We start from the raw sequence: 235,602 nt of genomic DNA, 5'->3' as shown, positions 1-235,602 counted from the left end.
AGTAGAAATAAGAGGAGGCTGAATGATGTTATCCAGAGCACTGGAAAAAGGTAAGTTCTCTTTTTCCAAGATGGTTCACAGGTGTATGAGTGACCTGGGCTTGTTCCCCAAGAAAATATGAGTTATATGACACGAAGATGAATGTTGTTCTTTTGGGCACCTGGAAGACCAAACTTATTCCGCTATCTGGATGTCAAGTGTCTGAACAACTTTCTCCAATTTCCCAGGAAAAGGTGAGTTTTTAATCTGGCAGTAGAAATAAGAGGAGGCTGAATGATGTTATCCAGAGCACCAGAAAAAGGTAAGTTCTCTTTTTCCAAGATGGTTCACAGGTGTATGAGTGACCTGGGCTTGTTCCCCAAGAAAAGATGAGTTAGATGACACGAAGCTGAATGTTGTTCTTTTGGACTCTTGGATGAGCTAACTTCTCCCTCGATCTGGATGACAAGCGTCGGAATGACCTTGTCCAATTCCCCAGGAATGGTCAATTTTATTCCTGCACCAGAAATGAGAGATGGCTGAATGATGTTATCCAGAGCACCAGAAAAAGGTAAGTTCTCTTTTTCCAAGATTGTTCACAGGTGTATGAGTGACCTGGGCCTTTCCCTAGGAAAAGATGAGTTAGATGACACGAAGATGAATGTTGTTCTTTTGGGCACGTGGAAGAGCTAACTTCTCCCGCGATCTGGATGTCCAGCGTCTGAACGACTTTTTCCAATTTCCCAGGAAAAGGTAAGTTTTAGTCCTAAAGTAGAGATGAGAGGAGGCTGAAGGATGTTATCTAGAGCACCAGGAAAAGGTAAGTTCTCTTTTTCCAAATGGTTCACAGGCGTATGAGTGACCTGGGCCTGTTCCCCAGGAAAAGATGAGTTTTAGTCCTGCCTTGGAGACGATCGGAAGCTGAACGATTTTGTCTGGAGCTTCAGAAAGAGGTCAGTTCTCCTTCTGCAATATGGATGATAGCTGTTTCCCAGGAAAAGGTGAGTTTTAGTACTACAAAGTTGCACAAGAGGTGAAGTAGTGATGTTGGACCAATAGCATAGAAGGGCCTATTTTTATTCCTGCAATAAGCCCTTGTGTTCTACTTCTGCAAAACCTACGGAAGTGGATTTGTGAGCTGTTGACCTTTATTTCTGCAGTAGGCATTCTGAGTTCCACTTCTCCAAACCAATGAAAATGGCTGAGTTTCTTTGGGCCTATTTACCATGAGAAAGTCAGTTTTATTCTTCCCGGGGAGAGGGAGCTGAGTTTGTCTTTACGAGAGAAACAGGTAGAGTCATGTTTTGCACTGCAATGTGGATGACAGGCGTTCTCAGCAACCTTGGCCAGTTCCCCAAGAACAGGTGAGTTGTACTCTTGAAATAAGCACAACATGTGGCTTTGTGATGTTGAACCAATAACACAGAAAGGGAATTTTTATTCATGCAATAGGCATTTGTGTGTCTACTTCTGCAATACCCATGACAGTGGCTGAGTGAATTTGGACTGATCACCCCGAGAAAGCTGCTTTTTACTCCTGCAAGAGAGAAGAGAGGCCACTGAGTGATTTTAGCTGGAATACTAGGAAAAGGTAAGTTTTCCTCTTGCAATATTGATGACAGGTGTCTGAATGACCTTGGCACTTCTCCAGGAAAAGATTAATTCTACTCCTGCAGTATAAAGGGCAACCTGCCCATGGATATTGCACCAATAATCAATACACGGTAACTTCTCTTTAATAGACTTCCTGTGGTCTATTCCTGCAGTCCCTATGACGTACCGATGAATTACTTTGGGAAGATAACCTGGAAAAGGTGAGTTTTCTTCCTGCGGTATAAAGGACAGGAAGCTTAGTGAGATTGGACCATTAAACAAGATACAGTAATTTCTATTCCTGCTCTAGGCATCGTGAGATCTATTCCTGCAATTCTACGACAGGCTGCTGACTTGGTGTTGATCCCCTGGAAAAGGTGAATTCTCTTGCTGCAGTAGCGATGACGGGCTACTGAGTGACTTTGGTTAGACTACCAGGAAATCGTAAGTTCTACTCCACAGTGGCCTAATGACAGTGTACGAAAAACAAATGTGATTGTAACTTCCAGTTTTTCAATAGGCATGTTGAGTTTTACTTCTGCAATTCCTATTACAGGTATCTCTATCTGAGTGATGTCGAGAAGATCAGCTAGAAATGGTGAGTTCATCTCCTACAATACACATAACGGGTGGCTTAGTGACATTGGGTGAGTAACTGAGATATGGTAACTTCTATTCCTGCAATAGGCATGGTCAGGTCTACTTCTGCAATACCCATGACAAGCGGCTCAAGTGATATTGGATAGGTCATCAAGAAATGGTTAGTTTTACTCCTGCAATAAATATGACAAATGGCTTAGTGACATTGGCCCAATAATCAATAGAGGGCAACTTTTATTCCTGTGGGAGGCATGTTGAGTTCTACTCAGGGGTGGGTTTCAACCGGTTCGCGGCGGTCCCTGCGAACCGGTTGGTCGCCGAACCCAGAAGTAAGTAACTTCCAGGAACAGCGAAGGGCGCGCCTGCCCGCCCGTGGTCCTTACCCGGTTTTGACGAGTTCTGCGCTTCCACGCATGCGCAGGATGCATACAGCGCCTGTGCGATCGTCCAGGAGCAGCTGGAGCATCACGCAGACGCTAGTACGCATGCGTGCACCGTGCGCGTGCACGAGGACGCCACCGGCACCATTCCAATCGAACCGGTTGGAACGGGGCGAGAAACACACCCCTGGTTCTACTCTTGCAATTCCTATTATAGTCCCATTTGTGACTTTGGGAAGATTAGCTAGAAAGTTTTTCTCCTACAATACAGATGACAGGCGGCCTATTGACACTGTACTAATAACCAAGTGATGGTAACCTCAATTCCTGCTGTAGGCACGAATAGTTCTACTTCTGCAAAACGTATTGCAGCTGTCACAGTGATTGTGAGGAAATTACAAGGTGAGTTGTAATCCTGCAATATGCACAACAGGCGATTGGGTGACTTTGGGCTAATTACCAAGAGATGGTAACTTCTTTTCCTGCTATAGGAATGGTGAGTTCTACTCTGGCAATAACCATGGTAGGCGGTTGAGTGATTCGGACATAAAACTGGAAAACTAGGTAAAAGTTGGAACATGACCACCAAAGTAAAAACAAGGACAGAGAAAGCTTGAACAGCATCCTTCAAAATGAAAAAGGTCTTCTGACGTCACAACATAAGCCTAAGATTGAAAATCAAACTTGTCAGATGCTACCTCTTTCCTATCCTGCTCTATGGAGTGGAGAGTTGGTCTCTGGACAGAAAGCCACTTGAAGAGACTAGAAGCATTTGAAATGTGGATTTACAGGTGGCGGTTACATATACGATAAGTTAGGTTGACAAAATCAGAAATGAGGAGGTGATAAGCCACCTGGGAAAGCCAAGGGAAATCATCAAAATCATAAAAAAGCAAAAGTTAGAATATTTTGGAACACCTGGAAGCAACACCTTGAAAAATATGGCATCCTCCACTTAATCCTCCAAGGAAAGATTGAAGGCAAACAAAGTCCAGGCAGAAGAAGAACATCATGGCTTCAAAATCTAAGGAACTGGTTTGGTCAAAACTCAACAGCACTTTTTTGTGCGGCTGTCAATAAAAATAGGATCGCCAACGTCCAATGACGGATATGGCACAAGAAGAAGACTAGGTAAAAGTGAATTTTACTTCTGTAATATGCATGAGAGACAAATTAATTATTACTTTGTGCCAATGATTAGAAGATCCTACAATAATTAAGACAGGAATCTGAATGACTTTGGGCAGATCACCAGTAGACAGTGTGTTTTACTCCTACAATACGTACAATGGCTGGTTTAGTGACTTTGGGTCAATTACCAGGAGATGGTGAGTTCTAATCCTCCAATAGGCATCGTGGGTTCTACTTCTGTAATACACACAGCAGGCAGCTGAATGAGTTTGGCCAAATCAATAGGAATAGGTCAGTTTATGCCAATCACCCGGAGACAATGACTTCTATCCCATCAAAAGGCATGCTGCGTTCCAGTCCTCCAATACCCATGTTTGGTGGTTAAGTGAGATTTGGTCAATCAACAGGAGACGGTGGGTTCATCCCCTACAATATGCACGACAGGTGGCTGAATGACTTTGGGCAAATCACAAGAAGACGGTGAGTTCTACTCCTTCAATTTGGATGGCAGCCAGCTGAGTGTATTTGGGCCAATCGCTAGGAGATGGTGAGTTCAAATCCTGAAATATGTATGACAGGCAGCTTTTTGACTTTGGGTAGATCAGCAGTTGAGGTTGAGTTCTACTTCTGCAATACGCACAACAGTCTGCTGAGTGATTGGACCAATAACCAGGGAAGGGTGAGTTCTAATTCTCCATTATGCATCAAAGCCTGCCATCCTTCCTTCCTTCCTTCCTTCCTTCCTTCCTTCCTTCCTTCCTTCCTTCCTTCCTTCCTTCCTTCCTTCCTTTCCCTTCCCTCCTTCCTTCATTTATTTCTCTCTTCATCTTTCTCCTTTCTTCCTCCCTCTGGCAGTTCAGTGATTTTAGTCCAATCTTTTTTTCAGCCCTCAGAAGGAGGCAATGGCAAATCACTTCTCAAAATCCTTGCCAAGAAACATGCACAGATTAGTTCAGACAGTCTCTGAGAATTGGACCCGATGGAACAGAAGAAAAAAGAGAGCCATGGATGATGAAGACAGAAGAGACGCTCCTCAGCACATTGTGTCTTTGCTAAGACCAGAAGGAGGCTCGGCAGAAGCTCTGTTGTCCCCCACACAGACCAACATCCCCTGTTGCATGATCTGAAGTCATTGACTGAAATGGGATCTAGGCCATTTCCCTGGACGATGGCTGAATGAGCCAGAACCCCTTGATGCTGCACTGCATTAACCAACAAGTGTAGAGTCCTCAAAAGCCATAAATTCAAACCAAATTAATCTGGGCAAACTGGCTGGGAATTTTGGGAGTTGAAGTCCCCACATCTCAAAGTCGCCAAGTTCGAGAAACACTGATTTAGAGTCTCCCCCAACTCCAGCTGGCTGCAGGCAGCTGATTTTCCCCAACGGAATAATGAAAATGGAAAAAAAAGAAAAAAGAAACTGACTGTGAGCATCCAGGAGATCCTCAGAACACATAATAATCCGTGAGGTCTTCTCCGCCAGCCTGCCCCAACACCTGGCACTGCACCCAGCTTTGCAACGATGTGACCAGCGCACAGAAGAAATCCACCTGGACCTGCCTCCATTTGATTCATAATTTATTCTTAATAAATGTTGCAAGACAAGTCATGGTACCCAGGTACTCCTGAACCCCTTCGTTTATCAGCCACCCCACTTAGCACACCTCAAAGTCCTTTCTGTATTCGAGTTTCTGCTTGTGTCCTCTGCCCCAGGCTGGGTCCAGCTGCTCGTTGTGAGCAATTTAATAATTGGTGATGCACAGTTTGTCCGAGGCCCACTTCTTCAAATTAAGGGGATTCCTCTCCTTTCCTGCCTTGGCCTTCGGGGTGCCCTGTTGATTGTGCACCTTGCTCAGTAAGTGCTTCATGCATACTAGCTGATGGGCATCTAAATGGAGGGCAGGGTTGGTGCCCAGTGGGCTGGACCCAAAATTGAGTTGGGCCAAGATGAGGACCTGAGATTCGTAGCCAGATGATTAGTCCCCGTCTTCTTCTGGATAGGATGTAGGAGCCGAGGTGGCGCAGTGGTTACATGCAGCACTGCAGGCTACTTCAACTGACTGCAGTTCTGCAGTTCGGCTGTTCAAATCTCACCGGCTCAGGGTTGACTCAGCCTTCCATTCTTCTGAAGTGGGTAAAATGAGGACCCAGATTGTTGTTGGGGGCAATATGCTGACTCTGTAAACCGCTTAGAGAGGGCTGAAAGCCCTATGAAGCGGTATATAAGTCTAACTGCTATTGCTATTGCTATTGCTGTACCAATGAAGGAGAATCAGCAGAGTCCTGTCTTAATTAATTAACAGCTGTAATTTCTCAATTAATTAATGACCACTCTTAATTTCTTCATTAATTAGTGATTGGTCATAGTTTCATTAATTAGTTACCAGTCATAATTAGTTCATTAATTAATCAATGACCAATTGTATTTACCACATTAATCAATGACCACTCATAATGTCTTAATTAATGATCAGTTATTGTTTCTTCATTGATATAGTAAGAATTAGCCATCGTTGTTCCTTTAATTAATTAATGGCCATTTATGGATTCTTCACTAATTAATGACCACTCATAATTTCTTATTTGCATTTCTGATTTATGGTATACCCATTCTGCTTACTTTTGTTCAGAATATCCCACGTGTTTTTCTCCAAATTCATCGGTGGTTCTTTCACAACCAAGATGATGTCAATCCATACTACAAGACATTTCTTATACAATTAAACCTATACCTGAGTGCAGATAAAACCCACAAAAATACAGACCCAGATGAAATATAAAGTGGAAGAGACAGGACAGGGTCTTTGCTTCACCAAAACAAATTTGAGAGAGAAACTGGCTATGAGGAGGGCTTTCTCCTCAAGCCTTTACTGTAGAAGTAACCACTATTTGTATTGCTGATAAATGTCCACTCTTACAGAACTCTAAATAATCCCAGCTGTTTTTGAGTCAATGCTAATTTTTATGATGGGAACCTAGTACTAATCATCCAATCAGTATATGAATTAGCAAACCTCTTTTGAGTGACTGTCCATTAATGAACACACTGTAAAATTGTTAGGAGGAAGGTTTTATTTTTGTTTCGCACTCTAATGTCGTGCCAGGCTTGAGTTCAACTCAGCAACTGAGGCTGAAGACTGCCTGACTCATCGAAAATCCAGGCCTTTTCAATTAACATCAGTTTACAAAAAGACCATTTGTTTTCATTTTCTTTCTATGCTGTTTCTTTAAAACAGCCTTCTCTAACAGCCTCCTCCATGTGTAGTCCTAATACAATTCTCCCAGGTCTGCAGGAAAATGCTTTACATCTCGGAAATACAGAAAATGTTTTGGGGCCTGGCATTTAGAATCAGATGGAGATTCTTCTATTCCATATTATTCTTTATTTCCTGGGACCATGTTAGAATGTCATTCTGCTGCCAGGTTTAGTCATGGTCAAAGCTGCAACGACCTCAGATGACTTTATATTCTACTCATAAAAACATCGCTATTCCTTAGGAGTATCAAAATAAACTTTACAATTAAATAATCTCAGAGCAGGGTAAGATTGATCTGAGATACTTTCATTTTAGCTGTTGTATACATAATAGAAAGTCAGAAATATGCAGAAATTGAAGTCCACGATGTATAAATCAAAACACGAATGTCAATTTATTACTCTACCCTCTAAAACAGTGGTTCTCAACCTGTGGGTCAGGACCCCTTTGGAGATCAAATGACTCTTTCACAGGGGTCGCCTAAGACCATCGGAAAACACATATTTTCAAAAAAATATGGAAAACATAAAATAATTTTATGGTTGGGGGTCACCACAACATGAGGAAGTGTATTAAAGGGTCGCGGCATTAGGAAGGTTGAGATCCATTGCTCTAAAAGAACCACCAAGTGATAGATAACAGAAGGGGGATATTCATATGGATACCAGTTATACTTGTGAAAATCTAGAATCTGCATTGAACTTCAAATCCAGAGAACAATTTCTCTGCCAAATCCTGGAAGTTGTAGAACACAACTTGCCTATTACTGTTTATGCCAACAAATGTCTTTCCAGTTACTATGATGGAGAAGCTGAGAAACCCTTGGTGATTGCCAAGAATTGTTCAGCATTCCATATATAATGAAATTACCTCTGAGACAATAAGTTAACATTTAAAAACAGAGAGATGTCAGATGTACACTGCTGGATCAGCTGAATGTATGAATACAGGCCTCATGGTGAAATATTTTGTTTAATTTTTAATCTAGGTACTTTAAAAAAGTCTGCAAAAAGCAAAAGATAGGTTGGGATGTACAGCAATTGAGAGGTTTGATTCTTGATTTGGAAGGGATCAGCAAATTAGTTATACTAGAGAGATTAGTTACCCTAACATGACTTCAATACAGTAGTATTTTGTTTGGGGGGGGGAGTCAAATCAGTTCAGATGCTCCAGACAAGTAGTCTTAACACAGAATGCCTTTGCTCCCATAATTTGTTTTATTGTGTTTATAAAGAGTAAGTAATGCATTGTATTATATTTTTTTGAATTAAAAAAAAATTAATTGAACAAAAACACACACAAAAAAAGAATCATCCTTCATTACATCTTGCAGAAAGCGTGTCAATTGGTTACAGACAGGGATGTGCAGGCAGGGGAGGCAGAGCCTCACCACTGTCGTCATGAAAAGAAAAAAAATGTAAAAGGAAAAAGGCTGAGGTAGTTGCTGCCAGAGTCACAGTGGATGACTCTGCTTAGTGCTTAACTGTTTAAAAAAGCCTCTAAAAAGTGCCCTCTACAGGAGGAGGCAGGAGAACCACGTGCCTCATTTAGTCTGGTGTTTTAGGATCACTCGAGCAAAGTTAAGCAAGGGTTAAAAGCCAAAAAATTCCTGACGTAGATGAGGCACTTCATCTTCTTTTTATCTCCTTTGTAAGGTTTTTATTGGCTTCTCTCCACACTTTGTTGCTTGAAGGGTCTCTCAGATAATCTCCTTGCCCACCAGTTGCTACTAAAGTTAACTTGTCTTTGTTTGTAAATCTTGCTTCTGAAAAAATTTCTCTTCTTATGTCTATCATCATTAGTATTTTTTTCTCTTCTGTGTCCTGGAATCTGGGGTAGAGCTTCAATTCGTCGAATTCCTTTTCCACATTCCCTTTCCATTTTCACCCACATTTGCTCCATTAATAAATTCATCTATTGTCTTATCTTTATCTTCTATATCTTCATTCTCCCCTTTAATTTGGGGGGCTCCACCCCCATCATCTTTTGCTGTGAGAAAGACTAGTCTTTCCAGCTTCTTCTCAATTCTCCCATATCCTTCCAATAGATTTTGAATTCCAGCCAAGGTATTTTGGAATTATAAGGTTTGACCCATGTTTCCAAAACAGAAGAGAGAAAGAAAAAGAAAAGATAATAATAATGACTGCCAGTCTAGTCTTCCAGGCCTCTCTTAACTTTTATTTTAAGTTGGTTTAAATACAAGTTCTTTTATGCTCTTCAAAGGGGAAGGGTTCTGTTCCCTCCCCCTTTCTTTCTTTCTCTGCCAAAATAATTCTCAGAGGCACCTGAGAAAACAGTTCATGCTCTTGGTTTTTTATCACTTTTTGTAAACAAGTTGCAAACCCTTCAGCTGCAAAGTTAGTGAAGTCAAATAAAGAAAGAGATACGTTGTTTCAAAAAACTCTGACTGGCAGTTAAATTTCACCTTCTTTAGGAAACAAAGTTCTTTAGATTGCTTTTAGTGTGATTTAATAACAAGTAGTAGGAAGAATTGTTAAAATAAAAAGGAAGGTTTTAATCCAGAAGTCAAAAAATAAAGCAACAAGAAGCAGAAGAAAAAAAAATCAATCGGTTCACTTTAAGAGAATAAATGGAGAACGTGACAATTTCAATTCACAAAAAATAGTTACAATGACAAAGGGAAAGAAAAACTTTACACAGTGATCCCATTGGGATTATTTTCACTGCTCAGTTCTTTTGTTTAAGGATCAATTTGGCTTTAAAGAAACATTTCTTTGGGCAGTCTTTAGCAAAATAGAAAAAATACCTCACCAGATGGACTCACTTTCTCTTTTCACTTCCTTCCTTCCAGAGCGTCCCGACTTCATCAGCCTAAGGGCTGCCTGTTCACCGCGGGCTTGAAGCACTTCTCTTGGGTCTATCAGGGATTTTGCAATATCCCTGTGACCAGCAAAGTTTTGTCTTCCTGATTACCCTCTCTATGGGTCTCAATGGACCCACCCCCCAGCGGCAAAAGTGTCAAAGGCAGTCTCAGAGTATCGAGACCGCATGTTGTAACGTCGCTACATGGCTCCTCTCATGCATTGTATTATTCGATTACAGTGGTATTTACCTAGTGTTGACCAATTTTGACATTCTGATTTTTGTTGTTGTGAGGGACACATAACTAGCAGAATACCAGCATCTAGTTTGAATTTGCAAAGATGAAGTCAGGAAAGCTAAGGCTCAGAATGAACTCTTGCAACAAATTTCAAAAATAGAAATAAAAAGTTTCTTTTAGCATGTAAAAAAACAAGAAAAAAAGTCAAGGAAATGGTTAGGAGAACTACTTGATCCATTCTTTGTATTTCATTTCATACAAAAAGGAGAAAAATAGCCTGACCTATCAAAACAATATCATAAAAGAGATTAGGAATATAAATCAAAATAGTCAAGAAAATGGTAGGGCAAGATCTATCCTCTCTAGACAAATGCAAATCACCAGGACCAGATGGATTACATCCCAGATGTTCTGAAGGAGCTGGCAGATGTGATCTCAGAGCAACTGAACCATATATTTCAAAGATCATGGACAACTGGGGAACTACTGAGGATTGGGAAAGAGCTGATGTGGTTCCCATCTTCAAAAAGAGTGGGGGGAAGAATCCTGGAAACTACAGAGCAATCAGCCTGACATCAATACCTTGGAAGATCCTGGAAAAGATAATCAGGCAACAGATCTGCAGACACTTAGAAATAAGCAAAGTTCTTTCTAAAAGCCAACATGGATTTGTCAAAAACAGATACCAGACAAACTTTATTGCATTCTTTGACAAAGTGACTAGATTAGTGGACCAGCAAAATGTTGTGGACATAGTATATTTGGGTTTCAGTAAGGCATTTGACAACTAGACCACAACCTACTTCTTGATAAGATAGAAAAATGTGAGACAGACAGAATCACTACCAGGTGGAATCATAAGTAGCTGACCAACAGGACGCAATGTGTAGTCATCAATACAACAATGTATCTACATAGAGAGAAGCATGCAGTGGGGGCTCCAAGATTCTGTCTTAGTCCCAGTACTCTTCAACATCTTCTAAATTATTTAGATAAGAGGATAGAAGGGTAACTCATCAAATTTACAGACAACCAAACTGGCGGTAACACTTTAGAAGGTACAGAAAGATCTTGACAGACTTGAACAGTGGATCATAGCCAATAAAATGCAAAAAAGCCAATGCAGTCCTAGATTGCATCAACAGAGGGATAGTATCAAGATCAACAGAAGGATAGTATCAAGATTATGTGAAGGGTTAGTATCACTATATACTGCTTTGGTAAGACCACACTTGGAATACTTTGTCTAGTTTTTGTCTCCACAATTAAAAAAGATGTTGATATTCTAGAAAGAGTGAAGAGAAGAGCAACAAAGTTGATTAGGGAGCTGGAGACTAAAACATAACAGTTGCAGGAATTGGGTATGTCTAGACAAATGAAGGAAAGGACAAGGGCAACATGATAGCAGTCTTGCAAATTTTGAGGAGCTATCACAGAGAAGAGGGGATCAATCTATCTTCAAATGCACCTGAGGACAGGGCAAGAAGTAATGGAGATTATCAAGGAGAGATGCAATCTAAAACTAGGAAGAAATTTCCTGACAGTGAGAACACGTAATCAGTGGGATGGCTTGGCTCCAGAAATTGTGGGTGCTCCAATACTGGAAGTTTTTAAGGAGAGATTGGATAGCCATTTGATTGGAGTGGTATAGGGTCTCCTGCGTGAGCAGGGGTTGAACTAGAAGACCTCCAAGGTCCCTTCCAACTCTGTTATTGTAGGTGTTGATCTGTAGCAAATAATTGGTGGTTTTCAACATAACAGTGAAGAATAAGTAGATCTCCCATGTCTTAAGTAAGTCTAATTCAATTATATTCATCTCGTCTGTGTATATTAAAAAGGAGAGGATGGTTCACAGCTTAAAAACTGCAATTTACTGGTATTCATATTAATTCAGAAATCAAATTCATATTTGAAAATAAGGAAATAAACTCATTTGCCCCAAGTAAATAATTCCTTCTTTTATTGTTTTCTTCATTAATATCTCAATATACTAAATTTGCTTTTAGGCAGTACCATCTCAGTCATTTAAACTCATCCTTTCTCCCCCATTAAACTGCATATCCTGACATATGTTGCTTAAAAGCAATGCAAATGCAAACCACTTTGCTTTCAGCAAAAATTGGTCTTAGATAATTAACTTTTCTAATGGACACTTCAAATAAGCAAATAATGATAGATTGCCCTGAGTCATCTCTATGGGGCGTGACATTTCTTGCTGAATTTGTTTTTTTTTTAATCATCATTTTTTAAACATATATGTCAAGTGAATGCATATTCTACTTTTTCTCTAGAAGCTCCAGGCAAAATATAGTATTCTGTGTGCAATAACCCTGTGAGATAGACAGGGCTAAGCAATAGCAGTAAAGTTCTTTAGAGAGCATCTAATGGCCAAATTTAGTTTTAGGAGCCTTAATGCGGAATTTACCCATTACATAATACTGTTTTATTATTTCCTTTTTACATTTACTTGTTTCCACTGGTGCTTCTAAATTTGCATCGCACTTGAGAAATCGGATGAAAATATAAAAGCACTGGAAACTGAGAAAGATGTAACCTTGACTATTAAATAATTGGAAATGCCGTATTGAGTTGCATGCTGTATATGTAACAAAAGTTGTTATAATTGTTTCCATGGTTATAAAAACATCAAGAGTCATTTTATTATGGCATATTATACATGCAATAAATAACATGATTTGTTTGTTTTTAAATTGGCTGGAAGCATCCAACGTGCCAGGGTTATACGTTTCTCAGTGTTCCTGGTCTCTCCTCCCAATTCACAAAGGAGCGAAATTACTCCCACAGTACAGATTTTAAATCTGTTGTTGGTATCACATGACATTTCATAAAACACTGAATTCTCAGCAGAAACCCAGGAGCCACTTTTCATACATGCAAAATGCTAAAGTTTTAAATCAATAAAATAATGTCTGATTAAAGATTGGAGAACAAAGTGGAAAATACTACAGAGCGCAACCACTTGACAATATTAGTTGGCCTGTCTCTAAAACAGACTGAAAGGATGATACCTTTGGGGGATAAATGCAACAGTGGAAACAATCAAGCAAAATACTACAGTTTTCTATTGCTATGAATATACAAGATAAATGATCAGCTATATCACACATGATCAATAATATATTATTGGAACCAAGAAATTGAAATTCCTATATCTAGAGATTTAACTGGTAAAACTCTTTTGGTTAATGTCTTGGAACTGAAGTTTTTCTTTCTTTCTTTGTCATTAGGTTAATCCAGCTCATTCATTATTTGCTTTCTGCATTTAATAAAATGCTTTTTAATAAAAACAGATGACTACTAAGGAGGAAAATATGAAAACATGGGACATAGAACAGCTTACTACCGTACTTTATTAGGCCCCCACATTTTATATAATAGTCAATTCATTAGATTTATAACATGAATGTGATGTAGCATGGCTTTAATTATCCAAAACCATGGGAATGACATCATCAGAATAATACAGTAACTTATCTTTTACAGCATATGTATAGTTTTAGGCTCCTTAAAACTTGGGACATATACAGTAAAATCTTGAATTATATTCTATGCCAAAGGTCGAATTTAAGAAAAGAGTCAGAAATATATGTCCCAAAATTTGTTTATGTTCCACAATATTTAGAGCATGAGACTTGATTTTATTCTATGAATGCTGTCAGAAACAAGAACTGTATATTTCCGCAGATGTGGGAAGACTGTAGTTACCAGCTTATTATTATTTTTTCTAAATGAAATAGGTTCTGTTCCATCATATGTCTTTCTAAAGAATGGCCTAGGTATCTGCAACAAAACGTTACTGAACAACACACTTAATATCAACTTATTAGCTGTACGCCAGCCAGAACATAGAAAAACTCAAAATAAATAGTTCAAGATTGGAAGATGTGGAGATATCTGGCCCATAGTCACCAAGAGTTGAGTCCAACTTGACTGAACTGATAACATCATTATCATTACTAGCTGTATCTGTGGGAGTTTTAGTTTTGGCAGCCTGTCCACAGAATCATAAAATTGTGGACTTGGAAAGCGTTAAAAGGATCATCTAGTCCAAGTTTTTACAATGCCGGAAAACTAAACTATCCTCACAAAACAGCTCTCCAGCCCCTTCTTAAAAACCTTCAGAGACAACTGCAGGTAAAACACCTTTTCAGTAAGAATGTCATATGGAACCCCAAAAGTTTTGCTGAAATCAGAGTGAGATTATTTCCATAGCATTCCCCTCGTCCATTAAGATAGTTACCTATTTGTTTGAATATATACATTGTATTTGCTATAACAATTTTCCTTGGAATCATTTTCCTTGGAGTTAAGAGTTCATTCTTAAAGCTATCTCTAGTTGGACTGGGCGAATCCTTCATCCAGAGAAATTTGCTATGAAAGAATTTATTTACCTGTATTTAAGAAAGAATGATTAAATAGTCATAGCCAGTCGGATGCCCCTAGAGCAGGGCTGTCAAACTCCTGGCCCACCGGATCTGGATGCGTCACATCCTGGCCATGCCCATGCCTGATTTAGCGAAGGGGAAGACAGTCTCGATACATCACATGATGCCACCGTGACAACATGAGTTTGACACCCCTGCCCTAGACTGCTTTGAAATTCAATTCCACAGGCCCATGCTGACTAGGGAGCACAGGATTTGAAGTTTTACACCAGTTGTTTTTAAATACCAATTACTTTTCAGTATTTGCTACAAATTTCTCTAGCAAATATTAGATAAATATATATTATATAAATATTTAGGACCGAATAGAGTACATTTTATAACTTCGGATTTGTGTGCCTAGATGGCAAGCCCATTGTCTTTAGAGGTCTACAGTTTTAAATCCTAACATTTGATCTGCTCAGAATCTGTCTTGCAAATTTATATTTACATTTTACTCATTCAAATCAGTGTCACATGAGAGATTCAGTTCTAAGCTACAGTAATGTTTACAAGCATGAACAATCACAATAAACAAGCATGTAGAGTTCCACCTTAATTTTCATTTGGAAAATTAAACTTTTGTTTTTGTTTTGTTTCAGGCAAATTACACATCTTCCAGGTACAGCTGTAAGTTTATCTTCTCATCCGTTATGGATGGAAAACATTTGCTACCAAGCTGGTAGCAAACATTCTCAGCTGCTACATACAAGGAAAGCAAGTGTTTATATACCCATAGCACAAACTTTTTAATGCATGTAACACAGCCATGGTTCAGGGTTGTATCCAAAACAGTGTAAGTAGTTTTTACACTTTGTTAAAGGCATTTTGGATATAATTTATTAGCACTGGCAGTTTAACAAGAATCTGCTTTCTTTCTTTTTCCCCAACCAAACTTGCTCTTGTAAATGTTTAGCATGCTATTAATCTCTGTTGTGCAACCACTCCAAATATCCTCATGATATTATCTATAAACAGAGTAATGCTCAAATACAGTCTTACCAGATGTTGGACTAATTTGTTTTAACAAACTTTTTTAAAGAAAGATTTTACGGAGGCTTCATTTTGTTTTTCCTCCGTATTATTAATTTAAAATTTAAAATATTCATTAAGTGGAATAAAACAGCTCCACTGTTTGCTTAAAACTGCAATCCCATACATTCTAACAAAGGAGGAAGTTTACCTGATCTGTTATTTCTTTCCAGGTAAACAACTATGGATTCATACTAGAACTGTGGTATGTGTCAATCTTCTCATCTCCGACACACTTCTGCCAAGTCTTTTCTTAGGGATTCTAATATGAAAAAGAAAATCCATTGAACAGTATGAATTACCTATATTATGTAACACACTCAAGGACTTTGTCAGTCAGTCAGTCAGTCAATCAATCAATCAATCAATCAGTTCACCCAAGGGCTACTTTGTCTTTTCTATTATATCAATTACCTTGAATCTTCTCTCCAAACTCAATTTAAGATACAATTTAAGTTGCAGTTTTAAGATAAACTGTAGCACTGTAGGATTTTATTTATTAGATTTCTTGAGTGAGCATATCTTAAATTCCTTCCTCCTACTTTTTCCACAATAACCTTGTGAAGTGAGTTGGACTGAGAAGAACTGGCCCAAAGTCACCCAGCTGACTTGCGTGTCTAAAAGTGGGATTCAAATTCAGTCTCCTGGTTTTTAGGTTGGTGCTTTAATCAGTAGGCCAAATTAGCTCTTTTATTCAATAATGCAACACATTCTCAGCACTCATAACATTTTCTTTGTATATAATGAAGTGCAGATTAGAGTTTAAGGGAGACTGCTCACTGCTGACATAAAAAATTATAGTATAGCAATAGCAATAGCAGTAGACTTATATACCGCTTCATAGGCCTTTCAGGCCTCTCTAAGCGGTTTACAGAGAGTCAGCATATTGCCCCCAACAATCTGGGTCCTCATTTTACCCACCTCGGAAGGATGGAAGGCTGAGTCAACCCTGAGCCGGTGAGATTTGAACCACTGACCTGCTGATCTAGCAGTAGCCTGCAGTGCTGCATTTAACCACTGCGCCACCTTGGCTCTTCCTACTCCCTCTAGTAGTAGGATTGAAGAGATTTTATGTTTCCCTGTCATCAAGTTTCCTTATTAATACATATATCTCATATCTTAAAATGAACCAAATAATAGAACATAGCATTTCTACCTATTCATTGGCTTGGAAATTTGAAGGTAATAGGGAGGAAAGAAGAATTTGAATTGTTAGTACAGGGAATTAAGGTTATTGAATGGTTCTGGTGACCATGTGGGAATATGAGAAAATATCCCCAAATCATCCATAACAAATCATCAATGTAAATTAATACAAATTGAAAGTCTATGGGTGATGGTTTTCCTGAAGAACTGTCTTATAGGAATTAAGATCATACAATGTGCTCTTCTGTATTAGGTCAAAGGCTGTGTTAGTCAGATCAGTATAAACAAAGAATAGAGGACAATAAAGTCGGAGCTGATTTCAAAGCCATGCTTTGTGAATGCTATGAAGAAGGAATTGGTACTTGCTAGAACATGAATCAAATAAATTGTGGTAGCTCTGAACTAAAAAAAAACCCTCAACTCCTACGCTTAAAACAATCCTATAGAACACTGCACAACAAAACAACTAGACTCAAGAAAAGTTTTTTCCTGAATGCCAGCACTCTGCTAAACAAATAATTCCCTCAACACTGTCGAACTATTCACTAAGGCTGCATTACTATTACTATTAATCTTCTCATCGTTCCTACCACCCATCTCCCCCCACTTATGACTCTATGACTGTAACTTTGTTGCTTGTATCCTTACGATTTATATTGTTTCCTAGTATGATTTGATTGCTTATTTGTACCCTATGACTATCATTAAGTATTGTCCCTTATGATTGCATCTTTTTTTTAATGTACACTGAGAGCATATGCACCAAAGACAAGTTCCTTGTGTGTCCAATCACACTTGGCCAAGAATTCTATTCTATTGTATTCTAAAAATAAAAATCTTGGTGACATGGATTGAGTCAACGATTGCCTTAAGAGACCAAAAGCCTTGATCTAACCAAACATTGTCAAAAAAAACCCACATTAGATGTTTTCTTTTTCCTTCTCTTTTCTCCCCTTTCAAGGCAGTGATGCACAACAATAAGAACAGAAGTAGGCACACAAATTCACGAAAAGGAGAATGATAAAGCAGATACTTTGATCTAAAGAAGAAAAAACAGGTACTTGCAACTTCTTATAATGAAAATAAAAAATAATTCTATCTTTGGCGATAGCACACTCTCATCAAACCATGAAGGAAAGTAGGCATTAGATCGCATAAAAGCTAAAAGATAAAAATGTTCAAAATTTACACTGATCTTCTTTAAATAGATTTAGAGTAACTGTTCTGATATTAACTTTGTCAAACAGTTCCACTGGAATGTAGATGCAAGTAATTTAAGCTGTTTTAAAATGTGGCATTACTCTGACATAAGCTCTGATGACAAGGAGCATGCATGAACTGACAATAAGGCATTTTAATATTGTAAAATAAATGTTTTTAATATTGTAACATAAAAAAGAATAGCAAGGATATCAGGTGAAAAGTGTAGAAACTAGGTAACCAAGTAAGATGATTTTGGTGCTAAGAATAAAGCATTTGATAGGCAAATGTATTATTTGGTTACTTAAAAAGTCCAAAAAGCTTTGTTTGCTTAATACTGTACTGTTCATAATCCACTGTAGAAACAACGAAAGCAATTTTGAGATTTAATCTGAAGCATAGGGATCTACCAATTCATGGTACCAATGAATTGGTACCAATTCATACCTATGTTATTAAGAAACAGAGAGCTAACTATAGAAATGCTGGAAAAAAGGCTTTTTTTCTGAAAACTATGGGGATGTGTTGATTTCTTCTAACTCCAAGTACTTCCCCTGACTTTCTCTCTGAAAAACCACAATTTCCTTAGCTGATATTAAATCATTTCCTCTGAACACGGTCCTTTCTTAATTCCCCAGAAATTTCTCTACAATCTTGATGTTGAGCCTAAAAGTAGCTGATTTTCCATTGAAATAATAAATATATTTTACTTTAGGTTGAATACTTTAAAAAGTTAGGCATGTTGACATTGAGAACATAGCAATGGTTAGAATTATATATAAAATAACCACACAAACTTGTGTGTGTGTGTCTGTGTCTGTGTAAAGAATTGAGGCCTTTGAAGTATGGTGCTGGAGAAAACTCCTGTGAGTCCCTTGGATTGCAGGGCAATCAAACCGGTCATTCCTAGAGGAGATCAACCCTGACTGCTCTTTGGGGGGCCAGATTCTGAAGATGAAACTTAAAATACTTTGGCCACCTAATGAGAAGGAAGGACTCACTGCAGAAGAGCCTAATGCTGGGAAAGATTGAAGGCAAAAGAAGGGGGCGACAGAGGTGGCTAGATGGAGTCACCGAAGCAGTAGGCGTGGTCTTAAATGGACTCCAGAGGATGGTAGAGGACAGGAAGGCCTGGAGGAACGTTGTCCATGAGGTTGCGATAGGTTGGACATGACTTTGCAACTAACAAAAACATATATCTTTGTGTATGGAATTAATATACCTTTGACCACTCATTCTTTGATTTAGCTTCCGATATACCATTTAACATGTTTTAATCACTTTAGTTATTATTAGAAGTCTATTCTTCATTAGAGATGCCTTTACATATTTTTATTGTTTTCTGGTGACTTATCTCCAATTTGTTTCTTATTCCAACACATTTTAAATTGTATCTAAAAGTCAATCGTGATTCATTGATCCCTCCACTTTTGCTCATGGAAACAGCAAAAGGTGATAAAATAAAGCAGCTTTCAGACTCATCTACTTAGGCACTTCAAGAGGCTTTTAAGAATGGACAGGAAATCAATAGCGTAACCTTCTTCCATCTCCGTAGTTCTGTGGCATTGATAGGCTGCTTGATATTCAGGAAGTAGCCTATAGTCATCAGACCATTAGCCATTATTAATCTGGTTTTTCATTACTTTGTCTAACTCATCAAAATATATGACCATCACCACAATAGACAGGAATTCCATAATTTCAATATGCACTGAATCCACCATTACAGATGAATACTGCCTGTATACAACCACATTTCCTGGAGCGGAAAAGTATTTAGAATTTTGTAAGTGTTCTTTAGTGTTAGCGAGCTTCAGTAAATGTCAGTGGAAATTCTGTGTACAATCTTGGCCACTTTCCTGATTTACAAACTGTTGTTGTGTTATTCATCTATATAAACTGCAGCTGCACAGAAAGCACCAGCTATTGATAGCATATGTTGACAACTGTCTTTTCAAAGCCTATGAAAAACCAGTAATAGTAATAGTAGTAGGTGATAGGTACCCTATTGGAAGATCTGAAGGACCAGTTTAGGGGAAAATCTTTATGGAGAAAATTTATCTACATCGTTGATAATCAACACCATCTTAGTGGTACGTAATGAATCAATTGGTAGTAGAGGTCACAACAACAGCTCAATATTAATATTACATGATGAGAGAGTCTCATTAGAAAATTTCTGGTCTCTTCTTCTCCAATCCACCATATTCCTTCTATCCCTAAAATTTTCTTCCCTTGGGGTTGCTTTGACAAATACAGGAAAAGAGAAGCAAGTAAAAGAAAACATCCATAACAAAGAAGATATAATCTTCCTTTTTCTCCCCACAAAGATCTGGCCAACTTCATTCACTGACTGGGATTTCTGATAATGGCATTATAATGGCAATTTCTTTTCTGCTATAAAAAACAGATATCCATTTCACCAATTATGTTGCAGGCATACATATTGGCCAGGCAAAATTCTCATTTGGCCATGAATACGTAGTAGATGACGACAGTTAGCTCAAATTCTTTCATTGGTACTTCAACATGAACCATGACTAGTTAGGCTTCTCAAATAAACCTCCTTATCATATTGTCATAATTTGTGGAATAAGCTGTAGCTGTTATCAAATTAACATTTTATGCTTCAGTTTCCCTAGCACAAGAATGTCAAACTTTCATTGTCACAGCGGCGTCATGTGACATATCGCAACTCCCCCCCTTTGTTAATCTGGGTGTGGCCAGTGTGTGACATCTGGCCCCCAGGCTGCAGGTTTGACAGCCCTGCTTCAGCAGTTTGGCCAGCTGTTTACTCAAGAGCAAAGTTTCAGAAGCTCCTTTGAGTTTAAAGGCACACAGAACTGCAGGAAGTTACCGGGGCAAGCATGGAATGGAGACCTGAGAACCTTCTACTAAGCATTAAACCAGAAAACATGAGCAATTCAATATGGCATTTGAGCCTACATATAATTGTGGCCGCAAGAATAACTTATGCACAATTTTGGAAATCCACTACCATACCGTCGGAAGATGATATAATTAAAAAGATCTATGAATGTGCAGAAATGGACAGAATGACGGGTTGGCTGAGGGACAAAGGAGAAACGGAACATTACCTTAGCTGGAACTTATGGTATATGTGGGTGACAAGGAGAACAGCAGGGACTTAAAACGGGGAAAGTTAAAAGTGAACATGGGTATTGTAATAGATCCCTGAATTTTGTAATGAGAAGATGTGGCTTAGAGACCTAACAATGAGGAAGGAAAAAAAAGTTGGGCTGTGAATGACTGTCACCGCGCGGGGGGGGGAGGGGAGGGGGGTTGTATGTTTAAAATTGTATTTGTATTATGTTTTACTCTTTAAAAAATGTATAACTAATAAAGATTACTTAAAAAAAAGAACTGCAGGATCAGATTTCAATGGCTAATGAAGGGAATTATGGGCATTCAAAACAAATAGAAACAGCACTGACTAATACTGAAGCTTTAGGAAGAAAAATGCTTGCATAATCAAATCAGCATTCAACATCTGGTAATTTTAAGTCAGCTTAATGGACCCCAAACTAGAACAATATATATAAAACTGAGGGCTGCAGTTCTGAACAAATGAATTACGTTCTGAGAAAAAGCTCACAATACTCCATTGTAAATTTCTAACAAGCCAAAAAAGAACTACAACCAGAGCTATAACCACCAACAATTACAATATTGTATTCAAGAAACAGGTCTCATTTAAATATTTTAATATAAAAATATTTAGAAAGCACGTTACAATTGAAAAGTGTGTAATCACTTTTCCTCTTTAAGATCAGCTATTGCAATCAAAACTGTAAATCCAACACTTTTATTACAAATTTTGAGCTTCCCACTGTTGATGGCAGAAAAACTGCTACTTCTTTTTCCTTAAGTTTTCCTTAAGTGGAAAAGGCTTGCACACACAGTGTTTCCAATAAATTCAAGATGGCCAGCTTTCCAGCAGTTTGTTGACAATTTGGGCCATGCCAACTATCTTTAATTAATAAGTAAAAAGTTATCATCACTTTTTCGCCTGTAGAAAGAAGAAATAGTTCATTATTTTAGATCAGCAAAGGAATAAAAAAATGTTGGAAGGAGGTATGAATGGACCAATCAAAATATTAGCATTAGTGATTTCTAATTTCCATCCCTCTGCAAAATAATAACTGGCCTTTATATGCCCTTCCTTGCCAGCTTTATCCCTCTTCTCGGCTGCATATTTCCAATGGTTGCCATTCTGTGCCTTAAAAATGTAATTTGAGAAGAAAAGCCCAAACTTTGTGATTTTATCTAAATTATTTAGAGAATAGAGCAGATAATGAAAGGCCTCTCCTAGGCCTTCGGTTGAAATAGCAGATATTCCATAACTTGCTTATCTTCACAGTAGATCATATCTATTCAAAATTAGGAGCCACTAACAAAATCACAGCTTAAGACTTTGGTCACAACATATCTTTGACCTAAAAATAGTTGGCTAATTCAAGTGCTAAAACTTAAATTGCAATAATATTATTGAATAGGAAACAGTTACTGACAAAAGCTTTACAAGAATGGGTTGGGAGAGCCATCTGCCCTTGTTGTTTTAATGCTCCTAAGATCAGAATTCTTCCTCAGGAAAAATACTTATGATCCCTTCATTTCCTAAATTTCAAGTCATTTGTCAATGATAAATACAAAAAGGGAAAGAGGGCTTAAAAGTTCTATTCATATTTCTAGCTGTGTTTTATCAGAGAATCCATAACAAGGAAACTTAAGTATATAGTGTACAGGAAAAATACATAATGAAATCAGTGGAACAAAATACTGACCTCATACAGCAACAGAGGTTCGTGGATGTCCGCTGTCCTAGACCATAATTTTCACTGTTAGATTCTTTTAAAAATTTATGAAGATCTGTAAGTGGCATCCCAGTTTGTTGGTATTTCTGAAATAGGAGTGTACAAAATAATCTCTTAGGAAACAGTTTTACTCAAACCTACACTCTCTGGACTTCCCATTTCTTAACCTATTGTGAGAAGGAGGAATGATTTGTGAGGAGAGTTATTAATTGAGCAGAGATCTGCAGCCTTACACATATTTGAAGGTTGAAATCTAATGTTATTTATGCTGCTCACGAAGAGAGAAAAGTGATTTTTGGTACTTCTTATCTTCTTACCTAAGTCTGTTAAGAGTACTTCATCTATTACTTAATGAAACCACAAATATCCTTTCACTTCTTTGATAAGTATCATTCAATTTGCTTTCTGAGTTAGATTATTCATCCTGAAAGTGGCATTACAGTGATACAGTTAACTTTCTTACTGTTGTATACGGACGACTACTTCTGCTTTTCCTGACGTCTTCCAGTTTACTCTTCTACCCACTCCAGAGAAGCTACTATAGATTTGGTAATAACTTCAAGATTGAAAAATAAGAAACTCTAAGAAAAGGTTTCTAGCTTTCTAGAATTTGATTAACAGGCACATACTGTATACGCTACTAAAACACCCTTTAAAACAGGGATCCTCGATTCCTAGTCCACAGCCGTGATCTGTTGGGACCTGTCCTGAATTAAGTGGTGGATAAGCATGGACACATTTTTGCAAGTGGTGCACATATGAAACAATGCCCTCTTCCTCCTATCAATGCTTGTCCACAGAGCCAGAAAGGTTGGAGACAGCTGCTTTAAAAAGCTACTGTATCCAACGAGTTTCTATGAATTTTCAAGCTTACACATAACATTTTGTCTGAATGTTTCTGTGAGCTCCAGACCACCTTCAAGAAATAGTACTTAACCCAGTATATTTTACCTTGATGGTGTCATAGGCATCAGTAATGAGGGCAATAAAGAGACTGAGTATCATATATATGAAGAGGCTAATGAAGGAATACAGATATAATCGACTGAATATCCAGACTGTGGTACTCTTCTGCTGGATCTGAGCAAACGTAGCAAACATGTCATCGCCATTGACTAAAGAAAAGAGACATTCTGCTACCTTGTTCATATCTTCAAACTAGAAATAGAGAGCAGAGAACATAACCGACATCAGAAACAGGTATTGTGGCATTTCAAAGAAGTTTTAGTCCAATCGTCTTAAAATAAACTGGTTACAGCTCATTATTAAAACTCAACACATTACTAAACCTGGATTGAACAAAGACAACAAAATTTCTGCAGGGAAAAAAATGTACATTTTTTTGTACATTTGAATGCAGGATTCACATCTGACATACAGCACGTTGTTCCAAATTGTGTAAATGTGCTACAGTGTTCTGCATAGGTTTATTTTAGCAAATTACACACAAATCATAATTCTAAAAGCTGATTTCCATGCTAAGTGTCAATATAGTATATATTAATACTCTTTAGGTAATAGATTTCACTAAAAGCACCATTAAGGATTTTCAACCTTTTGATGGATAGAGGTTCCATATGACATGCGAAGGAAAATGAAGTTTGGGGCATAAAGTAAAATGGATAGGGCTGTCTTGTACTCAGTGAACAGCATATTCCAGAGTGGTGCTAAAAAGTTTGTGAATTTGTTGTACTGAATTTTCAATATTTCTGCCTAAATATGACATAAAATATGCTCTGTTCTTCACAAGTCCAAAAGTTAAAAAAAAAAAAACCCAATCAGCAGTCAAAATATTATTATTTTTATTTTATTTATTGAAGAAATGAGCCAAAGATACAGATTAATGTGTGGCAAAAGTATCTGAACCTGTAGGTTTATTAAATGTTTATAGAGATTCTCAGTAATCCAGGTCATGATTTCTCACTTAACAACATACATTTGGGGCTCAATTGTGGTCGTACGTTGAGGACTACTTGTACTTCAGGATTTACCCTGCCAATTTGTTGAACTAGAAAGACAGGAATCTAAGATCTTTAATATTATTTAATGTTAGTTTAGGGAAGAAGCGATGTCTCTTTTAAGCTAACTAACATTAGACAATGCTGCCCTCTAGCAATAAAATTGTGCAAGAGAAATCACAATGAATACATTTACCAACTTTCAAAAACCCACAAATAAAGTCAACAGTTGCTTTTAATTCCTTCACTAATGAAGACTGGAGTACCATACACAATCTTTCTTCAGACATAAAAGATCCTTTAGCAATTAGAACTATGAGTTGAACTATGAATAATTCAACTAATGTTTGCAGAGGGTACCCATTTGCCTCTAAATTTACGTTTGTGTGCAAGTCTTTCATAATATTCCTCAATTGCTCATAAAGAATAAATTCCAGATCACCTACATACCTTGTCATGATATGGTCCGAGAACAATCCATCCACAGAAAGTGTATCCAAGGTATATCATCCCAGCACAACAACAGAATCTGAGGACTTTGGGTAAAGATGCTTGCATTGTTAAAATGAGTACCTAGGAAATTGGGAGAAAGTCCATCAGATACCATGTGTGTGGGTGGGTGGGGGGACCCACTTGGTTTCTGGCACGTTATTTGAGCTTACATTGTAGGTTTGGAAGTAGCCCAAATATCGAATGACTCCAACCCAAACAAATAGAGTGGACGTCCCAAGAAAAATGCTGCAAACATCATAGCTTGTAAGATTCTGAAAAAAAGAAGAAAAAAGTTAACCACTGAAAGAGGAAGAGCTGATTCCTCTTCGGATCTCAACTAAGGTTTTAGAGCAGTGTTTCTCAACCTTGGCCACTTGAAGATGTCCGAACTTCAACTCCCAGAATTCCCCAGCCAGCGAATTCTGGGAGTTGAAGTCCGGACATCTTCAAGTGGCCAAGGTTGAGAAACACTGTTTTAGAGGTTAGAATTCTTTCAGCTATCACAACCCAAAGTAACTGAAACTTTAAGGATTACCTTTGCTTTTATTTCCATCTTCATTATAGAGCCAACGATAGTCATTATGTCACTGATAATCACCAGAACATACCATCCATTTATAAACTCTAAACGATCTGCACTGCATACATGACGTTTATACTTCTCCAGGAAAAAATTCACAAATCTCTGGTTTAAAGATTAACATAAGAAGAAAAAACTGCTTTAAAACAAGAATGATTTACTAATTAACATCACACCATTACTATGTTAATGCCACCATGTGATCATTATAGGAACTGCATTAAGATAAGGAACCTGTATTTTATCTATTGCTGAACTACAATCCCAGTATCACTTACCACTGAATATCTTACAGGAACTATATTTTAGAAACTACAGGGCGGGGCATAACCTTTTCCTAGGGGGTCACAGCAAGATCGACAGCAGTTTACAACTTCTGCGACACCTCATTTTAAAGCCCATAAAAAACTGAATTGAATGAGCTATTAAATGTTAAATTTGCTTTAAGAATGGCTGGAAAATTCGATTCGGAAGAACAAAGGATCATTGACAGAATAAAATGCATTGCCTTTCGAGAGGCTCGCGATGCTGGAGCGACGTTTATCAATCGAAAATGGATTGCAAACAAATTGAAACGTCATCCGGATTGGGTTACAGAAGGGCTAATGGTGGTCATACTGACTATTAAATCGTGTCAATAAACTCAGTTTTTGATGGGCTTTCGAATGGTGTATGAATTATTTGTGTTGTTATTACAAGTGTTGCTGTGACCCCCTAGGAAAAGGTTATGCCCCGCCCTGTACTTCACCCATCTCTAGTGTATACAGACACTATAGAAGAGAGTTATTGACCAACTTTTAAGATCTCGTTCTTTTTAAAATTTTGCTTATTCCTGCTATCGTGACCTGACAAAAGGGCGAACGACAAAACCGCGCCCGACTAAACCACGTCGCTGACGTCATCAACACAGCGACAACAGCCAGCGTGGAGAAAGAAGGGTGATTTAAATAGCGCGTCGAAAGAAAGCCGATTTAACTTAAGGTAAGGGTTAGGGTTAGGGTTCGGTTAAGGGTTAGGGTTAGGGTTAGGTTTAGGGTTAGGTTAAGGGCTAGGTTTAGGGTTAGGTTAAAGGTTAGGTTTAGGGTTAGGTTTAGGGTTAGGTTTAGGGTTAGGTTTAGGGTTAGGTTAAGGGTTAGGTTTAGGGTTAGGGTTAAGTTTAGGGTTAGGGGTTAAGTTTAGGTTTAGGGTTTACAGCGTGCTTCTGTCTCCGCGCTGTTGTCGCCCTGTTGATGACGTCAGCGACGCGGTTTAGTCAGGCGCGGTTTTGTCGTTCGCCCTTTTGTCGTTGAACCTCCTGCTATGCATTGCCAGCATTCAGTCTCTGGGGAGAAATTAAGCTATTTTATACCATTCATTTCTGTGTTCAATAATTTACACAGTTTGCCTCATTCCAAATGTGAAATTTTAATTACAGTTTGTTGAACCAGCGATGGTTTATAAATATCTCTCAACCATTAATGGGTGGCATACGCATCATACAATCAAAATAATCATATTTGTCCAGTTTTCTTAATCCATTTGAGTAGGATCACACAGTGTAGAGAGAAAAGAAAACCAATATTTAAAAATCCCAAAATGTAATGCTATATCAACATGAGATTTCTAATTAATTAATAATACTTAATTATCCATTAGGCCATATCAAACTATAAAATATGTTACAAAATAGCATAAAAGACAAGAATAAAAGAAAATGAGAATTATATTTATGTGTCAAGCCTATAATTTACCCCTTTCAGATTCACATATGCAATTCTCAATTCTACTGTGTTCAGATGGCTATATTATATATAATTTTTGGATTTTGATGCACATGGAATTTACTATTTTAATTTAAAGAATTTTGTCTAATTTGTTTTGGCAACATTTGTCTAATGTGCCAAGATATGTCGGTTTCTTATGCAGTTGAAAATTAAATATGTTCTATGTCCTCTATCTCTGGGATTCCACCTTGTGATTAATTAAACTGACTTAAATCACACAAATGAAAATAACATGCCTGAATGTAGTTGGAAGCTCTAATAATCAGTAACTGTTAATTGCAAGCAAATTTAGAATATGAATTTCCCATCTTCAAAAACATATCCCACTATTATAGTTTCACTCTTAAATAGGACTTCTGATCAAATTATATGACAAATATATTAAGAACAATTCTTACTTTCTGTTATCTTGGAAAAATGAAATGCATGCATAGAAATTAGGCATACTTACCTTTTGCAATTTTAGAGCAAGAATAATAGATCGTGTGCAGAGAATTAGAGAAGCAAAACAGCTCACTATAACAAGCCCATCAAAAACCAAGATATACTGTGTATTCTTCTGAACTACTAAAAGGAATAGGAAAACAAATAACTTAAAGACTTTAAAAATGTAGATATTTCCAAGTCAATCACTACAGAGGTGATAAATTACCATATTTTTCAGAATATAAATCGCACCAAGATTTTGAAGAGGTAAATGTTAAAAAAAGGTTTTTATACTCTGCAGACCTCCCAAATCCTATGCATGCCTTATTTTTTATGAAAAACAGGGCATGCAGAGAGTTTGAGAGGCCTGCAAAGTGCTCCTGGGGGCTGGGGAGGGACAAAAATGAGCAAAAAACAGTCTTTTTTTTTGCAAAAACGGCCTTTGTTTTTGCCAAAAAAAGGGCATGCATAGCCTTTAGGAGGCTTATAGAGTGTTTCTGGGGGAGGGGCAAAAACGAGCAAAAAAATGGCCTGTTTTTCGCTTGTTTTTGCCCTCTCCAGCTCCCAGGAGCACTTTGCCTCCCAAAGCCTCTGCACGTCCATTTTTGAGAAGGGGGCAGGGTTTCGGGAGGCCAAAAATGCTGTATTCAGTGTATAAGACGCACCCAGATTTTCACCCTCTTTTTTTGGGGGTGGTGGTCTTATACTCCAAAAAATACGGTAATTGCAGTAGGTCCCTTTAAGTGTAATACTTAAAAAAACCCCATTGATCTACAGACTCTTTCAAAATGTAATTCTCTAGCCACAGTACTTGTAAAGAATGATTACACAATAATTGCCCATGTATACATTTTCCGTGTTAAATTGCAATATTAGCTTAGCTGAGTTGTTATTGTTTTGAGCTTCTTTGTTCAGTATTTTATTACATCTTCATGTGAAAGGAAAATCTTGATGGTTATTTTCAACATCCATTTCTCTTAGCTGAATTTTAAAAAAAAAATTAAATCCAAGGTAGTTTTCCATTTCAGAATAATGACATGAAAATGTAAATACAGCGCCTCCACATAGCTGTTATATAAGTGTATACCTATTTGCTCAAGAAATATGACCCAGTCAAATTATCTGCATTGTTGACAATGTTTAAGCCATCAATGACACAGCACAGCTGGCTGGGGAATTCTGGCGGTTGAAGTCCACCGGACTTCAAGTTGGCCAAGGTTGAGAAACACTGCTCTAGACAAAATGGTGCTATACATTAAAAAGGAGGCTTCCATTTTCTTAATCACATATTCATGTTACTTACAAGAGCCGGATATATTCCAGTCTTTACATTCCTGAATGTCAGCATCAGTATCCAAATATATTTTTATTTTACCACTGTGAGCCATATTGTTAAAAGTAATCTGTCAAGAAAAAAAGTTTTTTTAAAATATATATATATGCGTGTGTGTGTGTGTGTGTGTGTGTGTGTGTGTGTGTGTGTGTGTGTTTTATTTGTGCTGATAAATAAATAAAGGGAGACTAGTATAGATCTATTTCAAGCTATTTAGCTCTCATCAGCTAGCCATACCCTTACTGGGATTTGAACCTGGGCTATATTACATCCTAGGCAAACTTCTTAGCCATTAGGCCACAGGCTCTTATCCGTTATCAGCGAAGCCAGGGTGAAAGGTATCTATTAGATTTTTTTAGCCTAATGGCTAAGAAGTTTGCCTAGGATGTAATATAGCCCAGGTTCAAATCCCAGTAAGGGTATGGCTAGCTGATGAGAGCTAAATAGCTTGAAATAGATCTATACTAGTCTCCCTTTATTTATTTATCAGCACAAATAAAAAAAACACAAATATAACAAAGGCAACAGTAAAAAATATTGGGTTTCTGTCGTGATGGACTCTTGTGACGAGCCGATAGACAGATGATGGAAGCAGTTAGCTTCCTCCCATAATTGGGGCTTACCAGGGGTTGTAAAATAATCTAATATATATATATATTTACACCCTAGAATGGATATGTAATTTAGATCATATGGAACACTATTTTGGGGTGTGCATGCTTTTGAGTCATTTTTGACTCCTGGTAATTGCCTGGAGAATTCCAGTTTTTTGGAATGATTATCTTGGCGACATTTCAAAATTGGGTTTGAATGGTGCTATACATTCCCAGGGTTGAGACAGTGATTGAATCAAGGTCACTCACCGGCTTTGTGCCTAAGACAGGACTAGAACATAGTTTCCCAGCTTCTAGGCTGGTGCCTTAACCACTACACCAAACTGGCTTTGTATAGAACATCCTATATACGTTTTTTTTAAAGCTCCAAATCTCTAAATGTATTCATTGGTATCAAAGCAGTATTTCTCCAGAAAGTAACTTGACAATGTAGTTTATGCATCTTGTTAATTTCACTAAAAGGTAGCAATTTACCAAGATGGCCTCAACCATTTAATTTATTTCAATTTCAACCCAAAGACTAAAACATCCAGCAGCTTACTTGTTTCAATCCACTGAAGAACAAAGCTGTGTAAGTGCCTTATAGAGAAATTGAACAACTTAGTATCGGAAGTTGTTTAAACAATAATCACTGCTAATTTTCCTATTAAAAATATTTATGAAATATTACACACAGATGCATTATATATATAAAAAAACTTTGGCTGGTAGACAAAGTTTCTTCATAGGTCAGTGTATTGCCCACTACAGTATATTACGCTAATGTACAAGAGATACATGGTAAGGTAGTCCTCAAGTTACGACGGTAATGGAGTCTGTCCATCGGTTATAATTCATGATGGTTGTAAAAAAGATCAGTCATGACTCACCTGATTTTATGAACTTTTTTACGGTGGTTGGTGAGCAAAAAAATGGTTGGCTATGGGTGTGGTTTTGCCAAAAACGGAAAGTAAATGCCCATTTTTAGCAAAAATGTCATAAAATGCAGTCATGGGGTCACGGGGTGCTTCAAATGGCTGTAAATGCAGCCCCATTGCAGAGAACCTAAAGTTCAATTGTGTAACTGTGGAAGGGGGGCTGACTGTCAGAACTTTGAATCTAGATTTTAAGTACCCCCTCCCCCCATAGATCCATTGAAACTTCAAACAATGATTGTGACCAGTCATAAATCTAGGACAACCTGCATTAAACTAATGTATAAGAATTGCCAACATAAAAAGAGGTTGAAGAGTAAAAGATATTTTCTATGGGTGAAATAATAAAAAATTGCTCACAGTATTTTCAAATTCGTAACAGTCCGGCAGCTCACGAGTATGAATAGACTGCAGATCAATGCCTTTTAGTTTAAAATAAATTTCAACCTGTATGAGCCTGGAAAAAGAGAAGCCATTACAACATTTTCTTTTTTCTAAGGAAACAGAAACTGCGCTTTAAAAACTGCATGTTACCTATAGAACTCAAGGTTGAAAAATGTTGAATTTTTTAAATCACTTATTTCCTTAGTGGACAGATCCTGAGGTTTCCAATGAATGCATTCTGGAAGAAGGAAGCAAAAGATATACTTAAATACCTGCAAATATATAACATAGGCTTCAGAAATAGAAAGTTGTGATAACTGTAACAACGTGGTTCCAAAGTAAGTATAGATTATGCAAATCATTATTATCACCATCTTCTGTTTTATACAAGAAGCACGATTCCAAGTTATAATTTTATATTCTGTAAATCCAGTTTGGTATATAAGCAATATCTAAATAATAAAACCAAATGAAGCAGATAGATGAATGAATAAGTCATACAGCTTATGTGAAACCTACACAAATAAGCTATCTGGGTACTTATCCTAAATCCCTCTACCAATCAATCCATTGACTATATAGGTAGTCCTTGTTTTACCAACCACAATTGAGATTAATAACTTACAGGTTGCTTAGTGAAACTGCAACAGTGCTTATGATCTTACTTCAGCTACGGGAAATGTAAGCTCCCATTTTATCAAAATTTGGACACTAAAATTATCAATTCTGGAACAAGGAAAGACCCAAAACAGAAATAGTCAATGTACATGCCACAAATAGACTCCTATGTCTGCAACTGATCTGGCAAATAGTTAAATCACAGAGCTGCAATTTCCTGATTTTCAAAATAAAACTAATCCAAAACATGTGAGATGCATTATATCACCAATCTATCTCCACACTGAAGAAAAAGAATAATATAAAAATGTGTCCTCTGATTGCCTAAAGATTGCTCAATTTTACTTTTAAGCAAGCTTGAACACTGAATTTAACTGTGGTTAAATTTCCTGTTCAGTTCTCAAACAAATTATCCTAGTTCCTCAATTCAGGTAGACAGGAATTGGGGGTTAATTTATATTTCCATATTTCACCAAGGCACAGTGTACCAGGAGGGAAAATACTGGCAAAAAAGCTTGGCTCACATCCAGTTTGTTAAGTTAAAAAACAACTGTCCAATGGCACAAATGAAACTAACCAATCTTTAATGAAAAAGCCAGAGTCAGACTTTCAGATCAGCAATTCAATCATGGCTTGGAAAGTTAATGTCTGGTTTATCACCTACCCACACACATTTTTTTTTAACATAGAGTGCCTTGTATTTCTTAATTAGAGACTTTGGTGAGGACCAAAATTAACCAGGAAATATATAAAATCATCACCAGGCCATTAGAAACCTAAGAAAAATGCTTTATTTCAAACTGTATAATAGTTTCCTAAAGCAAAATATGGCATAGACCTAAGGCACGCAGCATGTCATATCAAAATATGAACTATGTTATAACTTGTAATGTGATAACCTAGTTTTGTGGCATCCTGACAGTAAAGTGCTTGCTTTATTTACAGACAAGGGGCCTTTGGGCTGCCAAGGCAAATGATTATATCCTTTGTAACATTCTACTACAAAAGAGAGAGGAGAGCTTTAGTGTATGCTATGGGCAAACCTGAAATCAGAGACTAACTATAAGTTTTGCCCCCAAGTTTTGAAAACCATACAAATACAGTCAAATGGACAGCTACAGTTATAGTGCTGATTCCAAAGTACCTGTTTCAATAGTACTGTTTATGAGCAATGTATCATTAGAAGAAAGCTTTGTGCCTTTCTTATATTGTTGCTTACATATGTGTAAGCCAGCCATGTCATCTTCATCTTGCTCATAACCGAGTGTGCCCAGTGATATATTCTCCAGCTGCTGATACTAGATGCAAACAAAAGAAGAAATACTCTTTTTTTTTGGTAGCCTCAACTAGGATTATAAGACATCCAAAAACACAGATTTAAACAAGAAGCTTGAAATTAGCTTTGAAAACATTTCATTTATTGTCAAACTAAACTTGCAGAACCTGTTAATATAAAGTTATTGCATTAATTGTTTGGTATTCATTAACTCTTTTGCCCAGTTACACATTTACTTAGAAGCAAATCTGTGAATTTTAAAAACTTCCTTTTGGAAAAGGCTACCATGAAGAGTAACAAAAGAATGCCACGTTTTTAAAGAATTCAATTGTTATTTCCCTGTGGCAAAAGTGTTGGATATATGTAGCTACAGCCTCCGCAAGGATGGCCAATATTTAGCATATTCTTTGGGCAAGCACATGGCACATGAATTTACAATTTTCACTTCTAAAGAAGTAAGTGTTGTGTTAAATTATTAGGACATACAAAAGGCATAATCCCAGAGATTTTATATCTCTGCATTGAATCTCAGATTCACGTTGGGATTCAATAGAAACATGGAGTTGAACAGCCTTTAAATCAAATGAATACCACATTCTCAATTCTCACATTCAATTGTCCATTGAATTGACCATATTAGCATTTCCATTTCTAGTCAAATGCGTGCACGTTTTTCACTCATATACCCATACCAAAGGTAGACACTTACCTGACTAATTGCAAAAAAGATGCTATCATAGACGTCTTGCTGTGTGTACACACTGCAACTGTAGTCATCTTCATCGACCCCAGAGTAGTTTTTCAGAAACAGGTGCTTAAAAGCTATAGTATTCTCCTCTTTAAAAGAAACCACCAACTGGTTACTCAAACCAAAAAGTATAAGCTTTAAGAGAAGGAAAAAAAAGCAAGAGATAAATTATTTTATGTAATACATCCTAAATCAGGTGCCACGGCAGGTACTTTTTGATATCAGCATCCTAGCTTGCTAAATCATGATTTAATACAGGCAACGTATAAGCCCCCAACATTTGTGTGTTTCAAAGAACTTTCCAGAAAAGGAAAGTTCTACACTGAAAATTTTGAACCTTGTTGTTGTTGTTGTTAAATTACAGGTCCTAAAAAGTTGGCTTCTATGTATCCGAATGTACAGCCTAAATGTTGGAGGTGTGGTTCTCTCGATGCTACATATTATCATATATGGTGGACCTGCCAAAAGGTTAAGGCATTTTGGATAAAAATATGTTGGGTCATGCAAAATATCTTTAAAAGAAGGATAAAGTTTATTCCTCAGTTATTTTTACTAGGTATATGTACTGACTTTACAGTGGTAGAGACTAATTTGATTCTGCACCTAATAACTGCAGCAAGACTGTTGGTGGCGCAATACTGGAAGAAGGAAGACTTGCCTACAATCCAAGAATGGACATTGAAAGTCACAAACTTAGCCGAGATGGCTAAAATATTGGCATATCTTAAAGATCATTCAAATGAGAGATATAAACAAGACTGGAAAAAATGGATTGACTATATACAAAATAAATACGGGACCAAGAAATTCCAGTTAGCCTATGCTTAATATCAGAAATGATTTAAACTGTTAAAAGTTAGTTCAGTAAGAAGAAGCTAAGGTCAATGTAGAATGTCATTAATTTCTTTATTTCTTTTTTCTCAATAGATCTTAGACTGGGTTAGTTAAAAATCCATACCGTGTACGGGTTCTGGGAAGTCGGGGGGGGGGAAGGAGGAGGGGGTTGGGGGGTGGAGGGAGGGAGGAGCACACACACAAAAAATTGTACTTCAATGTCTTAATGATTGACAAATGATGAAATATTTGTGTGTGTTTTTTTTAAAGAAATAAAATAAATATTTGGAAAAATTACAGGTGTCCAAAATCTAAATATTTAAGTGGCAAACTTTCCATTTTTCTTTATGCATTCTGCTTTACCCATTTCCAAAATCCATCCAAAAAAGTTTGAACATTCCATCTTACAGAATTATGTTACTTGCTACATCCTCATGGATTCCCCTCAATAAGGAAGAAACACAGAATGCGCCCCTCTCAGAGTTTGCCAACCCCTAATTTAGCAGGTGGAAAGATACAAATTACTCCTTCATCACTTCAATCCTCATCTCTTTATATATGATTTGTTTCCAATGCATTATTCTGGTTAGGGAAATCACTTTAAACCAGGTTTTGAAATGGAATTTAATAAAGAGCTATAGTTGCTTAAACATGAAATACTTAGAGTCAACATGCAAAGCATATGTAGTATGCCACTGAATAAAAGCACCCATTTAATCTTAATCTCCTAAATAAACTGAAGGACACCCATTAATTTACATTATATGGAAGAGGCATTTCTTTTTCTCATCTTCAGATCCCTTCCAAGTTTTTATAAATGAAAGCAAAATGGTTGAGCAGCCTGTGTCTTCACACTCAAGGAATATCAGAAATAGACATTTAGGCTAGCAGGTAGATAGTACAGGGGTTGTCCAATACACAGAGCAAACCCTTGCCTTTACACACTTTTAACCTAGAAACTGACTGAGTTCCCAGTGTGACTATGCAAGTTTAAAGTACTATCTCTGGCATCTCCAATATTGTTTGCAAAGTGTAAAGATGTAATGTAAATGTAAAGAGATGGTGCTTTTGCAAACATTTGACAATGAATCTGTTCAATATCATAGGTAGTCTTTGGCCTATGACTAGAATTGAGCCCCAAATTTCTGTTGCTGAGTGATACAGTTACTTTTGCCCCATTTTACAACTTTACTTTATTAAGTGAATCACTGTAGCTGTCAGCTTTTGTGACTTTGCCTGTCAGAAGGTTGCAAAAGCTGATCACATGAACCCCACGATACTGCAACTGTCATAGCAATAGCATTTAGACTTATATACCGCTTCACAGTGCTTTACAGGCCTCTCTAAGTGGTTTACAGAGTCAGTATATTACCTCCAATAATCTGAGTCCTCATTTTACCGTCCTCGGAAGGATGGAAGCCAGTCAACCTTGAGCCGGTGAGACTCGAACTGCTGGCAGTTGGCAGTCAGCAGAAGTAGCCTGCAATATTGCATTCTAACCACTGTGCCCCCACAGCTCTTAACTGGTCATAAATATGAACCAGTTATCAAGTGTCCAAATTTTGATCATGTGACCATTGACAACAGTGTAAAGTGAAGAACTGTCATAAATAAGTTTTTTCAGTGCTGTTGTAACTTTGGATGGTCATTAAATAAACTGTTGTAAGTCGAAGGCTATCTGTATTCAAGGTCTTTTCAAGATGGGGCACTACTGAACTTCTCCCCCATGAGAGACAGAGAAAGAGAAAAGTGGGGGAAGAGTGAAATATGAGTTCGGTCAGTTAAAGATTATATTCCATATTTTCATCAGTGTTCGGAAGTTAACTGATGTACAAAGATATAATAACTACATTAATAACAAGTCACCCCTATTAATTTTTTCCAGTGGGCCTTGATTCAAAAATCATTTCCTGAATGAACGGTTAATTTTGTAATTCCTGTGACGCAAGTTAACAATACACATGACGGGTCAAGTGGTACAAGGCTTCAAAGTATGACAATTCATTTATTTTTCTACCCACAATTGATCTAGTTATCTGTATTTAAGCTGAATAAAACAAGAAACAACAAATCTACTAGGCATTCATTCATTTGCCATTTCATATATGTGAATCCCCAATAAAGTAACACGAGCATCTTTTAAAATGTTACCTGGGTAGTAACCATAACTATCTTCAGAATCTGAAGGCCCAATTTCCATGGTATCTGACGTCTAGCTCTGTATTTTTCACACGGATTCATAAAGTAGAACTTTAAATCCTTCTTTAGTGATTCCTCTTCCACGAAATCTGAATCTGATTGAGCCATCATATTCCTGCCATTCAAAAACAAACAAACAAACAAAAAACAAACCACGGGTTATTTTTTTTAAAAAAGCTAAACATTTTGCACACATATCACCTGCTTTCATTTCTAAAGTTAACAGATGAAACTATCAGATTAAAGGAAGGGAAATTACTGTTTCTTTCAACAAAAAAAGGTTTCTTGAATCACCCAGCCATAGCCTGTTTCACATGGTATTTTAAGCAGCATGGTTTCCTGAACGGGCTAACAAATGTTAAACATAAAATAAACAAAACTGAATTAAGTAAGAGTGTTCAATTACTTAGATCTGTTTGGAAAAAGGAACGTCCAGTTCTTAAGGGATTTTCAAGGGTCTTTGCTGTAACTTCAAGGCAATGTAAACATGACATTATGAGAAGATAGCCTATTGCACTCGCTGCCCTTAAACTCTCTCACACGCACACTTCTGCAGGATTCAAAGTCCTGTATTTGGGAATGAATAGCAGGAAAAATAATTTCTCTTCCTCCCCGCCACCTCTTAAAGTGAAAAATGCATAAGAAAGGGTTTTTTTTAGGATTATCCTACTTACAATTCTGTAACAAGTAACTTGGCCCCAACGCGAGGAGAATTCTCACAATAATCTTCCAACATGTCAGCAATGGAACCTAATCTTTGTTTCCTTTAACCTTTTTGCTATATTTGGCCTAGTAACACTGAACAAACAGTAGAGCTGTAAAACATGCCTCGGTTGAAGCAGCGATTGGAGGCAAAGGTCTCTCTGTGTGTATATCAGCCGCCTATCTCCTGACTAAATGTATTACACTGCAACACTCACTACACTCTTCCAGGAAGCCCAAAACAAATAATTCTGTCTGAATTGCAAATGCCTCAAATGCATCTTGCAGAAAAAAACAACATGACCTGGGTGCTCAAATGAGCTGGATTTACAGAGAATGGACAGCTTCCAAATAGGATACATTGGCCACAAGCTAGCTGCATCATTGGAGGCACAATGTAAAACCATTTTTTAAATTTGGCCCTTGGATTTATAGACTGTATACAACGTTAAGAAATCTTTTCACATTGTGTATTGGCTTTGGATTGGGTGCTTGTGTTGCATAAAACAGCTACGAAGCCTTGAAAACCAGAGTCGATGTTAGCAGCTGGCAACTTACAACATAGAACATAAATATTTGAATTCTGATAGAACTTTATGCTCTATGTCCTTTTCTACAGGGCCAAGTTCTCTCTTCGGCTACAGTGAAATTGGTTCCCTGTCCAGGCCATGTTTGAAGATGTTGGTCAGCTGAAAGCAAAGTGGATATGTTAAATCTATCAGACACTGAATAGAGAATGTTTTAGTCTTTTTTAAGAAATAGAAACACAGAAAATTAACTGATTTACAGTTGAATGTTGACAGATAATCTTAAGAAACTCCGTGGAGCCCATAAAAATTGGGCAGAGACTGAATGCAGCCTATGCAATGGTGAATTCTTGCTTGTGGCTGAATATGATCTATGAGCGCACCAAATTGTGGCTTAGCCATCAAAACCTGGTTAAATAATCCATGACTAAGCATGCCAGCAAATTACTGTGTATTCCTTATTTGGAAAATACAAGTAAGAAACTGTTTCAGAATTTTCCACTCAATAGCAATAGCAATAGCAGTTAGACTTATATACCGCTTCATAGGGCTTTCAGCCCTCTCTAAGCGGTTTACAGAGTCAGCATATTGCCCCCAACAACAATCCGGGTCCTCATTTTACCCACCTCGGAAGGATGGAAGGCTGAGTCAACCCTGAGCCGGTGAGATTTGAACAGCCGAACTGCAGAACTGCAGTCAGCTGAAATAGCCTGCAGTGCTGCATTTAACCACTGCGCCACCTCGGCACTCAAAACGTTTTAGTGTGGTGAACAGATCTGAGTTTAACCTTAGCTATGATACAGATTTTGCAGTGGCTTTCACCAGTTTTCCTGTAGCATTTATTTACATAAACCACTTGGCACTCAGGGGATTAGAAGTTAAAAAACAGAACATGGTATGCAAAAGAAGGAAACCCAAGTACTGGTTAAAAATGGCAATGATAATAAAATGACATACATCCGGGTTCTAAAAACATTTTTATTTTCAATCAATAAATACCAAAAACAAATAAATCCATCGGCAGGACTGGTTTAACCTTCCTGCCCAAATACCTGAGGTAACATCCAGGTCTTTTAAGTTTTAAGAAGAATGAGAAAGGTCAGAGCCATCAGCACCTCTGGTTGATATTGTTCCATAGGGCAAACATTGCATCAGAGACCTAACCTGTAGTTCCCACACAGTGACATTTCCTAACGGAAGGGATATGGAGCATGCCAACTCTGTTGGTTCTGATGTGGCAAGCCTGTTTTTGCAACATATTTAGCCTCCTTCTCACCCACTGGCTTGCATTAATGCACTATTTTGCAGACCACAGAACAGGAATAAGAAATAGTAATAGAAGCTGACAGGTATGTGATGACAAAAAGAAATTGAAGCAAATATGGTGGATTATGCAAAATATCTTTAAAAGAAGGATAAAGTTTACTCCTCAGTTATTCTTACTAGGTATGTGTACTGACTTTACAGTGGTAGAGACTAACTTTGATTCTGTACCTAATAACGGCAGCAAGACTGTTGGTGGCGCAATACTGGAAGAAGGAAGACTTGCCTACAACTCAAGAATGGACATTGAAAGTTACAAATTTAGCCGAGATGGCTAAAATATCGGCATATCTTAAAGATCATTCAAATGAGAGATATAAACGAGACTGGAAAAAATGGATTGACTATATACAAAATAAATACGGGACCAAGAAATTCCAGTTAGCCTATGCTTAAGATCAGAAATGATTTAAATTGTTTAAAGTTAGTTCAGCAAGAAGAAGCTAAGGTCAATGTAGAATGTCATTAATCTCTTTGTTTCTTTTTTCTCAATAGATTTTAGACTGTGTTTGTTAAAAATCCATACCGTGTACGGGTTCTGGGAAGTCGGGGGGGGGAAGGAAGAGGGGGTTGGGGGGGTGGAGGGAGGGAGGTGCATACAAAAAAATTGTACTTCGATGTTTTACTGATTGAGGAATGATGAAATGTTTGTTTTAAAAGAAATAAAACTTTTGAACTGAAAAAAAAGAAATTGAAGCATAGCTAAAACTATGTTTATTTTACATGTATCTGGCCCCAATGTATAACCACCTGCAATTATGGTCATATAAGTCACTCAAGTCATTAAGTGGGTCATCACATGATTGTATCTGGTTTTACTGCCTTTTTTGCAGCAGTTGTTAAACAAATGCCACAGTCATAAAGTGAACCCATTGTTTGCCCTGGCAAACGGCCATACATGCATGCCAGTTGCCAAACACCCAAAATGCAGTCACATGACCATTAGGGGGTGGCTATCAGAACTTTAAATCCAGGCTGTAAGTACCTTATGGGATGTCCGTTGTAACTACGAATAGTCACTAAGCGACCAGTCGTAAGTTGAAGACTACCTGCACCACACTTATCTAAACCATTCTGAGTTTGCCAACCACCCTGATCTTTTCTGCATCTACTTCACAGATGGGTTTTTGTTCTTTAACCTTCTCGCTCCTCTCTTTTTCACAATCTGATCAACTTCATCCCAGCCACAACTTTCTCAGTCTTTCTTTACCTTTCAACCCACTTATTGTTCTTTCATATGTCAGATTTTGCAATCCAATCCTCATTTTTCTACCTGGTCAAAGGAAAATATATAAGGATAACCTTGATAATTTCACCTTGATTCTGTCTGGTCTAAAATGTAGCAAAGGAAAATACTAGCAGTTGTTTAAAGATTCTATGGTTATACCAGTGGTGGGATTCAAATAATTTAACAACCGGTTCTCTGCCCTAATGACCATCTGGGTAAGTGGGGCTCGGTCATGTGACTGGGTGGGCGTGGCCAACTCAAGGTCACTCAGGTCGAAGGGCGCTTCGCCTTAGCTGTTACAATGTAATAAGGGTTAACCGGAGAGGCAGTTTCTATAAGCAGGTCAATAAAGATTAGGCTAGAAACAACACCAGAATGTTTCCTTCCTGCCTTCCTTACAAGATTAACCCCGTAAAGTGGAAAAAAACAAAAGGAGATTTCTTCCAACAATCGGTTCTCTGAACTACTTAGAAAGTTACCAACCGGTTCTCCCGAATAGGTGCGAACTGGCTGAATCCTACCACTGGGTTATACCTTCCAACAACTATCCTTGCAATGTCCGTTTCCTGACCCATCCTGTCCTGAAGGATTGATGTCATATTACCTCAACATACTTTCATATGGGTCACTTTCTTTCATATTCAAAATGCATTCATACAGCAAGTCTTTACCTTAGTTCTTCATGTTTTACTCTACAGCTTTTTGATGTACCCCACTCTCAACTTCTATGTTTCTGGCATATCCAACTCTAACTTCTACTTGGACAAAAGCATATTATTATGCATACTTATTTTCTCTTTTGACATTCATTCTTCATCACACACCACATAATACCCCCTATCTAACAGCATTTGCAGATCTTACCTGTTCTCCATTGATCGTTTCATCCTTAGTAAACACTTTACCAAAGTACAGAAATTCATCTACATGTTCAGGTTTTTTTACTGGTTACTCATATCCTATATCTATTTATTCCATTTTTGTTGTCAAACACAAGTACTCTGGACTTTAATGCATTAGTCCACAGTTCCATGTAACACCTTACAATCTAACATTTGCTGCAAACCATTTGGGCTCTTCAACCAACAACATGGCATCATCTGCATTCAAAAATTCACACCCATTCATGTTGCCAACCAAACACTTTTAAGATGAGAAACGTTTGTTATTAAGCATTCAAGGGGATATGACCTTATTCCCTCAAATGTTGAAAAAATAGCTAGCCTTTTCATTTATTATCATGCTTACTTCCATCCTATACTGTTCTGATTGAACTCTGCAGCCAAGCCTCTGCCTCTAAAGGCAATCCTCATTTAATGGCCACTTGTTTAGTAACAGTGGCTTACTTCCATCCTATACTGTTCTTATTGAACTCTGCAGCCAAGCCTCTGCCTCTAAAGGCAATCCTCATTTAATGGCCACTTGTTTAGTAATAGTTTGAGATTATAGTGGTGCTGAATGAGAGGATTTATGATTGGTCCTTGAGGTTTCAGCCATTGCAATGTTCTTGCAGTCAAATTGCGATTGGATGCTTGATGACTGGCACACAATTATGACAGATGCAGCATCCTGCAATCATGTAAATCGCCTTTTGTGACTTTCACTCCCAGCTTCAACAAGCAACGTCAATGGGTGATGTTGTGACTCGCTCTCACATGTCATCTGGTTTAACAATTGTGGGTGATTTGCTTAATAATGCCATTTTAAGTCAACGCGGTCGTGATTTTCTGCTTTATAATTATGTAACAGCCCAATCATCATCGCTAAGTGAGAACTACCTGTCCTTGCTCAAAACATTCCATAATTTTTGTTATACATTTTCTTTAAATCAACAAAGTACATTTTTTTCTCAAATTCATTTCCTCAATGACTTGTTAATTATACTCTGGAATATTTCTTCATACTATGTTACATAAAATGCCATATGAATGCTCTACTGAAAACAGGGAAGTCTCCACTTTGGCTATTTCCATAAATCTGACAAGCCAAATGGCATCAAAGAAATTTGAATCCTTTTTTGGAAAATGTCTTGTGGAAGCAACTCCACTTTCCCCTGCGTACATAAACAGAATTGTGTTTTGAGTGCTTTTTCCCCCCTAACAATAGTGATAGATAAACTTCATTCCAGTATATAAGTCAGAGTGAAAATGTTGCCTCTGGCAAATCTGAAAAGCAAGAAGCAACAACAGTCTTGAATCTTATGCGCTACACAGGTAATGCCAGGTAGTGTGAAAAAAGCTCCAGTACCACTTAGATACCTGTATTTCAGGGACTGTACCTGCCCAGCTTGCTCCCAGAACTCTGTCCCTTTCCTATGCTCTTATGTTACTTTTAACCTGAACAAAAGGTATGTTTCCAAATAAAAATAATCAGCTGCAATTATGATTTCCTATACTCCAAATAATACAACAACAGAGATGGAAAGGTCCTTAGAGGTCTTCTAGTCCAACAAGCGGAAAACACAAAACTAATCATTCACATTTAGGAAAATGAATTAGATTGCAAAACCTAAGTGAACTAAATAGGATTTACTTCTGAATAAGCATTAAAAAAATGTTACTGGGTTGGGAAAAACCGGATAAATTTTAAAGACCGACACGTCACACACAGTTTAGTCAAATGTAAGCCTTACTGCAGAGGATCCCCACTGATATCACCAGGCATTGTTCCTGAGTTGAAGACTTCAAACTAACTTATTTACTTTAATAAAAAATTAAACTAGTTAGGAGCCACTTATCAATGGAATTCACAGAAAGACTCTGATGTTGAAGCCTGGCTTAAAGATTGCAAAGCAACCTTTCTCCCCTGCTGAGAAATAGCATAATCTACGCCTGGATTTCTGATAACCAGCCAGTCTTAGTCATCTAAAGCAGCATTCTGCCATTTTTTCTCAGAATAAATCCTCAAAGTATCATTTTGTGTCATTTTGGGGGCCCTTTTGTTTTGTTTCCAATGGACCAAAATTGCTGTCAAGTTAAATATTGACAAAGTCATGTTCCCAGACTGGCGGTTGGGTCTTAAAGTACAGGCAGTCCTCAACTTACAATAGTTCATTTAGTGACCGTTCAAAGTTGCAACAGCACTGAAAAAAGTGGTTTTTCACACTTACAACTGTTACAGCCTCCCCTTGGTCACGTGATCAAAATCCGGCCGCTTGAAAACTGACTCACGTTTATAACGGTTGCAATGTCCCAGCACCCTGTGATCCCCTTTTGCGACCTTCTGACCAGCAAAGTCAATGGGAAAGCCAAACTCGCTTAACCACCATGTTAGTAATTTAACCACTGCAGTGGTTCACTTAACACAGTGTTTCTCGACCTTAGCGACTTTAAGTCCTATGGACTTCAACTCCTAGAATTCCCCAGCCAGCTCTGCTGGCTGGGGGATTCTGGGATTTGTAGTCCACAGGACTTAAAGTCGCCAAGGTCGAGAAACACTGACTTAACAACTGTGGCAAGAAAGGTCGTAAAAACGGGGCACCACTCACTTAACCAAAGTCTTGCTTAGCAACATAACTATTGGCCTCCATTGCGGCCGTAAGTCGAGGACTGCTGAATTGTACATCCCTCTCCTGAAAAAAAAAACAAGTGCCCATTTATTAGAAACTCACCACTGACCTCTGAAAAGCAAGATTGTTTTTAAAGAGGACAGTGGTGAGATCTGGCTTCCGATAAATGGGTACACGACCCTCGATCCACGTGAAACTGACAAAAACTGCATTTGCTGAGCAGATGTGTGCTTGCTGCTCCCTTTTCTTCTTTCAAGAGCCGAGGTGGCGCAGTGGTTAAATGCAGCACTGCAGGCTACTGCTAGATCAGCAGTTCAGCGGTTCAAATCTCACCGGCTCAGGGTTGACTCAGCCTTCCATCCTTCCGAGGTGGGTAAAATGAGGACCTGGATTGTTGTTGGGGGCAATATGCTGACTCTCTGTAAACCGCTTAGAGAGGGCTGAAAGCCCTATGAAGCGGTATATAAGTCTACTGCTATTGCTACTGCTATTTCAACTTGCACCCACGCACCTAGTCACCCAAGAATTTCCCATACGCCGGGACCGCAGGGCCCCCGAGGCGTGGAAGCCGACCTTGGCCTCCTCCTCCTCTGGCTCTGGGCGCTTCTGTATACTCTTAAGAGGGACACATGAGGAGGAAGAGACGAAAGGAAGCGGAGCAGAAGCCCCACCGGCGCTCTCCCCACGTGCAACAGGAGCGGACACAGCCGCCAAGCGGAAACCCGCCACGGGCTCCCGCGGTTTGTTTCTGCGGAGGCTCCTCCAGCAGAGGGGAAAATTCAAGATTTTGTCATTTACGCACCCGGCCCGCCGCCGCCGTTCTGCTGCAATCTTTCCAAAGGCAGCCGGGCTTACATACACAGCCCTGCTTTTCAAAGGGACAAAGCCATACCTGCGCAGGCAGTCGCGGTCCAAAGAAGCGAGCAAGGCTTTAGGATTGGGGACACCGCTTCTCCCCCGCCCTCCCGGATCCGAAGCGGGACCAATTGTTGCTGCAAAGCGGCGCGCCGCGAAGATACTTTTTGCAGCTGCAGGGTGACTAGTAGTGACCCTCTGGCCGGGGGGCTCCGGCTTCCTCCGCCTCTTAAGGATCCTTCCCATTTCTAGGAACCGTGGACTTTGGGACCGATTCCAACCCCCCCCCCCTTTCCAAACCCATCAAGCGGAGCGACTCCCTCCCCCTTATTATCAAATCAATTTAGATCAGAAGGCGAAAAAAAGGAGAGAATGGAACTTTGCCGGATCGCTGTGCTTTTTTGCGCTTTCTTATTGGTCAGCCGGGAAGCGGGAGGGAGAACGCAGTCCAATAAGAGGCTGGGGGTGGGGGGGCATCTTCTATTGGGATAAAGCTTTAGAGCAGTGTTTCTCAACCTTGGCAACTTGAAGTCCTGGGGACTTCAACTCCCAGAATTCCCCAGCCAGCTATGCTGGCTGGGGGATTCTGGGAGTTGAAGTCCCCAGGACTTCAAGTTGTCAAGGTTGAGAAACACTGCTCTAGAGGAGTTTTTCTATTTCAGCTGACACAAGTTCTTGGCTGGTTGACCTCGCATTGGTGGGAGGTCAGTTACTCCCCGCTCTGAGACAATGCAGTGTTTTTTGAGTGACCCTGAACGCAGATAAGATAGCCGATCTTCAATGCGGAGGAGCAGTCTTATCTTATAAACTGAGATTTCCCTCAAGCAAGCCGGCACGTCTAACGTGTCACCAAAATTTCCTCCTGACATCTGGAAGGAAGCAGTTCGGGCAATGCTGGATTGGATCGTAATTGTGAATCTTGGGGATCTATTTGGCACTAAACTGAGGAGATGCACACACACCTGTTCCACTGTCCTTTTGTTCATAGTGAGGCTTCTCAGCTTAGGATAGTTTATCTTCCAGTATTACTTGCAGCAAAAACATTTTTTACTCCCAAGGCTAAGCCTACCATATTTGGGCGGCAAAAACTTAAAATGGTCACTAGATGGCAGCAGAGAGACCTTTTAGTATCTTGCCTATTTTGTGGGCCTATTAAAAATCCATTTATTGAACGATCAGGAGAACATTTAAGAAAAAGTGATCGGGGTCTTGATGTCTAACTTTATTATTTTTATTTCATACTTTAAAGAGACTAGAGTTGGGTAAGGATTGTTTGCCTCTGCGTCTGCAACAAGAGGCAGCAAAGCTAAGATTACTGAACCCTAATTGACTGCAGAAATCTAAATTGACTACTAGATGATAGCAGAGAAATGTGGAAAGACTATTTTGTACTGCCATGTGGATGTTTGCAGACCAGCTTGCCTAATCTTAAAGTTAAGGGTGGGAATGATTTTACTCCCTGTAAAATCATTCCCACCCTTACTTTAAGATTAGGCTCTTTGCTGATTTAAGAGTTTTGGGTAACTAGAGTAAGAAAAATTGTGATTTTGAAAGTGGTTCATGGGATTTGGACAGTGACAGTAGTGAATGTGAAGAATCCAGAAGTAAAGGCTGCCCTGAAGATCACAAACCTCTCTCTTGCTGTGCCTCCAAAAGATTGGATTACATTGATCTATTGGCTGCAAAAATCCAGATCACCACAAGGTATCACAAGAGTTATAGAAAGCCCAAGCTATTTGCCACTACCAAATAGTCTTCTGGATTTTTGCAGCCTAAATATGGTTGTTGAAGTACAGGATGTCCTTTTGAGGCAAAGTGGAAGAGTGGAGCAAAAGGAAGAAGTCCCATCACAAAAGACGTTTTGATGCTGTCTGCTCAAAAGCTCCGGAATCTGTCCTTGCCCTTATCTTCTCAAATTTGGAAAGCTTCTTACACAATGGATAAAAAAAGAAGATTATCAGGCTTGTTTTTATTTCTCCTAATTTTTAAAGACATTCCATATCCTGGAACTTCTCCTCCATCCATAGCTTTATCTACAAGTGGGAACCAGTGCATAGAGATCATCTGTCTACAAATCTATCTTATCATTTCCTTTTGTAAATGTCATCTGAATCTCTTCAGTTGTATCCACAATTTGTCAGGCTTCATTATACAATAAACCTCCATGCAACTTTATGACAGGAAAGGGCAAGAGACAGGTTGAATAGCAGAACCATTGACCACCAGGCCAGTGTGGTTGATGAAGATAATTCATAGGCTGTGAGATCCAGTATAATTCAACTCTATTTGGAATGGACAGATAATGGTGGTGGTAGATCTACAGCCATAACAATGTCCATAGACAAATCCAGTGTGACGTAAACATAGCAATGGTGTTTAATAGACTGAAGAAATATGTTCAGATTGAATTATGCACTTTAGTCTTGCATAAAGTCTTTTACTAAAGACAAAAGCAACAAAAATAAATTAATTTGAGATGGATATAAACTAACATATAGGATTTGCCTGAATAACAACAACTGAAGATAGTTGTTTCAGGCTCAGAAATGTTAATTCTAGCCTTGCCTGTTACCAACTTTATTAGGTAAACTTTTTAGGCGAGGCTACTTTTAAGGTTTAGAGTTTTGAGCTTCAATATTCCCTGGTTGGATTTGACAAGACTTTCACTCAGCCCAATTTGAATTGGGAAAAATACACCTCAATTTTATTTGTATTACTCTTTTATAATACATCAGACGATGTGGCATATCTATACACTACTGCTGATTATTTAAGGTAGGATATAGATAATTGATAAAAAGACTTTAAGTAAAGCAGAACAAAAATATTGTTTCCAATCATACAACTCTGCAACTTTATATTCTTCCTTTGGGAGTTTTCTCTAGGCCCCAACTCATTCATATATATATACATATATACATATAAACATATATACATATATATGTTTTATTTTGTGCTGATAAATAAATAAAGGGAGACTAGTATAGATCTATTTCAAGCTATTTAGCTCTCATCAGCTAGCCATACCCTTACTGGGATTCGAACCTGGGCTATATTACATATTAGGTAGACGTCTTAGCCATTAAGCCACAGGCTCTGATCCGTTATCAGCTGAGCCAGGAGAAAGGTATATATTTAAAGTCACAACCCCTGGTATGCCCCAATTATGGGAGGAAGCTAACTGCTTCCATTCTCTTGTCAATCAGCTCGAAATAAAACACAAATATAACAAAGGCAACAGTAAAATATTGGGTTTCTGTCGTGATGGACTCTTGTGACGAGCCGATTGACAGAGAATGGAAGCAGTTGGCTTCCTCCCATAATTGGGGCATACCAGGGGTTTAAATATATACATATACATATACATATATACATACATACATACATACATACATATATATACACACACACCACATACATACATACATACATACATACACACACACACAATGAAATCATTTTTAAATTACACAAGGACATTACTGGATAAAGAAATATTTATTTGTAGTGTTAATATTATGTACCATTCAATATAATATTCGGATGTACATTCAAAATAATATATTATTTTCAACAGTATCGTTTTACAAAATGAGAACAGCCAACATGTTTTATACTTTCAAAAGTTTGTACATAGTACATTATAATATCTTGTTTTGTCTTTTGTCAACAGTTTGTGTTGTCATTATTGCTTTTGCATCTGAAAATTTGAGTCTAAAAATAGATTTTCTTTATTTTTTCAGATTGGCTTTCCAATATAACATGACAAATTAGACATCCATAAAAGTCAAGATTTTTATACAATTATTTAACAGTTCTAAGACAGGATAAAGTTAAGAACTATAATTAAGCATATTTCATGTTATGCCCATTTTTGCTCTACTGCAAGCAGATAGCATTTACTTAATATAAAGATTTGAGAAACACATTGCACCGATGATACATTTATTAGGTACTGTAATAAAATATTCAGTTCTCTATTACTGAATGATCTCTTTTTATCTAAGAATAGACCAAAGAATTCAAATGTGTCAATCCAATTATTTCAATCTACTTTAATTGGAAGAGCATCAAATAAAGTCAGTACTGAACTTTAATGATTGAGGCGGTAGGAAACCTGCGTATCACAGGTGGTCTCCACATCCCCCCCCCCCTCAAGCCCTGAAGCCCTCTAAGATTACTATGCTAAATCAAGTAGTAAACCTCACTGAATGACAGTCATGAAAGTTTCCAGGGGAGGCATAATAATTAAAAGAGATAGGTTTGTCTTCAATAGTTTGATGTATCATTTTTATTTTTTTGGAAAAAAAAATACTTGAGAAAGCTCTTTGAAGGGATGAAAATCCCAGCTTCGTCTTTCCTGTAACAGCTTCTCCTGTGGCCTTTGCCAAAACTAGGATAGCATATTAAAGATAAGGCAATAGCCATTAAAATTGCCTGTAACTGGATTGAAATTATTTACTCACATTTAAATAATTGCTTGTCTATTATTTGTGTCTGAAACTTTGCTCAAATATGTCTTCAGTTCCTAGGGAAACTGTTGAGCACACCTACCTATAAAGATAGACGCCCAGTCATTTCCTGCTTTGTTGCCTGTGGTCTGCAGATCATCTACCAGCCACAGCACAATGTTAGGAAATATGTGGTCTAGAGCATAGCCACTAAATGCCAAAGCCCAGCAAATACTTGTGAAAGTCTACTAGTGAAACTGTTTCTTTGGAGCAAACACTGCAAGTTTCCTATAATTAATTTTAAGCAGATATTAAACCAGTACAAAGCTTAAGTTTTAACCCTATGATCTAGGGCAGGGTATCAAATGTGCGGCCCACGGCCAGATGCGTCACACGCTGGCCACGCCCACCCCTGGTTTAGCGAAGGGGAGAAAAGTTGAGATACGTCATGTGATGACGTGTCGTCGCACATTTGACGCCCCTGGTCTAGGGGATTTTGGATCTATAGGATTTCCCCTCTAAGGAGAAGAATCTGGCCTTGATGTGAGAACTCTTCAAGACTCAGTCTTGAAGAATCAGAATCTGACGTTCATGAACCCTGACTTCAGAAAGAACCAGAAGGGGGCAGGCTCAGGGAAGGGCCATGGGTTCAATGCTGCATTGATTCTCTAACATTTTCTTAAAGCTTGTAACATATCTTATACAGGTAGTCCTCAACTTGCAACAGTTCATGGCTTAGGGCCTGGATATCTACGGGACCGTCTTCTGCCACATACCTCCCAGTGACCAATAAGATCTCACAGAGTGGGCCTTCTCCGGGTGCCGTCAACTAGACAACGTCGTTTGGCGGCTCCTTGGGGGAGAGCCTTCTCTGTAGTTGCTCCGGCCATATGGAACGATCTACCCCCAGAGATCCGGACCCTCCCCACTCTCGCGGCCTTCAAAAAGTCTATTAAGACCTGGCTTTTCCGGCAGGCCTGGGGCTGTTGACCTCTTGAATGAGGTCCAGCCCCACTACGGTTGAGTGTGTTGTGTTTTTAACCTGCTTTGTTTTCTTATGTTTTAAACTTTTTAGTACTTTTTAAATTGTCTTTTATGTAAGCCGCCCGGAGTCCTTCGGGATTGGGCGGCATATAAGTTTATTAAACTTCGACTTCAACTTCACTTAGTGACTGTTCAAAGTTACAACAGCAAAAAGGACTTATTTTCACACGGCCATGATCAGCATCCCCATGGTCATGTGATTTACATTCAGATGCTTGACAACTGGCTCACATTTATGACAGTTGCAGTGTCCCAGGATCACGTGATCCCCTTTTGCGACCTTCTGACAAGCAAAGTCAACAGGAAACCAGATTCACTTAACAAACGTGTTACTAATTTAACGGATGCAGAGATTCACTTAACAAATGGGGCAAGAAAAGTTGTAAAATGGGACAAAACTCACTTAACAAATGTTGGGCTCAATTGTGGCCGTAAGTTGAGGACTACCTATACTGGCTTGGAACGGACATACATTCTCTCCCATTCTTCCGAGCAGGACAGTAATCTTTCTGCAAATATCTCTGTTCCCCCACTTTCAATCTACAGCTGTGTTGACAGGACAATTTTAGAAATGTCTAAGCCTCCAATGTTAGAGAATGTTGACTGAGATTGCCCCGGCCAGTGACTTCTAGTTACTCTTTTGCCGATATATTCTCATTCATCCCAGTGTTTCAGATGAAATCCTTGGAAGGCCAATGTGGGTCTTAAATGATGTTGAACAATAAATGTAAGATTTTGCATAAAGGAAAATAACTTTCTCTGATGCGAGGTATGATCTTTCCCTTTTTAAGGTCAGTTTGCTAACTTATTTAAAACATGTCTGTGCATTTCATTTAAAACAGTAAAATATTAAGTTAAGAACTTTTTTCTGGTACAGAGTACCCAATGCATTAACAGTGATTAAGGTACCAAGCTAGAAACCAGGAGCCTGTGAATCCTAGCCCTGCTTTTGACATGAAAGTGATAGATAAGAGGCTGTTTAAGTCCCAAATAAGGAGTTATTTCATAGAATAATTAGAATAAATAACGAGACCAACCATCTTTATGTTGACTGAAGAACTAACAGATTCACAAACTCAACACATTCGACAAACAATTAAACTTGAAAACTCTAAATCTAAAAGTTATCAAGTTGTGAAACACCTTAAAAAAAGGTAATTCGATGGGGAACCAAAATCCAGCCTTGGTTCTCCACTATCAATCTTCTTCAGTTCAGTAGTATGCAAGGAAAGGGGATATGAATAAAAGTTTCATTTTCCATGGTATTTTATAAACAATTGGAAGTCAAAAGTCCTTTAGCGACCTGTGTCAAATCACACAGGGCAGATACTGAGACCATCTTACTTTTCAGATAATCCACAGATACCTCTAGAAAACTGAGAAAATATTGTGATTAATTCATGTAGACAGTTATTCATACATTGTGCCTGTAACATAACCAAAGTGAGAGTTAGTACATCCCAATATAATTTCAGTTTTCCATTATTTTTCATAACAAGTTTTAAGCTGTCCACTTTATGGTAATTAGGACTCAATTTATAAATCAGAATTAACACGATTACCAGCACACATTCCAAAACATTTATAACAATTTTGTGCCTCTTATATTTGAATTTCCTCTTCGATTATTTCTCAGTGAACCTGTGATGATTGTCCAGCTCCAGAATCTCCAACTAATTTCAGCAATTATTACCAATATTTTTATTAAGACCTAAAGAAGGGGGAAAGGGGCAGAGATATTTTATCCAGTTACACAAAACATACGAAGAGAAAGAAATCAAAATGGTCCTATTTTATAAAACTAACAAGATCTATTAATCCAAAGGAAATAATTTTAATAAAACAAGTCACCCTGAATAAGAAGGGCAAGGTTATAAATCTTAATGTTAAAAAAATAAAACATTAGTGGGAATAATCACATTTTCTCACTTTACAAAAATACAACTAGGATCTAAGTTATTTTATGCACCATTATTTAAAAGGTCCACTGGTATCTTTATTCCTTCAGAAACAGTTTAAAATAAATCAATAATTGCTTCTGACAATTTGCAATGGTGAAAAAAATCTATCTATCTATCTATCTATCTATCTATCTATCTATCTATCTATCTATCTATCTATCATCTTTCTATCCTTCTCCAAGAAAAGAAAGTCCCATCACCCTTGTTACACTAAAAAGGGACAGATGGAAAGAACTAGTATTCTAGCAAAACTATTCAAGCCAACAGATCCAGAGCTGAAAAGAAAGGACCTAGGGAAAAAAATCCTATTTGATTGAACTCCTGCTCCATTCCTCTAGGCCAGGGTGTCAAACTCAAGGCCCGTGATGTAGTCGGATCCAGCTCAGAGCCTGTCCTGGAAAATGTAAGGGGTCATCCTATGTCGCTTCCTGGGTCAGCTTTTATGGACATGAGGATCTTTTTTTTCTCCTGGTTGGCCCACATCAAAGGAGTTCCACTTTGGACTTTGTAAGCTAAGTAACCTGGTTCGACTCACAATCAGGATGCTGTGAGTTTGATCCTAGGTGGAGACAGATATTTCTCTTTCTGGGCACAATGAGAATGTATTTGCCAAACAAAACTCTGCATTGGCGACAGGAAGGGCATCTGGCCAGTAAATACTCAGCTCCACTCAGTTGCCCAGACTCCCTCCCACAAGGGATTATGGGAACATTAAAAGAAGAAGGTGATGAATCTAAGTAACCTGATGAGCCCAAGGTGACTCTCCTTTCATCCCGTTTCTAGGCCACCAATGCTCTGTGTTTCCTTCTGCCCCCCCCCCCCAACGCTGTTGAGCTTCTCCAAAACAAATTCCTCACTTCGGTCCAGTCTACCCAATGCGAAGAGGAAACATGCCAGCAGTTTGGGAAGTGGCGTCGGGCTGGCCATGCCTATCCAGTCAGCCACACCCATTCAATTGGCTGCACCCACCTGGCCATACGAGGTCAGCCGCTGTCCTGATGCGGCCCTCTGTGAAATTGAGTTTGACACCCCTGCTCCTGAAGGAGTTGCAGAGCTGGCATGTCAGCATTTCCTCTATTTGCTCAAAGGTCAGAAGAATAGCAATAGCAGTTAGACTTATATACCATTTCATAGGGCTTTCAGCCCTCTCTAAGCAGTTTACAGAGTCAGCATATTGCCCCCACAGTCTGGGTCCTCATTTTACCCACCTCGGAAGGATGGAAGGCTGACTCAGCCTTGAGCCGGTGAGATTTGAACGGCCGAACTGCAGCTTAGCAGTCAGCTGAAACTTCTCCAATAGGGAAATGAAAGCAGAATGTTTTGGGGAAAAAATCTCTTCCATTTACCAAAGCTGCAAATAAAGTAACTCAGCTTTCTAACATGGCTTGACCCTGAGGAATCATAGGAATCCGGAGCAGCTTTCAAACCAGTGCAGGATCACTAGCCTTATGTGGTTCACCCACAAATGCGCGAACGACAAAAGCGCGCCTGACTAAACCGCAGTGACAAAACCACGAGTTCTAAAGCGCGCCGACGAATGAGCGCTGAAGCGCGCTGACAACAGCGCGCCGACAAAAGCGCGCTGTAACCCTAAACCTAACCCTTACCTTAACTTAAATCGCGCTTCTGTCGGTGCGCTGTTGTCGGCGCGTTGATGACATCACGGTTTTAGCGCCGCGGTTTTGTCAGCGCGCTTTTGTCATGCGCGCATTTGTCGGGTCACGATGTGGAAGTGCCTACAGTTACCCTGGATTCAAGACTGATGCTCCTGTTAACCTGCTTTCTGTTCTCACAGCACCCAACTTCAGCCTTGTGCCCAGGATGGAATATGGCATTGAAGAAAAAGGGGAGGAAAACCACTCAAGCTACCAGATGATGCAGCTGTCACCCAGTCCTTTAATCACTAACCTTTTACAACAGCAGAAGATATTTATAGGACTCTCCTCTTCTAATCTGTATCTTCCGGAGTTTGGCAGATCTTTGCACTGGGCTATGAATGCATGAAGTTCTGTCTCTGGAAAGCCTTCACGCTGGTAATGCTAAAAAAAAAAGGTTGTTATGTAGAACAACTCCAGTGGATATTAAATGGCTATGAAAAACACAATTTTTAAAGAGGCCTTGGGCGAGGAAAAATAGGGAAGGTCAAACAGGGTTTCTCCTGTTGAGTTAGAAGCCCTTAAAAGTAAGTAGAAAAGTGAGGTTCTTGCACCCTGCTTCTCATCCTCCTTCCCCCAAGTATCCACATGAGGTTGGAGATTAGGGTGGCCTTGTAAACTGCACTGGTAGAAACGACAGGGGAACACAACTTGGGGCCCCAGGATTCCAGGCAGACTCTAATTGCCTTGGAAGAAATACTCAGATCTACACCAAATGATGCTACCAAATTATACTTTTTCATGAGAGAGAAGAGGAAAATTCCGACATCCAAAAGCAAAGCCATCTTGCCCAACTCCTTGTGATTTACATGGATACATCCATTCAGTTTTATTGCCCAGGAATGGTGAGAAAGTGATGCGGTTATACCATCTTCCAGGATGGTTTTTCAACCTCCCCACAGCGCTTTCCTATGGGAGTGGCCATTCACCATCCACCTGTGGTTTTACTCCGAAGTTGACCCTGATTTCTGAGTTGTTCTTTTCTTCTGGCAGCTCTGCGCATGCGCACACTGGAAACAGGCTCCAGCTGTTCCTCTGCCTCACTGCTGTCTAGCTCCGAAGGCAGCTGAGAACTGCCAGAGGGCCTAGGCTTCAACTCTGCCTCCAACGCTAACTCCAAAGTTAGCTACCAGTAGGTGCTGATGGCTGCTAAGGCAGTTATTAAATAATAGAGAGGGAGTAATGATAGGAGTTGTGTTGAATTAAATGTCCTTATAATTCAATTTTCATTTTTTTGTATCCAGTTTAGGGCCTACAGAGGATATTAGGAAGTTGGAGCACCCAAACTATCTTCTGAAGAGATTCCCTCTTATTATAGACAATGGAAAGGGAAAAACAATTATCATAGTACATGTCCTCTTGCCCAAGGGAAGTTAAACAATAGCAGCTCAGATTAAAGTAGAGTTGGGAAATAAAGCAATAGGTTACAGCCTTAAACCTCAGTCTTGGTCGTTCTTTAGAACCAGTTCTACCATGCTAAGAAAGAAAATGTAAAACACAAAAACTTGTTAACACTGCAGGTATGGAATATATCAGGGGTGTCAAACTGGCGGCCTGTGGGTTGGATGCATCATGCACAGGCCACGGCCACCCCAGCTCCGCAAAGGGAAAAAAGTCACGATACATCATGTGACGGCAATGTGACACCGTGAGTTTGACACCCATGGAATAAATGATGACACTGCATCATGATGTCATCATGCAAATGGTCCTCTCTTGCTTACTTGCAGTAAATATGAACTTAATCAGAGCTCTGTGTCATTTATATGGTGATGTCATGAGGCTGAATACTTGCAAAGGTGTAGAGTATCTGTGTATGCACAGAAGACTAATGAAATAAACAAAATCATTTAACATTCAAGAAACTATTTGGAAATTCACATTTAAAAAATCAAAGGTAAACATCCTATAGTAAATGTCTATGTACCTTCACTGTTTCATACGTGTCTGTAATTAGGGCAATGAAGAGACTCAGGACCATGTAGATGAAGAGGCTAATGAAAGAGTAGAGGTAGATCCGACTGAACAGCCATACCAGGTAGCTTTTCTGTTGCATTTTTGCAAAAGTAGCAAACATATCATCTCCATTTATCAAAGAGAAAAGACACTCAGAAACCATATTCAAGGTATGGAACTAGAAGAGAACAAAGAGACAAAAGAAAAGAAAATTATTTCCATTTTTGCTCGAGTTGTTGAAAAAATACCAGTCAAATACAGTAAAATGCAAATAAATGTTACCTGTTTTACTCAATACCAGCCCTTGAAAAACTCTGGCTATTACAATATTATATGAATATTTGCATTAATGCCTCAGAAAATAGAGAATATATACATACACATGACAGCTCCATATTCTGTTGAGAGTGTATAGTTACATAATTGAAGAGATAAACTGGCCCTTTCAGCTATCTTGGCAGCATACTCATTTTGTTAACCTTTGCGCAAGACACTTCAGATATAAATCTAGACGACAAACATCCAAATCACAGTACCTTAGCATGATATGGGCCCAGCACAATCCAGCCACAGAAGCAATAACCCAGATAAATCATAGCCGCACAGCAGCAAAATCGAATGACATTGGGCAACGCTACACGGAGAGTCAAAATAAGCAGCTGAAAAACAAGAGCCAAACAAAAACTTTAAACTTTCCAAAGGCATTCAGTATCACCAGGTAATAACATAAATAAATACCAAGAGCATGAAGGTCCCAGAAGATCCTTACATTATATTTCTGGAAGAAGCTGAGGTAGCGGATCACTCCAAGCCACACAAGCATGGTGGAAGTCCCTAAGAGGATACTGCAGACATCATAGCTTGTCAGACTCTACAGGAGGAATAAGACGATATTCCATAAGTTACACTGACTGCATTTCAGGTGAGATGCCCAGAAAAGAAGACCTTTCATATTCATTTTAACACTAGGGAACACCGTATTTTCTTTTTCAAGCGTCACTTGACATGGAGATAGGTGGCATATACATTTAATAAATAAATTAATATTTTTGCTGGATTAGCCAATAGACAAGACCACCCCTGGAAGGTGAATATATCCTACAACAGTGATGGCTAATCTTTTTGTCCTCACGTGCCAAAATTGTGCGTGCCAATACCCATAATGCAATGCACTGCGCCCCCCCTGCAAATGCGCGCACAACCCCCTCGTGCGTCTCCACCCCCGTGCATGCACGTGACCCCCCCTGAACTCCTCCTACAAATGCACATAACCCCCCCTGCACACAACCCCCCTGCCCCCTGTTTTGGGCCTAGCAGGCCTCCATTAAGCCTCCTGAAACAAAAAACTGCAGGGGGGGGGAACCCCACACACTGCATGCCTTGTTTTGGCCTAGCAGGCCTTCCTGAAGTCTCCTGAAAGCACATGTGTGGGCGCCCCTCACATATGCGCACACGAACCACCACCCCGTGTGCATCTCCTGCATGCGCAGCAGACACCCGAAAATCAGCTGACCAGCAGGAGGTGCACAGGCATGCGCAATAGAACTGAGCTTGGTGATCGCTTGCGTGCCCGTAGAGAAGGTTCCGCCTGCCACCTGTGGCATATGTGCCATAAGTTTGTCATCATGGCATTATGACATTAAAAAAAATGGGGTAAAATATTATAGTGGGCTGTTTCCTGGTGGACAGAAAACACAAGTCAACTGCACAACAAATTAATTGACTTTTGATTATGTGCAGAGATACTGCTCATTCCTAATTTATAATGCTATTACCATGGATAGATAAAATATACAGCTAGAAAAGTCCCTTCTCTGGAGCAGCAGTCTTCGCAATCTGACCATTTCCCCCAGTTGAAGACTCAACTGAACTATGAAAATAAGAAATTCAGGTTGGCCAATAAGATTTCAATTGAGGCTTCCAAAACTGGAATATTTAATCAGCATGCAAGTTACTTACTTTAGCTTGTATCTCCATCTTTAATGTAGAACCAAGTATGGTAAGAAGGTCACTAACAATGATCATGATATACCAGCCATTGACAAATTCCATCAGATCAGAGAAAGATACTTCTTTCTTATAGTGATGTTGGAAAAAAGTCACAAATTCCTAGGATATGAGAGTGGGCAAGAAAAGAGAAATTGCTGTTGAGAAGCTGCAATTACATTTATTAAGAGTTACTGACAAACATAAGCTTACCCTTTGTAGATAAATCCCTTTAATTACAGATCGTGTGCAGAGAATCAGTGATGCAAGACATGTCAGTATGACAAAACCATCAAAGATCATCATGTAGTGGGTATTCTTCTGTACTGGGAAAAAAAGATTGATTTACTTGTCTATGAGTAATTGTTAACTTGATCCTCTTATAGGACACATACGCATTTGTGACTGGAGGGGAATTTTGTTCGTGAAATTGCCTTGAGAGTGTGCTAAATAATGAGAAGGGGCCTCCATCTTACTTAATCTTTCAATACATGTCATTGAAAAAGGAAGAGATGGATAATTAAAGGGTTCAGAGCCATCAAAAAGAATGAATGCTTCACACCTTTTGGTAGTTTAAAGAGAACCCTCCTCTCTCAAGTTAGTTATTTGCATTTGGGGCAAATTCCCCATTGTGGGGGAATAGACCCTTCTAATATACTGTAAATTTCCAGTTGCAATGTACGGCTGTGAAAGTTGGACCATAAGAAAGGCTGAGTGCCAAAGAATTGAGGCCGTTGAACTATGGTACTGGAGAAGACTCCTGCGAGTCCCTTGGACTGCAAGGCGATCAAACCAGTCAGTCCTAGAGAAGATCAACTCTGACTGTTCTTCAAAAGGCCAGATCCTGAAGATGAAAGTCAAATACTTTGGCCACCTAAAGAATAGGAAGGACTCACTGGAGAAGAGTCTAATGGTGGGTAAGATTGAGGGCAAAAGAAGAAAGGGACGACAGAGAATGAGGTGGCTGAATGGAGTCACTGAAGCAGTAGGTGTGCGCTTAAATGGAGTCCAGAGGATGATAGAAGACAGGAAGGCCTGGAGGAACGTTGTCAGTGAGGTTGTGATGGGTCAGACCGACTTCGCAACTAACAACAATACTGTAAATATTAACCATATAGAAAGAGATATTTTTAAGGACTATAGCAAAGGATGAAATGATGTATACACACTCATAGTCATGACACACACACTATAAAAAATTGCAGATTATAGCAAATACTTATTTAACTTCATGCATCACTAGGCCTTCAATAAAACCTCTAAGCACTAAATAAGTAATAACAAAACTATGATTTTAAAAAAAACTTACTTGATCCAGAAACATGCCAGTCTTTGCATTCCTTGATGGCAATATCATTGTCTAGGCTTATTTTAATTCTTCCACTATGAGCTTTGTTATCAAAGACTATCTGTAGATATTACAGAAAAGATATTATTATTATACCATTGTATCACAGCGGCCAGTTGTTTTGCCGGATTTGGCATTGGTTACTAGTCGGGCCCCACCCAGGGGCCTAGGGCGTCGTAACGTATTTTCGTAATATGCGTGCAGATCCAAGCAGTGCGGCTTTTTGCATTTGACTGATGGTGATTTTGTCAATTTTTAACTGTTTTAAATGTAATTCCAGTGCTTTTGGAATAGCACCCAGTGTGCCAATTACCACTGGAATTATCACTGCTGGTTTGTGCCATAGTCGTTGAATTTCGATTTTTAAGTCCTGGTATCTTGCGATTTTTTTCATGTTCCTTCTCGGCGACCCTGCTATCACCTGGTATTGCGATGTCTATGATTGTGATCTTATTTTTCTCAACCAGTGTTGAGAAAATTATTATTATTATTCAATTGTATCACAGCGGCCAGTTGTTTTGCCGGATTTGGCATTGGTTACTAGTCGGGCCCCACCCAGGGGCCTAGGACGTCGTAACGTATTTTCTTAATATGTGTGCAGATCCAAGCAGTGCGGCTTTTTGCATTTGGGACCGGCAATGGCGGAGTTTGAATATTATTATTATTATTATTATACAATTGTATCACAGCGGCCAGTTGTTTCGCCGGATTTTGCATTGGTTACTAGTCGGGTCCCACCCAGGGGCCTAGGACGTCGTAACGTATTTTCGTAATATGCGTGCAGATCCAAGCAGTGCAGCTTTTTGCATTTGACTGATGGTGATTTTGTCAATTTTTAACTGTTTTAAATGTAATTCCAGTGCTTTTGGAATAGCACCCAGTGTGCCAATTACCACTGGAATTACCACTGCTGGTTTGTGCCATAGTCGTTGAATTTCGATTTTTAAGTCCTGGTATCTTGCGATTTTTTCATGTTCTTGCGATTTTTTCATGTTATTATTATTATTATTATTATTATTATTATTATTATTATTTCTAAACACGTCTATCACTCACTAGTTCAGATAGACTGAACTTGAGAATTATCCATCTAGCACAAAAAAAAAATCTGAACAGTTTATGCCACACGCTTGGGTAATAAAAGCAAAAGCAAAATCCATCCATCCATCCATCCATCCATCCATCCATCTATCTATCTATTTATCCATCCTTCTTCTCAAAGAAGCCATAAAGATAGTTAGCTTGAAGTATAACGTTGAAGCAGTGGTGGCATATAAAAAGTATGTCTTGTAGAAAACAGAAAATGCTTAGGGTTCTCCCCCACACCCTGCATTTAGTTCTATCAGTGTACCATTCTTCCCAAAATATAAGCAGTTTAAAAATAAGATGGAGAAATAAAATGAAGGAAGACTATATTTGAATAACTCTGGAATATAGTTACATGCATAAGCAAAAGTATTAATATTATTCTTAACACAATTCAAAAATCTAATACTATCCAGAAATATGTTTTGAACTTACTAAAAGGAGAAAAGGTGAATTACTGAATAAGTATTTGCAGCTATGGGCACGCAACTCTCTGGTAGCAATAAATGCCTCTTGATGTAGATTCAGCTTCGTAATTTTACTTCATTCACTACTTCTCCTAAGTTGCTAATATATATACTGCAACAATCCACTTTAAGAAGAAGTTGACACAATCTAGGCCTATTTCTCCCATCCAAACCTACTCTTCAGAAAAAGACTAATTACAAGTCTTCATCAGGAGTTCAAACTTTTTTTTACTTGCTTTTCTGTTCATGATGCTACCTAGTTTACCTGCAAATAAACAAGCAGGCTCAGAAAGTTTCAAGGACTCCATATTTTTACTTACTGTTAGTGTGAAATCATAGCAGTCTGGGAGTTCATGTTGTCGAATAGTCTGGAGATTAATGGCCTTCAGTTTGAACGTGAGTGTCAGAGTCACAAGTCTAGAATAGAGACTGGAGCTTTATTTCACCATTACCAAAAACATTCAAGAATATCAGCAACTTTTATTTCTCCTCACCTATGGAAGTCTAAAGTTAAATTGAGAGGAGTTTTCCTCAGTGTCCCATTTTCCAGAGGCAGTATTGGCTCCACATAAAGACACTCTGTGGGAGGACAGATGGTTTATATATAGAAAATACTCAATATTTCATAAGCTGAAGACGATGGAAAATCAGTAATAAGGAAATGAAATTCAGTCTGGTCATTGGTAGTCTTATCTAAATAATATGAGAAGTAAAATCTTTCTTCGTACTTGCAAGAAAAAAGCAGCTATGGTTTTTTTTATTGATTTAATGTATACATTTATTGAATTTCTGCCTTTTGGGAATGCTTATTTGATCATTAATCTCTGGAAATAGCTTCTACTTAAAAGTAAATTCAAAAAGGAAATTTTATATTTGACCCACAGATCAGTTCCCTAATACTAAATAAGTGTAGAATTACAATATTATTTCTACAGTTACAAACTCTTCTATTTATGACTGTAGAATGGTACTTCAGTAAGTTACTTTTTTCTAAATAAAATGAAGAAACAGTAATTTAAGAAGTCCTTATAATTATAATGTAATTACTTTTATATGTTACATATTGGTTTATGTAATTGCATACGCATATATCAAGGGAAAAAAACCCTCAATCTTTCAACAGTCCTTTAATATATTTCAAAGACAGTAAGTCTGAGCTGAGATGTCTTTATAGAATTCAGCCCAGTATTTTTCAGAAATTTGTGCACATATATTTACTACACTAGTTCACTAATAACAGAGATCATTATTTATGTCACTATTTCCAAACTCCAAAAGGAAGTCACAATGTTTCTGGACTACCATGTAACAGCCGCTACCAATAATTCTGTATGTTCAGCATTCAATATTAATGTTGAACAGGTAAAGCCGACCACTCAAGTTTATTCACAGTTTCCGAGGTCCAACCTGAAAGGGCTGATTCAGCCAAGATATTTTGGCATTTGCGTAAAGCACATGAACAAAAGAATGGCATCCTGCCCAGGTCAGGTACATAAGCTAACTGGATTTGTAAGTTCATCGTAAGGTGATGTTTTCTTCAATACTTCAGGGCAACAGAGTAAGAGAGCAAAATAATCCACACAGCAAACATTTATGTCATCCAACAGGTTACTAATGCTTTCTATCACATGTCTGCGATCTCAGCTGTCTCAGGGTAAATCTCATCCTGAACCTGAATCACCAATCAATACTGAGATTACACAACTGATGTCTGCAATGTTGAGTTGGCAAGACACTTTTGGGGAAGAGGGACGGCAATCTGTTTCAGTTTTGATTATACTACAGTATCTTGCAAGTAAATGCACCCTTAACTCTGTTCAATAATTACCGGTATGAAGAACCTGCTTCAGATACAATTAGAGTCATCACACTGGCCTACGAGTCACCAATTTTTATCAGCAGGGTATCAGGCCACTGGAAACTAAACCACATACACCCCAAAGGTGCTTTTTCAAGAGGCAACTGGACTTTCTGGTTTTTCTTTGAAGATGTTTTGTTTCTCATCCAAGAAGCTTCTTCAGCTCAGAGTTCAAGAAGCTTCTTGGATGAGAAGCAAAAAACATCTTCAAAGAAAAACCAGAAAGTCTAGTTGCCTCTTGAAAAAGCAGCTGTGGGACAACCATGACCTGGATGACTGAGAATCTCCATAAACATAAACCATGTACAGTTGTATGGAACATATTAGGTCTGACTGAAGCTGACATTGTTTGAGTGCCATGGGGCAAGGAATTAAGTGAAGCACTCACATCACTACTGCAGTATTCATAATGACTTAAACAATAGCAATAGCAATAGCAATAGCAGTTAGACTTATATACCGCTTCATAGGGCTTTCAGCCCTCTCTAAGCGGTTTTACAGAGTCAGCATATTGCCCCCAACAATCCGGATCCTCATTTTACCCACCTCGGAAGGATGGAAGGCTGAGTCAACCCTGAGCCGGTGAGATTTGAACAGCCGAACTGCAGAACTGCAGTCAGCTGAAGTAGCCTGCAGTGCTGCATTTAACCACTCCGCCACCTCGGCTCTATAACAAGACTCTAATGTACAGGTAGCCTCACTTACCAACCACAGTTGCTAAGTGATATAGTTATGAAGTGAAACATCACGTGACAGTGCCACACTCAGGATGTCAGTTCCACTGCAGTCATTAACCAAATCACCTCAGGTTGTTAAGCGAAATGCCATGTGATCATGACTTGTGACTTCCTGCCATCTTCCACAATGATTTTGCTTGTTGTGTCAGATGTGAAGGTCACAAATGGCAACCACATGATCATGGGACGCTGCATCTATTATTAAAACATGCCAATTGCAAAGCAATTGGTCTTAAACCTACCTTTTCACTGTTGTCATAACTCTGAACTATTACTGAATGAAACAATTGGTAAGTGAGGACTATCTGCAGTACTTGAGTTTCTTCTGTACAGTGGTACCTAATAAAATATCTGAAGTGTCTATCCATTATACTGTTATGTTACTGGAAATTACCATTTATTAGTATTTGCTTTTAAACACTATGACTTTTCCTCAAGTTCTCTCATTCTCTCTCATTCGTTCTCTCTCGTTCTCATTCTCCCACTCTCTCTCTCTCTCTTTCCCTCCCCTCTCTTTCACCCTCTTTCTCATTCTCCTCTCTCTCCCTCACACACACAGAAACAATCTATCTGATTTGAGTAGTTCAGTATATCACCAGTTTCAATTTCTGGGTCAATATCGAAAGTGTCATTTCCAGGGCTGATAATTCCTCTCTTGTAGAAGTACTGACATATTGCCATGGGCATCTCTTCAGATCCTCTCTTTTCATAGGCATGATTTCCAACCGAAATAGTACGCAGCTGTAAGAACTAAGCGACAAGGGACAACCAGTTAATGGATCTGCCTGTTAATTAAAACTGAGCTAATTAGAGAGGCAAGAGGATGTCTGTGAGGGAACAGTCTGCTTTTCAGCTTTATTGACCTCATGAATGGAATTGCAAAGACTAAGGTTCAAACAAAACTCAATGAAATTGATTCAATTACAGAAAACCTCAGTTTTATGGGCCAATTGGCCATGTTACATTTACCTCATGAGGGTATCATGAAATTAAAAGGTCTTCATCTCTTGACTCATTAGAGCCAATGTAAGGTATACGTTACAGGAAACCAATCTGACATTTCTTCTGTTCACATATATTGACGGCTTTTTTTTTCAAGTTTAGTTCAAATTCAGTATACAATTTTACTTTTATACAATATAAGGGTGCTTTTTATATTTAAAAAAATTACCTGGTTTATTGCGAAGGAGATCTGGTCATAGACCTCGGTTTGCGTGTATACCGCATAGGTGTCATCCATGCTGTCCTTATAACCTTTCAGGAATAGATGCTTAAAGGATATCGTGTTTTCTTCTTTAAATGCAACCACCATTTGATTGCTTAACCCAAAAACTACAAGCTGGAAATATCCCCCCCCAAAAAAGTTAAATATTAGCAATCTATAATGTAAACTTTTATCCACAAATACTGGTCACGCATTGATAATTACAGTCCACGTCATTAAATGTGGAACTCATGTAGTATGAACTTAGTATCAGTATTATCAGAAAGGGAATCCTTCAGCTAAAATACTCAATAAGTTCATTCTGACCAGAAGTACATTAGTTTTTATAGCTCTTGAAGCATTCTTAGGTGGTTCTATCCCTTCCACCATTCCCTACCCCTTCGTTCGGTAGATTCATCTTACTCTGGGAGTATGAAAGGTATCTTGTAAATAAATCAGGAACTGAGCATCTAGAAAAGGAGAGCTGGGTAGCATCCCTTCTATTTTACAAATGTTATTTTCATTCAGTGGTCAAGCCTTCTCCTAAATTTATGCAATTATATTCTTGTTACCTTTATAATTTAGCCCTGTTCAATAATATTACAACTGTGTTATTCTTTTTGATCTTGGATATGGTTTGCTGAATAAAAACATTGGATAATATTAGTATAGTTCATATTGGACATTTTCATACTATATTCTGAACACACAGAGACAATAGTTGGTGAGCAATGAGCTACTAGAAGGTTGAAGATTGACACATATAATAATGAAATGAAATGAAACTGCAGCTGTAATCTTGATGTTGTTCATTGTCTCCACTTGACTAATGGCCTATTCTGTCCATTACCCCAATTCAGCACCCATCAGATATTTGGACTAAAAATCCTTTAATTCCTAAATGAGATAGCTGACACTCATGAAAATTCTTATACAACACAGATGAAGAACATATGATGAGGATACATATAATATTATTAAACTTGTCAATACTAAATACCTGACAAAAATATTTTCCTCCAAAATATTCAGGATGCAAGAACACTGAGGTCATTTCAATATTTACAGATGGTCCTCGGCTTACGAGGTGCGCAGCCGAGGTGGCGCAATGGTTAGGGTGCAGTACTGCAGGCCACTTCAGGTGACTGTTATCTGCAGTTCAGCGGTTCTAATCTCACCGGCTCAAGGTTGACTCAGCCTTCCATCCTTCCGAGGTGGGTGAAATGAGGACCCAGACTGTGGGGGCAATTTGCTGACTCTGTAAACCGCTTAGAGAGGGCTGAAAGCCCTATGAAGCGGTATATAAGTCTAACTGCTATTGCTACAATCACAACTGTGACCAGAATTTCTGTCGCAATGAGTTGTAACTGATTTTATAATCTTTTTGGGGGAGGGGGACATGGTTTTTAAATGAATCGCTGTAGTTATTAATTGAATTATGTGGTTGCTAAACAAATCCTGCTTTCTCCATTGACTTTGCTTGTTGGAAGCCAGCTGGGAAGATAGCAAATGCTGATCACATGTCCCTAGGATGCTGCAACCATCATTAATATAAGCTGGTTGCCAAGCGCCCAAATTCTAATCACATGACTGTGCCATCGTAACTTCAGACAGTTGCTAAACAAATGGTCATAAGTCAAGGACTACCTGTATTAAGGTCTGAAAGTTTCAAATACCATACAGATGGTTCTGAAAACACAATTCTCAAAGCGTCAGTAAATCAGGGGTTGCCACTTAACTGATTATAACTTCTTGAATTTGAATTGTACTAACCAAAAATGCGTGAGTTAAAAAAATAATAATTGCACCGCAGGTGTGTACCTCACCTGGATAGTAACCATGGCTATTTTCAGAATTTGTATCCCAAGCTTCCACGGTTTCCTTCCTCGGGCCCAGAATTTTTCACAGGGATTCATAAAGAAAAATTTAAGTTTCCTTCTCAACTGATCTTCCAAAAGTTGGCACATTGACGAATTATGTTTTACATTGTATAAGTTTTCATCATCCTGAGAACTGCAGCTGCCTACAAGCACTTCAGGATTTTCCATTGCTGGAACAGAAGAAACATTAGCAATATTGGAATGATGAACCAAAAATGCTATATATGTGTTTGTGAGCATATCTAAAACTCAAGGTGCAATTGTCTCCTTTAACAATGATAGTTTCAACCCTGAACTACAAGTATTACCGCACCTTCCATGCCAAGTTATAGCCAGCCGATATTATTTCAACAGCTAATCATAGCAGTGTAAAAGATATTAACAGTGAAGAAAAATAAGTTCTCCCACAGTTCTCATGTTCCTATCATAGAAAGCACTATTTTTGGAACCAAACATAAGGACGTTTTTTCCATAAACACATTATTTTGTATATCAGTTTTCCTGTTTAGATTTTACAGTTGGATATTGTTTCAAGAGTTATTTCTAAAAAAAAAAAATTCTTTAAATCCCCCCTCTCCTCTCTCTTATGTGCACATTCATCTTTGGCTCTTGCTTGATTTCTGCAACATCATGAAATGGCTGAGAATCACGACTTCTGAATGGTTTAGAAGTCCAATAAATGAATAATTGTGTGTTCTTTAGGACATGTGTATTATATGGAACTCCATATAATTATTCTCACACAGAAAAGCCAGAGGACAAACCAATTTTTAAATCCAACTTCTTGAAATGCTGTGAGCCAAGAAACTTTAGCACATTGGGAGACTTCCATAAACAACTTCATGGGCTTTTTAGTATTAGGAACCCTAGAAATTACAATATATTCTGTTTTCTCTTAGAATACAAATGTCACAGACTCTGCTTGAACTTCCTTCTAGTTCTATTGACCCTCTCCTTCACAGAAGGCATGTGAATTATTTAGTGCTGCATTTGCAACTTTGGCCTTAATATATCACAAGTTTTTGGGTAGAGGACAAACATTAAAAGCAGGTGCAGCTCCATTCCTAAGTAAGTGTGTTCAGAGTTAGGTCCCTCATCTAAAAAATGGTGCTGTCTCCCATTCATGTCTGGGTAGAATGACAAGAAGTAGATCCTCTGTGAGAATGATGACAAGGTGTCATCAGCATCTTCAATACTGAAGATACCAGAAAACCAGGTTAACTAAATTCAATGAATTTACTCTTGAGCATTGTATGTGCTCAAGAAATAATTGCACTATTGGTATTGCTATGAAAAACATATCCATGTCAGAAATCTTTATATCAATTCTATAGAATAGAATAGAATAGAATAGAATAGAATAGAATATTTTATTGGCCAAATGTGAGTGGACAAACAAGGAATTTGCCTTCGGTGCATAAGCTCTCATTGTACATAAAAGCTATAAGTGATAAATCATGATCATAGTCATCATAAAATTAATTCATCATAAATCATACGATACAACACTTTGGCATAGTCATTGGATACTAAATAAGCAATCAACATAAATGTTGATATATGGAGATAAATGAAAGGAAAATGTTATCTCATTTGACACTGGCATTTAAACGAGAATTGATTTTCTGCTCATTCTAAAGCAGTATAAAATATTTTCATATATTAAATTAGTTTGTGGGACATCATATTTGTGCAGGGTAACACTGCCAACCCAATAGGGATGCTTACAATCTCACAAGGTACAGTAAAACCCATGCAAAACTGGGCGTGACCCATATATATATATATATATATATATATATATGTATGTATGTATGTATGTATGTATGTATGTATGTATGTATGTATGTATGTATGTATGTATGTATGTATGTATACACACACACACACACACACACACACACACACACACACACACATATATATTTAGAGTTACAACCCCCGGTATGCCCAAATATGGGAGGAAGATTACTACTTCCATATTTATCAGCACAAATACACACACACACACACACACACACACACACACACACACACACACATATATATTGCACTCCACTTATCAAATATAATACTAAACATTCTCATTCTTTATTGATCTATCCTTAAATTGTCAAATCAGAGCCAGAGGAAGTATCTGTATGTATAGAGTTAATTAGTGAATATAAAGTCTCAGAATCCTTTTGGTATCATCATTTGAAAGTAACCAGAATCCAAAAAAATCTTCAAAGACCAGGAAGCCAGTAAGGTAATTATATCCTTGAGTTGAATTTTATTCAACATAGGTAGATTCATAAGGGTGGGGTTTTTTTGGTCTTGCCACTGCTGTCTAGGATTTTTTTTTAGCTAGTCTATACATAAGATTCTTCCATCCAAGTGTTAAGTACCAAGAAGTCCCTGCTCCACTGTTCAAATTAGATAAGGTGCTACCACTTGTTGAAACTTGATTTAGTTGGCCAGATTTTTCAATTAAATACAATTAGTATATTTTCAATGTATTTATTAGGCTTGTATTTAGGAAGTTCAGAGCAGCTTTATAAAATAAATTAGCATGGTGGGTTTAGCCTGGGCATTCTGTGAGTGTCTCACAGAAGCAGACTCTAAATTTCTGACACTGAGTCACAATTATTCTAGCCACTGATGGATTATATCATACCCTGTAACTAAAACCCAATTCAAGGAACTCAACTGTTCTATAAGCTAAAATTTAAAAGCCAGCTGAATTTGAAAAAGGGGTTATGATTAACCTTGCACCACTCAGTTGAAGCTAAAAACAAAGTTCTAGAAAACTTTTGTTCATTCACTTAGATATTGCAAGCATTTTAGCTTTTTCCACAATGTTGAAAATTATTTATATATCCTTCAAATAAAAAGTAGTCTCCAAAAAGATGTGGGTTTTTTTGCCTTTGTAGATATTCAGCAGGATCATGCTTGTGGGAATGATAAATAGCCATGACTCATCAGCATAACCAATAACATAGTGTCATTCATTAAAATGTTTTTAAAGTAAGGACATGTAATGCAACAATAACTCCATAACAATTTTAATCTGAGTTGGAAGGAACTTGAGAGACCGCCTGCTGCCAATTACCTCCAATAGACCGATTAGATCCCACAGATTAGGCCTCCTCCTCATTCCATCCGCCGGCCAATGCCGACTGGCGACTACCCGGAGGAGAGCCTTCTCTGTGGCTGTTCTGACCCTCTGGAACGAGCTCCCCGTGGAGATTCGAACCCTCACCACCCTCCAGGCCTTCCGCAAAGCCCTTAAAACCTGGCTGTTCCGACAGGCCTGGGGCTAAAGAGCTTTTGCCCCCCCCCCTCGAATGGTATGGTTGTTGTGTGCTTTTAAATTGTGTATTGTTTTGTTTGTCTTTTTATCCCTTATCTGTATCCCCTTCCCTGACTTGGATTGTGAGCCGCCCTGAGTCCCCTCCGGGGGGGGGGGGGGGAAAGGGTGGCATATAAGTGCAATAAATTCAATTCAATTCAACATATTTTAGCATCATTCAGAGTTTTTTTTCTTTAAGAACTCTCCTCTAAGTTGTCCAGTTGAAGAAACCTAACATCAATTACCCAAAAATAAATCTACTGTACAAAGAAAAGGCATATAGATTTAATATTACCTCCACAATAAAACATAAGACAGCAATACAAATTTTTAATTTGAATGGGAAGGAAGGTATTTTATCATAATCCACAAGTCTTCCAATTGAAGAAACTTCTTATAATGTCAATTTGTTTAAGGACGAATCAAAAACAATGCCCACCTATCTAACAACGTAACCTTGATTAGAATAATGAATATTTCCATTAAGTCAACGTAAGCTTACACTAATGAATTAAATTAGGTTTTAACAGTTAATTGATCACTTCTATACACATTGGTATTTGAGTGAAACTATAATTTTGAAGGAAAAAAGGATGCCACCTTCATGTTTAGATGGCATATGCAAATACTTCAGTATATGCAAGTTTAGAAAAACCATTCCCTTCACGTAACAGCAGAAGGGGGTGATGGTAATAAGTGCAAACTTAAGAGTTTGTCCCAACTAGAAAAGCATCCCTTTGGAAAAAAACGAACAAATGAGATATTAAATAAATATTAAATAATTATTATTTTAAAAATACTCAAAGAATTAGTTTAGTTTTTAGTTTTAGTTTTATTAGAATTTGTAGGCCGCCCTTTTCCCTGAGGGGACTCAGGGCGGCTCACATAAAACTGGGAAGGGGGGAACACAAACATCAAGATAGAAGACATATAATAAAATAGTAGGCAACATACATTCCCCCAATAAAGAGGGAGAATAGCTTTTTAGTCCAGTAGAAAGGCTTAGAAAAATTAAATTAAGTATGTTGCCCTTCCTCCTTCCAGCCACAGCTCAGTCCTGGAATTTTACTGCTTCATCCTTTATGAACCCTTCGTGGAAAGGTTCTCGGGAAAAGCAAGTTCGGTCCCGCCAAGGGTCTGTTTTGAAAACACGGCTGGGACCCTCTCCTTGGCCTAGTTCCATAATTCAGATGGGGGATCGGATCCCACCAGAGGCAGCCCATTCCCCCACCACCACCACTCTCTGCTCAGGAAGCCTCTTCTTCCCACCGTTCAAAGGAAGGGCATAAGCGCCCGCCGACCCCAGACTCACCTTTCCAAAAGTGGCACCGCTGATGCCAGGACTCCCCTTTGCGTGCCTTGAAACCCCCCGCTGCCCAGAGCCGGGGAGGTGAGGTGGGGAGTTTGTTTGTTTTTTCCAGTCCTATTTCAGCCCCGGCAGGTGAAGCTGGTTTCTCGAAGCGAGCGAGCGACCGAGCGCCGGGGTTGCCTTACATCGCCGCCAGGCACAAAGTCACCTGAGCCTCGCGGCAAAGCAAAGGCGAGGCGACGCAGGACGTGGCGGCTTCGGCCCGACTCCGCTGCCAGAGCCGTGCCTGGGGAGCATCCCCAGAAGCCGGGCGATGAGCGGCAGCCGGAGATCGCAAGAGGGAGAAGCTGCTCCTCTGCGGCCGGCGCCACGTGACCGAGGACAGCTTCTGCCGCCCGCCTCGTCAGTCTCCTCCTCCTCCTCCTCCTCGCCCAAGGGCAATGCGATCCGAGGCCAGCCAGCCGCCTCGCCCGGGCGCAAACCGCGGCAGGCCGGACGGATTGTTTGGGAAGAGGGCGGCATCTGATTTCCATCGCCCCAATTCTCCTAAATCGATCGCTTTGCAAGCTGCCTTTTCCTCTCTCCAGAACAGAGTCCTGGTCTGCAGCGGCCTTAGCTATTAAGGATGGTGTCTCCAGAAAAAGGACTTGAGGACAGAGATCCAGAACAAGACCTGATTTACCAGATTTTGAATGTAGCTGTAATGCGTTGAGAAATCGCCCCTGCCTGTAAATGACAAGCTGTTCCACTGATTAATTGTTCTAACTGTCAGGAAATTTCTCCTCGGTTCTAAGTTGCTTCTCTCCTTGATTAGTTTCCACCCATTGCTTCTTGTCCTGCCTTCAGGTGCCTTGGAGAATAGTTTCTTTGTGGCAACCCCTGAAATATTGGAACACTGCTATCATGTCTCCCCTAGTCCTTTTTTTCATTAACCTAGACCAGTGTTTCTCAACCTTGGCAACTTGAAGATGTCCGGACTTCAACTCCTAGAATTCCCCAGCCAGCGAATGCTGGCTGGGGAATTCTGGGAGTTGAAGTCCAGACATCTTCAAGTTGCCAAGGTTGAGAAACACTGACCTAGACATACCCAGTTCCTGCAACCGTTCTTCATATGTTTTAGTCTCCAGTCCCCTAATCATCTTTGTTGCTCTTCTCTGCACTCTTTCTAGAGTCTCCACATCTTTTCTACATCATGGCGACCAAAACTGAATGCAGTATTCCAAGTGTGTCCTTACCAAGGCTTTATAAAGTGGTATTAACACTTCACGTGATCTTGAGTCTATCCCTGTTTATGTAGCCTAGAACTGTGTTGGCTTTTTTGGCAGCTGCTGCACACTGCTGGCTCACATTTAAACGGTTGTCCACTAGGACTCCAAGATCCCTCTCACAGTTACTACTGTTGAGCAAGGTACCACCTATACTGTACCTGTGCATTTCGTTTTCCTTGCCTAAATGTAGAACCTTACTCTCTTCACCGTTGAATTTCATTTTGTTACATAGCACCAAATGTTCAAGTCTGTCAAGATCCTTCTGTATCTTAAGCCTGTCTTCTGGAGTGTTGGCTATTCCTGCTAGCTTGGTGTCCTCTGCAAATTTGTTGAGTTCCCTGTCTACCCCCTCGTCCAAATGATTGATGAAAATGTGGAAGAGTACTGGACCTAAAACAGAACCTTGGGGTACCCCACTGCATACTTTCCTCCATGTAGATGCAGTTCCATTGAGGATTACATGTTGAGTGCGGAGTACCGGATTAAAGTGACTTGTTTTTAAACATGCTACTAAACCTAGTTGGTTAGCCTTAGTAGTGCCCATCTGAAATTTGCCCCCCAGGTGTTTACGGGTTTTCTGCTCTATAACACGGTGTTGGTAGACCCACACAATCTACAACAAAGGAGCACACTTTCAAGCAACTGATGGACATGATATAAATCGATAAAAACAAAGCATCGGCATCATGCCAGATTTAATAAAAACATACTGAAATATTGCTTATACCCTATCAAGATAGTTAAGGTCATATAAAGCCTAGTTTTTTTTTCAGAGAAGCGGTACCCAATCTGGTAGCCTCCATGTGCACTGGACTTGTAACTCCAAGACACATCATACCTGAAGAGAATTCCCTATTGTAGAATCCTGTTCAAAAATATTGAGGAGTTTCATCTTCCTAAAATACCCAGTGAACCATTGAGCTTTTGAGCTCTTTTATGGATTCAGAAATATCCCAGAGGCAAATCAGAGAAATGCAATGTGAATAAGACCAACCAACAGACTTGACTTCTTCCTGTCCTGTCCTGGATTATAATTCCCATGCTCAAATGAAAATACAAGTTATGAAAATGGAATTCTTCACGTAAAATAGATGGCTTTTTGGACTATTTAACCTGCTCATATTGCACTTTAGGAATTGAACACTTGACTCGGTGCACTCAAAGTTCCATATAATTCCAAGAAATTTTATTTTATTTCAGATCTTTGGAACCAGATTTCACAATGGTTATTGAATGATAATGAAAGATACATTATATTAAAGTTACTATTATTTTCTTGGGATTATCACATTAAATCAAACCCATATCTGTGCCTATAAAAACGTTCAATCTGGAATCTTGGCAGAGTTAAAAATTGCACAAAGGCTTACTTCAAATCGAACAATGGTCCAATAAGTCATCAGCAACCTAATCCAGAAATGAGCATACAATCTGTTTAGATTGGGATTGACTGATTGATTCATGTGCTGCCCATTTCCTTCCACTCTATTGTGCGATCAATTGTACAGACTGGGAATGTTGTTAGATTTGCTACAGCTTCTGCGTGTTCAAATGATAACATTTTTCTATTTATATAGCAGATTACTCAACATAATCTTATGCTTGAAAACTATAATTATTACAAGACCTGTGAATTGCAAGCCATATATTATGTACTGTATTGCACAATGTGGATTTTAAAGTCACACTGTATTTTTTCCATCTTTTTCTAAATCCAATTTAGAGTTCTAGTTCTTACCAATACAATTATAAATATTTTAAGACTAGGATTTCTGAAAAACTGTTTCCTCACATATGAATCTGAATGTAATTTGGAGCCCAGTTGCAGATACCAATTGAGATACTGGCTAAATTGGGATTAGTGGAAAACTCCTTGTTGAAATTTCTCAGGGATGATAGGTAATTAATGATAGGCAGCCCAGTCACTTCTTGGCTATATAAACTTGATCAATCAATAAATAAAATAAAACCAGTGATCTCCTAAAGAGCTCTTGAGATATCTTTGCACTTCAATTTCCCAAATTCCCAGCATCCATTTCTGACATTGTATAATTTGGTCTTGGGTGACTTTTAAATATAGATTGTTTCAAGTGCTAATTGAACAGAAAAGCCATTTTTTACAACAGGCACTCAAACATGAAGGGATTTAGAAAACAGCTTCATAAGCATCACAAGTCACCTTGTTAATAAGGAACATGAATTTTAAGTATGGCTACTAAATGCCGTAAGAACAGTATCCTAAAATTTACTGATGTTACACAGAGATGACATACTGCAGTGTTAAGAAACTTTTAAAAGAATTTGCCAATCTTTAGAAAAAAATAGATTGTTTCAAGTGCTAATTGAACAGAAAAGCCATTTTTTACAACAGGCACTCAAACATGAAGGGATTTAGAAAACAGCTTCATAAGCATCACAAGTCACCTTGTTAATAAGGAACATGAATTTTAAGTATGGCTACTAAATGCCATAATAACAGTATCCTAAAATTTACTGATGTTACACAGAGATGACATACTGCAGTGTTAATCCACCCAGCTTCGGATGGATTCTTGAGAAATAAACATAAGGAGTGTACTTTAACATCATTCTGGTTACAAATGCAACATGTGTATCCGGTTTTAACAGAAAAAGTCCTGAAATACATCTTGCCTTTTCCAACTTCATATTTATGCAAAGTTGCTTTTTCTGCATTTGTAGACATTAAGTCGAAAAAAAGGAACAGACTATTGGACGTGGAACTGCATCTCAGATTAAAATTAACAACCAGGGAACCAAATTATGATGATCTGTCATCTCAACATAAACAATTTCATCCTTCTCATTGAATCAAATAAATGTTCTTTATAATATAACTTTCGTTTATTTTGCGTATGTACCAAAAAAAGAAAAAATAGATATATTTTGATTTTTATTAAAGCATATGTTTTTTATGAGGGGTACTCAGCGTTACGAAAATTATAGAAGGGGTACACATATGTCAAAAGTTTGGGAAACACTGCTATACTATATACTTAGCAGTTTGTGAGTCTCTAATTAATCTCCTTCAGTACTGAGAAAGATCTACTGTACTATCTTTGACTATACCTTCACAAATGAAGCCAAAGTAAAGCCAAAGTGTAATTAAGTTATTAAAGTGATTAGATCAGTTTAAAGGGAGGGAAACCAGCCATGTACCCAAAGACAAATTTTGTTCCAAAAGAATTACAAACTCGGGAAATACCACTTAAAAAACAACAACCTTATATCGAGGGCTGGCAACAGAACAGAAGAAAATGATCACTGGAAAGCAACATCGGTCCATTCATTCGCACCTATAACCAGTGATCCGAATCTTAAATCGATTCAGGACCCAACAAAGCCGAATAAGCGCAGTTCGCTCTTACAAACCGACAGTTCATGAGCATGCTATAAAGGCAGAGCATGCTGGAACCTGTAGTTCGCGCTATGCTTTTTGGCTCCTTTCTATCAGAGGGGAGGGTTAAGCGTAAAGAATGCTCATTCGTTCTCGGAGACGCCAATCTCGGGTGGCTGTTGACCATAGCAACTGAACGACGCCTGTTGCGGAGAGGAACTTTAAAAGCTGAAAGATTAAAAAAGAAAGAAAAGCGGGGTAAAAGACGGACAATAACTGCGTAAGCGGTAAGTAGTGACCTCAGAGAGAGGGAAAAGTGGCGTAGTGGGAACACAGCCCCATCGGGAGTATGAAAGAACAAACAAACTGGTGCAGAACTGCAGCATCCTTTCCCCTCTCGCGGCTACATAACACGTTCACAAACTGTCCTAACTGGGAATTGGGAGAGTTGTAGCCCGCTCCAAAGGAAGGGACCTCAGACCAGCAAGCACGATTTCGATATTTCCTCTAAGTTGTGCCAGGACTAAAGCTACATATTTATTTGTGCACCCATTGCATAGATAGCGGAATAGTATCTTCCCCCCACCTTAACCAGTGTCAAACAGCTGAATGAACCTCCGGATTCGCTCATAGTAGTTTTGCAGCATTGCTGGCTTTTTGTCAATGGGACCCTAGGGCAGATATAAGGAGCTGAAACTAGAGAGTTGGTTTACCTTGATCCTGAGTCATTTTGCTACCTAAATCAGATGCTATATGACCTCCATTCGCCTTTCAAATTTAGGAAGGAAGGAGGGAGGGAGGGAAGGAAGGAAGAAAGGAGACATTCTCAACCAGCTAACACTGTAGCTCATTTTATAAACTGAGATTCAAATTCCTGACTTAAAAGTGTTTCTCAACCATGGCAACTTCAAGCTATATAAACTTTAACTCCCAGAATTCCCCAGTCAGTATAGTCTGGGAACTGAAGTCCATAGAGGTTAAAGTTGCAAGGATTGAGAACCACTGACTTAGTGTAATGAGTGAACCCAGGTGTTATCTGGCTTTGACAAAGTTTAATAATACTGACAATCGAGTGGCAACATTTAGCTGACTTTGATCCTAGTCCATATTTGGATGGGAGCCCACCGGAAAATCCCAGGACTATATGTTTTGCTGGGAGGTGGAAAAATATATTGGAGAAGACAAGAACAAATCACTTCTATATTGCTGATGAGAACATTATATAGACATTTTCCTGGAATCGCCCGGAGTTAAATGTGACTCAAAGATGACTTTATATTTTCCTTAATCTAATGCAATTGATTGTACTAAAAGTCCTTTTAAGACCAGTGTCTTTAGATATTTCCTTCTGATTGTTTTATACCTCCAAGATGGAAAGGATTTGTACAATTTCTAGGTTATATTCTCTTCTTGAGGAAATAGCTGGAAAGAGCAAAGAAATATGGGGAATTGGGGAAAGGCAGCACAAGTTCTAGGGACTTTGTTTAGATTCGTTCAAGACTCTTTCACTTGGCATAACTGTGCTTGCAAGCCAAGGGACAATTTCCATCTACTCAGCATGGTAGAATCAATACATATTATATTGCGTATAATGACCAGTTTTATACATTGCATGCAGGTATTTGGTGTATAATTTAGCATCTTATGCAAGATAGCCTTTGTGCATTATCATTTATGACTTAGCATGATGTATGAACCTAGTCAATTATAGCTTGTTAAATAAACTATGGTTAATTAAATAGTGTCTTGGAATGACGTTGGCCCAATCAATAAGTAATCTCTATACTGCTTTACTCTCTACTAAATGGGTAATGTGGAGGAGTATATGTTCATTTGCTAAATGCTCAGGCTATAATTATATGAAATATAATACAAATCATGATTAGGAAAACCAGTTATCATGTCTATGTGATGCAAAAGCTTGAAAGATTAATTTAAAATGTTATTAAGAATACAAGTATCTGGATACATAATGTAAAAGTGACATTTTTAAAAGACTGTGTTCTTATTCACATGTGTTAAGTGTTAAATAAAAGACATTGAAATTTATTCCAACACAAACTTTCCTAACTTTCAGCTATGTTCATGCATCTTTCACAATGACATTTGCCTCACTTTCTGCCATAAATACAAAGACACAGATAGACAGACAGATAATTGATTAGTCTTACTTATGGCTATATAAAAAAAGACTATATAAAAAAATACAGATGTAATTCTGGGGTAAAATGGATAAAATAAAATATAATGAAATACACATGTGATAAATACAAAGAATCAACATCCGGATAAACACATCACCTTTACAGGATGCATCTGTTTGATGTGATGGGTTCTTAGTTCAACTGTCTTAACTATGAACTTAGTTCTGCTCACCATATATACATTAGTGCGCAGGAGGGAATAGCACTATCTGCAGTTCAGATCGCAGTGGGCTATTCTTTCAATATTAAAGGGATTAAAAGTATTTAAACATAATGGGAGCATGTAGTTGACAGTTGAACAAAACATGAGCAATATCTCTGAGGGTTGGGACACTGCATATATACAGATGCCAGCAGAGGTGGGTTCCTACCAGTTCGCATCAGTTCGGTAGAACCGGTTCGTCAAATCTACCAAACCGGTTAGAAGAGGTTCTACCAGTGGACCCGGAAAGCAGGCCACACCTACAGAAGAGGTTCCAAAATTTTTTGAAACCCACCACTCACACACACACACACACACACACACACACACACACACTCACACAGAGAGAGAAAGAGAAAGAGAAAGAGAAAGAAAGGAAGAAAGAAAGAAAGAAAGAAAGAAAAAAGAAAGAAAAAGTGAGAGAGATGAAAGAAAAAAAGGAAAAAGAGATAAAAGGAAGGAAAGAGAGAGAGAGAGAGAGAGAGAGAGAGAGAGAGAGAGAACACACATGGCCGGCAAGCCACTCCCACCAGGTCACATGGCCAGCAAGCCACTCCCACAAAGGAGGCCACACCCACAGAGTAGGTTCGAATTTTTTTTGAAACCCACCACTGGATGCCAGTTAGATACTTATGAAAAGGTCACAAGTAGACAAGGATGGCAGCATCTGCTCTTATGACTCTTAAACTGATACTGTTGATATTGATAAGCCATCCTGACCACCATTCGTTAATATTTATATTTTCTGTTTTTTTTTTTTAATTGCCTGTGCAAATTCATGACTATAGTAGCAAGCAAGTAGATAAACCACCTGGGAAAGCCAAGGGAAATCATCAAAATGATGAAAAAGCAAAAGTTAGAATATTTTGGACATGTGATGCAACACCCAGAAAATACGGCATGCTTCACTTAATCCTCCAAGGAAAGATTGAAGACAAACAAGGTCCAGGCAGAAGAAGAATATCATGGCTTCAAAATCTAAGGAACTGATTTAGATAAAACTCAGCAGCACTTTTTTGTGAGGCTGTTGATAAAAATAGGATCGCCAACATGACTGCCAACGTCTGATGACGGATATGGCATAAGAGGAAGAAGAAGTGGCAAGCAGTAGGAAGGGCATGGATTAAGCGACCGCTTTTTCTGTAGTAGACCAAAGCTTTCAAACACATTTCCTCCAAAGATGCATTTTCTCTAACACTCTCTCCTTGCATTTTATAAGGCAGTAAAAACTCTTATTATTCCATCATAGTCCAATCTGATTGTGGTCAGCCAACAAGAGTATGCATGTGTTTAAAATGTTTGCTACTTTGCTTACTGTGGTTTTGGTTTTATCTCTATTTTGTTAATCATAATCTAATGTCTTAATTGATTGGACAGTCTGCAAATATTATAAAAAAAGTATTTTGTGGCAGTGAATTTTATCATATATGTTTTCCTTGTCGATTGGATACCCGTGCTTCATTATGGAACTATGTGATTGGGCTTGATAAATTGACAGTTAAAGCTTGAACATTAATGATAGTTATGATCAGCTCTCCTCTCCCCTTCTCTCCCTGAGGCTTGCCCCATCCTGTCTCCTTCCCTCCCTCTGGGTGGCTCCATTGATCCTCATCCCAGCCTGCAGGCCAGATGAGTCACGCGCTGGCCATGTCCACGTCCAAGTGGCAGTTAGAACAGAGTTCTTTTCAGGTGGGGAGGGGGAGTAGAATGTCTAACTCCTTAGCATCAGAGCGTATTTTAATATAAGAAATACTAATGATCTGATGCTCATTTCGAAAAATCCTTTCTAAGCAAGCACCTAGAAGCTAAGAGGAACATACGTGCCAAATTTCAAGTTTGTAGGCTTTACGGTTCTGGAGATTTCATGATGATGCATGAGTAGAATTTCGCTTTTATATATAGAGATTAAAAAAGCAACTCCCAGTAGCTAGGATGACTCTACTAACATTCAGCTTCACTGGCGGAACATAGGTTCAAATGTTATTAGATAGGAAGAAAAAGTCCTCTTCATCCATTTTCTTTCTACCATACTCCTGTACCTGTACTCTGTCCTTTCATACTCAATTTTTAAAGTGAAGGCTCAAACAATATTTTCTCATGGGAAAAATCTGTTGTACCCTTTTCCAGCTCTGCAATATTCTGGTGCAATAACAGGAATAGTCCAAGAATGTAGCCATCCCAGATTTGTATAATATGTGGCAACATTGCAACTGCCAATTTATGCAGCCCTAATCGTGGGTTTGGTATGTGGCTTTTTCACAACAGCCATACACTAAGAAAGCTTCGCTCTGCATGTTATTCATTAAAATTAAATTTTGCAATAGATATAAAATCAGGAACCATTAAAAAAAATATAAAACAAAATTTAACAGCTGCAAGAACAAATAATCATAAAAACTATGAAGGCCAAGTAAATATATTATCTTATGGATGAAACATATTCAAAAGAATGGATAAATAAAAAAGCCATTTAACAAGAAAGACAACTGGTGTTAGAGCATTGGGAAGACTAGGTGCTAGAACCAAGAAGGCTGTATGGTGGATTTCCAGAGAAGGATCTCCAGAAGGCTCTCCTGAAGCCAGGCAGATTCAAAGGATGGCAATTCTGCAGCATTTTATAGGAGATTGACAGCTACATATAATAAGAAGGAACAGTAATTTAATACAGGAAACTAGAGTAGCATCCATAGATATTCCAATTTTTCACTTATAAAAATAATCCGCTTCAAGGTGCTGGTCGCTACCTATAAAGCCCTTCATGGCATCGGACCTGGGTACCTGAGAGACCGCCTCCTGCCGATCACCTCCCACAGACCGATTAGATCACACAGGTTAGGTCTTCTCCGGATTCCATCTGCCAGCCAATGTCGGCTGGCGACTCCCTGGGGGGGGGGGAGTCTTCTCTGTCGCAGCTCCAGCCCTCAGGAACGATCTCCCCGTGGAGATCCGGACCCTTACTACCTTTCCGGCCTTCCGCAAAGCTGTTAAGTCCTGGCTGCTCCAGCAGGCTGGGGGGCTTTCAAAATACCAGCCCTTCGGAAATTGTGACTGTTGTGTTTTTTTTAATATGTTGTTTTGTGTATTACCCCCCTTCCCTTGTTTTATTGTAAGCCGCCCGGAGTCCTTCGGGAGTGGGCGGCATACAAGATCAATAAACCTAAACTAACTAAAAAACTAATGCTTAAGTTTTGTTATTTACTGAACACCCTATTAACCACTAAAGGTAAAGATAAAGGTTCCCCTTGCACATATGTGCTAGTTCTTCCCAACTCTAGGAGGCCGTGCTCATCTCCATATCAAAGTCAAAGAACCAGCACTATCCAAAGATGTCTCCGGGGTCATGTGGCTGGCATGACCAAACGGCAAAGGCGCACGGAATGCTGTTACCTTCCCAACAAAGTGGTCCCTATTTTTCTTCTTGCATTTTTACATGTTTTCAAACTGCTAGGTTGGCAGAAGCTGGGACAAGTAATGGGAGCTCACTCCATTACACTGCGCTAGGGATTCGAACCACCGAACTGTCAACCTTTCTGACCTTCAAGCTCAGCATCTTAGCCACTGAGCCACTGTGTCCCTATTAACCTCTACAGAACAGTGAAAGTGAACTAACTTACAAAATTGCCACCGTTCAGAAACAGAGTCAATGAGTAAAAAAAAAATGTAAATGTAACAAAAAGCAATAATTAAAAGAACTTCATACTAGACTTGTTTTATATTTAGCACAAGTGCAGATGACATTTATCTAGTGAAACCAACAGAACCCTAAAGGCTGAAACAGCTCTTTTTCTGAAGTTCTCATGTTGTTGTTACTGATTTTTGGGGTTAAGATGGGATTTATTTTTTTTTTACACCTGTGTCTTTTGATGATTCAGGTTTTTTTTGCTCCAAAACAAATTGCAATCTTTCATCTTTAATGAGTAAAGTGCTTACATGTGACATTAAAACAGTTGAATCCCAGTGCCAATTAATCATTCTTCCTTCCTGGAACAAACAACATTCATGTCTTTACTGATAACTAATTAACTATCCCCATCCTTGCATACTTAGCAACATGCTGGTTCAGTTTAATAAGGTTAAATATTTCACCCCATTAGCTAATTACAAGAATGTGCTTTATTCTATTTCTCCCCACGTCCCCTTTCCGGCCTAAGATAACTTTTAGTTTTCTAGCACAACCATCGGTCGGTCATTTTTTTAATACTGGAATGAGGGGAGTTGAATGCAGAAATCAGTCCATATTACTTTAGAAAGGGAACAAAAAAAGATAGCTGCCTTTGGGTCAACTAAAAGGTGATTGGAAAGGTGGAATTATATTTTTCTTGTTCCAAAACATGAAATGTTGGCTTATAGCTGAAGTCGCGGTTTGTGGAAACTGCTAGGAATTTCTCTTCTCTTAATGAGTTTAATGATCGTTTATTTATTCAGTTTATATAGCAGTGTATTTCAACAAATCACTCTGGACGATGAACAAAATTTAAATTAAAACAACTATAAACATTAGAAAAATTAAAATACAAAGCAATTGAAAAACATCCAACCCAAATCATTAATACAAGCAAGAAGCAGGGTCCCTGAACCCAGAACCAGGTCTTCATGGCTTTATTGAAGGCCATCAGGGTTGGGGCCATCCTGATTTCTGGAGGAAGAATGTCCACCAGGTGGATGCTGTGGCAGAAAAGGCATGTCTTCTAGGTCCCAACAACCAGCATTTTTTTTATGGATGCCAAAGCATTTTGCTTGACCAGATTGGATGGCTAGAAACATCTGAGGAGAGATGGTGTCCCTCAGTAATGTGAGCCTAAGCCATGGAGGAATTTAAAATTGTCAATCAGCACCTTGACTTGCAGCCAGACATACACTGGCAAAAGTTAATGGAATAATGTTCACCGAATAACCATGTCATTTACCCCATACTGCTATATTCCGGACAAGTTGAAGCTTGCATTTGTTTATTTGTTTGTTTATAATATTTCTATAGCCACAATTTCACTTGTATCCAAGCCTTTAATCATCCTAGTTGCTCTTGTTTGCACATTTTCCAAAGTCTCAAAATCTTTTTGTTTTGTTATGTAGTGATCAAAACTGGATGCAGTATTCCAGGCACGGCCTTACCAAGGCTTTATAAAATGGTACTAATATTTCACATGATTTTGATTCTATGCCTCTGTTTATGCAACCAGGGATTGTATTAGCTTTTTGGGCCGATGCCGCACACTGCTGGCTCATGCTTAAGTGATTACCCACTAGGACTCCAAGATCCCTCTCACAGTTACTGTTTTTGAGCCAGGTTTTACCTACTCAGTACTTGTACCTTTGGGGTTTTTTGTTGACATTTTGGGGTTTTTTTTTTGTTTGACACTAGATCCTTTCATACTATGAACACTGTTCTTAGGCTACTGCTGCTCTTATATCTTTATATCAGTAGTAAATGTTGGGATTTATATTATGATGCAGTGACATCAGTTTGCAATTGTTTATCATTTTGTGCTTCAATGTGAGCATCTTTGGAAAGAGCAACTTTGAAAGACAACTTTATCTTGAATAAATAAGAGTAGAGGGCAATCAAAAGAGGGATAAATATAATCGTAGAGCAGGGGTGGGTTTCAACCGGTTCGCGGCGGTCCCTGTGAACTGGTTGGTCGCCGAACCCGGAAGTAAGTAACTTCCGGGAACGGTGAAGGGCGTGCCCGCCCGCCCGCAGTCCTTACCCGTTTTTGACGAGTTCTGCGCTTCCACGCATGAGCAGAATGCATACAGCACCTGCGCGATCGTCCAGGAGTAGCTGGAGTGTCGCGCAGATGCTAGTACGCACGCGTGCACCGCACACGTGCACGAGGACGCCGCCGACCCCGTTCCAACCGAACCGGTTGGAACGGGGCGAGAAACCCACCCCTGTCATAGAGGGAAAAAATCCATTAATGACTTCTTTTTGTAATGACTATATAAAACCTCCAGGATTAGAAGTAATGCGATTTCAAATATGGATTGCTGGAAAATAATAGCAGATGGGACCTGTTGCTTCTGTATCCTGCTTACATGTTACATTGGAAGGCTTCTGATTGGCTCTAACGGAAACGTGATGCTGGGATAACGGTTCCTTTAGCCTGATCAAACAGGGCTCTTATGATTCTTTCTCATTTTCTGTCTGGCGGCCTCACGGTACTATAATATAAAGCAGGTCTTCAGCCAGTCAGATGTGAGCATTCTTCCAACATTTCATTACTATTTTCCCTTTTTTTCCTGTTGTTTGCAGGAGTGTGACTTAGTCTCTACTGAGACCGAATTTATTAATTGCAAAGAAATCTGCCCTATGCCGTCTACGTGACTTGGGCACATCACCAAAAGACATTCTTGACCTTGTACATTCTTCTCTCCTCTCCTCTACCTCAGCCTCCCTTTATCTTCCCTGCATCAGCTTCCTTTTTTTTCCTGAACACAGTGAAAAAGAAAAAGCAGAGAAGCACTCCAGCCCTTTCCTATGCGAAGGAGGTGCCGTTGCGCACAACACTTGTTTCAAAACCATTGCTGCCCTATAGGCACATGACAGTGACTACAGGGTTGCTGTGTTTACTTTGAGAACACAAGTTGCACACAAATGGAGAACGTTATATGTGAGGGAGAAAGTAACAGATGTTTGAAAATCACATGTACATGATCATTTACAGCCTTAAAGACTCCAGATGCGGTCTAGGGTGTTCTTTGTGATAAGAGTACACCTACATTTTGTTAAATATGTAAGCAAATAGGTCTTGTGCAGAAAAGTAGATATAATAATTAATGGTGGCAACACAACATCATTGTTTGAGTTAGAAAGTAAGCAAGCTAGGATCTGGTTAATACTTGGATGAGAAATTTCTAGAAATCTCAGGACCGTAATCTAAAACAAATCTGGTTCAGGTTCATTTATGCCGCCCTATTCCCAGCGGGACTCAGGGCGGCGCACAAACCAAGGAGGGGGGAGGGGAAAACACAAAAACTACAAAAGTACAGGGCATTTAAAACAACCAACAGCCACACAATTCGAGAGGGGAAGGGAACTCATCGACCCCAGGCCTGCCAACACAGCCATGTTTTAACGGGTTTTCGGAAGGCCTGCAAATGCCCCCTTGGTCACAGCTGACAAATGATGTTCTAAGGTCAGCTGTGGGTCCAAGAGGACTCCCAAATTGCGAACCCTGTCTGAGTGGCGTAAAATTTCACCCCCCAGCCTGAGTGATGGAGTACTAGCCAAATTTTTGGGAGGGAAACACAACAAAATCTCAGAAAAAGGTTATAATGTTAAGAATGTTATAAATACATAGGAAGTAAATCCTATTTTTCCTCTTGTTGTTATTTCATTCACTAGATTTTATTATAGACCACAATCATCTGCCACTTAGTGCATTCATTCTAGCTTGCTGTCTTTTACTCATGTAAAAGTTTTGTGTAACTTAAGTTACTCTGAAAATATTCATTTTAACTATGTGACAGCAATCCCGTAGGAATAAGTAGGAACTTTCTGCATGGTTTTGCAAATTGCTTTCTAAAAATAGCTCGGTGATTAATCCCTGAAACTTCAACGTTGTTCATGTGACTCAAACGTTTGGATGACTTGATAGAAACAATCATATTTTCCAATCTGTGGGTTATTTCAGTTCCTTATTGTCAAAGCAATAGTCCTTGTTTCTACAATAACCCATTTTTTATTTTCTGTTTAGGAGCATTGCTCATTCTTGTGCATTTCTCCCATTTTCTGAAATCAAATTTAGTAATTACTTTGATGGGATGCCTTTCCTGTAATATGGAGTTGCAGGGAAGACATGCGAACAAAGTTAAGGTCTTTTAATTAAATGAATACTAATATTAACCTTAAAGTAAGTTAATGCCATTCCTGGGAAACTTTGGAAAGAAAACTTGTTTCCGTCCAATTCTGTCATGTGATGTAGGCCATCTCCACATGATGGTGCTACAGTTATTCTTTACTCTTTTTCCCCGTTAATTTGGCCATTCGTGCTTTACTAAGGAACAAAACAACCATCTCAACAGATGTGATTTCTGAGCCTGACATTTAAATAGTATTAATTGCCTATTATACACGGCCACATAAAAAAATCTCCTTATCCACATCAAATACAAGCAGGCTTCCACAGCTCCATAACTGGAGGAAAATTATGTTGTTATGCTGGAGACCAAGCAGGATCAAGGCTGTTTGAATTGTCATAGGGAGGTTGTTTATGAAGCAGGTAACTTGGAAAAAAAGTATACTTCCTAAATCCTATCTGTCAGCCCTGGGTGGAAATCAAAACTGCTTCACTGAGGGGACACAGAACATATCTACCTTGCCAATTGGATGCATTTTGATAGAGAACAAATTGAAAACAATTTCAGGCAGTGGTGGATTCTGGCAAGGGTGAGTTCCGAACTGCCGATTCGTTCAGGGACACACCGCATGCACTTGATGCGACCTACCCGCGCATACACAGTACAACTAAAATTGCTCTACATAGAAGCAAAAAACAAGATGGCGGTGCCTATGGCGCCTCCGGGAAAACCAGTTTGGGGGCGTGGCAGGGCTGGGTAACTGCCAGTTCCAGCGACCCAGGCCGCCAAGCTACTATCAGTTCAGCCAAACCGGTCCGAACCAGTAGAAACCTACCACTGATTTCAGGGCTTTAATTATATGCGCAATATGAGCATGCGTTCTTCCAAGTTCAACATGGCTACAATTTTGTGTCAAATTGCTCAGAGTGCTCATATTAGACATAAAGTCAGAATACACATAGAAGACATTGCAATGATTAAGATTTCAATTTACCAGCATGTGCCGCAAAAGATATGATCTTTAAGAAGGAGCCATCCTGTTCTCCTTCAGAGAGGTATTCTTGTATCAATTAAGGCACCCCCCAATAACCAATTCACTCTTTCATTTTGCCTCTGACATTTCTAAATTGTGTTGTAATTTTATACAAAAATTATAATTAAAATAATACTAACACAAACTATAAAAGAAAAGAAGAAAAATAAAGAATAGGTGCAGAAACTAAAAAGGAGGAAAGGAAGAAAAATAAGAATGAAGAAAAGAAAAAGAAAAGAAATATGTAAATGAACGACTCCCCCTTCCTCATAAATATTAGTGTTTGTAAGTCAAATGTAGGTGGTTCTCCTTTAAATTGAAATCTTTTATTTTCCTTCAACTATCATTTATTGTCCAATCTTCAAAGTTCCATTTAAGTTTTTTTCTATACAAATTCAAAACAAAAGCATTTTTCCATGGGAAATCTTGTATAATTAATTCCAAAATTTTATTTCAAATCCATCTATACCCTTAGTTCATTTGTAACTTTTCAAAATCAAAGTTCTAATCACTCTTTTGCTGTTTATTAAAAAAATTTTTTTTTCAAAGTCCTTAACCTTGTATTGAAAACTTCTTTTGATAAGGATTGAAGGAAGCTAACCCAGTGATTTCAGACTTGTTAATCCAAATGTTCCTAATAGCCACAAAACAGTTAACAAACAATTTCCAAAAGGGATCAGAAAAGGAAGTATGCGAACCCAGTGTCCCATTGAAGGGCTGGCCCAGTGCCGGATTTTCCTATAGGCTAACTAGGCTTCAGCCTAGGGCCTCAAGATCAAGAGGGCCTACATTCAAATTGTTAGCAAAATTAAAATTACACTATTCTAAAACAGTGAACACTAAAACACTGAACTGAAAATAAGGAGAAATTCTACGCATATGACTAATAAACAAACATAAAAATGTATTAAAAGATCGTTCCAGCGCCGCAGCAGTTGGGGAGCCCGCCCACTTTCCTGGCACCGGCGGTCGGGCGAGAGGCGTGGCCGCTCCCAGTAGCCGCCCCATCGAAGCGGAGCCCACAAGCGGACAGGCAGGTGAGGGTGAGGGGGCCGAGCCAGGCAGCTGAGCACAGCAGGGGAGGCGGCTGGCCTCGCTGCCTTTGCCGCAGAGCAGAGCCGCCCTCCGATAGCAGGCATTGTGCCATGATTAAAGCCCTTCACTTTTAGTACTTGTGCTGACTTCACACACACGTACAAAAGGGACAGGGCTCGTGTTGTAACACTTTGCTAACCATCTTGATTTGGATGAGGGAATAAATGGGGAACTCATCAAATTTGCAGATGACACCAAGCTGGCAGGAATAGCAACACTCCAGAAGACAGGCTTAAGATACAGAAGGATCTTAACAAACTTGAACATTGGGCACTATCTAATAAAATGAAATTCAATGATGAAAAGAGTAAGGTTCTACATTTAGACAAGAAAAACGAAATGCACAGGTACAGTATAGGTGGTACCTTGCTCAATAGTAGTAACTTTGAGAGGGATCTTGGAGTCCTATTGGAAAATCATTTAAATATGAGCAGGCAGTGTGCAGCAGCGGCCAAAAAAGCCAACACAGTTCTAGGCTACATAAACAGAGGGATAGAATCAAGATCACATGAAGTGTTAATACACTTTATAAAGCCTTGGTAAGGCCATACATACTTGGAATACTGCATTCAATTTTTGGTCGCCACGATGTAGAAAAGATGTGGAGACTCTAGAAAGAGTGTAGAGAAGAGCAACGAAGATGATTAGGGGACTGGAGACTAAAACATATGAAGAACGGTTGCAGGAATTGGGTATGTCTAGTTTAATGAAAAGAAGGACTAGGGGAGACATGAACATGATAGCAGTGTTCCAATATCTCAGGGGTTGCCACAAAGAAGAGGGAGTCAAACTATTCTCCAAGGCACCTGAACATAGAAGCAATGGGTGGAAACTAATCAAGGAGAGAAGCAACTTAGAACTGAGGAGAAATTTCCTGACAGTTAGAACAATTAATCAGTGGAACAGCTTGTCTCCAGAAGTTGTAAGTGCCCCAACACTGAAAGTCTTTAAGAAGATGTTGGATAGCTATTTGTCTGGAATGGTATAGGGTTTCCTACCTAGGCAGAGGGTTGGACTAGAAGACCTCCAAGGTCCCTTCCAACTTTGCTATTGTATTGTATTGCAGATTTTGACCCCTTCTCCCTGCAGAAATCTCTCTAAAGCATGAAACTTGGGGGAACTTTTTAACATAAAATTTCTAGAGCCAAGGTGGTGCAGTGGTTAGAGTGCAGTACTGCAGGCTACTTTAGCTGACTGCTAGTTCGGCAGTTCAGTGATTCAAATCTCACCGGCTCAGGGTTGACTCAGCCTTCCATCCTTCCGAGGTGGGTAAAATGAGGACCCGGATTGTTGGGGGCAATATGCTGACTCTGTAAACCGCTTAGAGAGGGCTGAAAGCCCTATGAAGCGGTATATAAGTCTAACTGCTATTGCTATTGCTATACTAATTTGAAAAATGGCACCAGAATGCTGTGTTCCCACAACAGCACTGTCCTTGGCAAGTTGAACCAATTTATTTCTGGTATATAAGTGAAATGGAAATGTTCAGTTAATTTCCCCCATGTTTTCAGTTTTAGACAAGACAAAATATTAAGTTAATTAGCTTGGTTTTCCCCTTTTATATGAAGTGAGAATAAAGGGACCTATAATAGTTGGAGTAGACAGTGATTCCCCACCCCCCACCCCAGGATTTTAATACTGAAAAAAAATGAAACAAGTTAAGATAATCACAGATAATTTTCCAAATGTTTCTGAGGACTTGGGAAATGAAAATGGTTATCGTAACACAGGGATCTTAAATGGAGAGTGATGGAGAAGAATATATTCCATCTGTACATTGATTAGTAGTTAGCACCATACGTCATACCTCTTCCCTTTCTCATACAACTTATTCTCTTCTGCTTCGACTTTCAGGAACAAAATCATCCCAGGATAAATTGGGATGAAAAAGCACAAAATATTTTCAGGAATCCCAACAATATTTCACTCAAGATACTTTCAGAGTTCCAAATGGACCCTTGAATTTCTCACACCTTAAATCAACTGAGTATTCTCTATATTTTTGCAAACCCGATTCTAAGTTGAACCAAAACCACATTCCCATTGAAAGCAATTATGAGGTTATCTAGGTAACTCCTATTTAACTCCAACTTTATATAAATCATAATCAACCAGTTTAGTTATAAATACGGACATTGAGAGCATCATTTCAGTTCTGTCTCGTTATCTGATTTTTCTGTTGTTCACTTTTCAGAAGCATTTAAAAGATGGATGAAAGTCCAACACCTCCCGAACTGCGTACCTCACCTGATAGTGATGGTTTAGCAAAGAAAGGCAAAGGCAAAGGCAAAGGCAAAGCTAAAGGATCACCAAAAGAAAAAGGAAGTCCTAAGGGGTCACCAAAAGGAAAAGGAAGTCCTAAGGGGTCAGCCAAAGAAAAAGGAAGTCCTAAGGGGTCAGCCAAAGGAAAAGGAAGTCCTAAGGGGTCAGCCAAAGGAAAAGGAAGCCCCAAAGGGTCAGCCAAAGGAAGCCCCAAAGGAAAACCAAAATCTCCTGGTAAGTGTAATATTATATAGAACTGAAGAAAGTTATTTGTCTTAAATCTAAATATGAACACAATCATATTCAAGAATGGATGAATGCAACTAATGCTTTGTCAATGTTTGTGTGTATTTATTCGAAGATTTTTGGATATCCTTCCTTTTCTCCTTCCTTCCTTCCTTCCTCCCTTCCTCCCTTCCTTCCCCTTCTGTCTGTCCATCCGTCCATCCATCCATCCATCCATCCATCCATCCATCCATCCATCCATCATCTTCTCTCCTCCCTCCCTCACTGGTTACTTTCAGAGGGGGCAGGCAACAGTCAGAAGGTTAAATGAATGGCTTTAAGGCGATCTGCACACCTGGAATCAGGACATCAACATCTTATGGCAAACCAGACCAGAAACTATAGAGACCAGATAGCAGCGGGGACTGGAAATATTATGAATGGCTCAAGTATAGATAATACAATTTTAACTGAATCACAGGGAAAGGTCCATGCATCTTAGTGCCTCTGTGATGCTCCAGCTACTCCGTGGAGCATCGCGCAGGCACTGTACGCACCATGCGTGTGCATGGAAGCGCGGAAGCCTTAAAAACACAGGTAAGGAGCTCGGGCGGGCATGTGGGTCCTCTGGAGCATCGTACCGGAATAGTATCCGGTGCTCCAGGCTGGCTCCGGTACGCCCATACCTGGGCGTACTGCCTGCAACCCACCACTGACTTCCTGCAACTGCAGCAGCTGCTATGAAGACTCAGAGGATTTACTGGAAAGGAAACCATGTCAGGCAGTAAAAAACTGATCCCAGAATACATAATGTGTGTAAGCCAAAAGTATGGTGCTTTTATGTGATTTTAAACCATTCTCTATTCATGCTCCATTCTGCTCATTTTTGAGGAGAGATTCTTCTTTGAATCAAGGTATTTCTTTCCCTTTGTGTTTTTATCTGTTGGAATAACAAATACACACACATGTGTGCGTGCACACACACACACACACACACACACCTTGTTTCCCTGAAAATAAGACCTCCCCAAATAATAAGCCCCAAAGGGCTTTTGAGCGCATGTGCTAAAATAAGACCTCCCCGAAAATATTGCAACACAGCAGCAGCCATGAGGTGACCATTCCCACTCCCTCCTGCACCCCAAAATAATAAGATCTCCCTGAAAATAAGGCCAAGTGCCTTATTTATGGGGAAACACAGTATTCTTAAAATTTATTATATACATATAATTTTATTAGTTTTGCGAAGAAATATGCAGCCATGAAAATAGTGATCAGAATTCTTGGGAGTCAGACAGCAAGCAAGTGTAATAAATCATCATCACATCAAGATACTAGGCTATCCCCTGTGTAAGGAAAACTTAAAATCTTTGGAACTTTTTATTTGTGTGATGGAGTGAGGGGGTAGTTTGTTCCTGGTCTGGGATTAGACATTTATAAAATCAAGATTAGAAGAGTGTTTCTATTTCATTTTCTGTCATAATACTCAAACTCATCAAATAAAAGTCACTGACAAAATCAAATAATATTTCAGGTGAAAGACAGTACATAAAATACGTGATGATACCCTACTAGTTTAGCTGAGCCGAGGTGGCGCAGTGGTTAGGGTGCAGTACTGCAAGCCACTTCAGCTGACTGTTATCTGCAGTTCAGCGGTTCAAATTTCACCGGCTCAAGGTTGACTCAGCCTTCCATCCTTCCGAGGTGGGTGAAATGAGGACCCAGACTGTGGGGGCGATATGCTGACTCTGCAAACCGTTTAGAGAGGGCTGAAAGCCCTATGAAGCGGTATATAAGTCTAACTGCTATTGCTACTGCTATTAGCATTAGTAGGAATTTCAGCACATTAGCAGAGGATAATCCTCACACAAAACACTTTGTGTTTGTTAAAAACACAAAGCATGCCCTACCTGGTTCAGAAAGATTTACATTAAAACCTCTTTGTCTTATTTCAGTTAAAAAAGAAGAGGAGCCTGATCTATCTATGGCAAGCATGGGTAAGTTCAATACTAAAGAAAATGAAAATAAGCAGATAAAGTATGCATAATCATGCCAGCCATAAACAACATTAATGATCAACAAAAATGTCTTCTTTATTCGGCCTCAGTGGAGCTAAGCACAAAAATCATAAAATTGCTTATCTTTGTCATAACATACAGCAACCTAAGATAGGCAAAATAAATCTCGTTTTCACAAGAAGCTATTCATTTTTTATAGTTAATTCCAAAATTTTATTGTAAAAGTCAATATTACAAATTTAACTGGACCTTTGACCAGTGGTGAAATCTACTTACCTTCACTACTGGTTTGCAAATGTGAGCGTGCACGTGCATGCGCTCGCCCCATTCGCATGCACCACCTCCGTGCATGCACAGGACCTTCCACGCATGCGCAGAGCATCAAAAATGGACGTAATGATGTCTGGGCAAGTGGACAGAGACTGCTACCGAGTGTTTAACTACCAGGTCAGGCAAACCAGGTAGCTTTTTTTATTACCAGTTCGGGCAAACAGGTCTGAACCGGTAGCATTTCACTCCTGCCCTTGACCCATTTATAATTTTCATAGATCAAATCTTATTTGGCTTCTTGTTGTTTATTTTAAATTCTTTAAGAAGGTGGAGATAATCTTGCTGAGGAATGCAAAATCCATTAAGGGAAGAAAAATGACAACTCAGTCCTGAAAAAAGAGCTAGTGTGAGAAAGAAACCGCAAATAACCTCGCCTGGTTTCCATTTGGTGTTAGAGGGATAGGGGCAGAGGTGGGTTCCTACCAGTTCGCACCTATTCGGTAGAACTGGTTCATTAAAACTACCGAATCGGTAAGAAGAGGTTCCACCAGTGGACCCGGAAAGCAGGCCACACCTACAGAAGAGGTTCTAACATTTTTGGAAACCCACCACTGGTCCTTGGATATGATTATTCTACACTATCATGCTCATATTTATAAAACTCAATGCCTCTGTGAAAGGTAAGGATGTCTCCTGCGTTTGTGGTGCAATCAGAACATTGTGTGTGTTGAAGTTGTTTTAACGCAAACCAAAAATGCCTTTTAAAAAACAAGTTTACATCCTATTCTTATGCATGCCAGTACTGTGTGTGAGGTAATTTAAGGTGGTTCTGACAAGTGTCGTCGGCATCTTCATATCCAGTCACATGGGTGGCAAGCCACTCCCATCCAGTCACATGGGCAGCAAGCCACTCCCACAAAGGAGGCCACACCCACAGAGTAGGTTCGAACAATTTTTGAAACCCACCACTGGATAGGGGAGAACTCTGGCTAGTAGTATTCCTGTAATACTGTTGGAAGGCTTGAAGTTCCCTGGGACTGAAGTAGTTCAATTGATGATTTTATATCAAAATGTAGTTTTTTGTAGCCTGAGTCTAAGATCCTCTTAATTAATTTAGTCAACCTTTTCTAAAGAACATTCTCAGGCAGCTCTAGATTTTTATATGAAAAGAATCATCTATGGGAAAGACAACATTTAGTTTCCATTGAAGTCCATGGTTTCCTTAATAATACAGTTAACCAAATATACACATACACACTCATGCTTCAGGACAGTATAAAGTCCTTCTGGAATGTAAAACAACCCTTTTCCATTTTCTTGGCGATTTATTCTTGTTTTACAATATCAGACGACTGGCCATAATTTCATTTTGATGTGACTACATTGAACGCAGGGTCATTCAAAACGTAGGAAAAGAGTATATTGAATTTATTGAGAAATACACTATCATTTTAAAATGTTTGTGACATTGTGGAACTTTGGAGTGAATGCAGTAGTCTGTCTGTCTGTCTGTCTGTCTGTCTGTCTGTCTGTCTCTCTCTCTCTTTCTCTCTCTCTCACTGAAGAAAATTTTATATTTTTTTCAGGCCACCCAGAAATATTTCCCTTGGTCCTCACTGAAAAAACACAAGAAATATTTAACTGCTCTGCTGATATAGATGTAACAGCTGAAAATCCTTACAAGCTCATTAAAAAGGAAGATATTATTAATGACATGAAGACAAGAGCTGCGATTTCTGACTTCCACCCTATCAAAAAAGTTATACTAGTAAGTTACCCTTCAAGGCACGTTGTATATAAAATTTTCTGTTGGAACTTGATGTGCTTGATTATATCAGTTATTCTAGATTGGGGTTTTTGAGATTTTTGGATTAGAAATTGTCAGTTTAAACGAGCTGGTTAAAAAAATGACTCCATATTGAAGAAGAGGATATCTATCTCTATTATACATGTTAAAAATATAAATTCAAAAGCCAAAAACGTTGGACTATTAAATGATGGATAGCAACTGACATAGGGTCGAGATACAAATTCAGCCTCTCACCCCTCTTCTCTTTTCTCAGTTCTATTTGGAGGTTAGTATTTTTTTCTAATTACAAAAATCCACTTATCTATATTCACACAGGATTATCCTGGCGAAGAGCTCCTGCTAGTCTTTGACAGAGAATTAAAATATGGACAAATCTTTTATCTTATTGCAACTGAAGAAGCAAAGGAAAACATTTTAAATGTAAGAGATTGTTCAGTTATTTGGTATGTGCATGATAGAGGGTCAAAATAGTATTCTGAAGAGAGAGTAACATAATTGTGTGACAATGTAGTCTTTACCTCTATTTTTTTTAATCAATACATTAAATATTAAAACCCTTACTATTTTCACCTCCATAGCCACCAGAGCCTGAGGAAGAGGAAGACGTTAAGGAAGGAGTGCCTGAAGAAGTTTATAAACCTCCTGTGCCCAAACCTTGGGTTTCGCTTGGAAGTGAAAAGGAAATTGAAGAAGAATCAGTCAGGGAATCAACAAGGAGGGTAAGGAGATTTAATTTTATTAAGCAAAATCTAAGGGAGTAATCTCCTCCTGGAGGATCGCACAGGCGCTGTATACATTCTGCACATGCCTGGAAGTGCAGAACTCGTCAAAACCGGGTAAGAAACGCGGGCGGGCGGGTGGATCCTTCGGCGTTCCTGGAAGTTACTTACTTCCGGGTTCGCCGACCAACCGGTTCGCGGGGACCGCCGCGAACCGCCTGAAACCCACCCTGACCTTTACATATTCCATTCTCCTTCCTTCCTTCATCCTTCCTTCCTATAATCTCTCTGTCTGTCTGTCTCTGTTTCTTTCCTTCTTTCCTGCTCTTTTCTCTTCTCTCTTTCTCTCTCTCTCTCTGACTCTTTTTCTTTTTTGATAATTTTGTACTGTATTTACCTAGGCAAATATGGATTACTGTGCATGCCATTTTTGGAATAGTTGTTTAATAATCAAAATCACAAAATTCATTTGTGTTTCTTTTAAACTAACTTAGGAATATGGTCAATTAACTTCTGAATATCTATGCATAAACTTGCTGTTAATTGTATACTGCCTAACACAGGAAACCATGTGAAATATATTATTGTAGTTAGATTTTACTTCACAGAAAAATTATAAATATCTTTATGTACATTTATTATTAAAAAAAGTTTTAAAATACAAATAGCAAATATTTCTTCTGGTATAAGGATTATGTTGTCCTATATGATCTGAAAGTTCAGTTGTTCTGCCCATGGGAGATAGGAAAAAAAAGTCATTGCGATTCTTTTTAAAATTCCCATCAAATAACGCTACCTTCCTGATCATATGGACTATTATAAAGATAACCTCTCATGTCATATGAGCTGTCCTATCAATGCAGCATTTTAAATATAATATCAGATCAAAAGGAATAACAAAAAAGCCAAGCCATATAATGTAACCATCTGATCCTGACACCTAGGACTGACACTGCTCCAAAGAAATCCTTGCATTAAGAAATATTTTTATTGGACTTTCAGATTAAATATTTGATTTCTCGACCACACAAAGAATTTGGGATTCGGGTTAAGTTCCAAAACAGAAATGCGACACTTGATAAACATGCCTACGTGGAGTGTATGCCTTATCAAGACAAGTACTTCACCATTCGGCAGCTAGAGAAAGATATTGGCGTTCAAGTAGTTCCAGAAGAAGAAAGTACTGGAACTCAGACAAAATGGTATAAAACTCATAATTTAATTTTTGTTTTAAAAAGGGAAGAAAAATTGTGCCCTTCTTTTGGGAGGGAGGGGATTTTTTTTAGAGGGAAGAGAATAACAACTTTTACTTTCTTGCACTTAGAAAGCATGTGTGTGAGAGATTTCAGATATACTAATTTCATCTGTATTCTGCGTTTTGTCTATGATAGAATTCAGAACAATGTAATGGAGTTCTTAGTGTGACTACCCATTCAGTGGTTACTGATCACAGTCAGATTTACTTACATTAAATAAGGTTGCTGTATCTTGTGAGTTCAGGGTCTGGCTCATGCCCAAGGAAATAGAAATGAGTCTTCAGCTGGAGATTCTGGAAATTGAAATCTAACCCATCAGGGGAGCATCAGACTAATAGATTTTTTTTGGATAAGCCATATGCTTCCCATAGTGATTTAGCACTAAAATGAAAACCATGCTTTATAAATCACATATCATCTTAAACAAAAAGTAAACAAATGAACCAGTGGTGGGTTTCAAAAATTGTTCGAACCTACTCTGTGGGTGTGGCCTCCTTTGTGGGAGTGGCTTGCCACCCATGTGACCGGTGGGAGTGGCTTGCCACCCATGTGACCGGATATGAAGATGCCGACGACACTTGTCAAAACCACCTTAAATTATCTCACACACAGCACTGGCATGCATAAGAATATGATGTAAACTTGTTTTTTAAAAGGCAACTTTGGTTTGCATTAAAACAACTTCAACACACGCAATGTTCTGATTGCACCACAAACGCAGTAGTCATCCTTACCTTTCACAGAGGCACTGAGTTTTATAAATATGAGCATGATAGTGTAGAATAATCATATCCAAGGACCAGTGGTGGGTTTCAAAAAATTTTGGAACCTCTTCTGTAGGTGTGGCCTGCTTTCCGGGTCTTCTAACTGGTTCGGTAGATTTGACGAACCGGTTCTACCGAATAGGTACGAACTGGTAGGAACCCACCTCTGAAATGAACCCACAACTGATTGTGCTAAAAAAAAAAGGTGGCACCCATATTTCTCTCTCTTTTTCAATTAGATTTGCCTATGTTTCCTCAACCCTACAGCATCAACCAATACTGTGGAGTGGTTGTCAAAAATCTGCAAAATTAGTAGATGCTATAGGACATGGGTGTCAAACCCGCGGCGTCATGTTGCCGTCACGTGACGTATCATGACGTTTTTCTGCTTCGCGGAGCTGGGGTGGGTGTGAACTGCGCATGATGCATCTGGCCCGCAAACCACCAGTTTGACACCTCAGCTATAGGACAAAAACATTATTTAAATTATGATATCTAGCCTTCAGTGTTGGGAAGTTCTTTTTCTCCCTCTCTTCATTTTTTAAACAATGGAATTCATGTGCTTTAGGACTTATCCCAAAAATGCAACGACACAATATTACCCGAGAGAATTTTCAGAAAATGAAAAGGAGGTGTACTTGTCATCAGAAGAATTGAAAAACTTTATCGTGTCTGTGGCTTTACGGTTAGTATTGTGCTCCACTAATGTAATGTGCTGAGATGCAGGCGATAATATGCAAATAAACAACCCCTCAATACTCCCCCCCCAAAAAAAACCCCACCAACATTCTATACCATCGTTTCTCAACCTTGTCAACTTGAAGATGTCTGGACTTCAACTCCCAGAATTCCCCAGCCAGCATTCGCTGGCTGGGGAATTCTGGGAGTTGAAGTCCAGACATCTTCAAGCTGACAAGGTTGCGAAACACTGTTCTACACTGCTTTAGTGACAGATGCAACTTTTCAGTATTCATTCCTTGTATTTGAGCAGTTCCAGTTCAGTGTGAGTTGCCAGTGCCAGTTCAGTGTGAGTTATTAAACTGATGAGACATCCCCCTTTAGAAAAGGATCTCTACATAGCTTTGCCAAGAAGCTTGCTGGGGTGAGCCCTACTTCTGGTTTCCGGTTTATAGTAAGCATTGATAGATTCAGGTCCATTACTAATGAACATTTGCTACTAGAAGAGTGTTCGGAGACTACAGTTGGTCCAGAATGCAGCCGCGCGAGCAATATCAGGTGTACCTCGGTACACCCATGTTACACCTATCCTCCGCGAGCTGCACTGGCTCCCTATTGGTCTCCGGACGTGCTACAAAGTGCTGGTGATTACCTTTAAAGCCCTACATGTCATTGGACCTGGATATCTGAGAGATCGTCTCCTGCTACACACCTCCCAACGTCCGATAAGAACCCACAGGCTAGGCCTCTTCCGGGTGCCGTCGACTGGACAATGCCGGCTGGCGAACACTCGGGGGAGAGCCTTTTCTGTAGCTGCTCCAGCTCTGTGGGACGAGCTACCAGCAGAGATCCGGACCCTTCCCACTCTCGTGGCCTTCCAAAAAGCCACCAAAACCTGGCTGTTGCGACAGGCCTGGGGTTGCTGATTTTTAAATCAGGTCCAACCCCCAGCTAAGCCACATGTATGTTGTGTTTTTTAAATTGTTTTTGTTCTTTCCCCTATGTGTTATTTTATTTTAATTGAAAGAGAAACGCCAGGTTGTCTGCTCAGATGGGGACACACCTTGACCAACTGCAGGCAATAACACCAGCAGTCCAAAATAGTGAGGGCTTTTGCAGGTACTCACATGCTTGGTAGGATAGCCCTACCATGCAAATTTTCCTCAGAACCCATTGGTGCCTAATGTAGATAATCTCTCAAGTATTTTAATCCCCCCCCTCTCTTCCTCTCCCTCCCTCTACCTCTCCCTCCCTCTCTCTCTTTCCCCCTGGCACAGAGTTGAGATTGCACTGCAACAAAATGAAATCATGAATGTTTTTTTCGATGACTGGAAAGCTCTTGCGGAAGAGGAAAGTGGTTTTGCAGGTAAATCTGATGTTACCATGAAGGAATATCAGTCCTTTACAGATCTGCATTATCTCAAGGACAGAACTGTTAGCTGCATCTCCTGGCACCCAACCATTTATGGTAAGGTTTACAAAAAAATGCTTCATATTTACAACAATTGTGATGGGTATCTGGAAATTTTCAAAAGGTAGTGAGTGGCTGTTGTATTTTATCGATTCTGTTCTCTGAAAAAGAAATTAGGAAGTGCACTGAGAAAAACATTTGAAATATTTACCAGATAATTTATAATACTGTGGAATTGGAACCACCGTCCTAACTAGGCAGGAGTGTTGGCTGATTGTGAATACCTCTTCTAAAACATTTGATAAATACTGAGAGCAGTTGTCGTGTAAAATCTGGAGATAGCCTTTTCTAAAAGAGTGGAAAACTTTAAATTTTGGTGATAAGCAAAAGTAACACTAATTTTGTTGTTCTAAAAAAAAATCAGAAAAAGAGAGGAAAAAGGTGGATACAATAAGCTTCCCAAAAGTTAGTGCCTATGACTGAAAATATAAAACCGTATAAGATTGAGATAGTCTTGGCAACGTTTCAGTGAGGTCTCACCCACCATCCTCAGGCGGGTGTTTTGGGCTTAAAGTGTGGTCGGAGCTGCCGTCTTTATATAAATCTTGATGGGGGCTGGCTTTGTTTCAATAAGTGGATTGATTGGATGTGTGATTGGTAGATTGGTGCTGATTGGTGCTGGCTGTGTGTCCGTTGTTGTTTTGTGGTGTAACAGCCTGGGTAGTGGGTGGGGCTCATTTGTTGACTAAGACTGGTTTCCAGATGTCTGGTAGGCAGGAGGTATTGTCACATTTATTCATGTTGGGGGGGTGTGTCTCTATTTCGATAACTTCCATAATTATTCTCTTGTTGAAGTGTTCAGTTTTGGAGATTAACCTGGTTCCTTCAAAATTAATTTCTTGACTGTGTGCCTATTGTTCTTTTGTGTTGTAACACAAAAAAACACACAGCCTGTACCTCAGCCACACAGGATGTTACAAAACAGCCGACTAATCTGCAAACATCAACTCCATCAACCAATCAAGAGGTTACAACACAGCCAACGAATCCGCCTACAGCAACAAAGCCAGCACTCCACACACACACACCAATATTTATAGAAAGCAGCTCCGGTCAGGCTTTGCTCGCACAAGCACGAAGTCAAAGGGACCAGCCTGAAGATGGCAAGTGGGATCACGTCGAAACGTCGCCAAGATACTCTCAATCTTACACGGGAAAAGACCTGAATACTTACACTGGAAAAGACCCGAATATGCCAAGATATATATGTATTGTGTCACAACCCCTGGTATGCCCAAATATGGGAGGAAGCATACTGCTTCCTTTCTCTATCTTTCGGCTCATCACAAGAGACCATCCAGACAGAAAGCCATTATTTTTACTGTTGCCTTTGTTACATTTGTGTTGCATTTGTGCTGATAAATAAATATTTATTTATCAGCACAAATGCAACACACACACACACACACACACACACATATATATATACACATACATACATATACACACACAGTACACACAGACACAGTATACACACACACACATATCACACACACACATATACATACACACACACATACATACACACACATACAGCACAGAAGGCAGCCCTCCCTTCCTCAGTCACTTCAGGGCTGCTCAGGCGCTGAGGATAAAAGGTGACCGCACTCACCACCTTCTGCACCTCAAAAAAATTAACAGCCCCCCCCCCCCCCCTGAAAAGAAACCCTAGCCATTTTTTCGGAGGGTTAAAAGAAAATAAGTCTGGGTCTTAGTTTCTGGGTAACATGGTATATTGTCTTCATTCAGGAATAATTGTTGTAGCAGTGACGGAACGGCTCTCTTTTGAGGAACGAGTAGCCCAATCTGGGAAATTGCTCTTATGGAAAGCCCCAATTCTCTTCTGGAGTTTTGCTGACCCAATTCATCCTCAGGTATTCTCTGTTTTTGATGACATTATTTCTGAACATTGTTTAACCAACAAAGACACAAAATGACTTTACTTTGTGAAAATGGTGTTCAAAATTGATGGAGCTCTCCCTCTCCCCCCAATGTTATTTCTAGTTGATGCTGGAGTGCCCTGAAGATGTTTATTGCTTTGAGTTTTCTCCAAATGATCCGAACATCATTGTTGGAGGCTGTCTGAATGGACAGGTTAGCAATTGGAATTGTACACTTCTCTCTCTCTCTCTCTCTCTCTCTCTCTCTCTCTCTCTCTCTCTCTCTCTCTCTCTCTCTCTCTCTCTCTCTCTCTCTCTCTCTCTCTCTCTCTCTCTCCCTCCCTCCCTCCCTCCCTCCCTCCCTCCCTCCCTCCCTCTCTCTCTCTCTCTCCTTTAAAGTGAGCATTGGGCTATATGTTTATATACATTGTGTATCTTTTCTGCATTGTGTCATAAGTTACGCTCTCTCCCCCAGTTTTTCCTAAGAATGTTTAATGGCATTTTATAAAAATTGAGAGAATGTGGGCTGCAGATGACCAAACATGCTCTCAAATTTCCAAAACACACGGTCCACATAATAGAACTGTGATGATAAGAGAACTGTGAATGTCACTACTATATTTCCACATCTGGAGTTAAGTCTGCTACTTTCAACTTTTATAACTCCTACCTTTCTGATATTGAAACAAAAAAAGGCCTTCCTTTCTTGCCTACGCATATAATCCTAGCATTGTAATTTCTTACAGTCAAGAAAAGCTCTTTCTTAATCTCACTAGAATTTGGGAAATGTAATAGTCTCAGCACAATTGGAGGGGGATATTCATCATGGGGGGGGGGAATATTATGTAGAAGAGATGTGTTTCGAACACCTCTCCTGCACTTGATTTGTCAAATCTGTTGTTCTACTCCAATGCCAGATTGTGTTGTGGGACATTTCAGAATATGAAGAAAGGTTAAAAAGTGCCAAGTCAGGCACCGCTACTGGCACAACAGTTAACGTGGTGAGTATTCCATACTTATTCTTCTTCCCTGCTGTCAATTACTCCTTACTTACTCCTAGATAAATAATACCTGTATTGTATGGCAGTGATTGTATGGCAGTGATGGCAAACCTTTTTTGGCTGCCACGCCAAAAGCAGGGGGAGCACAGGGGGGTTGTGCACCAGCGTGCGACACCCATAATGCTATGCATGTGTGCCCACCCTAGCGCACGTGCATGCGCACAATCAGCGACACACATACACCGCTTGTCCCACTTTTTTTCGCCTTCCCCAGGTTTCAGAAGCTTTCTAGGAGCCTGGGGAGGAGGAAAACAGCCTCCCCCCCGGACGCCCTCTGGAGGCCTCAGGAGCTTCCTTGAAGCCTGCGGAGGGCAAAAAATGGACCTGCGGGTAACCCAGAAGTTCGGGAATGGTGACTTCCGGTTTGTCCATAGGGCTGATTTTCAACCTCCGGAGCCTTCAGGAGGCTTCCCTAAAGACTCCAGAGGGCGAAAAACAGACCTACAGCCAAATTGGAAGTCACTTCTGGTTTGCTCGTAAGGCCAGTTTTTGCCCTTTGGAGCCTTTAGGGAAGCCTCCGGAGGGTGAAAAATGGCCTCAGAAGAAGGCCAAAGTCAGCTGGCCACCATGCGCTCTGGCCAGCTTACAGGGCAACTCCTCGCGTGCCCTGACAAATGGCTCTGTGTGCCACCTGTGGCACGGGTGCCATAGGTTCACCATCAGGGGTCTAAGGTTTGTGTGTCTCCTACACCTCCTCCAAGAGGGCTAAATAGAGATTAGGAGTTTTCCTTTGGACTTTCAAACAAACATAAGTTTCACGTTCAGCCTAAAATCGACTCAAAGCTTTGCTTCAACCGTGGTTTCAGAATAAGGCAGAAAATCAAGGGTTGGGTCTATGGTACTATTATTTATTTGTTTGTTTGTTTGTTTGTTTGTTTATTTATTTATTTGGCTTATATACCGCTTCATAGAGCTTTCAGCCCTCTCTAAGCGGTTTACAGATTTTTAGCAAATTGAGTCAGCAAATTGCCCCCACAGTCTGGGTCCTCATTTCACCTACCTCGGAAGGATGGAAGGCTGAGTCAACCTTGAGCTGGTGAGATTTGAACCGCTGAACTGCAGATAGCAGTCAGCTGAAGTGGCCTGCAGTACTGTACCCTAACCACTGCGCCACCTCGGCTATTTAAACGAATCTCAGTTTGACACGACAGAAAAACATGGTTTATTTAAAACTGAATGTTTTAAACCTTATGGCTCTTGGACAGGAGAGGAAAATCTGAAACTTGAATATCTGTGCCTGTGTTACAAGAAATAATGACTTTATTATTATTATAATTATCAAATAATGACAATAATGTTTGAGTGGCTCAGCCATCCCCTGCCCCAGCCAATATATTTTCCTTATTTCCTCCCACTGACAATGGCAGATGCATCATCAATTTTTGTGAATATTAGAAAATCCTTATACTTTCAAGAAGCATTTATTTATTTGTTCATTAAACTTCTATGCCATCCATCTTGCCTATAAGCTTTGTTTTGGTTTTTAAAAGAGTGATAGCTGGTTTCTTCCTAAGTGTTAACAGGTCATGTTCAATTTTTAGCCCAGTTTCATGCTGGAACAACAAATGGGAAAGGAGCCACACTTGGTGAGGTACTGTGCAGTCTCATCTATAGAATACGGCCATAAATCTATAATAACGGATATACACTGGCTGCCAGATTTTTTTGAGGTAAGATTCAAATATTATGCTTTCCTCTTGAGCCACTAAGGGGAAAGAAAGCCAGAAACCACCAGACTTGTTCAGTCTTCTTATTTCAAGAGGTGGCTATTGTGAAAGCAAAATGAGAGAAGATCCAGCTATGTGCTGTTTTGAGGAAGTATTGGATATAAATGTAGTCTATATGCCTATATTTCATAGAATATTTAATGGGGCTTGCAAATCATAGGTTATGACCCCCTCTGGGGTATCATAAGCAACTTGGAGGGGTATCATGTAAAAAAAGAGCAAACCCTATTGGACTTGTGAAGGAAATGGGCCATCAAACCTGGTCTTGATTTGTTTGGACAAGGCTAAGCTAGTTTTGAGAAAAGCTTAAAGGAATGGTACATCCATAGATCGTGGCGGTGTTTGCTTATTTTTCTTTAGTTTTATGGGGTGAGATTTTCACAAATTTACTGATCACTATGGGAGTCCCAGAAAATTCCTAGATTGCGGTACTAGAAGAGGTCAAAAGAACCTTACATCAGATCCACACGCCATGATGGAAGCTCCCTTTGTATCTTCAAAGTCATCACTAGCTCACCCCCTCCTCCAAACAACTTCCATACGTTTTGAGATCAACCAGATGACATAGTGTTCTCTCTGCTTCTTCAGATTCTTGAAACAAAAGTTGGGTTATAAACCTAACAAATAAATACTTAAAATACAGACCCTGTGTCTCAATTTGCAATAAATAACAACCCCAGCATTATTTATTCCTGTGGAATCGAAGGGCTGATTCACAAGAACATTTCTTTCACATGGTGTGGAATAAATGTTGTAGAAGAAAAATTACATGTGTATAATTTCAGAAAATATTGTAAAGCAGTCAGATGATTTTCATTTGGGTCCAACTACAGTGGTCACTAAGTAATGTGCAGTATGTTCACTTTTTATTTTCTCACCTGGGAATTGATGTTACTATTATTGTACTTTCTACTAAAGTAAGGCGATCAGACAACCAAGAACAATTGGCTGTTTAACAAATTAGCAAGCCTGTTACAAAACTGGTGTTTTTAAATATGGTCAATGAACATGAATGTTTGGACAAGGATTTCTGCTTTCTTTTAATTGGAGATATTGTGCAACCTTTAATAAACCTGGGATAATGCAATACCTGGCCAAAAAACCAAAAAAAACCACAATCTCTACATTTGGCCACTGCCTCCTCCAACTTCTGAGTTTGCCCATCCTGGAACATCTATCTCTTTGTGGTGGGTTTTTTAAAATTATTGTTATTTTCCTGTTTCTGATATGAAATGGTATTTTGCTTAATCTTTCTTAGGTCAACAGGATGGGTACTGTTTTTGAAAACAGAGCTGGAATTTCTGTGCAGCTGATGACCTGTTCACCAGACTGGTAATATTTTATTCAAAAAAATATATATTATATGAAGATACAGTTATACAATATGTCTACATGTTCCCTCCTCCTATTAGATCTTATGTGTCCAAATTAGCAAAAATATTCTATATTCTTATGTCACTGTTTCCAGTGATTTGGTCAGAGGGGTATGATTTAAATATATCTTCAAACCTGGATTGCAATGATGTCAAAATTGAGAGGCAGGATATAAATAAGCCATTGTTTCTTTGATTTCACAACTTTTTCTTGTTCTTTTCATATTTTCCCCAGTCCATTACCATTTTTTTTTGTTAAGCAGATACCAATTCCAATTCAAATACAAATAGAACCAGTGACCATCTTAATGTTCTGAATTGCCATTTGAACAGTTCAAAGAAATGTCACTTGCAAAGTTCAATTGTACTAGAAAAAAAGATCAGTCAGTGTAGGGTGATGCAAAAAACCACCCCAGATACTGACTGAGCAAATGTGATTAAAGTCCTATTCCCTTTTTACATGACTCATATAAAAAGGAGGCAGAGGTTCTACCATCTGGTCATGGTGACCATGACTTTTTTGATCCTTCCTTGCAGACATTCTAGTTATGGAACATTGTTTCTTCTTTTAGAGAACAATTGGGGTTTTGGGGGGCAGAAACATTTGCACCCTTGCAGCTGAGTTTAGAGTCTTTCGTAACTTTTAGTCTTATAGAGCCAATGTTCAAAAAAGTTGTTTAAACCATTGAGTCCAATCTCTATTCTGGGTAACTGAAGCGCCCATGACAGATGGTTGTTCAAGCTCTACTGAAACTTAGTAGTAGCATCGGGATCTGGTTTTCAACTTCTATTACTGCCTGGAAGTGTTTTGTTTTCTAAACATTTGAGCAGAGTACTTATTTAAAAAATCCTAAAAAGAGAGATCTAATGATTGGGTAATGTTTCACCCTTCCATTGGTACCAAAATAGCTGCCTAAGTGAAGAAACTTTCAAAGCTGGCTTACACTCACTTTGTTCCACTTTCCAGTTAAACTTATGTCTGCTCCAAATTGACGGCAGTTTACATGTCATAGAGGGCAAATCACCAGGGGACCTGGTAGCCTTTGGGGTTCTAGGTCCTGCTTAGAACCACAGAAACAGCAGCCCCAGTGTCAGTAGTCAGCATGATCATTAGCTGCTGAAGGCCAAGACCTCAGAAGGACCCATTCCTAGTTCTGATGCACTGCTGCCATTGAGGCTGTCATAGGCACTATCTATGGTTGTTGCTTGTTCCTGACATCTCCTGCCTTCACTTACCCATTCTGACAAATGTTCAAAGTACTGCTGAAAGCACCCAAAACAATGCTCGGTCTGGACATCCTATTCACGTACTGGTCATCTGATGTCATCTTAAGCATTAAACATTGAAGGAACTACCTAGATCAGTGTTCTCCAACCTTGGCAACTTTAAGACTTATGGACTTCAACTTCCAGAGTTCCTCAGCCAGCAAAGCTGGCTGAGGAACTCTGGGACTTGAAGTCCACAAGTCTTAAAGTTGCCAAGGTTGGAGACCACTGACCTAGATGACTACATGAAGCATGAAGCATCTGAGGATGAGCAAAGGTCCTTTCAAAAACACCACTACTATGCCGTCCTCTTAAATAGTGCTACTAGACATGACCTGTAAAAGTCTCGATGACCGTACATGGAAGAAAGAGAGATTAAAATAGATCCCCTCTTATCTGCTGCCATCTTATATTCATCTGACATTTTGCAATTCAGATTTGTTAGCCCTGCTCTCATAATGTGAGACTGATTGAGGAGGAAAGGAATTATTGGGGGTTCCCTGGTCTTGAGACAATAGCAGTGATGGCTTTTTCTTATGGTTTGCCAAAATTGCACGTGCATGCATTATCGCACACATGCACGTGCCCAATCTCACTACCAGCCTGCGCATGTGCACGAGACCCTCCCCATGCATGCACATGCATCCCCTTCCCAAGCTCCGGGGGCTTCCCTGAAGCCTGGGGAGGGCGAAAAATCAGCTGACTGGCCTGCGCATGTGCGTTGGAACTGATGGCTGGCATGCCACCAAATATGGCATGTATGTCATAGGTTCGCTATCACGGGTTTAGAGTGCATTAAAGACTGGTTGGCAGGCCATAATAAAGACTATTGATATCCTTTCTGACTGTCAAACATCATAGCATAATTCTTTTTCTTGTATCTTCTTAGTTTGGATACTGATTAGATATAGTAGAAATTGCTCAAATACTCAGGCTTAGTTTACATACAAAATAAACCTTGCACTCTTCCAGTTTTATTGTTATTCCGATCTATCTAGCACAATATACATTTGGGATCTCCGAGCTTACAGGCCTACCTTACAATCTTCAGCTGAGAAGAAAAAGGAAGAGGGCATTATTAATGTTCCACCAGATGTGCCTACCACCTTCAAACACCTAGACCTCGCCTGGAAACCTATCATAAAGGTACAGCAGAGACGTGCAGAGAACTTTAAAGAATGATGAAGCTGTAGGGGAGATGCATCATCTCAACCTAATGTTTAGTCTTTTCATCTTCTCCCCTAAAAGATGAAATTTGATATTCATATAGGAATATCTTGAAACATTGCTACAATGGAAGATCGTGTGATCTCCATATGCCAGAAATCAGGAAGCTGAATCTTACTTTCCCAAAGGCATCGAGAAAGTGAAAGCAATGCAAGAAATTGCCAGATGGTGTGGATAATTTTTTATAAAACAATTAAAGATCGTTTTGTATAATTGTTTTATAGAACCCAGGGATAATAGGTCATCCAGTTAATTGGTTTTTTGTCCGTTTAAATCTAGAAACAAATTGGAAAAAACTCAATGGAAAAAATTCAACCTCCCCCCAAATTGAAATGTTCTCCATGCATATCACCAGAAATCTAACTTAGTGGACATATGGAGACAATTTAATTTAATTGTCACTTTAAAATATGCAAAAGGATACATTTTCTATCAATTCCACACGGTACTAGATTATTCTTCAATATCTCAGTTGATGGGTATTTTGTTTGAAAAATGCAGCATTTTTTTCCATTTTAAATTTTGATTATCCAATAGGAAAAAGGGAGGGGAAATTCCTATTATTGGAAGTGGTGTTTTAGCCTTCCATTTTTGAAAAATATCTAGGTAATTCCACATTGCAGCTTTAAGCTACTTCTGTCCCATTTTTTTAATGCCAGCTGGAGTCTAAGCCTATTTAAGAAATTCGGTCCTGCTTGGAGCACTGTGGTGGTGCTATTCTCACAAAGGATCAAGACCACAGAATAAGTATTAGTTAAACTGATTTATGCCTATGCACAAGAATCTACTCAACAAATGATCAGCACTAAATTAATGCTAGATAAGAATTAACAGAATTCAAGAGGGGTTGAACTTAGACTATTTATAAGAACATAATGACTCCAGGCTGATTCTTCTTTTGACACCTGACGTCGCCCTTAGGCTCAGCCTGTCCTATTACAGATATACAAGCATTCAGTCTGGACTACCAATTCCTGTAGTCCTCATTGGACAGTTTCTCTGATGCTGTTTCTCCCATCTTCCATGGCAGGAAAGCAACTAGAAAACTAAATGTTGTTTATAAAATTAAAGTATTAACATGCCAATACACCCAGGAATCAGCTTTAGAATAAACGTTTTTTCTTGTATTTTCCCTAATCTCTACTACAGCTAGAATGAAATTCATTCTAGTATATCACTTATAACATTTACCTAATATAAAGGGAGCTATGAATTTTTAAAAATACATTTTGGGTTGGGCTTCTTTCATTCCTATTATTCTTTCTCTGGGGTATCCTGTCCACTTCTTTTTAAAGCAGTTAGTTTAACGATGATGAAGTTAAAACCAGTCCACCAGGATAAAGTTAATCATTAAAAAATCTTGTACCATGTTTAATGAGCTCCTTAAATAATGTTTTAAGAAGATTAGATAACAAGTTTTGTGTGTTGTTATTGCAAGAGAGTTCTCTAACTCATATGGCTTGGTCATGCCCATTCATGACATTTTTGGTTTCAAGTTATTACTTATGTTAAAACTTTATTTGTTTTATTGAATGTTTTCTTTCAAAGCCAACAATATTTTTATATGAGTTATATAACACACATATATTTGTGACCTTTAATTGATGTGAAAAATCTTTTTTTTAAAAAAAAATAACAGTGCTATAATATCTTTAAATGAAATGCACCAAAAATAGCTTTATCTTAACAGGAAATAGCCAACCTTTATTACAAGAAAAAATAATTAAATGGTTACTAATCTTAGAAGATTTAATAGCATTAAATTCTTCAGAGTTTGTCCTTTCATATTGTTTTAAAATATATTGTTAAAAATGGAAACAAATCAAGGAGTCAGATGCTAATTATACCATCAAGTAATAGTATCTATGATTATTATGAATTAGGAATCATAAATTATCTTAGAATAATATTGTTTGGTTTGTATTCTATATTTGTAACCCAAACACTATATTTTTAAAATAACTGTGTTAGCATAAATAGGTTTGTGGTATTGTTTTTCAATGAGCATATCTGTTTTTTTCCATTATGCATCTTGTTAAACAACTTTTCTAAAATCCTAAACCAGATCAGTCTGCCCAAGGCAGATACAAGTGCTGAATATAGTCCAATAAGATTTAGCATCAGAGAAGAGCACTATCACACCAAAATTCAAGGTAAACAATTTTTATGTTTTGGGGAAATATATCAACAATTAGCATAATTTGTAACAGTGTAGCAGAGTGAATAGCGAAAGAGAAAAATCTTACCCAAATGATTAATATGGCTTCCTAATAGAGACATTTACTGCAACATGACAGAGGTACAAAAGACACAAAGGTTGTGTTTGCATCGGTGCAATTCCACACTCATCATTTGACCCCTTGAGTCCCTCTGTGGATGCTTCCATTTCCTAATAAATAACAATAATTATAAGGTGTGATGAAAAGTGTACCTGTAAAGGAGTTGGGGAGAGTTTCGGCATCACAGAGCTTTCCCAGATAGAGGACCAATCGACACACTATATGTAGTTGAAGAGGCTTTTATGTTATATGTGTTGTGTGTTTGTGTTTGTCTGATAATAAAAATTTTATTTAAAAAACCCTCTAGGAATATAAATTGTACTTAATATTATCTACTAGATACAAGCTCAATAAAACCAAAGTTCATAATCAAGATCCAATCAAGTTCAATCCTTTATTTGCTTAGAGCTAGTGGACAGAATCTTGCCAAACTCAAGCTATAAACATTTAATTTACTAAATATACCATGAAAGATGCTATAGTATGGCAACTCTGAACCAATTCCCTACTTCCCCATCCAACTCAGGACTGTGCAGTCTCTTAATCTGGTCCTCTATCTCGGAAAGCTCTGTGAATGACTTAGACTAGGAGGAAGCATCATAACAGCCGAGTTTGGGAGTTTGGAACCAGAGAAGATGTTATGTTTGGAGTGCAGCAGCAGTGACTGCTGCAGGGAGAACTGGACCATGTTGAGGCTAGGAGGCATGCCTGCTGTGGGCGGAACAGGCGCTCGCACAACCCCCTTCTCCAGCCAGGCAGAGCTCCATGCACTGACCTAGGGGGGTATCCCTAATATGCCAAGCCGCAGGAGCTAGGGAGCAGGCAGAGCGCCACATGGCTTGGTGCCTTAGGGATACCCCCTAGGTCAGTGAATGGCGCTCTGCCCAGCTGGAGAGGGGGTTTGCTGAGCGGTTGCTCGTGAGCTTGGTCACCTCATGGCTGCTTCGCTCCTGAGGCTGTGCCCAACTCCTCGGGAGCCAGTTCACAAGGGAGCAGCCACCCGGCAACTCCCCCCCTCTGGCCAGGCAGAACGCCAGTCCCCAATCTAGCGGTATCCCGAAGGTGGCAAGCAATGTGAGTGCCTTCCCCCCCCCCCTGGCTCCTGCGGATTGGTGCCTTCAGGATACCGCTATGTCGATGAACAGTACTCTGCCTGGCCAGAGAGGAGGGTTGTCCAGGGGGTTTATTTTCAGGGGTGGGCTTATATTTTTGCCCACACGAAAAATGTGGCAAGGCTTTAGTTTCAGGACAGGTTGTATTTTCAGGGAAACACAGTATAATTTCAAGTCTCTTTTCAATTCTCTCTGTACTTATTAAAACTTTTTGAATTTCTAAGAAAATTCTTTGCAAAGTTAGTGCCTTTTCTTCTTCACATTGTGCCATTTTCCAGGTTATAAACACTGCCAAAACATCCAAGACTTTTTAGGTTTCAATCAAATTCAGTGGAGTTTTTCAAATCAAAGCTTTCTCTTTCCTTCAAAGGAACACCTGTATAAACAAAACGTTTTCCACTGACTCTTTCAGTAAGCAAAGCTTATAGCTTTAAATATTGCTAAACCTCTAGCCACTAGATGGCAGTGTTACCTCTTTTCCATCTGTTTTTGCCTGTCTCTGTAAAACCAAGTTCTGAGAGAGGTAAAAAAAATGTTTTAAAATTACACTCTGTCCAAGCCTTACGAGAGAAGAAGCTTTTAATCCACGAATACAAAAAAATGGAAAAAGTATAGTGGAAGAATGAAAAAAAGAGTCCAGTCCAGTTTAAAAGTAAGAGGCATTTGTAAAAAGTCCATCCATAAAAAACAAACAAAGTTAAGGTAGAAAAGATAACACAATAGTCTTAAACCAGGGTTAATTCGCTGCTTATTTTCTTCCGTCTTCAATTTTATTTTAAATTCCAAGACTTTTGGGTATTCCCTTCTCTAATAAAAATTTTTCTCACCATTTCGACATACTCCTGTACTGCTTCTGTTTCAGAAGCTTGTCCCAACCTTCTGCAGCCATTTTGGCTGCTTCTCTTGTAGCTGGCAAAAAGAGTTTTCTCCTGGATCAATCAGGGGCTTTGCAATGCCCCTGAGATCAGCAGGACATGCTCTTCTCTATCACTGTTCCTTCAGAACAGTTTAGGTCCAAAAGGACCGTCCAGGAACAGAGATATCGACAGCAATCCTGGAGCCCCAAGATTCCATGTCGTGTCGTTGCAACATCAAGCCCTGCCTTCCATATTCCTAGAGTTTTGTACCTAATGGTTAATTATTGTGCCACACTCAGAATCGTCCCGAGTCCAGAGTCACACACTTCAGAGATAGGTAGCTCTCTAAATTTGATAAACAAATACATAATGCAAAAATATTTTATGTCTTCTAAACTGAAGATTGTGAAGTTTCTTCATTTTTGTTCTCTGCCAGGCCAGGAACCCATGAGCTTCCCGGAAACATTCTGCTAGTAAGCCCTCAGTTTATGCAGAGCTATTTATGTAGTTGAATAAGAAAGTTAATCAGTTTCCCATTCACCTATGCTATTTTAAAAACACCTCTCTTTCCCCCAGTCCTCTAACTTGCTTTGATGAATGAGAAAAATAATTCATTATGTAAGTTTTACTCACAGTCATCTTATTCCAAATTTTTGGTAGACAAAACATCTCTCCCAAACAAGCAAAGCAAAGAGGCACCCATAGAAAAAATTCCATATGCGGAGATTCAGAGCTCAATGATGAAACCTCTTAAGCTGCTGGAAAATATAAATACCAGCTTTTTTGTTGGAACTGAAGTAAGTTTTTCTTTGGGATGAAAATTGATTGCTTATCTTCAGGAGGATTGGAGAATGCTGGACCGAATAGTTGTGAGCCGATCAATGAATTCCTATTACAAAGCAGCATCATTAGAAAAATGAGTTATTGTGAATCTTTTTATACAGGTCCATAGATGGGTTTGATTACCATTGCTAGAATTCAGCACGGGGTTAGATTCTATTTGGCTGGGTTTTTCTATAAATAGAGGAGTTGTGTTCAATAACATTGCTCAAAACAGTCACCCTGGATAAAAGTAATTGCTGCCATTATAATGCTATTGGAAAATCTAAGGCAAGTGACGTTATTATTGAGCTTATAAAACAACTCCCATTTAGAATATGCATTTTATTGATGCATCAACAAATACACAAATTAGCAAAGAAAGCAAGAAGACAAAATGATGGTACATTTGGATTTTTCTGGTTAGGATTGTACAATTGGAAATTTGTGGAAATGGTTTTTATAAGTGGTCACTAAAGATCAGCTTCTGGTCACACTGGATCTCATATTTCACATGAAAAACACTGGGGCAATATTGTTTTAGATCAGTGGCAACTACGCGGAGGAGAGCCTTTTCAGTAGTAGCTCCGACCCTTTGGAACGATCTCCCCGTGGAGATTCGTACCCTCACTACCCTCCAGACCTTCCGCACAGCCCTCAAGATCTGGCTATCCCGTCAGGCCTGGGGTTAAAGATTATAATCCGTCCCCACCCGAATGATGAATGTTGCTTCTATTTTTAATTATGTATTGTTTTATATGTCATTGTGTGTATTCCCTACCCCATAAGTTGTAAGCTGCCCTGAGTCCCCTCAGGGAAAAGGGCGGCCTATAAATAAACTTATCATATCATATCATCATCATCATATCATATCAGCCAGATCCCTTTCTTGGGAGTAGGCAGGGGATTCCCCACTTTGATTTATCAAGACATATGTCTTTGTAGCAAGTATGGTTTCTCTCTCTGTTTCTGAAATACCTTTGCTAGCCTGCCTGACAGTCTCATAGGAAACTTAATTTTAATCTACTTTAGTTCGACTATTGTAATTGGTCTACTATTAATTTAGTAGACTAGACTGGATAGTTGGAATTCCATCAGTAGGTTCTCTGCATGAAAATAGAGACTAACCATGCAAGAAATGTAGTGCAAAATGTTTTGTCAGCATTCGTTTAAAAGCCTTTATTCTAGTATCAAATATATTCATATTCTGTGAAATGATATAATTTTTGCTGTATGCGGAATCTACATTTTCATTATCACAATGCAAAGAATTAATAAAGAAGACCGTTGTCTATTTTTTTTTAAAGCATAAGACTAAGACAGTCCTCTCTTCTTTTAAAGCTATCCCTTTTGTGAAGTCTTTTGACTAATTTCTGGCTATAAATTTCACTGTATCAACCCCTGCATATGTTCCCCCCAGAACACAGTGTGATTGACTTCCGTATGACCATGAAAAATATGATACAGTACTGTAAATATAACTAAAATAGGTTTTCATCCTGTTAATTTTTTCTCATGCTGCCTCCCATTTTAACAAACAATTGCAAAATTCACTATTCTAAAAATATGTTTCAGAAATATAATGGAGCACATTAAATAGCTGGTGAGGATGTATCCAAGATGAAAAGAGCTTTTTATCAGATTTAAGAAAACTGAGCTTTCAGACAGTCCATAGAATAGATTAAAGGCTTTGTTGTTTTGGCCATAAATACAAGTATCTTGCCAAAAATTCTTTTTAAAAAAGGGGTTGTATTATAAAGCATATTTTAAAAATATCAGTACTAAATCATGGTGGTTTTTAGACTGCAACGATCTAAAGTCAAGATAATGAAGAAAATACTTTCCATTTGCAAGTGTTTTGTAAACTTCAAAGGCGATCAAATTATGTAACTTATATTTCATCTGAACTTCTGCTCCCCTTGCTAATTACATTTTTGTGGCATTTTACAGGACGGTGAAGTACTTTATTCAGACTGGAAGATGGAAAGAGATGGTGACTCAGGAAGATTGCTTAGTATGTCTTAAATTTCTCAATATTTCTAAAACGGCTGTAGGACCCAGATAGTGAGTTTTTCAAAAAATAAAAAAAACTAAGTTGTAAAGCACAACGTATATGTTGGATTCCTGTAAACATGGATCACCTTGTTGTTTTGAATTAATATTTTAAAAAAATAGTTGTCCGAATAACTAGTAATTGACTTAGGGTCTGGTTATTTGAGGAACAACTGGTCCAGGGGTGGGTTTCTCGCCCCGTTCCAACCAATTTGTTTGGAACGGGGCCGGCGGCGTCCTCGTGCACGCGCGCAGTGCACGCACACGTACTAGTGCCTGTGCGATGCTCCAGCTGCTCCTGGAGGATCGGGTGGGCGCTGTATGCGTCCTGCGCATGCGTGGAAGCGCAGAACTCGTCAAAACCGGGTAAGAAATGCGGGCGGGTGGGTGGATCCTTCGGCGTTCCCGGAAGTTACTTATTTCCGGGTTCGCTGACCAACTGGTTTGCGGGGATTGCCGCGAACCGCCTGAAACCCACCCCTGAACTGGTCCCTGTGGTTTCTACCATCAGATGATATTCAGTGAGATCAGTCGGCTAGCTGGCTTTTAAGGTCCCATGAATAGCTGTGTCAGCTAATGGGACCAGAAGCCAGGCTTTCCTTATGGAATGATCTTTCTCCAGAGATTCTCATGGCAGCCCCCAATTAAATTCTTTTTTGAGTGGTGGAACTCTTCAAGATAGTTTTTTTTTTAACTTTTCCCAATTGTCTGAACTACTCCTGCAGTTTACTCAGCAAGGGTTGTTTTTTTTAGTAGTTGCCATTACCTTCTAAAAGGGACACAGTAGCTCATTGGCTAAGACACGGAGCTTGTCGATCCGAAAGTTCAGTTGTTTGAATCCCTAGCGTCGCTCCCGTTACTTGTCCCAGCTTCCTCCAACCTAACAGTTCAAAAGCATGTAAAGATGCAAGTAGAAAAATAGGAACCACCTTTGGTGGAAAGGTAACAGCATTCTGTGCACCTTCAGCATTTAGTCATGCCGGCCACATGACCATGGAGACGTCTTCGGACAACGCTAGCTCTTTGGCTTTGAAACGGAGATGAGCACCGCCCCCTAGAGTTGTGAATAGCTAGCACATATGTACAAGGGGAACCTTTACCTTATTACCTTCTAGGGTTGAGAGAGAATGGACTGGCCCAAGATCACTCAGCAGGCTGTAAGATTGGAACTCATAATTGTATGGTTTCTAGGCTGGTTCCTTAACCACTACAGCAAACTGGGGCTCCCAGTGAAATTAAAGTTATTAAAGACCGGGTTTTTCTTCCAAGCCAGGAAAGTTGAAACCATGCTGGAGAAAGTGTGGGAGGAATGTTGGTCATACGACCTATTTATGAACTTTCCATCTCTTTTTATACTTGTGAGTGCCCAGAACCATAGATAGGTTATTATAATGGAATATGGGAATGCTCTAGGGGGAAAAGGGGGAAGAGGTGCTGTCTAAGTAACGATCAGACAAGAGAGGCAGGAACCCCCAGTGGCTTAATAGTCAGATAATGAAACTTAGGAAAATCTACACTAACCTTAACTGCATCAAGCAGTTAAAAGTGGCGGTAAGACGTCTGTATTTTCAGACTGTTACTGAAGCCTTAGAATAAAATAGATTTAGCTCATCTTATTTTGTTCCTTCTCTGGTTTTATCCAGGTGGGTTCACAAAGATAAATGATAGGATAGCTATAGATGGAATAGATGATAGATAGATAGATAGATAGATAGATAGATAGATAGATAGATAGATAGATAGATAGATAGATAGATAGATAGATAGATAGACAGACAGACAGACAGACAGACAGACAGACAGACAGACAGACAGATGATAGATAGATGATAGATAGATAAATGATAGATAGATAGATAGATAGATAGATAGATAGATAGATAGATAGATAGATAGATAGATGATAGACAGACAGACAGATGGACAGACGATAGATACTGTATGGATGACAGACAGATGATAGATAGATAGAAGATGATGATAGAATAAAGTCAACGGGTGATATAGAAAGATAGAATCACTAAAATACTTCTAATAGCAGCTTCTCCCAGCCTGCTGTGTTTTAGAAGTTATGAATTTCAATTCACATGATATCACAGTCAGCCTAGATTTGAAATTCAAACAGTCTGAGAGAACAGATTTGTGAAGGCTGACAATTAAACAGTTTTCAAATCACCATGGATCCCATGGAAGGAGCGAAAAGCAGTAGAACAAAGAACATTCAGTATAGTATCTTTTTTAAAGACCACTGCATAATCAATGTCTTTTGCTATAGTCCTAAGGAGTCTAGAGTAGAATGAATCGACAATCCATTTTTGCAATACTTAATCATCAATTAAAATAAGTGTAATGGTACTAGAGGCTAATTTGGATAAGAACACCTCATCCTGATCTCCCCTGATGGGGAAATTACTTAATTATAGGGTCCATGGTGTTCTCTGAACTTGGTTGTTTTCTTGCAGATGTTTCATTACACAATTACCCAACATTGTCAGTACTAGCAGCATTAAATGGTTAGATAATGAAACACCTGCAAGATCTGAAGGATAACTATTCCCTTCTATTGGTGCCTCAACTATGTTGAACATTTGACAACAGCCATGTGAACTAGGAGGATAAATTGAGTGAATCAGAGTATAACGCCAGCTTTTAAAGGACTGGATTAGGAATAAGAAGGTAAGGATTATTAACATTCACCCTCATCCAGGAGACTCATTGAGTAAATCTGGGCCAGTTTCTTAGCTCAACCCTGTGAGAGAAAAACAGATGTAACAAGTAAATACAAATGGTAAAAGTTTGTATTCGTAAAGCTTACCTTTCCCCCCCACTCCTGTTTCAGGTCAGAAACCATCTAACATACACAGTACCCATGATGGACTTGTTCACACTGTGCAAAGATCACCATTTTTCAAAGATATCATTCTCACAATCGGAGGCTGGAATTTTGCAATATGGAAAGAAGGTGTTACGGTAAAGATTTTGGAATCAGAAATCTCTTAAAAAGACGTTGCAGATCAAAAATTTAAAAAAGGGCAACTCAGAGGTTCACAAACATGTTGCAGCCTCCTTTGAATTTAGGAGTAGCTCTGCACCTTAAAAACTTACTTAAACTTTTCACTGAGGTGGCAGAATTGCTGGTAATGAAATCCACTGAGATTTTTAAATCTAAAAACAACAGATATTGCTTCTTGACAAGGCTTAATTTTCATATGTATTGTGTGTGTTTGTGTATGTGTAGTGTGTGTATTATGTAGAAGCAAGCAGCTTTGGTTTTAAGAGTGGTTTCGGGCAAATTTTGCCTTTCTCACTAAATTAATTTTTAGAAACTTGTTGTCATCAAAATAAATAAAAATTTATAGAACTTAAGAGAGCCAAGGTGGCACAGTGGTTAGAGTGCAGTACTGCAGGCCACTTCAGCTGACTGCTATCTGCAGTTCGGCGGTTCAAATCTCACCGGCTCAAGGTTGACTCAGCCTTCCATCCTTCCGAGGTGGGTGAAATGAGGACCCGGATTGTTGTTGGGGGCAATATGCTGACTCTGTAAACCGCTTAGAGAGGGCTGAAAGCCCCATGAAGCGGTAGATAAGTCTAACTGCTATTGCTATTGCTATAATTAGATGAGCAAAACTGTAGAAGTATATGGAATTCTGTCTTTGTACAGTGTAAGATTTTTGAGAGCCACAATGGCAAATAGTTAAGAAAATATTAAGAATTGTTTCTTTTGTTTTTAATTCAGGGTGGACCCCTCCTTAAGTCAAACTGTGCAGCAAAGAGATATACTGTTGGACATTGGTCGTTATCAAGACCTGGAGTTTTCTTTATTGGGAGAGAAGATGGAAATGTTGACATTTGGGACCTACTGGAGAAAACCCATGAAGCATCTCAGACCCAAAATATCAGCATTGCACATATTACTTCTATTAAGCCTTGGATGTATTCTTGTACGTCAGTGCAGTTTGCTATAATTGTATTTCTTTGCATAAAATATAATTTTGCAATGGGTCTTTCTTAGCAATTAGCAGCATGGGAATAAAGAGATGCTGCCAAGTAGCAAGACAATATTGGAACCCCCCCCCCCCCCCGAAAATATCAAATCCTTAGATGATTATAAGGTAGATTGAGCTGCTAAGAAAAGGAAGGAAGCAAGGAAGGAAGCAAGGAGATGACTAATTTGGGCAAAATAACAATAGTAGTAGTTATAGAAATAGAGAACAAGTCCAGATGTGAGTCTTATAAATTAAACTTAGAGAAAAGCTGTATATTACACACAAATGCATGTAATAAAAACTTGATAAGACGACTGAACAACGGTGCTTCAGAAGTTACAGTTTTACTAGCAGAAATGCTATCTTGAATCCTATGAAGAGAACAGGCAGGAGGCAAGAGGCAGAAAAAAATTGGAAAAATGAATAAAGCTGATTTAACATTAGCTTTCACTCTAGCCAAGTGACCCTTCATTTAAAAAAAAAAGACCCTGGATCTCCGTCACAGTATAACTATGATGTGGAATGCAAAAATATCACATAGTCACAGACTAATTTATACAGTATGTCATAATAAACCATAAGGCCGGCTTAATAGCAAATATGTCCTTGCCCAATATTCCTCAATCCTGGAAACTTTAAAATGTGTAGACTTCAATTCCCAACTCCAAATTCCATAGTTAAATCTATAAAATCTGGGATGTTGGTGCCATTTGACTGGAACAAAAACTAAATACTAAAATATTAATTTATAAACATAGGACATTTAACTAGTCAGTCATAGAGATAGATGGTAAGACTCATTACATTTGTTAATCATTCATCCTTCTGGCTTAGTATTTTTTGTTTGATTTTAACCTGCCTTTATCATTTTTACAAATAACTCAAGGCAGCGCACATATCCCATTCAACTTACTCCTCCTGTTCCCCACAACAACAACAACCCTGTGTGGTGTGTTGGGCTGAGAGAGAGTGACTGGCCCAAAAGCTTTCTTGGCTAAGATGGGATTTGAACTCACAATCTTCTGCTTTCTAGCCTGGTGCCTTAATCACTAGACCAAACTGGCTCTTAGGTTAGGCATACAGGTATTCCTCGAGTTATGTTCATTTGCTCAATGAGGTTCAAGATTATGGTGCTGCTGAATGACTGTCGCATAGTCTTGGTCCCTGAAGTCATGACCATTGCAGTATCGCCGTTGTTACATGATCAAATGTTGGGCTGTTGGTGCTCCCCACCACCACACTTAAAGCCACAGGGGCACTTCAACTTCCTCCACCTGCCTATCTCCCCATTCCATCTCTGCCTTTTTGACCCCCCTGCCCTCTGCAGCCCTCACTGCCCTGCACTCCACCTCTCCCAGCTGACCTTTGCCCTCTTCTTGCTCCTGCTGCTAACCAAGCATACCCAGCGTGGCCTTTTGCGGGGCTGCTGCTGGCCAGGCAAAGCTCTCCTCCCAAGGTGGCATGCCTGCACAGGATCTGGGGAAGGGGGCCTTGTGCTGCTACAGCTGCCTTGCTGGGCACACCTCATCAGCACCGTAAACAAGATCATAGAATCATACAATTATAGAGCTGGAAGGGAGCTTGGAAGTCTTTTAGTCCAATCCTTTGCCCAAGTGAGCAGTTCTTATGCCATCTTGGACAAATGGTTGTCCAATTTTTTCTTGAAAACCTCCAGTTATGGAGCATCTACAACTCCAGGAGGCAAACTGTTCCACTGATTAATCATTCTCACTGTCGGAACAATTCCTCTTTATTCCCAGGTTGAATCTCCCTCTGAGGTCAAACTCACTTAGACGATGACAGTCAGCTGGGGTGGGGAAATATGAGGAAGCATGGCCTTGGAGTGTGGGGTGGCAAGGGAGCTGTGACTGGAACTTCACCCTTTGCTGCTGGACTGAGTAGGGCTTGGAGTGACTGGGGCTTTGTGCTGTAGTAACTGGTGGGCTGGGACATCTGCTGTTTTCTATACAGCCCAAGAGCCTCCCAGAGCCACCTTTCAGGGAAGATAGGCGGCATAAAAGTTAAAATAAATAATAATATGGCAAGCAGCCCTAGAGCCGGGCTGGGCTTCAAAAACTTCAGCAACAGGTTTTCTGCTCGGTTGCTGGGGGGGGTGGTGGCCATGGTGGGCGTGGGCTAGTCGGCCTCCTGAACTACAGCGGGAGGGGGGGAGTTTTCACCTTCCCCAGGCTCCAGAAGCCTTCCAGGAGGCCCATTTCCCCCTCTCCCCGAGCTTCCACGCAGGCCCTGCACTTACCTTACATCCAAAACGGACTGCGTGGAGACTCCTGGGAGGAGCGTGGTGGGGTGGCAGTGGCAAGGTGTGATGGGCATGGCCAGCCAGGGGTGGGATTTGGAGTTTCTCTGAACCAGCCATAACATTAGCTACGGGTTCTCCTGAATCCGGGCGAACCTGTAGCGGCCCACCCTCGCTAGAACCACACGTTATGGTGCTGCTTATTACCTCACAAAGGCAGGGTACAGAACAGAGTTGGGAGGGTACCAGGGTTGCCATGGCTAAGCGATGCAGCTGCAGGACTTCAAGCTTCACGACCGCATCACTTAGCAATGGAAATTCTACTTGTAATTCATTCTGTGAGTTAGCCTCTGCCATTTTGAGCCTAGGTGGCACAGTGGTTAGGGTGCAGTACTGCAGGCCACTTCAGCTGACTGCTAGCTGCAGTTCGGCGGTTCAAATCTCACCGGCTCAAGGTTGACTCAGCCTTCCATCCTTCTGAGGTGGGTAAAATGAGGACCCGGATTGTTGTTGTGGACAATATGCTGACTCTGTAAACCGCTTAGAGAGGGCTGAAAGCCCTATGAAGCGGTATATAAGTCTAACTGCTACTGCTATTGCTATTTTCCAGCAATTAAAACCTAGGTTTCTGACCCAACCATTATATATGCTATGTATTCATGTTAAAATATTTGCTCTCAATTAAATGCTCTATAGCACTGTTTCTCGACCTTGAGAACTTTAAGAGGAGTGGACTTCAACTCTTGGGAGTCCACTCATCTTAAAGTTTCCAAGGTTGAGAAACATTACTATAGAGTATAACTCAGATTGACTTATCATTGGAATTTTGTGTAAGAGTTTTAACTATGAGCAAAAATCTGCCAAATCTATTCCAAAGTCATGAACCAATATATTTTAGCAGATTATATCAATCTAACAGGTTTTAGTACCATTTGCTTGGGGAACAAGTGGAAGAATGTGTTTGGGAAACGAGCATTTATTTCTCACCTATTCACCAACATCAATAATGAAAGCAAATGGTTCTACCAATGGTTAGAAGTTGAAGGTTTTCACCCGCAATAATATTTTCTGTCTTCTCCCACAGCAAAGCAACACTTCCTAGCAGTGGCTGATGATTTTGGCACCTTGCATATTTTAGAAATTTCATGGTCTTTAATTCACCCTTCCAGCAATGAGGTTTGTAACTCATTTCATACATTATTGTGGTATTAAAAGTTACAAAATAGAGAATTTCTATTTTAAATCTTCATCTTTAACAACTCCATTGTCTTCCATGCCTAACACAGGATTAGAACTCACCATCTCCCAGTTTCTATCCTGGTGAACGATTACACATCTTGGATTTGGCAATTAGTGCTCTCCAGATATTCTGGATTTAAGCATCCTTTAACAAGTTTACTGGCAAGATTGTTGTTGAAAACATCTGGACGGCACTGGTTTGCCTATTCTCCAAGTCTAACAAAAAATGTTCATTGATTTTTATTTCTCACATTTATATCCTATTCTTCTACTGTGAAATGCAGGCCAGATAGTATTCAGGTTTCTTCAGTTCTTGTATAAAGATAAGCATGTTTTTATGAATGGACAAACCATGCTCATCATAATTAAACATACATTGGAAATGGCAGCGTTCCAGTGTTCTTCATTACTTTGAGCGAGAAGTCAAACATCTGGAGTATTTTGAGCAGCGGCAGGAATTCAGAAATGAAGAAAGGGTGGCCCTTGAGTATGAAAAGATGATTAAGAGAACGGTAAGATCTTAAGAGACTGAAAAACTAAGATAAGGCTGTTACGAATATTATTTAATTTACAAATTTCTTTGGCAAGTGAATTATGAAAAAGTACAATTAAAATAAGTGGGTTTTTGGTGTAGGGGATTGTGGCCAATTGAATATCCTTAGGACCCATATTTTCTGTAACAATTTTCATTGCGCCTAATCCTTTATTAATCATTATTTTTACAAGATTTTCTATTCTTCTCTGCAGCCAAAACATTCTCAGATAGCTTACAAACCAATACAAACATTCCTTACTCTTAGACTTACAATCTATGGAAAGCAATTATGGGGGAAGGGGCGGGGGATAAAATGCAAGTTTTTACTTTATTTTAACTTTCTTCAGCAACAGGAAGTTTTCTATATATATATTTTTAAATAGCTACAATACTAGTATATCTTAGTAAATCCAAAACTAAATGATGGTTTGGGCTAATTGCAATCAATCCATACTTTATTTTGAATTTCTGAAAGCAGAAAATCCAAAAGTGGTGCCGTCTCTAGTCTGCTTTCTTTTCTTATTTTGCTCCTATAATTGTCTCTATCACATTGTACAGGTAGTCCTTGACTTACAACCACAATCAACACCAGAATTTTCATTGCTAACCCATAATTAAATGATAATTACATGAATTGTGCCTGATATTACACCCTTTTTTTCACTGTTAAGAGAATTATTGCGGTTGTGAAGTGAATAACTTTGCTTGTCAGAAGTCAGCTGGGAAGGTCACAAATTTATTTACTTAGTTTGTCGCTCATGTACAAGATAACAGGAATAAGAATAAACATGAATAAGAACCCAGGAAATGGGTACAAACAAATGAGGATAGTAGGACAGGGATGCCAGGCATGCTTGTACGCTTATGCACGCCCCTCCTGACCTCTCACAAATGGTGAGGATCCGACCCTGGGATGTTGCAACTGGGATAAATACATGCCAGTTGCCAATGCCTAAATTTTGATTGGATGACTGAGGGGGATGTTGTAATAGTTGTAAGTGTGAGGATCAGTTCTAAGTTACTATTTTCAGTGCAGTTGCAACTGGTTGTAAGTCGAGGGCTACCTGCACAATGCTCTCCAGCCAAACTGGAACTACCGGTATGATCTCAAGATACCTATCCCATAACCATGCTGCTTAGGAATTCTGGAAGTTGTATTCCCAACACTTCTGAGGACCTCAAGCTGGGAAGGCTGTCCCAAAATATTACCCTGTTTCCCTAAAAATAAGACCTCCCTGGATAATAAGCTCAATTGGACTCCTGAGCGCATGCGCTAAAATAAACCCTCCCCAAAAATATTGCAACATAGCAGCAGCCATGAGGTGACCACGCTCGCCGCCTCCTGCACATCAAAAATAATAAGACCTTCCTGAAGATAAGGCCAAGTGCATATTTCGGGGGTCAAAAGAAAATAAGACCTCTTATTTTGGAGGAAACACAGTATTACTATTAATTTAAATTTATTATAGCCACCCAGTCCCATAGACTACTCTTGAGTACTAAGTTACTTCAAAAATAACATTTATCAGACGATATTGCTGGCTATTTTGAAAATAGGTATCGTCTCAGGAATGTAAAGATAGAATCTGGTGGGAGTAGGGGAAAACGCCTGTTTTGTAGGGTAACATCATTTCTTCCCCCCTCCTTCTTCATTCTTCTTTTCTCTTTGCAGAAAATGGCTGGTGGTCAGCGATCAAGAGAGTTAATGGAAGAACAAGCCAATCAAAATTATATAGAATTTTTGGATTTGGAGAAAGCCATATTGGTTCGACTTGGATTAATCAAGGGACTAGATAGATTTAGCCCCTCGAGAAACTTGTTGACTTAACAATAATGAGCAAGTTCAGAATAGCTGCGACTCCCAACATATATAATTTATATTGCAAGTCGTTAATGAAACAGACACCCAGCTATTTTTATTTCACTGCTAATTGTGCCTTTGCCAGTGAGAATGGCCAAGGATAGCAGACAAGCATGTATGTGCTGTTCTTCCCTATCCCTATATTATGTATAATAAATGCATACCTAAGCAATATTTATTGTTAATTTGCTGTAGTGTCATAATGCAGATTTAATAAACACCTATTTATTTGTAAAATATGGCATTGTGGAACCTGTGGTGTTAAAAAGAAAACGAAAAATAAAGCCAATTCAAGGGTGCCCCAAAGGTGTTTTTACAAGAGGCAACTGGCTCAGAGCTGAAGAAACTTCTTGGATGACAAGTGAAATGGCTTCAAAAAAATAAATGAAAAAGTCTTGAAAAAGCGCCTTCGGGACAACCATGATCTGGATGACCAAGAATCTCTTTATACAATTCAAGGGTCCATTCTGTTTTATCAACTTACATGCAGGTCTCACCTTTCACCCAGGTCAACATTCTGAGTTCGCACACAGTCACGCTCATATTATATTTTTCATGTTAGAAAGTGTAGCAGTAGGTAAAATACTGGACAATATTTCAGTGGGGTTACTGCAGGAGAAAAAAATGGAGCCAGTTTTGTTTTGAAAGCATCAATGTACTGCATTTCTTTCTTCTAATGCAGTTGCTACACAACGCATGAATGAATGAATGATAGACTGAATTATTTATTACACTCTTGGACGCTGCACATTTGCACATGGGGACAGAAATTTTTTAAAGTGATACGTTTTTTTTGTTGGGTAAGTTAAATGCATAAAGTCATGTCCCAATCGCCATTCAGCAGGGGAATTGGGATGCTGCATTAATATGCTTGCTAAGGTAAAGGTGAAGATTCCCCTCGCACATATGTGCGAGTCGTTCCCGACTCTAGGGGACGGTGCTCATCTTTGTTTCCAAACCGAAGAGCTAGCGTTGTCTGAAGACGTCTCCGTGGTCATGTGGCCAGCATGACTAAACCCTGAAGGTGCACAGAACACTGTTACCTTCCCACCAAAGATGGTTCCTATTTTTCTACTTGCATTTTTACATGCTTTCAAACTGCTAGGTTGGCAGAAGCGGGGACAAGTAATGGGAGCTCACTCCATTTCACGGCACTAGTTATTCGAACCACTGAACTGCCAACCTTTTGGATCGACAAGCTCAGCATCTTAGCCACTGAGCCACCGCATCCCTTTCATATGTTTGTTAGTGACTATTATCCAGGGCATCTTTTAAAAAGTTACAGATCACTGAATATAAAAAAGAAACCAGCTATTACATCCTGGTTTCTAACATTAGAGGTCAAAATGTAATCAAGAGCATCCTGTTTAAAAAATGTTAAGTAATAGTGGAATAATTTAAAGTAGACTTGCCAATGTTGTTCAGGCCATCAGGTACACTGATTTAACACCAAGGACTGCAACAAGTGGAGTATGCAAAATGACATCTACTCTTGAGTGGAAGTAGTGATTCCCAGGGGTAGTACTTACTTTCCCGACTGGTTCATAAATGTGAGTGTGCACGTCCACGCATGTGCTCGGCCTTCCACACACACGTTTTGATCTCACACACGGCTTGAACACATGCACACAGCTTGAAAACATGCCTAAATAGGACATCCCACCCACAATTTCTACTACTGGTTCGGGCTAACCAGTCCAAACCGGCTGAATACCACCTATGGTGATTCTATTCCATTCCACTCCATTCATTCTTCTTCACAGGATTCTGGACAAGATGGACTTTGACCTGATAAAAGGGCCATCTGCTCTTATCAACTGTGAAATGCCTTCATATCATCATCCTAGATGATACATTAGATTAAGTCTGTGTTCTTCCCATTTCATAGCAAACAGACTAACAATCCTGGAAATATAAATTCTTTCACACGAGTTAAAATGTATTCTTAAAAATAATAACATTTTACAAAAATACAAAATACTTGTTATTTTCAATTTTGGGTTTTATTCAGAATTAACATAGTTCAAAAATAATTCACTTCCTGTACATATGCTTTAAAAAATATGTCAGCTTATCAATAAATGCTTCAGGTTAAAATATATGTTTTTAAACTGTATCACTATATTGAAATGACTGTAGTTGTGTACCGCCACTCTAATAATCCTCATCATAATAAATTAACCAGACTGTATAAAATGCTGAAATATTTCTTTAAGGTAAATGTGGCAAAAATCATATACCAAATTCAGTCATCCTATTGTCAATAAATAGCTAAAATAATTATAATAGTCAATATCAAGGAACAAATTAAATAGCACTTGTACCAGATCAAAAAGAGAGAGAGAGAACTGATAATATAAAGAAACAGGGGGGAAACCAGACCTATGATATAGGGTACCCTTTCCTTACCCTCCAGCTATTTTAAGACTGTAATTCCCAGAATTCCTAGATGAACTGAGAAAGTTGTGATTCCCAAACAACTGAAGACATCAGTTGATGAAAGTTAATGCAAAGCAAATAGTGTTCATAACACTCTTTAAAAGATAATGGCTTCCCCTGTTTGCTAACTTGCATTTTTAAAGGAATGCCATTTAAGACGTACTCTACTCCATTGCTCTCTCTTTTTTTAAGAGGCACCTGGTTATAATTTATTGCTGCTTAGGTCTTATTGCCTGACTGCAGACAGAACTTAAATTTTCATCAGGCTTATATTTACTTTGGTTCACAGTGAATATCAAAAATCTGCAGACCAATCCAATCAGGATTTATTAAATTTACCCTTCCCACAACAAACTGGAAAAGCTGCCAATATTCATGTAAGAAACCTGGCAAGATAAACAATACATTGATCGTCTTAGCACTTAAGGACATTCTTGGGATTAAAGAAGCTAGACCAATTGGAATGAAGACCTTCAAAATGTTTCAGGCCGTGTGAAACACATTTACTTTAACAGGCACTTTCTTCATCCATATTAACCTTTGAAAAAGAGGCAAACTCTTTGGGGGTCTCCCTAGAATTGATAAAGGTGTAGAAATGTATTAGGGGGAACAGGTTTAAAGTATATAATAAGTGGTTCTTTATCACAAAATAAAGAAGCAGCACAACTATGAAAAACGAGGAGCTTCCCATTAGCATAGGAGAAGGGAAAATTCCCTATTTGAGAAAAAAACTGAACAAAATACACAGTAAGGCACTCAACTTATGACCATTAATTTAATGACGGCTCAAAATTACAAAGGCCTTGGAAAGAATGACTTATGATCCATCCTCGCAATTGCAACCATCACACTAGCCTTCCTACCCCATTATATGATCACCATTTAGCCAATTGGCAACTGGCTTGCGTTTATGGCTATGTGATTGACTTAACAACCCAGGATTCACTTAATGACCACAGTGATTTGTTATAACCACCATAGTAAAATGACTAATGTGGTCATGTGAAGACTTGCTGAACGACAGCAACCAAAATTCCATTCCCAATTGTGGTCATAAGTCAAGCACTACCTGTAATGGCGTACAAAGTTACGCTTCTATATTTCCAATCCAATGAGACTGATATAATGCCTAAGCGTGGTTCACTCCGTTTGGAGATGCTTTAACACAATCGACCCTGGACTGCATTTATTATTGCTTATGCACAGTGCTAACATTAGGCTGATCTGGTTAAAGATCTGCATTTAAAGTCATTACATTTTTTAAAAATGTGCATATTTGTGGACAATTTGGTAGAATAACTGTTGGACAACAATAATCCCCTCCCACTTCAACTTCTATATTAATCCCCCGATTGATCTTTTACAGAACCCTGATTTCCATCCTCTTAACCTAGCACAACGCAAAATGCCAGTTCTCTTAAATGCTGATGACGCTGCTATCATTTCACAAACCCCCATAGGTCTGAAGAGAGCAATTAGGGCAACACTCGGCTATTGCAGGCAAAACAAGCTGGTCCTTAACTTCAATAAATCAAAAATTTTAGTTTTTGCTAAAAGACCAAGCCAATACTCATGGAAATTGAAAGGATACAGTTTGGAACAGGTTAGAACATTTAGATACTTTGGTGTGGTTTTCCACTCACTAGGGACATGGAAGGCACACCTGGATCACACATTGCAAGTAGCCATTAGGTCCTCAAATGCAATCAAACATTTCTTTTATACAGGTGGAGGTCAGTTAGTACCTGCTGCCTTAAAACTTTTTGAGGCCAAAACATTGGCACAAATTCTTTACGGGGCACAAACAGGAATCCTTGCAAAGAGAGACTTAGGATCACAATAAATGTTTTGATTTGGTAGCTGCTAGGGTCTCTATCAAGCAATCAAGTCTCAAAGCATCTCTAGAAACATGTTTTTAGTTTCACAAACAGAATTTCAGCAAGGTGTGACAAACAGGCCATTGTGTCTAGACAATTTGTTATCATGGATACCTTAATTTGTATGCTTTTAGTTCCAACCTTCAAATATCTCAGCGTCCAACTACTTTCTTGTCCAGGATATCCCACAACTGCTTATGTGTGATTGTTGACAACACAACGGGCAAGTCTCTCTTCAGCTCTCTTTAGTCAGATCTAGAGTGGGCCAGAAGGACACAGGACTGTCCTGTGGAGCCCTTGGTGCTATCTGAGCACGGCTGTTTGCTTGCAGATGTTTCATTACCCATTAAAATGCTGATGCTTCTTAGCTGGATGAACATTTGCAAACAAACAGCCAAGGAAACACCAAGGACTCCCCAATTCAACCCTGAGCTACACCTATTCATTTCTACAGTGCTGTCATGTATAACATCTCCAGTAGGGCATAAAAAATACTAACCTCCCGCATCAGCAGTTTTACTTGACTGGCATGGGGAGAAAGGGTGAGCAAACTGTAGAAGTAGTGCACAATCACCTCATTTTACACAATCACCTAATGCAGTGGCAGGTCTTGCTCTCTATGAAGAAATGATATTTCCTATGCTAATCTACCCCCACCTTTTGGTGTCTGCCTGCCTGCCTGCCTCTCTCTCTCTCTCTCACACACACACACACCACCATCATCACCATTATGCTGGGAGATTAAAGAACCGTCGTTTAACGTTAAGTTCAGAGCACCAGGTTGGAGGAGAGAGAAGAAACTCTTATCCTGCGCAATGAAGCGTACCTTTTTCACATATAAATATCTACAAGACAAAAGTTAGAAAAATATTTTTTGCAAGTTTTAAATAGTTGCTTGAAAGTGTTACTATAGGAATACATCAATATTCATACAACTGAACTATCAAAAAGCTTCCCCCCCCCCACATAGCAGCCTTTGCGTTGCAAGTGAAAATGTGTCAAAATAATAGAACGTGACCTAGGTACAGTTTGTGCCGCGTGTTATCACTTAAAGTAGCAACATTAATCTTCTCTCTTCTGAGAGAACATCTGTACCAGGGCTAAGGTTTCAGGAACAAAGTGTACTGTTCCAGTATAACAAAGATAGAAATGAGGCATTATATATCTTTGATAAACTGTTCAAATTTCCTAAGTGCATAGTACCTTGACAAGGAATATTGCAGAATTGTTTTATAAAAAGGAACAAGTTTTCAGATGGTGGAGAAAGACCGAATCTCCAACATTGCCCAATGCAATTATAATACAGATCAGCACCCCCCCCCCCCAATCCAAAACACAATCCTTTTCCTTATACTCTCCTGGTGGAATACAACAGAAGCGACACATAAAACTGGAGACATGGCAAAGCAAAGTGATCAACAACTCATATTGAGCTTGTTTTTATTGAGTTCCCGTTCCAGGTTTCCTATCAGGGTATCAATGCTTTCTTGCAAGTTTTTAAGGTTAACTTGATGGTTCACTGCAGAATCCATGGTTTGCATTGTTAGATAGGCCTGAAAGGTGCGTTCTTTGGACACACAAATGGGCCGCCGAAGCAGCGTTCTGGAAGAATCCGCTTGGCTGCCATCGTCCCCACTTTCCGCCTCTTCTGAAGGGACGTCATCATAGTCTGCTTCGCTCAGAGCTTCTTTGGGGCCGACAAAGTAGTTCTCTCCACAAGCAGTCCAATCTCCTGCATAGCGGTTGCTTGAAGGGCTGTCCAGTCTGGCTGGCCTGGATCGCAAGATCCCAGAGACTTCGCTTAAATTTAACATTTGAGGCCGCTGTTTCTTAGGCCTCAGATAGTTCACAGAGGACTGCTGCTCCAGCAAGGCTGACTCTTCAGTTGATGGATGTTGCACTATGATAAAGCATAATTGGAACTCATTTTAGCTTAACAGTACACCTTAAAAGAAAGCAGCAATATGACATTTTATTTTTTCCCACCGGTCTATGAATTGGGAACATGCATTTATGCATGCACACTGAACAGCCAATAATTCTATTGTACTGATTTTGGTACCAGCCAATCAAGTTATATGGAAAAGAAAAAGCCAACTAGTGGACATTTCGTCTTAAAACTACCATGCCTTTTGTCTACTGCCGCTGAAGGAATCTATTAAAACTTTAACCTGATTAACTCTGCAAGTTGATTTTGCAAGTTAATCACAGTCCAAAATCACAGTACAGTTTGAAGGAGAGCTTCCAAAGGCGATCTACAGTCAACTATGTAAGAAAAAGCAGGCAGAACAAACACACATTTGGCACTTTTTGTTACCTGAACTCATGGTTTTACAGCTCTAGAAACTAAGTCTCCTCTGGTTATCGCCTTCCTATGGTAAACAGTACAAATGTTTTATTCACCAACAACTGCTACAGAATTCAACTGCAAAAGTTTCTCTTCCAAGCATCTCTCTGCAGTAATGGTTCTACTATTATTATTTTTGGTTCTGCTGTTACGATTTTTGGTTCTACTATTATTATCGTTATTGATTCTATTGTTATTTTTGCTTATTTTACTTATCACAATATTCGGGTTGCGTAATGGAACACAGAAGGGACATCATTCCTACCATCTTTACTAACTTTGTCAGTAAGACTTGATCGTGGCACGACAAAACCGCGCTCGACTAAAGCGCGCCCGATTAAACCGCGTCGCTGACATCATCAACAGGGCGACAACAGCGAGCGCGGAGAAAGAAGGGCGCTTTAAATAGCGCTTTGAAAGCAAGCCGATTCAAGTTAAGGTAAGGGTTAGGTTTAGGGTTAGGTTAAGGGTTACAATTAGGTTTAGCGTTAGGTTAAGGGTTAGGTTAAGGGTTAGGGTTAGGGTTAGGTTAAGGGTTAGGGTTAGGTTAAGGGTTAGGGTTAGGATTAGGTTTAGGGGGGTTAAGTTTAGGGGTTAATTTTAGGTTTATAGCAGTAGACTTATATACCGCTTCATAGGGCTTTCAGCCCTCTCTAAGCGGTTTACAGAGAGTCAGCATATTGCCCCCAACAATCCGGGTCCTCATTTTACCCACCTCGGAAGGATGGAAGGCTGAGTCAACCCTGAGCCGGTGAGATTTGAACCGCTGAACTGCTGATCTAGCAGTAGCCTGCAGTGCTGCATTTAACCACTGCGCCACCTCGGTTTAGCGTTTACAGTGTGCTTTTTTCTCCGCGCTGTTGTCACGCTGTGATGACGTCAGCTACGCGGTTTCATCGAGCGCCCTTTAGTTGAACGCGGTTTTGTGGTGGAACCAGACTTGATATGGAATGGAGAGAACATGGCAGCAGAGACTAATGGAAATTAGGTCCAAAAGAAGCTGAGGGACCTTTGAATTGTTTCAACAGTACTAAATGGAAGGAGTTGCATCTCCCTATTGTCTTGTCAGAAGATGCAAAAGCTGATGAATGTACAGGCAAAGCTTGTTGTAAAGAATGTAGAAGGAAGATAACGTGTAAAGTAAAGATCTTGTAGGACCAGAGGAAAAAGTGTGAGGATTCTGTGCCATTGTAATGGGTGCACAGTTAGCAAAAGAAGAATGCACTTTCAAGACTTAAACTTATACAAGGAGTAGTCAACTTATGGCCATTTCTTAACGATTGTTTACAACAGTGCTGAAATAATTGATTTAGGACCAACCTCGACAACTTTCTTTCATTGCAGAATTCCTGCAGTGATGTGATTTTATCTCTAGTGCTTGGCAACTGTAGCACATATACAATGGTGGCCGCAACCTGTGGTCATGTGATCTCCCTCTGTAAGCTTCCCAAGTAGCTTCTGACAAGCAAAGTCAATGGGAAAAACCAGCAGGGAAGGTCGGGATCATATGGTGTTTTGCTAAATGATCATGGCAGAAAAAGTCATAAAATCGGGTATGATGAATTATCTGGTCCCTATTGTGGTCATAAGTCGAGGACAAATTATCTGGTCCCTATTGTGGTCATAAGTCGAGGTTACAGATGAAAAACATTCACTACACCAGCCTTTCCCAACCTTGGCAACTTGAAGATGTCCGGACTTCAACTCCCAGAATTCCCCAGCCAGCGAATGCTGGCTGGGGAATTCTAGGAGTTGAAGTCCGGACATCTTCAAGTTGCCAAGGTTGGGAAACACTGCACTACACCAAGCATCTCTCTCCTACTTGGGTTGGCATATTATCCTGTGAGGCAGTTCGAGTCTCACTAGGCTCAAGGTTGACTCAGCCTTCCATCCTTCCAAGGTTGGAAAATGAGAACTCAGATTGTTGGGGGCAATATGCTGACTCCGTAAACCGCTGAGAGAGGGCTGTGAAGCACTGTGAAGCGGTATATAAGTCTAAGTGCTATTGCTATTTATGTGATATCTTTCTTCAAAGACCATCCTGAACTGCGGTGGCTCTGTAATTTCTAATTGTATCTGCCAGGGGTTATATTATTGATATATTCATTACATTTAATCCCGATTTTCCTTTAGAAGCAAAGGGAGATTGTTGTGATATAAAAAGCTAACTCCAGCACATAACAAGGCAGAAGTCAACAAATGCAACCTGTCACTTACTCAGATAATCATAGGAGTAAATTTTCACTCAGGTTCAAATGACTCCCTGGAAGTAGTATATCTTGTCTAACAATTCTGGTTTCTTGTTTTAAAAAGATGAGAAAACATGTACATCAACAAAAGCTCTTCCGATTAAGATTTTTTTCTTTGAAACAAAGGGCTCATGTGTTAAACCTTAAGTGCCAGCATTATTACATTTTCTGAATAAATAAGGGCCATGATTTTTCAATTTATAAATAAACAGATAAATGAAAAGTTGGTCACAAGCATCGTTATCAAGTTTTCCACATTAATCAGTGGCTTGATGTTTGGCTTTACTCCTTCACAGGAACAGAGCTCCCTCCACAAGGTTTAATTAATTTTTTGAAAAGCCAAAGAACTTGGCATGATACCCTGTAGTTACAGAAGAGGCTGAAATGCTTAGCCTTATGCTAGTTCTTTGACAATATACACCCAGTCATCCAGGAGATACCTTTACAGAGAAAAACCTTCTTTGAGGACCTGATTACTAATAACTCCATTTTGAATCACCAATCAAGCAGCTACACTGCTTATCTCCATATGTTTTATCTGAGCAGATAATATCAGTTATCCGCATTCAGTGAAAAAAACATCTTGACATTCGTTCAACTAACAACCTGATCATTGTGCCAGCAATGAGTCTTCAAAGAGGCCATGGTGGCGCAGTGGTTAGAATGCAGTACTGTAGATTAATTTTGCTGCCTGCCTGCAGCCAGCAGTTTGATTGTCACTGGCTCAAGGTTGACTCAGCCTTCCATCATTCCGAAATGGGTAAAATGAAGACCCAGATTATTTGGGGCTATATGCTGTAAATCGCTTAGAGAGGGCTGTAAAGCACTGTGAAGCGGTATATAAGCCTTAAGTGCTATTGCTAAGGGTTCCACCACAAAACCGCGGTCGACTAAAGCACGCTCGACGAAACCGCGTACCTGACGTCATCACAGTGCGATGAAAAAAGCACGCTGTGAGCGGTAAAGCTAAAATTAACGCGTAAACCTAAACCTAACACCCCCCCAAAACCTAACCCTAAACCTAACCCTTAACCTAACCCTAAACCTAACCCTTAACCTAACGCTAACCCTTAACTAACCCTAAACCTAACCCTAACGCTTAACGTAACCCTAACCCTAAACCTAACCCTTAACCTAACGCTAACCCTTAACTAACCCTAAACCTAACCCTAACGCTTAACGTAACCCTAAACCTAACCCTAACCCTTAACCTAACCCTAACCCTAAACCTAACCCTTACCTTTACGTGAATCGGCTTGCTTTAAAAGCGCTTTTTAAAGCGCCCTTTTTTCTCTGTGGTCGTTTTTGTTGCGCTGCTGATGACGTCAGCGACGCGCTTTAATCGGGCGCGCTTTAGTGGACTGCGGTTTTGTCGTGCCACGATTGCTAAGTGCTAAAGTAAAGCTGGCATTACAACAGTGGCATTACACATCTGACCACCAGAAGATGCTATTGCTAAAGCAGAGATCAAATGCTCCAAAAACACTTAAGAGTTGTTCCATGTAATCTACTCATAACTATCTGAAAAATTAGCTGCTGAAGTTAAACCAAGGCCGAAAGTTACACCCCTACATATCTGCCTCAGAGACGTTATAGATAGAACCAAGGTCATCCAATAATAAGCGCAGAGAAAGAAGGAAATGGCAGAAGACCCCAATTGTAAAAACAAAAAAAGGGAGGGGAAAATAAATCTCATGAAAGAGATGCTTTTTGGACATAAGAGACAATGGCCATGAGTATAGTCCTTGAGTTAAGTCAATGGGGACGCTTCAGGGCACTGGTAATAAACGAACAGTTCCAGTTGTTTAAGATGGCTGGATCTTATTTTCTTACTATGGGTGCAAAAAAAAATATCTCATTCATCTTTATTTTAAAGAAACTTAAGGGAAAAAAACATAAGCCTGGAACAGATGCAAAAGAAAAAGAGTACATTAGCAAGAGATTACTTTATATAACTATGAAGTGAAAAAATGGTTACAATAGCATAAAGTTATAATGTAATTGATATGCCATAATAACAGGTATAAATAATATGGCATAATAAATTTGTCTTAAGTTTATGCTACAATAAAAGTTTGAACAATGCAAGGGATTCCACTGCTTTTACTGCAACAGATTAATACATTGCTTTGAACAAAATTAAATGTTCTCCATTGTGAGATTTTTTTTTTACCTGGCCACAACTGGAGCAGATAATGTAAAACTTCTATATGTTTCTTGAAATCCAAGGCACTGGCCAGCTCTTCTGAATCAGTGAACACTCTGTTGTTGTGGCTGGTAGTTTCCTGCCACTGACTAAGTAATACAGGCCCAAAACACACAGCTAAATTCTGGCAAGTCATTCTGTTTACTTCATGGTATGAAGCCACCCGTTTCAGGTGGTCCAAGAGCATCTTTAGAGTAGCCTAAAGAAAAAGAAGAATGGTATTAGTTCATTAATCACAGGGGGAAAATGCAATTAAGAAGAAAGGCAGTGGCAATATTATTGAAGGCCCTGTTCCTTTAATTCCATCACAACACTGTCATTCATGCCCACTAGCAGTGTCCACTTAAGATAACATTTCAAAAATACCTTTTTGTGAAGCAGAAGAGCAGACAGATCTGAGGATTTTGCAGCTGCTCAATATTCTATACATGCCCTTAAGGAAATATTTTGCAAAGGCCAGTGAACTGCAATTTTCTGCATACTTACCTGGACGTAAACCACCCCAAAACATCAATCCTCAGCTTGGAGAAAGGCTTTAACAATCAGCCTAGTCCCATGAACCAATTTAATAGCACTGCATTTAAATAAAACTAAATAGCACACTGCCCCATAATTGGTACTGAATTAAATGGCTAGAAATATTTGGTTGGGGCTCATCTCTCTTGCAAAAAAAGAGTCCTTTCCCCTGGTTTCTTTGTTCTTTGAGGTCACAGGCAAACTTTCTATGAAACTGTAATTTTTCTTGTGCCAAAACCAACAAGCATAGTAAGATGTTCCCACCACTTCATTAAGAACACAGGAAGCTACATTACCAAAATTGGAACGCCACACAATCCAGCTCGTAATTATTATCTGATTAGACCATCTGAAGTTTCAGAAAAAAGTCTTTCTCAGCCTAATTGGATTCTTTTGTTTTGGGCTTTTTTGTGATCTATAACTCTTTATTTTGGGCGGGCAAGGATAGCTGATGCGCAAAATACGCTTATTGCAAAGCCTCTCAGCTATCAAACGACAACCCGGCCTTCACGTGGTGCCCCCCGTTCCCACCAATCGGGCTCTGTCGACCCTTGGGACTGGCGCCCCCTTAGGTATATCCAGCCGAAACAGCTTCCATGGATCGCCGTATCCATTCCAATCAACCCTTTTTAGGGCTAAACAATATCGGTTGCACCACCTGATTCAACATCGGAATGGATGCCATATTGTCGACAGTGGCGTCAAATTTCCATGGAAGTCGCCTATACCCACGATGGGTGAAGAGGCGTCAAGTACAAGTAAGTACAAGTACAGAACTCTTTATTTGCAACAGCTATTGCAGATTGCAAGGTGAATAAATTATCACTTTTTTTTAAAAAAAAGATACCATACTAGTGAAAACATATATAAAATCTATGTTGGCATTCCAATGCAAAGACAGAAGATAATTTAACCAACATTGGGGGGGGGGGTGCTATCAGCGGAAAGCAATAATTTATGAAGTGCTCTATCATAACCAAAATTACTGAGAAAGGGAAATATATGATCAAGTAACATGTCTAGGGTTAAATATAAAGCATAGTGAAAAGAGGGGAGAGATGCTGATGGTAAATAAAACCATCTTTTTGTGAGATCTGAGGGAAGCAACTCTGCTTAGAAAAATGTTTTGTCTAGCTGCCTGGCCATAAAAGGCTACAGTTGGTTTCCTTTACTAGGTTCTCTGCAACAGACGAATAAGTTTCCACATTGTAGTTCAGCATTTTATGACACCATATAAAATTAATTAAGGAGCATGTTTCAGGTTTAGGTGCCCGAAAATAGTAGCTTGCCAGGAGAAAAACCTTGTGTATTGTCCAGAGTAGCTGGCAGTTGGACAGCACACAAATTTAATAAATTATTATTGCCAAATCAAAATCATTACAGATAGTCCTTAATTTATGACAATTGGAACCAGAATTTCCCTTGGCAAGCAAGACAGTTGTTAAGCATGAGCACCGATTGTAACTTTGAACAATCACTAAATGAATGGTTGAGGACTAGGTGTATTGTTAATAATATTCATTAAGTATTCACAGTGTTCAACTTTGCTTGAAAACCATTTGTCTCTACCAAAAACTTTGAATGAAATCCTTCTATATTATTTGACAGTGTGCAGAAAATGTGAGTTGGAGATCGGATTCAAAGAAACCATTAGATCATATTGCTATCACCAAACTGATCTGATTATTTCGTTGCTTTGTACATGCATAACAAATCTCTCCTCCCCACACTGTCCAGGATAAATGCTTTCCAATCCAAATCCATAAGGTTTGCCCCAGTTTGGACTCCTGGTGAGATTTGCCAGTGGGGTGTCCTTAAAGGCACATGTTCCTTTTCATGCGCTTCTCTTTGCCGTGTGGTATAATGGAAACACACAGAAAAACTGTGATTTCTGGTACTGGATAAGCTTACCACCAAAGTTAAAAGCGGCTGCACAAACAGGGTCACCTGCACAATCAGGCTAAAGGAGCAAAGGGCTCCAGGTGATTGTGTCCCTTGGTTTAGGTGCTCGCGGGTACTTCCTATTCTCAGCCTAACTTCCAAAGCATTTAAAACATTAAGCTTTCATAATCAGGGGGAATAACTCCATGCCTATTTAATGTATGGTGTCCTGAACCCTAATTATGCCTCTTTCCCTCAATTCCAGCATATCTATACTTTTCTAATATCAACAAAAGAGGTTGAATGAAGTGCCTCCAAAATAAGACGCCTTACCAAAATGGAGTGGGAGGAATCTACCGCTTCGTATTGTTTGGTGGCCACTGTTCTTTCCATCTCTCCAACAGAACTTTACTTTCTTGTTTTTCTACCCATACATACTTAACTCAAACCCCCAGACAGACAGCTCACAATTTGCTTCACCTGAAGCTCTCTGATTTGGGCTACAAAATGCCACGCAGTCTCCAAAAGACTAAAATAAAATGAAGCGAGCTACTTTTCATGCCATATCACGGGCATCTTGATCTTGGTAGATTTCGGAACCCTTGTTCTAATTTACCAGCGAAATCCAACTTGCCTCAATAATTGAACAACTGTGTTAGTGTATTGCGGGCCAAGCTGCTATTATCAACAGCAACCCTGAGTAGCTTCAGGCAATGTTTTGGTGTTGATCTCTATCTCTTTTTTTTCTCCTGGAAGTTGCAGCAGCAAACATTTCAAGGCGAGAAATGGTTATACAAACTGTCTACCTTTATCTGGCATCAGACAATAGCAGCGAGGGAAAGCCCCCAAATCATGTTCACATCACTTCCTCCTACTTGTTAGGGAGAAGGGAATTAAACAACTTACTGAGGGTTTGGAAGGATTAAGGTTAGGCAGACTGGTGAATCTTTTTTAAAGGAATACTTAAGTAGCCTTTCTTTCAATGCAACTGCATGCAAGTTTCATGCTGCATCTATTCTGCCATACACATATAGACTGGCTTGATTATAGAATAATTCCAGCAAATCTTCTTAAAAAGTGACTTTGCCAAGCTAATGTTACTGCTAGAACTTGCTTCTATTCTGCCTGGACAAGCCGGTAGCCAACCTGCCCGGTTGGCATAGAACAGATTGAATATGTTCTAATGGCTTTCATGTGCAAAGCTAGGATCACTTCTTGTGATTCAGCCTGGACAAACCAACAGCTGCTTTGTACAAGCAACATCAAAGCAAATTCTGACAATCTCCAGCAAAAAGGCATGCAAGTCCAGCTCAGAATTGGCTCCCTCAACAAGCTGACAGAGGAGTCCTCATTTTCTCCAACTGCTGCTATAAAAAGAAAAAAAATCAATCCAAAATAAATGTAGAACATAGCGGCTTTCTCAAAAATAAAGTCCAGGTTTGCAATCAAAATGAAATTCATCTTTCCTATGAAAAAGAGGGTTTTATATGTCATTCATCATTTCAATGAAAACTGATATATTTTTGCCAAACTGTTAATAATAACAGTTAATCAATGAAATCATTATATTATTATTCAGGGGTAGATGCACAAATATATTTATTTTAGGAGATCATGGTATCACAAATGCTGAGAATCCCTGATGTGGTTTTAACATCTTGTGAGTCAATTCATTGAGCCAACTTAGCTGAAGTCACTGGAAGTCAAGCCAAAGTTTTATTCTGAAGAGGGAAAAAGAAGGGATAAAGTGAAAGTGATACAGGTAGTCCTTGACTTACGACCACAAATGAACTCAACATTTCTATTGCTAAGCAAGACAGTTGTTAAGTGAGTTTTGCCCCATTTATGAACTTTTTTGCACAGTTGTTAAGTGAATCACTGCAGTTGTTAAGTGAATTGTGAGGTTGTTACACGAATATGGCTTTCCACATTGACTGCTTCTCGGAGGCTGGCTGGGAAGATTACAAATGGTGATTTTCATAAGCATGAAAACTGATCATAAGTCACTTTTTTTCAGTAAATTTGTAACTTCAAGCAGTCACCAAATGAAAATGGTTGGAAGTCGAGGATTGACCTGTACTCCTTAAGCTAGGATTCCCAAACCTCTGGGCTGCAGCTCACTACTGGGCGGTGACCTATTGGCAACTGGGCCACTCCAGCGCAATGGTCCAGTTCTCCTCTCCTCCTCCCAGCCAGGCCAAGCCGCAAAGGTTGGGGATCACTAGCCTATTCGGAACTGGGCCCCACAAGCAGCTAGCCAGAGCATGCATGGGTGCAACTCAACTGTTGCAAGCGGCATTAGAATGCATGGGTGCTGGCCCGCTGCTGGCGAGAACCAATTCCCCTCATCCCCACAGCTAGGCTACCAAGCCACAAAGGCTGGGGACCACTGCCTTAAGCCATGCAGTAGTTCATTGGGTTAACAAATACTTACTTTCTCCACTTCTGGCAGGCAATCCAAGAGAGCCATTGTGTATTCTGAATCATTACAATCGTTTTCACATCCATTTGCTGTCATTTTCAAAGGTCTTTTTACCATGGCATCCAATACTGCTTCATAAAGTTGTTTAGTTATCAATGGAGAAGGCAACTCCCTTAAATAATCTTTGAGGATACCTAAACAAGACATGCAGGGAAAACAAAGTGTAATGAATTTATCAGTGAATCACATTTCAGCAGGACAATCAATAGTGCTCATGCAGAAATTATCTCAAAATTGGGTAGCTTGGAGACACACATGCACAATATGTGTGCGTGTGTGTCAAATCTGAAAATCATTTATAGCTCTAAATGTTAGTTCTTGTTTTTTTTATTCTATCTATGTTGTGTGCTCCTTAAAGGAAATGCCAAAATTAATATAAAACTTTACTGGGAATAGCAATCATAGCATTACATCACTTCTAAATTTTAATACACTTAACATTTTATCAGAATGTTCTAAGTAGTCACAACCACAAGAGAATGTAGGTTGTTCTGTCCCCGGCTCAGAACTGTTGCAAATGTTTTATTGATTCTTATTTACATATGTTAATTCCACTGTGTCTCATGTCATTTAAAACAAAAATTCGGAACTGGACATTCAGGACAAAGATGCTGGCCCTCTCTGTTGCAATGTCTTAACTTCCTTCTGTTCACACATACCTCATCCACTCTAGTTCCTGCCATATGCAGCCCAGTGGCATTTAAAAAAAACCTCAATGCATTCAGCATTGAAAATACCCAAGCTATTCGTTTGTAGCCCACCTTCCTTTTTAATTTATCAGCCTGACCCTGTCTTCTCTACAAATTGTGCAAGCCGCTCTAAGGTATACCGGTAGTTCTTGAATCAAATGCAGTCCCTCTCAGATTTCAAGAGCTGTAATGGCGCAGTGGTTAGAATGCAGTCCTGCAGTCTAGCTCATTCCCCACTCCAAGAGTTCGATTCTGAGTGGTTCAAGGTTGACTCAGCCTTCCATCTTTCCGAGGTTGGTAAAATGAGGACTGAGATTGTTGGGGGCAATATGTTGACACTGTAAACCGCTTAGAGAGTGCTGTAAAGCACTAAAAAGTGGTATGTAAATCTGCTTTTGCTTTGCTATCATGCACATGATCCCCAACAGTTGCAATAGATTAGCAATTTTAATTTAACAGAAGTTTGGCATTGTTAACTATATGGGGAATAAGTCATGTGTGTTGGATTTACTTAATTTAATTTCCATTAAATTAAGTTTTCTGTGGAGGAGGACGCTCAAATGCCATGTGTAGACCTTAATTGAAGGTGGGCATATATTTATGATAATTATTTTAAGTATTTGTTTTATTTTTGTTGCATGCTGCTCAAAGTCACATGTTTCTGAGATGGGCAGCTATATAAATTAGATTAATAAATAAATGTTATACTGAGGCATTCAAATCCAAGCAAGCAGTAGACTTGTTAAAAGTAAAACAGCAAAATAGGTGAAAGTAAAAGGAGGCACAGTTGAGCCCACATCCTGGTTATGTTAATTATGATTGGCTGGTATTTTTTTTAAATCTCAGCGGCAGCTTATGTTATATATTGATTTATTATAATGTTTTTATTTTGTTGTTAAACATTGCTAGCCCCTTGAATTACATATTTGAGGTAGGTGGCTGTACAAATTGAGTAAATACACACAGACATAAACACCACAACTAGTTCCCTCCTCCAAAAGCTAAAAGAAGCATAACAGACCTTTCCGGGATGGTGGCCCAGCGCAAAGGGAGAGGGGGGAAGAGGGGATAGTTTTGTGCAAGGGGAAGGTGCATGCATGTGCGGACATGGCTTCCTTTGTGTGAGTTTGTGCACATGCCCGCCATTTGTGCAAGTGGGGCGGCTGTGAATGGCTAGCCAGCTGCTTGTATGAGTTGGGCTGTGAGCATGCATGCATGTGCACACTGGTCCATCATCATGCAGCCCGGTTGCTCATAGGCCATGGCCTGGTATTGGTCCATGGTCCACAGATCGGGGACCCTGGAATAGATCTTATCAAGTGAAAAAAATATATTACTTTGCTTGTTCCCTTAACATTTGAAAAACTGTTCTTGATGGAAACATAACAAACCAAGTCAGATTTTTAAAAACGGTCTACCTCTTTGTCTATTGTCTGTTTTTTGTTTTTTTTTAAAAGAGATTAAATTAGGGGAGAATTCAAAACTGAATTGAATCACAGCCTTTTAATTCAGAAAAATCTGAGTAAGGATGGGAACAGAGATTAATATTGATCCTGCTGAACCCAACCTTCCCTTTTACTCTGATACCCTGTTCTCCAGAAAAAAAGACCTCCCTGGATAATAAGCCCAATCGGGCTTTTGAGCGCATGCACTAAAATAAGCCCCCCCCCTGAAAATATTGCAACACAGCAGCATCCATGAGGTGACCATGCTTGCCTCACCTGCACCTCAAAAATAATAAGACCTCCCCAAAAATAAGGCCAAGTGCTTAATTCAGGGGTCAAAAGGAAATAAGACCCTGTCTCATTTTCGGGGAAACACAGTAGTGGAAGCAGTCTCATTTCTTCTCAGATATCAAACTGCAAATGTTATATTCCTTTATTTTAATTGGATAATAACACTTTTACTACACACAGATGTTTTAAAAGGTAGCCAATAACATCACTAGGTAAATGACTTCAGGTCCTATGAGCAATATAGTTCTGGAGGTCTCTTCAAGCTACTTTTTACATTGTTAAGTGTCCCTTTATCTTTTTTTAAAATCTGATTTTGATCAAAATAAATTGAATTAATTGACTGCTTCTTCCCTATTACTAGAAGGCATCGCATGTTTACTTGAAAGTCTGAGTCGCTGATTTTGCACCTCCTCAACCTCTCCAAAGTTGCCCACCACCATCATAGGCAAAGCAACACAAGCTTTGTGCAGTTTAAACTACAACACCCTGTTTATTTCAGGAATCTCTACAATCCCTTGCTACACTTTGGGCTATAAAATGTCAAGACACGGATATTTTTGTTTTCCTGAACTATTAAAATCTAAACTCAGATTTTAATTGCTTTGCTCCCATTTTGCTCATGCAAGCCACCGAACATAAGCTGAGCCTTAATAAATTGTACTGTTTAATACAGAATGAAAACAAAGAGCTGAAAGTAGGAAGCTGAGATACCAATTTAAGTATCTGGCAAATAAAGGCCTTGTTAATCCCCAAACCATGACAGAAATACCACTGTTGAATTTTTCTTAACAAAGCAAGACTTGTTGCAAGACTCAGTGTGCCTACCACAAATCTTACCCTATGACCCAACTGTAATGTGAATTGTGTTAATTGAAGACTCTGTTAAAGAACAGACTTTTTAAGATTAAAGCAAGGGGCTCCATTTCTACTCTTCATAGAGAGGGGGGTTCAGAAAGTTACTGGGACTACAAAATTTCAGTGTCACCCTCAGAATCTTGCACGTTAAAAACACTGCTTTTTTGTCTAAGTATTTCAAGGAAAGATTGTCCACAAATCGGCAATATAAACCAGCCTTTCCCTCGACAATCTCCAGATGTACTAAAACCCAAACATTTAATTCAGAGGTATCCAACCAATGGTGGGTTTCAAAAATTGTTCGAACCTACTCTGTGGGTGTGGCCTCCTTTCTGGGAGTGGCTTTCCGCCCATGTGACTAGATGGGAGTGGCTTGCCGCCCATGTGACTGGATATGAAGATGCCGACGACACTTGTCAAACCACCTTAAATTACCTCTCACACAGCACTGGCATGCATAAGAATAGGATGTAAACTTGTTTTTTAAAAGGCATCTTTGGTTTGCGTTAAAACAACTTCAACACACGCAATGTTCTGATTGCACCACAAATGCAGTAGTCACCCTTAACTTTCACAGAGGAACTGAGTTTTATAAATATGAGCATGATAGTGTATTATAATCATATCCAAGGACCAGTGGTGGGTTTCAAAAGATTTTGGAACCTCTTCTGTAGGCGTGGCCTGCTTTCCGGGTCCACTGGTGGAACCTCTTCTAACCGGTTCGGTAGATTTGACGAACCGGTTCTACCGAATAGGTGCGAACTGGTAGGAACCCACCTCTGTATCCAACCTTGGCAACTTTTAAGACCTGAGGACTTATATTTGCAGAATGCTGGCTGGGGAATTCTGGAAGTTAAAGTTCACAAGTTTTAAGGTTGCCAAGATTGGACACCTCTGGTTCAGACGATCCCAATTTAGGAAAGGCTTAAATCAACAGCAGGATCAAATACTTGTAAATAACACTTCTGGGCTTTCAATATTTTGAAGCATAGGAGTAGGGGAACTAATCACGAACGAGTTTTGCTATCTTCCGAGCAAAGGAGCTGCTCCGAGACAGCACAAAATATCTAAGTAAGAGGAAATGAGTCTGCTATGCATTTTTAAAAGTACTCAATAAGAAGGCACTTCTGGAATGTTTTTTCACAGGAGCCACACTGAGCTCTGCAATCAAGTCACCTGGTCTTTCCTTTTCAAAACACTTTCTCTCGCTTCATTCCTCTATGAAACAAATTGTCAGCCTTCTGACCCTACACTGTTCTCCTTTTAGAGACCCTTTAAAAGAGGGCAGCTATTTTTTATGGACTGGCATATCCTGACAGCTTTATTTTTCTTGTTCCAACCATCGCTGGCACAGAATATAGGCAATAATGAGAGAAAACGCATACTTCTCCAATCCACCTAATTAATTTCTCATTTTTCTAACCCACTGAACTGTCAACTATACGGTATACTTTACTACGAGAGAGTTCACATGGCTGGAAGCAGACACGATGCAGAAATATCAGAAATCAGCCAGCTGCTAAATTTGCTAAGGCACATTATTCTGAATGACATGTGCATTTTCACTGTAAGCCAGTGCCAGCCACAGAAATATTTCCGAGGCAAAGTTTAATAATTAAATGTGCATTTCCTTAGCAACAGAATAGATCTCCAAAAGAGGAAGAGGAAGAAAAGTAACCTTTGAGACACAGACTTGAAAAAGTATTTGACTTTAAAAGGAAAATGTTAAGTGATTTTTCACCGAAGAGGAATTCTGAAGATTGGCAAATTACTAGAACAATGCCTATTACTTTATTAGAGATATGCAAATCTCTTAACAAGGTGCTTCTCTTTCAATAAAGTGCCCTTTGAAAGACATTCCTCAATATTTAGACGCCACTGCTCAATCTGATTCAAAACTCTATTAGGATAGCAGACAAAACAAAAATCTAATATTATACTACCCTAACCTTTACAAATGTAAATACTGACATGTCCATTCTCCAACAGTGCTCATTTTAATTAGATCAGCAGAGATATTTTTCTCCTTACTCGCCCAAGTTGGAGATGTATTCTAAGAACAGGAGCAGGGGTGGGTTTCAACCGGTTCGCGGCGGTCCCCGCGAACCGATTGGTCGGCGAACCCGGAAGTAAGTAACTTCCGGGAACGGCAAAGGGCCCGCCCGCCCACGCTCCTTACCTGGTTTTGATGAGTTCTGCGCTTCCACGCATGCGCAGGACGCATACAACACCTGCGCGATCCTCCAGGAGCAGCTGGAGCATCACATAGATGCTAGTACGCATGCGTGCACTGCGCGCGTGCACGAGGACGCCGCCGGCCCCGTTCCAATCGAACTGGTTGGAACGGGGCGAGAAACCCACCCCTGAACAGGATTCATACTTTGGTGTCACCTGCAGCTTTGAAGTTGGGGAAAAGTCTGATTCCTTGGCATTCTTAGCAAAGAGCAGAATTCCACTTGCTATGACAAATAAATAATCAAATCAACTCGTTCCAGTTTCTGAACTTTAAACAAGTGCCGTTTGGGAAACTAAGATTAATGATGACTGAGAGGTAGCTTTTTAAACTTGAAAGCTGAGGTTTTTAGGACATGAAACTCAGAAGCTGATTCCAGTTTCTATTCTTGCTACTATATAAAACTATCCCTCCATTGCTACATGCCCCAAATAAACCATAAATAATGGACTTTGAAGATTTACAAGACAAGATTAACAATTCAATAGTCATATATTAACAAGCTGTGTGGCAGCCAGAAAATGTATTATTTTTACCCATTCTCAGCTACAAAATCCTATTTTGCTGTAGGGATAGGAAGACCTGCAGTGACTGGACTGGGTCAAATGTTTTAATGGTTTTTATGGTTTTTATGGTTTTATTGGGATTTATATGCCGCCCTTTTCCCTGAGGGGACTCAGGGCGGCTTACAACCACAGGGGAGGGGAAGTGCAAGGTCAAAACAAAACAATTGGTGAACAAAAGAAAATTAATAAAACACAACTTTCATTCAGCAATCAAACACTCGGGCGGGTGATTGGAAACCTATTCCCAGGCCTGCTGGGAGAGCCAGATCTTGAGGGCTGCGCGGAAGGTCTGGATCGTGGTGAGGGTGCGGATCTCCATGGGGAGCTCGTTCCATAGGGTCGGGGTGCGGATCTCCATGGGGAGCTCGTTCCATAGGGTCGGGGCAGCAGCAGAGAAGGCTCTCCTTAAGGAGAAGGCTCTCCTTAATGTTGTGGTTTCAAAGCACAAAAATAATTGTGCTTAACCTCACAGATTACATGATGACCATTAGACTACAGGGCTTTTTTAAAGGCTTATATATCAAGAGTTGTTACCTACTTGCAACTCTATCATGTTCAGAGGTGAATAACAGAGGCAAAGGACATGGTCACTGATGAAAATAGGATACTAGCTCTAAGGATGAATGCTTGTTCTAAGACAGCAAAACTCTTTATGGGGAACACTACAATTCAGACTCTGTGCATATAAATAAAAGCAGCTGTAACCGCTCAAAGGAAAAGAGGAAAGAAGGCAAGAGACTTTCTAATTCCAAAACAGCTGTAATTCAAACAACGTTGCTTGAAACTGTCCATCCCCACAGGAAATTCCATTCTGGAGACCTTCTTGTCATCCAAGAAGTGTAAAACAGGAATTTTCCTTAAAAAGGAAGTTATAAATTCTATTTTATTCAACTGTGCGACAACGTATAAAACCACTGAGAAGGTTTAGCACATGATTCAAGATGGTATCCCCATATTTCTATTCATCTATACTGGGGGTGATACTTTAGAATGTGTAACAAAATGTTTTTGGGTAGAGTTCTCTCCTTAAGGGTGCAGATCCTCCACCTGTTTCTTGCCTGCTGCACAAGCACCCACTTCTGTTTTGTACTGTGCAAAATCCTATTGAGATGTTTCTACCCCCAAGGCCTTTAGAACCTCTGCACACCTATGAACTCTCTAACATCTCTTGAATATTTTTGAGGCGCATAAGCAATGGCATTCAACAGTCCAAACATTTCAAATGAAAGACATAATTAACTCTCTTGCATAAGAAGCCAAGAATGTATACTTTTTTTGAAAAAAGAAACATACTACTGCAAAGACTCAATTACAATAAATATTTAAGAAAGACTCCTGCAAACCTATGACAAAGGGCAGGGAAGCTGTTTGGGGCATAATATGGAATAGAATTATTTACATTTTACCCTTCTGATTTATAAGAGAGTAGATAATACAAACATGTACAATTTTTTCAGTGTGTACATAGCTGATATGTTAATTATCTCAGGGAAATAATAAATTCCATCCTTATTGCCAGATGTAAAAGAAGTTCTCAAAAGCTTTTCCTATATTCCATAAATTCATAGCTCCAAGAAAACTCTTGACCAAAAATGTAATTTGGATTTATACAAAGCTTACGTTGGTTTCAAAAGAAGAGAATGGAAGAAAATGTACACTAGTTTATTTGTTCAGTAGAGCAAGCTCATTTCCCAGATTTAAAATAAATATGAAGAAACCTACATGTTCAGCTGCCACCCTCAGACAATGTCCAGTTTGGAACTGGGGAGAGGGAAAAGCCACATTTGGAGCCCTAAAGCAACCATCTTTTCTCCTCTCTAGCTTTGTCTACCCTGCACGTTTTAAGCAATCCAAGGTCAGAACCTTGGGTGAAGAAAGGAAAGGTTATACATATATTAATATTATATATTAAATTTGTATGCCACCCATCTCACCACAAGGTGACTTTGGCTGGCTTACAACATTAAAATGAAACCATAAATGTATAAAATCACATCGAAACGGCAATTAAATACAAACTATAACTAAAGATGGGGAAGAAGAGAGAATATACAGGGAGTGAGATGGAGACTGCTATTAGTTGATCAACCACCTTCAGCGTGAAATTCCCCCATCAAGGCCCCAAGCCAACTGGCAGAGCCAGGTCTCCACGCTCTTATGGAAAATCAGGAGGGTGGGTGCTCCAAAGGGCGGGGCCACAGCAGAGAAGGCTTTGATTGAGGGGATCCACAGCATATATCATAAAGAAGCTACGTTCAGACAAGTTTCCCATCAGTGTACTGGGGTTGGCAACTGAAATCAGATGGGTCATTGGTTCATGCCTTTAGAATTTCTGTTTTCAGTGAAATGTAAAAAAATTCCCACTTTCATTAAAAAAGAGTTTCATAAGACCCTTACAGCTGATTTAGCCTTTATATCAAGATGTGGTAGCCGTTGAATAGTAATTGTTGCCCAGTTTTTTTATTAAGCTATGAATATACTGACAGTATAACCAATTATGTTGTATATATGATGTACAATGACAATAAAGGTTGTACTATACTAGTAGATACAATAAAGCACTTGCCATGCTTTTTTCAATGTACCCATGCTTAGGTTCCATTCATACATATTGACTAGAATCTAGGACAGCATTTCTCAACCTTGGCAATTTTAAGACATGTGGACTTCAACCTCCAGAATTCTCCAGCCAGCACTCATCTGGAACCAAAATTATTCCAGAATCCAGAACAAAACTGAATCTATATCAAAACTGACAATATTGTTCTTACAAAGTTAAATATACCCTCACCTTGCATTTAGTGACAAGGTTTCCAATTATGACCAATTAGATCCCACAGATTAGGCCTCCTCCGAATACCATCTGCTAGCCAATGTCGACTGTCGACCCCTCGGGGGGGGGCCTTCTCTGTGGCTGCTCCGGCCCTCTGGAACGATCTCCCCGTGGAGATCTGGACCCTCACCACCCTTCAGGCTTTCCGCAAAGCCATTAAGACCTGGCTGTTCTGGCAGGCCTGGGGCTGATGAGTTCCCAGCCCCACTTGAATTGTTGCGACTGTTGCTTTGTTTTTAACTTGTTTGTCTTTTTGTTTTGTTGTTTGTATTCCCTTCCACCTTTGTTTGTTAGCCGCCCTGAGTCCCTCGGGAATAGGGCGGCATACAAATGGAATAAACATTTCCAACATTTCCAAACATTTCCACAGTGGGCAGATATTAGTTCAAAAGTCTTGATTTTAGGACATTATTTGTTAAAAACGTCCTTTAATATTAACTTATATGATACACTGCACAATAAAACCCCAATGGCATTCTGAGCATTTATTTATCCTTCTATAAAAAGCAAATTTGTTACCTGTTATCACATTTATATCTGGGTACTGAGTTTCACATAGAGTAACTGCTTTGCTATCCTTCTCAAATGCCTCTCGGAGTTCTTTCTTCACAGCTGCCGACCCACATAAACGGTAGAGCCCTACAACCTAGAAATAAAATATAAATCTTACAGAGCAACATCATTTAGTTTAATATAAAAATATAAATCAAATATTCAACAGAAATGCAATCTTAAGTATCTTTGTACTCAATATACCAAGATGTCCATAAAAGACTCTAAAAGGATTAGAAGGAAAACCTGTATGAAATAAAATCTTTATCAGAATAAAGCAAAATTATCCATGTTGCATTAAGCATATTGACTGTGCTAAATAACTGTGGTAATGGAGAGGAAATAGCTATTTTAATTGCAATGAATAGAGTGGTATAATAGGACGAGACCAAAGTTTATCCATATTTACCACAAAAGCTTAGAGTTTGTAAGCTTTCACAGGGACTTTACATTCAGTCCTAGTCATCAAACTGATGGGTTAGCTCCATCTCGCATTATCTACCCTAGTAGAGTCTACCTGCCTACTCTATTAGAATCCTTTCCCAAGAAGTCAAGGAAAAATGTCATAGAGGGGCTTTCTCAGGGATAATCATTTTGAATCAAATGTGATGTTCAAAAAGCAACTGGACTTTGTTGGTTTGTTCCTTGAAAATGTTTTGCTTCTTATCCAAGAAGCTTCTTCAGTTCTCAATTCAGTTCTTCAGAACTCAAGAAGCTTCTTGGATGAGAAGCAAAACATTTTCAAGGAAAAAAACCTCCAAGAATGCCTAGTTGCCTTTGGAAAAGCACCCTTGGGACAACCATGACCTTGATGATTGGGAATCTCCATCGACACTCACTTTGAAATACAGAAGCCTGCATCTTGAAATGAGGATGGACTCTTTCCTATATAAAGTGTTGTCTGCACTGAGGGTGAGCTGTAAAATATGATTTATAGGTTAGAGTGTTGTGGGATCTAGATGTTTCTGGGTTGTTTAATAAACTGAGGTTAAATAAACCATTAGTTGCTAAAAACTGCAAACCCAGTTTTTATCCCCTCAATGCAGCACTCCTGATATAGTTATTCTTACAGTCAGAAAATGGAAAAGGATACACTGTACTATTATCTTTTAAATAATAAATTATCCATATTAATTAAATTATGGTGATGCATTTAGTGCAATTTGGACTTACAAAGATGTTTTGTCTGTTTTTATAGAAGCAAATATTTTTCTTCTGCATGGTACAGCCAAATATCACATGTCAAGAAATCATGGGCAGGCAATTTGCTAGCAGTAAAACATTTAAAAGGCTCTTCTGATTAGGAATATATATGCTTTAAAGAATGGACCAACATAGTTTCAGCACAAAATTTTTTAAAAATCTAAATCATACCACGAAAAATCGCTTATTTCCTAGCAAAAGTAGAAGTAATCTTAAGAGTTTTTTAAAAGGCAATTCCATTATAGCTAACATAAAAGGGAAAATAAGTTATAGTAAGAAAGTTGTATTATCTTAGCATTTTTAATGGAAGCTGGAATAGAAATTTAACTAATAACAATAGCACCTCATGTACACACTATGTGTATCACTCACTCTTTTAGATGCTTCATTATTACAAATGAATTATTTCAGTTGTAGGGTGAAGCATTGTTACTGCACAATGCAATGTAAGAGAGTGAGACATGGAATATATCTGGTATTTTTTTTAATCCAAATATTTCTCATATAAATGCATCCTGTTACAGTGATAGAGTCTAAACCAGAACTAAATGTTTACATGCTACTTGAAATTCAGGATTACATTTTCTCTAACAAATGGAGAAGTTGGATAAATAATTCTTTTGTAATATAAACTAAAGCAGTATAAAAAAGCTTTAGTCATCAACATTAAATACCAAAGAGTATTATGGTACTTCAAATACTAACTCATTTATTACATTTTTGTCCAGAGCCCAGTCCACAAAAACTTCAACCACAATATATTTGCTAGACTTTTGTTATTTTTTTCAATCTCCTTTTGGAAATTTCTAGATTAATGGTCCTTAAAAGCACTACATTCTTATGATCGAAGGGACAAGGTAAAGCACATTTAAAATCTAGCTGCATTTAAAACCTGAGATCTAAAAGGCTTAAATACAAGGCATTGAACTTTCCCATAATAGGAAATCTTTGTGCATAAAGATGTCCAGTGATACCCATTTGCTGAATACTGGGGTGAGATTTGTGGGTGTTCCTGGACTCTGTTACCCACTTGTATTTTTAACCCCAGATGTGCATATTCTGCATATATCTTTATATCTAAGGCTGCCCTGGAGCATTTTCTTAATCCTGTCAAACATCCACCGTAATTCTAAAAGCATGGTGGCTGACAGGCTACCTGTTATACTGAAAATCAAATTCCCTACAGGACAGGCTACTTGTTATACTGAAAAACAAATTGCCTACAGCTCATGCCAAGCATTTTGTAGAGCCACGTTAGACATCTTTTTAAAATCAGTTGGCTTCCCATGAATTTTATGAAGGCAGGAAGAAATCGTTCTAATGGGCTTCATGATTTCTGAGCTTTTGAGATAGGGGGGAAAAAAATCAGATATAGGTTGCCTGAAGTGAAAGTAAATAATCCTATTTTGACTGAATGATGCAACAGTCTGCTGTGATACTAGCAACATCTGTAGGGCAATGCCTACAATTCCCACAGAAGCAACATATAAAATTACCCTTTCAAGAAAAACCCTCTACTCTCAGTTTTGTTTAATTACAATTTCTGAATCTTACATCCTGTTTGATATTTTTCTGCCCTTATAAATTACAAATGCCACCATTACACTACTGGTTTGGAAATCCTAAAGGCTAGTCACCTAAAATTTGGCAAATGCAAAAGGATTGTAGGCTGCACAAAAGATGACAATTCTTTTTGTTCATCTCATCTTGTACCCCAATGTTAAGAAGATGGCCAGCTATCCAAATGAAGATAATGAGGTACGGGACGTTGTATTCTTTGGATTTAAATAACTGTGTGTGTGTGTGTGTGTGTGTGTGTGTGTGTGTGTGTGTGTGCATGCATGTATGTATATAGAGATAGCACAATGACAATTTACCTGGCAACCTCTTTTTTCAATCTCCGTAATGCACTTTTTCATCAAGAGAGGGACCATCAAACCTTCATTTTCCTTCTCAACAACCTTCCGAGCATCAACTCCGAAGAGTATCGGTTCTCGTTCTCCATCTGTTCCACCAAGAGAATTCTCCCACTGTTCCAGAAGAGTTAGCTTGACATAGATAAGACCTCTAGGCTCCAGTTTTACTGCCAACTGATGAGTCCTCGTCACACGAAAAAGAGCAGGAAGAACTACCGTACCATGGCAGCAGACCCGGTTTTTCCTTGGCATGGGCTCCCAGCTGAAAACCACTAATTTTAGATGCTGAGCATTTTCTATCTCTATGTTGAAAGTGTGATCCATGTCCAAAAATGTTGTTCTGCAAGTCAGCAAAGCGGTCCTTGCTTTATTGACTGAATCTACCTGAATTGCACAGAAGACATCTTTTGAGTCCATCCGCGGTGGTTTCAGATCCTCTGCACCATAGAAGTGAATGCTCATGAGTCCAGATATGTACTGGGAACATTTGGGTTGGTCAGCAAAAGTGTAGTGTCGAAAAGCATCAATGTCTATTTCTGATTTATTACCCATGTTACCTGCAAATACTTCCTTTCCTTTCCCAACTCTGCTTTCAGCTCCGTATTTCCCTGATTTCGCTATAAGCTCAGGAGAGTCTCCATCGCTGAGGTAGCCCCCTTTGCTGGAGGATTTGGAAGTCCCCCTGTTTTTCTTTTTATAGCTGTGTTGAGAGGATACACTGCTATCAAGATGATACCGGCTTATAACATTCCTGCTAGCAGCTGCTGTTACATTCCCAGAAGAAGCTAACGGTGCATGGCCTACCTCCTGGCAATTATTTTTAAGCAACAAAGAATTGTCTGAGCTATTATGGCTTGAATTTCCTTTGACACTGAGCTTCCTGCTGAGTTCAGGCAATTTTTTCATCTTCATGGAAAGTTTCCTGACTGTTCTTGGGGATTTTATTTTATCAGGGAAAGACCAGTTTATCGAGCCACCTTTTTTCAATGGGTTTGGGCTTGGAGGAGAATATTCTGCTGTTCCTGTCTCTGCCTTGTTTGCAGACATGATTCCAGGACCTTTGAAAAAAGAAAAGAAAGAGAATATTAAAAAAAAATACTTGGAAATGAAAAGGCTACTTCTTTGTCAGGATCTGAAAAAAAAATGTCTATTTGGAAAGATGATGAGCACCATCTACATCAGAGTTCCCCAACCTTTCTGATTTTGCAGACTGGGGGGGCGGGGAGAGTTCTGCACATGTGGCGGCCATGTGCACACAGCTCCATTTGTGCAAGCGGCAGAAAAGCACAAATGCTTGCCCACCACTCGCACAAGTAGGGATGTGTGTGCTTACCCACCACCTCTGCGGCCCAGTTCCGTGGGGCTCAAGTCCCCGTAGTTGGCTGGGGCCCGGGCGTTGGGGACCACTGATCTACATTATTCCCATAAATACCCCTTCCTGTGTGCCAGAACAACCAAGAACATGTGTCCCGTCCCCCCCGCCTTTCCTTAAAAGAGACAAAGGGGGCAGATGCTACCTCGGAATCACTGACCCAGTCCTCTGCTGATGGACCATTCTGCTTGTTTTGTTCTCTTGCATATGTTAAATTGATGTCTTTCAAAAGAAAAGCTGAATGTAGCTGTTTTGTTTCAGCATCTCTTTTGAAAATAACATTCTATGATTACACTGTCAAGTTCTGGAAAAGATTGCAAAACAAATTTGCTTTAGGCTCTTGTGCATTTCAAAGGTGGTAATTTGCTTTTTATGGTTTTTCTTTTCTTTGCAAACAAACATGTATGCCTCTTCTCATTGTGGGAAGTTATCATCCAGCCCTCTCCCAGAAAAATGAAATATCCTAGGAAATATTGAAAAGGCAGAATATTTCTCTGGATGTGAAAAGAAAGAAACATGTTTTAAAAGACAGAATAGTTGCCTGTAGCTTCCTGCCCATCCCCAGTTAATGGGCCATTGAGATGGCCAGGCTAGCCCACTTTACATAATAAAGACTTCAGCTACAGAAAGGCATGATAATATACTGAACTGACCACAAGGCATCTGAGAACTCATCACAGCCTAGAGAGTAGCCCCCTGCATGGCACCATGGGAGTCTGACAACCAATCAGAATACATTTCTTACACAGGAACAGGAAACAGAGAGGTGGGACTAAACAGGGTATAAAAAGCCTCAGCCCTTCTTGGATTCTCCACCAACATTGAAGCATGTGATCACCTTTTCTGTTCGGGGCTCAAGCCATGTAGCCCTGTCCAACAATAAACCATCTTCCCAAGAAACCTCCATGTCTCCAGTGTCTTCTTCCCCATTTGGAGCTGAACCCAGAAGGACATTTCTTTCAACATCATTATGGCAGAGTGAACTTATGATATATTTGGAACCAATTCTCCACAAATTTCCAGCATGACTTATCTCTTTGAATCCACTAATAAATCCTTTCTTACACGATGTTTGCTACATTTATCAAAGAAATCTGAATTTCATAAACAACCAATGAAATTAGTTAATCAATATTGGATTCATAATTAGTTATTTGCATATTCAAGGTATTTTCTAACCAGTTTAATAGGAGGAAATAAATAAAAATGCAGAACTGGAATACAGCATACACTAATAGCAATTTATACACCATAGTTTTTCATAGTGAAAGATGAGCCCCCATAAACTTTTGTTCATGGCTCTTACATCACGGAAGTGGAAGGCTCACCTAAACATTTTCACATCATAACCCTGTTTACTATCTAATAAGTCTACGTCTAATTCTATTACAAATATACAATAACTCTACTGTATTCCAAATTCAGCAATTTCATACACCTAAGGGTTAAAAACAGATGTTCACTACAAACTGTCAACTGTAATTGAATATAATTGGGTGAAGGGGCTTTATCCTCTAGTATCCTTTGTGAGATAATAGGACATCACTAGATCAGGGGTTTCCAACGTTGGCAACTTTAAGCCTGGCGGACTTCTTTAAGCCTGGCGGAGTTGAAGTCCACCAGGCTTAAAGTTGCCAGCGTTGGAGACCTCTGCACTCATACTGCCAGAATATGGAGAGGGGAAATGCTGACTTTGAGCCATGCAGTTTTTCAAGTTGGTATTTTTATACATGTGTTTCAGCAATAAAGGGATTTTGGAAAACTTTATGGACACATTTCACCTCACATCACAAAATACAAAGCCATTTTTCCTGTAGAATTGGGAGACAATAAGAAGAATCTATTCTTTAGTTTTTCCTCTAGTATTCTAAAATATACTCAAAGCGACAAGAAATAATAGCAGTAGACTTATATACCGCTTCATAGGGCTTTCAGCCCTCTCTAAGCGGTTTACAGAGAGTCAGCATATTGCCCCCAACAATCTGGGTCCTCATTTTACCCACCTCGGAAGGATGGAAGGCTGAGTCAACCCTGAGCCGGTGGGATTTGAACCGCTGAACTGCTGATCTAGCAGTAGCCTGCAGTGCTGCATTTAACCACTGCGCCACCTTGGCTCTGATCTGGAATATCTGGAAAGCACAGGTCGTAACCTAATCAATCCGCCAAAGGGACCAGAATGGTCCTCCAGACCATCATTTTGCTCATTTGTACCATAAACACTACAGAGAGCACATTTAGCAATACCAGTTAAACTTATATACCGCTTCACAGTGATTTACAGCACTCTCTAAGTGGTTTACAGAGTCAGCATATTGCTCCCAACAATCTGGGTCCTCACTAAAAAGTAAAGCAAGCATGCATCTGACCCTTAATTCAATTTTTCTTTCCCATCCAACAACCAACCAGGAAAATTAACCAAACAAAATATAAGCAAATGCTTATGAAAAAAAACTTATCAATCCCCCTATCACTACTTAGATACCTATATTATGGCCTGGAGCAGTGGTGGGTTTCAAAAATTGTTCAAACCTACTCTGTGGGTGTGGCCTCCTTTGTGGGAGTGGCTTGCTGCCCATGTGACCAGATGGGAGTGGCTTGCCGCCCATGTGAATGGATATGAAGATGCCGACGACACTTGTCAGAACCACCTTAAATTACCTCACACACAGCACTGGCATGCATGAGAATATGATGTAAACTTGTTTTTTAAAAGGCATCTTTGGTTTGCGTTAAAACAACTTCAACACACACAATGTTCTGATTGCACCACAAACACAGTAGTCATCCTTACCTTCCACAGAGGCACTGAGTTTTATAAATATGAGCATGATAGTGTAGAATAATCATATCCAAGGACCAGTGGTGGGTTTCAAAAAATTTTGGAACCTCTTCTGTAGGTGTGGCCTGCTTTCCGTGTCCACTGGAAAGGAGTTCATGGCTTCCATGACAGCCATGGGCTTGACCCAGGTAATTCGGGGCCCAACCCATGCAGCGGGTCACATGCTCGACCTCGTATTCCTCTCGGAGCAGTGGATGTGTGATCTTGGTCTGAGGGGTAATGAGATCATACCCCTGTCGTGGTCAGACCACTGCCTACTGAGGCTTGACTTCCGGAGGCCAAACCCCCACCGTAGGGAGGAGGAACCGACCAGGTGGTTCCGCCCCAGGCGACTTATGGACCCATTGAGGTTCCAGACGGAGCTTGGGGTCATTCCTGATACTCTCGCCCACAGTTCGGCGGAGACTCTGGTTGCCGCCTGGCACTCGGCGGCGTCGGAGTCTCTTGATCGGATTGCGCCACTACGGCCCCTCCGGGTCAGTGGATCCCGGAGGCCCCCTTGGTTTACCGAGGAGCTCCGGGAGAAGAAACGCCGGAGGAGATGCCTAGAGCACCAGTGGAGGTCCGATAAGTCCGAGGCGAACCGAGCACTTCTAACCACCTGCACCAAGGACTACGTCCGAGCATTAAGAACTGCCAAAAGATCATACATTTCTGCCTTGGTTGCGTCCGCCGAGTCACGCCCAGCCGCCCTGTTTAGGATAACCCGCTCCCTCCTTAACAGGAGGGATGCGGGAGACCCCTTGCAGGGTAGGGCTGAGGACTATGCTCAATTCTTGGCGGACAAAATAGCTCGGTTTCGGTCGGACTTGGACTCCACCGCAGTAGATCCAGCCGAGACACAGGAGGACCGCTTGGCAAATCATCTCTGGGTTGAGTTCCAGGATGTTGCCTCTGGGGATGTGGACAAGGCCATTCGAGCTGTAAGTGCCTCCACCTGTATTCTGGACCCGTGTCCCTCCTGGCTGGTTGCCAACAGCAGGGAGGTGACACATGGCTGGATCCAGGCGGTCGTGACCGCCTCCCTTCGGGAGGGGCACTTCCCCGCCGTACTTAAAACGGCGGTGGTGAGACCCCTCCTGAAGAAACCATCCTTGGATCCAGCCATTTTAAACAACTTTCGTCCTGTCTCCAACCTCCCCTTTATCGGGAAGGTTGTTGAGAAGGTGGTGGCCTTCCAGCTTCAACGGGCCTTGGAGGAAGCTAGTTATCTTGACCCCTTCCAGTCCGGCTTCAGACCTGGTTACAGCACAGAAACCGCTTTGGTCGCATTGACCGATGATCTCTGGAGGGCCAGAGATGGAGGCTATGCATCCATCCTGGTTCTCCTTGACCTCTCAGCGGCTTTCGATACCATCGACCATGGTATCCTTCTGCGACGACTGCGGGAGGTGGGAGTGGGAGGCACTGTTTTACAGTGGTTCTCCTCCTACCTCTCGGACAGGTCGCAGTCGGTGTTGGTCGGGGGGCAGAGATCGTCCCTGAGGCCCCTAACATGTGGGGTGCCACAGGGTTCGGTCTTATCCCCCCTACTATTTAACATTTACATGAAACCGCTGGGCGAGATCATTCGGAGGCACGGGATAAAATACCACCAATATGCGGACGATACGCAACTGTATCTGTCCGCCCCGTGCCAACTCAATGAAGCGGTGGACGTGATGAACCAGGGTCTAGAGGCCGTTAGGAACTGGATGAGCGCTAACAAACTGGTACTCAACCCGGACAAGACCGAGTGGCTGTTGTGCTTCCCTCCCAATAATTTGGCTAATGTACCAACACTTAGGCTGGGGGGTCAAATTTTACACCCCTCAGATAGGGTCCGCAACTTAGGAGTCCTCCTGGACCCACAGCTGACTTTTGACCACCAGCTGTCAGCTGTGACCAGGGGGGCATTTGCCCAGGTTCGCCTGGTCCGCCAGTTGCGGCCCTACCTAGACCGGGAGGCTCTCACAACAGTCACTCGAGCCCTTGTGATCTCTAGGCTGGAATACTGCAATGGGCTCTACATGGGGTTGCCCTTGAAGTGCATCCGGCGACTACAGTTAGTCCAGAATGCAGCCGCGCGAGTGATAGTGGGCGCACCGCGGTTCGCCCACGTTACACCTGTCCTCCGCGAGCTGCACTGGCTACCTGTTGGTCTCCGGGTGCGCTTCAGGGTACTGATGACCACCTTTAAAGCACTCCATGGTAGTGGATCTGGGTACTTGAGAGACCGCCTCCTGCCGATTACCTCCCTTCGACCAATTCGATCGCACAGACTGGGCCTCCTCCGAATCCCATCTGCCAGTCAATGCCGACTGGCGACCACACGGAGGAGAGCCTTTTCTGTTGCAGCTCCGACCCGGTGGAACGATCTCCCCGCTGAGATCCGTACCCTCACCACCGTCCAGACCTTCCGCGCAGCCCTCAAGATCTGGCTCTCCCAGCAGGCCTGGGGATAGGTTCCTAATTCACCCGCCCGAGTGTTTGATTGTTGAACGAAAGTTGTGTTTTACTATTTTTTTCTTTGTTCACATTTTGTTTTGTTTTTGATGTTGCACTTCCCTCCCTTGTGATTGTAAGCCGCCCTGAGTCCCCTCAGGGAAAAGGGCGGCCTATAAATTTTAATAAATTCAAATTCAAATTCAAATTCAAATTCACTGGTGGAACCTCTTCTAACCGGTTCGGTAGATTTGACGAACCGGTTCTATCGAATAGGTGCGAACTGGTAGGAACCCACCTCTGGCCTGGAGTCACCTTATAGGAGAGCTGGGCAACATAAGTATTAATTAATTAAATTTTAGGGTGCTGCTGTTAGCAGGAGCCCTGTTGCTTAGTGACCAAGTAGGCATTGTGTTTTTACAGCATCACACAAATCATTCAAATTTTTTTATGTAGCTTACCCAATTAGAAACAGATACAAATAAATAGCACCTTATCCACATTCTGCAGAATCCCTGTTATTTTCTTAAACGGAAGCTAAATCGCTCTCTTTTCTTGCTGGAAATTGACAAGTAGGCTTTGTTTTTTAAAAACGATGAAGACAATTCTACAAAATATGTTTTCCAGAGCCACAGTGAAAGTTCTTGTTTCACTCAACTGCTTTGCTTCTATTGAGGCTATTTCCTTACATGGAATAGACTATTTCTAGCACACCCGCTGTGTTTTTCTGGCAACAGCTCATAAAAAATGTGGTATTTGATAAATCTGGACAAAGGCCTCTCTTGTACTGCAAATCACCACACAGTCTCACTAGTGTGTTGCACTGAGGCATTCCATAGTAATCAGGGCAAAGTTTTAATTAATTCACATTAATCTTTCTCTGTCAGAAGCCTCTGGCAAAGGCTTAGAAAAGCAAGCCAAAAAATTAAAAAAAACCTGAGAAGTCAATCTAACATTCCTGACATTTTATCTTGAACTTCCGGTGGCTTCATAAAGTCTTCCTATTCATTCTTTGTTGGAACGATAATTGTAAGTGATATTGTCACTATAGGCCAGTGTTTCTCAACCTTGGCAACTTGAAGATGTCCGGACTTCAATTCCCAGAATTCCCCAGCCAGCGAATGCATTCGCTGGCTGGGGAATTCTGGGAGTTGAAGTCCGGACATCTTCAAGTTGCCAAGGTTGAGAAACACTGCTATAGGCTGTCAGCAGCTGGTATTTCTAACTCAGTATTCCATTTTACAAATTATTTTTAAATCCTACTAAAAGGAGGTCATATGGTCATTATTGACCAAGTCAGAAAATCTCCTTTCAGCATAAAAATGAAGTATATTAAAAGTTATGCAATATGTGTGCCTGTTCCTTCTGTACACACTATGATTTCACTTATTCAATAGAAGACCTATTTTTTAAGGATTTGAATCCACCACAGCTTCTAAAGGCTAAACATGTTTATGATTAACACTGATAATTCTGTTTACACTAATCACACAATGTAGAATTATGAAATGGTTCAATATTCATAGCACTGCTTATTCACATTTGTATTACCATATATTTATTTATTAAATTTATACTCCCATCATTTCACTGTTGAAATTTCTCTGGGGGAAAAAAACTACGAAAAGTCATTTGTCATAGCTTATAACATAACCAAGCAAACCCCAATCTGTACAACACATTGATCCTAAATCGATATAAGTCTATATAAGTGATATCTAGAGAGGCCTGAAAGGCCTATGAAGCGGTATATAAGTCTACTGCTATTGCTATTGCTATCTTCTATCCGCCTGTCTGTTTATTTATTTGTCTATCTGCAATACTTCAGAATTTGTTCTAAAAATACCAGTCTGCAACACTTTAAGTAGCCACATTTTTCTCTGAAACATCCAGGAGTGGACATGGCAATTGTGCAACCACCTGAGGTACTTCTTCCAAATCATTTCTAAAGCAGTATATGGCTCATTTGCTTGTTTATGTGTGTATGTACACTGAAGAATTATTTTATAAAATCTTTATTAAAGAATTGTGCTGCAGTTTGCAGAGGATAGCCATACAATTCAAGCAAAGCCCCCACTGCTAAGGATGTGCTGTCAGGTGCTATGCCTCACATACAAAGTACCACACAGCCTTTTACCATTATCCCAAATACTGCACAGTCCTAATTTCAAGAGCTAACTGGAACAATGCTTTTTTTGCTTTTCCTATAAGCAAAGTCAGCTCCATCAAAAGCCTTCACCTCCAATCACCAAACACTAGCTGTCTATCTCCATGCGCATCCACTTATATGTAATAGTTATGAGCTCTGGCACTCCTCACGGTGAACAAGCATCTTCTGACAAGTCTCCAGTGAGGTAATGTGGCTACAAATGTTTCCTCATTATTTCAGAAGGCCAAAGCTATTAAGCCTTAAAAATTCAAAAGGACCACAAATCTTGTGCAAAAAAAAAAAAAAAAAAGGAAACAGTGTGATAAAAATTACAAGCAATATGTAGACTTCGGGAAGTTCAATACAGATTCTACTTCATTTCAGTCTCTTCCTTAACTTAAAATAGGACCTGCTCTAATTTTCCAAAGGAAGACTGAAAAAGGAGATAAGCATAGTTCTATAAACATGGTCTCTAAAATCCTCACCAAGGAGCACTATAGTTAAGATGGAAATAGCAATTGCAATGAAAAGACAAACTTATTTCGAGAAACTTGCAATTGCCTTAAAAGGGGTGGTTGTTTTTTTTTCTAGGACAAAGCAGTGTTTATACTTTTTGATAAGAAAAAGCTGCTCCTTCGTTCTAGAATGCTTTTTAATGGCAAGGGGAGTGAGACACTACTTGCACTAGAGAAAATAAAACAATAAATTCTAAGGAACGTAGGAGTCTGTAGCAATTTAAGCACCATGCCATCTTCTGGGAATGCAGTTCCTGGAGCGCTTCTGTGCCATGTAACTTAAGACTGTTTTTAGTAATCCTTCAAGAGGAACAGTTCCGGTGCCACATTTAGATATCCGCACGAAGTCACAGCACTGAAGGAGAAAGGTACAGTACTTTTTAAAGAGGAGTCAGTAGGTCACTTTAGTATCCAGAACTTTGGAGGTGAGGGTGGTGGGTGCAGAATCGGCAACAGCAAAGAAGGGGGGGAAAGTGATGAAAGACGCATTGTTACGTTGCAAAGCATATATGCCTCTTTGGGACTTGCTGTCTAATGCTGCAATGTAAGTTTAAAAAAATGGCAGAGCTTACATCATGATGTCTCCACTGCAGCTTTTGTTATTTTGTCATTATTATAATTGGCTGTGGATAGGGCATAGGGCAAGAGATGGGAGTGGGAGTGGAATAGAGCAGTGTTTCTCAATCTTCGCTACTTTAAGATGTGTGGACTTCAACTCCCAGAATTCCCCAGCCAGCCATGTTGGCTAGGGAACTCTGGGAGTTGAAATCTACACATCTTAAACATGCTAAGATTGAGAAACACCGGAGTAGAGTAAGTGGATAAAGTATGAGGAAAGCATTCATTGTTCTACAATACAGGCAGTCCTCATTTAGCAACTACAATTGGAACCAACAACTGTGTTAATAGCAAAGTGTTCACTACGTAAAACCACAAATATGCTTACAAGCTCACTTCAGCTTTCTCTGGCTTTAAAGGCTTGCAAAGGTAGCAAATGTGAGGATTAATCATAAAGTCAAAAAAGAAGTTATTTTTAAAGTTACTTTTTCATTAATGTTGTAACTGTAATCCAGCACATAAAGTGTAGATATTAGAATGATTCTTACTGTGTTTAAAATATCACTGTAGCAAAAGAATTATCAGTTCTACCGTCAATCCATATAAGCCTAGCATATTTTGCTTACAGCTTCACATTCATATAATGTTAGCTTGTTTGGCTTAATATACTTTATGTAGTCATTTTGCCTAGATAAACTGTCATTTTCAGTTTAACTAAAATTAATAGTAGATACCTTAGCAGGATTAAGTGAAATGTTAAGTATTCCTTAGCAATAAAGCCAATTACTTAACAGTAGGAAGTCTCCTCATCAATTATTTCATTCAAAGAGATCCTCATTCAACTCACACAAAATCCCAAGAGGCATTTAAAATAGCTTCATTAACTCCATAAAGAAACAGTGCAGGATAAACTCATAAACAATGTCCCCAGAGTTCATTATAGTCTCATAATCAAAACATTCAATAAAGCAGTGACTTTTTTGCCTGTGATATGAACGTTCCTATTTCTCTAATAAATGAGGGGATGTGTTACAAACCTCAACTAAAACAAGTGGAAAAAAGAATCACTGAATTACACTGCAATATAAATGCATACAGTTTAAAATAGTCCAGTTAGTAAATAAAATCCGTTATTAACATTTTAGCAAAAGCCATAAAAATAAAAATGTGCCAAGAAAAACGTTAACAGTGCTGCTCAGCAAATGAACCCCCCCCCTTAATGTTAATCATCTTCCCTCAAACACACCAACCCGGAGACTACAGTACTATGTTCATACATTAGGAGTAAAGTCGTCCTGAGCGTAATGAGGCTATTTCCGCGAAACACACACACACACACACACACACACACACACACACACACCATACTTGTTTGCAGCTTATGAAGAAATATATATTTTGGCAAATAACATTGAGTTATTACATTATAACCTCTGTTGTTCCAAAGTATAACTAAAGTTATATCGTAGTATCTCCTCTAACAAATTCAAAGATTAATTAAGACATTTCTCTCCAGACCAATGGATATAAAAACATAATTTGAGGATTGATTTTGTCTTTCTATAAGAGGAGACATGTAAAGATAAAACTCACAGATTGCTTTGTGACTACAAAGAGAGGACATAAACATTTAGAATGAATAAGAGAAAACAGAAATATAATGCTCTCCAAAACTGGTTCAATCTTACCAAAGTTATAATTGATTTAAATAATTTACTGAAAGAGGTACTTTAGAATGAGAAGGATTCTTCTCTTCTGGATTCATTCAAGGTCCCACATCTTTTTCCCATTCACAGAAACCACCCTGGCTGTCTGTGCATACAAGTGCAAACACAGAGACTTTGCTAAGGGAAAAAATGAAGGGACAATTCATTCATATATATGAAGTTGTCTGGAACAATTTCCAAAACAATCATATAAACCTGGAAAAAGTCATAGCTGTATATATGCATTCCAAAGCATCTTTGTTGAAACATCTGCAGAGATGTATGTTCAAGATTATATGAAACATTCAGAAGTCAGCTAAAATTGATGGTGTGGTTTAGTGTTTTACGCAATTGTGATGTACTAGACTATATTAAGCAATTTTCCTTCTGATTTATTTAAAAAATGGGGATAGCCTGTAGAAAATCATGTAAATTATCCTGATATTTTTCCATGAACATCTTCTCTTAATATTGTAAGATAAAATGTAAAGTCCATGAACTTTCATACTTGAAGCCAGAACCTCACATACATATCCAGTCCTTCAGGTTTAATATAACTTACAGGAATAATATTTAGGCATATGATTGATTTTAGATCCCTCAAAATCTTTCCCCAAAGCCACAATTTAAAAAATTGTGTTGGATACAGCGTGTAAGTTCAAGCTTGAGTAATAAATAAGTCTTAAAATGAAAATATAGTAAAGGTTCTCCTCACACATGTGCTAGTCGTTCCCAACTCTAGGGGGCAGTGCTCATCTCCATTTCAAAGCCAAAGAGCCAGCGCTGTCCGAAGATGTCTCCATAGTCATGTGGCCAGTATGACTAAAGGCCGAAGGTGCATTGAACACTGTTACCTTCCCACCAATGTGGTCCCTATTTTTCTACTTGCATTTTTTACGTGCTTTCGAACTACTAGGTTGTCAGAAGCTGGGACAAGTAACGGGAGTTCACTCCGTTATGTGGCACTAGGGATTCGAACTGCCTAACTGCCAACCTTCTGATCGACAAGCTCAGCGTCTTAGCTACTGAGCCACTGTATCCCACAAAATTAAAATATAAAAGTATATAAAAACTTATCTCAAGGCAGGTAAACTGTCAAACTATGAAAATGTTAAAATAAATCAGTAGAAGAAGTAGAACTTCCTATAAAAATTAAGATTAAAATAAAGAGATTTATTAGTTGGTATTTAATGAGATAAAATATGTACTCTAAATCTTTTCCTCATACTTTCTTTTAGCATAAGGGAACTATTCAGCAGCTTGAAGCTCCATTTGGAGTAAATCCCAAAATGTTTTCTATTTGCAAAGTTTGCATTACAGACCCCATAAACGATTACAGACCAATCATAGTAAATGTATTTTGAAAAAATAAGTGTAGGTAAAATGAAATCCAGCTTAATTTTGGAGGGAAGCTGTCAATACTCCAAGTTACCTGTACAACAAATGTACACCTGTACAACTTGCTTCGTGTACACTTAATTAGAAACTATTTAAAGTTATGATTGAACAAAAGGGACCTACATATCCTTTTAGTTGTGATTGTCGCAGCATCCCCACCATCACATCAGCACGATTCAGGCAATTAGTTTGCAATTATGGCACCACACCCTCCCTTGGGAACATGATTGCAATTTTCAATTTCCATTGCTGGCTTCCGACAAGTAAATTAATGGGGAAGTTAACTAGTCACATGTAGTGATCACATAACCATGGGAGGCTGTGACCTGCAGGATTCATAAAAAGCAAAGGAGACTGCTGGAATTGTTCCTGTGAGTCAGGGGTGTCAAACTAGCAGCCCGTAGCCTGAATGCATCACGCACTGGCCATGCCCACCCCCGGTTTAGCGAAGGGGGAAAAAGGTCACAATAAGTCACGTGACGACATGACAAGGTGAGTTTGACACTTCTGCTGTAAGTCAATGAAGTCACTTCACATTGCAACTTGTGCTACATCATTTAGCAATGGAATTGAGATTTCTGATCTCAATTAGCATTGGTAAGCGAGGACTGCCTATTTTACAAATGTAATTTACTGTATCTTTCCTCAGAAGAAGAAAAAAATCTACATTTTTGTAGCAGTTATTGATTCTCAATGTACCACTTCACAGTAATGGTGCCAAATAAATTTCTTTTCCTCTCTATAGAATAGTTACAGTTTAATGGTTTTTATAATCTTAGCATGCTAAACAATAATTTGCCACCTTAATACATGTGTGATTTAAATAAAAACAAATGCAGCCAGGAGTTAATATGAAGTGGAAGAAACCAGCTGTGATTCAGATATGCTTTCTGCCCACTCTGACAGAGTAGAACATTAAGATTTCCCACAGGCCTCAGATATGGCAAAATCTTATAAAAATGTACTCTGATGCACACACATTATTAGGAAATGCATATATTATATGTACAAATAATTATTTCAGGTGAACATGATATTCAGAGCCGAGGTGGCGCAGTGGTTAGAGTGCTGTACTGCAGGCTACTTCAGCTACTTCAGCTGACTGCAGTTCAGCAGTTCGGCTGTTCAAATCTCACCGGCTCAGGGTTGACTCAGCCTTCCATCCTTCCGAGGTGGGTAAAATGAGGACCCGGATTGTTGTTGGGGGCGATATGCTGACTCTGTAAACCGCTTAGAGAGGGCTGAAAGCCCTATGAAGCGGTATATAAGTCTAACTGCTATTGCTATTGCTATTCATACAAAATGGACATCTACACATCTAAGTAGGTTATGTATAACTAGCTCCAAGTTAAGATTTGAATTTTCACCTCTCTAAAACATGACTGTGTCACATGGGTGGGGGGGCAGGCAGACATAATTGTACTGTAAGTTAAATGTTTGCATTGCTCTTACCTCCTGTAGTAGCTTTAAGAACACCTTCATCCACTGCAGACCCAGTCAGAGTATTGCATACAGGCTTTGGCTTTTGTGTTTGCAAATATTCCACTGAATGCACATTATCTATTTGACTTGTTTCTCTAGGCTGACCATTTCCAGAACAGTCTAAAAATTGAGGAAGGCCTTCATTATGCCCTATGACTTTGATTAAATCATTCCCAGATGCTATTTTAAAATTCAAGGCTTGGGAGTCCAAATGATTATTATGGCCACTTAGAAAACAAGGGAACTCAGGCTCATCATCTTCAGGGATAGGATTGTACCATATTTCTCCTTCATCATCTGCATCATTATCTTCACCAAAATCTAAAGTACAGTTTTGTAGTGCCAAAGATCTTGTTCCATTCTCAGCAGCATGTGCAGAACTGACTCTTCCTCTAGGGCTTTCCTGTCCTAGAAATTTGGAAAAAGTCTGAGGCATTTTTGGCTCAAAGAAAGGACTGGAAGATTTCAGTACCTGGTAATTTTCTCCTGAAAATTTCTTGTAAGAGTTTCCTTTTTCCAAACTAGGTACTCTCCGAGAACTTTGATGCAACCAGTTCCGCTTCTTGGACACAGTAATGCTAGCAATCTGAGGCCTGCACTCAGAAACTTCACTGGATTTCAAGTTCTTAAGTTCTCTTCTGCTCACAGAAGGTATGTAAACATTTTCGATCAGCTCTATAAAATCGAAGAGGGGAAAAAATAGTATGTTAGATGCTATCAAGTTGACATTATTGATATCAGGTGTACGTAAAATATTGTAACATAAAAAAGAGCCATAAAATGACACAATGCAATCAGATTTCATCCATGAAGATAATAATAGTCCAGTTGCAAAATGGCAAAACTTATTCTGTCCATGTAACAGAATCAAGGGTGATATGATTAAATACTACATGATAAACTGTGCTGACAGAAATACAACAAGCTGTTTTAAAGATACAGTCCAAATGAATCATAGACATTTATCAAATATAAACTACCACAGAAAAAGAACTTGCAAAGCTAGTCATCCATCAAGATGATGGCCAAATTATTACCAAAATCTTGATAATGTTTTCTCTACTGACATTCGTGCAACTTTGTAATGTTAGAAAGACTTGTTATTAAATGTCAGGTGCTTCGTTAAGCATGGCTGATATATATTTGGTATAGAATTGCAGTATTTTTTCAGACCATGGTCAACATAATACATCAGATCCAGTCTTAACCACAATGACTTTTATATCTATTTTAATGAGTCTATGACAAATTTTATTTAGTGCCGCTAAATGCAATAGCAATAAATTTAGGTTTTACTCAACGGCCTGATAATATATTTCAAAAGCTGTACGATTATGTCCACAAGATTATATAGATTTATTTCTATTTCTCCCTATCTAAAGTAATTTAAACTTAGACGATGGCGCTGGCTAGGCCATACATTGAGAATGCCAGATAATCGAATCCCAAAAATTTCCCTGCTTGCAGAGCCTGGTCCGACCTGGAAACAGCCAAAAGGAGGTGTTCGTCTAACCACTCTGCGTCACTTCAAACGGAAAGCCGAAGATATAGTCATGCGCCCATTCAATCTTAGCCGAAAATCATATAATAGCGACTGACTGCACCACCTGACAACCCTAGCCCAGGACCGAAAACAGTGGCGTCAAATTTCCATGGAAGTCGCCTATACCCACGATGGGTGAAGAGGCGTCAAGTACAAGTACAAGTACAAGTACAATAATATTGTGAGCAGGATCCAATTTGGGTTGGTCACTGGGACCAGAGGTTTTGTCTTCTGAGCTTTCAGACTTGTGCTGGAGCCCATCCTGAGAGAACTTCTCTATGGCAGACTATGGCAGAGTGGAAGTTCTCTGAAGATGGGCTCCAGTACAAGTGTGAAATCTCAGAAGACAAAGCTTCTGGCCCTGGTGACTGACCCACATTGGATCTTGCAACATTATCTTGGTACATGTTTGTCTTCATTCGTGAATATTATGAGAAGTCACAAAATATGTTTACAGCTGAAAGCAGTTCACCTTCCTTTAAAGCCTTAATAGCCCTAACTCTATCCATTTATTTAAGATGGATTTTTAATAAATGTATTCCTTCTGCTTCTAATGAAAACAAATACTAAAATGACCTAATCCTTTATGACCTATCCCACATTTTGACTGCATTGGTTTTAGGATTAAACTCATCTTTATGTCTCAAGCACAATCCCCATCTTTATCAGCTTAAGAAAACACTATTTCACATCTTCATTGTCAAGTGTAAACTCATGGATGTTGATATTACCTTGTCTTCTTTGTATTTAAAGGTAACACAGCCTTTCTTTCTGTTTTTATTCTCACAAGGTCTTCTAAGTCTCCTTTAAAGATGGAGAATCCCTCATTTAAATACAATCCATTCTAAATTGAACTTGCTATCATTTAATTGCTCACTGTGCTAGTATTTATATTTTGCTTTAAATTGTAATTCTAAGGAAGATGCTATAACTCTACATGCCAAAAAATTGTTCACAACATAGCAAATCTTACTTCTTGAACATATCTGCTTCTATGTGCCTATTCAACTCTGTATAATTAAAAGGTACGTTATAATTATGTGCATTGTAACCTCCCCATGCCTGTAAAACAATATGTGAAATATAATAATATTTTGCAACCAATACTTAGAATGCTTTTGCTAATTACATTTTTCTGAATAAGTGTTTTGTAATAAATCTAGGAGGATTTAAAGCAATGAAACTTTAAACCTGGTATAATCCTAAAACAGAACATAAAACAAAATGTGGCTGCACGCTTGAAAAGCATTTTCTACTACAGTAATTTAGTATGTACTTACATCGAAAAGTTGTAACATGAAAGAAAAAGAAACCATATTAAAATGTAACTGATTCTACAGTTAACGAGAGACCACACACTGCTAAAAGGGCAAGATAAGGAATGCCTATTAATGTAATTTAGTCTTTCTTCAAACATTATGAAAAGCATAAACACCTGTAAAGAGCCTTTTCACCTGAGCACAGTAACATTGGGGGATGGGTCCTGAATAACACAGCAGGTTTACTTCTTGGATTTTCCAGCAACACCCAGAGAGAATTTGTACAAAGGTGTGTAAAATTCCTGGAAATTCAACAAACTTTAGAGGCAGTTGTAGTAGCTGGTATTGATTCCAATTCCTCCATGAAGAAAATATGCATAATTTGGGGAGACTAAGCAAATATTTGTAGTATCTCTCTCTCACACACACAACATTTAGAAAAGCAAGCTTAACTCAAGCAAAAGTAGCTTGGCAGTCATATTTCTCCACTCACTGAAGGAATCAGAGGGTGGATATGCAGGGGTGGGTTTCAGGCGGTTCGCGGCAGTCCCCGCGAACCGGTTGGTCAGCAAACCCGGAAGTAACTTCCGGGAACACCGAAGGATCCACCCGCCCGCCCGCATTTCTTACCCGGTTTTGACAAGTTCTGCGCTTCCACACATGCGCAGAACGCATACAGCGCCTGCGTGATCCTCCCGGAGCAGCTGGAGCATCGCACAGGCACTAGTACGCATGCGTGCACTGCGCGCATGCACGAGGATGCCGCCGGCCCCGTTCCAACCGAACTGGTTGGAACGGGGCGAGAAACCCACCCCTGTGGATATGGAACACCCTTGCCGTACATCTACTACTTAACTAAGTTTATGATTAAGCAGGATGGATTATGCAACTTGAATGCTTCTGAGATGTGAACAATCAATCTCCAGGTATTTTGAATTTATGAAATTCAGTGTGGGCATATAATTCTGCCTGTATCATGTTATAGTAAAGTGCTGGACTGGCACTAGGGAGACTAAGTCTACCCTTAGCTATGGAAACTTCCTACATAACTTTGGGCCACTCATTCTTGTTTAGCCTAGTGGCTCTAGCCTATGTCACAGATTGTCTGCTGAAGAAAAAAGGGGGGAAAGAGAATATTATGCTTGTCACTTTGAACTCCTAAATGAAAAATATGATACATATCTAACAAATGCATAAATTCCACTAAACCTTGACTATTATCTCTGCTAACTCATAAGAATTGAACTTCAAGATACAAGGAAGTCACCAAACTGGCTAATTCTATAATAAGATAAATATCTCTGTATTTGAAGGTTAATATAACAAAAGAAACAGAAATAACCTTTTTTTTTTAACTACTGTTCAATTATGTCCAATTCCAGGACACTGCCTGGTGAAGTCCCTGCTGTTTTCTTGGCATGGTCCTTCAAAACTGGTTTGCATCCCTTCCTTTCTAAAGCTGAGAAAAAGTGACTGGCTGAAGGTCACTCAGGGCTCGTTCCTAATGTGGGACTAAAGCTCATGATCTCGTGGTTTTCTAGCCTGATGCCTTAAGCACTATTCCCAACTAGGGCTCAATCTACAGATCAGAATATATTAAAATAGATGCTTATTCCTACATTATAGATAGCTGTGTTTCTGAAGACTGGATTCTGAACAGTTTCCATAACTGTTCACACATAACCATACATGTAAAAACTAGATTTAAGGCTATGTCTTGTTCTTTAAAAACAACAACAAATAATTTAGCTGATTCAGAAGTCATTCAATAATGCAAGTGGTAGAATTAAAGGTTTGGTAAAGCTACACGCTTCTGAGATAGCCTTCCTTGTCTGTTATATAGGCATGCAAGAGCAACGTGGTACAGTGCTTAAGGTGTTGGAGCATGGAGATTTAGATTCTGCTCCTTCCTTAAGTACAGAAGCTCACTGGGTGATTTTGGGAACTCACTCTCTCTCAAGCCTATTCTAAAAAATCTAACAACTTGCACTGAAGTAGACCAATAGATTTGGTCCATAATGTTCAGTGAAGATGCCTTCATATTGTAATGAACTGATTCAGGATGATGATGATGATAATATAGGCATACACAATAAAAAAGTCATTATCCCAACAAATAATTAATCAATTGCCATTTTAAAACCTACAACAGACCAGATCTGGAGTTAAGGCATAGTTAGGAAGGCTCTCCCCCAATTTTTTCCCCTTCATAGTAATTTTGCCATTAAAAGATAGTTAATTCTACTTTGTCCCATCTTCTTCCCTGACCCTATATACATTTAGTGAGATTCAGGCTTAGGCTGAACTATTGCAATGCTGGGTTAAAAGAAATAAATGGAATGAGACTTAGAAAGATTGCTTCACATATGGGTACTTGAATAAGTGAGTTATTAACTCACTTTAGCCACACACAATTAATATACAAAGGAAGCCATTTTCTAGAAATGGCCATGCTGAGTTGGCAGCTCTTCCTAGAATATTTCACCCCTCAGAATAGACAGAATAAAATGAAGTCACGGGGCTTCACCAGACCCATGTTTTTTTTCAATTTCTGCTGCTGCTTGAAGCAAGGATTTTGAAAAAGAGATAAGAAAAGTATTTATGTATATATCACTGATATTTCCAGGAGTCCATGAAAATAAAATAGTCAGTTCAGTTTTGAAAAGGTTCTTATGTAGGTATGCAAAATATCCAAAATAACCAATATCAATTTAAATCAGGCCAGTTTATTCAAATCATCTTTTTGAACTGAATTTGAAAATCAAACATTAACACAGCCTTTATTTCAACTTCTGAAACCACTTGCCTAACTGTGTATCAGATAGTCTAACTGTTTTGGACTATAATGCTCATTACCCCCAGCTTCCCACCCAGGGAATGATGTATGTTGTAGTCCAATTTTATTAGCACTGCCCATTTTTTTAATCTGCTGTCCAAAGTGTGTTGAATGGCAGCTCAGAGTTAGGAGTGTTACAATATGCTCAATCTAGAGGTGATCTAATTAGGGAATGTCGAAGATCACATATGGAGACATCATTCGTGAACGCATATCAATTGAGAGAAATAAGAAGTAGGTGTGTAGCAAATATCATGTGGAAACCCTAATTCTCTTCACCGGGTATCCAAATTCCTAAAACAATAGCAACATGTTAGAGTATACATTGTTTTCGTGGCAATTTTTCACAGGTTATGATACTAGCTACATAAGGATTGTCAAATGTGCTTATTTCTCATTCTCACTTGCACTCTTATCAACGGGAGTTCCGAAAACATGACACCATATGCTTCAAACTATAATAACGCAGCCAAAGAAAAACACATTTAAACTGTCCACACTGAACAGAAACAATTTACACAACTATTAACATTTAACCAGACTGTATCACGCAGCAGGTTATGCCAAAAGGAACTCAACTGTGGTACGTTCTCAATGGAAAATGACTAGCTCTGCTCTGCAAACATGGACAGAGACTCTTTCTCTCCTGCAAAATTAGCCTGCTATTTACATTTTAGGATTTGGCATAGGAGTTTGCATGCCTTCTGGGTTAAAAATTAGGAGGGTTGTATAATATTGTGTAAACAAGGTTCAATCAACTTCACTGCATAAATCATGTATTCCAGGCTGGAAAAGTGAAGCTACCTTTTTTGCTCTGGAAGCTACTGAAGAGATAAGCCAATTGGAAAAAGAACACATAGTACATGAGGTTTTTGGTATCAGCTTTCAAAATGGCTGGTTTTCTAGGCTTAGCAGACATTCAACAAGCTAAATCTTCCACAATCACAGAGAAGCAAGAAAGAGGAGAAAGTCTTAACAGCAAAAGTGGGCCAAAGCCCTTAAGCTCACAAGACCCTTGAAAGGAAAACAGGAGACCACAGAAATCATTACCTGTCAGCAAGATTCTTTGGTCTGAAGGGGATACTCGGGCCTTGGACCCTGGACCATTCAAGTGAGCAGGGGGCGAAAGTGTGAGCCCCTCTCCTCTGCCAAGAAGTGGCCTGCAACTCCCAGTGACTTTGGTGTGGGAAGATGGGGGGGACATCCCAGCTGTCCCACCCCGGCCTTTCATGCCCAAGGAGAGCAGGCGTCCTTTGTACATCCACTTCTGCAGCTTCCGAACAGTCATGGCAGGTGGCTTGAAGGGGCCCGGAGAGGAATTTTCTGGGGGCTGCTGGGGTCTTCCCTCATGACTACACCTGGTTGCTCTTACTGGATCCAACATTTTGCCCTGGGCTCCATACAGCTCAGGGGCTAACAGCTCCCCCAAGTCTTCCTGGAGTCCCGAGGGATGTGCTTCACCAAGGCCTTGGCTGCTGAGGGTCTTCTCACAGCCGCTGTCACCAGAGCCGTGTGTGGCAGCTGCCAGGAAGCAGGTTTCCTGGCTGGTGCCAAGTTCCTGAGGTTTGAGCAGCAGCTGGCCACGGGGCTCCAGTGGCTCTTGAAACAGAGATTGGAGCGCACCTTCACTCCGACATCTCCGCAGGAGCAGCAGCTTGTAAGCGGAAGGCTGGGTAAAGCAGAGGCTCTCCAGACTCTTGCTGATGCCCTGGCGCCAGATGGGATTCTTGGCTGAGCCTTGGGCACTGGGATCGGATCTTTGCAATGGGGAGCATCCCTCGGCACAGGTGAAAGACCAGCGTAAATCATCACTCCCTGCAGCGTCCTCAGAGGCGGGCAGATGGCTGGCGGGCTGGGGTGAGGGTCCTCCAGCAGTGGGGCTGGCCGGAGGAAGGTCGTGCATGGCGTGGATCAACAGGTAATAGGCCTCCTGGAGTTGGCTTCGCAGTTTGCCGGTGCTTTCTCTCGCTCTGGCCCTGCTGCCTCCGCCAGCACCCGGACAGGGGGCCGCGTTGCCTTCCTTGTTTCCCCGCGTTGCTTCTTCGGCCGTTCGGGTCGTTCCTTGGCAGCCCCAGCCAGGCAGCCTCTGGTTATCGTAATAGTCGTCTTCTTCGCTCCCGCCACCGCACTCCAGGGCCGGTGCAGGTTCCGAACCCCTCGGGAAAAAGGAGGACGAGGAGAAGCAGAGCTCGGCGGCCGGCGGAGGCGCGCGGAGCTCCGGGGGGCTCGGCTGCTGCAGCGCCCTGCCTTCCGCGCGCTTTCTCGGAGGGCAAGCGCGGGCCACAGCGGCTCCCGGCAACCTTTCTCCGGGCATCTCCGCCTTTCCCCACCGGGACCAGGCAGCCGACTCCCGCAAGGCCGGCCCTTCCAACGGGGACACGAGGAGCACTTCACAACCGCCCACCTGGCTTCCCAACCCGGGACACGCTTCGGTCGCCACTCCGTTTTCCAGGCAGGGGTGATGGAGGTGCAGGTTCTGCTGGGTTTTCCCTCCAAGGGCTCCGACGCCCCTGCCGCCTCTCTCGCTGGGCTTCCCGCGGGCAGCGGCTTCCGTGGCTACTCGCTGCGACCTCCTACTTCGCAGCCTGGAGAAAGTCCTGCGCAGAGGGTCAGCCATGCCTGGTCGCGCCTCCTTCAGTTGGCTGCCGTCGAGCGCAATCGGGGTGCCGCTGCTTGGCGGCGCCTTGAGCAAAGCGGAGGCGACGGCGGTAGCAACGGCGAGCGCAACAGCTTGGAGCGCAGCTGACTAGAGCGCGCCATGATCTTCTCTAGCTGGTCCTCGGGCGCCTCTCGCTCTTTACCGCCGCCGCTGCTGCTGCAGCAACTCGGGCTCACATACTTGGCATAACTGAGCGGGGTGAGAGGGCGCTCCGCAATGCGCATGTCTTACTGCCAAAGCAGCTTGGCTGAAGAGCGCTTTTTTGGGGGGGGGGGACCGGAGCGCGCGCGCGCGGCCTTGCCTTCCTCGCGTTCCAGCCCCGAGGCTGCCCAGCCTGGGCTGAGACGTCGGGGGAGAACAACAGGAGAGGGAGGCCAGGTTTGCCCGGCTCTTTTCCCCCCTCCCCGTCTCCCCCCCCTTTCCCCGCCGCCGCCGCGCGCCACCTCCACATACACGCGCGCGCGGGGGCGGGGCGCTGAGACGAACTCTTCCAGCCTTCGCCCCCTCTGGCTTCCCTCTTCCAAAATTAACCCTTTCCTCGACCATCGGTGCTTAAACCCAGCGAGAAGCCCTGTTAGATTAAACCCGGTAAAAAAATTTGGTGGTGGGGAGGGGGGGGGGAGAAGCCTCTCCTGCTGCCTTCGATCACCCTTTGGGTAAGAAGAAGCGAATGCAACAAAGGAGCTTCTTCCCCCGCTCGCCAGCATTGAAAAAGTTCTCAAAGTTGAAATGTGCAGCTGACAAATACAGGTAGTCCTTGTCTTACAACAGTTCATTTAGGGACCGTTCAGAGTGACAACGGCACTGGAAAAAAACTGACTTACGACCGCTTTTCACACTTAACGACCACGACAGCATCCCCATGGCCACGTGATCAAAATTCAGGTGCTTGGCAAATGGTTCATATTTATGTAGGTTGCAGTGTCCTGGGGTCATGCGATCAGCTTTTGCGGTCTTCTGACAAGCAAAGTCAGTGGGGAAGCCAGATCCATTTAACAACCGTGTTACTAACTTCACAAATACAATGATTTACTTAACAACTGCAGCAAGAAAAGTTGTAAAATAGGGCAAACTCCCTTAACAAATGTTTCACTTAACACAAATTTGGGGCTCAGTTATGGTCATAACTCAAGGACTATCTGTACCTGCTTGTTATGCGGCAGGGATATGAGCATTAGAGGATCAGCGCAAGAGATCTTTCAATACTTATTTTAAAAACATCCCTGTGTCTTGGAGAACAACAGCCAGGTGACTTGTTCTGATGGATAAGACCTTACATGGAGCCTCCATCACACAATCCATATGTATGTGTTCTGATGATTGCACTACTGCAACTACTGAGATTCCCACTACTGCATTTATGAAATGGGACATTTGTTTTCCCACCATTTTATTCAGCTTGCTTGGAGCCACCCAGAGCATTTCTAGACTTTATGTTATGCATAAAGAAGCTAAGAGATAAGGTTCAGAAAGTGGAAATGGCTTCTTCCAGCTACAGAGATTTGATTGTGTCCCATCAAGTCATTTTTTACTCCTAAGCCGCCTGGGAAAGCAAAGGGAAATCATCAAAGCCGTTAAAAAGCGAAAGTTAGAATATTTTGGACATGTGATGCGACACCCAGAAAATACGGCGCACTTCACTTAATCCTCCAGGAAAAAATTGAAGGCAAACAAGGTTCAGGCAGAAGAAGAACATCATGGCTTCAAAACCTAAAAGACTGGTTTGGACAAACTCAGAAGCACTTTTTCATGCGGCTGTTGACAAAAATAGGATTGCCAACATGATCGCCAACATCCAACGATGGATATGGCACAAGAAAAAGAAGCAGCTACCATATGGATTTTCTCTGTGACGATCTATCTCTAAGCTCTTCTTTCGGTTCCACCACAAAACCGCGGTAGACTAAAGCGCGCTCGACGAAAGCGCGTACGTGACGTCATCACAGCGCGACGAAAACAGCACGCTGTGAGCGGTAAACTTAAAATTAATGCGTAAATCTAAACCTAACCCCCCCAAACCTAACCCTAAACCTAACCCTAAGCCTAACCCTTAACCTAATGCTAAACCTAACGCTAACCCTTAATCTAACCCTAAACCTAACCCTAACGCTTAACGTAACCCTAAACCTAACCCTAAACCTTAACCTAACCCTAACCCTAAACCTAACCCTAACCCTTACCTTTATGTGAATCGGCTTGCTTTAATTTAATTTTTATTTTAATTTAATTTATTTTTAATTTTATTTGTCGCGCTGCTGATGACGTCAGGTACGTGCTTTAATCGGGCGCACTTTAGTGGACCACGGTTTTGTCGTGCCACGCTTCTTTCAAGTTTCTCAGTGGAGCACTCATTGCCACTCTGAGTCCATCTGCTTGTTGTTGGTTCTCCTGTTTTCTTTCCTTCTATCTTTCCCAGCAGTAGATCCTTTCCCAGACATCTGGATTCTTCATATTATGTGTCTGAAGTAGGATTGTAACTATAAAGAAAGTGGAAGCTAAATTTCTCTTCTCCCCCCCCCCCCCGCAACTGCTCAAATCAGAATAGAAACACAGCGCTTACATTTCAAAATTAAAAACATCATCCAGCTTTTGAAATCACTCCTTTTGCTCCTAAACATAGGACAGTCTATTCGGTCTCATACTTTGGAATCCACTGTGAATCTGCAACATCCTTTTCTCATTAATCACTGTCAGGAAAAGGGTCTCAACTGTCTTTGGTTCTGGCAGAAAGCCTCCCCCCTCCATATTGATAAAGCAGCTGGCCAGCCAGAGGAGTTGGCTGGGGCATTTACTGTCTCCTGGCCCTTCCGAGGTTAAGTAAGGACACTGTATGTTCAGATAGCATCTCAAAAGGCTGGAATCTTTGTGCCAGAGGAAACTGCGAGGTAAGGGCTGAACTAATTACAAACGGAAGTGAATTATACAGTAGTAGGGGTGGGCAGGACAAGGTTTTTCCAGTTTTCTACTTTCCTTGCTTTTGTAATCTCTCCCTCTCTCCCTCCTTCTCCCTCTATCTCTCTTTACATATTATTATTAGTCCCAAAACAGGTCATTTTGCGAGGCCTGTAGCCTTAAAAAAGAGTTTCAGTAACTATATGGCCTATTGTTAAATTAAAACTGTTTTCCAGTTGACCTCAAAAATTGTGAAAAGATTAGAATGAAACAGTTATCCTGGCAATTGTCACAGCTATAAAATTATGGACAAGCATTAGTTTTGCTTCCCCCCTCTGATAATTTGGAATGTTGCTTTTGGTGGGGAAACAACATATCCAGAAGAATATCAAAAGAAAACAAACAAAAAATAACATACATCCAGAAAAATATACAATGACTACGTTTATACTCTTTTAACATCCACAAAGGATGCTGTAAAGGACCTGAGATCGTCCCCCCCCACACACACACACTATTTTCTCCTTTCTTTAGTGGCACATTCATTAATGCACTGTGCATAAATACCCATAAATGCTGGTAAACGTGTTGCACTATAACGTAACATGAATTAGACCTAATAAGTACACAATGTACTCTAAACATGATGCAACAATTAGTTCTTCCTGGTATTTTTAACTTTTAAGCCAGATCTTTTCCCTCCCACACCTACACAAAAGAAAGAATCATCAGGTGATGGTGGAGTTTCAGAAAGTGTGTGCGTGCTTTTCATGTTTGCTTTTGTGTGACGATACTAACGAAGAAGACAAACAGATGCAACAGCTGGCCTTGTGTAGCAGCAAATGTGCCGTGGAATTGATCACAATAAGGACTGGAGGAAAAAACCTTTTGAACAGGCTTCACAAAGTGATCTTAAAAATTCTGTCAGTTGTCTCCCACTGACACAACTTCATCATGGGCGATCATTTGATTGAAAACAACCTTGAAACAGGGCACCAGATGTCCCCTATTTAAAATGGATGGCCTTTATACAAGCCATTTATAAACACATCTTCATAGAACACCTTGTAGCCTGCTGATTTATCTTCATCTGATGGGAACTTTTAATATACGCTAAAGTGCCAGCTACAAAGAACAACTTGCTTGCTTGCCTGAATGCTCCTTGAATAGGATTTTTTTTTTTTTAAAAAAAAATAGAAATGAATTACCAACTTTAATTTTTGGTGCAGATGAGAAAACAAACCACTTCAAATTGCACTGAGAAATCATGAAATTCGTTGACTTATTTTTAACCCTAGAAAGTATATGGAAAAACAAATATGTGTATCAAAGAATAATCATTTGAATGTGTAGCAATCGTGCAGATCTACCAGCTGAACTCTTAGACTGAAGATTATGTTTTTGATAACCACATAAAGGTGTTTCTCTCCTGTCATAGGAAATATAGAAATATAAATTGTGCTGGTCCAAGAGCCTGTTTTTACCATGCCTGCACAATGAAACTAGGCAGTGCGGCTGGTCTCACCCAATTTAATGTGGGGAAGGCCAAGATTGCAATTAGTGGATTCTCTGCCAATTTTTTGTTACCTACTTACACAATGTCATAAAATATAAGAATTTGCTTTTCTGAATATGTGCCATGGCAAACCTGGGCCTCCAAGTCTTAATTTTTACGTTTGTATGCATATTTTGACACAACTGTTGATCTCTCATAAGACTGATAGTCCTATGAAATTACTTTCTGGATGCTGAAATCTACAGGTTATCAGGTTTATTACAGGGCCTGGGACAGAGGTGGGTTCCTACCAGTTCGCACCTATTCGGTAGAACTGGTTCGTCAAATCTACCGAACCGGTTAGAAGAGGTTCCACCAGTGGACACAGAAAGCAGGCCACACCTACAGAAGAGGTTCCAAATTTTTTTGAAACCCACCACTGGTCCTTGGTTATGATTATTCTACACTATCATGCTCATATTTATAAAACTCAGTGCCTCTGTGAAAGGTAAGGATGACTGCTGCGTTTGTGGTGCAATCAGAACATTGTGTGTGTTGAAGTTGTTTTAACGCAAACCAAAGGTGCCTTTAAAAAAAACATATTTACATCATATTCTTATGCATGCCAGTGCTGTGTGTGAGGTAATTTAAGGTGGTTCTGACAAGTGTCGTCGGCATCTTCATATCCGGTCACATGGGCGGCAAGCCACTCCCATCCGGTCACATGGGCGGCAAGCCACTCCCACAAAGGAGGCCACACCCACAGAGTAGGTTTGAACAACTTTTGAAACCCACCACTGGCCTGGGAGTTTTGACAGTTCTCTTAAATAAATAGAAGATTGATAAACCCATATCAAAGAGCCCCCCTCCAGAAAAACAAAACTGCCTGAATTATCAGAAAACCTCAGAAATCAGAGATCCTGCAATATTCTTCAGCCCTATGTCTTTTTCTTTCTTTATCTCCGTCTCGGAATCAATTTCCCTGGGATTCATTTTTGCTCATGTCAGTTTTGCTTATCATTGTATTGTATATCCTATGTACTTTCCATACTTTAGGGACTTCCCAGCACACAAACAAAACACACATTCACTCAGTGTGGGATTTCAAGCTGTCAGATCTCTCTCAGTCTTCTGAGCTTTTGAGAATCCAGTGTAAAGAGAATGATCTGTCTTGCAGTCAAAAATACTTGCTGGGTGAACTGGAGCTCAGTCGATTATTGTCCCACAATTTACTTATTTAGAAACTTATATGGCCAACTAAATGGGACGCGGTGGCTCAGTAGCTAAGACGCTGAGCTTGTCGAGCAGAAGTTCAGCAGTTTGGTGGTTTGAATCCCTAGCACTGCGTAACGGAGTGAGCTCCCAACTTCTGCCAACCTAGTAGTTTGAAAGCATGTAAAAATGAAAGTAGAAAAATAGAGACCATTTTGGTGGGAAGGTAACAGCGTTTCACGCGCCTTCAGCATTTAGTCATGTCGGCCACATGACCACAGAGATGTCTTCGGACAGGGCTGTCTCTTCGGCTTTGAAATGGAGTTGAGCACCGCACCCTAGAGTCGGAACGTCTAGCACATATGTGCAAGTGGAACCTTTACCTTTTATCTTAGAGCAGGTAATTCAAGGCAGCTCACATTTGAGCATTAAATAAAAAGAGCAAACCAATCCAGCAATACCACATATCTCAAAGCTCAGCTTTGTGACATCATATAGTCACACTCTTACATTTGCTGGGCTCATTTCAACCTGGGTGAAGAGCCAGGTCTTCACCGTGACCCGTCAAAACCGCGGTCCACAAAAGCGCGATCGACGAAAGCGCGCATTTGACGTCATCACAGCGCGACGAAAAAAATTAAAAATTGAAATAAAAATTAAATTAAAGCAAGCCGATTCACATAAAGGTAAGGGTTAGGGTTAAGGTTAGGGTTAGGGTTAGGGTTAGGTTAAGGGTTAGGGTTAGGTTTAGAGCGTTAGGGTTACGTTTAGCGTTAGGTTAAGGGTTAGCGTTAGGTTTAGCGTTACGTTAACGGTTAGGTTTAGGGTTAGATTTAGGGTTAGGTTTAGGGTTAGGTTTAGGGGGGTTAGGGTAAGGTTTTCGCTTTATTTTTACATTTTTCGATCACAGCGCGATGTTTTTGTCGCGCTGTGATGACGTCAAATGCGCGCTTTCGTCGACCGTGATTTTGTCGTCCGCGGTTTTGTGGTGGAACCGGTCTTCACAGCCCTCTGGAAGTTAAATAGAGGACTCTGAATCTCAGGGAGAAGGGCTATTGTAAAAGGCTGGGATAGACACAGAAAAGGTGTGTCCCAAGCTTGTCCTCAAGACTCATTAGATTGTCCCCATAGGATATTTTGTGCTGGTAGAAGAAGAAAAACATTCTTTCCATACTAGAACAATTAGAAATGATTCTAGGCTGCCTCAACTAAACAGAAAGTTAGGGGTTTTTTCACATTGATAGAATACAGCTTGAGAATGAATTGTTGTCTGGAAAAAAAAATAGAGCACGATCCAGGGAAAGTTAAACATTTTTGCTTGATTCCAATAAGAAAGTTCAGCACGTTTAAATTATTTCTACCCAGCCTTAAAAAAAAAAACCTCTGGTCTGCGATAATATCTATCACCCATAAAACGAATTAACTTTTAGATATTCTCTTTCAATAGATTGCTAACAGCAAAAACAGTACACAAAACGTAAGTGCTATTTGGTTTTGCTTTGCTTTATTTTGCAAATATTTTATAGATATCAGCTCATACCGTAAACTAGTCTTAAACTGATTTGAATGAAATAATCCAGAATCTTATCCTCACATATTTGATAGAGATTGTGCAAACAAATAAACAAACGAACATAAAACTTAATATCCACAAACAGGATGCTGTTTGGAAGACACAGCAGGAGCTTGGACTGAATTCATTCATACATTAACATAGCTAAAAACCTAAATGCATATTCAGTCGCATATTTTTTTCTAAGAAGTTGCAGATCGAGCCTTGCCAGTTTCAACCAAAATCTCACCTTGAATTTATTAAGTGTCTCAGCCATCAGATACAGCAGTAATCATCAAGTGGGAATATTAATGGCTGCCCATGGGCAAAAGATTCAAGACATGTGAGTGATAAAATTGCCTTGTAAACCAACACTCCAGTCACACAGGAGCAACCTAAAACCGTGCATCCAAATTGCAGTCTAAGATTTCAGCTCAAAACACTTGGGAATGATTCTTTGGGATTGCTCTGAAAGTAACTATTTTTTCAAGTTTGCAACCAGTATTTAGCATCCTGAGAGTATTTGTTGAAGGAGTTCAATTAAGAGGAGTTTGTATTTGTGACAAGCCAAAGGCAAAAGGATCAAAATCACTTGTATCAACAAAAATTCAACTGAAGAATGGGGAAAAAATTAGTGGTTTGTTAAGAAAAACTGACAAATAAATCTGAGTGATTATGGATCCAGATGTCATTTTATTACAATTGTGTGTTCATATTTCTTGATGTTCCATCATTTCAATTACATTAATTTCTTTAAAGTGTTTAAATTTACAATTGTGCTTTATTTAGCTTCCATCGGCCTATTACACAAATACACACACAAATCTATTCTCTCTCTACCACTGAAAGTTCTGAAACTGCAGCAAGATATAAATTCAATCAATCAATTTGAAGTTGGAAATTTAAGTAGCAGCCTTACCTTATGTTAGCCGCCTGGCTGATCTTAATCTGTTGTCCATTTCATATGTGGGTGGATTTGTGAAAGCCTTGCATGAATTGGCAACAAATTTTCCAGTCTTAGATAGGAATCATTACCAGTTTTCTAAAATAATACCAAAGACTCAGAAGAAAACTATTTTCAATATACACACGAGAAGTGGGTTGCTCCCGGTTCAACCTGGATCAGGCAAACCAGTAGTAGCAGTGGCAGGGGGCTCTGCCCACCCACCCAGATGCATGTGCAGAAGAGTTGCGCGTGCAAACGCTCCCAAACTGATAGTAAAAAAAAATTAGCAACACACACAAACACACAAACATCTCATTGTGCTACTAATCCAGTAACTCTTAGGTTGAATTTTAAAATATGCTAATTATCTCAATTATTTGTTGTGGCGGTGGCTGTTGTAATCAAAATTTTCTGGGCTGGGTTGCACAGTATAATTTTACATGAAGATGCAGCAAAAGGAAAACATAGTAATGTCTATTGTAATGCCATAAAGGCTACCTAATGACATATCATTAATGTATCCCAAAACATGTCGCACCTGACTCTTGAACAGTCCCACAAATACAAAGGGTAATGCAACCCCAACTGATGGCTAAAGTACAGACAAGGGGTGAACATTGCAGAGCATTTCCAATTTTAGCATGGGCATCCTCATGAGGCCAAAATAGCAATTGACATGACATAATCTTGCAATAATTTCATGAATGTTTGACGTGACATGAATGTATCATGGCTTTTATTGGGCATCTATGATTGCTAGTATGCTTTCTTTCTTGCCATCTCCCTACCTTTGGCTTTTTCTATTATTCAATAGTTTTTTAACCCCCCCAAAAATAAAACCCCATGAAGATTCTCCTAATAAAACATCAGAGAGATGCTCCACAAGTAATTGTTCAACTTACATAATGCCTTTGAACCTTGACAAACCAGCATATGGGAGGACCAAATGTTAGGCCTTGAGATCCATGCAACTATTACAGTGGCAGTAGTTGCTGTGCTGAGTTCATGCTAATCGATATTCTATTATATATCAGCTGACTCAAACTGTAAAATAGGTTGATCTTCTGCACTCTAAGATAACTAAAGAATGTTGACTCAGACTGCAATAGACTTGTTTGGGGCACAAAAGAAAGCAAATAAACTATACTAGGGTTACACTTTCGCGATATGAAGCTTTTAAATGCTACACACGTGTCTAATTCTATTAAAGTTTCACCTAAAAACAGAGCCAACACCTCAATCCTACAAACTAGGTTTAAATTGCAGTTGAGCACTGTAAACATTAATTTCAGAATGGAAGGTTGATAGTGTTACGCACGTCTAGCTACTCTAAGCGGAAAGAAATTTCCGACGCTATGTGCATCAAGCTCAGGTTTTTAAGAAGGATGAATTAATAATGATATTCCTTGTTTCTAGTTTTTTTCTCTCTGTGGCATCATTTTTATACCCCAAGATCTGCAAGTTATTTTGAAGCTGGCTTTATAAACATCTTCATCCCATATCCTCAGAATAGAGAAGACAGGCAGGCAATGCCAATTAGCCAGAGTTCCCGCTGTAAGGGGGGAGCTGGCATTCAGTCATTCCTTCCTAAATACACTGCAGGTCCTTGAAGCAACAAAAATCGGCTCATGCCCCCTCTCACGCAAATAAATATATGTCACATTTCCAGAACATACTGTGTGTGTTTGACCTTTTGCAAAAAACAAACAAACATATTTGCTATAAAAAGAGTATCTACAAAATACATGAGACACCATTTCTCTCTTGCATTAAAACCCCTAAAACTGCTGTTTTTCTAGGGAGAACATGCCAAAGCAGTAAATGGCCCTTCATTCTTCCCTGACACATGGCTCCTGCAGAAAAAAAAGTGTGGCATCTTATGATTCTTGATGAATGTATTCTATTTTATTTTTCTTTGTGTACACAGCGAGCATATGTACCAAAGACAAATTCCTTGTGTGTCCAATCACACTTGGCCAATAAATTATTCTATTCTATTCTATTCTATTCTATTCTATATAGTATTCTGATCAGTTTCACGCTAGCCCCTCTTGAGAATAGTTGTGGTGCTCTGCAAAATGAAAACAAGGCAAGTCAATCCCTACGGTATATTGTAGTGGAGTTAGCATGTGGCGGTATGCATTTGTTTGACTATATACAGAAATTCCTCTGAGTGATTGTTGGTGGGGAGGGAGGGAGACATTCCCAAAGGTTCTCTAAAGACCTGAGAAGGGGGATGTTTCAGAAGCAAAACCTCAGGAAGCTTCTCGTCAGTGAGACCATGAAACAGACTGCATAGTCACACCCCTACAGAGCTTCATTGCTGCAAAGGGAAGGATTGCTTTGGATCCTGGATATAGCAATAACAATAGCACTAGCATTTAGACTTATATATCGCTTATAGCACTTTATCGCCCTCTCTAAGCTGTTTACAGAGTCAGCATATTACCCCCAACCATCTGCGTCCTCATTTTACCAACCTTGGAAAGATGGAAGTCTCAGTCAACTTTGAACTGGTCAGGATCAAACTGCTGGCAGTCTGCAGAATTAGCTTGAAATATAGCATTCTAAACACTGAGACACCGCTGCACCACCACATTACCATGGATGTAGTGCAGTACAGTTGGAAATGAGCTTAGTTGCTGAATACTATCCTCACTAGAAGAACAAAGAAGTCCAGAACTGATTTTGGAGGACTATAAGGCTTGAGTGTTGTTTATAGCTATGGATGCCTTCAACTTTACACTCCAATAAAGCAAATAGACTGGCTTGCAGCAGATTTCCAGAGAGTTGCTTCTATATCTTCAAACATTGAAGCCCCAGAGCTCAACATGCACTCAATATACATCTTCTTGTCACATTGGGCTAATTAGCAATTGGGCTAATGATGGCTGGTTGAATCAACTACAGTTAGCTAGGTTCGACATGTTACATCCTCAACTATGGTTGACAAAGATAATAACTGGATTCCTAAAACATGCTAAATCATAAGCCTGGCTACCCAATAGACTGTATTGTTGTTTAGTCCACTCTTACTTATTCCCCCCCCCCCCACACACATACACATTTGTGAACCGGTAGGGAAAGTAATGGATACCATCCTTGCCCAGGATATTGCAACCGTCATAAATATGAGTCAGTTGCCAAGTGTCTGAATTTTGGCCACATCATTATGGGGATGCTGCAATGGTTGTAAGTGTGAAAAACAGTCATGTGATTTTTTTTTTTTTAGTGATTTTATTAGTATTTATAGGCCGCCCTTTTCCCTGAGGGGACTCAGGGCGGCTTACATAAAATAAGGAAGGGAGGGTACAAGACAATAAACACAAAACAATACATAAAAGTAAAATAGTAAACAACATTCATTCATCATTCGGGTGGGGACAGATTATCTTTATCCCCAGGCCTGACGGGCTAGCCAGGTCTTAAGGGCTGTGCGGAAGGTCTGGACGGTGGTCACTTTTTTCATCCAGTACTTTCCCTACCGGTTCACAATTCAATTTGAATTGTGAACTGTTGTAAGTTGAGGACTACCTATACTGATGTCTGTTTCATTTTTAAAAAAAATGTGAATGCTGATATTCCTGGTATAGAAAGATTCGCATTCAGGGACTGTGTTTCTCATTCATAAATAAGACAATAATTTTGTTGAGGATTCTATGGACTATTAAACCCTGGCATTTTAACTGGGTCTGAAAGTGATCCTAGAATTCCCTAGATCAGTGTTTCCCAAAGTGTGGTACGCGTACCCCCAGCGGTACGGGAAGAGTTTGGTGGGGATATGCGTTGCACCAGAGTTTGGTGGGGGTCACGTGGGAATATCACAACAGGAGAAGATATCTTTAATGTTATGAATACATTTATGCAAGAGAACAAAATTGATTGGAATAGATGTGTTGGAATAAGCACAGATGGAGCAAAAAGTATGGTCGGAATTAATAAAGGACTCGTTGCAAGAATTCAAAATGTTGCTCCAAATGTCATATCCACACATTGTTGCATACACAGAGAGGCTTTGGCAACACGTAAGATGCCCGCTGATCTACAGAAAGTTCTGGATGAAAGTGTGAAAATCATTAACTACATTTTTTAATGTAGTTATGAGGGGTACTCAGCGTTTTTTATGAGGGGTACTCAGCGTTACGAAAATTATAGAAGGGGTACACATATGTCAAAAGTTTGGGAAACACTGCCCTAGATAATAAATGAATTGAAAAAAATAATAATAGTAATCCAATTTTAACAGAAGAGGCCTAGAACAAAGATCCAATCTAGAAAAGTCTAATGTTGTACATTTTCAAAAGATAGGACCTTGATGCATTAATGCCTTAATCTGAGCTTGATCCAACAAAAGTGCTGCTCTTTGGGATATGAGAGAGACACTTTGTAAATGGCCCTTCAAAAGGCTTTGTTCATAAAAACAAGAAATGTCCTCTGTGATGGAGAGGTGACATAGGTCAGACACCTTGTTATGTTTAATAAGTAATTTGCTCTAGGAAGGCTTATGGAACTGAAGTCAATTTAGGGATCAATGTTGTATTATAACAGCCTGCTCCTTTCTTTTTCTTTTCCCCGTCTTGGTCAACTAGGAGTTACAAAACATCCAAACCGTTTGGTTTAAGGTGATACCTGAAAAGTCTAATGCTTTCTTGGCAATGTTTCTGCTTCTATATTTCACTGCTTTACTAAATAGGGAATGTTTTTCATTCAGGGCCTCTTTGGAGGCAATTTCAGCAACCCACACACACAAGGATGGTAAACCAGACAGAGAATTACAAAGCCAGCTAACAAAGTCCAAAGCATCAACTTCGTCTGCCTTGGAGGCATGTGGAATTCTAGGTCTGTTTACTCTGCTGTGCAATTAAACAAATGAAATATTTTACATGTGAGTCACCCCTAAGTTACACACGGCTTTTTTGAAAGCTATTCTTTCACTGAAATCAGAAGGAGACCTTATACATTCCTTGACTGTAGGCACTGCGGCTTCTGTGCAAAAGCTAGATTTGTCCATTAGCATACTGTATGATTACGTTACATGTCTTCTATGTTTTAACAATTGACCTCAAAGGTAACTATGATATGGCTAGAAAGTTAATAATAAAAATGTGGGATGATGGTCATCACCATAATTAGTAAGCTAGGTGAGGTTGATGGCCATCATCTTCCTTGGTAAAGCTAGGTGATGTTTGTGTACTGATTAATACTTGGAGACAGTGTTTCTCAACCTAGGCAACTTGAAGATGTCCGAACTTCAACTCCCAGCGAATGCTGGCTGGGGAATTCTGGGACTTGAAGTCCAGACATCTTCAAGTTGCCAAGGTTGAGAAATACTGCTTGGAGAGCAGATCACTATGAAATAGTACTGTTTTAAGCTGGAGTGACAAAAGATATCGCAGAAGGGAATTGTAAATCACTCCCCTCTTCTTTCCAACAAAATTGTATGAATATCTTCCTGAAGTTGTGAAAGTTTACATTTTATTTTTTTTCCACCGAGAGCGTAGTAATTGGGATTGAAACCAAGCATATGCAAGGCTGATTAACTTTGAACTGTTCATTTCTATATAGACTACAGAAAAGAGTTCCAATGTATATTTTAATAAATGAAACAGAAAATTGCCCTTGAAATGAGCTCTAATGTTTACTTTTCCACCACCTTTTGCAACATACTTCTGCAATGCGTTTCAGCCAAGTCCTGACAATCATTTCCACTTTTTCGTTTGAGTCACAAACAGGTGTCCATGGTTCTTTGAATTCTGGGGAAATGAAACTCACATGGTACCAAGCCTCTATTGAAAGGTGATTGAGGTAAGATAGTGAGAGTCAACTTTGCAGTTGCCACCTGGGTGGCTTGTAGGGTGTGAGGCTTAACTTTGTCATGTCAGAACAACATTTTCTTGTGTTTCTAAAATCTACTTAATTGTGTTGTCAAAGTTGCAGGTATCACCCTGACTGATAGGGATACCAGATTCAAGAAAATCCACGTGAATAATATCCATATCTCAAAAAATGAAAAACCTGTCCATTCTGGTGAAGCCCAGGTTTTGAATTTTGTTTTGAGGGAGAAGCTTTGTGATATTATTCCATGGACTTCCACTTCATTTCTGGCTATAATGATGAGCCTATGTTTCATTAGCTGTTGTGGCCCGCCAGCAGAGCTGGCAGCAGATTCAGACAGTCAGGAGGTTGGGGAGGAACATAGGCCAGTCCTGGAGTCTGGGGAAGACTCTGCTGGCTCTATGTTGGAGGCAGAGATCCGTATGCCAGTTATCAGCTGCCTTCAGAGTCAGACATCAGTGAGGCAGATGAACAGCTGGAGCCAGTTCCCAGTGTGCACATGCACAGAGTTGCCAGATGAAGGAAATAGTTAAAGAACAGGGGTTGACTTGGGAGTAAGGCCACAGGTGGACGATGAACGGCCCCTCTCAGAGGAAATAAAAGAGGAGCGAAAGGGGAGTGGAGTTTGCAGGAGACAATTAGTTCGCTTAATTGGTTCGTGTCTCTGCGAGACTCCTTGCCAAGTTTTGTAGATATCGGCCTGGCAGCTTTCCAAGCCAGATAAGGTCTGTGACTGTGAATGCTCCTTTCAAAGACTTTATTGGATGTCAATGAGAAGAATTCACAGTAAATTAATAAAAGAGGTTTTTTTGTTGGGGCAAGGAGTTTGTTTCATGCTCATGGGAAGCCTAGGTCAGAACATTATGAGTCCCAATCTTTACCTTGATTCTCGTAGCATGACAACTGGAAAATTTCAGTTAACTGGCAAATTTCAGCTTCTGAAGCTTTCATGTCTCTGCCAGTTTGCAACAAACCAATCTTGCCCAAATCTTTCAATGTTGAACAACATCAGTGTGACACACGTGTTCCTGTGAAATATTGGTATTGGTATTGGTATTGGTATTTATTCGATTTGTAAGCTGCCCTATTCCCCGAAGGGACTCAGGGCGGCTGAACAAAAACCAAGTGAGAGGGAACAAATACAGAAAAAATAAGACAAACAAGACAGAAATACAACAATTTAAAAAACACAACAAGCACAGCAAATTCGAGTAGAGGGGGGAACTCAACCCCAGGCTTGCTGGGACAGCCAGATCTTAACGGCTGTCCGGACGGCCTGAAGGGTGGCGAGGGTCCGAATCTCCACGGGGAGCTCGTTCCAAAGGGCCGGAGCAGCCACAGACAAGGCCCTCCTCCGGGTGGTCGACAGCCGGCATTGGTCGGCAGATGGAATTCGGAGGAGGCCTAATCTGTGGGATCTAATGGGTCTATGGGAGGTAATTGGCAGGAGGCGGTCTCTCAAGTACCCAGGTCCAATACCATGTAGGGCTTTATAAGTGATGACTAGCACCTTGAAGCATATCCGGAGACCAATAGGTAGCCAGTGCAGCTCGCGGAGGATAGATGTAACGTGGGTGTAACGTGGTGCACCCACAATCGCTCGCGCGGCTGCATTCTGGACCAGCTGAAGTCTCCGAACACTCTTCAAGGGCTGCCCCATGTAGAGCGCCAGGAATAGCCAGGGCCGGATTTAGATGAAAAGAGGCCCTAGGCTATTCCACTTATGAGGCCCTTTCACCTCCCATTTTTAAGTTGTAAATTACATGAGAGACAATAAAATACATCATTACTGTGATATATATCAATATATATCAAAATATAAAGTTGGCCTCCCGACGGAGGGCAGCTCTGCTCTGCGGCAAAGGCAGCGAGGCCAGCCGCCTCCCCTGCTGCGCTCAGCTGCCTGGCTCAGCCCCCTCGCCCTCACCTGCCTGGCCGCTGGTGGGCTCCGCGTCGACGGGGCGGCTATTGGGAGCAGCCCCGCCTCTCGCCCAACCGCCGGTGCTGGGAACGTGGGCGGGCTCCCCAACTGCCGCGGCGCTGGAACGATCTTAACCAATACATTTTTACGTTTGTTTATTAGTCATATGAGTAGAATTTCTCCTTATTTTCGGTTCAGTGTTTTAGTGTTCACTGTTTTTAGAATAGTGTAATTTTAATTTTGCTAACAATTTGAATGTAGGCCCCCCCTTGATCTTGAGGCCCTAGGCTGAAGCCTAGTTAGCCTATAGGAAAATCTGGCCCTACAAGCGGCATAGCAATTTCACTTTGAATGATTGTCCTGAACCAGTTCACCTTCCTGTTAGCTACTCATCAGTTGCTACTTTATTCTTGATCAAACATATCAGCTATCTCTGATTCACCATCTTTATATACATACAGTTACACAGGCCAACATGATTAGCATAAATAGCTTACATTGTGTGGTAAATTTCAACTGGAAAAACGCCCACAATTTAAAAAAAAAATCAATTATGGCATGTTGCTTAAAGCATTGTGACAAGTTATTGCAGGCTTCTGTTTCACAAACAATAGCAACACAACGTTTTCTTGAAAGAACAAATGCTAAAGAACATGTCAGGTTTTTTTAGCACATCAGTACTGCCACCTGTTGGCAATTTATAACATTGGAGGCATTACTTTTCATTTGGTCTTCATAAAACATCTGTAAGGGAGGAAGGTCATTTGGATCATCATGATTTCAGCCTCAATATGTATTCACACACACATAGGCATATACAGAAAACCAAGTGTATGATTCTTTTACTCATCACTCCTGATAAGTATCATCTTTATTATCATTGTACTTAAATACAACGAAATTGGTTTTAACCTCACTGGTGCAAAATTATAGCAGAAACGAAAAAAGAAAGAAAAAGAAAAAAAACCTAGCGTGTGCATGGAGTGATTGTGGTTGTATTTAAAAGTCTGACCGTTATGATCGTCACACTAAACCTGCTCTGCTGGTGAGGGTTTGATGCTTTAAAGGTCAAGGATATTCAAAATATTTTTATTTCCCCTATGGATAGAAACACTGGTTTATTCTATGTTGTTTCTAGCCGAGTTTGATTTCACAGTCCTCTTTCAGCATAATCTTTCCTATTCATTCCTAAAAACACTGCAGCACTTCAGTATAATTTTTTTTTAAAGGGGCTGTGCTGTGTAGCCTGGGTTATGTACCAATTCACTATTTATAAGCCTAGTGTGCCATTTTAAGGTTAATGGCTGCAATCCAGAAACCACTAAACTACAAATAATCCAGATGGCTTCTCTGGTGAATAGCTTGTTTCAAGCCTCCATACAGTATTTGTAGAACTGCTGCTAAGCCTAATAATTAAAATCTGTTTCATAAGTAAACGGCACAGAGATGTCCAGGAATGGCTCAGGAAACACGATTCATTTTGCATAGTATTGAAATTGTTTACTGGCATAAGCACAAATTTGACTTGAGAAACAAACTGGGCATTGCATTCCAATAAATGGGTGAGGCTGAGACAAAGCAATAGGTAGGGTAGGTAGATAGTCAATAGCAGTGACATGCGTTGAGGTTTATGGCTGGTGAGGCAAAAAGAAAGAAAGCGGCTTTTGGCCGCCCTGCTGCTATGTCCGACATAGAGGCGGGACGCCACTATGTCAGACATAGCGGCAGGGCGGCTTTTGCCCACTTTCTTGAAAGCGGGCAAAAGCCACCCTGCTGCTATGTCTGACATAGAGGTGTCCCGCCTCTATGTTGGGTGCTATGTCCGACATAGAGGCGGGGTGCCTCTATGTTGGACATAGCAGCAGGGCAGCTTTTGCCCGCTTTCAAGAAAGCTTTCTTGAAAGCGGCTTTTGCCCGCTTTCTTGAAAGCAGGCAAAAGCCGCCCTGCCGCTATGTCTGACATCGGCGCTATGTCTGACATAGAGGTGGGATGCCTCTATGTTGGACATAGCGGCAGGGCGGCTTTCAAGAAAGCTTTCTTGAAAGCGGGCAAAAGCTGCCCTGCTGCTATGTCCGACATAGAGGCGTCACATCTTTATGTCGGACATAGCGCGAGGCATGGTAGCCAAAATCCGCTTTCTAGAAAGAAAGAAAGTGCCAGCCCGCCAGCAGAGGCGGGTAAAAGACCCACCTCTGCTGGCGGGCTTCCCCGACACAGAGAAAGAAAGCTGGCAGGCTGCCCGCCTTGCCTCTCCCTCTGAGTGAAGAAAAGCACACGCACACACACACACACACACACAAAATTACTTACAATTACTTACAAATTACATTAATTTTGAATTCCTCCCCCTCCCTCCGACCCACATATCTTTTCCAGCTGTTTCACAATCACAGAGGATTTCAACTCTGCTCTTGCCTGCCATAATGAAAATGTAAAAATATAAAAGGAAAAAGGCAAGAGCTGCTGAGGTCAGGCTGGGCTAGCCGCTGCCAGAGTCCCCAATGGATGACTCTGCTTAACTGTTTAAAAAAGCCTCTAAAAAAACGCCCTCTACAGGAGGAGGCAAGAGAACCACGTGCCTCATCTACATAAGGAATTTTTCAGCTTTTAACCCTTGCTTAACTCTGCTCGAGTGATCATAAAGTCAGACTAAATGAGGCACCTCGTTCTCCTGCCACCCCCTGTAGAGGGCACTTTTTTAGAGGCTTTTTTAAACAGTTAAGCACTAAGCAGAGTCATCCACTGTGACTCTGGCAGCAACTACCTTTTTCCTTTTAAATTTTCATTTCTTTTCATGATGACAGTGGTGAAGTCCTGCCTCCACTGCCTCCCCTGACTGCACGTCACTGGCCAATAGATTAGTCAAAAGAATAGCCAAAAAATTAATAAAATAGTCAAAGAAATAATCCAAAATGCAATTTATTTAAAATGTAAATATGTTGTTCCGTCACTAGGTTGAGTCCTACTCTTTGCCACCCACATGGACCATAACACACCATGCCCCACTGTCCTCCACTATCTCCCAGACTTTGCCCAAATTCATGTTCATTGCATCAATAGCCCTATCTAACCATCTCATCCTCTGCTGTTCCCTTTTTTTGCCTTCACACATTCCCAACACCAGAGTTTTCCAGTGAGTAAATATGTTAATACAATCTATATGGTATATTCCAGAGGGGGGTTGCTCCTGGTTCGGCCCAGTTCAGCCAAACCGGTAGTGGAATTCAAGCCTGGGTCGCAGAACCGGCAGCGACCCAGGCCTGCCATTCTTCCGAACTGATTCCTTCGCCGCTGCTGGGCTGCCACCATTTTGTTTTTTAGTGACTGTGTGTGTGCAGTTCACTGTAAATTGTTCTGCACATGCACGATGAATAATTTACTTTGAACAGTGCATGCACGCGAGCACGCTGCCCGCGGGTAGTGAACCGGTAGTAAAACCGGCAGTAACCTACCCCTAGTATATTCCCAATATATTTAATGCTTTTCCTTCTGTGTTGTCAATATACCGTATATACTCGAGTATAGGCCGACCTGAATATAAGCCGAGGCACCTAATTTTACCACAAAAAACTGGAAAAGTTATTGACTCGAGTATAAGCCTAGGGTGGGAAATGCAGCAGCTACCGGTAAATTTCAAAAATAAAAATAGATACCAATAATGTTTTTCAAAGCCATTGTAAAAATTTGCTCTGGATAACAAATTATTATCACACAATACCGGTGTATTCAATGAAATACTTCACTCACCTCATGATGCTGATGTCCCGCTGTGATGATGATGTCCCATGCAGCCACGGGAGTGATGTCCCGCCTCCTATGACACACGGCACAGTGATTCCTATCATTGGATCACTGTACCAGAGGAGGTGGGACATCGCTATGTGGCTGCTTGCCATAACAAGGAGGAGGTGGGACATCGTTGCAGAGCGGTAGGAGGGGGAGGAAGGGGAATCGTAAGACAGCCCTGCATTACATTAGAACATGAGGAGGGGGGATGGTGCGGTGCGCGCTGCGCGGCAAACTGACACAGAGGGAGGGGAAACTCACAGGGGCGCTGGGCCATTCATGAGCGTCACCCAGCGGCATGGCCCCTCCCCTTTTTCTCCTCCATTTCGGGCAAATTTTTCACTGACTCGAGTATAAGCCGAGGCGGCTTTTTTCAGCCCAAAAAGTGGGCTGAAAAACTCGGCTTATACTTGAGTATATACGGTAATACCTATCGTGCAGCAACTTTTAGAGGTGGTTGGAAACCAGACCAAAGGCTTTGAATTCCATATGTGACTGTAGGATGTTGTTAGGATTCACATAATGAGTTCTATGCATTTAACTTTTTTTTCCCCGGTTGAGTAAAAATGCATCATTGCATACAAAAGATTTATTATATGGCCATTTGGGGGAAGAGAGGGAGAAAAGGTTAAATAAAAGGAGCTGCTTATTTTAAAAACAAAAGGAAAAACCAAATATGCAGGGGGGAAATTGGAATTCAGAATGGAGAGTCTTCTCTAACTGAATATAGTGGGCTAGTAAAAAACACGGAGTAAAATACTTTACTCAATACAACAGCAAAACAAAAAGAAAATCTGATTTTTCCCAATGGCCAAGAAAAAAGTAACCATAAGTTGCTAAGTAGACCTGATTTGCAGGGGGGAAAGCCTACCAGTTAAAAAAAATCTTCTCGCTGCAGAGCTGAAGTGGACTTTTCAGGTTCTGTAAAGAAAATTTGGTCCAACAATATATTCAGGTATTCTTCTACAATTCAGTCTGGTACTTTCCAGATTTGTTGGAATACACACCCTGAAGCTCCCTTTCCATTTTCTGTTTGAATAGTTATCTTCATATGATCATCTGTATGTTCACCATGGAGGGACCTTGGGTGGAAAATAATAGCAAGACATCAGTGGTGGGTTCCTATCAGTTCGGCTGAACCAGTAATTGTTTGGCGGCCTAGGACACTAGAACCGGCAGCGACACAGGCCTGCCATGCCCCCCAAACTGGTTTTCCCAGTGCCGCCATAGGTGCCACCATCTTGTTTTTTGGTTCTGCGCATGCACAGAACAATTTTAATGGCACTGGGCATGTGCTCACAGCGTGCATCAACCACACACAGACATTTGCAGGGCGCGCACATGAGCAAACCCACCCCTACAAGACATGTCCTGTTGGCAGAGTTGGTTTCTTAATTTCATCATGGATTTGTCATGAGAAAGCTACTTTCAATAACGTGATTGGGAAGGAGAGCTGTAGAAGGCCGTCTCAACCAGAAGATTCTGTAGCAAGAGAGATTGATTATTTGCTTTGGAAGTTCATTCATAATGCCATCCACTCAAAAGGAATATCCAGCTACTTCAGTTCTCTAGAGAGACTAACCTTAGACATTAAATACAGGAGGGATAGAATGGCCTGAAATGCTTAACTTAAATGCATGCCAAAGAGTTTTAATCCAGGAGCGAAAGTAGCTGGGACTAGGATTTATCTTTACAGTCTTATTTACTGCACATCTACACAACTTTCACCCTCCATCTCTACAATTTGAAAGTAATTTGGCTTCAGGAATAGCTAACACAATCCTACAAAGGAGAGACTTTGATTGCACTCCCAAGTACACAGTGGGCACCCTCTTCAAAGCAACATGGCAGGTTTAAAGGGATTACAAATACCTACGCAAGTGGCTTAAGAGATGTGAGAATTCCCTGCCAATCAAAGGCCAATAAGAAAAACCCAATTCTTACTACTTCACCCTGGCTAGCCTTCATTCCATTCAGCTTCACACCTATAGTATAACACTCTACTGTATTCTGCTTGTAGCCAAAAACTATGTGATAAGGGACAAGCACTGCAATGCAGGTTTTTTTTTCCTGATTCAATATAGTTGCATACCTGTGTGACTGATGGGCCCCTGTTTGGGCACCTCTTAGCAGGTCAAAGCCTGCAGGTCTTGAGGAATCCTGGAGACAGACACACACAAATGCATACTCTGTCTTAGACAGCTTAAACCCGTTCAACCTGTTCTGTAGCGACTACTCACTGTTAAAGCAGTCAGGTAAAACTCTAAGTGAGAAGAGCCATATACACAACCATTTGATTGGCCAGGTCTAATTTCACAATCAAAATGAAGCTCAGTTAGAATGGGCTTTTCTCACCGCATTATTGCTATATACTACTAAAAAATGTCGTGCTTGTTACCTTTAACTTGGTACGTCTTGGAGAAATGGTATATCAACCAAAGTACCATATTTTTTGGAGTATAAGACGCACCTTTTTCCCTCAAAAAAGAAGCTGAAAATCTGGGTGCGTCTTATACCCTGAATACAGCATTTTTTGCCTCCTGAAACCCCACCTCCTTTACCAAAATGGCTGTGCATAGCTTGTAGGAGGCTTTCAGAGAGAGCTCCTGGGGGCTGGGGAGGGCAGAAATGAGCAAAAAATGGCCCGTTGTTTGCTCAATTTTGCCCCCCACAAGCCCCCAGGAGCACTCTATAAGCTTCCTAATACCCTTTTTTAGACAAAAAACGGGCCGTTTGCTTATTTGGGGGGGCACCCCTCTCAGGAGCACTCTACAAGCCTCCTAAGGGCTATTCATGGCCTTTTTTGAAAAATAAAAAAAAGGACTGTTTTCATGAAATACGGGCTGTTTTGGGGAGGTTTGCAGAGTGCAAAAACTTTTTTTTTTAATTTGCCTCTTCAAAACCTTGGTGTGTCTTATCTCCTGTGTGTCTTAAGACTCCGAAAAATACGCTACATCAAATGGGCTAACTTACGGAAATCCAGAACCCACAACTCTTGTGGAACTGAAATTTGGCAAATGTTATAAAACTTTTTAATGACATAAAAATAAAGCATGAAACATGTCCTGTGGTCAACTGATGATGTTTGTGCTATACAGTTCAACACGGGCCCTTTTCAAGGCAGATAAATCTCTGAACATTACATACCCTCAGGATATAATAGGTATTTCCATATTCCACATCTGCCAATTTGACAGGCAATCAGAATATGACTTTCCTAGAGGTCTCAGATACTTGGTCGTTCAGCTATTGCATAGCTAATAATTGAGAGTTTCACCTGAACTGTTTAGTTTTGCATATAAAAATAAATTCCTTCCATCTCAATCAGTTAGGAAAAGAGTATAAATAAAGTCAAGTGATGGGAAGGGTATTTCCTATATTTTTTGCAATTTATCTAGGTCTGCCAACTTGACATCATGCTAAGAGAACAGCCCCTCCGTTTAACCAACTTGACCATCTTACACAAACAATTGAAGCGAAATGCAGGCATTTCTGTGACTGCAAATGGTTCCCCATTTAACCTGGTAAAGAACGCTACAGTAGAAAAGAGACAGCAGTGATGGCATCACCATGTTGGCTGTGAAATTCTGGGTGATGAAAAGAAACCCATCTTAAGGTTGCCAGGTTTGAGAAACACAGTATTAGAACTTCCAAAGACACCATAAAGGAGAAAGTTTTATTAATTAAATCCCTACAATATATTTGTTAACAAAGCTTAGTAAATACAAGGTACCGGTAATTTTTGACTTATAACCAATGTCAATGGAAAAGCCAGGTTCACTTAACAACCATGCTGCTAATTTATCAACTGCAGTGATTCACTTAACACATTGGCAAGGAAGGTTGTAAAATAGGGCAAAACTCACCTAACAACTGTCTTGCTTAGCAACAAAAATGTTGGGCTCAATTGTGGTTGTAAATCAGAGACTGCATGTATGTTTGTATTAATATTGTATTATTTTTATTATTGTATTGTATTAAATAGATAAGATTGACCAGCTAAAATGTTAATCATTCAAAATATTATGAATAGAAATATGACATTTGTAATATTCTGGATGCATGTTTGGAGAAAAAAAAAACGCTTACCATTGGGTCATCCACAAAATTATTGTGGCATACAGAGACAACTTTCAGGGCAGCTTCACAGGCCTTTCAAAGGATGTAGCTGCTTTAATGCTTTAGAGATGTGTTCTGTCCCCCCTTCTTCGCTCGTTCAAAGTCGACAGGCAGACAAACTTAAAAGGAAAGAACTTTATCAGTCCTCAGCTCAGACTGGCTGCGAGCCCAAAATAAACATAAATAAAGTCTCTGGCAAGAAGATAACAGAATGCAGAAACAAAACACTTACAGCACCAAGTTTTCAAGAAGCAAAATCACTTATCCAAGTGTCTCACAAACTCAAACAGGATCGGAACTGAATTCTCCATAAACGAACGACGAACGTTGACTTCTGCAACCAGGGCATGGCACCATCCGTCCTTTTATCTCCAGAAGACGACACTAACGAGCCCCAGCTGCATTGTTAATCCTGCATCCCGACTCAACTCACAGCAAACTTCTGCTGAGTCACAACAGAGATGGATGCCTCATAACATGCTTGCAACATGCTTGTAAAATATGGCTTTCAGATGCTTCACGCCGTACTGAATTTGGTCTAAAATTTCCATCTTGAACCCCATTCAGAACTGTTTCAGAAATCCAGCCCAAATGTTGGAATTTCTCATTTCCTCCTGCTCCCCTGTCTATGGAGTTTCCCAGTCATCAGCTCATGGTTATCCCAGAGGTGCTTTTTTCAAGAGGCAACTGGACTTCCTGTTTTTTCTTTGAAGACATTTTGCTTCTTATCCAAGAAGCTTCTTCAGCTCTTTAGTTCTGAGAAGCGAAACGTCTTCAAAGAAAAACCAGAAAGTCTAGTTGCCTCTTGAAAAAAGCACCTTTGGGACATCCTGCTCCCCTGCTTTTTGTAATATTTGATTGTTGAAGAATTCTACATGGTGGACACCTGAACATTCTACACAGGCAGTTTTAGAACAAATGTATTTCATCAGCTATGGATTATAGTTTGTTTACAATGACCAAAATGATTACAATCATTTTTAATTAATACAAATATTTATCCTAAAAAACTCCTTTACAGAGTGAAACAAGAACATTAATCTGCTTCTTCTTCTAAGTAAGCCTACTTGTTCCATGTACTCTCCCCCCCCCCCCCCCCGCCCCTAAGAATAGGCAGCCACGTTCCATGGTATGACTTTCAAATCACGAAAGGGAATATTACAGACACTGAAAAATTGATACTTGGACATTCTTGTCCATAGACTGACTTACAAAAACCAAAATGAATTCCATGTTTTGTAAGTATGTACTAGTTCCTTTAATGAACTGCAGCAAAGCAGGAAATAGATTCCATTAATAATTTGTTTATGACTCTTTATTACCCTATCTGAATTAGCTAGAATCAACTGAAATACACTCATTAATTATAAAGACTAAATTAGAACCATTATTCACATTTGTAATCATACTTTTAAAGAAGCTAATATGAAAAAGCTGAGACAGACAGTAGTATGGATGCCTTAACACCCACATGCTCCAATCTCTATCAGAAGCCTTGTTATCTGTAGTGAGAGAAAAGCTCCCGGTGGTATATAAATTCCACTGACTTCCAATATGAATCAACTACAACTAATGTAATTTGAGCCCATCCCAACTATTTATTAATTTTGAAAACTGCTTTAGGTGTTTAAGCAACATGACCTGTCATTATAGACTTGTTATGGATCTGCTGAACAATTAATTATTGCAGTTTTGCAGGAATATTGTACACCAGCAAGTCTTTTCCATACTCCCAGCTAGAATGTCTGCTGAACATTTCTCCCAATTATTCCATCACGAGATTTTCCACTATCCTGTCAGAACTGAAGAAGCTTCCCTTGAGAAGGGAAATGTATTAAAAAGCGACAACAAGAAAGTCCAGTTGCCTTCTGAAAAGCACATTTGGAACCATCAAGAGATGATACCACCAGGATATCCTCCTCCCCTCCCTTCTCCTCCTCCCTCCTTCTATACCCACAGGTGAAGGGTCTGCTTTTCAGAACAACAAATGCCATAGTTATGTCCACGTTGATTGTGTATAAGTATAATCTTTATTGTCATTGTACTTAAATACAATGAAACTGCCACCTTTGCTTTGGTCTTCTGTGTGGGCATGTGCCATTGATGGTGGTAGGTGGTACAGATAGTAATATGGAGTGCTACTTGTAGAATATGGTCAAACCACTATAAAGTAAAGGTAAAAGTTCGCCTCACACATATGTGATAGTCGTTCCTGATTCTAGGGGGTGGTGCTCATCTCTGTTTCAAAGCCGAAGAGCCAGCGCTGTCCAAAGACGTCTCCATGGTCATGTGGCTGGCAGGATTAAATGCTGAAGGTGCATGGAATGCTGTTATCTTCCCGCCAAAGGTGGTTCCTATTTTTCTACTTGCATTTTTACATGCTTTCGAACTGCTAGGCTGGCAGAAGCTGGGACAAGTAACGGGAGCTCAATCCCTTACACGGCACTAGGGATTCGAACTGCCAAACTGCTGACCTTTGTGATCGACAAGCTCAGTGTCTTAGCCACTGAGCCACCACATCCCTCAAACCACTGTAGGCAGTATATAATTGTTTTACTACTTATTCTCTGTTTTTTCCCCATATTTAAGAGACAAGGATCCAAAAGTGTTACCCCTTGCAAGCATTGCCAATATTCAAGGATGGTAGGAACTCTAGTCGAACAGACCCTAGAAAGCTACAGGTTGTCCATACTTGGCAATGCATACAATACAGAATGAGAGGGATCTCACATATACTAAAAGCCGATGTTTGTAGCACATTATGCTTATTGTGTTTCAGTGTTTTGAGTCCCCCATCTGTTGCTTCAGTTTGGAATATTAGCCAAGTGAAAAGAGTAGGAGTTGTCATGTTCCAATTCTCCCCATTTTTTGGTTCTTTTCCCACATTCCTTTCCTACAGATCAACCAGAGAAGAGAGTTGAGCTATGTTTATCTTGTTTCACGGCTGCTCAAACAGACAAATAGTGAATTCTTTGCAAGGACCATAAGCATAAATCCAATTGATAAACCATAAAAGGAAGGAAGAGATGTTTTGTTTACACATTCACCTATAGAACAGCAAAAAAAAAACACCAAATAATTATCCTCATAATTTGAGACTTGAAAGAAATGTTTGACAGGGGCAATTACTACGAGCCTTCCAACCTTTTTATACCCCTTATCTTCTCTTGGGGAAAGAGATGGGTCCTGGGTAAATGCACCTTCTCCTTTAAGGAAATTACACTATGAGGACTAGGGGTGACATGATAGCAGTATTCCAGTATTTGAGGGGCTGCCACAAAGAAGAGGGGGTCAACTTATTTTCCAAAGCACCAGAGGGCAAGACAAGAAACAATGGATGGAAGGTAATCAAAGGAAAGAAGCAAAATGAAATTAAGGAGAAACTTCCTAACAGTGAGGACAATTAGCCAGTGGGTGTAGATGTTTCATCGCTGGAGGTTTTTAAAAAAATACTGGACAGCCACCTGTCTGAAATGGCATAGTCTCCTGCTTGAGCAAGGGGTTGGATTAGAAGACCTCCAAGATCCCTTACAGATTTAATCTGATTAAAATCTTCTGTGTGTGCCACAGCTGAACACTGAACATATCGCCCACAAGCCAAACAACCTGACCCAAGTAATTGCGAGAGCTGCTTTAAGGGTTCCATATTGGTTTACATTTAAATCTGGTTGAGTGAAGCAAAGAGGTCTTTATCCGAACTTAAATGCCAGCAGAAGACATTTTGCTCCCTAAGGTGATTGACAGCATGGCAAAGGTTTCCTATTCAAGGTGGATTGGCAGATGAATCTTACACAGTGGTGATAGTATTCACCACTAGGTTTATGAACCTATGTGGTTCATGCAACTTTGCCATAGAGGATTCAAGAGCAATTATCCATGTCTTTTAGCATATAATGTCTGAAACCATACTTTACTCTTTCCTGATACAAAAGCTTTCTTCTTGGGCATCAGCATATCTTCCCAGAATATGACATAATACCATACATAATACCAAATATGAGAGCCAGGGTGGCACAGTGGTTAGAATGCAGTACTGCAGGCTACTTCTGCTTATCACCGGCTGCCAGCAATTTGGCTGTTCGCATCTCTCCGGCTCAAGGTTGACTCAGTCTTCCAACCTTCCGAGGTCAGTACAATGAGGACCCAGATTTTTTTTTGGGGGGGGGGGGCAATATGCTGACTTTGTTAACCGCTTAGAAAGGGCTGTAAAGCACTGTGTAGCAGTATATAAATCTAAGGGCTATTGCTAAGTGCTATATGTATGCATTTTCCCAGAATATGTTTTTCTGGGAAAATATTTCATTAAGCCTTGGCAGTTTTATCATCACAGAAGTACTCCTCTTCCATGTCAGATAAATTTCTATTTCATACTGAAGAAGAGGGTTGTGCTAAATGCATGGACTACAAAACCAAAGGAGCAGATTCCCAGGAAATGATTTGATGCAGCAAAGGAAATATAATTCAAAGCCTCCTGCAAAATTGACCGAGGTAGACAGTGTATATTCTTCAAATAACTATAAGCTCAAAGGTTTGGTGTTCTGTGGAAGAAAAATGGTGAAGTATGGATCATTCTTGGTTGTCATTTATTAATACTTTCTTTTTTTTATTTTATCAATTTCATATATACATTCACAATTATATGATCTCATAACTGTTATTAATAATATGTATTTATAACAATTTTTCCCTACTGTTAACAATATACTTGAATATTGCTTTTTTAACATCCCATAGATCCATCTTATCTTACAACGATCCTACTTCTTCCCTCCCTCCCTCTTTCCTTCCCTCGTTTCTTCTCTCCTACTCCCCTTCCTTCCCTCCCTCCCTCCCCCCTCCTTCCCTTTCTTTTCTCCTTCTCTCCTTCCTTTCCCCCTTCCTTCTCTCCTTCCTTCCCCCCTTCCTTCTCTCCTACATTCCCTCCTTCCTTCCCTTTCTTCTCCTTCTCTTCTTCCTTCCCTTTCTTCTCTCCTTCCTTCCCTCCCTCCTTCCCTCCTTCCTACCCCCCTTTCTTCTCTTTCTTCTCTCCTTCCTTCCTTCCTCCTCTCCTTTCCCTTCTCTCCTTCCCCTTCCTCCCCTTTACCCTATTAATACTTTCATGAATATTGGTTTTGTGTTTGTGCTTGGTACTTGCCTTTGAAATTATAACTAAATTATTTGATGGACTGTTCACACCTATATGGGTATGCTTGATTTTTTCAATGGATAGATATTTCCTCTTTGGTGGTGGAATATGATCTCCCCCCCCCCCGAATAAACTTCTAGACCAGACTGGACATTAAAGATCTGGACATTTTGATTGATTTTTAATATAAGCTTATAATATAAAAATGGGTGTGTGTAATGTAGTGACACAAAAATATGCTTCATTAATTCATTACATTTATTTTATGCTTTCAAAATTGTAGACTGCTTTGATGGTGTTTCCTTTTGGGAGTATAAAAAGATGTTTTATACATAAAAATCCATGCTGAAAGCAAAATGCAAATAAAGAACTAGGGCTGGAAGAGGCTTGGATCCCAAACACTTTTTTTTACTTCCTCAAACGGCTGAAACCTAAGGGTTAAATCATTATCTATACATATTTTTTTCAGTTAAGAAATGCAAACATGGCTGTTTGAAATACATAAAAGACATTTTAAACAAGTGGCTAGGAACAATTTTTTTAAAAAAAAAACTTAGTAAAGACTGTTAAGCAAATTTTTGGGTCATATTTGCATTCAAGATAACACAGTTCTTGGAAGACTGTTCATCAAAATTAATATAGGTATTTGCATTATTAAGATTTTTTAACTGAATGGGAAAGTATTAATGCAGTAACCAGCACCCTCTAGTGGAATAAATTTTCCCCTAATGTGCTCCTAACAGTTTGTGCCACAATATTTAATATATTTATTCATTTATCATCTTTTAATTTGGCTCTTCATTTATTATCCTGCATTTCATCTGTTGTAAATCCAATCTACCACAGAATTCAAAGTCCCTGTAGTTTCAGAAGCCAAGTGCAAGTTTGTTGCTGAACAGCAAAGAGCAATTTAAAACATGTATTTTCTGCTTGGTTATGTAGTTGAGAGCCCCATCTGGTTCAGCCGGTCATCTAACCCCAGATTTTAAGATACAAAACTTTCTCAGTTTTACATAAAGATGCCAAGAATTGAACAAGATATTTTTTTCTGTACAAAAAAATGTGGACTATTAAGCAACTTCTAGCTCAACAATGTTTTCCAGAAATTAATTTTTGTATTTTGCAAGTGGAGGGAGTGAACCAGAGGTGGGTTCCTACCAGTTCGCACCAGTTCGGTAGAACCAGTTCGTCAAATCTACCGAACCGGTTAGAAGAGGTTCCACCGGTGGACCCGGAAATCAGGCCACATCTACAGAAGAGGTTCCAAAAATTTTTGAAACCCACCACTGACACACACACACACAGAGAGAGAGAGAGAAAGAGAAAGAAAGGAAGAAAGAAAGAAAGAAAGAAAGAAAGAAAGAAAGAAAGAAAAAAAAGAAAAAGTGAGAGATAAAAAAAAAGGAAAAAGGGACAGAGACAAAAGGAAAGAGAGAGAGAGAGAGAACACATGACCAGCAAGCCACTCCCACCAGGTCACATGGCCGGCAAGCTACTCCCACAAAGGAGGCCACACCCATAGAGTAGGTTCGAAAAAATTTTGAAACCCACCACTGGAGTGAACAGTTCATTTTCAAAGTTGGCGGATAGAGTCTTATTGTCTTATTGATGCCCAAAAGGACACAACAATCCAGGTTATTGACTATATTTATTGTTCTCCAAGAACACAGACTGCCCAAGGAGAGCATCTGTCACTTCCAAATGGGCCAAATGCAAGCAGTTGGCATTTTTGTACAAGCCAGGTTCCCAAAGTTGGAATGCTTTCATCTGGCTTCATTTTAGCAAAGGCATATGCTACATGAATGAGTGCTACTTTTACAGACATATTAGCATTTCTATTTACTCTTGCTTAACAGTTCCAGGGGGAGAAGGAATTGGGCATTCATGCAGGAGGATATGCTTCCGCTAGGAAAAAGGGATTTGTTGCTCAGTAAAGTGATCTGTTGCATTTAGAACAGTTCCTGCAGAGTTTTAAAAAAGGCAAACATGAAACTCCATCCCCAACTTTTGTTTAAATCAATGTCACAAAAAAACATACCATGGGTGCATTTAAAGGTTTCTTTTGTTCCTAGCAATTACATCCATATAGTCTCAGATATAGTAAACACTGAAATAGTTGCCCTAATCATCCAAAAAACTGAATGAGGATAATGGCTAAGTGAAACAGTCAATCTTTTTTTTATGTTTTTAAAATAAATTTCAGAAAATCTCCTCCTAATTTATTTTTGCATTGCAGTCCAACACAGAAATATCTGGTTATTATTAAAATATAATTTACTTCACCTTCCTTATTTTTAGATTGGATCTCAGAAAATTACCTCCACTAGATTATTATTACCTCCACTAGACCAATAAGATCCCACAGACTAGGCCTCCTCCGAATTCCATCAGCCGCCCAGTGTCGACTGGCGACTACCCGCAGGAGGGCCTTCTCTGTGGCTGCTCCGACCCTGTGGAACGAACTCCCCGTGGAGATTCGTACCCTCACCACCCTCCAGGCCTTCTGCATAGCCCTTAAGACCTGGCTGTTCCGACAGGCCTGGGGCTAAAGACTTGCAGCCCCACTCTGAATGGTATGATTGTTGTGTTTTTTAACTGTGTATGGTCTTTATACCGGTATTTTGTAATTTTGTTTGTTTTTCCCCTCCCTTGAATTGTGAGCCGCCCTGAGTCCCTTTCAGGGAAAAGGGCGGCATACAAATAAAGTAAATAAAAAAAAAGAAAATACCCAATTGTCTGTCAGAAATCTGGGTCATTTTTTAAAACTAGGATATTAAAGTAAGATATTTAACTAGGCATTGACCCTTAGTCTATTTATAACCGTCTAAATAACACTCCGATTGTCCTTTTGCTGTTAATTCCAAATAAAATAATAAAATAAAATACCCTTTCATAACAAATTGAAGGAAACTCACCCGGTGAATTCCTTGCAACTTGCTGTTCCAGAGGTTCTTAATATTTGAATTAGAATTACAGTAATTTCTCTCTGACCAGTGGTGGGATTCAAAATTTTTTACTACTGGTTCTGTAGGGGTGGCTTTGTGGGCGTGGTGTGGTTTGGTGGGTGTAACTTGGTGAGCATGGCAGGAGAAGGTTACTGCAAAATCCCCATTCCCTCCCCACCCCACTAACCTGCTTTCCAGCTCCGTTCTCCTGTTCAGGGCAACAAAAGAAGATCAACTGGGAGGCTGGAAGGCAGCGGGGGAGGAGCCAGCCTATTTGCCGGTTCTCCGAACTACTCAAAGTTTCCACTACTGGTTTTCCAGAACAGGTCAGAACTCACTGAATACAACCTCTGTCTTTGACCCATATAAAAACTTTTATGTTAAGAGGAATCTAAATTTCAGATGTGATACAAATTATGTATAGAGTTATAATCTAAACAAGATTTCCAACTTGAGTTATATTCAGTTACTTTTGAAATATGGTATTATTTTAGACATCATGGCATACTCCCAGATCTTGGCCATTCTTTTGCAGTTACATTATTCCTTTAAAATACCAAAAATCCCTTTAAAAACTCTATTAAATTATCTCAAAAAGCACACACATTAACTCTGAAACTGAATGTTGCCACTGTTCTTGTATATCATTTAGATTCTAAAATAATTGAAATTGATGCAGTTTATTAAATAAATGAACAAACAAAATAACATCTTACATAAAGATTCAGTTGGATAATTTCTACCTGTTTAAAAACAATTCACTTCAAAATATAGAGGTACAATATATATAAAAACACATCAAAGGTTGGAAGGATTAGTCCCCGATAATGCTATGTATCCATGTATTATTTTTTGTCAATCAACAATTGAAGCATCTTCTTAATCCTCATTCTATATATAATTTTATTTCTATTACATATAGAATTGTATCCCAAAAATGGGATGCAGTATGGAAGACGTTCTATTTCATATACCACCGAAGTGAGAGCAAAGTTTATTTTATATGTGGGTGTATATAAAGGAGAGAAATGTCTAACATTTTTTTCTAATTACTTGAAATGCCCATGAATATTGTTAATTGCTCAATCTGTTCTTAACATGGTTTAAACAGAAAAATAAAGCTTTTAAGACTGACATAGTAAAAAATAAAGTTGGAAATATAACAAGAAAAACTGCAACTTAAAAATCAGAGCTTGGAGACATTCTGCAGAGTAAATAACTTAAATATGAACTGAAACAACAGAAAGCCTTGAGTACAACATTGTGTGAGTTAATTCCACAGAATTAATTCATACTATGGAAAGTAGCCCTGAAGTTCCTAAACTATAAACAAGGGGCAATCACTTTTATTTCTTTAGAGATATATTTTAGTACTTTATCAAAATTGCCTAAACACTCTTGGGATAATTATTGGACAACAGTAAGTCAATCTGCAGTATAAAACCCAGTGGTGGGTTCCGGCAGAGACTACTGCCGGTTTACTCAGGGACGTGCCCTGTGCGCGTGCTTGATGCACACTGCGCACACATGCGCAGTACAACTAAAATTGCTCTGCGCACGTGCAGAAGCAAAAAACAAGATGGTGGCGCCTATGGCGCCGCCGGGAGAACTGGTTCGGGGGCGTGGTAGCTGCTTTTAGGCCTGGGTTGCTGCTGGTTCCAGCAAACCAGGCTACCACACTACTACTGCTTCAGCCGAACCAATTCGAACTGGTAGGAACCCACCACTGATAAAACAAAAGGATCACTATATAAAACAAATGGGTTCACAGGCAGAAATTCTGTATAAACACCAAAGATTTGATCCATGATTGCAGGCCAAGGGAAAAGGCAAGTTGGGTTTAGGGAAAATTTAACTTAAATCCTGTCCACTTAATAGCATGAGAATATTTTCTCTAAAATCATACATTTATTTGTATAGCTGCTTCTTGATTCAGTTGATTGGGCTGAACTCCATTGGAAACTATGAAGGAAAATATTTCTGAATTTAGTCTCTAAGTTGCCACTAATTCAATTTATATACAGTAAACATGTTTGTCTAATACTACAGAGAAATAGTTTTCAGTTACAATTTCAATTATTGAAATTTGTAATAAATGTACCTTTGACACATGCAGCTTTATTTTAAAACTATTTACAAACATTTCAAACAATTCATTTTCACCACAATGCAGTTAAAAACTCTACCTCCCCCTCCCAAATAGCATTTTTATTAAGAAAAAAATCTATCGCAATAGTAGTCCCGTAAAACAATTATTACATTTACATTTCACATATTATCACTGTTCATGTGTAGTACTTCTCATAATATTTGCTTATTGCTCCAAATATTAATCTTTAAATGCCAACAAGTTTATACCTTGTATGTTAAGGTTTATAGTGTCACAAGAACCTGTCTTAAATAGGAAGGGAATATGACAAACTTCCAAAATCTTTATGAACAAAAATACTGTACTTACCACAACATGTTTAAAGAGTTGCGTTGCAATTAAAAGGTTTCCACTAGAAACATTTGCATTAATAGACTTGACATTTACATCAAACTTCAATCAAATCAGAACTTTTGACAACTTTGATTGATAAAGTCATCAGTCTTTGTCCAATTCATCATTGCTTTTTCTTCTTTGGCTGCTCGTCAGGATTTAATTTGCGTTTCTTAACTGAGCTGGGTTCATCTTTTTCACCATCTTCAAAGAAGCAACAGTATATGTAAGCCAAAGTTTTCAAAAGCCACATGTGGAAAATATTATCAATAGTATCATCTTTTGATGACTACATTGGTCTGGCAGCCATGCAGTCTTATTGGCATCAATACAAAGGCAGTTCAAAGTTGTTGCCATTTCCTGGATTCCCCACCCCCTGAAATGACCAAATCTAGACTACAGACCTGGGAATTTTGTAATAAACAATCATCCAAATATTAATTAGATCCAATCTTTTTTAGCCTCTTCATCATGAAATTGCTTTTATGATTAAGAAATTACAGGAATAGAGATTAGGGAAACTTCCTTAGCCGTAACAGCAGTCCAACTATGAATTCACGGACTAATGATGATGTTTGAAAACAGATTGCTCTTGTGGATATTCGAACTAAGCCTCCTATAACCTGGCTTACAACCTGGTGCTTTCCAGGTGTGTTAGACCAATATTTCTCAAACTTGACAACTTTAAGGCACTGTGGTGTCTTAACGTTGCCAAGTTTGAGAAACACTGTATTAGACTTTAATCAGATCCAGGGGCTGAGGCTGGGAAAGGCTATTCCAGCACCAAGGTGGCATCAGCTTTTCAATCTTGCCCTTCTCTAATAATTTATTGTTTAATTTAATCTTTAAATACTGTTCCTGTTTATTAAAAGCATGTTCAATTTCAAATCTTTCATCATCTTTAGACATAGGTAGATAAGGCTATTCTTAAAAGACATGAAACAACATGACTCTGTGGTCAGCAAGAAATATTATTAGTTGTTATTAAAAATTCCCCAGGAACACAGGAATTTCATCTAGGTGTTGTATAAAATTGAATGCATTAATCATGCTAATCAAAATATGTGTAAGAACGTGCAAAGAAAGATTTGGACTTTCTGAATCTCACAAGAAGCTGCCATTGATTGTAGGATTAGGTTTAATACAACTATTATAACTGGATTCAAAACTATTATACATAATTCATGTAAGAGATACCAATCTTCAAATAGAGAAATATTTTCCCATTAAAGGACTCATATACAAAAACAAACAACATTATTTATTTTGAATGAAATTGACTACTATTACCTGATTCAACAGTTTCTTGTTCTTCTTCTGGTAAGAAATGTACATTGTTTACATGCCTTGGAGCATCATCTCCATTATCTTCATAGATATTTGACCATTTGATTGCCATATCACGTTCAGGAGGAGGTGGAGGCTTTTTTTCTTTGATAGTGTAAGACTCAGGGGGAGGCACAGCATTTGTGGTCCATGCCTTGAATTCCTTAGGAGGCTGTTGAAAGAAATATTAAAAAAACCAGTACAGGAAATATTAAATTTCAAAGGTATGGCTATTACAGATACAAATTGCTCTTATATCTGAAAATCTAGCCAAGCTGTAATAAACATTTAACATTTTTGCTAGTTCTGTCTAGGTATACAAATAGCTTAAACAAAATATTCACTGTAAGAAAAGTACTTGCTATAAGAAAAAGTGAAAATAATAAGAAATATTAATGTAAAAAAACAATCCTAAATTCTAATAACGTAGCAGTTAACTAAGGTCACTAGAATGGAAGGCTGACGGTGGCAAGCTTTCTTTCCTAGAAATCTGGCCTTATCACATTTTTGGGAGCTGTGGTTTGTTATATCCTGTATTGATCATTGGAGCCCAGCTCCAATACGCATGCACACACACCTCCCACTAGCCAGTTGGTCTTCGAGTCTCTGCCGAGCATGTGCGGGGGGGGCAGGATGCATGCTCAGGGGGCACTTGCATTGTGTTTTGGGGCCTCGTGCAGCGCCCCATGCCCCGCGCAGACATTGCATTATGGGTGCAGGCACACGGGCATGCTATCGCATGCGCTTTCGGCACATGACAACAAAAAGGTTAGCTTTCTGTCATATATAATTGGAAAGTTTCATATCCCATATCCCGCATAAAGTAATACTATTGAATGGAAAAGTCATTCCAATTTATTTAGCACTTTGAACTAATGAAAAATGTGTGCCACAGGGACAATTTTTTAGTGTATCCCACATTACACAGTTAACCTAGGTAGCCAGATCAAACCCTTTGGTGCTTTTACTGCAATTGGCTAAGAAGGGACACCCTTCTCTGAAGTCTGCCTAATCCTAGGGCTTTCTTAATCATGGGGGAGCCAGGCGCCTTCCCTGCCAGGAGAAATACGGAAGAGAAAAGCCTTGGCTGACCTCTTCGGGGGCTCGCAGCACCCGACTCTCCCAATCGATCTCCTTATGCAGCGGATTATAAAGGAAAGCCGGTCGGTTCACGCTGCGGAAGAGCTCGTCGGGCCCAGGCAAGCGCGGTTTGCCCTCGGAGGTGCCGTTCTTGGACTGCTGCGAAGACCCCTTGGACCCTCGGCCAGAGCCTTCCTCGTCCTCGGCATCCGAGCCGCCACTCGAGCTGTTTTCGCTACCGTACGCCGCGAAGAAGCTGAGCGGGTCCTTCCCCTCCGCTGCTGCCATGGCAGAAACTCGTGCAACCGGAACACCAGTCCCCGGGAACTGGCGCACGCGAGACAAAAGTTCCGAGTTCGTGAAGTATGCGGGAAGTTCCTTTCAGCCTGTACTACCTGCCAAGGGTAATCCGGGCGGGTTCGTGCCTCCGCTCCGAAGAATTCCCTTCTTCTCGGCCAAAGGTTTATACGGGCTTAGATTTCATAAACTCTGAGTTTAACAATCCATTTATATTTTAATTTTAAAGGGAAATAATAAAGAATATTTTATCTTCTTTCCGAACCTGCAATTCGATAGTTCCGAAGCCGAGTTTATCCATGCTAAACGTCGAAAAGCGTCGAAACAGGGCTGCCCTATATAGGCGGCAGAAATCCGGACGACTACTAAATGAAAACAAATTTAAAATTCTTCATCGCTCCTTGTGGTTGTCCCCATTTTTGCAGGCCAGATGACAGCCCAAAATCAAAAACTATGCAGTTATATTTTTCTACCTGTATCTGTAAACGTATCTGGAATGAAAAGTTCTGGCTGTGTAGTCAGTCGAGTAGAACTGAAAAAGTCCCCTTATTCCTTTACAACATTTACTAATAAGATCCTTTCATGTATGCTTTATTCAGGAGTAACACAACTTATTCAGGAGTTGTGTTGTGATTAAAGTAGGAACTGCTTAAACTTAGTCGCCTTTCATGGTTAAGATAAAATACAGAGAGCACAGCTCTATAACTGGATTAGAAGACAGAACAGAAAAGTAATAGTTTCAAAAACTATCTCTAGAATTACAATATAATATTGGTTTAGTTACTCTTACTGTAAAGCCAATAAACAAATACAAAGGAATGTGGAAACAGCAGGGGACAGTCACTGTCATGGAAGATAAAAATGGATAGCAAGCAATAAGAAAGCAATGAAAGCATTTTTTAAGATAGTTTAGAATAAGGGAGTGTATTATAAATCAGGGGTCTCTAATTCCCAGGCTGCAGACCGGGGTTCCACCACAAAACCGCGTTCGACTAAAGCGCGCTCGACGAAACCGCGTACCTGATGTCATCACAGCGCGACGAAAAAAAGCACGCTGTGAACGCTAAAGCTAAAATTAACCCCTAAACCTAAACCTAACCCTAAACCTAACCCTTAACCTAACCCTTAACCTAACGCTAAACCTAACCCTAACCCTTAACCAAACCCTAAACCTAACCCTAACCCTTAACCTAACCCTAAACCTAACCCTAACCCTTAACCTAACCCTAACCCTAACCTTAACTTGAATCGGCTTGCTTTCAAAGCGCTTTTTAAAGCGCCCTTTTTTCTCCGCGGTCGCTGTTGTCGCGCTGCTGATGACGTCAGCGACGCGGTTTAATCGGGTGCGCTTTAGTGGACCGCGGTTTTGTCGTGCCACGGCAGACCGGTACTATTCCTTTGCCTGTTGTGAACCAGGCTGTTCAAGAAGCAAGGGATCTAAGCTTCATCTGTGCATGTGTGGGATTTACCGTATTTTTCGGAGTATAAGACACTCCAAAGTATAAGACGCACCTAGATTTTGGGGAGGAAAACAAGGGAAAAATATCTGCCTCGCCACCCAGCAATTTGCCTCCTTGTAATAAACAGTACAGACAATATAAAAATGTGTTAAAATGTGCTTTCTGGAAGTATAGTTATTCTCTGCTATTTAAAAGAATAGCACTTTTTAAAACAATACCACTAGGCCTCTTCAGATCAAGCATTTATTTTAAAAAGCTTCCTCATTTTGTTAAGTTGTCTAGAATAGTAATAAAGCAATCTTTAAAAAATAAGTCTAATAATTTGAACATTCTATAGGTATTTATAGTTGTTGACTTGTCTCCTTGCAGCAAACAGCCTGATTAGCACAAGAAAAAAAAATCTGCCTCCCAGCAATTTGCCATGTGGAGCAAATTTCACTTTCAATTTCTTCAATCATCAGCTGTTAGAGGCTGCAGGCATTGCAATAGCTTATTGAAGCCTTCCCAAACCCCCATTTGCTGCAAAGAGGTAAATTGCTGGGAGGCAGAAGCCAAAGGGTGGGGACCGGTGGGTGAGTGGGGCTACATTCCGTATATAAGACGCACCCAAATTTTCACCCTCTTTTAGGGGGGGAAAAAGGGCAGCTTATACTCCGAAAAATAACATGTGTGCAAACCCATCCCGCCCCTGGTCCTTGGAAGACAATTTTTCATCCAAAACATCCAAAAATTACAAGGTGACTTGCAACAAAGGACTTGTTCTGAATATATTTATAAAATACTTTTTTTAAAAAATGCTTCCCAATAGCATAAGTACGTAACTATTGGTGAAGAGAAGCCAAGATTAGGACATGACATATGATTGCATATCCTCTGATCCATCCAACATCATAATAAAGTTTGCAGACGACCCAACAATGCTGGGTCTCATAATTGGAGGGGACGAATCAGCATACAGGGAAGATGTCCAGAAGGTATCCGCATGGGGCTCAAGAAACAACTTACATCTAAATACTAGTAAGACAAAGGAGATGGTGCTAGATTTACGGAAGCACAGAGAGGAACTTGCCGCACTGTATATTGAGGAGGGCTGTGTTGAGAGGGTTTCCTCTTTTAAATTCTAGGGAGTGCTTATTAGTCAAGATCTCACCTGGAAAAACAACATGTCTCTGGTGATTTGAAAGGCCCAACAGGGACTTCATTTCCTTAGAGTCCTGCGAAAAAATCGGGTGGAACAACGGCTGATGACCTCTTTCTATCGGTCCACCATAGAAAGTGTCCTCACATATTGTATTACAGTATGGTATGCTGGTTTAACAGCTGCGGACAGGAAGGCACCACAGAGAGTGATCAATTCGGCACAAAAAACCATTGGTTGCCCTCTGACACCACTGGATGACATCGCCAGATCTCACTGCTTTAGCAGAGTAAAGAAGATACTCAGAGATTATTCACATCCTGGTCAGTGTCTCTTTGCATTTCTACCATCAGGCAGAAGACATCAAAGTATAGCCAGCCGAACAAACAGGTTTAAAGATAGTTTCTATCCTTGGGATGTGAGACTTTTAAATACAACCACAATCACTCCATGCACACTAGTCTTTTTCTTTTTCTTTCTTTTTTCGTTTCTGTTATAATTTTGCACCAGTGAGGTTAAAACTAATTTCGTTGTATTTAAGTACAATGACAATAAAGATTATATTTATACATACACTGAGAAAACTATTTTTAAAAAATCAATTCAGTTTATTATACAAATGCTTCACAGATTGCCTACTTGTAAATATTTGTAAAGCATTAAACAGTAACCACAAACTTCCAAATATTTTTCCAATTCAACATTGCTTTATATAAAGCATATATTTTTTTAAAGTATCATTTAAGAATATAATGATTATCAAAGACATTAATTTAATAGAATAGTATGTTATTTTTCATTATGTACCTATAATAATTCACACAGGTTTTGGCATACATGAAATGAAGCGCAATAGAGAGAAAGAACCCTGAATACTAAGGCACTAGGAAGTTTTTTAAACGAAAATATGGCAAAGTATTAGGGGCAACCGGTCCATAAGTATGCAAATACAGCATTTTCTTATAAATTTGACAATATCTGCAGTTAGTAGTCAAAAAAGGAAGTTCATGTTCTGTAAAACATCATGGAAGTTTGAGCTGAGGTAGCATTTGAGTTAAAAAGTTGTTAACAGAAATGGTCAGATTACAGAAGACCTAACAATCAGTTAGATTTGATTGTGACTTGACACAGTTGTGTCCTGAAACATGGGCAGGGCACTCTGTACTACAACCTAGCACCAATTTGAATTAATATAGAACAGGTTTCGCTCTGGACAGCTAGTAAAATGACCGCAAAAGATTATAAACCTTTAACATTATGTTATTTATATACGTTAAATATATATTTTATATTTGCTCTAAGACAATTCCTCTTCACTCAATGCAGCCCAGGCAAGCCAAAAGGCTGATCACCCGTGATATAGTCTTCTTAAAATACTGGGCTGTAATCTTCTGCGTGTCTAACTGGGGACACGTTCTGTAGAACTCAGTGAGATAGCTTTCTAAATAACATGTGCAAACAAAAAGCTACTTATTTAATTTAGATAACTGGTGGCAGTTTCATCCAAAATGTTGTAGAAGAACATTTTTTAATAAATCTTTTGCTGTCCCAGAAGCCCCACTCAAGTTGTTTTGCTTTTGGATAGTAAAATTTGAATTTAATTTAAAGTATTGTTTCCAAGAAACAGTACTTTAAGAAGTCCAAGAAACAAAAATGGCAAAAGATGAAGAGAAAGAAATGCTTTTATGCTACCTAGAAAATAAATATGCTTTTCAGTGAATCTCTTCTTTACAGTGTTGCACCTCAAACCATGAGAAAACAATATTGATATATGATTTTATACTCCCTGAGATGGCATAGTAGAAATTATTTGTCCAATACAACATTGTTTCACCTTGAGAAATAAACATAGAAATTGAGGTTTCATTTTAGAAATATTCTCAAGATTGTAAAAGTGCAAACTCAAACTAGAAGTAAGCTCCACTGAGTTCAAATTGACTATCAAGTAAGCATGCTACAGATATTTTAAGCTCCAGTTCTTAAAGAAATATATACATTTAATGCCTAACATTTTATAAACTCCCTAATTCAAAAGGGATTTCTTAATTGCTATCATTTTCAAAAAGTGTACTTGGAGAATTCAATCATTCAGAATAAAAGACAGTACTTGCTTAAAAGCCATAATTAAGATTTTACATCAAGTGATGCAATCATAAAATACATCACATGACCACACTGATTAGTTATCGGCAGTTCCAGAAGTCGCTAGTTACAATATTAAATAAGGACTGCAAATTATTGCAATTCCTCAACTTTTCTTGTCAGAAACAGGCAGGAAGGAAGCAAATTGGGATCATATGACTGTGGGATGCAGTGATGATTGGAAATCTAGGCCCCTTGCCGAGTGCCTGGATTACATTCATGTGACTGCAGGGGTGCCACAACAACCAGAATTTCATGGATTGGTTAAGTACCACTCATTTAGCAGGTCAGTGAACAAGCAGTTGTTAAAACAAGGAGCACCTATATAATATGAGGCCAATCATCTTCATAGATATAGTCATAATACTGTAATTCAGGAGATTTTTTCCCCCCTTTGCTAAGGTTTTCATTACTTCCTGATCCTTCTGTTCAAACAGAAGGCAATATTTTCTGAACATTAAGTGGTCAGTTGAAAACTTTATTCTAATGTAATAACTGTAAGAGAAAACCTTAAACTGGAGTTTCTCTTACACTAAATAATTGTCCTTGTGATTGATTTGCATAATTAGATAAACCTTTTAGTTCAGTAGTCAGGATTCTATGTGACATAATTTCTGCAATTATTTTGTCTTCCACCACTATGTAAGAAGAAAATAAATTGTCTGACATTATGAACCGATGAACGTAGTAAACTTTTTACTAAAGTGTAGAAATATATTAAATCTTTTAAGTATTCCCATATTGTTTTTCAATATAGCAATGCTACTATTTACTTAGCTATAAATCCCTTTGAAATCAGTGAGGCTTACTTCTGAATATCTATGTACAGGACTGTATTATAATTTGCATAATACAAGCAGCTTCATGATTAATTAAACATGAATATTTTTTGAAAACACCTACTTTCAGTTTTCAAAAGTAGTACAACCAAGTACAATAAGAAATTTTAAAGATGAAACATTTTTTTGCAAAATTATATAAGGCAACATTCAGCATTATTATCTTTTCAAAGTTATTCAAGAAAAAAAACCCATTATGGAAGAATTGAGCGGGATCGTAAAGGTAGAAAGGGATTGTCACTGGAAGTGGTGGATATTTCCTCTTGCTCACTCTGCAATTCTGTTGGAATAGGAGGCGCTCCAGGATCTCCAGGTCCCGGAAGAGTAGAGAGAACAGAATTTTCCATGTTTCCAACCTCTGTAATAGGTAAATTCATTGAATAAAGAGAAGAGGCAGATACAAAAGGAGCTGTACTATATTCTTCTGGATGAAGGTAGGTGTTTTCTCTGTGTCTTTGTTTTTCAAAAAAATTAGAGTCATTTGACTGCGATCTAGAGAGATTGTTTGCTTGCTCATATACTGAAGCCATGCAGTTGTTACAACGTGTTCCTGTAAAAAATATATTGGATTACTTAGTTATGATACTTGTAAAAGATATTTTAACTATTGCAATAACTTGCATCATTTAGATACATTTTTATCTATTTAACTTCATTGCTTTTTTTGATGTTTCAAATTTATATGGAATTTTAATCCCAAAATTAACCACCCACACTCACTTGTCAATGAGGTGGGTGACATATAAATTTAATTAATAAATAAAATTCAGCTTAAGAAATAACCTCTATTGTTATTTCTTGAAGAAATGAGATGGTGTCAGCTTCTGCCTTGCTGTTGCTTCAGCTGCCATGAAACGGGGAGGGAGGGCTGGTATTTGGGAGGGGTTAATTGATGTGCTGGAGGAATGTTCTAGGATGTACAAGATGCTTGGATAGCGCATGCGTGAGTGCTTCCCGCCTAGACCAACGGCCTCGACATTCCATCTTCGTGATGTCTTTTTGAAGTTATCTCACACCTGACATTTGAAGGACTTATGATTGGCCTGAAGCTATGATCCTAAGGGGTGGGGAATGGACTATTCTATATATCCATCGCTTTCGCGCCTAATTAAGTAGACTTTGCTTCGCAACTGCTCGCTTACCATTTATAATTAGTAAAAGTACTTTTGATTTCCAACCCATGGAGTCTCTTAGTCTTTCTTTCCTAATTATGTAATGGAGTGATGCTGACAGATGGTTTGGAAAGAAAATGTCTGGAAACCTCAGTTATCATCCAGACTGCCTATATAGCCCTGTGGATCAGGTTGCTAAGTAATTATAAAAAAACATATCTTTGCCACCTTGAAGTTATTAATATGAAATCTTGTCCATGTGGAAAATTGGCAACCAATGCAGATCATTTAATGATAGGGTTATATATAGCAACAACTTTGGATGATGCTTAAGAGGAGCACCATATATAGCACACTGCAGTAATTAATATAGGACATTACCAGTGCATGGAGTACAAAAAACCCCAAGCTGTTTATGTCTAAGAACAGCAGTAGCTGCCATACTAATCAAAGGTTATGTCTTATGTAGTAATGAGCTTTATATCCCTGGCATTTTAGAAACAATTAATTTATAAACCTTCCTCTGCTGAAAAGAGACCATCCCATCTATGTCAGGAAAATTACCAGTATATTTTCAGGAACTTGGAACTAAGCATCCATAAAATTTCCATTTTAATAAAATTTAGATCTATCACTGTCATCCAATTACATAAATCTCAATGTCTCTACAGCTTCATTTGAAAGAAAAAAAACTGTATTCATGCCATCAACAAAATGGACACACTGTGCTCCACATGTCCCGGGGACTGCCCCAACTGACTTAACACTGGAGAGAAAATGTGTTAAAATATATTGTGATATTTCTGGGCAAAACTGCCAGAAAATTCCAAAACATCAACTAAACTAATAGGATTGCATGCTCTTAAGGCTATGTTGTCAATTTGGAAAACCAAAGTAAAAAATCAGACCAAAACTCAGACTAAAATAAATGTAGAGAATCAGTTTTCTCTAAGAGTAACAGAAACTCAACTGTTATCACCATTTTAATATCTTGTATCCAAAAGAGATATGAACAACTGAGAAATTCTTACTCAATTTTCTAAATCCATTGATTACTAAGTGATGCACTTATCAAAATCTAGATCTATGCAATCTATAGTCGCCATCTAATTACAATTAGCTATTAAGGACAGGGACTGAAATGTCAGAATGTTAATTTTACAACTGCAAGGACCTAAAATCTTATTTCTGAAATCTGTCCTTTTGGTCATGCAAAAATGATTATTTTTGAAGGGCTCAATAGACTTTTTATAACTCTGTTATATATACACACATATATATCATCCCTGAATGTTAGTAACCTTTGAACCATTCTAATTAAACCCACTTGATATACTACTAATAAATGCAACAGAGGCAACAAAAGGAGGCTTCTGATTTAGCTTGTCATACAATAAACATAACTGCTTGTGACAAGTGCTCTATCATTGTCTAGTCTACGTCAACATTCTCAATGCTTGAGAATCAGAAATATTCTACAAGGACATGATAATAATACACCACACCCTTTCAGTACACAATAAAGACCTTAAGGGAATGAAGCTAGGTTGTCAATCAAAGCACGATTTTAAAATCATTTTGTAACTCTTATATTTGAATACATATCATTATTCCTAAATTTCTGCTCCTTCATTGATTCAAAGGCAAATTACTTTGACTTACCTTGTTCGCGACTTACCAAATTCATAGCAACATACTTAAAAGTAAATATGCATAGGAATAGGCTATGTAACTACATACTTTATAAGCCCTTTAAAATATACAGTATTCAGTTATTAAATAATACCTTTAAGACTTTCAAGTTTTTCATTTTTTGCTTTCAAGATGGCATCAGTTATTTTTTCTAACAGGAAGTTTTGTGTTTTTTCACATTTGATAGATTCTATCAAAGTGTCTAGTCCTTTTGGATGTTCTGCTAAATAATCCAGCAGTTTCCCAGCCTTTTTCCTACTTGAGGTTCGACAAGAGATTTCTTCAGTATCCTCTCTACTCAGTATTTTCTTTGAACGTAGGTAGTCAAAGTGTCTTTCTGCAATTATTTTGTCACACAGATAGCGGCGTAATCGTTCTAAAACCTAGCATAAAAATAAGAGCATGTTAATAAAAGATTAACTTTATCAATGCCTAAATTATTGTTTATATTACTATGAAGGAGCAATGAATCATAAATAATTCCTAACAAGTAAGTTTTAGTTAGAATTTGCAGTACTGTATTTTATCAAGAACGAGTTATTCATGTCTTGGATTCAAATTTCAATTCTGTTCGTGAGATAATTTTTTCCCTGGAACTAACATAAGGATTACTGAACTAACAATCAAATAGTACAAAGTACTAACACTAAAAAGAAATGGAAGTTCACAATCTTTGGTAAAGAGTACTAACATACTTTATATTATACTATCCTAGCTATACTCTCATTTCAGTAACATTTAACTGGGTGAAATGGTGCGTCCTAGGGCAACAATTTTTGAACTAAGATTGTTCAAATGGACTAACTTACAGAATGCATCCAAAAGATGGGACAACTCCCATGGCACTGAATTTTGGCAAATGTTACAAAATATACACTATATTGCCAAAAGTATTCACATTTCTGAATGTATTCCAACTTTTATAGTTCCTTTGCCAAGCTAAAGCCAGTCTTTTTCACCATGTTTGTCCTTACAAGGGCTTCCTGACTCATATAGATTTTACATGAGGCGATGTTCTGGGATTCCTATTTTTTTTATAGGCACACAGACTGATGCAATTGATATGAAAAAGGCCTTTGAATAAGCAATGAAGTACATACTGACTTATTGTATTTATTGGCTTTCTCAGTTTTCAAGTGTGCATCAGTCTCATGACAATGTCTCATGTTTCTTGGCCGTTTTAAAAGCCCACTTGAACATCTGGCATCTCCTTCCCACATAGAACTCTGCACTGTATGAGCTTAAGCATTATTTTGTTAAGATGTAAAATTAAGAATATTATGTAATAGGTTGCACACTCAGTCAAAACTTGTTTCAATTGATTAAATAGCCTTTGTTCTCAACATTTGCTAGTGTAGCTTGGTTAGAACCTTTACGGATTCTTTTTTTATTAATCAAATCAATAGGAATTCAATGTATTATTTAATATACTTATCTGTTTATTTAAAATGTAATATATTCCCTGAATACAGTTCCAATATGAAACAATAAATACAATCTACAAGATCACAAGAGAAATTGACATGATCTTGAACAAAAAGTTAATATTCTATATATTGTAGATCTACACTTTTTGCTAGAAAAATAGGACAAAGGCAAAACCAACTTCCATTGAGTCATTCATGTGCAACATTCAGAGATTAGGAAGGGGAATTCCTATAAACACTCCAGGACAACCTACTATAACAGAAAGACTTTATCCATTAAGGAAAACAAAGGGATCTGGAAGAACATGAGAATGAATGGAATATTGAAAGGAATCTGGTGTAGCAGTTAAGATGTGAAATAAAGACTGTGGAGACCAAGAATCAAATCCATCCTTTGCCACTGAAGTTCCCTGGATGAGTTGGAGCTAATTATTATCTTTATGTACTATCTCAGAAGGACCCAATTGTTGCACGAACAAAGGAGGAAGTGCTATAAACACCAACTGGAAACTTCTAGGGCAGGATTACCCAAACTGTAAGGTATGCTTACCTTAGGGAGGTGAGACAGAATAAGGGAGAGGTGTGAAGAACCTCTTTGTTCTACGTTGTTACCATAAATCCCCCTTTCCAAAAATACCAGCTTCAAGTAACATGGTGATAGAGGAGGCAAAATCTTTTGTTTTAAATTTTGTAATTAAAAACAAAGTTTCATTGCATTGTTTTCTTTGCCCATTTTGGTGGAGCTGGATCTTTATGAGAGGTGCACACAATAAGATTCCACTAAAAGGAGCTTTGATGGCAAAAGATTTGGGAGTCCCTGTTTTAAGAGTACAGAGGGATGGAAACAGAGTCCATCCAGTAACTTTTGAATGATTTATTTGGTTGTTAACTGACACATTTAATTGAAGTTTCTGGGAATTCAAACATGAGGCTTTGGGAGGCTTTACTCTTTGTCCCTTGAGGAGGGGACAAGTTTAGGAAATAATTCATTTTGTTGCTGTTATGTTAGGTAGTCTTCTATAAATGCGAGAGAGGCAGCAAACAAATCTAGTAAATAAAATAAAAAGTCAAGAGACGTCTGAATAGATTCAGATTTGCCTCCTGCTCTTAAAACCTATTGACATTTGCTACAAACAAAGATACTTTTTTCATTTGCTTTAATTTTTAATTCTCATTTGTCCGTTTTAAAATTCTGACTGGGAAACATGCTTTACTAAATAATGTACGGTATACAGGTAGTCCTCAGCTTATCACAAATTGTGCCTGAAATTTATGTTCCTAAATCAGAAATTTGTTCAGTGAGTTTTGGCCTGTTTTATGACTTTTCTTGCCACATTTGTTAAGTGAATTACTGCAGTTGTTAAATTGGTAACACGGTTGTTAAGCGAATCTGGTTTCCCCATTGACTTTGCTGGTCAGAAAGTCACAAAAGGGGATCACGTGACCCCGGGAAGCCGTGACTGTCATAAATACGAACCACTTGCCAAGAAATCCAAATGTAAATCACATGACCATGGGGAATGCTGTGATGGTCATACGTGTAAAAAACGGCCATGTCACTTTTTTTCAGTGCCATTGTAACTTCCAACGACGGTCACTAAGTCGAGGGTCACCTGTATTAATGTAAAAAAATAAGGGTCTCTCCCCAGATTGTAGCAGATTTCGTCCTTCCTCTGCTAGCAGATGGGAGACAAAGCAGAATCCCACCAAGCGATGCTTGAAGCTTTCCAGTCAGCAGAAGGGAGCCCCACGCAAGGGAGGAATGACGTCACTGCGGCAGGAAAGGCCACACCTGGCGGAATTCCCCGCGCCGGCGACACTCGGCAGACCAACCGCCAATCCACCGCCACGCGGAAACTTGACGCGCCAATGCCATGGCAACCACTGCCCTCCCACCCCCGGTCCTCCGATGTTTTAAGGACCCTCTAGGCGCCCCCTTTCTCCCAAACAAGGAACTCCAGGTCCCCTTACGCCAAGCGCGAGCGCGCCCGCCCTAGTCGCGAGCTCTCCGCCGTCAGAGCAACTTCCCCCCGCCGCGGTCGCTTCGCCTCTCTTACTTCCTTTTTCACCTCCGCCATTTCGTCTTCGGTGAGCGACCGCGCGGCCGCCGTCGGCTCAGCGTCCGCCATGGCGGAAACAGCAGAGCGCAGAAAAAGGCCACGAGGGAGAAGCGAGCCTTCCGCGAAGCGAGATAGGCTTGGCCGGAGATGGACTCCCTCGGGAAGAACTCCACTTCCTGTGTCTTGAGGTGAGCGACGCTACAGGCAGGCCCACGCGGAGGAGGTGTACCTAAGTATCGCGCATGCGCTTTCCACAGGAAAAGGCTCCCTTATTTAGTCGTGGGTGTGGATTTCCGTCGCGGTTTGTCACTCAGGGCTAAGTTTAGAGTTCGGTTAGTTAGTCGTATCCCAGTGCTGAGTGTCAAAGTGGGTCTCTGTCTCTGGTGGGTCTTGGAGGCTGAAGACACCAGAGATGATTATCCCCGCTGATAACTTTGGAGCTAGGCCTTATGATTGCTTTATAATTATTATTTGAATAGCCTGGCTGAATTGGTTTTACTTAACTACGTGTAAATTATTCATAAAGTAGTAAGATGAGGCGAGACAAGATAACCTTTTTTGTCACTTTTTTTTCTGTGAACACACTGGCACACCTTAAAAAAATGAAATTCTGATGCCTGCTCTCATATGTTCTATTCACTAAGGCTGCATTACTATTACTATTAGTCTTCTCATTGTTCGTATCACCCATTTCCTCCCACTTATGACTGGGTGACTGTAACTTTGTTGCTTGCATCCTTACAATTTATATTGATATTTATTGTTTCCTGATTGCTTATTTGCACCCTATGACTATCATTAAGCGTATCTTATAATTCATGATGGATGTCTTTTTATGGGTTCACCGACAAAAGGGCGAATGACAAAACCGCGCCCGACTAAACCGCGGTGACAAAACCGCGTGTTCTAAAGCGCTCCAACGAATGAGCGCTGAATCGCGCCGACAACAGCGCGGCAACAGAAGCACGCTGTAAAACTAAACCTAACCCTAAACCTAACACCAACCCTAACCCTAAACCTAACACCAACCCTAACCCTAAACTTAACGCTAAACCTAACCCTAAACCTGACCCTAAACCTAACCCCTACCTTAAGTTAAATCGGCTTTCTGTCGTCCCACTGTTGTAAAGCGCCTTCTGTCTCCGTGCTGTTGTCGGCGTGCTGTTGTCGGCGCATTGATGACATCGCGGTTTTAGCGACGCAGTTCAGTTGGGTGCGGTTTTGTCGTTCGCCCTTTTGTCAGGTCATGCTTTTTATGTACACTGAAAGGATATGCACCAAAGACAAATTCCTTGTGTGTCCAATCACACTTGGCCAATAAAGAATTCTAATCTAGTCTAGTCTATATACATATGCAGTGTGTGTCTGTACACACACACACACACACACACACACACACACACACACAGATGTAAGGAATCTACAGTAAAGATAACTTAAGAACCCTTTTCTGTTTCTTTTCTTTTTTAAAAGCTGCTGTGCAGTTTGCTTCAGCATCCATGCATGCGTGGCTGGAGAATTCTGAGAGTTGAAATCCACAGGACTTAAAATTGTCAAGGTTGGGAAACCCTGAACTCGATGGTTGTGACACTCTAATTTTTTTGGCAACATGATTTATTTATTCATTTGTTAGATTTATATAGCTGCCAATCAGAGACTCAAGAGAGTGTTTTCTTTGAAACAATACTAAAACATTCAGATTATAAACAGTATAAAAAGTAAATAATGTTATGGGGAAGTGCATAAAGAAAACTTTCAGTCCTCCTTGCTCACTCAATAATTTGAATAAACACTTCAGTTCATGGCCTGTGTGAAAAGCTAAGTGTTGAGGCCTTTCTACTGCTGAGAAGGATGAGTCCAAGTGGAGTTCTGGAAAATAACATTCTAAGAATGGCAGCAGAGAAGGCACATTTTTGGGACCTCACAAAATAGCATTGTTTAAATCATGGGTGTCAAACATGCTGCGTCAAGTTGCCATCATGTGACGTTTCACGATGTTTTTTCCCTTCGCAGAACTGGGGTGGATGTGGCCTGCGCATGATGCATCCGGCCCGGGGGCCATCAGTTTCACATTCATGGTTGAAGAGGGACCCTGTCATATCTTATAGGGTGAGTAGAGACAATTGGAAAAAGGCAATATTGTAGATAATCATGTTAAACTTTCTTAATCACAACTACCAATTAGAATTATACCCGGATTATGACTTGTACATCCTTAATTGTTTCCCTGATCACATTCTGGAGCAGCTTGTAAGGTCTTATTATACTGCTACTTTCACAAGATGAAAATGTCTTCTCAGTTACTGTTTTAACATCCCAATTCTGCTTAAGAGCCGAGGTGGTGCAGTGGTTAGGGTGCAGTACTGCAGAACACTTCAGGTGACTGTTATCTGCAGTTCAGCGGTTCTAATCTCACCGGCTCAAGGTTGACTCAGCCTTCCATCCTTCCGAGGTGGGTAAAATGAGGACCCAGACAGTGGGGGCGATATGCTGACTCTGTAAACCGCTTAGAGAGGGCTGAAAGCCCTATGAAGCGGTATATAAGTCTAACTGCTATTGCTATTAACTTCCACACTAAGATCAGGGTTAGTTGCTGCCAGCTGTTAAGGTTTGTTTTGCAAGCCTACAATTGTTTTTATGAGTGATGTTTTGCAATCTCAGTGGATGATAACATTAGTTCCGAAAAATAATTTAAAGGAAGCACAGAGAAACTGAGCTCTCTTGGGGCTGTGCTGTTTGTAAATATTGGCAGCCAACTTCTCTTGTGTCCTAGGTTCCTGTTTCCAATGTAAAGGCTTTTAGATGAAATGTGTGTTTTAGTTACAAACCTTACACATATGGGAAATAAGAACAGCCTAAAAATGATTATGGCTTATGGATAAAAATAAATCTTGGCTTAACATTAAGTAGAATAATTCTGTTAAGGATTACTCCAACATATTTAAAATAATTATAGTTTTTGGCATATTAAAAGAGGATGAACAGATAACTGTTTTTAGATTGCATTTGTCTCCAAGGATTCTAAAAGTTGCCTTTTAATTGTTATATCCTTATTTTTGTTCAGAAGCTCAAAACAGAATACACAGTGCTCCATCCTCCCAATTTTATCCCACAAAAAATCTTTGAGGTATGCTAAAAAAAAGAATGGCTCAAAGTCAGCCATTTAATCTTGGCAGAATATAGATTAGAACCTCTATGCTAGTGCAGCACCTTGTAATTGTTAACATGGCAGAATATCTCTTTAAATACAAACTATTCTGGTAAAGTGGTACTGAGAAATGGTAGTTGTTTGGGAAGGAATAGTGAAAATGAAGGAATTTTGTCACTGGTGGAATTTGGGCATGTTAAATTTAATACTGTATGCTCTTTTAGTGAAGAGTGGATGAGGTGTTGGAAGGGAAAGGAGAAAAGGATGGGAAGAACAGAAGGCGTGAAGTGGAAGAAAAGATGTATGGGAATGCCAGTATTTTTTGTTGGATCAGCAGATTTGCTGGATTAATTAAAGAACTTTGACTATGAGAGAACAAGTGAGCTGGAAAAGTTAAGAGAGCATTAGATGCTTTGGGCAACTTGCCGCAGTAGGACAATTTGGACAGTGGGACTGGAGTCACACATTATGTTTAGTTTTGACTCTTGAGTGAATCTCATTGCTGACATTGATTACTTATGATTTTCCAGGAAAAAAGGAGAGCAAGAAGATGGCCATTCTGAGATCTCTTCTGGGCAAGAAAACTCCATCCAATGAAGGAGTGATATTGAAAGCATGGTGGACAGTGCTCCAAGAACTGTTGGTGGGTTCCAAACTGCCCCAAGACAATGAGAAGAAAAGTTGTGCTTTTCTGAGGAAACAGGAGAGTTGAAATGGACTTTTGAGAAGAATGTACTTGGTAATGATAAGGAGAAAGAGCAACTCCTTCTCCAGGTAAAAAGATGGCTTACCTGAACAGAGTTCCTAGAGGGACAGACCAAGTAGAACCAGGTGAGAGTGGGACTTGGTGGAGCTCAATTGGGTATTTTGGGGAAAGATGTCAGGTAATCTGGAAGGAGTTTGAGCCTATTGAGCCTGAGAATGTAGGCAGAGTTCTTATTGCTGTTTTCCTTTTGACAGCATAACACGCACTTCAAAATGGATCTAATGAAGCTAGGATTTCAATAAACAATCTTAAGCCACAGATGTTGTAAGAATTCTTATTGGAATGAGAGAATCAGTCTGTTCTGGAGAAGGCAGATGTTGGCTTGCCTTAGTCCTTTTTTAAAATATTATTTTGTATCATTATGATGTTACATGCTAATAATTTGTATCCTCTGCCTTGAATTGTAATGAAACCAAATGTAGTTTTTGTCTTGACTTCATTTACTTTTGGAATGGTGATCCCATATACGTCATTCAAAGCTCAAGTGCTGTTTTTTCCTGAGAAAAATGAATACAAGTTCCTTGCCTTAAAGGTTAACCCTTGCATTGGGGCATAAAGTCTAGGGAAGTTATGCTAAGATATATTTCTCTTTAAACCACTGCTAAATGTTGGCTTGCCACTAGAGGTCTCTGCAGGTGTGTATATGAAGATTCTTTTCTTCCTCCAGTCCCCTTTTCAAGTCATTTCTACAGTAGCAGAACTGTGCAGTGATCCAGATTAAAATAATGAGCATGGGCACACAAGTGGCAGCTATTAGCAGCACTTTAAAACAAAATGTTTTCCCCTCCCCCAGGAAAGCACATTTGGTTGAAGTGGTTGCCAACAGATGCTATTAGCAGATTTAATTCTAGTAGTGAGTTCTTTTTCCTATATTATGTTAATTGTAGTATACTGTAGTTTACTACTTTAAGTTACTGAATTTTTAACATAAGGTTAAAGAATTTGTTACATACAAATAAGGGAAACATAAGGAGAAAGAAAGAAACATCACTTAGGGTGCTTTTTATAACTTAAAAGGTGTATTCATCTCGACTCCTGGTGCAGCCTTACAGTTTTATTGGCAGCAGGATGGAAATGATTTCCTATTATCACCTTCTGGGATGATTATTAACCACCCAACTAGCTCATAATTCTTTATGTAAGTGATACCAGGGATAAGTTATGTAACGCTTGAAACAGCAGCGCATGTTGGAAATATGTAATGGTGTTATATTTTTGGATAAAAGTAATATATAAGATATATAAAGCTGATATATAAGTGGTAGGAAAATTGGATATGCATGAAATTCCATTATTACCTGTAATAATATATTCTGTTTATTTAAGCAGAGCTGCCTTCCTTTTTAAATATTAGACTTTGGCCACACTATATAGAAATTGGCGCTTCCAGATAACACTCTGAAGCGTTTACTTAATGTTCTGTTCCTTGGGCAGCTGAGCTGACCGGGTCATTTTTCCCACTTCTGCTTTTTAGTTTAAAGGCACAAACTCTGGTGCTTTTTTTAGCCAACCAGACTTTTTAAAAAATTCAGTGAGGCACGAATGGGAGAGGAGAACATTGGCCATTTTTCCCTTTTATCATTTTTGCAAACATATCCAATTCTACATAATAATAAAAATGTAATAATTTAAATCAGCACATTAAATTTAATTATTAAACAATCACAATAGTATTAAGAAGAAAAGGAGGAGGAAAAGTTGATAAAATAATCCCAAAATAGAAAATGCTTGAGATATATGAATATTTGAAACATCTACCGTTTTCCCCCGAAAATAAGAAAGGGTCTTATTTTCTTTTGCCCCACAAAATATGGCCTTGGGCTTATTATCAGGGAAGGCTTATTGTTTTGGGGTTGCTGGGCAGCTGCTCCCTTATGAGCGGGCTCCCGAAGAGCCGGGCACAGCCTCAGGAGCGAAGCAGCCATAAAGTAATCATGCTCACGAGCAGCCACCTGGTAAATCCCCTCTCCAGCCAGGCAGAGCGCCATTCACTGGCCTAGGGGGTATCACTAAGGCACCAAGCGCTGTGCCCACCCCCCAGGTTCCGCTGCTTGGCACATTTAGGATACTCCCTAGGTCAGTGCATGGAGCTCTGCCTGGCTGGAGAGGGGGGTTGTGCGAGCGCCTGTTCCGCCCCCAGCCTCACCAAGCCCTTGGACAGCTCTCCCAGGGCACCAACGCCACTCGCCACTGCCATGCTCCGAGCATAACTTCCAAACTCCAAAAATCGGCTGCCGAGTCTTCCAGCATTGGCCACTCTAGGAATGCTATGGTGGGCTGGCTGCTGGAAGACTTTCTGTCCGGAAGACTCTCTGTCCAGCAGCTGGCCCACCATAGAGAGCACTCCTAGAGCGGCCAATGCTGGAAGACTCAGCCCAGAGTTTTGGAGTTTGGAAGTTATGCTCAGAGCGTGCCGGCGGTGGGTGGCGGTGGCCAGCGGCGGTGCCCTGTGAAAGCTGCACAAGGGCTTGGTGAGGCTGGGGGTGGAACAGACGCTCGCGCAACTCTCCTCTCCAGCCAGGCATAGCTCCATGCACTGACCTAGGGGGTATCCCGAATGTGCCAAGCCGCGGGAGCTTAGGGGCAGGCACAGTGCTACATGGCTTGGCGCCTTAGAGATACCCCCTAGGTCAGTGAATGGCGCTCTGCCCGGTTGGAGAGGGGATTTGCCGGGCAGCTGCTCGTGAGCATGATTACCTCATGGCTGCTTCGCCCCTGAGGCTGTGCCCGGCTCTTCGGGAGCCCTCTCGCAAGGGAGCAGACGCCTGGCAACTCCCCCCTCCAGCCAGGCAGAACGCCACTCCCCAACCTAGCGGTATCCCAAAGGTGGCAACCAACGTGAATGCCTTCCCTCCCCCCGGCTCCCGCAGCTTGGCGCCTTCAGGATACTGCTAGGTCGATGAGCAGTGCTCTTCCTGGCTGGAGAAGGGGGTTGTCCAGAGGGTTTATTTCAGGGGTGGGCTTATATTTTTGCCCACGCGAAAAATGTGGCAAGGCGTTAGTTTCGGGACAGGTCGTATTTTCATGGAAACACGGTATGTTCAATATTTCTGTGAAAAATTGAGTTGTACACAAGAGAAGTCCATCAGAAAAAATGTTAAAATAACTAGTAGGTTGTGATCAAATCTGATGAAATTTATTCCCCTTTTCTGTTAAGTTTACAGCCAAAGCAATTTTTTGTGTTTCTAGATGGTATTGATCAATTCCTCTTATAATTTGATTTTCCTGTATTTTGCATGAGCAACTAACAACAAGGTCCAAATCAATTTTTTATGCAGCAACAATTTGAATGCATTGGAAAACCCTATGCCAGTTTCAGAATTCATTATGAACATTGTTGTGGGCTTTTCTCCCTCTCTTATTTAATAACTTTTAACCAAAGCCACCAACCAAGTGAGCATTACCACCATAGATGGTCTCTGTTCCAGTATGTTTATATTCCTACTACCGTATCACAGTCTAGACTCTAGAATATGCCATTGCTGGAGTGCGGTTTTAGCAGAAGGCTGATTTCTACACTCTCTCAATGTTTTATTGGAAGAAATGCAGCTTGGCTGTGGCCATTCCCACAATGGCTAGGATAAGGACCAAGTGACCATTTACACAGACAACTTAGAAAGTTTCAAGATTGATTGTCCCAAAGGTCCTTTTCAAAAGGCAACTGGACTTAGTTTTTTCTTTGAAGATGTTTTGCTTCTCATCCAAGAAGCTTCTTCAATGAATATGCTGCAGTCATCCATGACCTTCAAGTTTGGGAAAATTTCACTTCTGGTTCCAATGTATATGTAGTCACTTTTGCTTGCTAGTATTTGCTATCCAAATGGAAATCCAAACACCTGTCCGGATCAGAAATGGGTAGAAAGCAGGTCCTGATCTATAATTTGTAGTAAATTCATGTCCCCGTTATTCAACAACATTGAGAACAAAATTACCTTTTTTTACATAAATTAGCCTGGGAAGATGAAGGAAGTTTATCTTAGGATAATGACAAATAGACTTGTGTGTGAAAATATTGTTTAGGTACTGTAAATTCTGCTTAGAATTTTTTAGATCCAATGGTCTCTTCTTAATTCCTAGATTTGTAGGTACTTGTGGGGGGGGGGAGATTCAATAGACTCCCCCCCCCACTTATGTGAGGAGTTCCCAACCTGTGGAGATTGGGCAACACATTGACACATGTTGTAGGCACTCTGCAGTATCTTAAAAGAGATGGCCATCCACAGAATGCCGTGTGACACATAACCAGTTACAAAGCATTGATTTTAATAGAAGGCTACCTATTGTCCCCTCTAGTCACCCACCTGGGATGTTCCTGTGAGGATACTTCTAAGCAAAGCACTAACTGTAGTCAGCTGTTTTGCTTTCTAAGAAAACTCATGGGGGGGGGGGTAAAAATGAGGTTGGGAGGTGATGCATTTTCAATTTTTTAAATAAAGAAGTTTTTAAAGGAAGTCAAATGGAGCTGGAAGGATTTTATAAATGAAGCAATGCATTATTCTCTTTGTGTATTGGCTCCTATAGGATGCAATTGTTTTAATAATAATAGAATTCATTCCTCACTGCCTATGAAATATTCTACATTTGTATCTTTCCCAAAGCTTCACCTGTGCACTCTGAGACATGATGCTTTTCAACAGAAATTGTTATTATACTTGAGAATATGGAGCCAAATTCTTTTGCGTTGAAGAAAATATGTTGGACTCCAAGCATACAAGATGCCCTAGTATTGTGCCCGGATTGTGCCCTATGCTTCTGTGCAAATTATTTACAAGGATGTTGAACCCCATTTTATTTAGGCGTACAAAATCTGAGTCGCTTAGTCTTATCCATGGGTATAATGGCAATTTTTCTGGTTTACCTTTTACACTACCACAGTCACTTCAATGAGATAGGTGGCTACACAGGATAGATAGATAGATAGATAGATAGATAGATAGATAGATAGATAGATAGATAGATAGATAGATAGATAGATAGATAGCAAATGGCTACATGCAAGACCATGTAGCACTTCAATGTCAGATATATCATTCAGCAATCTACACAACTGGTTACCCCTCAGAGTGCTTGAAGGAGTCCTGATTCTCCCCACCCCTTGTCTAAACTTAAGTCCCTGTTACTTTTCTTCTATAGGCTATTGCCTGTAGAAGATGTCAGTTTTCATTCCCAGAAGAATGATTTGTATTTTCCACTAATATTAATGCTGAGAGCAATTCTTAAACTGAATTGTTCATCATGAGTGCTCTGTGTGTGTGTGAGAGAGAGAGAGAGAGCGAGAGAGAGCGAGAGAGAGAGATCCATGAACCACTCTTCACTGCAGAGGTGGGTTCCTACCAGTTTGGACCGGTTCAACTCAGTAGGTAGTAACTCGACCTGCCATACCCCCGAACCAGTTCTCTCGGCGGAGCCTATGGCACCACCATCTTGTTTTTTGCTTCTGCGCATGTGCAGAAGCATTTTTTAGTATTGCGCATGCGCACACAGCGCCTCCCTGAGCGAACTGGCAGTAGCAGCAGCCAGAACCCACCCCTGCTTCACTAACTTTCTTCACATTTTCCTTGGAGGTTCAAGGTTTATTGGAGGTTCATAGCATAAAAGTAACTTGATTGCTTCTGGAAAATGCCATACTTTCAATTCATCTGGTCACTTAGGAATATAGGAAAGAGTCTTAAGGAAAATTACGTTGTGGATGCAAATGTCTGTCTAAATACATGTCACATTTTTGACCTTTGTCTGTTCTGCCAAAGATATTTTCTTGGAAATGTGGTAACAGCTTTCATCTCTGCGAATGTCATTTCTGCCGCATTAAATTTGACTCTGCATCATAAATGAACCATCTGTTTTTTATTTCCTTTCTGATGCAAAACTCATATTTGTACAACTCAATAACATAGCCTTTTACAGCCATATATCCGAAATGGAAATGCAGAAAGTGAATCCATAAGCGCAATTTTCCTCAAGATTTACTGCTTCTATCAGACCCAAGCTTGCTTACCAAATCTAGGGCTTCCTGGCATCCCATTTTTCTTTTGAGGTGAAACTGAATATTTAGTGGAGATCTTTTGTAAATTACAAACTAACTACAGTATTAATTATTGTATTAAACCCAGTTCAAGTGTAGTTCAGAGGTATGAAGTTTGGGATATTAAGTTTAGTGTGTAGCAGAATAGACGCAGAACAGGAAAGATCCAAGACCGTATTTGCTACAGTGACCCTAGCTTCCTTTTTAACTTTAAATGTTATTATTTTCTTAGAAACTCCTGAATCCAAACTACCGGTATTTAAAACTTACATTCTGAAACAAATAAC

The 235,602-nt window shown here is 39.7% G+C and overlaps 6 protein-coding genes and 1 long non-coding RNA gene across 13 annotated transcripts; 2 read left to right on the top strand and 5 right to left on the bottom strand.

Annotated features, from left to right (window-relative positions):
• Positions 1-21,537: 21,537 nt before the first annotated feature.
• Positions 21,538-45,084, bottom strand: MCOLN2 (mucolipin TRP cation channel 2). Of its 4 annotated transcripts, XM_087719368.1 has the most exons (15): positions 37,473-37,686; positions 37,205-37,365; positions 36,751-36,913; positions 33,727-33,900; positions 32,886-33,039; positions 31,274-31,361; positions 31,100-31,196; positions 29,182-29,281; positions 27,904-28,019; positions 25,645-25,794; positions 25,280-25,381; positions 25,068-25,190; positions 23,611-23,817; positions 22,630-22,745; positions 21,538-21,854 (listed from the first exon to the last, which is right to left on the bottom strand). In XM_087719368.1, exons 3-15 carry the CDS (start codon positions 36,907-36,909, stop codon positions 21,818-21,820), a joined length of 1,623 nt encoding a protein of 540 aa, XP_087575494.1. In that variant the 5' UTR covers positions 36,910-36,913; positions 37,205-37,365; positions 37,473-37,686; the 3' UTR covers positions 21,538-21,817. The 4 variants fall into 4 exon arrangements, with proteins under 4 accessions (XP_087575494.1, XP_087575495.1, XP_087575491.1 ...); XM_087719369.1 differs by lacking the exons at positions 37,205-37,365; positions 37,473-37,686 and adding an exon at positions 44,979-45,084; XM_087719365.1 differs by lacking the exon at positions 37,205-37,365.
• Positions 45,085-51,682: 6,598 nt separating this feature from the next.
• MCOLN3 (mucolipin TRP cation channel 3) lies at positions 51,683-71,574 on the bottom strand. The gene is made up of 14 exons (XM_087719364.1): positions 71,218-71,574; positions 66,521-66,744; positions 64,662-64,829; positions 64,087-64,240; positions 61,390-61,474; positions 61,216-61,312; positions 59,304-59,403; positions 58,208-58,320; positions 57,968-58,117; positions 56,778-56,879; positions 56,545-56,667; positions 55,980-56,186; positions 54,306-54,436; positions 51,683-52,147 (listed from the first exon to the last, which is right to left on the bottom strand). Exons 2-14 carry the CDS (start codon positions 66,740-66,742, stop codon positions 52,141-52,143), a joined length of 1,659 nt encoding a protein of 552 aa, XP_087575490.1. The 5' UTR covers positions 66,743-66,744; positions 71,218-71,574; the 3' UTR covers positions 51,683-52,140.
• A 4,463-nt stretch (positions 71,575-76,037) lies between these two features.
• Positions 76,038-125,405, top strand: DNAI3 (dynein axonemal intermediate chain 3). Of its 2 annotated transcripts, XM_087719362.1 has the most exons (23): positions 76,038-76,124; positions 90,366-90,667; positions 92,614-92,655; positions 94,533-94,714; positions 95,072-95,176; positions 95,335-95,475; positions 96,478-96,677; positions 98,064-98,180; positions 99,451-99,641; positions 101,394-101,518; positions 101,649-101,738; positions 102,442-102,525; positions 104,127-104,255; positions 105,571-105,644; positions 107,950-108,097; positions 110,244-110,331; positions 113,087-113,223; positions 115,196-115,259; positions 118,137-118,267; positions 119,034-119,238; positions 122,625-122,716; positions 123,169-123,291; positions 124,987-125,405. In XM_087719362.1, the coding sequence occupies exons 2-23, from the start codon at positions 90,379-90,381 to the stop codon at positions 125,140-125,142; spliced, it is 2,913 nt and encodes a 970-aa protein (XP_087575488.1). In that variant the 5' UTR covers positions 76,038-76,124; positions 90,366-90,378; the 3' UTR covers positions 125,143-125,405. The 2 variants fall into 2 exon arrangements, with proteins under 2 accessions (XP_087575488.1, XP_087575489.1); XM_087719363.1 differs by lacking the exon at positions 124,987-125,405 and having other exon boundaries at positions 123,064-123,280.
• Positions 125,406-128,375: 2,970 nt separating this feature from the next.
• On the bottom strand, positions 128,376-176,895 carry SYDE2 (synapse defective Rho GTPase homolog 2). 2 transcript variants are annotated; one of them, XM_087719361.1, is made up of 8 exons: positions 174,887-176,895; positions 168,169-168,873; positions 153,717-154,813; positions 150,604-150,730; positions 141,125-141,306; positions 136,261-136,492; positions 131,809-131,863; positions 131,257-131,391 (listed from the first exon to the last, which is right to left on the bottom strand). In XM_087719361.1, exons 1-7 carry the CDS (start codon positions 176,451-176,453, stop codon positions 131,853-131,855), a joined length of 3,921 nt encoding a protein of 1,306 aa, XP_087575487.1. In that variant the 5' UTR covers positions 176,454-176,895; the 3' UTR covers positions 131,257-131,391; positions 131,809-131,852. The 2 variants fall into 2 exon arrangements, with proteins under 2 accessions (XP_087575486.1, XP_087575487.1); XM_087719360.1 differs by lacking the exon at positions 131,809-131,863 and having other exon boundaries at positions 128,376-131,391.
• A 33,072-nt stretch (positions 176,896-209,967) lies between these two features.
• On the bottom strand, positions 209,968-213,554 carry CUNH1orf52 (chromosome unknown C1orf52 homolog). 2 transcript variants are annotated; one of them, XR_001313058.2, is made up of 4 exons: positions 213,225-213,554; positions 212,097-212,304; positions 210,783-211,010; positions 209,968-210,286 (listed from the first exon to the last, which is right to left on the bottom strand). XR_001313058.2 is itself a non-coding variant. In XM_014058344.2 (3 exons), the coding sequence occupies exons 1-3, from the start codon at positions 213,498-213,500 to the stop codon at positions 210,931-210,933; spliced, it is 564 nt and encodes a 187-aa protein (XP_013913819.2). In that variant the 5' UTR covers positions 213,501-213,554; the 3' UTR covers positions 210,423-210,930. The 2 variants fall into 2 exon arrangements, 1 of the variants encoding a protein (XP_013913819.2); XM_014058344.2 differs by lacking the exon at positions 209,968-210,286 and having other exon boundaries at positions 210,423-211,010.
• A 2,913-nt stretch (positions 213,555-216,467) lies between these two features.
• Positions 216,468-225,510, bottom strand: BCL10 (BCL10 immune signaling adaptor). The gene is made up of 3 exons (XM_014058345.2): positions 225,377-225,510; positions 221,987-222,275; positions 216,468-219,638 (listed from the first exon to the last, which is right to left on the bottom strand). Exons 1-3 carry the CDS (start codon positions 225,446-225,448, stop codon positions 219,283-219,285), a joined length of 717 nt encoding a protein of 238 aa, XP_013913820.2. The 5' UTR covers positions 225,449-225,510; the 3' UTR covers positions 216,468-219,282.
• Positions 225,432-229,551, top strand: LOC148044545 (uncharacterized). Its single transcript, XR_015697247.1, has 3 exons — positions 225,432-225,567; positions 227,393-227,488; positions 229,058-229,551. It is a non-coding gene; the product is annotated as an uncharacterized LOC148044545 (long non-coding RNA).
• The last annotated feature ends 6,051 nt before the right edge of the window (positions 229,552-235,602 follow it).

This window comes from Thamnophis sirtalis, unplaced genomic scaffold (genome assembly GCF_051295495.1).
Source record: "Thamnophis sirtalis isolate CommonGarterSnake01/CBP01778 unplaced genomic scaffold, rThaSir2_p1.2 scaffold_7, whole genome shotgun sequence".
Classification (NCBI taxonomy): Eukaryota; Metazoa; Chordata; class Lepidosauria; order Squamata; family Natricidae; genus Thamnophis; species Thamnophis sirtalis.
The sequence above is the reverse complement of the archived record's forward strand: the minus strand, read 5'-3'. Positions and strand labels throughout refer to the sequence as shown.

Coding starts and splice junctions, on each gene's coding strand:
- MCOLN3 (XM_087719364.1), bottom strand. CDS start 66,742: ATGGAAAATCCTGAAGTGCTTGTAGGCAGCTGCAGTTCTCAGGATGAT. Junction 64,830..66,520: donor TAGCCATGGTTACTATCCAG/GTGAGGTACACA, acceptor GGATATTTCCAG/CTTGTAGTTTTTGGGTTAAG. Junction 64,241..64,661: donor TCTCCTTCGCAATAAACCAG/GTAATTTTTTTA, acceptor CTTGTCGCTTAG/TTCTTACAGCTGCGTACTAT.
- MCOLN2 (XM_087719365.1), bottom strand. CDS start 37,534: ATGTTGGAAGATTATTGTGAGAATTCTCCTCGCGTTGGGGCCAAGTTA. Junction 31,362..32,885: donor AAACAGTACTATTGAAACAG/GTACTTTGGAAT, acceptor TCCTTCTTCCAG/AATGCATTCATTGGAAACCT. Junction 21,855..22,629: donor AACCTCTGTTGCTGTATGAG/GTCAGTATTTTG, acceptor TTCTTTCTACAG/GCGAAAAAGTGATGATAACT.
- CUNH1orf52 (XM_014058344.2), bottom strand. CDS start 213,500: ATGGCAGCAGCGGAGGGGAAGGACCCGCTCAGCTTCTTCGCGGCGTAC. Junction 212,305..213,224: donor TGCTGCGAGCCCCCGAAGAG/GTCAGCCAAGGC, acceptor TTCTTTCAACAG/CCTCCTAAGGAATTCAAGGC. Junction 211,011..212,096: donor ACAAGAAACTGTTGAATCAG/GTAATAGTAGTC, acceptor GCTTCTTTGAAG/ATGGTGAAAAAGATGAACCC.
- BCL10 (XM_014058345.2), bottom strand. CDS start 225,448: ATGGCGGACGCTGAGCCGACGGCGGCCGCGCGGTCGCTCACCGAAGAC. Junction 222,276..225,376: donor TGGCGGAGGTGAAAAAGGAA/GTAAGAGAGGCG, acceptor TTTTTATGCTAG/GTTTTAGAACGATTACGCCG. Junction 219,639..221,986: donor AAAACTTGAAAGTCTTAAAG/GTATTATTTAAT, acceptor TATTTTTTACAG/GAACACGTTGTAACAACTGC.
- SYDE2 (XM_087719360.1), bottom strand. CDS start 176,453: ATGGCTGACCCTCTGCGCAGGACTTTCTCCAGGCTGCGAAGTAGGAGG. Junction 150,731..153,716: donor TTGAAAAAAGAGGTTGCCAG/GTAAATTGTCAT, acceptor TTTTATTTCTAG/GTTGTAGGGCTCTACCGTTT. Junction 136,493..141,124: donor GCCTGCCAGAAGTGGAGAAA/GTAAGTATTTGT, acceptor CTTTTTCTTTAG/GCTACTCTAAAGATGCTCTT.
- DNAI3 (XM_087719362.1), top strand. CDS start 90,379: ATGGATGAAAGTCCAACACCTCCCGAACTGCGTACCTCACCTGATAGT. Junction 108,098..110,243: donor CCTGGAAACCTATCATAAAG/GTACAGCAGAGA, acceptor ATCCTAAACCAG/ATCAGTCTGCCCAAGGCAGA. Junction 115,260..118,136: donor TGACTCAGGAAGATTGCTTA/GTATGTCTTAAA, acceptor CTCCTGTTTCAG/GTCAGAAACCATCTAACATA.